We start from the raw sequence: 288,358 nt of genomic DNA on the forward strand, positions 1-288,358 counted from the left end.
TTTGTAGATAATATTTGTGTGTAGTGGACGAGATAACATCATCTGGTCACCTTCACTGTTTTGTTGGTTGGCAAGTGGAACATATTTTATGACTTTTAGTTATCCATAACAGAGTGTCCTTAGTACCATACAACAGGTTATGTTTAAAGGAGTTTAAATTATTTGAAGAGCAGTGGTTCTACAAAAATTTAACTCATCAAAAAATTTCTAATCGTAATGTACAACCTATTACCAAGAACTCATAATGAACCCTTGCTATTACATAAGAGCTCACTCACGCTTGCTACTACATGTGAACTCATGTTACAGAAGTGTGTAACTGTTGAACTGTGATTTTACATCCAACATTATTTCAAGCCAATCACTAGTAAGCAACCACCAACTGAACCCTTAAGCACTTAAGATTTCCCTCCGCACATGCAGTAGTTATATATGGGTAATGATTCATGCTAAACAATATTTCCCCTAGCGTTCCCCTAGCGTAGTGGTCCATATTTCTTTGCAGACATGATATTCCCTTATCACTTTAATTTGTACTGGTACACGTAGTCGCCAATTCAGCCAGTCAAACACGCACTACCAAAACACAACATTTGAACATGAGGTGTGTATTGTCTATGGTTTGAGCATTTGACAATAAACCTTTGACATTAATTTTTACCAGCTGTTCTTTGAAAATTTCCTCTTTGAAAATAACCCCTTATATGGTAACAATGGTACTACCCCAACTGGTGTTGTGTCATTAAATGTTTTAACACTGCATGGATGTGACAAAATTTTGGCAGTGTCAGCAAAATGGTTAAGGTTACCAGATGACTTTCTAAACACACATCCACACACTATACAAACATCAGCTGGTTAATGAGACTGTGTTAACTGGTTCTCACCTCTCTAGTTGGACATATGGAGTCCAGACAACTATCACAAGTCGGCACGTCACAGTTACATGACTCTCCAACTTGTTGTAGACACTCATCACATCTTAGACCACACTCAACACAACACTACACATCTTGACAACACTCAAACTTCACACACATGTTGCTGCAGACCTTCAGTGCTGGTCACTGTAAAGCATTAATACAATACAATACTATACAATACACACCAGTTTTCTATTAGTAGTAAGAACAAGTGTGTAACCACTACTGACTGTGTGTAGTGTACAAACATTGTTCCATGTCTGAGGACTACACTCATACACACAGTTACAAACACATGCAACATCAAACAGTATGGTAGCACTGTTTTGTAGGGTTCTCCTAAAATGTATGCCACCCAACCATCATACAAATATCATACATGATGGAAAGCTTATGGTATGCTACCGTAAGAGGAAGTTGATACCTGTAGCTGCACTTATTAAATGATTACATACTGTACCTACCCCACCCTTAAACAACAGAACACATTGCCATGTCCTTATGAATGATGGCAGCTATTACAACATAGTTATGAGGGAAAATCCCTTGAACAGATGGTGGTAACATACCAATGTAGGGATCTTCCCACATAACAATAATTGTACTACACAGTATGAATTACAAGTGAGGTGATGAGGTAAAAAAGTAGAGCTGTACTGATACCACATGTAGGTTATCGCACAAATAGAGGTATCTTCGCTATTTTAGAGACCTTCGGAATAGCATAATAATCACCGAGGGTGCAATTCTGAAGGTCTCTAAAATAGTAAAGATACCGTGGATTTGGACGATAACCAATTTAAACTACGGCTCGTACGGCTCTGGTCACTGCCAATAATGGCAGCTTCCTGATCAAATTAGTGTTAATACCAGGGACGTAACCAAGGGTGGGCATGGGCGGGCATTTGCCCAACAATCACAAACTTTTGCCCAACCATCACAAGTAGCTTAAGATTCATGCAAGGATTCACAGCAGCACTCAAAACAACCCTACTTTAATACTGTAAAGCGTAAACGCGTAGCCCATTTGTTAAACCATGATTTCAAAGAAGGATGGTGTATCACGTGATCCATTACGCGGAAAATCCCTTGGGAAGTCCCTATAATTACACTTCATGTAGACGCACATGCCACACTCCTTGGTGCGGTTTAAATTCGAAATTTAAAATGTAGTCAAAGCGTGGTCACTATAGTCATGGTACTGTATCTCAGTATCTCTAAGTCAGAGTAAGTGATAATCGTCAGTTGGATTCAGTGTGGATGGTGCTGGCAGCAAAAGATTTCATTTCAGTGGACTTGTCAAGTGTATTTTTTTGATATGGAAAGTACCGTATAGTCTAACTTACTATTGATGAAGGGAAACAGAAAAACGTACTCTTCTACATAACAATAATGGCATGTGCAAATGGAGAAAAGGTCAAGTCATTATAAAGTGTCACATGCACAATTTGTACTGATTAACCGAGTTGTGGTTTACACCAGATTCATGCAAAATGTACGTTGGCTGCTATAAGTCTAGGACAAAGCTTTCTTGGAATGCTGATATTTGTGATAAGACTCATTATAGTTCATAAATTAGCGCCCCCGGCCTTCATTTGGGGTCATGTGGTGTTTACTTGAAAAGGCATTACATATCACTGTGGTGGTTGGCCTGTATCAAAGCTATGCTACCAGCTGATTGTGTGATGAACTGTTTACATTATTGGTTCTTGTAGGTTCAGCAGTTTGATGTCACGTGATGCTCGGCTACGACAATCGTCGGTGAATGCATGCCCTGCAAGTTTAACAGCATATAGCTAGTAAATGTTTGCATGCATGCAAGCAGCATTTATCTACACTATAGCATAGGTAGCTGTAGGCTTTGTGTGCATACACTTTTCATATTTTTCTTTGATAATGTCTCACATGAAAGTGAGCGTATTTCTTGTGTGTGTAAGCCAAACTGATATGCATTACAACATAACAGAGTATGTAACATGATCACTATGGTTGTGTTAATTTACTACAACTCATTTGCTTCAACAATGTAATCCTTGATAGTTGTGACTGTTCACAAAAGGTTTTAATCTAAAATTGTCTGTTTCTGTCAGTGGAAAACACAGAACAAAAAACCGAACAAAAAATTCAACCACCAGAAAACAACAAAGTGGTGCAACAATTCTCAGAAAAAGAAGAAGAAAAAACTTGGATTAACATTACCACAACTTAGCCAGTGAGACACTTTCCATGGTACTAATACTGCTTTCAATAGTGCATATAATTTGAGTGAAATATCGGTATTGAGTACGTACAATGCATTCTTCATGGACTTTCCAGTGTCCTCCTTTGGGTCCTATGCAAAAGGTATTGATTTGGTAGTAGCACATGATGGCTTCTCTTTGTAATGGAAACTGTCCATATTTTTCATAGTGGCTACTTTTCGAATAGTTGATTCATAATGCTGCGTAACGGGTTGAACATAGCTGATAATGAAGTGTAATGGATATTTCACTTTTCAGACAATAATTGACAGCTGGGATGCACAGCGCCACTTTTTTTTGTTTCATGCAGTATGCGTGGGTTCACCAGTCATAATAATTTTATTTTACAAAAACAGTTAAGAAACAAGTAATTTTCAACTAGAGTAGGGACCATAGCACATTGAAAAAAAGTACTGGAGTAGTGCACGATATTAAATCACAGCAAAACAATAAGAAGTGTTATATCCCTACTGTGCTCAAGATACCATTCCCTACTCTAGTTGAATATTTCAATTTTTTTGTGTACTTGTACACTATAGAAAACTAAAAGCCAGTCAGAATTTTTCTTTGTCAATTTGGTATTTGAAATGGAAATATTTTTCCCAATCAAATGACATTACAATCCAGCCTATTGATTTAAAATGTAATTGTTATATTGGTAATCACTTGGCTAGCTGCTACTGAATGTTTGTCAATATACTCCATCCTTTGGTAAAGAAGATGATGAATCCAAACCAATGCAAGATTTGATAAATGTTAGATTTAGAAACAACATAGGAACTGCTGTGCAAGTAAGTGTTATAGTTGTCAATGCCTGAACTATGTAGCTATGAAAGAGTGCTCAAATTATGGTTGGTGGCAAAGAAATGCTGCAGTGATGTCAGTACAATTTTGATATTAACAGTCTCATATCATCATTATCATTAACATCATTGCAACCATTCATTGACCATTATTGATTTTTAAACTAGACTTTTCAAAAAGACAATATCATTATTCTTTTTACAACTTAGCTTAAATTATGGAATAATAATATTGCAGATAACCAGGTAAGTGTATAGGGTGATATATGAGCTAGTATTCATAGTCTTGTAGCACAACGTAAATTGGGGAACACTATGAAACCGTATTTTGTATTCTTTGCCAAGTCTATAAAGACATACAGTGAAAACTAATGGAATTGTATTAAAGTACAAATGGCTTGTGCCGCACGTTGGTATAGTTCAATGCTTTTTCCAGAAGATTTTTAGCCTTAACCAAACGAGAAGTCACATAGTTTGTATACCTGTTTTGGGTATTTCTAAGCGTCCTCCAGACAATTGCTGGAATTATGGAAAAGCTAAGTGATTCGAGTGTGGCTTAGTGTAACAACTACAGTTCTTTGTTTATACAGACAAACTTACAACTCATGGAACAAGAGCCAAATCCTGTCCTGTAATAATAGAGCATAGCAACGAACATAGCAACATAACTAATGACATGATGCAACTGGCAAATTAATTACTTCCGGTACAACGAGGAGTGCTGGCGTGCAAAACGGAGCTTCCAATCCCGTGTTATTAGTATAGTATCTATGTTAATGGTGCATATAACTTGAGTGAATTATCTGTACTGTAGATTTGTAATTGACTGATACTCGTAATATCGGTACCGGTATCGGTACAGCCCTTTAAAAATACCTCCCAGAGGTACACATTCTAATTTAGCTAGTCTCTTCGGAGCAGCAACCCTTGCTGGTGTGCTCAGGAAAAACATATAACACATTACAACAATAGTTAATAATAGTGGAGAGGTCTCCACTATTATTAACTTTTGATTACAACTACAATATTATGATGTAAACAAGTCAACAGTCATAAATCATACAGTATGATAGTACGATAGTACTGTATAGTAGGGACCACAAAGGAGTGGGTGTGGCCCATGAAAAACATCACCCAAAAACCAGCTCACTTTTACCTGATGACGATGAAGCAGTACTGGTTAGGTAAAACTAAGCCCAAACAAGCTTTCAGATTGACCCAAAACGAAGCAGGTTGTTACAAGTTGAAGCAAGTTGCTACAAGGTGCTATGAAACGAAGCAAGTTGCTACAATATTTTTTTAAAAATTATGAAACCGGCGGAATTTTCTACTGACTGAGTAACTGACTGATGCCTTCAGACAAGTAGTAACTAAAAATAACAGCTAAAAAAAACTATGGGCTTGGTTCTTTCACTGTTCGACATTGCTTCAGCCAAACATGTGTCTCTTGGCATACCGCAGTACATACAATGCATTCTTCATGGACTTACCAGTGTCCTCCTTTGTGTCAAATTCATCTTTGCTGACAGTGAAAGGTGTCGATTTGGCAGCAGCGCATGATGGATTCCCTTTGTAATGGAAATGATCCGTATTTTTCATAGTGGCTACTTGATTGTAGAGGTGCTTTTCAAATAGTTGATTAGTAATGCTGTGATACGGGTTGCGGGTCATTCCATGCCAAATCAACAAAAAAAAATCCTGACCCCTTTGGATTTTCATGAAATTTGGCATAGACATGGACTCTACTAAGAAACTTTCTCACACCAAAATTTGGCCGATTCTTTTGATCTCCCTTTAAGATATGACCACTCCAAGTTTATTGCAAAATACTACACTGGTTTAATAAAATGGCCATAACGTTGTCACTGATTATCACAAAACCTTTCTGTTTAGAGTTTTGGAATGCTTATTAAATTCTCTTTCAAGTGATATATTATTCATTATAATTACTCAAAGGAAAAAGTTAAATCACAAAAATGTGACTTTTTCCTTTGATCTTACTTTTTTCAAAAAAGGATATTTCAATTACTTTCATTTTTTGCTCAAATATTCTTCTAATACCCTTTTTTCATGACAGTAAGTTTGAAGTTGGGATGGCAAGTAGATCATGAGTTGTGGCTACATACATAATTTTACATGCTACCGGGAGTACAAGTATGAACACTACTATGACAATACATACTTTTAAATTAAATTATAGTATGGAATCTCATCAGAACATGGCCAAGTTGCAATACACATACAGTTGGAGGCATAGTATAGAAGTATCATAAGGTGATTAAACAGAAGTATCAATACTCTCCATTACTGAAGCTACACCAATTATACAATATCCCCTATTGCTATGTGTATCGATGCAGTTATGCTAACAACATGACTTTGGTGCAAACACCATCAGGAGTCCATAATAGAGATTTTATGAACTCCTGATGCCATATAGTGGGAGGGCTTAGTAGCAAATTATCTTATGATATTGTAAGTTTTATAAGAGAAAAGTTAGACAGAATTGTGGAAACTTCACAATAGGTCTCTATTAAAATTATGAAGTGGAGGGTTTTGATTTGGTACAGTGACTGTACAGAAAGACCACCTTATAAGGGCCAACTATAAATTCTCCTAATGAGATATCTATACACTAGTCCACCTTTCAAAAGCAGCCACCTGCCTGAAGGTGACTGGCCCAAGGCTTTAGATAGGTTCCAATGTAAATCATTCCTTATTCACCAATTCTCCACCAAATATTTCCTCCATCAAACTTTTGTTATTATGTAGTGTCTGCTGACATGTACAGATGTCCAACAAAATAGCAGCTGAAGAATTTGCGAATTTGGTGAATAAGGAATGATTTACCCTCTGACTTCATAATGTTAATGTAAAGTTTTCATAATTTTGTCAAACCATTCACAAGATAATTTGCTACTAAACCCTCCCATTATATGGCATCAGGAGTTCATAAAATCTCTATCATGGACTCCTGATGGTGTTTGCACCAAAATCATGTTGTTATCATAACCGCATCAATATGCATAACAATAGGGGATATTGTATAATTGGTGTGTCTTCAACAATGGTGCGTATTGATACCTCTGTTTAATCACCTTATGATATTTCTATACTATGCCTCCAACTGTATGTGTATTGCAACTTGGCCATGTTCTGATGAGATTTCATACTATAATTTAATTTAAAAGTATGTATTGTCATAGTAGTGTTCATACTTGTACTCCCGGTAGCATGTAAAATTATGTATGTAGCCACAACTCATGATCTACTTGCCATCCCAACTTCAAACTTACTGTCATCAAAGAAGGGTATTAGAAGAATATTTGAACAAAAAATGAAAGTAATTGAAATATCCTTTTTGAAAAAAGTAAGATCAAAGGAAAAAGTCACATTTTTGTGGTTTGACCTTTCCTTTGAGTAATTATAATGAATAATACATCACTTGAAAGAGAATTTAATAAGCATTCCAAAACTCTAAACAGAAAGGTTTTGTGATAATCAGTGACAACGTTATGGCCATTTTATTAAACCAGTGTAGTATTTTGCAATAAAGTTGGAGTGGTCATATCTTAAAGGGAGATCACAAGAATCGGCAAAATTTTGGTGTGAGAAAGTTTCTTAGTAGAGTCCATGTCTATGCCAAATTTCATGAAAATCCAAAGGGGTCAGGATTTTTTTTTGTTGATTTGGTATGGAATGACCCTTGCATGAACATAGCTGAGAACGAAGCGTAATGGATATTTCACTTTTCAGATGATAATTGACAGCTGGGACACACAGCACCATTTTCTTTTCTTTTGTTTCATGCGGTCACCAGTCATAATAATTATTTACAAAAAAGTTTAAAACAAGTACAAAAATTAATTTTCTTTTCAACTAGAGTAGGGACCATATAGCACATTGATAAAAAATACTGAATCAAGCTGGAGTAGTGCATGATAGTAAAACAATAAGCAGTGTTATATCTTTACTGTGCTTGAGATACCATTCCCTAGAAATTTTAATTTTTGTGTACTTGTACACTATAGAGAGAACTAACAGCCAATCAGAATCTTCCATGTTATAACAAAAAAATAAACAACCGGTTATATATAATAAAGTAGGGATTGAAGCGATAAATAGTAGTGGATTATATAGTTAAGTAGATCTTGCCCCACCCTGGGGCTTTTGACAGTGACATTTTGCTGAACTAAAAATTAGTAATCAAATTCCCTCTTTAGAGGTGGGGGACATAGTGGGATTTTGGCAAGTTTCTTAGCCCCAGTACTTTATAATATTTTTTACCTACACGTCTCTATGGAAACTAGAAGAAAAACAAAAAGGGAAAAACAAGAATTTACCTACAGAAAAGACACCTAAAAGAACTTACAGAAGCCCACGGAATGTTAGTGAACTGGTAGATGCTCCTCTGCCACGGCGAGATCTATACTTATTACCAGGGGCACACCAGGGCATGTGATCGAGAACCATGAATGTACATGATGGAGGAGTGAAGCAAGGAAAACCCCAAACTGCAACAGGGCCTGAATATGGGGAACTCCACTTCTCGCTGAGTAAATAAGCCAAACACTTATAGGCGGTAGTGGCTGCTTTCTGTTGATAGTTGACTGATGACCGGTTATATAACTGTATACTTTTGCAGTATAGACAATCACATGTTGGTCGTGTGCTATAATATGATTGGCTGTAACTATGTTGTAAGTTGGTTGTTATGTAACTTCAAAGTTAGTAGCTAAATAGAAACGCGAGTTCGGTATAACAAGATTTTTTGTCTTACTGCTTCGCTACTATCACATACTTTCCCAATTCCACCAGAGGAAGAAAAAACTAATCGGGTATACTCTACTTCACATATACCTTCCTCATAAGCACGGCACTTCTCAGCATCTCATACCAACGAAGTGGCAGTCAAGGTGGTGGACCGATTAATACTGGGGAATTTGACACTAGACATTGTCAAATCCCCTGTATTGCCCCACCCTACTAGGGGGTGGGGCATGACAATGATAGATGTATAAAAATGAGAAGTTCTTTTGGAAAGAGTTAGAACTTGACATTGCACTCACATACTAGTCTGGCGGCACCCGCCCCTTCGCATGGAGTAAGGGTCTGGTTTGCTTAGTATCACCGAGTTGTTCTGGAGGAATTTAATTTGAATGTAATGACGTAACGAAAATGGTCTTAACGGAAGTGCCTCACTCAAAATTGTGGCAGTGATATTGAACTTCCTTCGCCTTTACACAGGCAAAAGTGGATTGGTCTACTTTTATAGAATAGACATGTCTCCCTACCTAGGAAATCAGAGCGTAACCCGGGTTTTTCGCATATCAAACAAGGCGAAAAGCCCTTCCCAAAATAACACTTTCTTCTCTTTGTTCTTTATTAGCTAACTCCTTTTGTTTCTTTCAGCACTGTTAGGGCATTTGACTCATTCTTCTGACGTAACATAAACAAAAATGCGCTGATTAAACGTGGAGCGTTCTGATTGGTTGCACCAGTTTTTGGTAATCCGGTACAACTCCACTATACTAAGCATACCAGACCCTTACTCTATGCGAAGGGGCGGGCGCCGCCAGACTACTCACATACATGATCAACTCACTTGTAGCCATAATTTCACCACTACGACTATTATAGCGATAATCAAGAAGACACCGAGTAGTGCACACACTACGATCACTATGGGAAACTCGTCCTCCTGAGTAGTAAATGGTAATTGGGAATAATCATCTGGTGTGCTTCAGATGGAACTGACATTAGCAGATTAACCCATTACCTATGAAATAACATCTCATTAACCAACGTACCACTATTGTTCAGTTTGTAGAGCTCACTTCGTTAAACGCTGAGTTAATTTATTAGAATACACGCGACTACGGACCAGGTGCTACCTCCTAGGTCAGGTTGTCCACACTCTAAACCAGCAAGATAGGAGCGGGGAGGTACAATTTTTTTGGCAGTGCCAGTGAGTCTATTGTATTTTATTTGTTATTTTTGTCGGTGATACAAATTTAAAATGTGAGAGTACAAGCATAGATAGTGGATAGTATAGGCGCTTACTCGCCTCTACTATCTATGATACAAGTGGGGTAACTGCATGGGTTAAGAGACGGATCCAGCGAAAGTGATACACCCAGACCCAGATGGTCATGAGGAAAAGTTCCTTAAAATGTTCACTCAATTTTACAATATGAATGCCATTATTGCATCTGAATAATGGCCTTATGATAATCAAGGGATTGGAAATGTAATAGGCCACTCCTCTGTTTCCCATCCACCACCTGCATCTTGTTGTCAGCTCTAAATACTATTTACTGGATTTGTGCCGTACACTTGAATAGTACCACACTATACTTTTGTAATTACTCTTTACTAGTACTCTCACTAGGGGTGGTCACTACCAATAGTCCTGTAACAATCTGTGACCGGGATCAAGGTTATGATCGATGAAAATATACCTTGATCACTTGATTTCAACTTAAAAAAAAACAGCCTTGATAACTTAGTACATATTTTCATAAATTCTCATTTGGTTTACAAGCTAGCGTAATCACCACTTTCTAGGGTGTCTTGATCATTTGATTCAGTGCTAATTTACCACTTGATCGCTTGATTTTGATCCTGGTCAGATGGTTCTAGAGGACTATTGGTAGAGACTACCCCCTGTCTCATACCTTTAGTATTCATCTCCATCTTGATTTAAGGAAGGGATATTGTCCTGGTAAAACTTGAACAGCTGTCACATAATTGAAATTACAAATATTAGTTAGTAAATTGACCATGTAGCACGAGGCATGACATGTTTGTGCTGCAAGGACTTGAGTGAAAGAAAGGTCTTATATAGAAGAAATAAGTAACAACATGTTGTGATTATTTTGTAAAACTATAGCTATAGACGTTTTTCCAGTGTAACGGACTAACTTAGTAAAATCCGGAAATGCGTTACATTGGTAGGCAACTATGCCAACCACTTGTGTGGTTGTAGGTTGTAATAACCGCAAGTCTAAGCAAAGCCTTATCAGTTTTTATCGGTTTCCAAAAAGAAAAGAAGAGGAAGAGCGTCGTCGAAAGTGGATTGCCTTTGTTTCAAGGAAGAACAGCGATGGTTCGGCTTGGAAACCGGGTAAAGGAGCCCGGGTTTGTTCAGAACATTTCATAACGGGCAAAAAGTCTAACGTGTATACTAACCCTGACTACGTACCATCTATTAAAGCCAAGAAGCCGCGAACTGCTGAATGTAATGCCACCCTGTCTCGTTTTGAACGTGCTAGCCGTCGAGCCAAATCACAGACGGAGAGGAGAAGGAAAGAAGAGAGAGACGCGCTGGAGCTTAGAAGAGTGGAGGAGGAGAAGAATCGTCGAAGCATTCGTGGTTTTAACAACGACCACATGTACACTGGCCCATACACTCGTCAAGTAGAGAACGGTGAAGAATCAAGGGAAGAACCACTGATGGAAGACTGTATCATTGGGGCAGAACTCGAGGTAGCGGAACTTGTAGACGACACGAGTTTACTGATAGATTTGCAGCCAGAATTGTTACAACCAAAGCACGATATTGCCACAGATTGTTGTATCCCAGCAGAAATAGGTATGGTAGTTGTTAGTTCAGTACAGTAATTCCTAGCTAACTGGGTAATTTCAACTCATCTGCACCCAATAGTGTTTTCTGCCTAATTCAGCCCGGCACCAGCCAGGAAATATTTAGTTCCAAGTTGACTAGAGTAGACAGATTTCACTGTAATAATGATTGCACGCTTGCACCTAAATACTCTTATGTACTTATGTGTTTGAACTTGGAACTTAGTCTCACGTAGCCAGACCTTTTCCACACAGGGGCTTATTGATTCCAATAAGCTGCTGCTCGTAAAAGATTCTGGAATAACAAACTTGTTTTAGCACCCTACAAGTCTGTAGGGTGTTACATGGTTAAATGGTTATATTCTTCATGTCGCAATGCAATGTCACAATAATTATATGCAGACTCTAATTAGTTTTGAATCGAACTCAACGGAGACTGCATATATATATACCACACCTGTGGTTGAGATCAAAAGCGCCGCACTGTGGTATATAACTGATATACCAGGCAAACTGTGGTATATAACTGATATCCCACGCTTTGTGCATGGCTACGCTTACCATATATAGTATAACTTCACACATTCCGCGAAATTCTTATCTAATAACAAGCACCTAAATCAACCAACAATTATTCACCTGAGCAATTTTCGATGAACTCTTGTCTCCTTCACTAACTTCAATGATCGCGAGTGGGTAGGCGTGGCACCGCCATAGAGTCTATAATATAAAACGCCTGATCCATCAAGGATTTCAAGTCTCTAATACTGACAAGAGCCTAGAATCACTCACCTGAGTAAGGAGGATTTTCAATGAACTTTTGTCTCCTTCACTGATCATGAGTAAATGGGCGTGGCACTGTTGAATCTAAAATGTCTGATCCATCAAGGATGTCTACTCAACAGGTGCTGTTTCACTATACTTTGCCATCTATAATCGTTTCATCTACTGGGCTGTAGAATATAACAGTTATAACACGATTACTCGGGATATGACAAAAATATAAGCACTAGCGCCTGCAGTGCTTGTGCATATATATTTGTCATATCCCTTGTAGGCGTGTTATAGCTATAAAATATATATTGTGACATTGCATCATGCACTGCAACCACTTGTTTCATTAACACCCTACAGATTTGCTACTCCAAATCTCCCAGGCCCTTTTGCAAGCTGGCACTTTAAATGGAATCGATAAGCCCCTGCACGGAAAAAAGGTCTGGCTACGTGAGACTACTTGAAACTATTAACAGCTTTGGACAATCCTTAGTTTTTTGAACTTGAATTGTAAATAATGCTTTGTTTTATTTATTGTTATATTACTTCTTATAGAGTGCCAGACAGATGTAACTTGGAACACAGTTGAACAGCGGATCAACCTGCTAGAAACATTGTTACATCAAAGGCCTGAATTCAGTGTATCAACAATACTGAAGGGAAATGATAAACTGACTCGATTTTATACGGGAATGCCAACTTACAACAGTTTTGTAGCTTTTGTAAACTACATTGAACCCAAAGCTCTACATTTACAACCTTGGCGAGGAAGTGAAACCACCAAGCTGGATGAAGCTGTTTCAGCGGAAGTGTCGAGTTCACGAAGAAAAGGGTTTTCGTCATTGCCAGTGGCCGAGCAGCTGTTTGCAGTATTGATCAAGTTACGACGAGGGCTAGAATCTCTTGATGTTAGCATCAGGTTTAAGATCAGTGAGACTACTTACAGTAGAATGTTCACAACTTGGATAACATTTTTATCGAAAGAACTTAGATTACTTTTTCCATTTCCATCAAGGCACCTAGTGCAACAGTGGCTACCCGATCGTTTTAAGAAGTTCAGTAACATCCGTGTAATCATCGACTGTTATGAGATTGAATGCCAGAGGCCATCTGGCTTGCTCAATTCCTCAAAGACCTATTCACAGTATAAAAGTCGTAATACCTGGAAAATTCTTGTAGGATGTACACCCACAGGACTGATAAGCTTTGTGTCAGAAGCATGGGGTGGAAGGATATCTGACAAAGAACTAACTGAAAGGTCAGGTCTGTTGGACATGCTAGAACCAGGGGACATGATAATGGCAGATAAGGGATTTGACATTCAAGAAATGGTAGCAGCTAGAGGAATCCTAGTAAATGTTCCTCCTCGGTTAGAATCTAAGCAAAAACAAATGCCAGCCTCAGATGTCGAGAAGACCCGGAGAATAGCTGAACTACGCATCCATGTGGAAAGGGCAATTGGAAGGGGACGTCGTTTTAAAGTCTTGAATGAAAAGTTCCCTAGCACAATGTATGATTTGGTTAGTGATGTTAACTCAGTATGTATGTATATTACTAACTTTGATAATCCCCTGGTCGTTTAATTAATGACTTTAATGTTGTAATATTTGAAATATTGTAAAACAGTGTAGTGATACACATACAAAGAAAATACACAAGTACAAATAAGATAAAATCACTTATCACTTGGCATTTTCCTTGTAGCACCAATGGACCGGACTTTGTCAATATATTGCATTGGTCTTTGGCTTATCTTAGTTTGTTAGCAACAATAATAATGCTAGGAATTTTTTATGTTGCTTCTAATCACTAATGAAGAGAGCCTGGGTGTGAGAATACAAAGTTTTATGCAGTCACCCCAAACTTCTCTAGGAACATGCACCTCGACAACAGTTCTGGTACAACATGGTAGAGGTAAAACTGTTCTAGTTTCTCTTCTAGGTTCTTCCAGTAGTCTGCATCAGCCAAAATCCTGTCTACCACCACAACGCCATTGCTGTACACAATGAAGTCACACCACTCAACACCTAATATTGCCATTTCTCCCTGTACTTGTGCATAATATCCATGGTTGGTAGGAAGGTGTAAGAGGCCATCAGATCCTTTCTTCATGAAAAAGGCAGGAAACTGTTCTGCTATCTCAGTGGGAGTGAGTTCAATTGTGATGGTACTCTTAATACTATATGGACACTTTATTTCAAGACAGCCATAACAACAAGTGTCAGTACTCCTACATAATATCTTCCCATCTGATGATGCTCCTAGGAAACTTTTGTCAGGTAGAAGATGTAACCCCGTCGGTTGCACTATCATGTCTTCACCAATTGATTGCCTGTTTTCTAAATAACATTGCCTGGCCTTTGCTTCGTTTTCTTTTCCCCACCGCATTGCAGGAGGTATGTGCTCCATGGGTCCATTATATCCCATAATGTCTATAACTAGTCTAGTTGGATCTGTTGCAGCTCGTCTCTTCAATATCTCACCAAACCGAGAACTAGTGAGCCTTCCATTATGTAGCACTATCCACAGTTCACTATCAGACTGCGTACGAGTAGCAGCTTCTATTGCTTCCACTTGACTGTTAGAAAGCTGCATGCTACTAATGAAGCGATGACAATCAACTACAGATGGATCAACTTGTACAGCATGTGTTTCACTGTTCCATGTTTTGTGTGAGAATAAAACATGATTCCAAAGACTAGGGTTATTGATCTCTGCAGCAGGCTGCAAACATCTAGGGTTTGGCGAGTCACGCCAAAACTGCTGTAGGCCTGTATTAGGTACAGAATTCTGCAAATCTGTCAATAACAAATGTAAATGGTTTCGATCAATTTCAACGCGATGTTCTGGTAAACGTGGATCAAATGAGCTTCTCTTGATTTCACTAACTCCTTGTGTTTCAGATCTAGGGGTGTCACCATGACTAGGTTTCACAAATTTCATATTCCGTGCACATTCTGGAGAAACGATTTTTTTTGGCGGTTGATGCCAAGCCATAGGTTGCGAAGTTTTTGATAATTCTGATGGCAATTCCTCATCATTAGCATGATAATCAATAAAAAACAAAAGAGCTGCAATGTGATTGCATGCCTGACCTAACCTATAAAGTACATAGTGTACATAATACATAAATTTTGCACCTATCATTGTATTGCCTTTAAACTATTATATATATATATGGGACTATGGTGGGGATTTGACATAGCATAAGGCCCAGTTTCAACATGGGGATTATTTGATGCTGTATAGAAAGTACAAAAACAAAAAATACTTGGGCACTTAATGAATAGATGTCCAATACTTTTCCCCTGTAAAGCTCCACCTATGCCCAAGGGAGTGGGGCGATACAATTATAGGTGCATTACACCCACTGGTCACTTACCCTGATACACAAGAACATTTCCCAGCATACACGTCGCCATTGTCACCATTGACTGCAACATACACCTCAAGTGGAGTCTCACAAGACAGGGAATGATATACATAGGCTCTGAAGTACAGGACTCTCAAATTCAAATCATTGCTGACAGGACATTGATACAGCCATACATTCTTTACAAAGCCGTCATAAAAGAACTTAAAGGCTTTCAACTGCCTGTACGCATTCATGCTTTGCATATCAAACGTCTTGTCCCTTCCATACACAAGATATACTACCAAATTCATTAAGGTGAACTCCATCAGTATTCCAGACAACTTCTTTTCCCACCAAGTCACACTCGCAAAAGATGGCAGGCTGCGAAGGACGCACTTTGTTTCTTCAGTCAAGTAAGATATGGTGGTGATATCATCTGACTCGGGATTTGCACACTGCAAAGCCCCAATACGAGCCATCCCCATAATTCGATCGATAATGTCATCCTTTCTAATGGAACCGGTTAAACGAACGTGAACTTCCTTAGCGAGCGTCTTCAATTCTTGCACCTTCAGCTTCTGCAACAATGTAGCAAGCAACTCTACTTCTTCATCAACCAGCTCCTGGCCTCGGAAAAGTAATTCCTTGGCTTCACAGAGCGCCGCCATTGTTGCGTTGCCTACCAACGTGACTAATTCCGGATTTTACGGACAACTTCGTTATACTGGAAAAACGTCTATAGTAGTGGCAGGTTTAATATATCCAGTGAGTTGGGGTCGCTACTCTAAATATGTAACTTGTTACATATTACTTGTTACTTCTATGCAATGTAATATGCTACAGTTACATATTACTCACAGAAACAACCAGTTAGACTCATTGCTCTAAGAGCTGTAACTAGTAATAATACTACATATTGTTCGTTACAAGTTAGTATTTCTAACAGCCTACAACTACTAGCGAGATACGTATTTCTCTGGTGTAATTCAGCTGTAAAACATGCTTAGTTGAAGTATCTTTTTTTGGGAGTGTCTATTTTACGGACCGGACCAGAAGTTCCTGGTTAGCAGGATGTAAGTGTTAATTAGCAGGCCTATTTTACGGACCAGACTGGTTGGATATGTATAGCTACGCTTCATAAGAACCATCGGACTGTTCAGCACACTACTTGAAGTGTTTAGTACAGCTGGCCCATGCACACACACTTGCATTGAACTGATCAGACATTGGCTCCGACTGGATGATTTGCTCTGTCGTGTGATAACTAGTCCACAGCAGCTAAGACTAATCTGCTGGCGTACGTCAGTAGCTTGCATGGCTAGACCTGGTTGTGTGATTAGCTATCTTGTGAATGGCACCTTACACCCTTATTTATATAAACAGCTTAGCTTGTTCAGAAGATGCTAACAGACTTCAGTTATATCGGAAAAATTAATACAGATCAACTTGTAATAGTTCATACTAAGCAGCTAGAAAGCTTTTCATATAGAAATTAAACTCTAATAATGACTGGAGAAAACAGCTATTGGCCAGAAGCACAGTTTATACAATACCAAGGTACGCGTCTGTGCCAAGCATCTTCAGGAATTGGAGTAGTGCAGATGTTGCCATGGTACCACTTTTCACATTTTGAGCAACAGATCATATCTGGTTGGCTTGGAATGTCTGACATTCTACAATCACAATAAACTCTGACTGCTTCACTGTTTCGGATTTTGAATGCTCTCCTTCTCTTTCCTTTGATAGGAAACATTGAAAAGCTTTGATTTTGAAGACACTCCACTAAATGTCCACGCATCAGTTGCTGGTCAAAGAGGGTTTCTCACCAAGGCATAAAGTAACAGAATAGGCAATGCTAAATATGCCACAGTCATTACTTCCATACTGCTTATGCATGTCTACAACCTTAAGGACAAAACTAGGACTGTTTGTCTGCAGCAAACAAGGCACTTGAGCTCTAACAGAGGAGCTGCTGCACGAAAAGATGCTATCGTAAACGTACACACTGTCTGGTTGGTCCGTACCCAGGTTACTGACAGTAAGCCAATGATGTCTGTCACTGTCATGAAGAATTTGGATAAAACCAGGTCCAACTGTTGAGTAGTTCATTGTAAGTCCATAGAGAGCATCTTGGAAGGAAAAGTATGGCAATGAAAATTGTTTATGCAGGGTAAACTGGCTGGCATTGATAATGCTGCAATTCATCCATGCTCCAGAGGTGATCACTGCCTTGTCAGAATCCATAAGATCTAAGTCTTGTACCCACCATGAACTGGTGTCACGTTCTGGAAAATCAGATTCTTCACATATGGTCAAGTCTATTGCTATCTTGTCTTGGTATTGTTTTTTGGTTACTAGCTTGTCGCTTTGATCTTATTGCTGAGTACAGCTTCTTGGCTTGTGGATTTCCTGTAGTTGAACATTCAATTTCATCTGAGTCTACTTATCTATAGAACAACATAAGTAATCAATTAATAACCACAATGTAAAACTAACATGTGTTCTAATTAAACAACCATGCATGTATTTGATAGAATATACTTACATTGCCCAACACGAATCTTTGGAACACCTAAAATGTTACGTGTCCAATCACATAGGTCATCAAACCTAGAACTGGGAAAGTTAGTAACAAAATCTAATCCAAATTTGTTACAGTATTTTATTTCAATCCTCCCACACTCTTCTTCCATAAACTTTACTAGCAAATCTGTTTTCAGTAGTGGCCGCTCCTTGTAAAAGTCTGAGTCTCTGAACTTATCAAAATCCCTTCGGTCTGCGGATGATGCTAAAACATAATTTCCAATTCTGGTCAAGTTCACCCTGCCACATTGTTTTCTGGTCTGTAGCCAAGTATGCATATCTAATGTGACATACATCAGAATCTGTCCAGGCTTCAGCTAAAAATAGCCAATGTAATTATAGTGAAAAAATAAATTAAATAAATACCGGTGATTCCATCTCTTGTTCAACCTCATCCACAGAATAGTCTATCTTAGCATAAGGATTAGTTTCTTCCCACAGTCTTAGCATCTCAATATGAAAGCATTTATCTTGCAACTCAGGCTCATCAGAATGTCGTTCCATCGTGTTACCTAAGTTATTAAAATAACAGTAATATTAATAACAATTTAAAGTAACTGCTCAACATGTAAGATACCAAGAGAAAGCTCCTCATCTTGATTTCTTGGAATTGGGCTGAAACTATCAGACTTAATGGATTCTACCTCTCTGCCTTCTCCTCCAGCTACAGAAATCAATATTAAACCTTTTACTGCTTAACCAATCAAAATTTTTAATATATACTTTTGGGTGTCATACTTGAAACTTTTGGAGATTTGTTCCGTGTGATTAGAGTTGTTGAGTTGCTAGGGTCAACACTTGATACAGATGGGTCAAGCTGTAAAATGATATATATAATTTAATATCAGCTCTTGTTAGTATATAGTTATGCTTACATGATTACTAATGGATGCATTGATTGAGTCTGGAGCAGCAACGATATCAATATCTCCTGGACGAGGCCTCTTGCGTCCAGATGTCTTGTCCTTTCTGGTCCTTGAGTTTCGGCGAAGTTGGGTCAAGTTTATTTTCAGTTGAGCATTTCCAACTTCTAAACCAATACTGATCTGTGCTGCTATCATGTGGTAGCAAAGTCCACTTGATGGGCATGAACAGGATTGTTTATTGTTTAGGAAATAAACGCACAACATGTGGAGTGCCAGTTGTACCAAGTACAGTAAAGACACCCAGTTTCTCATTATGGGTTATTTCTCCTCGATCAATTATCGCCCTATAGATATTCATAAATATAAAGATGTAATATATGATTTCACAGATCAGTATACAACATAATGAACCTTTATAACCATAATATCATAAAGGCAGAAATTTTCAAAGGACGATGATGTTGTGAATGTGTTTAAAAACCTAATTTCAGTTTCAAAAGCAAGCTTATAGGATTATGTACACTCTATGCAAAACGTTTACTCTTATACAATATAAAATTAACCCTGGATTACTTTTACAAAGTCAACAAAAGCACCTATGGTCTAGTTTACATTAAGTTATAAGTGTGACTGGATTTGACAAAACCCGGCTGTGACACACAGTGACATTCTGAGATATGGCGATTTTAAGCAAATATTGCATTATAGCTTCCTGGTGTGTTATGCTGAAATAATATTCACAGTGAATACTCGTCCGTTTATTAGCAATAACTGTGTGGATGTATAGATTTCATTCCTACGGGGTTGTTTATCCACTGAAGAAGCCTACCACTCCATCCCTTACCTATACTAATAGTTAGGAGTATTTTACCTTGCTCGTGAATACTGAGTCGACATGGTATCAACTGCTACTAGCTCAACAAGTGGTGTATCATCAACGACTGCTTCTGCACTTGATAATCCTTTTGATCGAATGTTTGCAACTATGGAAGCAGGTGGTATGGCCTTTAGCAGGTGGTATGGCCTTTAAGATCTTAAGTTCATCTATTTCACATTTTAAGCATGAAAAATCAGGCAATAGTGTGTATGTGCCAATTCCACAGAACCCTCTTTGGATCTCATTATAGTAGTAAAACCTGCAGTTAATAGAAGCTAAGGACAGCAGAGTCTACTGGAGCTTCTTTCCATTTTTGAGAACAGCATTGAAGCTTTCTGATTGATTAGACGTCACTCCACTAAATGCATTGTATCACCCAGCGGTTCCAGAATCCATCTTCCAAGGGATGTTGTGACCTAGAATAAAACGAAAGCTTATGTGTGGTACAGTAAAAAATGCACTAATATTGATACCCTTACTTGAGGATCGATATATTGGTTGTAGTATTCACGGAAAGGCACACTCCAGTAACCCATTAAACTGTCCAGTTTTGATCTATAGCTCTCTTCATTTGGCTGATGAAACAGATCTCGGAGGTGACAAACATAAATTGAAATCTCAAGAGATTTAGGGTTTTCAGAAGAAGTTCCCTTCAAATGGTCTTGTAACCACCTCTTAGCAGCATTTATCACATGATTCCAGCACTTCACCACCTTCACCCCTGGCAAATTGTTCTCAATAGCCTTGCCCAATGCAGTTTTACTGTCCACCACAATCGGTATTGGTGATTGCAATTTCTGCAAGGACGGTAACTGTGTTTTCATATGGCTCATCATAATTTCATGTGCAGATTGGTACTTTCTTTCATGGATAAGGAATGCTGCTGGAATAACTGGACTTGACTGAAACAAGACATGCCGAAACAAAAATGCAGAGACATATAAATGCCCTAGTTGAAACGTTGTATCATATGAAAATAGGACTGGCTTAGGACAATAGTTTAATGAAATCAAGTTGTCCAGTTGCTGAAAAAGATCTTTGAACCCACATACTACAACCAAATCAGGAAACGTGTCTATTTTTAACACATAGTCTTCAAGGTCTGCAGCCAATACATGCAAAGTAACTATTGCATCATGGCTTAATCTGGTTAACTGCCTCTCCTTCGCTTGAGCATTCCTGATTTGTTTTATATTCCTTGGGACCAACACTGGTTGATGAAGACTGGAGCAACTAGCCTTTGAAACCAACTCTTTGTATGCATTTGCAGGTGATTGATTGATTTTACCCTCCTCTAGCAACAAAGATGGGCATGTTCTGTAGTACACTTTTGACTGCTTTGAGTTTCCATGTGGAAACTGAACTGCAATGCTGTGATCACCCAGGTAATGGACCAAGTTAGATTGTTGGTGTTATCTAACAATGAGTACGCTAAGCGTTTAAAAGACTTGTCTTTACCATGTGGTGTAACACAAATATAGTGAACCTTCTTAACAACTGGACCTCCACCAGGAAGTTTCCTTTACCATGTGGTGTAACACAAATATAGTGAACCTTCTTAACAACTGGACCTCCACCAGGAAGTTTCTTTGTGCCATTCTGATACCAGCGATATTGGTCAGATTTCCAGTCCTCTGTGTATGTACAAACCACCATGATAAAGAACATAAAATAGCTAACTGCTATGTACTATTACACTAAGGGCTCTTGTTAATATGTACACTCAGCCATTTTCATTAGTCTATCTGGTTAAGCCACTTTTGGCATGCTATATGTAGCTAGCTAACACATATTTGCTAGTATACCAGCTAAGCATAAAAAAGCAAGTTGGCTTGATCTCTACAAGATAAAAGAAAACATGTTAATTGGATCAATACTCATTGAAACGCCTATACTGAACAGAAGCTTACTTTCCTGGATCACACTTGTAGGCTTGAAAATATATACCTCCCCTCCCTTAGGCTGAACTGGTGGAAATGAAGTCACATGTGTCTTGACGGCACTATCAGTATCTGGCCCTGGACTCATATCAGCAGCAAGTTTTAACCATCTAATGACTTCCTGTATTGGCAAATCTTCATTCTTGTCCACTGCGAAACACACAATCTTGTCCATCTTCGGTTGCTCTCACTAAGCAATCCGAGGAAGCAATTGCTCTTTGGTTGCACGTGGAATGCGCAATGAAAAGCACGTGCGCCTGCCGCCGGTCTGGTCCATAAAATAGACTCCTAAACACTTAGGAACTTCCGGTCTGGTCCGTAAAATAGACACAGCCGCTTTTTTTTTTAAATAACAATTGAAAAAAATCTTTACCTCAAGGGCACTCCCCATACACTACCACACTTTGTTCATTTCTGCAATATGTCTCCAGTGCTCTAGGCCCAAAATGAAACTGTTTATGTGTCTGGTCGATACAATGTGCTTTAAAAAGAAGTAACAATGTTACAAATTCTGGATGTACGTAATTTCCATTATATATTACTGGCTACTCCGTCATGTAACACGTTATATCACTTGTTACTGCAAAGTAATATTATTACAATATTATTACATAATGCATTACCCCCAATTAAATCTGTTAGTAGTGTACCAACCACATTGTAGTACTATATGAAGGGTTTATCCTCATTTTTGGATGAAAACATAATAGTACCCCTGGGGCACAACTCTTATGTATTTTTCATGTTTTGTATTCTGTACATGCAGGCTGAGATTTTGTAGTCAGCTGATTCGGCTCACTTGTCAGCAGAAAAGCTGCCAATCTCCCTCCACTTCAAGGTACAGCTGTTTAAGGACTATGTACACATGTTACACAAAGAGATTGTGTTATGATATAATAGAGGAGGGTATAGGTGTCCTCCACCATTGACCTAACCAGTTTGAGGTAACTACAATAGAATTCCATAAACAATTTTAATACTCTAATAGAACAGTCAACAAGTCTAATAGTACATCATTACAATATTACTTGTTGAAATTTGAGTCAGTTACTGATGTCACTGCAGTATGCAACTCAGGACCAGCCTTATAAGGGGAAGCTAATTTAGGCCCCCAAACCTACTAAATCCAGGACCCCACAAACCTCAAAGAGTAAAACGTGTATCTTATGAATAACTTTACACAACACAACATAAAGTCATGTCTTCAAAGTCTCTTGCTTGCTGGTGGTGTCATCCAGTCCATCATCTAGTACTTCCACTACTGGATCACTTCTTAGTGGGGAGATTAGTAAATAATATAATTGTAAAGTGTGTTGTGTGTATATGTGAGAGAAAAGTGTTCTCACTTTGTGGATTTAAAACTGTCTGTCCGAGTGTGAAGGTATATAACTGACACATATAGTGTACTAGTTGTATGTAGTAAAGAACTGTTTTACTCAGTACTTAGTGGAGCAAGGGAAAAGGGAATAGTTAAAAAGTTACTTACTTCCAAAAAACTAAATTTTCCTTCTACTTGTTTGTTAACTTTTTAATACATAATTATGACAAATACACCAGCTCATACCACCTTAAAAGGAAGAATGGTGCCAGAAATGTCATAAAAGTAATTTTGTGTCAGAACGCGTGTCCCAACAACCAGTTGTATAATGGAAAGGAAGGTGACAATTACACTTTGTTTTCAGCTATGCTCTGCCCTTTACACAGCATTGCAAATGAAGAACAGTACAAGAAGTGTCCCTGCAATCAATCCAGTTGTTACTGAAAATATGGTGATGAGCATAATAGCCAACACTGCCACAGGGAAGTTACATCACACTATCAAATTGACACCTTGTGTTGTCAGTGATAATAACTGTAACACAAATGAGGACAAGAGCAAGTCCATGATGTGTGTATTATATGTATTGTGGTTGGTGAAAGTTAAGGCACATGTCAGGACAAAACTATGACATTGTAGAACAGTGAAGAAATCAAGCCTGTAGCTAGCCCTATCCATTGTTGAGTTATGCTTGACTGGAGGAATCAGTTAGTCAGTCAGCATAAAATTCTGTTAAATAGAAACTTTTTGGAAGGGTTTGGAGCTGGTTAAAAGTTACGACAATGAACTATTGTATTTTGGAGGCTCCGGATACATTTCGACAACATAGTCAGCTTACTACATGGTATTGCTTTTATTGTCCCTAGTTCAGCAGGCTTTAAAGTGAAAATAATAGAATAACTCACGTGCTCAATCCCGCTTTTTTTTGTCCTGCTAGAATTTGAATGTGTGAAAAAGTTTCCCGCTCCTTCCTCCAGTCACAAAGTAGACAAAGAAGGACCCAGAAGGTTAATTACAACGCTTTCACCTTGAAAAGGATAGTTTGAAAGCTCCAGGATGGTCGTAGCAATGTTCGTCAGTTAGAAAGGCGGCCGGGCAACTCTGGAATGAAGTACCATAAAATTTGGTCAGGGCTCACCGTCTCAGACAAGCCCATTATCAACCGAGGGTCGCCTGCCAAAATGGCGGTTCCATATACACGAGGAGCCCGGCTAAGGCAGGGTCCTACGCGTGCTGCGGTGCTGACTGCCTCACTGGGCGGGCCCAAGAGCAGCTTAGTCAGCATTATAAGATGCCTCAGTGTTTGGATAATGACGGCCAGGATCTTGCCTAACAGGCATACCCTTTTATAGCCGTGGGCTGCAAATGGTGAAAATTATCTGTAATATTATGGTGTGATGGGCCTTGGTCCATACCAATTAAGGCATACATATACATAATTACCCTAAGGATGACTGGATATTATCAGCTTAGGCTGTATATTGGCTCTACGTGTTGAGAAATGGTAGCTGAGGTGTATAATGTGTGATTATGAACTCATAAATTAGTTATTAGCATATTGTGTATGTGGCTAGCGTACCATATACTGTACCATGCAATAAAAGCAGTATTCTCGGACAAAAACTACGTATGTCCCAAAGCTATGGTAAGCTACATAAGCTGTGTCAGTTCAAAGGTACAGGCAGGTTTAAAAATATCACAGCAAGAACTCCAAAGTTCGGAGGCATAGTTGGCAGCCTGCCTCAGCCTTGTAAGCTGTAGAAGGACTAATAGCTGCTGTCAAGATTGAGTTGAACCACTGTGTATAGTAGTATATTTGAAGTTATGTGGAATGTTACATCAGTACTGTGGAATGTTACATCAGTACTGTGGAATGTTACATCAGTACTGTAAAGTGCATTCTTGTGTTTTTTCATCAACACAACCAAGTACCATTCTTTTGCAAGAAAGAGAGAGAGAAAAAAAGTTTAGGCATGTGTATACTACAGATACCAGTTGGGGATACCAAAGACGGTTTAGTTTTCGCATACTGTACAGAACAAGTGTGGTCCTTGTAGCAACATAGCTCTCATTATTATGTTGTTGTGAAACAGGAGTGCTTCACTAAAATGGTATTTGGATATACAGTAGATACTTGATTATCCAAACAGTGTGAATGACTGCTTTATTTGAGTATCTTTACACTTGCTGTATAAGCAAATGTGCCAGACAAATTCACTTATCTGAACACATTTGTGGCTGAACTGGCACACGGGTGTTCGGATAATGGAGAACCTTAATATCTGTGTTGAGTGAAGCATTATTACGTACTAATGTAGCAATGGTGTTGATTTAAATACCAATGTTTTTTATTAATCATGCCATCATTTTAATATTGTACAGGCTTATTTGGCAAATAAATGTGGTTACCAAGTAACCATTTACATTGACAGATCTTCCTGTGATTAAAAATCCAGGTTATAAATTTGACAGGTTGTCATTTGGTATCATTTCAGGCTCAACTGTGTAGAGCCAAGGTTTAGTGTACATGGTGTACTCACTGAGTGAGGAGGTGACTAATCTCTATTTCCAGATAACAGTGATTTACTTTAGGGCACACTAACACCCTCGTATCTGTTTCCTTTTAGTGCCAACCACGTAAGATTAAGATGTATGTATGTGTGTACACAAATCAAGAACCTTGTATACTTTGTTTTGTGGTGTTACAATTAGTTTCACGTTTACGTTTCAAAGAAATTATTAGCTGTACCTGTAGACCCCATGAGGTCCCAAAGGTACTTTTGAGACTGAGTTTCTGGTCATATCTCATCTTGCATGTCCACCGCTTCAACAATTTTAGGCAACTGGACCTATCAGTGGCATATTATAATTATGGCCACGTGTCTTTGTGGTGAGGAACATGTGGATTAGAATGGAGGTGTGGTGTGTTAAGACTACGTTGTTTTCTCTTTGGGCTAGTCATGTGCCATATTGTTAAGGAGGTCAGGAATACCGCTTACTGCATGCAGATGCATGATGGGATCAAACTACAAAGCTTTGGTAGGACTCATGGGAAAGGAAAGCTAAGGATACTCCAATATGATGTATATCTTAACCTGACGGCTGACCATGGGTCAGCATTTGCCTAGACACTTCTGAAGTGATTAATGAGATGATATTACCTGTTGCTAGGTGTTCAACATACATGCCCTTATAATTGGTCACAATTAATAGTTTTACACTATCATTGAGATAGAGGTGTATTGCTTCTTGACAGTTCCAACCCATATGCATGTATGGCCATACAGCAGTTTAGCATGGCACTGAAGATCCGTATGATTATGTTATTCCCATTCACCATGGAAACTCCAAGCCTAATGCTGTTGTGTTTTTCCTGATCTGCTCAGTGGAAATTTGTAAATGATTGTGTTTTGGGAGTGATAAGTAAATTGTTAGTAAATTCCTCCCTTGTATATGAGTTTGTTAAACCCATTGCCAATCAGTGCTGTTCGTAACATATTAGGGCTAGCACTATATAGTACCCTAAACCATTTGCAGGGTAAAATCTTCAGTGTAAAGGCACTGCTCTTATGAATGACAGGGCCCTAGAGGCTTCTACCAATCTATTTTATCTCTGGAAAGGGACAAACCCTTATAAAAATCCTTTAGTCCCAGAATTCTAATGTAATATTGCTTATAGGATCAAGACACACGGTAGTGTGTCGTGCGGCCCAAGAAGCCGGCGCACAACACCCGTGAGTATATTGACAGGAAGAAAGAAAACGCAATTTTTGCACTTCCGTAGCTCTGTGATGCCTTGATGAAACAAGACGATTTTTGCTGTGGACATTCCCTCCACCTTCAGCACTCCACATTCCAAATTTGAGCGAAATCGCTTCAAGCGTTCCCGAGATATGCGACTTCAAAAATTGGCTTAGTTTCTTCGTTTTTTTTTTCTTTTTATTTTTCTTCCTCTTTTCGTACACTTACAAAAACTGCTATAAAACGCGGACGCAATATCTGATTGCCTTGAAATTTGATGAAAATCAAGAAATCAAAACACTGACCTTTGAGATGCTTATTGACGTTTGACAAATTAATATTTAACAAATGTAACTGATTCAACAAATTTGAATTTGTCGAAGTTATCTGTCATCAAAGTGCTATGGGACATCATATCACATTCTTATCATTTAAAAGGATTCCCAAAGTCTATAAAACAATCTAGCTAGTATAACTGTGTACTGTACTGAATTTCAGTTAACAGTTAATCATACTTTTACCTCTTGAATTAGTTTAGAGCTGCTACACACTAGGGGTTGGGACGAATATTGAAATTTACCTTCTAATATTCGCTAATAAAATGTTCAAACATTCGAAGCTTCGGTGTTAGCTTTCAAGTTACAGGTTTTCTTGTATTTATGCACATCCTTCTTAAGTTTTATCTTTCTAAACTTATTTAATAAGTTTATAAGCATTTGGAAAGTGTATAACAGCAGTACTGAATGACATGATCGATCGATTGCAAATGGGCATGTCCGCTATAGTACAATCATGCACAGGTAAACATCAACTAATGGCTAAAAGGACATTTTCCATGTATTATCTATCACCTTATAAGGTGCTTTAAGGCTGTAACTATGGTAGCAAGCTGAACTGCGATGGTTTTAAAGTGGGCGTGGCAGACGAAGATCGATCGCGAAGAGACGAACATTGATCACGCAAGAGGAATAAGCAGCTGTAATAAAGATAACGATGTTTATTTATAATTCTTTCGTAGACAATGAGTGCATTATGAAGCTTCGGAGGATACTTTTGTTATTCGAAGTTTACTTAACCAGTTAACCTTCAAACCCATGAAGCATTTTAAGCTTCATCCCAGCCCTACTACAAAATTCATCTTAATTAATGGTGGATTTCTTAATATTTCCTATGGGGTCATGTTCCCAGTATCATCAACACAAACATGTTCTACATGTTGACTGTTACTGTACACTGTCCAGCTACTCCTCACCACTTTGTTAGCTCTCACCTTTATTCATATTAAGAACCTCAGAAAATCTCATTTTGTGTAGGGCCTTACAATCACTAGTGAGGCCAGGCTTGTTTAGCAGATAATAGAGCACATCAAAGAGCACATCAAAAGGATAGGAAATGTAAACAAGTTTTGTGTTATGTGCCACTTCAACGGATCAGACAGTTTTGTGCTGAAGTACAGAAAATTAATGTTCTAAGTAACGTAAATAGTAACTACAGCAAGTGTTTGAGAGATTTTGGTGAGCTGTAGATTTTGTAACAAAGGGTACTGCGTTACTTTTGACTGTTACAAGTTGTACTTGTGTTTATAGTACCTTCATGTCTCCACTTCTTGCACAGCTGGTTACAGTTTTGAGACTTGTGATAAGCTAGATGTTTCACCAACACAACCTTTTACCATTGTGTTGTACTGCTGGAGCTTTAAACTTTTGCTAAAAATTGAATATCTCTGCCGTTTCTTTGATTAACTGTACCTGTTGTGCTATGATATTTCCTCAGGTTCTCTCTGGTAAATGGTAAGGAAGAAATTTAAAGTATGAATATATATTTGCACATTCAGCACATTTTGAGCCACTTTTCTCACTTCGATTTCTTATGTAAATTCCTTGAGCACTGGTACCATCCTATTTCCCCCAATTTCTCACTCGAGTTTAAGTTTTATAATCATTGGTTAAGAAATTTTGTTGTTAAAATAATTTTTCTTTCTCTTTGATACAGTGTACAAGCACAGCTGGTGTAACGAAGTGTTTGTGACATTTCCAATAGAAATGTATGTATTATGTGACATCTCATTAGGCCACTCCAAATAATTTATCTGTTTCCCGTCCTGGACTAGTCCAGGCATATTTGCATGCTGGTGGGTGGTCCATTTCCATTATGGGGCATTACCCTCAAATGTCACATGTTTGATTCACTATTTGGTAATAAAGTTTGGGGTTCACTGCTAAGTCAGCAGATAAAATGAGGTGTGGTGTGTAATAGTGTAAGTAAAGTACATCACTTAAAGACTTAGTTAGCTCTTGTTTATCAACACACAGATCCTTCTAATGATGTTAGGAAGGTGTGGGCAGTAGTCAAGAAGGATTCGTACATATAAAAATACAATGGTGTAACGGACAGATGACAGTCACAACGGTTCAAGGCATTGCTGATGAGTATGATAAGAAGAATATTGTGAAAGTGTGTTAGACATTAATGGGTCATTTGATCTCATGTGATGTGTATAAAACCTCTTTATAACGGACACTTTGTGACCAATAAATTTTGACCATACTTGGTAATTCTTAAAAATGTGTAAGACTAGACCCATTGGTACCAAAATAATATTTTATTGTGATCTTGATTTGTAGTGTGTACTTTGAACTGTAGAATAAGTAAACACTTTGTGAGAGTGTTTGTGTTGTAGGAGCACTGTAGTGTGGTCACATCTTACTCTCTGTATACTGCTTGTAAATAGAGCAAAAATAATTTACATGTCACATCATGGTAGTGAACCAATGTACGTATTGTGGTCTATGATGGTGAAAAGTACACATAGAACAGTAATGGGTGCTTCTTCCAAGGTGACAGATTCCTTTATCTGGTAAACAGTATAACTGGTGAGATAGTCCTTAATAGATACTGTACAGATTAATGGCTCTAAATTATATGTGACCGAATTTGCGAAAACCATCAGATCTACGCACAATAGTACTTTTGTAGTATGGAGTGTTAGTTACCGACCAGTAAGGAGATTACATCTTGCATAATTTTTTCCTGCAACCAATGTTTTTACCCATTGTTCTTTTAATACGTTTTCCAATGGATAGATCCTTGGCATCACTGTGTTTACCTGTTCATAGTTGATAGTGAATTCAATAATCATTGTTTCATCTCCATGTACAAGAGGGTTTCTGAGTTACAGACTTTTGTTTACATTGTGGTGATGAAAGAATTTACCAACAATGTTTCTTTGATGAATTTGCTTGAATACAGAAACATGCCTTGGGCAAAACCCCAATGGGCCAATTAAGATTCAACGCTGTATGTTGTTGTATCAGTAAGTTATGTTGGTATTGTTTAAGTGTCTGTAGATTATTTTCTCGATGGTTTCTATTTATTTGCTCATCTGACTGTCTAGTACTGTGTTTCCAGCACAGCTCAACTTATGAAACTGAAACTTAGCCAATCCGTTCCTCTGTCCCTGTAGACAACAAAGAACAAATTTTGAAGGGATATCAACATTTTTCTAAAATTAGGTCACATAATATTTTATTGTATCCTTAAATATTGAATGTGCAGAGTAAGAAATAACATCCCGACACTGGACAATTTCTGATCAATTACACCAGTTGTCGGGTAGTAATTGAATTTGTCCTTTCAAAGTGTATCAGAGTTTAGTGTATGATATCAGGCTAGGAGGGAGGATAGTGGTATTGGCATGTAAGTTGAGTGTTGCTGGTTTGTGGTGACCCATACCCAAGGTAGACTCTGAGGTTGACAGGTGACAATGTTGTACCAGACTACTTGTCTCATTTACCTGTAGTAATTGCAGTAATAAAATGTACTTATCACCTGTTAGCCATTTGTATCTTTTACTGGTCATATTCACCTGTACATTCAGCTTTTATGTGACTGTATCAACGTACAAGAATCCCACATGTTTGTACAAGCCTAATTTTAAATGTGTTAAACATAATGGGATGAAATATTTATGAACTATAAAAAATATCCATAAGCTTTTGAGTAGACAGCTGCCATTTTCTGTGACCATTTTTGGCTAGTGTCATATTGTCATAATGTCATTTTTGGCTAGTGTCATTTCCATTATGGGGCATTACCCTCAAATGTCACATGTTTGATTCACTATTTGGTAATAAAGTTTGGGGGTTCACTACTAAGTCAGCAGATAAAATGAGGTGTATTAAAGACTTGTTTATCAACACACAGATCCTTCTAATGATGTTGTCAATGACAAGGAAGGTGTGGGCAGTAGTCAAGAAGGATTCGTACATATTAGAATACAACAGTGTAACGGACGGAAGACAGTCACAACAGTTCAAGGCATTGCTGACGAGTATGATAAGAAGAAGATTGTGAAAGTGTGTAAGAAAGTAATGGATCATGTGATCTCATGTGATATGTGAATAACCTCTTTATAATGGACACTTTGTGACCACGAAATTTTGGTTGTTCTTAAAATGTGTGAGGCTAGACCTGTTGGGACCAAAATTATATTTTACTGTGCTCTTAATTTGTAGTTTGAGTAATTTGAACTGTAGAATAAGTGAACACTTTTTGATAGTGTTTGTGTTGTAGGAGCACTGTAGTGTGGTCACATCTTACTCTCTGTATACTGCTTTTTAATAGAGCTAAAATAATTTACATGACACCTCATGGTAGTGAACCAATGTATTGTGGTCTATGATGGTGAAAAGTACACATAGAACAGTAATGGGTGCTTCTTCCAAGATGACAGATTCCTTTATCTGGTAAACAGTATAACTGGTGAGATAGTCCTTAATAGATACTATACAGATTAATGGCCCTAAATTATATGTGACCAAATTTGCAACAACCGTCAGATCTACATACAATAGTACTTTTGTAGTATGGAGTGTTAATTACTGATCAGTAAGGAGATTACATCTTATGTAAATTTTTTCTGGAATTAACCTACTGTATGTTTTTACCCATCGTTCTTTTGATGTGTTTACCAATGGATAGATCCTTGGCATCACTGTGTTTGCCTGTTCGTAGTTCATAGTGAATTCAAAAATAATTGTTTCATCTCCATGTACAAGAGGATTTCTGAGTTACAGACTTTTGTTTGCAATGTGGTGATGAAAGAATTTACCAACAATGTTTCTTTGGTGAATTTGCTTGAATACAGAAACATGCCTCGGGCAAAAACCGAACGAGCCAATTAAGATACAATACTGTATGTTGTTTTATGAGTAAGTTATGATGATATTATGTAAGTGTCTGTAGATTATTTTCTTGATGGCTTCTATTTATTTGCTCGTCCGACTGTCTAGTACTGTGTTTCCAGCACGGCTCAACTTATGAAACTGAAACTTAGCCAATCCATTTCTCTGTCCCTGTAGACAACAAAGAACAAATAAAATGAAAATTTGAAAAAAGTGCGGATATCAAAAGTTTTCTAAAATTAGTTATTGTGTCCTTAATTTTGAATGTGCGGAGTAAGAAATAACATACAGACACTGGACAACCTCTGGTCAATTACACCAGTTGTCAGGTAGTAATTGAATTTGTCCTTTCAAAGTGTATCAGAGTTTAGTGTATGATATCAGGCTAGGAGGGAGGATAGTGGTATTGGCATGTAAGTTGAGTGTTGCTGATTTGTGGTGACCCATACCCAAGGTAAACTCTGAGGTTAACAAGTGACAATGTTGTACCAGACTACTTGTCTCATTTATCTGTAGTAATTGCAGTAATAAAATGTACTTATCACCTGTTAGCCATTTGTATCTTTTACTAGTTATATTCACCTGTACATTCAGCTTTTATGTGACTGTATCAACTTACAAGAATCCCACATGTTTGTACAAGCCTAATTTTAAATGTGTTAAACATAATAAGACAAGTATAAGAAAAAATTGGAATTTTAAATTAAATTAGGGACAGTGTATAATAAAAAGTACTGAAACAAGCTGGATCGGAGTAGTACGTAATGTCCTAATACTGTAAAACAATAAGAAGTGAATATCCCTACTGTGCATTGAGTGTAGCACAGTAGGGATATTCACTTCTTATTGTTTTACAGTATTTGGACATTACGTACTACTCCGATCCAGCTTGTTTCAGTACTTTTATTGCAGCATTATACGCTGTCCCTGATTTAATTTAGAATTCCAAATTTTTTCTTATACTTGTTTGTGAAGTTTTTTGCAAGCTCATGACCACTAAATATCTGCTGAGTTACTCACAGCACTATTATACTAGATTATGACTCATACAATAACAACTGATCAGTGGGCGTGGCTCTACATAAGCCTGCAGACAATAATGGATGTGGATTTGTGCATACCTATGGACTGATGAATGGGCATGGCTACCATATGTCTACAGACAGTAATTTATGTAAGTGGGCATGGCTCAGGAAAGAAACAGAGCTATGCTATGACGTGTAGTAACATGTCCATATTTAATTTAGCACGTCGGGTCAGACCCGAATAATCTGTAAAGCAGGACCTGGATGATCCGACTCGGTTTAACGTTGTTACTAAATAAACTATATTTATTGACTTACACATTGCTATACAGTTTGCTGCGAGTTGCTCTCACTGATCAATATCAACAGCGTCACGTACGCGTGTGTTCAAATAGTTTGATGCAATATACACTGGTATGGAAGCCATACTGTAGTCTATTAACACTCAGCGGTAGAACCTTGACTGATGGCCATGGTAAAGAAGGATTAAAGGTAAGACAATAGCACAAGCATTGTATGTTTATCAATATACCAAAGATTTTTTCTTAAGCAAACTAGAAACGTTTCTGCAAAAAAAAATCAAGGCTGTAGCTATAGCCACTTTTCCACTACGCTTGACTGAAGGCGTCAGGCAGGCAGGCAGTAGAAAATTCTGTTGAATAATTTTTTTCTAAATTGTGTAGCAACTTGATGCAAACGTTTCGGGTCAATCTGAAGACACTTTTGGGCTTGGTTTTACCCAACTAATACTGCCATGTCGTTGTGAGGAAAAATCGTGGCAGGTTTTTGGGTTATATTATATCACGGATCATGGACTAGTAAACTGGGCTTGAAACATGACTCTCAACTATGCTAGGGCAGATAATGTAATTTTGCAGTAAAGTTTTAAACAAGCTTCCTATTACTCTTAAAATACAAGTATAAGCTATTCAAGTATACAACACTTTTGTCCTCACAAACAAATAAGCTATTCAGTCTGATACAACAAGTAAACTAATGAATTGTTTATTTCACAGTTACATCATGAGTGTGCACTAAATAGAATAATTTTGTAGTGACAGCTAATGATGAGAACTGTCAGTCAACATACTGGTCCAACTGGATTGTGTCCAACACTACACACATGTAACCATATTAGGTTAGCTACACTACATGATGTACTGTATAACATCATAATATAGTTTTGTTGTTCCCTTCAGACACTAGGGAGTGTATTTGTGTACAGTCAATGGATGGACAATTATCTAGTGGTGAAGCACCTCGTACAGGCTCTGTCTTCTGTGCAAACCCTCCAGTGCCCAACTGGTAGACTTGATAATAATAGTAATATCTATTTATGAACAAGAAGTGTTTGGATTTGCTCGTTTCCTTCCCAACGTTCTCATACCTGGTCTGTGTTATGTGAAGAAGACCAACACCATGGTAACCATCAGTGGTGAAGGAGTTCTGGAGGCTTATACGTGAGTGTTGTTAGGGATGTGGTCATTACATCTCCATGGTGACTCTATAGGTACCGGGTACTGGTAGGGGCAACATCGGCTCCAACTAATCAGGAACCATCAACAATGACAGGAAAACTACCTCACACTGGAAAGATTAACAGTGAGTGGTGAAAACTATTGTATGCCTATAATTTATACCAATGATTATTCTTATCCTCCATTTATCCCTCTGTGTCTTTATCCATCCAACTCTCTCAAATATTTCATTCCTTGCCTTTTCAAGATTGCCTCTGAAAATATTTCCCATGTAAAAATTTGCTACACCTTACTATATGATTATTGTGTGTCATTATTTAGAGTGACTGGAACACCAACCTGGGAGAGAACGCAATAGACATAGATGTGTACAGCCCCATGTTGTGGGGTCCTGCGTGTATCCTTGTGTTAGGGGAGCGGTCCGTGTTTTGTTGTCGTGACAGTGGTAACCTACAGTGGATGATAAAACTGGACTACTCTCAATCTTGTCTCCACATCTATCATGTATCTGCTGCCAAAGAGGGTAGGTGGACTGTGAAGATTGTTTTTTATCAACTACAGTTAGTCTGGCCAGACTACTTGTAGTACCCATCAACTACAATGTAGTATTGTACTGATATGAGATGTTGCTAATATTCTGATTTCTGGTATTGGATAATATTTTCAAACAGATAAACGTAGCCAATCCAATATAATACTGCACATGTATCTTTCTGTAAATTTTACTAGAAATTTGATTAAAGGACCATGTGGTACTAGTAGTACTACAACAATAGTGTACAGTACTAATAACAACATTGTAATCTGCTACAGTATAGTATGATAGAACACATCTTCTTCATACACACACACACACACACACACACACACACACACACACACACACACACACACAGAGTCACACACACACACACACACACGCACACTGTCACACACAAACACTGTCACACACAAACACTGTCACACACAAACACTGTTACACACACACACTGTCACACACAACACTGTCACACTATACTTCACAAACAGTCATAATATCTTATCCTTTTACAGATGGAGACAGGAACATCAAGTTCATGATAGCCACACATTCCAACACTTTAATGGTATATGATAATGTCATGTTGCAGTGGACAGCTCAAGTAACTCATCCTCCGGTAGCTATAAGGACTGCTACCTTCGGGTGAGTATCCTAAAATATCCTATAACATGAGACATGTGGGTATGTATAATGAGCAGTTTATCTATGGGAGCTTAGCTGAACTATAACATTCTGATAGTATCCTAGAGTGTTCTATAGTATCCTATAATATCCTGTAGTGTACTGTAGTATGCTATCAGTATATCAGCACTATTTTCCAAATCTCTCAGGGGATGTAATAAACACATGGATGTTAGAGCTGTACCGATATGGGTTTTTGGCATGTACCGATATCCGATATGGATACCACCAAAAGAAGCCGATAACCGATAATCGATCTGATATTTGCATTACAAACCAAAGTCATAGTTAATCTATGCAAAAGTGTACATTACCTACTCTACAACAGCATGTAGATATATTCATTGTTCACTCTATGCCTGTGGTGATAGTGGCTTGGGTTTCTATTGTGCAATCCTGCAATTAGGCACCCACAAACATTTTTATGTATACTTCCATGGAACCTTAAACAGATATTTCTGCATTTCTTTGCATTTTATTGGTTTGTGCGAAGGCTGGTACGGGAGGTTTCCTTGTTTATCCTGTGACTGTTCTTTTATATTACAAAGGTACTATATAACTGCTTCATTTAAGACTGATAAGCTTTAATTTCCAGCAACAAACACTGGAATTGCGTATACTTGTATGGCATAGCGTTTGCTGTACAGTGAACAATTATCCACTGCCACTAAACAGCAACATGGATAACGTAGAAAACCATTATACAATCTGTGTATGTACAAACTACTGCTACTGTATAAATATCGGTAGTGATATCGGTATTCCTACTGTTCTGTACCGATACCGATATTGGTTTAAAAATGCCATATCGGTGGCCGATATTTTGGCCGATCTGATTATCGGTACAGCTCTAATGGATGTACTATCTCCAGAGCCATAGTTCCAGGCTTTGTCCCATTTTCTATAACAGGACCACGATTAGCACACAAACCGGGTATATAAAAAATGCATTTTGTCTAATTTGCACAAAACAAGCAGCGAATAGTGTAGTAACTTAGACAACATGTGGACCTTAGTACTGTTAGTCATTATAGCCTTATATAGCACACTGTATTGTTACCATAGTAATATAGGGTTACCAACCACGTGATCCATGAAGACTAGTTAATTTTAAAAAGCCAAGGAGCTTCTAGTCTAAATGTGCAAGAAGCCAGTCTTGAAATGTTGTAGATTGCTGGTAAAATCTGGATTAGTTAACAATAATGAAGATTATATTATTGAAATCTTGAAGTCTCACTTGAAATCTTAAAGGTTTCAAAATCTCGTCCCTGGTTTTGTCAATCCCTCGTCTAAATCAGTGGAGTATCGCTAGATGTAATACACTATTATGGTTGAAAAGAATTTATTGCTATCACTTTTGTACATCGAAAGTTCATCAAGAAGCAAGAAAGGCCAAGATGAACAGCAAATATCACCATAACTTTTGAATAAAGCACTTGCGGAACAATCCACACATTTCATTTGTTAAGTTCATCAAGAGAAGCCTAATAACACCTTGTGTTTAACCAATGAATGAACTCAATGAAGTATGTAGCAGCAGGAGCTTATGAGCTGCCGAAGGCGGTGAAGGAGCATGAAACTTACGCTACCTGCAGGGTGCCATCACAATCCAAATTGTTTGCTGAATATATAGGAAACTAAAATCTCGTTATTGGAAGCCGTATACGGAATTGCGCATGACGAAATATCAAGGGGGTAGTATCCCGAGCTCAGCCATAGCGGGCCGTGTTCATTGTCGAGGGGGCCTAAGTACATGACTGAACCGTTGCCAAAGCGTGTCACGCTTCAACAATGGGGAACACCAAGGCGTTACAGAAGAAGTACAGGGAGGCGACTGGCAGTGACCCATGGTGACAGTGAAGCGTACTCCTCTCCAACACTGGTTAGGCGACCTCTAGCATTTTGAACTGGTCTTCACTTCCACCTCAGCTACGGCAGCTGGGGCATTCTGACGCATGCCAATTACATAATATTCATGCGTGTCGTATCCAATATATTTCAAATGATGTGACGTAATTTGGATTGTGATGGGACCGAGTTTCATGCTCCTTCGCCGCCTTCGGTGGCTCATAAGCTCCTGGTAGCAGTTAAAGTGTTAGATCCCTAATATATACCAAGAGTATATAATGAGGATAGAGAGTGTTTAACTACACTATATGGTGTGAAAAATGAGCCTGTAAAGTTATATGGCATTGTTCAAACAACTTTCACCTACAGCTATGATATACACATGTGACTGTTCTATTGGAATATTCAATGTGACTGTTGTATTATGGTGACTGCTATATTAGAGTATCTCGAGTGGGTCTCAGCCAACTGGACTATACAACAATGTTGGGGTAGTTACTAGAAAATCATTACATATTATGATTTCTTGCAACTAAAACTATTTAGTTACAGTTACATATTACCCATAAAATAAAATAACTATAATAATATTACATATTATATTACTTTGTGTCCACAGCCTTAAGCTGTCACGCATGCAGCTGCCACAAGCTTATGTATCATGTGACATGACGTAAATAATTGTATTCAAGAGAAAGTAACTGGTAAATAAGCTTCTTCGTTAATTTTTGATTTGAGTTGGACTTCGTTACTGTGTTGTGGCTAGGCATTACTCAGTGGATTAGTAACTTTGTTACTTGTAGTAATAAAATTACTTAATATTCAAGTGGTTGCAGTAACTTCATTACTTAGGTAACCCGTGAGTAAAGTAACTTGAGTTATATTACTAGCTTCTATAGCATATTTCGTTATATTACTTAGTTATCATATTGCATAACTCATTACATAAGTAATGCATTACCCCCCAACACTGGCTATATGTGATAGGGCGTGGTTGTGGTATGCCATTGTTTCTCACTGTGCTACCAATAAGAAGTGTGTATTTTGCTACAAGTAGATGACTGGGTGTATTCAACTCAAATTTGGAATAGGAGGTGGCCTATCACAAGAGAGTGTCTACAACAAATATGGTTATTTTCTGCTCATGCACTATCGACCAACGAATGTAGTATTTCCCGTAAAATACACTTGTATGTGCTTTCTGCATGGCACTATTGTGCATCTTGATATCCTGGACATGAGAATATTAGCTGGTGGGGGGGGTCTTGGAGCATGCTCCCCTAGGAAATTTTTGAAAATTTTGGTGTAAATTAGGGCTCAAACGAATAGTGGTTTTTACTATTCGAATATTCTTTATTCACAACTACCGAATATTCGAATATTCTTTTTCAGCATTGGTATGGATGAGATATCAATAATCCTGCGGTTGTACAAGATGTCTCTTTAATACAATTCAGAATCAACATGATTTGATCACTTATGTCATAGATATGCTTATGTAGGATCAATAATGTCCATGTACTCTACACACTGATGTTATATATTTCCTTTGAAACGAATATTCTCCGAATATTCGAATAATAGAATATTTGTTCGAGCCCTAGTGTAAATATACTCAATTTTGGTGAAATTTTACTGTGATGTCATTGAATATTGACCATGCGAACTTTGGGATCAATTAGACATTTCCATTTCTCAAGCTTTAGGTATAAACCTGGGGGGGGGGGGGAAGGGGACCAGACCTGTTCCCCCCATCCCTTCCCTAGATTAACCCCTGCTGGAGTATACTATAATCAGTGTTCGGAGTAATACATTATGTAATATTATTACTTTTGTGGTAACTAAGTAATATAATAAAATACGCCATAAAATCAGGTAATATGACTCAAGTTACTTTACTTACAAATAACATGTTACCTAAGTAATATAGTTATTGTAATGATTCTAATATTAGGGTCATTCCATGTGAAATCACTGAGAAATTGTAGGGTCACCTCTCGGATTTCGACGAAACTTGGTGTGTTTTATAGTACCTATGGTGCTCATCACCCATACCAATTTTTAGCCTCATACACCACATACTTTTTGATTTATGACCACAAATATTTTGAACATTTCATGAAAAATTGGTCCGTCTTGAGTTACAAAATCAACTGTAGCTCACCACTGTGTTAATATTTTAAAATAAAATTTTCAGGGATTAAAGACTGTTCATTGATCTTTCAATTAATCCATAAACTATGGGATATCAATTTAATTAAGGTTCAAAAAAGTTCCATTAAAAACTTTAATCCTTAATATTTCAAAAAGTGCTGCTTCAAATTCTTTGAATTTTTTAGTAAATAATAATTAGGTTATGGTCTATTGTTGGTAAAATTTTTGTGGTGGGGCCACAATGGGTTCAAGAGATATAATTAAATATGTTGTGGTATGTAGTGGAATTTTGTAGTCTATTATTGCTATATGGGAGTGTACACCTCTAATAACCACTCCTGATAAGGCCATGCCAACTTTGTCTTACACAATGAAGGTGTCCAAGTACAGTGCAACCTGTATTAGTGACCACCTTTGTGCTGCAATTTATTTAGTTGTATAGTTTTCAAGTACAGCCAGCTTATATAACTTGCAAAGGTAGTACAATGACCAGCTAATGACACCGTGTCGGTTGTTCAATTGAGCATGTAGCAACATACCTACTGCTTACTTTGAGTATTGTAGCAATGAAGACTATTTGATACAACAGGGACGTTGCTTTCAACTCTCACGTACAATCCATGGTACCAGAAAACTGCACTCTTTTGTGCCAATCTCAGATAGCAGAGTGGAAATAAAATTTTACTCATAATCTGATGTTTTCAGGAAAGAGAGAGTTGCTCTAGCAAAGAATGAAGCTTCACCAGAATCGATTGCTGGATTTGTCACTTGTTGACATGAAGAGAATTGGTGGTTAGCTTGTGTGCTTCAAGTTTGCAGTGACACTGAGGAAGTGAAGCTGACATTTCTGTATCCACACGGTCCATCAAACTCGTTCGTACCCAGACCCCCAGAATATCCACACTATATCAATGGATGACATTCTAACTCTCGTAGACCCAAGGACAAGAAGTGGTTGTGCGAACTCTGACAAAAAAGAAATGACTTTTGCTACCAAACAGCATCACACTGTCACCACAGTAACAAACTTGTATTACCGGCAATCTGTTTATATATGCATACATTTAACTTGCAGTTGAATCAAAGAGTCTTGTGTGTCTGCAAACCTAAATCAGCAGAATGGGCTACAAGGTGTACAATATACTGCATGGGATATCTACTATTAGACAATGGTATGCAGCGTTTCGTTTGATGTGTGGAGGTCTCTTATTTGCGAAGAAACCTGGTATCAGGTGTCTTACTGGTAAGACACCGGACAGTTGTTTACAACCACAATGTGGCCCACAGTAATGCAATTAGCCTTTAGTGGACAATTAGTATTTCACACATCAGTAAACACCAAGCGATTGCAAGCAGATTATTACAAAGAAATTACACTCAGGTAGGCTGTTATCGTGGGTAGCTCAGCGGATTTATAGACCATCGTGGTAACTGGTTAATCAAAAAAGCCATTAATTCACTTTATGGCCTTTGCCATATTAAAGCATGCTCTGTAGACCAAGACAGCCATGCTGGCACTGCTATTCCCATTCGCTGCCATTCACACATATCCATAATGCCTCAAACATACTTTTTATCGACTTTACAGACTTTCACTTATTCACGCTTCATGGCATGCGCGACCTCACATCTTTTGCTCGCTGAAATACCCTCGGTGTTTACAATGGGAACTCTCTATACTAACTCACTGCTTCTACGCCATTGTCTAAAACACTTAGACACTCACAATAGGCGTCTTCGAGGATTTAAAAACCATTATTGATGTCACCTCAGGTTTTTAAATCACTATTGGGAGTGTCTAACTATTACATAGACACCCCACGCTGAAACTTTTGCAACTAATAGGTGAATGTCTGACAAGTATCCACTAAAACTCTAATCAGCACTTTTTGGTAGAGCAAAGGTCAAAGATTAGGAGACATGGTTAATTATCAACTTCATCAAATTAAGCTGTTAAATATACCTAACGAAAGCTTTTTCTATGAGCTTTAAAGTGGTGCAATTCATTTTAAAAACACCTAAATTATGATGCTTTGAATGATCACAAGTACAGCAAAAATAGAATACTAAATGTGACCCAGTCTGATAAAGCCGGTCTTATCGCCCATGTCAGCAGATTTGATTTTTCACCCAGGACACAAAGCTACATGAATAAACTATCTAATTCCACAATCAAAATCAGCTAGACTTGGGTGGTCTGGTTTTGCTGGCTGCCTTTCCCAAGCCCAATGGTGATCCGTACGTCCTTAATGGAGCTCTGTTCAGCCTGGGGATGACTGTCTGTGGCTGTACAGCTCTGTGGTGTTGAATAAGTACATCTGCAGTGAATTTCCTTTCATTTTAGCCAGTTTTGAGACCTCAATGGCCCAAAACTTGGCTTAATTCATCCCTCGGCCTTCCTTTTCAATTTTTGAACACCATCTTGCCCGCCTTCCAGGGCCCCTGCCTCCCACCCAATTTGCAGCTCGCCTGATACAGTCAACCTCAGTTTAAAAACTATCTAAAATGGTGGGAAACTTAGTTGTTGGCTACTTGCACAGTGGATGCTCTAGAAGGTAAGGAATTGGCATAAAACGTGTGAAAATTTGGTACACATAGCTTCAACCATTGACAAGCTACATCACACTAAATGCTTAAAACCGGCATTTTAAATAGGCGATAAGGCCGGTTTTCTCAGACTGGGTCACAAATAAGCCATTTATGGGAAGCCATACAAGCAATGGGTGAAGGGACACATATGACCACTTGGGATACCCACACACCAACTTTCTCCAATTCTGGGGGGGTCATGTGCAAAACTTTGGTGAACTGATATGGAATTACCCATTCAGTAAATCCAACTAAATAAATTGCAGCACAAAGGTGGTCTTTCAATACAGGTGGTCACTAATACAGGTTGCACTGTACTTGGACACCTTCATTGTGTAAGACAAAGTTGGCATGGCCTTATCAGGAGTGGTTATTAGAGGTGTACACTCCCATATAGCAATAATAGACTACAAAATTCCACTACATACCACAACATATTTAATTATATCTCTTGAACCCATTGTGGCCCCACCACAAAAATTTTACCAATAATAGACCATAACCTAATTATTATTTACTAAAAAAATTCAAAGAATTTGAAGCAGCACTTTTTGAAATATTAAGGATTAAAGTTTTTAATGGAACGTTTTTGAACCTTCATTAAATTGATATCCCATAGTTTATGGATTACTTGAAAGATCAATGAACAGTCTTTAATCGCTGAAAATTTTATTTTAAAATATTAACACAGTGGTGAGCTACAGTTGATTTTGTAACTCAAGACGGACCAATTTTTCATGAAATGTTCAAAATATTTGTGGTGTCATAAATCAAAAAGTATGTGGTGTATGAGGCTAAAAATTGGTATGGGTGATGAGCACCATAGGTACTACAAACACACCAAGTTTTGTCAAAATCCGAGAGGTTACCCTACAATTTCTCAGTGATTTGACATGGAATGACCCATTATTTTATAGTTATATCCCGGTATGAGGGTGATATCATTGTTATTACACGAGTCCGAGGCGGAGCCAAGGACGAGTGTAATAACAATGATATCATCTGAGTATACAGGATATAACTGTTTTATATCCCAGTGCGCGGGAGTACGCAGAAGTTTACGGATAGTAAATTAAGTTCCGGTTTGAGTTCCTGTCACCGTGCTCAAGATTTCGTCCGGATTGTGTGGAGATTCTACTTCGTAGCTACAAGAGAGACCTTACTTACTGCCTACAAACTGTAGTGAAGGGTGGTGTTATGAAGCAGCGGTTCCAGGTACGATTCGCCTTCATCAGAAATTGGTATGGTGGTGTCGCGTGGTGTGCAAGAGAAAAATAAAAACCAACAAGTGGCTACCATAGTCCAAGATAGAACGATGAAGCTAGAGGAAGTTAGTTCTTCACCATAGTGACCGTTGGGAGTGATTGCTGGAGCGAAAATCGCCACAGACTATTCTTGACATTTATTAAACTATCACGGTATTGGTAACTTGTAGTGTTATTGTGTAAAGGATTAACAGTTTCTTGTAAGATTTAGCTAGTTTTAAGTGCTGTATTGGTGTGTTTTGTATCAATATTTCCTTATTTGGCTCTTTGTTCCATTGGTAAACAATGCCATTCGCAGTTATTATGATGTCACGAAAAAGACTGAGTGGCTCCGCAACTGGGTGATAAGTTAGTTATCACTGGGTGATAACTATATCGTACAGTAGCAGCGCCGCTCTGTCTAGCTGTATGGTAGTTATAACCCAGCGCGGCGCTTTGATACTCCCACGCACTGGGGTTTAAGTAATATTATTACTACAAGTAACGAAGTTTCTAATCTCATTAGTAATCCACTGCTTATTCACCAGCTTCTTACTTATAACCAAGATTTTCACATTGTCCAACAACGCAATTATGTCACATGATTAGGTGCTTAAGGCTGTGGACACAAAGTAATATAATATGTAATATTATTATAGTTACTTTCCCTTGTGAAAATTTTGTGTGCAACTTGTATGCAGTTAGCAATTACACACATGCAGTGTTCTTAAGATGGTTGTAAAACAATAGCACAACTTTGTATATTCTCTGCACGTATATAGTTCAGTAGCAAAAAACTAGCGAGTTCTTTTGCTATCATATTGCACATGTACATTTTATTCTCGTACAATAGAAATGCATTGTGCTCTTTTTGCTTGCGTACTGCATGCTTGCAGTTTGCTTTCATAAGTTAGCCTTAATAGGGGGTTGGTCTGCTCACAAATTACACACATGCAGTCCGCTCTCTTTTTGCGTACATGCAGTATACAGTATGAAATAGCCAATCAGATGAAAACAAACAAAAGTTTAAAATTACGCCTATACTGTTTGCTACTATTGACAACTTGTGCAAAGAAAAGAAGTAGTCTTTATTAGTGGGGTGTGGTGTTGTACAAGAAAACTTGTTATAGCAGTACATGACATTACAAGTACAGCTGAGGTTGGCGCCTTGAGTTGCTGAGGTTAGCGTCTTGAGTTTCCTTGAAAGTCATGCATCACAGGTGGAGAAACATTTCTAAACATGAATAAAATACTGCTACAGTTTAGGGATGGGCAATTATTCAGTTATAGTGATAATCACGATTATTTTATTGGCAATAATCGACATCGTGTACTTTTCATAGACTAGTGATAATCGAAATTGGCAATTATCATGCAATAATCGTGGTAATCAGAGAAATATATGTAAATTTTCAATGTAATTTAACCATTTACTTAATAATTCATGTTGTGTTTAGTGTTTTTCATCACACAAGAATTGTGTTGACAATAATCGCGATAATTGTGATATTTGTTCATGACAATAATCGTATAGCAAAATATCAATATCAATATCACCCTTCACTACTGCTGTTCATTATGGCTTCTTTGTTCTCTGTAACAAAGTGAGGGAGTGTGATTTTTAACCTTTGATTTAAAGACTATAGAAATGTACAATTGAAAGCAGACAAGAAGCAGGAGAGTATTTGGACCTGTATCAATTTCTACATTTTGCTTTTGGACAAAAGATCATCTTTGTGAAAAAAAATTGTGCACAGTGAGGCCAAACAGACAGTTTACGGCTTGTAACTGACTTGTAGTTTTGTATTGCATGCATTTCTTGTAGATGTGAATTACAAATTTAAAGAAATACAAATATGAAATAAATAGCCAGTGTTTGCAAGTTGCATGCATGTAGTCGCTCAACTGCTAAACTGCTCACAAGTTGCACACATGAAATGGCACACATGTAAGTGTTTACATGTAACAGCTATGGAAATGCACGTGTGCAATCGGGCCAAATACTAACATACACACACATGCATTTGATTACATGTATTTGCATGTAAATATACGTGTGTGTTTGTGTGTGTGCATGTGTGCAAATTTATTATAGAGGTAATATGTAACTGTAACTAAATAGTTCAGTTGTAAATAATATGTAACTAGTTACTTGTAAGAAGTAACTGTCCCAACACTGACTATAATATCCTATCATCACTTATAGGGGACTGAAGGGTTTAGTTGTGACATTGGATGAACTGGGTCATGTGATCTGCAGTTATATGGGTACAGACCCCTCCCACTTCACACCCCCAACCCCTCAGGCTAGGGAGGTGAACTATGAGGTCAGTCATGTCATGTTTGTACCCTAATATGGCCATCATGCTATTATTAGAAAGTAGATAAAGAATATAAGGAACTGCAAAAAGTTGTCAGGGAGTCAATCAAAGGATCAGGTGAGCTCCACTGAATGGGGTTTCTCCTAATGATGACATCACAACAGAAGTCACTCCAGTGAGGACAGACAACACATTAACTATTAACAGTGAAGTGGTGGACAAGCCTCGTATTATCACTGTGAGCAGTTGTACTACTTATTGTTGATTATATGTGACCCAGTATGGTATCTGGTAATAGTGTAAACATCATCTGGTGATAATGGCCGTTTGTTGGGACAGCCTCACACAGTTTAGTCTCTAGTATATATATACACATAATAGAGTGGCCTTTTATTCTGTATTCTTACAAGATATTGACAATGATCATGAGTTTGTAGATGTACTCGAATACAGACTCGGGTGTTTCTTCCCAAGATAGTATTCTTGTGTAGAAGTGTGCTTTTATTCCAGTACTGGTGTCTTGTACTCTTATTTGTGTGACCGATTGTAGCTATCTGATGGAGATCATGTGAGCTCAGATGAAGGGAATTCCCCGGATGCAATACAGCTATGTTGTGAGGTCATCATACAGTTATCAACAGACCACATGATCCATGATGTCATGATGACTGTTCAAACCAATCAGCCGCTAGTTGTCCACCCGTGTGTATTCCGGTGGAACGAAATGGGTAATGTTTGTGTGTGTGTGTGTGTGTGTGTGTGTGTGTGTGTGTGTGTGTGTGTGTGTGTGTGTGTGTGTGTGTGTGTGTGTGTGTGTGTGTGCGACTGTGTGTGTGTGTGTGTGTGTGTGTGTGTGTGTGTGTGTGTGTGTGTGTGTGCGACTCTGTGTGTGTGTGTGCGACTCTGTGTGTGTGTGTGCGACTCTGTGTGTGTGTGTGCGACTCTGTGTGTGTACTGAACCTTTTGAGAACATCTCTTAGTACATAAACTGACCTGGAAAATCAGGACATCTTGATATTCAGGACAGTATGTTTAGAAGAAATACTATGAAATACACTAAAACTTAACTAAGAAATGTTTGTTGTTCCGTAAGCAACCACATCCCACCAGTTACCATAACCATATATGGTGTGTTACTGTCTGTTTCCTCCTTCCATAGCTGCTGGAGTCGTCAACCCGATCACTTTAACATTTGTGTGTACTCCTAACTTGTTGCCGACCTGTACATCAGCTGTTGTCACGGTGATGCACTCAGTGTCACAGTCACGCCCCCACATTACACAACACACAGTACCCCTACCCTTGTCATTGTTCTGTATGTCTGTCTTGCCCGCAAAAACTGCCGAGTATAAGGTGAGGTCATGTGATCTTAAGTGTAGTGTTACCTGTCACACCCTTCAGGTTACCATAGATACCAATAGTCCTCCAGTGAGCTTGATGACACTGTTTCCAGGTAATTAATAATTATTATGGATTTCAGTGAATTATTGGTTGTTACATTACCAACAAAATATATTGTGAGTAGTTTGGTTGTCAAATATCACATGATCTCATAGTTCAACCCCAACACATCAGTATCAATACCAAGTATTCTAATGTGTGAATTGGTGGTGTATCTGTGTGTGTCCCAGAACCCTCACAAACCTTCTTTCAGCCACCCCAACACAATACATCACTTTCCTAGCTAACAAGCAAGTACTACATTATCCATGCTTGTTGTGAATATGTTTCCAATATTAGTATCAACACAAGGCTACACCATATTTGGTTATACATAGTCCAAAAGTATACTTTAGTTGTACACAAGTTTTATCCAATCATTTTACAGAGTTTTCCACCTCCGGTGACAACAATGTTCCACAGAATGCTATTGGGTTCCAGCTGTTACCAGGTGCTGAGGTTACCATGGTAGTGTCCAAGACTGGTGACAGGTATCGACTACAGTCGGACTGTTTTGAAGCCATAGGATTATTTGAAGCTGAGCTGGTGAAGAGGCTGGCAGAGCACTATCATGACAAGGTGAGCCCAAAGAGGTTTGGGGTAGTGGTGACACACACACACACACACACACACACACACACACACACACACACACACACACACACACACACAAACAAAAGCGAAGTCTTTAGCTGCCATGCTAGAACTAGCACTGGTACACCTGTACACTACATTCTGGTGCTATCAGTCAGCACAGGCAAATCTTCCTGGAGTAACCCACAGGAGACTGTACCCTGTCTCACGGGTGAATGTGTGGGCACACAAGGTCCCTTCACCCACTATGAAAGACATGGACAGTTGACGTTTGTTTCTCCAGGTACCCATTGATGTTACATCTGCTTACCAGTTGACATCAGGTCACCAAGTCCCTGTTAAACAGCTGGGTAGGCTGGAGCAATGTGAGTAAGTTTCTTGCTTAAGGAAACAACAAATTGGCATCAAACCTGAAACCTTTTCGATAACTAGGCTGATATTCTAGCCACTTGGCTATAAGTGATGCCACAATATATCGTATATCGCAATAATTGTGATAGAAGCATTTTATGATAGTCATGAAAGAGAAAAGCTACATCGTGATATAAAAAGCATAAATTATTTAGTGAGCTTGATATTAAAATTTTCATATCGTAGCATCACTATTGGCTATGCTCTCTCTCTCTCTCTCTCACTCACTCGCCCACGCACACACTGTACCACACGCACTGACTACACACTTTATGTGCTGCTTATTCCTTCTCATAGTCTCCACCATTCAAGGCATTATTTACAGAACAACTTCCACTGAAGGAATATTTTGAGATAGTGGAGGATCACTTTAAGGTAGTGTAGTCATTGTTGTAATGTAGTTCCTGGTAGTGGAACTACTCATTTTCCGACATACAAAATTTGGCCAGCTCGGGTCTGTATGATATACCTTATGGTAGAATGTTGGTGGGAGAATTCTTTTCCAACTTTTAGCCAACTAAACCAGTATGGCATTTGCCAAAATGTTATCCACCAAATTCTACCTCAAGTTAAATTGCCAAAATTTTGTGTCATATGGTACATGTGATGTACATGTGATGTACATGTGATATTATCATGTACAGTTGAGGGTAGAGAGGGAGCAGTACCTGTTAGCAGTGGAGCAACACTCTCAACAGTTCAGAGCCATACAGAAGAGACTCCTCACAAGGTTCAAGGATAAAACTCCATCTTCACTACAACATCTTGATACCCTGTTGGATGGGACCTTCCTACAGGTGGGTGTGTCTGGGAAACTCCCTCTAGTAGTGTTGTCATGGCAATTAGTTTACATTGGTACTTGGTGTATGGGATGGTGTGCCACCAACCCTTTTTAGATAACAATAAACTCCCTGGTTTGGTCTTTCTAGCATTCAGGACTTTTCAACCATTTAGTCCCCAGTTACTCACATTATGTGGCCACAGTGTATTTTGGCAACGCTGCAATTTGATTGGACATACCAGTTTTCGATAACAGTGGCACAAGTCCTTAATGCTAGTGGGACTTGTGTGAGTATACTGCTCACCTGTCTGTACATACGTACGTATGTGTGTATGTATACTGTGTGTCGTGTAATTGTTTACTACTCTTATCACCATGGTTACAGCTGATAGCACTTAGTGACAAGTGTCAGTCAATAGAAGAAGAATTGTCAGTGGTTAACAATCGGTTGTGTTGTGCTACTAACTTCATCGTAGACCTTGTCAGGTGACTTACATCATTACTAGGGGTGCCACGTGAAGTTGTATATCATGACATGTTGAAATACAATGAAATATCTCTTAACTTTTGAGTATCATAATAAGAACAGACGTTTTGGTCTGGTTCCATCCTTTTACCTCTGAAAGAGGAAGATCTCAATCTTATCACAGTGGGTTAAAATGGTCTCACAGGTTATGCTGTGACTTGATATGATATGACAAATGATAATAAAAATTGTCGTGGCATCCCTAGTCGTTACCATAACAACATGTCCTAAAGCAGTACCACAGGTTATCAGCTGGTATGTCAGACGAGGAGTGTGATGTGTTGAGGGTGTGTCTCTGTGTCAGTCCTGATCACCTAATTGAGCAAGTGAGTTCACTGTTGTCATGCCAACTGTGATGTCATCATGAGACCCCCTAGGGATGGGAAGAGACAACAACAACAGCTGTGATGCACATGTTGGTCACATGTTTGAGTAAAAACAATAAAGAACAACAAACAAGTGAGTTGGGAGACTAGCTGATGTGTATTATGTGTCAGAGATGAATTGATAAAATGAATAGTGTATTAATTTATTATGAAATCTGTCCTTGCCACAATTTGTGCTTATAATTCTACACAGGACAGATGTCAGCTTTACCAAAATTTACAGCGATGATACCATATATAGTATAAACAGGGATTAGTAATGATGACATCATTCTCATACAGGTTTTTGCAATTGAATTTGTTGCCTTTGCGATTGAATTCGTCCTGTTTGCAATTGAATTTGTCAGTTTTGCAGTTGAATTTGTCAGTTTTGCAATAGGATTCGTCGCGTTTGCATTACAATTCGTCATAAACAAAATAGCTCCAAGAAACCAACTGTTTATTAAGAGATGAATTATTTACGCCATGGAGAGTTACACTTGAGACACTAGAAGGTAATTGGAGCTGGTAGTACGCGAAGCTGATACTGGCTGACAAGTTAATTAGCTTGCTTGCTAGTGACCACACCCATCTCGAATGGCATATATAGTAGAGTTGGGAATGTTGCTGGATAGGCTGTAGAGGAAGAATTATTGTCTTATAAGGAGTTGTTTACTACTGTTGTACATGAACAAGTTCTTGTAGCAGCTGCTACACTATGTTTTCGTATTTTCTCCAGCTGCCATTCTTGTTATGGACGGATTTAACTGCAAAACTGACTAATTGTAAACAAGACGGATTCAATTGCTAAAACCTGTAATCTATCTATCTATCTATCTATCTATCTTCTATCTATCTATCTATATCTATCTATCTATCTATCTATCTATCTATATATATAAAGCTGAAAATGTCTGTCTGTCTGTCTGTCTGACGGTCACGCTGCTTACTCACCAGACTTGGCGCGAATCGACATAGTCTGTGCTGATAATGAAGCGCTCATCATCCGCCTACTCTAAGATTGTTATCACGAGTTCACGCGTGCTTCCGTTCAGTCTCTACAGCGCGTAGAAGGCCAAGGTGTAGAGAAAACTTGAGCAACATTCCTTTGAAAACCACAGCACATACTGTTCAAGTGGTAGAACGCCTGACTAGCGTGCAAGAGGTCGTGGGTTCAAATCCACGTGTTGACAGATTTTTTTCTTTCTACTTAGTACCTTTTTGTGAACACCTTTTTAAAACACGGCTTTTAGCTCATCATATCTTGGCATGCAAAGCACGTATCGAGGCGGGACTTCAGCGAAATTAAACGCCCATCATCTGGCAACTCGAGTGTTGTTGTGGCAAATCAATACGTGCTTTTGTTCGCTCTTTATAGGGCGATGAAGGCACTGGTGTAGGGAAGGATCACTGAAAAGTTGAGCTACATTCCTGTCAAAACCACTGATAAACAACTGTGGCGATTTGTGCACCTCCCTTAACCCCAAGTTATTATAACCAGCCAGGGTTCAATCCCCGCCTAGGTCATAACTTTTTTTTTCACTTTTGGGACCTTTTTGATGCACCTTTTTGCTCTATCTGTTCCATGCAAGTCTTCATCTACAAACAGCACTGGCGCTGAATTACCTCACATAATAGGGACTCTTATAGCACTTTTGGGACAGGGCAGACAAATTGCCAACATATTTGTCCATCTGTGTGTTGGTCCAGTGTGTTGTATTAGAGTAGGTAAAAGCTTCTTTCACCAGTATCCAGAAAATCTACATCTTTGTTTTAAGCACATAGGTGTGCACTGACATGAAAAACTGTTTGTTCAGACTTACCTCAATGCTGCTGTAGTAATAGGCAGCTTGCATGATTGAACAAATACTACTGTGCATCTGAAAAATGATAACACTGGAACCATGCAGATCCATAGTTTACACCGAGGAACTGCATCCGACCTGGCACAACTGTTTCACTATCCTGCTTACATGCTTTCACTCTAAAGATTCATACATTACCTTATTGGTCAATTACACTGCAGGTGTTTCAAAACTGGGTTTTTGTATGGCAAGAGGTATATGTGTCACTGCAACATCAGAACTGAAAGTGCATAGGACAAGTTCTGAACTTTTGCTTGCCATGCAGTAACTATAACTGCAAATTGTGTTGACTTTAAATTATGCTCAAGTTCATTTCTCTTTGTGACAGTCGGTAAGGTAAACATCAAAATGTAGAAACTGAAACTGTACCGTGTGTACACAACCTGTATGTAATGTAGAGTATACTGTATACAATTGCCTTAGCTCGCATGCAGTTTAACTAATTAGCTAGCCTTGCATGCATGCTTCACTATAAATTATTATGTACTGCATAAGGATCATGTACTTTAAAGCACTATCGACATACATGCTACACAGCAAATATAGGACACTAATATTTATGCTTGGTTCCCAATATATTAATTATTGTTGCATTAGTTCTCATGTAAAGCAGAAAAGGTTCCGTTTGTTCTATACAGCACGTTGAAGTCACTGGTAGGGAAGATGCACTGAATAATAAAACTACATTCCTGTCAAAACCACAAACAATAAACTTTAGTGTTTTGCATCATTAATGACATAAGAAAACCTCATGCTCTTTAAAAAATGTGACATCACCATGTACCCTACATAGCTACATTAGCAGTGCTGGTGTTTAATGCTTAGTCCCTCTTCGTGGCATTAAAATGTTTAATGTGGAGATGGTCCTGCACATAGGGCAGGTACCAATGCTAGTAACAAATAATTTTATGTACAGGTAGTCCTCATACGAGTCGAGACTTTGAGTGACCATACCTTACATTGTTTATTTGTGAGTTCATCTTGACAGTTCCTTTACACTATTACACTGTGTGAGTCACGGCCAGTTTGTCTTGGAGTTTGGTATCAATAATTTTAGTGTTGCTATTACTAAGGACCATGACAAGATGTGAGATTTGTTCATTAACTAGTCCACAATGATTGAAAGTTTGTATGAAGGTTATTTTGTATGACCTGAAGTTGATGTTGTTGACTGCTGAACCTGTAACCAAGACAAGTAAAACCTGTAATGAGGATTGTCTGTCATGACATCACTGTTACAAATCCCTGTTTGTACTATATGTGACCGTCTCAGCAAAAACCCGACTTGTTTGCACAACTTCCGAAATGTTTTTTTTTTCTTTTTTCTCAGCATTATCTTCAGTTGCCTTCTGTGGTGAGTAGTTTTGGAATTATAGCGCTAGACAGTAGGAAGAGCAAGATAATTGATTTGTACAGCGACTATACTGAAAATAAACTACAGGTGCTTACATTCGTAGCCATAACTTCCGTTAGCATTAGCTTATAACATTGGAATTTGGCTTAAAATGTTCACCATGGATTAGCAAATCCAGCAAAATATAGTGTTGGCCCTGTAGTCACTTACACATATCGTATGAAGGCAGTTTAGTTGAAGAAATGATGACAATCTTGCTTATATTTACCGCATCGTAAACAAGCGCACGTGACACACATAGTGTTGGGGCTACAGAAACAAAACAAAAAGATTTTAAAACTCTCCATGAGCAGGCGAATAAGATGGTGTATAGTTTTAATCGATTTGAGTGTTTCTTCTCAGAGGAATGGCCCAATAAAAACTTGTGTATTTTTCTTTGTTAGCAGGAATGATTTTATGATTATTTTTGAAAATTTCCATTTTCTCTATACACATGCTAGTGCAAACAAGTCAGGTTTTTGCTGAGATGGTCACATATTATCTATGGTAACACCCAGACCAGCTGGACTAAGATAAAGGACCACGGTAGTCCAATAACATTTTAACATGTTGTGTGTGTAGTGAGACTAACTCACTTACAGTAATACTCACAGTATGACATAACATTGTAAGGACTTTTGTAATCAGTTTTAGTAGAATATAGCAGAGAGAATTCAGTTCAATTGTACATATCAACCTTATATCATCTACAACAGTTCCTGGTAGTCTTGAGATGCCGGCAGACACAGGCAAACTGAAGAGACACTTGTCGTTATTCTTTGATCGGTTACTGAAGGGAGGTCGTCTGAACACTACTGGAGAGGTGACCACATGGTCATCACATGATAAGAGGGGACCGGTATCACTACCTCCCATCAATGATGTCACTAGTGATGATGTAATACAGGAAGAGGACTAGATGTGACTTGTTCTATTTGATCATGTTAATAACTTGTGTGTTGATGAGGGTGTGTCATTAATTTATTTATTAAAAATGTGATTAGCCATAAGGGGAGTAGTCTACCCAGCTGTATTAATGGTGACCTGGTGTTAACTGGTGAAGTAGTCTACCCAGCTGTATTAATGGTGACCCGGTGTTAACTGGTGAAGTAGTCTACCCAGCTGTATTAATGGTGACCCGGTGTTAACTGGTGAAGTAGTCTACCCAGCTGTATTAATGGTACTATTATTCCTTTGTCATGCCATTGAACTTTGCTTCCATAGTTTTGCTTTTACGCAGCAGAAATGTGACGTACTTCAGCATGTTTTAGGTCACACCATCAGTTAATGTCAGAATGATCACCTGATCTTGTGCTTTTCATATGTAGAAGTTTGCAGACATTTGTTATACTTTGTTCATGGTAAAAACAAGGGCAGATTTAGGGGGTGTTTTGGGGGACTGAAGCATTCCCCTTACTATGTGCTAGCTAGAAAGACAGTAGAAACTACAGTACTGATGTAGTTGTGTCTAATGCATGGCTACAAGGGAAGAGTGAGAAGAGAAGAGCTAATCTATTCTAGGAATCAACAAGAGGGGAACAAAAGGGTAAAACTGTTTAAAAGCTTGGAATACTCTAATAGAACATCCACCGTTAAAATTCTTAACTATAAAGACCAACTCCCAGTTTGAACTTAGAACACTTAGATAAAGCATGTTCCTTGTGCTGAGTGTTCTTCTCACACTACACTATTAGCTGTATCAATCAGATGACACACTTTTAGCCCCCACTATAAATACACTATAAATACCCTAGGTTAGCACATCCCCTTGGGAAATCCCAGATCGGCCCCTGAAAAATGCCAGCTGGAACATGTCAAATACATTTCTGCTGAAAAAACTATTAATTAATTATTGTGTACTGCCTACCTTGTGCCTGTTTAGTACCTTACTGGGTGTGATATGCTGAACAACTTTTCAGTGAGTATAATGATGTTAGAAGAAAGCCCAATTTTTTGTGTGTGTCAAAATTAAACCAACTTGGTGTAACAAATTCCATCATACATTTTGTATCGGGTGTTTTAGGGCCTTGTAATAAACAACATAACACAACACACATGATGGATTCCGTACTAGATTGGGAAACAGTAGTGAATGATGATTTAAATGAGTTATTGAAGAAGGAAATTTAAGTGAGTCATTTTGTGGTTGAAAATCACTTTTATACCATGGCCTGGGGCAGATATTTTTAATGAAATTCTGACCTCTTTACAACTGTTAACTCTACTAGTGTTATACTGACAAAAAGTGTCATGAATTATCTCTGCAGGTTAGTTAGTAAAATTTAGCGTTTCTGCAGTTAAGCACATAATGTCTGTTGTTGTAGCAAACTTCAATGACAAATTGTAAATCAACTTTGCATGGACTGTGAAAGAAGTCACCTCAACTCTCACATGATTTAGGACCTAAAAGCTGAAATCAAAGAGAAATAAATGTCACATTAAAAGTGGAAAATTTTGCATTTTTTACTGGAAAACCTAAAGATTTTCCACTGAGAAGGGTCCTCACTCATAAGTGAGCAAATCTCACTACAGGTTGAGGTCTCTGTGTGAAATAGTGATTTGACCTTACCGTGGTAGAGTCCTGTAGAACCATCTGCGACCAGGATCAAAATCAAATCAAGTGATCAAGAGCACTGAATCAAGCAATCAAGACATTCTATTAAGCTAGCTTGCAAACAAAATGAGAATTTACGAAAAATAATATGTGCTAAATTATCAAGCAATCAAGGCTGATTTTAAGGCGAAATCAAGTAATCAAAGTATATTTTTGTTGATCAAAACCTTGATCCTGGTTGCAGATGGTTCTACCAGACTATTAGTAGTGACCACCCCTTGTACCATCAACTATCAGATCATGGAACAACCTGTTACCCTAGTAGGAACAACATCACTAGAGAAATAACACACTTCTTATTGTATACACTGTTGGTAGGGAGTGTACATTATAAAGCTATTTGTGTGGGAATTCGTATGTCCTAATATGGTCTCAGATTATTGATTTAATACCACAAACATCTCACGTAGTGGGCGTGGCTACTTTCAACAGTTTCTTCTCTTTCTGCTCGTTGAGTTTAGAGGATCAGTGGACATTAACAGGTAAGCGATTGGTACCGACCAGCGCGCCACAACCTACACTGTTGTGCGCGATAATAAACTCGATGTATCATTTATGCACCTATCAATGTTATCCCCCACCTCCCCCCTCCCGGGCGTAGTGGGGGAAATGGTGGGGATTTGACTTTTTGAAAAATCAAATTCTCCACCCACTGGGGAACAACTAGTGGTCAAATCTCCATGTAGTATCGCTGGAATAAACTTTGGGAAACAGATCAATTCTTATAGCCCGCAAGCTAAAGCAAACGCCTAAAATTTCGAACGGTCAAATGCCCCACTAGTGGGGCAAAATTTCTGATCAAATCGGCGAAAATCCCCCACTAATCCCTTAGTAAGCCCGGGAGGGGGGTAGTGGGGCTTAACATTGATAGGTGCATTATTAGTACGTTACCTATCTGTCGTTGTTTGCACCTCCACAGAATGGCCCATCAGAGTGTTACTAACGGACTAGAACAGTTCAAGACAAGCGACAAAGGTAATCACTACGGAATCGTAAGAACACGAAGTCACGCCAGTATGGACATACATACACACAGACAAACATTGGATCTAACTCTCACGTGACCAGACGAGGTCACATGAGAGACTTATGATCATGTGAATACCCAAACCCTAAGGGAAGGACTGGAGTCTGGACTGGAATCTTGGGTCGAATTTATTTCAGTGCGTATTACACTCTTCCACACTCATCAAAGTGCGCTAGTTGATTTCTTCAAAAACACTCTAATAGAACGTTCAGAATTTTTACGGTACCATATTATCAATGATGGCACATACTGAGTTGAGAACCACTACGAGTACTATTCATGATTTACATAAACATGTAGCTATGTTGGTGTAGTGAAACAGTGTAAGACATGCAGTGTGGGTGATTTTCACGGGTACAACAATCTTCTCCACTGTTCGTGATTGTTTTATTAGAGTCTAGCTAATTGCTTACAGCTATGTGGGTGATTAGTCTCAATTCTTTTCTTCTTCTGTCATTAGGTCAAGATGGCAAAACAAGGACAGGATCTGTTATTCGAGACTAAGTACTAGGCAAATGAGAAAATTGCACCCGGGCAGCTGTACCCGTGAAAATCACCACACTGCATGCCTTACACTGTTTCACTACACCAACATAGCTACGTGTTTCTAATAGTGATCGTGGTGGTCGTCTAAACTCTATAGTGTCTCAGCTTTAGCTGATGCTGTTTCACTGTTTAAATAACATTTAAAAAAAAAATAAAAAAAAAACTCAGTTTGTACCATGAAAATCCTGAACGTTCTATTAGAGTATTCAAGAAACTGGCTAGCACGCTTTGATAAGAGTGGGAGAGTGTAGTACGTGCTGAAATAAACTTGAGCCCAGATTCAATTCCAGTCCAGAATCCAGTCCAGTCCAGGTAATAGTACTTTCCAAACCCATTACGTGATCCCCAAACAGTGTGTTAGAGTATTTGGGCACACTATACACTGTTGATGAATACTTGTATTGTTCACAGCTACCAGTACTCCACTACTGAAGGACCTCCAAAACCACATTACTCCACACTACGCTACTCAGTGGAGAGTGATAGGAACACAAATGGGTCTACCCAGTGGAACACTTGACATCATAGAATATAACAACCGGGACAGAGCTGAACCTTGCTGTAATGCCATGTTGAAGAAATGGCTTGAAGTGGACCCCTCTGCTAGTTGGGAGAAATTGTTTGAAGTGATAGAGTCACCTGCAGTGTCCAGTGATCAAGCTCATGATAAAGGTGACTAGCTATATATTGTGCACGTAGTTTTATTTGTTGTTGCTTCTGTAGGAGTCTCCATATTGTCCGACAGAGTGAGACAACTTAATATACAAACACGGTTAGCTGTTGATGAAGATACTTGGCCACCTAACCAGCCACAAGATTTTACTCCACTTTTATTAGTTCACTATGAACATCAACACACTTTCAAACAGGCAGCTGCACCACAACAATTGGCTGGATTTGTCCAGTCAGGTAGACATTCCGCCAAGTGTTACCCACAGGACAGCCATCAGCCACTGAGAGAAGCACTTGATAACAGTAAGACAACTAAACAACTAGTTGATATCTTAGCTCCGCTACAAGAAAGTGGTAATACACAATTTATTTTAGTTGAGGGTATGCCTGGTATCGGCAAATCTTTATTGTTACAAGAAATTGCTTACAATTGGGCTATAGGAAAGTTATTACAAAATTTCAAAATAGTTCTCCTTGTCCAGTTGCGTAGCCCAGCTGTGCAGCAGGTGTCACTTGTCGCTGATCTCTTCCAGTTGGTCTGCAAGCGAGAAACAGATAGTACACAAATTGCCACTGCATGTAGTAAATACCTCTTCAACAACAAAGGTAAAGATGTTGTTTTCCTTTTTGATGGCTATGATGAATTCCCTGATAATCTACAGAAAGATAGTTTATTTGCTGATATACTTAAACGTAAGGTATTACCTCATTGTGGCTTGGTAGTGTCATCTCGTCCACATGCCTCTGTGAGACTCCGACAACAAGCGACCATCAGAGTTGACATCCTGGGCTTTGCTAAAGAGGAACGAAAGTTATACATTGAACAGTCCCTGAAGGGACAGCCACATGCAGTCAAAGAGCTCACTGAATATCTTGAAGGTGATCTGACTATCAATGGCCTGTGCTTCATTCCCTTCAACATGGTCATCTTGATTTACCTGTATGAACAGGGGATTTCCCTTCCCAACAATTCTGCACAGCTATACAATTACTTCATCTGTCTTACCATCTGTCGACATCTTGCCAAGTCCGGTCATCCTCTTGAAAACATTACCCCTGATCTAGATAACCTCCCTGAGCCCTGTAATACAGTAGTTAAGCAGCTGTCTAAGTTAGCCCTCGAGGGTATTAATAGTAACAAGCTAATATTTACCTTACAGGAGGTGAGAACAGCTTGTCCAAGTATCGAAGCTATCGAAGGTGCACTTAACGGCTACGGACTGCTTCAGGCTGTTCAGCACTTCGCGCTCACTGGAAAAACGATGACGTTCAATTTCGTCCATTTTTCCATTCAGGAGTTCTTGTCCGCTCACCATATCATTCAGCTCCTACCAGACGAAGAGCTGCGAGTGCTCGAAGCGAAGTTCTGGAGCGATATTCATTCCAACATGTTTGCAATGTACATCTCGCTTACCAAGGGACAGCGATCTGCTTTTAAACAATTTCTCTCTGGCAGTGACGACTCTATCGCCATCGCTGAAATATTCTTGAAGAATCAACTAAAGTGTCTTCGCTTGTTTCGTTCTTTCCATGAAGCCAACGATGAAGCGATGCACACTTCTATACAACAAGCACAAATCTTCGATAACAAAATAATCAACCTTAGCCCCACTAGCCTATCACCATACGATATTGAGTGTGTTACACTCTTCCTTACCTGCTCACCCCACAAGGAGTGGAAGGAGCTTAACTTGTATAACTGCCATATCCATGATATTGGTCTTCGTATCATTTATCGCGATCTGATGTCACACAACGTCACAATCGAAATACTCAACTTGGAGTCTAATGGCTTCACCAGATCTTCCTCCTCCTTCATTAGTGACCTCATCATCCACTGTAGAGTGGAAGTGTTGAATATTAGTTATAACCGCACCATCGGAGAGGACCCTGCTCTCTACAACATGTTGACCCATCCCTCCTCTAGGCTAGTGAAACTGGACATGATGTTTACCAGCTTATCATCACCATCAGCCATTACCCTATTCACTGCACTATCAAAGGGTAACAAGCTGGAGGTGCTCAACATTAGCTACAATCTCATCACTGATGAAGCTTGTGATGTCATTGCCACTACAATGAAGAACAATACATCACTAGTCTGGCTGTGGATGTGGACCAACAAGATCAGTGGAGAAGCTGCTCAACGTCTACTACAAGCGCTCTACAATAACGACACATTACAAGGGCTAGGGCTACCCTTTGGTTACACTGAAGATGTTAAGAAGAGGATTAGATCACTACAAGAAGTAATTAACAAGAACAGAGAAAGTAGAGGATTTCAAACAAAACTGATCACTTACTGGTAGTAGCTACTTTTCTTTAGTTTTCACTTTGTACTATTTTATGACTGTAATGGCCGCAAGTGTCATTTTGTTCTGATTTTGATAAAAGTTTTATTAAACGTCAATTGCTAACGTTGAGGGGTCCATCATGAAATGTTAAGATTTGAGTATCGGACAAGAATTGGGACTTGTAGTAGAGAATGGTAAAGATCGGCAATATTTAGGATTTCAAGGATTTGAGATATTTATAATTCTAAGGTATTTCTGATGGCGATAAATTAATTATTTTGATAAAGCTGAAATTCGACAGCATTTAGGATTTCTAGAATAATTATAAATTTACAGTATTTCTAACAGAATTTATTATTTTGATAAAGCAGATGTTAGACAATATTTAGGATTTCTAGAGTAATTTTAAATTTACGGTAGTATTTAAATAATTCATTATTTTAATGAAGCTGAAATTCTAGTTGTGCTGGAGACCTCATTCAACGTAAAGCCAAAAACACTGTCAACACTTCACCCTTGACCAGACTAGCTTCCCTCAGTGACAGCTGATTAGAGATGGAGTAAAGCCAAAGGATAACTTTACACTTTTGGTAAATTCCAACTAGCTAGATTATTGGGTCGCTTCTTAGCTAAAATGCAAATTTTATTTTCAGAAGCTCTCACAGCCACTTAGGTCATCTTCTGAGAATTGTCAAGGTACAAGACACACACTGATCAAGTTCTACAGCTATCAAGCTTTGTCCCCATCTCTGTTAGCTACTAGCTATACAGTTCACTCACTTGTTGTTGTCGTTGCTCCACTTCACAATAAACAACAAGTCACAACATAGCCTAACTACTAGACTACACTAGAAGCTACTACTCAACTACTATCACAACACTAGTAGCTAATGCTATAGACCTAGTCTATGTCAACACTACAGCTAACAGTCAGGTAGTTGACAATTGTTACTAGTTCTTTACTAATGTAGTAGCCAACAAGTCTAGCTCAGAGCTCAAAGTAATTTTATGTAGCAAGCTGCTAGCATTTCAGAAGCCAACTAACTAAAAAGTTATTACATATAAAGAGAAAGCCAATAAAGTGTTGTGGTTAGCTACTAATTGGTCAAATTTATAATGAACTAAATAATTAACTAAACCACTACAAGTTTTAGTACAAAAGTAACTTGAAACTTCAAAAAGAAAACTAAAGCCACTTTTTTTTAAAATAAGCCTTCCTCTGAGCTATCCTCTTCAGCCACACCTAACTAGACTACATTTCTAACACACTACTAACACTTAAGCTTAATGACTAACTACCTACACTCTGTTACTACTGCTCTACGTACACTAACTATTCTAGAGCTGCAACTTTTACAAAACTTCCTAGCAACTGACAAAACAGCTGCCAGTTGACGGCGCTTAAATTTTACCGCTCTAAATTTACCGCTCTGTCCATTAAATAGAATACTAATAGTTAATATGTACTGTTCGTTGAGTTATAGACTCACCTTTACTGCTCATGCCCAGAGGCGAAATTCGCGCCTTTCACCCTAGAGGAAGCACTCTAATAAAACGTTCATCGTTGCCCCAGGCAAAATTCATTTCATGTGACGACACGGCTTATCCTGTACTGACTAGTTCTCAGCTTAGATTTTAGTATATAAGGTTTCAGGCAACCTGGTATACCGTACAATCAAAGAAGTGCTGTCCTCAGAGAGCCGGAGGCCGTAAACACTCTAATAGAACGTTCACCATCACCTCATGATCAGGATAGAGCTCGATGTACTAGATCACGTGAATGTGCAAGCAACTGCTGATTGCACTGTTATTAACAAATCAGTAATATGATTGATAGTGATGGCTCCCAGCATATTAGATTGTTTGATGTCATATTATATACAAGTTGGTGGAGTCTCTGATCATAGAAAACATAATTATCACACAGTAACCAGCTGGGGTAGCAACATGAGTGGTAACAAGCTGTTACCGCTAATCACCAACTCCTGGAGTGAACATTGCAGTTGTTTAACCATTTATGAGTTGAGATGTGGTTAGCATTGGATGTGATTCTAGTAAGAATCATACACTAACACCACGTACCAAAGCATTAGAATATCACTAACTTTACTACAATAATCCAGGACTCAACAAGAGGGTCACAACTAGACCAGAGTTAGAAGCTACAACCTCTACAAAGTTGTAGACATTATTGAAAATTTACACACAAGGTAGTGACTGCTCTATTAGAGTATTTCATAGTTCTGTTCAGACTGGTATAAAATGTTTGGTAGGGTAGCAGAGATATTTGGCTGATCTAACATGATACTGTCAGTTAGTGGGTCATATTCGTAACATTCTGTTATCAGTGACATCAACATTGTCTTTCTGCTCTCTACTTGATTATAAGGTGTATAACTGAGATCACGTGAGACAGTATTAATAGCCTGAGAGCTATCCTGTGTCACTCATGTGACTAACGGTAGTACATACTATTATGAACTATTTGATTAGGTGCACAACATAACATATTTGTATTCTTGATCTACCTGTTATAGAAAAATGTCAAACAATTGTTTAGTAGCTTATAAGACATGTACATTTCAATAAATAAAACATGGTTGATAAGTTTTGGAGGGATATAGCTCTAGATCTTATCGTTACCACATCAAGGTTTCTATGGTAACACAGGTTGATATGTACAAGTGACAGGGTTGCCATGGTAGCAGCAGCAGTAGTAGTTACACGTCAGCAGCTCGTTCACACTCAAAACACAGACAAGTAATATCCTGACACTCTGGTAGTCTTATAGCACAGTGACAGTCACCACAACATTGACAAGTTGAAACTGATGGGCACTAAATAAGAAATACAACAACAAACCTGTAACCTGTATTAGACCAGCTAGTTATCTAGTTAGTTACAGAGTTGAGATTGAAAATTGAACAGCGAACTTTTACAGAAGACAAATTGCTGCTATATTAGCTCCTCAGTTCAAAAAAATTAAAATCGATAAAAATTACAAAATACTACAATAGATCTAAACACACCCACTTTGTGCCTTGTGGCACTTATGGAATCCTAATGGAAATTATAGATGTGTCTTAATAGATGCCATAACACACCAGCATTGAAACTGGGTTGGACATCAGGGGCAGATCCAGGAGCTGGCAAGGGGAGTGGCTAAGTTGCAGCTCGAGTTGTAGGTAGTTAATTCTCTTGTATTTTAGTATCACCTCTTAGTTGTTTTTTTTTGCTATTTTGGCTTTGTGAAGTCATAACAGCTGTTTAAAAGGCTTAATGTGTTTGACATTCACAGTTGCTTTGACTTTTGTTTTAGTAGAATTTGCAATAAAATGGTAGTAATATACATATGAATTGATTATGGCCTGACAAGGTTTAGTACAAGGTTTAGTATTTCAATCAAAAGAAGTATGGCTCCTCCACAAAGGATGGGGGGAAATGCCCCAAATGCCCCATCCTGGATCTGCCATTGGACGTATCTTCTTCTTGGGTGGGGGGGGGGTACACTTTAGAAAAAAATGAAGGTAGACCTGTAAATTCATGAAAGTTGTTATAACCATGTAAACTTCGCCCAACCTTCGTGATTACTGTTTCAGGAATGTATGATGAATTCCTGTGAAAAATTCGCAACCTTTTTTATGCAAGGTACTGTATGTATGTGTTGAGCTGGATCAAGGGTTGGTGAATAAGAAACCACACAACATCAAAGGCTTTAAACATGATGTAAATGGTGCATTTATTCATAAACTCATGCTACAGGCACACACTTAATGTGGTGTCCAGTGTAGCATCAGCAAGTGTGGAGTGAAACCCTCTTAATAAGAGGTTATAAACAGCCAAATGAATTATCTACTTATGAAACTACTTTGAGCAAGAAGTGAAGAAATTTAAGTTTCTGTCAACAAGGAGGGAATCTTTAAGGCCACCGGTAATATCTTCTTTGCTGGGTTTTAACATTCATTACAGCACATAGGGATTTCAAACACATCCATTGTACGGAGTACTGCAAGAAGTCAATTAGCAAATTCCCTGTACTAAAATTTGTTGTTTTAACTTTCATCAACGGCCAAAAATTTGACTGAAATATTCCTGATTTATGGTAGTATATGGTTACAGTACAATGAAAAAATAATATTTTTATATGAATCAACTTTTGCAAACTTTGCCTTTTATGAAATTCACAGAATAAAATGTTTACAGGTTTAATTTGCCACATATTATATGAAACTCTACACTAGCCATCCAGCTTTAAGCTTACGGGTACATTTTTGTATTTATGCTATTTAAACCATCACCATGGTTACTCACCTCACATTGTGGCCAATCACAACACTGATTACAGCCTCCACAAGGACACACACAAGACAGATCCCCACAACAATCACACTTCATGTCAACACAACATGGTCCACCAGAGGACAAGCATATGTCACACTGAGAACATTGCTAGAGGAGGAGGAGAATGATAAATGATTTGTAGTAATTGTGTAATGTCATGAGCTATTTGTAGATAATATTTGTGTGTAGTGGACGAGATAACATCATCTGGTCACCTTCACTGTTTTGTTGGTTGGCAAGTGGAACATATTTTATGACTTTTAGTTATCCATAACAGAGTGTCCTTAGTACCATACAACAGGTTATGTTTAAAGGAGTTTAAATTATTTGAAGAGCAGTGGTTCTACAAAAATTTAACTCATCAAAAAATTTCTAATCGTAATGTACAACCTATTACCAAGAGCTCATAATGAACCCTTGCTATTACATAAGAGCTCACTCACGCTTGCTACTACATGTGAACTCATGTTACAGAAGTGTGTAACTGTTGAACTGTGATTTTACATCCAACATTATTTCAAGCCAATCACTAGTAAGCAACCACCAACTGAACCCTTAAGCACTTAAGACTTCCCTCCGCACATGCAGTAGTTATATATGGGTAATGATTCATGCTAAACAATATTTCCCCTAGCGTTCCCCTAGCGTAGTGGTCCATATCTCTTTGCAGACATGATATTCCCTTATCACTTTAATTTGTACTGGTACACGTAGTCGCCAATTCAGCCAGTCAAACACGCACTACCAAAACACAACATTTGAACATGAGGTGTGTATTGTCTATGGTTTGAGCATTTGACAATAAACCTTTGACATTAATTTTTACCAGCTGTTCTTTGAAAATAACCCCTTATATGGTAACAATGGTACTACCCCAACTGGTGTTGTGTCATTAAATGTTTTAACACTGCATGGATGTGACAAAATTTTGGCAGTGTCAGCAAAATGGTTAAGGTTACCAGATGACTTTCTAAACACACATCCACACACTATACAAACATCAGCTGGTTAATGAGACTGTGTTAACTGGTTCTCACCTCTCTAGTTGGACATATGGAGTCCAGACAACTATCACAAGTCGGCACGTCACAGTTACATGACTCTCCAACTTGTTGTAGACACTCATCACATCTTAGACCACACTCAACACAACACTACACATCTTGACAACACTCAAACTTCACACACATGTTGCTGCAGACCTTCAGTGCTGGTCACTGTAAAGCATTAATACAATACAATACTATACAATACACACCAGTTTTCTATTAGTAGTAAGAACAAGTGTGTAACCACTACTGACTGTGTGTAGTGTACAAACATTGTTCCATGTCTGAGGACTACACTCATACACACAGTTACAAACACATGCAACATCAAACAGTATGGTAGTAGGGTTCTCCTAAAATGTATGCCATCCAACCATCATACAAATATCATACATGATGGAAAGCTTATGGTATGCTACCGTAAGAGGAAGTTGATACCTGTAGCTGCACTTATTAAATGATTACATACTGTACCCACCCCACCCTTAAACAACAGAACACATTGCCATGTCCTTATGAATGATGGCAGCTATTACAACATAGTTATGAGGGAAAATCCCTTGAACAGATGGTGGTAACATACCAATGTAGGGATCTTCCCACATAACAATAACTGTACTACACAGTATGAATTACAAGTGAGGTGATGAGGTAAAAAAGTAGAGCTGTACTGATACCACATGTAGGTTATCGCACAAATAGAGGTATCTTCGCTATTTTAGAGACCTTCGGAATAGCATAATAATCACCGAGGGTGCAATTCTGAAGGTCTCTAAAATAGTGAAGATACCGTGGATTTGGACGATAACCAATTTAAACTATGGCTCGTACGGCTCTGGTCACTGCCAATAATGGCAGCTTCCTGATCAAATTAGTGTTAATACCAGGGACGTAACCAAGGGTGGGCATGGGCGGGCATTTGCCCAACAATCACAAACTTTTGCCCAACCATCACAAGTAGCTTAAGATTCATGCGAGGATTCACAGCAGCACTCAAAACAACCCTACTTTAATACTGTAAAGCGTAAACGTGTAGCCCATTTGTTAAACCATGATTTCAAAGAAGGATGGTGTATCACGTGATCCATTACGCGGAAAATCCCTTGGGAAGTCCCTATAATTACACTTCATGTAGATGCACATGCCACACTCCTTGGTGCGGTTTAAATTCGAAATTTAAAATGCAGTCAAAGCGTGGTCACTATAGTCATGGTACTGTATCTCAGTATCTCTAAGTCACAGTAAGTGATAATCGTCAGTTGGATTCAGTGTGGATGGTGCTGGCAGCAAAAGATTTCATTTCAGTGGACTTGTCAAGTGTATTTTTTTGATATGGAAAGTACCGTATAGTCTAACTTACTATTGATGAAGGGAAACAGGAAAACGTACTCTTCTACATAACAATAATGGCATGTGCAAATGGAGCTGGAAATGGAGGAAAGGTCAAGTCATTATAAAGTGTCACATGCACAATTTGTACTGATTAACTGAGTTGTGGTTTACACCAGATTCATGCAAAATGTACGTTGGCTGCTATAAGTCTAGGACAAAGCTTTCTTGGAATGCTGATATTTGTGATAAGACTCATTATAGTCCATAAATTAGCGCCCCCGGCCTTCATTTGGGGTCATGTGGTGTTTACTTGAAAAGGCATTACATATCACTGTGGTGGTTGGCCTGTATCAAAGCTATGCTACCAGTTGATTGTGTGATGAACTGTTTACATTATTGGTTCTTGTAGGTTCAGCAGTTTGATGTCACGTGATGCTCGGCTACGACAATCGTCGGTGAATGCCTGCCCTACAAGTTTAACAGCATATAGCTAGTAAATGTTTGCATGCATGCAAGCAGCATTTATCTACACTATAGCATAGGTAGCTGTAGGCTTTGTGTGCATACACTTTTCATATTTTTCTTTGATAATGTCTCACATGATAGTGAGCGTATTTCTTGTGTGTGTAAGCCAAACTGATATACATTACAACATAACAGAGTATGTAACATGATCACTATGGTTGTGTTAATTTACTACAACTCATTTGCTTCAACAATGTAATCCTTGATAGTTGTGACTATTCACAAAAGGTTTTAATCTAAAATTGTCTGTTTCTGTCAGTGGAAAACACAGAACAAAAAACCGAACAAAAAATTCAACCACCAGAAAACAACAAAGTGGTGTAACAATTCTCAGAAAAAGAAGAAGAAAAAACTTGGATTAACATTACCACAACTTAGCCAGTGAGACACTTTCCATGGTACTAATACTGCTTTCAATAGTGCATATAATTTGAGTGAAATATCGGTATTGAGGACGTACAATGCATTCTTCATGGACTTTCCAGTGTCCTCCTTTGGGTCCTATGCAAAAGGTATTGATTTGGTAGTAGCACATGATGGCTTCTCTTTGTAATGGAAACTGTCCATATTTTTCATAGTGGCTACTTTTCGAATAGTTGATTCATAATGCTGCGTAACGGGTTGAACATAGCTGATAATGAAGTGTAATGGATATTTCACTTTTCAGACAATAATTGACAGCTGGGATGCACAGCGCCACTTTTTTTGTTTCATGCAGTATGCGTGGGTTCACCAGTCATAATAATTTTATTTTACAAAAACAGTTAAGAAACAAGTAATTTTCAACTAGAGTAGGGACCATAGCACATTGAAAAAAAGTACTGGAGTAGTGCACGATATTAAATCACAGCAAAACAATAAGAAGTGTTATATCCCTACTGTGCTCAAGTACCATTCCCTACTCTAGTTGAATATTTCAATTTTTTTGTGTACTTGTACACTATAGAAAACTAAAAGCCAGTCAGAATTTTTCTTTGTCAATTTGGTATTTGAAATGGAAATATTTTTCCCAATCAAATGACATTACAATCCAGCCTATTGATTTAAAATGTAATTGTTATATTGGTAATCACTTGGCTAGCTGCTACTGAATGTTTGTCAATATACTCCATCCTTTGGTAAAGAAGATGATGAATCCAAACCAATGCAAGATTTGATAAATGTTAGATTTAGAAACAACATAGGAACTGCTGTGCAAGTAAGTGTTATAGTTGTCAATGCCTGAACTATGTAGCTATGAAAGAGTGCTCAAATTATGGTTGGTGGCAAAGAAATGCTGCAGTGATGTCAGTACAATTTTGATATTAACAGTCTCATATCATCATTATCATTAACATCATTGCAACCATTCATTGACCATTATTGATTTTTAAACTAGACTTTTCAAAAAGACAATATCATTATTCTTTTTACAACTTAGCTTAAATTATGGAATAATAATATTGCAGATAACCAGGTAAGTGTATAGGGTGATATATGAGCTAGTATTCATAGTCTTGTAGCACAACGTAAATTGGGGAACACTATGAAACCGTATTTTGTATTCTTTGCCAAGTCTATAAAGACATACAGTGAAAACTAATGGAATTGTATTAAAGTACAAATGGCTTGTGCCGCACGTTGGTATAGTTCAATGCTTTTTCCAGAAGATTTTTAGCCTTAACCAAACGAGAAGTCACATAGTTTGTATACCTGTTTTGGGTATTTCTAAGCGTCCTCCAGACAATTGCTGGAATTATGGAAAAGCTAAGTGATTCGAGTGTGGCTTAGTGTAACAACTACAGTTCTTTGTTTATACAGACAAACTTACAACTCATGGAACAAGAGCCAAATCCTGTCCTGTAATAATAGAGCATAGCAACGAACATAGCAACATAACTAATGACATGATGCAACTGGCAAATTAATTACTTCCGGTACAACGAGGAGTGCTGGCGTGCAAAACGGAGCTTCCAATCCCGTGTTATTAGTATAGTATCTATGTTAATGGTGCATATAACTTGAGTGAATTATCTGTACTGTAGATTTGTAATTGACTGATACTCGTAATATCGGTACCGGTATCGGTACAGCCCTTTAAAAATACCTCCCAGAGGTACACATTCTAATTTAGCTAGTCTCTTCGGAGCAGCAACCCTTGCTGGTGTGCTCAGGAAAAACATATAACACATTACAACAATAGTTAATAATAGTGGAGAGGTCTCCACTATTATTAACTTTTGATTACAACTACAATATTATGATGTAAACAAGTCAACAGTCATAAATCATACAGTATGATAGTACGATAGTACTGTATAGTAGGGACCACAAAGGAGTGGGTGTGGCCCATGAAAAACATCACCCAAAAACCAGCTCACTTTTACCTGATGACGATGAAGCAGTACTGGTTAGGTAAAACTAAGCCCAAACAAGCTTTCAGATTGACCCAAAACGAAGCAGGTTGTTACAAGTTGAAGCAAGTTGCTACAAGGTGCTATGAAACGAAGCAAGTTGCTACAATATTTTTTTTTAAATTATGAAACCGGCGGAATTTTCTACTGACTGAGTAACTGACTGATGCCTTCAGACAAGTAGTAACTAAAAATAACAGCTAAAAAAAACTATGGGCTTGGTTCTTTCACTGTTCGACGTTGCTTCAGCCAAACATGTGTCTCTTGGCATACCGCAGTACATACAATGCATTCTTCATGGACTTACCAGTGTCCTCCTTTGTGTCAAATTCATCTTTGCTGACAGTGAAAGGTGTCGATTTGGCAGCAGCGCATGATGGATTCCCTTTGTAATGGAAATGATCCGTATTTTTCATAGTGGCTACTTGATTGTAGAGGTGCTTTTCAAATAGTTGATTAGTAATGCTGTGATACGGGTTGCTGGTCATTCCATCCCAAATCAACAAAAAAAAATCCTGACCCCTTTGGATTTTCATGAAATTTGGCATAGACATGGACTCTACTAAGAAACTTTCTCACACCAAAATTTGGCCGATTCTTTTGATCTCCCTTTAAGATATGACCACTCCAAGTTTATTGCAAAATACTACACTGGTTTAATAAAATGGCCATAACGTTGTCACTGATTATCACAAAACCTTTCTGTTTAGAGTTTTGGAATGCTTATTAAATTCTCTTTCAAGTGATATATTATTCATTATAATTACTCAAAGGAAAAAGTTAAATCACAAAAATGTGACTTTTTCCTTTGATCTTACTTTTTTCAAAAAAGGATATTTCAATTACTTTCATTTTTTGCTCAAATATTCTTCTAATACCCTTTTTTCATGACAGTAAGTTTGAAGTTGGGATGGCAAGTAGATCATGAGTTGTGGCTACATACATAATTTTACATGCTACCGGGAGTACAAGTATGAACACTACTATGACAATACATACTTTTAAATTAAATTATAGTATGGAATCTCATCAGAACATGGCCAAGTTGCAATACACATACAGTTGGAGGCATAGTATAGAAGTATCATAAGGTGATTAAACAGAAGTATCAATACTCTCCATCACTGAAGCTACACCAATTATACAATATCCCCTATTGCTATGTGTATCGATGCAGTTATGCTAACAACATGACTTTGGTGCAAACACCATCAGGAGTCCATAATAGAGATTTTATGAACTCCTGATGCCATATAGTGGGAGGGCTTAGTAGCAAATTATCTTATGATATTGTAAGTTTTATAAGAGAAAAGTTAGACAGAATTGTGGAAACTTCACAATAGGTCTCTATTAAAATTATGAAGTGGAGGGTTTTGATTTGGTACAGTGACTGTACAGAAAGACCACCTTATAAGGGCCAACTATAAATTCTCCTAATGAGATATCTATACACTAGTCCACCTTTCAAAAGCAGCCACCTGCCTGAAGGTGACTGGCCCAAGGCTTTAGATAGGTTCCAATGTAAATCATTCCTTATTCACCAATTCTCCACCAAATATTTCCTCCATCAAACTTTTGTTATTATGTAGTGTCTGCTGACATGTACAGATGTCCAACAAAATAGCAGCTGAAGAATTTGCGAATTTGGTGAATAAGGAATGATTTACCCTCTGACTTCATAATGTTAATGTAAAGTTTTCATAATTTTGTCAAACCTTTCACAAGATAATTTGCTACTAAACCCTCCCATTATATGGCATCAGGAGTTCATAAAATCTCTATCATGGACTCCTGATGGTGTTTGCACCAAAATCATGTTGTTATCATAACCGCATCAATATGCATAACAATAGGGGATATTGTATAATTGGTGTGTCTTCAACAATGGTGCGTATTGATACCTCTGTTTAATCACCTTATGATATTTCTATACTATGCCTCCAACTGTATGTGTATTGCAACTTGGCCATGTTCTGATGAGATTTCATACTATAATTTAATTTAAAAGTATGTATTGTCATAGTAGTGTTCATACTTGTACTCCCGGTAGCATGTAAAATTATGTATGTAGCCACAACTCATGATCTACTTGCCATCCCAACTTCAAACTTACAGTCATGAAAGAAGGGTATTAGAAGAATATTTGAACAAAAAATGAAAGTAATTGAAATATCCTTTTTGAAAAAAGTAAGATCAAAGGAAAAAGTCACATTTTTGTGGTTTGACCTTTCCTTTGAGTAATTATAATGAATAATACATCACTTGAAAGAGAATTTAATAAGCATTCCAAAACTCTAAACAGAAAGGTTTTGTGATAATCAGTGACAACGTTATGGCCATTTTATTAAACCAGTGTAGTATTTTGCAATAAACTTGGAGTGGTCATATCTTAAAGGGAGATCACAAGAATCGGCAAAATTTTGGTGTGAGAAAGTTTCTTAGTAGAGTCCATGTCTATGCTAAATTTCATGAAAATCCAAAGGGGTCAGGATTTTTTTTTGTTGATTTGGTATGGAATGACCCTTGCATGAACATAGCTGAGAACGAAGCGTAATGGATATTTCACTTTTCAGATGATAATTGACAGCTGGGACACACAGCACCATTTTCTTTTCTTTTGTTTCATGCGGTCACCAGTCATAATAATTATTTACAAAAAAGTTTAAAACAAGTACAAAAATTAATTTTCTTTTCAACTAGAGTAGGGACCATATAGCACATTGATAAAAAATACTGAATCAAGCTGGAGTAGTGCATGATAGTAAAACAATAAGCAGTGTTATATCTTTACTGTGCTTGAGATACCATTCCCTAGAAATTTTAATTTTTGTGTACTTGTACACTATAGAGAGAACTAACAGCCAATCAGAATCTTCCATGTTATAACAAAAAAATAAACAACCGGTTATATATAATAAAGTAGGGATTCAAGCGATAAATAGTAGTGGATTATATAGTTAAGTAGATCTTGCCCCACCCTGGGGCTTTTGACAGCGACATTTTGCTGAACTAAAAATTAGTAATCAAATTCCCTCTTTAGAGGTGGGGGACATAGTGGGGTTTTGGCAAGTTTCTTAGCCCCAGTACTTTATAATATTTTTTACCTACACGTCTCTATGGAAACTAGAAGAAAAACAAAAAGGGAAAAAACAAGAATTTACCTGACACCTAAAAGAACTTACAGAAGCCCAGGGAATGTTAGTGAACTGGTAGATGCTCCTCTGCCACGGCGAGATCTATACCTATTGCCAGGGGCACACCAGGGCATGTGATCGAGAACCATGAATGCACATGATGGAGGAGTGAAGCAAGGAAAACCCCAAACTGCAACAGGGCCTGAATATGGGGAACTCCACTTCTCGCTGAGTAAATAAGCCAAACACTTATAGGTGGTAGTGGATGCTTTCTGTTGATAGTTGACTGATGACCAGTTATATAACTGTATACTTTTGCAGTATAGACAATCGCGTGTTGGTCGTGTGCTATAATATGATTGGCTGTAACTATGTCGTAAGTTGGTTGTTATGTAACTTCAAAGTTAGTAGCTAAATAGAAACGCGAGTTCGTTATAACAAGATTTTTTGTCTTACTGCTTTGCTACTATCACATACTTTCCCAATTCCACCAGAGGAAGAAAAAACTAATCGGGTATACTCTACTTCACACATACCCTCCTCATAAGCACGGCACTTCTCAGCATCTCATACCAACGAAGTGGCAGTCAAGGTGGTGGACCGATTATTACTGGGGAATTTGACACTAGACATTGTCAAATCCCCTGTATTGTCCCACCCTACTAGGGGGGTGGGGCATGACAATGATAGATGTATAAAAATGAGAAGTTCTTTTGGAAAGAGTTAGAACTTGACATTGCACTCACATACATGATAAACTCACTTGTAGCCATAATTTCACCACCACGACTATTATAGCGATAATCAAGAAGACACCGAGTAGTGCACACACTACGATCACTATGGGAAACTCGTCCTCCTCCTCTGGCGGTTGAGTAGTAAATGGTAATTGGTAATAATCATCTGGTGTGCTTCAGATGGAACTGACATTAGCAGATTAACCCATTAGCTATGAAAATAACATCTCATTAACCAACGCACCACTATTGTTCAGTTTGTAGAGCTCACTTCGTTAAACGCTGAGTTAATTTATTAGAATACACGCGACTGCGGACCAGGTGCTACCTCCTAGGTCAGGTTGTCCACACTCTAAACCAGCAAGATAGGAGCGGGGAGGTACAATTTTTTGGCAGTGCCAGTGAGTCTATTGTATTTTATTTGTTATTTTTGTCGGTGATACAAATTTAAAATGTGAGAGTACAAGCATAGATAGTGGATAGTATAGGCGCTTACTCGCCTCTACTATCTATGGTACAAGTGGGGTTAACTGCATGGGTTAAGAGACGGATCCAGCGAAAGTGATACACCCAGACCCAGATGGTCATGAGGAAAAGTTCCTTAGCTAGTGTTAAAATGTTCACTCAATTTTACAATGAAATATGAATGCCATTATTGCATCTGAATGGCCTTATGATAATCAAGGGATTGGAAATGTAATAGGCCACTCCTCTGTTTCCCATCCACCACCTGCATCTTGTTGTCAGCTCTAAATACTATTTACTGGATTCGTGCCGTACACTTGAATAGTACCACACTATACTTTTGTAATTACTCTTTACTAGTACTCTCACAAGGGGTGGTCACTACCAATAGTCCTGTAACAATCTGTGACCAGGATCAAGGTTTTGATCGATGAAAACATACCTTGATCACTTGATTTTCAACTTTAAAAAAAAAGCAGCCTTGATAACTTAGTACATATTTTCGTAAATTCTCGTTTGGTTTACAAGCTAGTATAATCACCACTTTCTAGGGTGTCTTGATCATTTGATTCAGTGCTAATTTACCACTTGATCGCTTGATTTTGATCCTGGTCACAGATGGTTCTAGAGGACTATTGGTAGAGACTACCCCTTGTCTCATACCTTTAGTATTCATCTCCATCTTGATTTAAGGAAGGGATATTGTCCTGGTAAAACTTGAACAGCTGTCACATAATTGAAATTACAAATATTAGTTAGTAAATTGACCACGTAGCACGAGGCATGACATGTTTGTGCTGCAAGGACTTGAGTGAAAGAAAGGTCTTATATAGAAGAAATAAGTAACAACATGTGATTATTTTGTAAAACTATGGCTATAGTAGTGGCAGGTTTAATATATCCAGTGAGTTGGGGTCGCTACTCTAAATATGTAACTCATTACATATTACTTGTTACTTCTATGCAATGTAATATGCTACAGTTACATATTACTCACAGAAACAACCAGTTACACTCATTGCTCTAAGGGCTGTAACTAGTAATAATATTACATATTGTTTGTTACAAGTTAGTATTTCTAACAGCCTACAACTACTAGCGAGACACGTATTTCTCTGGTGTAATTCAACTGTGAAACATGCTTAGTTGAAGCATCTTTTTTTGGGAGTGTCTATTTTACGGACCGGACCGGAAGTTCCTGGTTAGGAGGATGTAAGTGTTAATTAGCAGGCCTATTTTACGGACCAGACTGGTTGGATATGTATAGCTACACGTCATAAGAACCATCGGACTGTTTAGCACACTACTTGAAGTGTTTAGTACAGCTGGCCCATGCATACACGCTTGCATTGAACTGATCAGACATTGGCTCCGACTGGATGGTTTGCTCTGTCGTGTGATAACTAGTCCACAGCAGCTAAGACTAATCAGCTGGCGTACGTCAGTAGCTTGCATGGCTAGACCTGGTTGCGTGATTAGCTATCTTGTGAATGGCACCTTACACCCTTATTTATATAAACAGCTTAGCTTGTTCAGAAGATGCTAACAGACTTCAGTTATATCGCAAAAATTAATACAGATCAACTTGTAATAGTTCATACTAAGCAGCTAGAAAGCTTTTCATATAGAAATTAAACTCTAATAATGACTGGAGAAAACAGCTATTGGCCAGAAGCACAGTTTATACAATACCAAGGTACGCGTCTGTCCCAAGCATCTTCAGGAATTGGAGTAGTGCAGATGTTGCCATGGTACCACTTTTCACATTTTGAGCAACAGATCATATCTGGTTGGCTTGGAATGTCTGGCATTCTACAATCACAATAAACTCTGACTGCTTCACTGTTTCAGATTTTGAATGCTCTCCTTCTCTTTCCTTTGATAGGAAACATTGAAAAGCTTTGATTTTGAAGACACTCCACTAAATGTCCACGCATCAGTTGCTGGTCAAAGAGGAATGATCCAGGTTTCTGACCAAGGCATAAAGTAACAGAATAGGCAATGCTAAATATGCCACAGTCATTACTTCCATACTGCTTATGCATGTCTACAAACTTAAGGACTAAACTAGGACTGTTTGTCTGCAGCAAACAAGCCACTTGAGCTCTAACAGAGGAGCTGCTGCACGAAAAGATGCTATCGTAAACGTACACACTGTCTGGTTGGTCCGTACCCAGGTTACTGACAGTAAGCCAATGATGTCTGTCACTGTCATGAAGAATTTGGATAAAACCAGGTCCAACTGTTGAGTAGTTCATTGTAAGTCCATAGAGAGCATCTTGGAAGGAAAAGTGTGGCAATGAAAATTGTTTATGCAGGGTAAACTGGCTGGCATTGATAATGCTGCAATTCATCCATGCTCCAGTGGTGATCACTGCCTTGTCAGAATCCATAAGATCTAAGTCTTGTACCCACCATGAACTGGTGTCACGTTCTGGAAAATCAGATTCTTCACATATGGTCAAGTCTATTGCTATCTTGTCTTGGTATTGTTTTTTGGTTACTAGCTTGTCGCTTTGATCTTATTGCTGAGTACAGCTTCTTGGCTTGTGGATTTCCTGTAGTTGAACATTCAATTTCATCTGAGTCTACTCCATCTTGGTTATCTATAGAACAACATAAGTAATCAATTAATAGCCACACTGTAAAACTAACATGTGTTCTAATTAAACAGCCATGCATGTATTTGATAGAATATACTTACATTGCCCAACACGAATCTTTGGAACACCTAAAATGTTACGTGTCCAATCACATAGGTCATCAAACCTAGAACTGGGAAAGCTAGTAACAAAATCTAATTCAAATTTGTTACAGTATTTTATTTCAATCCTCCCACACTCTTCTTCCATAAACTTTACTAGCAAATCTGTTTTCAGTAGTGGCCGCTCCTTGTAAAAGTCTGAGTCTCTGAACTTATCAAAATCCCTTCGGTCTGCGGATGATGCTAAAACATAATTTCCAATTCTGGTCAAGTCCACCCTGCCACATTGTTTTCTGGTCTGTAGCCAAGTATGCATATCTAATGTGACATACATCAGAATCTGTCCAGGCTTCAGCTAAAAATAGCCAATGTAATTATAGTGAAAAAAATAAATTAAATAAATACCGGTGATTCCATCTCTTGTTCAACCTCATCCATAGAATAGTCTATCTTAGCATAAGGATTAGTTACTACCCACAATCTTAGTATCTCAATATGAAAGCATTTATCTTGCAACTCAGGCTCATCAGAATGTCGTTCCATCGTGTTACCTATGTTAGTAAAATAACAGTAATATTTAAAGTAACTGCTCAACATGTAAGATACCAAGAGAAAGCTCCTCATCTTGATTTCTTGGAATTGGGCTGAAACTATCAGACTTAATGGATTCTACCTCTCTGCCTTCTCCTCCAGCTACAGAAATCAATATTAAACCTTTTACTGCTTAACCAATCAAAATTTTTAATATATACCTTTGGGTGTCATACTTGAAGCTTTTGGAGATTTGTTCCGTGTGATTAGAGTTGTTGAGTTGCTAGGGTCAACACTTGATGCAGATGGGTCAAGCTGTAAAATGATATATATAATTTAATATCAGCTCTTGTTAGTATATGGTTATGCTTACATGATTACTAATGGATGCATTGATTAAGTCTGGAGCAGCAACGATATCAATATCTCCTGGACGAGGCCTCTTGTGTCCAGATGTCTTGTCCTTTCTGGTCCTTGAGTTTCGGCGAAGTTGGGTCAAGTTTATTTTCAGTTGAGCATTTCCAACTTCTAAACCAATACTGATCTGTGCTGCTATTATGTGGTAGCAAAGTCCACTTGATGGGCATGAACAGGATTGTTTATTGTTTAGGAAATAAACGCACAACATGTGGAGTGCCAGTTGTACCAAGTACAGTAAAGACACTCAGTTTCTCATTATGGGTTATTTCTCCTTGATCAATTATCGCCCTATAGATATTCATAAATATAAAGATGTAATATTTAATTTCACAGATCAGTATACAACATAATGAACCTTTATCACCATAATATCATAAAGGCAGAAATTTTCAAAGGACGATAATGTTGTGAATGTGTTTAAAAACCTAATTTCAGTTTCAAAAGCAAGCTTATAGGATTATGTACACACTATGCAAAACTTTTACTCTTATACAATATAAAATTAACCCTGGATTACTTTTACTAAGTCAACAAAAGCACCTATGGTCTAGTTTACATTAAGTTATAAGTGTGACTGGATTTGACAAAATCCGGCTGTGACACAAAGTGACATTCTGAGATATGGCGATTTTAAGCAAATATTGCATTATAGCTTCCTGGTGTGTTATGCTGCACAAATAAAATTCACAGTGAATACTCGTCCATTTATTAGCAATAACTGTGTGGATGTATAGATTTCATTCTTACGGGGTTGTTTATCCACTGAAGAAGCCTACCACTCCATCCCTTACCTATACTAATAGTTAGGAGTATTTTACCTTGCTCGTGAATACTGAGTCGACATGGTATCAACTGCTACTGGCTCAACAAGTGGTGTATCATCAACGACTGCTTCTGCACTTGATAATGCTTTTGATCGAATGTTTGCAACTATGGAAGCAGGTGGTATGGCCTTTAGCAGGTGGTATGGCCTTTAAGATCTTAAGTTCATCTATTTCACTTTTTAAGCATGAAAAATCAGGCAATAGTGTGTATGTGCCAATTCCACAGAACCCTCTTTGGATCTCATTATAGTAGTAAACCTGCAGGTAATAGAAGCTAAGGACAGCAGAGTCTACTGGAGCTTCTTTCCATTTTTGAGAACAGCATTGAAGCTTTCTGATTGATTAGACGTCACTCCACTAAATGCATTGTATCACCCAGCGGTTCCAGGACCCATCTTCCAAGGGATGTTGTGACCTAGAATAAAACGAAAGCTTATGTGTGGTACAGTAAAAAATGCACTAATATTAATACCCTTACTTGAGGATCGATATATTGGTTGTAGTATTCACGGAAAGGCACGCTCCAGTAACCCATTAAACTGTCCAGTTTTGATCTATAGCTCTCTTCATTCGGCTGATGAAACAGATCTCGGAGGTGACAAACATAAATTGAAATCTCAAGAGATTTAGGGTTTTCAGAAGAAGTTCCCTTCAAATGGTCTTGTAACCACCTCTTAGCAGCATTTATCACATGATTCCAGCACTTCACCACCTTCACCCCTGGCAAATTGTTCTCAATAGCCTTGCCCAATGCAGTTTCACTGTCCACCACAATCGGTATTGGTGATTGCAATTTCTGCAAGGACGGTAACTGTGTTTTCATATGGCTCATCATAATTTCACATGCAGATTGGTACTTCCTTTCATGGATAAGGAATGCTGCTGGGATAACTGGACTTGACTGAAACAAGACATGCCGAAACAAAAATGCAGAGATATATAAATGCCCTAGTTGAAACTTTGTATCATATGACAATAGGACTGGCTTAGGACAATAGTTTAATGAAATCAAGTTGTCCAGTTGTTGAAAAAGATCTTTGAACCCACATACTACAACCAAATCAGGAAACGTGTCTATTTTTAACACATAGTCTTCAAGGTCTGCAGCCAATGCATGCAAAGTAACTATTGCATCGTGGCTTAATCTGGTTAACTGCCTCTCCTTCGCTTGAGCATTCCTGATTTGTTTTATATTCCTTGGAACCAACACTGGTTGATGAAGACTGGAGCAACTAGCCTTTGAAACCAACTCTTTGTATGCATTTGCAGGTGATTCATTGATTTTACCCTCCTCTAGCAACAAAGATGGGCATGTTCTGTAGTACACTTTTGACTGCTTTGAGTTTCCATGTGGAAACTGAACTGCAATGCTGTGATCACCCAGGTAATGGACCAAGTTAGATTGTTGGTGTTATCTAACAATGAGTACGCTAAGCGTTTAAAAGACTTGTCTTTACCATGTGGTGTAACACAAATATAGTGAACCTTCTTAACAACTGCACCTCCACCAGGAAGTTTCTTTGTGCCATTCTGATACCAGCGATATTGGTCAGATTTCCAGTCCTCTGTGTATGTACAAACCACCATGATAAAGAACATAAAATAGCTAACTGCTATGTACTATTACACTAAGGGCTCTTGTTAATATGTACACTCAGCCATTTTCATTAGTCTATCTGGTTAAGCCTCTTTTGGCATGCTATATGTAGCTAGCTAACACATATTTGCTAGTATACCAGCTAAGCATAAAAAAAGCAAGTTGGCTTGATCTCTACAAGATAAAAGAAAACATGTTAATTGGATCAATACTCATTGAAACGCCTATACTGAACAGAAGCTTACTTTCCTGGATCACACTTGTAGGCTTGAAAATATATACCTCCCCTCCCTTAGGCTGAACTGGTGGAAATGAAGTCACACGTGTCTTGACGGCACTATCAGTATCTGGCCCTGGACTCATATCAGCAGCAAGTTTTAACCATCTAATGACTTCCTGGATTGGCAAATCTTCATTCTTGTCCACTGCGAAACACACAATCTTGTCCATCTTCGGTTGCTCTCACTAAGCAATCCGAGGAAGCAATTGCTCTTTGGTTGCACGTGGAATGCGCAATGAAAAGAACGTGCGCCTGCCGCCGGTCTGGTCCGTAAAATAGACTCCTAAACACTTAGGAACTTCCGGTCCGACTGTCCGGTCCGGTCCGGTCCGTAAAATAGACACAGCCGGGTTTTTTTAAAAAATAACAATTGAAAAAATCTTTACCTCAAGGGCACTCCCCATACACTACCACACTTTGTTCATGTCTGCAATATGTCTCCAGTGCTCTAGGCCCAAAATGAAACTGTTTATGTGTCTGGTCGATACAATGTGCTTTAAAAAGAAGTAACAATGTTACAAATTCTGGATGTACGTAATTTCCATTATATATTACTGGCTACTCCGTCATGTAACACATTATATCACTTGTTACTGCAAAGTAATATTATTACAATATTATTACATAACTCGTTACCCCCAATTAAATCTGTTAGTAGTGTACCAACCACAGTGTAGTACCATATGAAGGGTTTTATCCTCATTTTTGGACAAAAAAATAATAGTACCCCTGGGGCACAAATCTTATGTATTTTTCATGTTTTGTATTCTGTACATGCAGGCTGAGATTTTGTAGTCAGCTGACTTGGGTCACATGTCAGCAGAAAAGCTGCCAATCTCCCTCCACTTCCAAGGTACAGCTCTTTAAGGACTATGTACACATGTTCCACAAAGAGATTGTGTTTTGATATAATAGAGGAGGGTATAGGTGTCCTCCACCATAGACCTAACCAGTTTGAGGTAACTACAATAGAATTCCATAAACAATTTTAATACTCTAATAGAACAGTCAACAAGTCTAATAGTACATCATTACAATATTACTTGTTGAAATTTGAGTCAGTTACTGATGTCACTGAGGTATGCAACTCAGGACCAGCCTTATAAGGGGAAGCTAATTTAGGCCCCCAAACCTACTAAATCCAGGACCCCACAAACCTCAAAGAGTAAAACGTGTATATTATGTATAACTTTACACAACACAACATAAAGTCATGTCTTCAAAGTCTCTTGCTTGCTGGTGGTGTTATCCAGTCTATCATCTAGTACTTCCACTTCTGAATCACTTCTTAGTGGAGAGATTAGTAAATAATATAATTGTAAAGTGTGTTGTGTGTATATGTGAGAGAAAAGTGTTCTCACTTTGTGGATTTAAAACTGTCTGTCCGAGTGTGAAGGTATATAACTGACACATATAGTGTACTAGTTGTGTATAGAAAATAACAGTTTTACTCAGTACTTAGTGGAACAAGGGAAAAGGGAATAGTTAAAAAGTTACCTACTTCCAAAAACCTAAATTTTCCTTCTACTTGTTTGTTAACTTTTTAATACATAATTATGACAAATACACCAGCTCATACCACCTTAAAAGGAAGAATGGTGCCAGAAATGTCGTAAAAGTAATTTTGTGTCAGAATGCGTGTCCCAACAACCAGTTATATAATGGAAAGGAAGGTGACAATTACACTTTGTTTTCAGCTATGCTCTGCCCGATACACAACATTGCAAATAAAAAACAGTACAAGAAGTGTCCCTGCAATCAATCCAGTTGTTACTGAAAATATGGTGATGAGCATAATAGCCAACACAGCCACAGGGAAGTTACATCACACTATCAAATTGACACCTTGTGTTGTCAGTGATAATAACTGTAACACAAGTGAGGACAAGAACAAGTCCATAATGTGTGTATTATATGTATTGTGGTTGGTGAAAATTAAGGCACATGTCAGGACAAAACTATGTAGAACAGTGAAGAAATGAAGCCTGTAGCTAGCCCTATCCATTGTTGAGTTATGCTTGGCTGGAGGCATCAGTTAGTCAGTCAGCATAAACTTCTGATAAATAGAAACTTTTTGGAAGGGTTTGGAGCTGGTTAAAAGTTACGACAATGAACTATTGTATTTCGGAGGCTCCGGATACATTTCAACAACATAGTCAGCTTACTACATGGTATTTTTTTTATTGTCCCTAGTTCAGCAGGCTTTAAAGTGAAAACAATAGAATAGCTCACATGCTCAATTCCACTTTTTTGTCCTGCTAGAATTTGAACGTGTGAAAAAGTTTCCCGCTCCTTCCTCCAGTTGTAAAGTAGGCAAAGAACGGACCCAGAAGGCTAATTACAATGCTTTCACCTTGAAAAGGATAGTTTGAAAGCTCCAGGATGGTCGTAGCAATGTTTGTCAGTCAGAAAGGCAGCTGGACAACGCTGGAATCAAGTACCATAAAATTCGGTCGGGGATCACCGTCTCAGACAAGCCCATTATTGACCGAGGGTCGACTGCCAAAATGGTGGACCTATATACGCGAGGAGCCCAGCTAAGGCAGGGTCCTATGCGTTCCGGCTGTGCCGACTGCCTCAATGGGCAGGCCCAATGGCAGCTGAGTCAGCATTCTAAGATGCCTCAGTATTTGGATAATAACGGCCAGGATCTTGCCCAACAGGCATGCCCTTTTATGGCCGTGGGCTGTCTTCCCCAAATGGGCGGGCCCAAGTACAGCTGAGTCAGCATTCTCAAATGCCTCAACCACCGTGGACACAATGCAGTAGATGATTCTCAACTACTTTCACTTGCCAAGTTATGGAATTCAAAGCAGATTACAACTATTATGATCCATCTGCAAGATTTACTCCCTCCATTATTAACATTTGGTATGAGTAAGTGGTGAAAATTATCTGTAATATTATGGTGTGATGGGCCTTGGTCCATACCAATTAGGGCACACATACATAATTACTCCTAAGGATGACTGGATATTATCACCTTGGGCTGTATATTGGCTCTACGTATTGGGAAATGGTAGCTGAGGTGTATGATGTGTGATTATGAACACGTAAATTAGTTATTAGCATATTGTTTATGTGGCTAGCCTACCATATACTGTACCATGCAATAAAAACAGTATTCTCTGAGAAAAACTACATATGTCCCAAAGCTATGGTAAGCTACATAAGCTGTGTCAGTTCAAAGGTACAGGCAGGTTTAAAATATCACAGCAAGAACTCCAAAGTTCGGAGGCATAGTTGGCAACCTGCCTCAGCCTTGTAAGCTGTAGAAGGACTAATAGCTGCTGTCAAGAATGCAGCATATTAGCAGTGTAGCAGTATATTTGAAGTTATATGAGGGGGGGCTCCGCTGGGCTAACCCAGACTTATTTCTATAGTTTGGTAAGGTGAGACCAAAAAAAAAAGGTCACAACCAACTGACAAGAGCTTTCCACCTCACCAGCTACCATTTCTAACTGATAAACTACATAAAAATCCTTACATAGCTCGCTACACACTGACTACTTTATTAGAGTGACTGCTCTATTAGAGTATCTCGATCTTTATCACGGATTTCAGCCCCACTCCAAGAAAGATAATTTCGGAGTGATATCATTCTGAGGGGGGCTTCAGCCCCCTAGCCCCCCCCCCCCCCCCCCTTTCCGCCGCCTATGTGTGGTGCCTATATACAGGAGACCAGAGAAGTCACCAACATACAGTATTTGAGCGTTGACTAAGTTATAGGATTTCAACCAAAAGTTCAAGATTAAATCCAGGATTCTTTGAACAGATACCATGTAGTAAGCTGATTATGTTGTTGAAATGTATCTGGAGCCTCCGAAATGCAATTACAGATTCCCTGAGGATCAAAGATCCGATATGGGGAGGATGAATTGTATGAGGAGGTGAAGGATACATGGAAACAACGTAGTCAGCTCCCACCCTGCACCACCCCGTGACTGTACGGTATACTTGAGCTATTGTACTGTCGCTGGACATTGAAACTACAAAGATGAGTTGACTAATTGGAGACTGTTAGTAGCTATCGAATTAACTTTGTATCATTTGGTTTTTTCAACCTGTGTGGTGTGTTTGAGAATTTAGAGAGTTTACCATATGACTTTCATGTGACAGTTCATTGTCATGAGATTGTTTTTTTTTTTTGTGAGGCTAATATACTGTCAGCCATAGCTCTTAAAGCCATATGATTATAACTCAACTTTGGTCTAGCTAAGCCAAGGGATCAGCACCTGAAATTATGGTCAGACAGCTATCATTTTCTGTGACCATTTTTGGCTACTTAGAATATTTTGTACAGTACTATTGAGCATGTCTTACCACATAACAGAATTTGTCAGATCATTTCCAATTTCAGAGCCCATATAAGTAAACAGCTGGCTACCAGAGATTAGCAATAATAATTATAGTGTTGTCTGACTGATAGTTTCTGAGTTTGTTGTGGTCGAGCTACTATTACGATGTATTGAGCTCTTTTAATCCATTTTACCAGCATAATATGTGTAGCTTGTAATTATGTTATGACATAGTTATGAAATGATCTTAATTAAGCACTATTAACTTCCCGCAGTCCAAAAAAAGTGGGATTGAGCACGTGAGTTATTCTATTATTTTCACTTTAAAGCCTGCTGAACTAGGGACAATAAAAGCAATACCATGTAGTAAGCTGACTATGTTGTTGAAATGTATCCGGAGCCTCCGAAATACAATTCATCCTCCCCATATCGGATCTTCGATCCTCGGGGAATCTGTAATTATTATGTGTAGTGGTCATATCACATGATCAAGATGTGTAGTGGTCATATCACATGATCAAGATGTGTAGTGGTCATATCACATGATCAAGATACTCTAATAGAACAGTCAGTCACTACTGTACAACAGGAAATATTGATGAAATGAGAATTTCACAATTTCACAATTAATCAGCTTTGACAAATTGAAATTTGACGAAAAGCAAAAAATCAAAACACTGACTTTTGAGATGCTCATTGACGTTTGACAAATTAATATTTAACAAATGTAACTGATTCAACAAATTTGAATTTGTCGAAGTTATCTGTCATCAAAGTGCTATGGGAATAAAGGACATCACATCACATTCTTATCATTAAAAGGATTCCCAAAGTCTATAAAACAATCTAGCTAGTATAACTGTGTACTGTACTGAATTTCAGTTAACAGTTAACCATACTTACCTCTTGAATTAGTTTAGAGCTGCTACACACTAGGGGCTGGGACGAATATTGAAATTTACCTTCAAATATTCGCTAATAAAATGTTCGAACATTCGAAGCTTCGGTGTTAGCTTTCAAGTTACAGGTTTTCTTGTATTTATGCACATCCTTCTTAAATTTTATCTTTCTAAACTTATTTAATAAGTTTGTAAGCATTTGGAAAGTGTATAACAGCAGTACTGAATGATGTGATCGATTGATTGCAAATGGGCGTGTCCGCTATACTACAGTCATGCACAGGTAAACATCAACTAATGGCTAAAAGGACATTTTCCATGTATTATCTATCACCTTATAAGGTGCTTTAAGGCTGTAACTATGGTAGCAAGCTGAACTGCGATGGTTTTAAAGTGGGCGTGGCAGACGAAGATCGATCGCGAAGAGACGAACATTGATCACGCAAGAGGAATAAGCAGCTGTAATAAAGATAACAATGTTTATTTATAATTCTTTCGTAGACAATGAGTGCATTATGAAGCTTCGGAGGATACTTTTGTTATTCGAAGTTTACTTAACCAGTTAACCTTCAAACCCATGAAGCATTTGAAGCTTCATCCCAGCCCTACTACAAAATTCATCTTAATTAATGGTGGATTTCTTAATATTTCCTATGGGGTCATGTTCCCAGTATCATCAACACAAACATGTTCTACATGTTGACTGTGTTACTGTACATTGTCCAGCTACTCCTCACCAGTTTGTTAGCTCTCACCTTTATTCATATTAAGAACCTCAGAAAATCTCATTTTGTCTAGGGCCTTACAATCACTAGTGAGGCCAGGCTTGTTTAGCAGATAATAGAGCACATCAAAGAGCACATCAAAGGGATAGGAAATGTAAACAAGTTTTGTGTTATGTGCCACTTCAAAGGATCAGACAGTTTTGTGCTGAAGTACGGAAAATTAGTGTTATTATTATTGGGGGTACAGGTAAGGAGGCAAAGCCTGTAAAAACCTGATCTAAACAATCAAACTACTACAAAAATAACTATACAATATCATACTGGTTATCATAATAAAATCTATCTAGGTGTGTCTTAAACAAATTGGTTGAATGAACATTAACTGAGTCATATGGGAGCTAAGTAACTTAAATAGTAATCTAACAAGCTACAACAAATGTTTAGGCCTTCGTGAGAGATTTAGGTGAACTTAAGGTTTTGTAACAAAGGGTACTGCGTTACTTTTGACTGTTACGTGTTGTATTTGTGTTCATAGTACCTTCATGTCTCCACTTCTTGCACAGCTGGTTACAGTTTTGAGACTTGTGATAAAATAGATGTTTCACCAACACAACCTTTTACCATTGTGTTGTACTACTGTTGGGGCTTTAAACTTTTGCTAAAAATTGAATATCTCTGCCGTTTCTTTGATTAACTGTACCTGTTGTGCTCTGATCTTCCCTCTGGTTCTCTCTGGTAAATGGTAAGGAAGAAATTAAAAGTATGAATATATTTGCACATTCAGCACATTTTGAGCCACTTTTCTCACCTTGACTTCTTATGTAGATTCCTTGAGCACTGGTACCATCCTATTAATCACTCCAGTTTGAGTTTTACAATCATTGGTTAAGAAATTTTGTGGTTGTTTCTTTGATACAGTGTACAAGCACAGCTGGTGTAATGAAGTGTTGTGATGTTTCCAATAGAAATGTGTGTACCATGTCATCTCATTAGGCCACTCCATTATCTGTTTCCCATCCTGGACTAGTCTAGGCATATTTGCATGCTGGTGGGTGGTCCATTTCCATTATGGGGCATTACCCTCAAATGTCACATGTTTTGATTCACTATTTGGTAATAAAGTTTGGGGGTTCACTGCTAAGTCAGCAGATAAAATGAGGTGTGTTAAAGACTTAGTTAGCTCTTGTTTATCAACACACAGATCCTTCTAATGATGTTGTCAATGACAAGGAAGGTGTAGGCAGTAGTCAAGAAAGATTTGTATATATTAGAATACAACAGTGTAATGGACGGATGACAGTCACAACAGTTCAAGGCATTGCTGATGAGTATGATAAGAAGAAGATTGTGAAAGTGTGTAAGAAAGTGATAGATCATGTGATCTCATGTGATATGTGAATACCTCTTTATAACGGACACTTTGTGACCAAGAAATTTTGACTATATTTGGTTGTTCTTAAAATGTGTGAGGCTAGACCTGTTGGGACCAAAATTATATTTTACTGTGCTCTTAATTTGTAGTGTGTGTACTTTGAACTGTAGAATAAGTGAACACTTTGTGAGAGTGTTTGTGTTGTAGGAGCACTGTAGTGTGGTCACATCTTACTCTCTGTATACTGCTTGTTAATAGAGCTAAAATAATTACATGACACATCATGGTAGTGAACCAATGTATTGTGGTCTATGATGGTGAAAAGTATGCATAGAACAGTAATGGGTGCTTCTTCCAAGGTGACAGATTCCTTTATCTGGTAAACAGTATAACTGGTGAGATAGTCCTTAATAGATACTGTACAGATTAATGGCCCTAAATTATATGTGACCAAATTTGCAACAACCATCAGATCTACACACAATAATACTTTTGTAGTATGGAATGTTAATTACCGACCAGTAAGGAGATTACATCTTATGTAATTTTTTCTGGAACTTACTGTATGTTTTTACCCATCGTTCTTTTAATGTGTTTACCAGTGGATAGATCCTTGGCATCACTGTGTTTGCCTGTTCATAGTTCATAGTGAATTCAAAAATCATTGTTTCATCTCCATGCACAAGAGGGTTTATGAGTTACAGACTTTTGTTTGCAATGTGGTGATGAAAGAATTTACTAACAATATTTCTTTGGTGAATTTGCTTGAATACAGAAACATGCCTCGGGCAAAAACCCAACGAGCCAATTAAGATACAATACTGTATGCTGTTTTATGAGTAAGTTATGATGATATTATGTAAGTGTTTGTAGATTATTTTCTTGATGGCTTTTATTTATTTGCTCGTCCGACTGTCTAGTACTGTGTTTCCAGCACGGCTCAACTTATGAAACTGAAACTTAGCCAATCCATTCCTCTGTCCCTGTAGACAACAAAGAACAAATAAAATGAAAATTTGAAAAACGTGCTGATATTAAAAGTTTTCTAAAATTAGTTATTGTGTCCTTAATTTTGAATGTGTAGAGTAAGAAATAACATCCCGACACTGGACAATTTCTGGTCAATTACACCAGTTGTCAGGTAGTAATTGAATTTGTCCTTTCAAAGTGTATCAGAGTTTAGTGTATGATATCAGGCTAGGAGGGAGGATAGTGGTATTGGCATGTAAGTGGAGTGTTGCTGGTTTGTGGTGACCCATACCCAAGGTAGACTCTGAGGTTGACAGGTGACAATGTTGTGCCAGACTACTTGTCTCATTTACCTGTAGTAATTGCAGTAGTAAAATGTACTTGTCACCTGTTAGCCATTTGTATCTTTTACTGGTCATACTCACCTGTACATCCAGCTTTTATGTGACTGTATCAACGTACAAGAATTCCACATGTTTGTACAAGCCTAATTTTAAATGTGTTAAACATTATATAACAAGTATAAGAAAAAAATTGGAATTTTAAATTAAATTAGGGACAGTGTATAATAAAAAGTACTGAAACAAGCTGGATCGGAGTAGTACGTAATGTCCAAATACTGTAAAACAATAAGAAGTGAATATCCCTACTGTGCATTGAGTGTAGCACAGTAGGGATATTCACTTCTTATTGTTTTACAGTATTTGGACATTACGTACTACTCCGATCCAGCTTGTTTCAGTACTTTTATTGCAGCATTATACGCTGTCCCTGATTTAATTAAAAATTAAAATTTTTTTCTTATACTTGTTTGTGAAGTTTTTTTGCAAGCTCATGACCACTAAATATCTGCTGAGTTACTCACAGCACTATTATACTAGATTATGACTCATACAATAACAACTGATCAGTGGGCGTGGTTCTACATAAGCCTGCAGACAATAATGGATGTGGATTCGTGCATACCTATGGACTGATGAATGGGCGTGGCTACCATATGTCTACAGACAGTAATTTATGTAAGTGGGCGTGGCTCACGAAAGAAACAGAGCTATGCTATGACGTGTAGTAACATGTCCACATTTAATTTAGCACGTCGAGTCAGACCCGAATAATCTGTAAAGCAGGACCTGGATGACCCTACTCGGTTTAACATTGTTACTAAATAAACTATATTTATTGACTTACACATTGCTATACAGTTTGCTGCGAGTTGCTCTCACTGATCAATATCAACAGCGTCACGTACGCGTGTGTTCAAATAGTTTGATGCAATATACACTGGTATGGAAGCCATACTGTAGTCTATTAACACTCAGCAGTAGAACCTTGACTGATGGCCATGGTAAAGAAGGATAAAAGGTAAGACAATAGCACAAGCATTGTATGTTTATCAATATACCAAAGATTTTTTCTTAAGCAAACTAGAAACGTTTCTGTGAAAAAAATCGAGGTTGTAGCTGTAGCCACTTTTCCACTACGCTTGACTGAAGGCATCAGGCAGGCAGGCAGTAGAAAATTCTGTTGAATAATTTTTTTCTAAATTCTGTAGCAACTTGACGCAAACGTTTCGGGTCAATCTGAAGACACTTTTGGGCTTGGTTTTACCCAACTAATACTGTCATGTCATTGTGAGGAAAAATCGTGGCAGGTTTTTAGGTTATATTATATCACGGATCATGGACTAGTAAACTGGGCTTGAAACACGACTCTCAACTATGCTAGGGCAGATAATGTAATTTTGCAGTAAAGTTTTAAACAAGCTTCCTATTACTCTTAAAATACAAGTATAAGTTATTCAAGTATACAACACTTTTGTCCTCACAAACAAATAAGCTATTCAGTGTGATACAACAAGTAAACTAATGGATTGTTTATTTCACAGTTACATCATTAGTGTGCACTAAATAGAATAATTTTGTAGTGACAGCTAATGATGAGAACTGTCAGTCAATATACTGGTCCAACTAGATTGTGTCCAACACTACACACATGTAACCATATTAGGTTAGCTACACTACATGATGTACTGTATAACATCATAATATAGTTTTGTTGTTCCCTTCAGACACTAGGGAGTGTATTTGTGTACAGTCAATGGATGGACAATTATCTAGTGGTGAAGCACCTCGTACAGGCTCTGCCTTCTGTGTAAACCCTCCAGTGCCCAACTGGTAGACTTGATAATAATAGTAATATCTATTTATGAACAAGAAGTGTTTGGATTTGCTCGTTTCCTTCCCAACATTCTCATACCTGGTCCCTTGTGTTATGTGAAGAAGACCAACACCATGGTAACCATCAGCGGTGAAGGAGTTCTGGAGGCTTATACGTGAGTGTTGTTAGGGGTGTGGTCATTACATCTCCATGGTGACTCTATAGGTACCGGGTACTGGTAGGGGCAACATCGGCTCCAGCTAATCAGGAACCATCAACAATGACAGGAAAACTACCTTACACTGGAAAGATTAACAGTGAGTGGTGAAAACTATTGTATGCCTATAATTTATACCAATGATTATTCTTATCCTCCATTTATCCCTCTGTGTCTTTATCCATCCAACTCTCTCTAATATTTCATTCCTTGCCTTTCCAAGATTGCCTCTGAAAATATTTCCCATGTAAAAATTTGCTACACCCTCACTATATGATTATTGTTTGTCATTATTTAGAGTGACTGGAGCACCAACCTGGGGGAGAACGCAATAGACATGGATGTGTACAGCCCCATGTCATGGGGTCCTGCATGTATCCTTGTGTTAGGGGAGCGGTCCGTGTTCTGTTGTCGTGATAATGGTAACCTACAGTGGATGATAAAACTGGACTACTCTCCATCTTGTCTCCACATCTATCATGTGTCTGCTGCCAAAGAGGGTAGGTGGACTGTGAAGATTGTTTTTTATCAACTACAGTTAGTCTGGCCAGACTACTTGTAGTACCCATCAACTACAATGTAGTGTTGTACTGATATGAGATGTTGCTAATATTGTGATTTCTGGTATTGGATAATATTTTCAAGCAGATAAACGTAGCCAATCCAATTTAATACTGCACATGTATCTTTCTGTAAATTTTACTAGAAATTTGATTAAAGGACCATGTGGTACTAGTAGTACTACAACAATAGTGTACAGTACTAATAACAACATTGTAATCTGCTACAGTACAGTATGATACGACACATCTTCTTCATACACACACACACACACACACACACACACACACACACACACACACACACACACACACACACACACACAAACACAAACAAACACTGTCACACACTGTCACACACAACACTGTCACACTATACTTCACAAACAGTCTTAATATCTTGTCCTATTACAGATGGAGACAGGAACATCAAGTTCATGATAGCCACACATTCCAACACTTTAATGGTATATGATAATGTTATGTTGGAGTGGACAGCTCAAGTAACTCATCCTCCGGTAGCTATAAGGACTGCTACCTTCGGGTGAGTATCCTAAAATATCCTATAACATGAGACATGTGGGTTTGTATAATGAGCAGTTTATCTATGGGAGCTTAGCTGAACTATAACATTCTGATAGTATCCTAGAGTGTTCTATAGTATCCTATAATATCCTGGAGTGTACTGTAGTATGCTATCAGTATATCAGCACTATTTTCCAAATCCCTCAGGGAATGTAATAAGCACATGGATGTTAGAGCTGTACCGATATGGGTTTTTGGCATGTACCGATATCCGATATGGATACCACCAAAAGAAGTTGATAACCGATAATCGATCCGATATTTGCATTACAAACCAAAGTCAAAGATAATCTATGCATAAATGTACATTTACCTACTCTACAACAACATGTGGATATATTCATTGCTCACTCTATGCCTGTGGTGATAGTGGCTTGGGTTTCTGTTGTGCAATCCTGCAATTAGGCACCCACAAACATTTTTATGTATACTCCCATGGAGCCTTAAACAGATATTTCTGCATTTCTCCACATTTTATTGGCTTGTGCGAAGGCTGGTACAGGAGGTTTCCTTGTTTATCCTGTGACTGTTCTTTTATATTACAAAGGTACTATATAACTGCTTCATTTAAGACTGATAAGTTTTAATTTCCAGCAACAAACACTGGGATCGCGTGTATTTGTATGGCGTAGCGTTTGCTGTACAGTGAACAATTATCCACTGCCACTAAACAGCCACATGGATAATGTAGAAAACCATTATACAATCCGTCTATGTACAAACTATTGCCGTACAAATATCGGTAGCGATATCGGTATTCCTACCGATACCGATATTGGTTTAAAAATGCCATATCGGTGGCCGATATTTTGGCCGATCTGATTATCGGTACAGCTCTAATGGATGTACTATCTCCAGAGCCATAGTTCCAGCCGTTTTCTATAACAGGACCATGATTAGCACACAGACCTGGTATAAGAATGCATTTTGTCTAATTTGCACGAAATAAGCAGCAGCGAATAGTGTAGTATCTTAGACAACACGTGGACCTTAGTACTGTTAGTCATTATAGCCTTATATAGCACACTGTATTGTTACCATAGTAATATAGGATTACCAACCACATGATCCATGAAGACTAGTTAATTTTAAAAAGCCAAGGAGTTTCTAGTCTAAATATGCAAGAAGCCAGTCTTGAAATGTTGTAGATTGCTGGTAAAATCTGGATTAGTTAACAAAAATGAAGATTATATTATTGAAATCTTGAAATCTCACTTGAAATCTTAAAGGTTTCAAAATCTCGTCCCTGGTTTTGTCAATCCCTCATCTAAATCAGTGGAGTATCACTAGATGTAATACACTATTATGGTTGAAAAGAATTTATTGCTATCACTTTTGTACATCGAAAGTTCATCAAGAAGCAAGGAAGGCCAAGATGAACAGCAAATATCACCATAACTTTTGAATAAAGCACTTGCGGAACAATCCACACATTTCATTTGTTAAGTTAGTCAAGAGAAGCCTAATAACACCTTGTGTTTAACCTATGAATGAACTCAATGAAGTATGTAGCAGCAGGAGCTTATGAGCTGCCGAAGGCGGCGAAGGAGCATGAAACTTGCGCTACCTGCCGGGTGCCATCACAATCCAAATTGTTTGCTGATTATATAGGAAACTAAAATCTCGTTATTGGAAGCCGTATACGGAATTGCGCGTGATGAAATATCAAGGTGGTAGTATCCCGAGCTCAGCCATAGCGGGCTGTGTTCATTGTCGAGGAGGCCTAAGTACATGACTGAACCGTCGCCAAAGCATGTCGCTTCAACAATGGGGAACACCAAGGCGTTACAGAAGAAGTACAGGGAGGCGACTGGCAGTGACCCATGGTGACGGTTAAGCGTACTCCTCTCCAACACTGGTTAGGCGTCCTCTAGCATTTCGAACTGGTCTTCACTTCCACCTCAGCTATGGCAGCTGGGGCGTTCTGACGCATGCCAATTACATAATGGGCTGTAGCCACTTTTCTGCTACGTTTGACTGAAGGCGTCAGGCAGGCAGGCAGGCAGGCAGGCAGGCAGGCAGGCAGGCAGGCAGGCAGGCAGGCAGGCAGGCAGGCAGGCAGGCAGGCAGGCGGTAGAAAATTCTGTTGAATAATTTTTTTCTAAATTCTGTTGCAATTTGACACAAACGTTTCGTGTTGATCTGAAGACACTTTTGGGCTTGGTTTTACCCAACCAATACTGCCATGTCGTTGTGAGGAAAAATCGTGGCAGGTTTTTGGGTTATATTATATCACGAATCGCCCCCACACTTTCGATGTCCCTAATATACAGTACTATCGTACTGTATGATGAAACATTTACGAACTATAAAAAAATATCCATAAGCTTTTGAGTACTTGTTTTGCAATGAAGGAAGGTGTTATTAATAACACAAACCCCTGGTGTCATTATATTCCCCAAAGCAAGAAGAGTTTGAAAATCTGTTTTGTGTCAGTACTCCCAAGGAGACAGAAGATATGAGCATTAGTTTACTTCATGGTAGATGTGTGGTTCACTGTTGTTTTTTTATCTCACAGTTTTTATTATCACCATGGTGATAGGAAGGACCTGTAATGGATTTGTCTTTTTTATCTAGAACATAATGGTGTACTCTGTATAAATACTGGATTTGTAACTTGTAACAGTTTTATTAAACACCTGTATCACTGTACAAATCAGTGGCTGCTGTTGTAGTACTGTAACTTGTTAACTCTCAGCTGCTAAGGGTGAAACTTCAGTTGACCATTCCTTGGCTAGATAGACAAAGAAAATGTAATAAAATAGAATTTGAAAAAAAATGTGTGTCCATATACCGTATACCTGGAAATTTTCATAGTATGTATATTTCACGGTTATGTCCTTAGTCAGGATTTTCACATTTTAAATTCACAGATTACTATTGCTCGATTTCAATTTTTTGTTCTCAGCCACACAGCTACAAAGGGTCTGCATTGATATTTACTTCAATCATCTTACAGATTGCTAGTGTATCTGTACGAGGTATACCGGTAGTCTGTAGTCTTGCAGTAGGCTAGCTTCATTCATGAGCCACACCCACTTTAAAAATCAGTAATGTGTGATACTGTTTGTAAGCATTTGTGGAGTCCACATATGCCTACAACACTACACCAGGAGCCACACTACTTTATCAGTAAGGTGAGTTGAAGTTTGTAGGAGACACATGAATTTTCACATAATAAAATTTCATGGTACTGAGGTTTCACCAGCATCCGAAGCTGTGTGACGCCATGCGTGAGTACGTAGCAGTTAGCGTGATTGCACACTCAGCATTTTACCATCACGCTAACCGGTATGCTCTGACATATGGCATCATGCAGATTTGAACACTGGTGAAAACCTCAGTAGTTTTACTAACCGTGAAAACTGTGAAAATTACGTATCGCAAAAATTTCCAGGTATACGGTATATATTTTACACTAGATATCAGTGTATGTACCACTCTGCGTGGGTAGTTCAAAGGCACCGCCAGTGCCATAATTTGTATATTGCACTGCTGCAGACCACAGCGAGTGCATTATAACTTATAACGTACTGGTTGCGGTTCTGTAGACCGCAACGGGTGCATTATAAGTTATAATGCACCGACCGCAGTGCAATATACAGATATTGCACTGGCTGCGGTTTTGTGCAGCATAGCACAAGTGCCGGTGGCCAAGACCACTACGACACCTCACCTAATAGGTGGAAAGACACTTCACAGATCACTAGAATTCTTTTATAGTCTGACATGTAAAGATCAATTGTGGGCCATAACGTCACCAACACGTATAATGTTTACAAGCAGCCAATGGCGATCGAAAATGCCAACGTGGAGGCCACAACTCTGGTCTACATATATATAAACGTACTTATACACCTTACTAGTCTGGTGCCATCTTAGCCCAGATTAAACTGTAGTCCACTTCGACAATGGCTCAATAAAACTAATGTGTTCTAAATAATACTCACCTTTACGTTCGATTGTGGTAACCAGTTTTGTCATGCCACCAGATTCGAGTTTAGCCAGTGTGAATAGTAAGAATCAGACTAGTATCGTTTAGTAGTTAGGTTTTGTTTACTTAAACCGTCTATTTAGCTGCTTTTTTCGCTCGAGAGAATCACTATGGCGATTAGTCTGGCGTTTAGTCTATCTGATGGCGATTGAGTGATCACGCTGGCATGCTGAGCACTACACGATGAGAGTCGAACAGCGAATGCAGGTTAGTGATATAACACATAGCGTACTAGCTTTCAATATCTCAGGTGGCTGCAGTACCGCAGAGGGAACGTCATCGCAACGTTCGGCTTAGTTACCCACAATCGATGTTAGAAACCTGGCCTTTAAGTGTTACAGCTGTGTTGTGATACTCTCCCCACCTATTAGGTGAGTGGTACTTAACATTTATACAACATGCACTCGTGCTCTGCCTGTATAAACGCACTTGCCTGACGGCCTGACGGCCCTCAGGCTCGTGCGTTTATATCAGGCAGAGCACTCGTGGCCGTTGTAACTATATAATATATCCCTGGTAGTTATTTTCATTTTGATCACAGTGATATAGAGCCACTATCTATTTAGCACTAGCAGAATTTGACTGCTTACCTAATACTAAGGCGATTGTTCATTTCACAGAAATTTCACAGAGAACCTCTTAAGTTTTGACTAAAGCTTGTCCCTATGATTCCCTCCCTACAAAAGCCACTGTAGCAGAAAGATTCCATAGAACAGGAGTGTACCCAAGAGGTTTACAATGGCTTTACGAGCTTACACAGGAGCTTAACATGAACAGGAGCTTACACACTACTGAAACATTGGGAAATTGAAACTTTGGGTTTCCAGAATCTGTCATGAAACAGGATACATTTTAAAACTTTTATTGATCTTACATTGGACTTATTTTATTATGTGGACTGACTAGTGAACTGGGCTTGAAACATGACTCTCAACTACGCTAGGGCAGAAAATGTAAGTTTGTAGTAAAGTTTTAAACAAGCTTTCTATGACTTAAAATACAAGTATAAATTATTCAAGTATACAACACTTTTGTCCTCACAAATATATAAATTATTCAGTGTGATACAACAAGTAAACTAATGGATTGTTTATTTCACAGTTACATCATGAGTGTACACTAAATAGAATAATGTTGTGGTTACAGCTAATGATGAGAACTGTCAGACAATATACTGGTCCAACTGGATTGTGTCCAACACTACACACATGTAGCCATATTAGGTTAGCTACACTACATGATGTACTGTACAACATCATAATATAGTTTTGTTGTTCCCTTCAGACACTAGGGAGTGTATTTGTGTGCAGTCAATGGATGAACAATTATCTATTTTGAACAAGAAGTGTTTGGATTTGCTCGTTTCCTTCCCAACATTCTCATACCTGGTCCCTTGTGTTATGTGAAGAAGACCAACACCATGGTAACAGTCAGTGGTGAAGGAGTGCTGGAGGCTTATACGTGAGTGTTGTTAGTGGCGTGGTCATTACATCTCTATGGTGACTCTATAGTTACCGGGGGCAACATCAGCTCCAGCTAATCAGGAGCCATCAACAGTGGCAGGAAAACTACCTCACACTAGAAAAAGATTAACGGTGAGTGGTGAAAACCATTGTATACCTATAATTTACACCAACAATTTATTTTTATCCTCCATTTATCCCTCTGTGTCTTTATCCATCCAACTCTCTCCAATATTTCATTCCTCCAATGTTTTGCCTTTCCAAGATTGCCTCTGACTGTTACTGTAAACAATGATGATAGTGGCTAGTTTGCTATCACCTATAAGGACTTCCTGTAGGAATGCTGAGCAATATGCTATGTAGCACCAGCTATGATTGACTTATTTGTAAGTATCGTGAACTATGCAGTATCGTGAATAGTCGCTTTAGTATTGATCGTGATACTAAAATGGCAGTATCGCTCAGCCCAATCGCCTATTTAAAAACGCCGGTTTTAAGCATTTAGTGTGTTGTAGCTCGCCAATGGTTGAAGCTATGTGTACCAAATTTTCACACGCTTTACGCCAATTCCTTACCTTCCAGAGCATCCACTGCGCAAGTAGCCAACAACTAAGTTTCCCGCCATTTTAGATAGTTTTTAAACTGAGGTTGACTGTATCAGGTGAGCTGCAAATTGGGTGGGAGGCAGGGGCCCTGGAAGGCGGGCAAGATGGTGTTCAAAAATTGAAAAGGAAGGCCGAGGGATGAATTAGGCCAAGTTTTGGGCCATTGAGGTCTCAAAACTGGCTAAAATGAAAGGAAATTCACTGCAGAGGTACTTATTCAACACCACAGAGCTGTACAGCCACACACAGTCATCCCCAGGCTGACCAGAGCTCCATTAAGGACGTACGGATCACCATTGGGCTTGGGAAAGGCAGCCAGCAAAACCAGACCACCCAAGTCTAGCTGATTTTGATTGTGGAATTAGATAGTTTATTCATGTAGCTTTGTGTCCTGGGTGAAAAATCGAATCTGCTGACATGGGCGATAAGAACAGTTTTCTCAGACTGGGTCACATTTAGTATTCTATTTTTGCTGTACTTGTGATCATTCAAAGCATCATAATTTAGGTGTTTTTAAAATGAATTGCACCACTTTAAAGCTCATAGAAAAAGCTTTCGTTAGGTATATTTAACAGCTTAATTTGATGAAGTTGATAATTAACCATGTCTCCTAATCTTTGACTTTTGCTCTACCAAAAAGTGCTGATTAGAATTTTTGTGGATACTTGTCAGGCATTCACCTAATAGTTGCAAAAGTTTCAGCGTGGGGCGTCTATGTAATAGTTAGACACTCCCAATAGTGATTTAAAAACCTTAGGTGACATCAATAATGGTTTTTAAATCCTCGAAGACGCCTATTGTGAGTGTCTAAGTGTTTTAGACAATGGCGTAGAAGCAGTGAGTTAGTATAGAGAGTTCCCATTGTAAACACCGAGGGTGTTTCAGCGAGCAAAAGATGTGAGGTCGCGCATGCCATGAAGCATGAATAAGTGAAGGTCTGTAAAGTCGATAAAAAGTATGTTTGAGGCATTATGGATACGTGTGAATGGCAGCGAATGGGAATAGCAGTGCCAGCATGGCTGTCTTGGTCTACAGAGTATGCTTTAATATGGCAAAGGCCATAAACTGAATTAATGGCTTTTTTGATTAACCAGTTACCACGATGGTCTATAAATCTGCTGAGCTACCCACGATAACAGCGTACCTGAGTGTAATTTCTTTGTAATAATCTGCTTGCAATTGCTTGGTGTTTACTGATGTGTGAAATACTAATTGTCCACAAAAGGCTAATTGCATTACTGTGGGCCACATTGTGGTGTAAACAACTGTCAGGTTACCAGTAAGACACCTGATACCAGGTTTCTTTGCAAATAAGAGACCTATCAAACGAAACGCTGCATGCCATTGTCTAATAGTAGATATCCCATGCAGTATTGTACACCTTGTAGCCCATTCTGCTGATTTAGGTTTGCAGACACACAAGACTCTTTGATTCAACTGCAAGTTAAATGTATGCATATATAAACAGATTGCCGGTAATACAAGTTTGTTACTGTGGTGACAGTGTGATGCTGTTTGGTAGCAAATGTCATTTCTTTTTTGTCAGAGTTCACACAACCACTTCTTGTCCTTGGGTCTACGAGAGTTAGAATGTCATCCATTGATATAGTGTGGATATTCTGGGGGTCTGGGTACTTGAACGAGTTTGATGGACCGTGTGAATACAGAAATGTCAATTTCACTTCCTCAGTGTCACTGCAAACTTGAAGCACACAAGTTAACCACCAATTCTCTTCATGTCAACAAGTGACAAATCCAGCAATCGATTCTGGTGAAGCTTCATTCTTTGCTAGAGCAACTCTCTCTTTCCTGAAAACATCAGATTATAACCCAGCGCGGCGCTTTGATACTCCCACGCACTGGGGTTTAAGTAATATTATTACTACAAGTAACGAAGTTTCTAATCTCATTAGTAATCCACTGCTTATTCACCAGCTTCTTACTTATAACCAAGATTTTCACATTGTCCAACAACGCAATTATGTCACATGATTAGGTGATAGTTTCACACGTGACAGCTTTAGGCTGTGGACACAAAGTAATATAATATGTAATATTATTATAGTTACTTTCCCTTGTGAAAATTTTGTGTGCAACTTGTATGCAGTTAGCAATTACACACATGCAGTGCTCTTAAGATTGTTGTAAAACAATAGCACAACTTTGTATATTCTCTGCATGTATATAGTTCAGTAGCAAAAAACTAGCAAGTTCTTTTGCTATCATATTGCACATGTGCATTTTATTCTCGTACAATAGCAGTGCATTATGCTCTTTTTGCTTGCGTACTGCATGCTTGCAGTTTGCTTTCATAAGTTAGCCTTAATAGGGGGTTGGTCTGCTCACAAATTACACACATGCAGTCCGCTCTCTTTTTGCGTACATGCAGTATACAGTATGAAATAGCCAATCAGATGAAAACAAACAAAAGTTTAAAATTACGCCTATACTGTTTGCTACTATTGACAACTTGTGCAAAGAAAAGAAGTAGTCTTTATTAGTGGGGTGTGGTGTTCTACAAGAAAACTTGTTATAGCAGTACATGACATTACAAGTACAGCTGAGGTTGGCGCCTTGAGTTGCTGAGGTTAGCGTCTTGAGTTTCCTTGAAAGTCATGCATCACAGGTGGAGAAACATTTCTAAACATGAATAAAATACTACTGCTACATTTTAGGGATGGGCAATTATTCAGTTATAGTGATAATCACGATTATTTTATTGGCAATAATCGACATCGTGTACTTTTCATAGACTAGTGATAATCGAAATTGGCAATTATCATGCAATAATCGTGGTAATCAGAGAAATATATGTAAATTTTCAATGTAATTTAACCATTTACTTAATAATTCATGTTGTGTTTAGTGTTTTTCATCACACAAGAATTGAGTTGACAATAATCGCGATAATTATGATATTTGTTCATGACAATAATCGTATAGCAAAATATCAATATCAAAATCACCCTTCACTACTGCTGTTCATTATGGCTTCTTTGTTCTCTGTAACAAAGTGAGGGAGTGTGATTTTTAACCTTTGATTTAAAGACTATAGAAATGTACAATTGAAAGCAGACAAGAAGCAGGAGAGTATTTGGACCTGTATCAATTTCTACATTTTGCTTTTGGACAAAAGATCATCTTTGTGAAAAAAAATTGTGCACAGTGAGGCCAAACAGACAGTTTGCGGCTTGTAACTGACTTGTAGTTTTGTATTGCATGCATTTCTTGTAGATGTGAATTACAAATTTAAAGAAATACAAATATGAAATAAATAGCCAGTGTTTGCAAGTTGCATGCATGTAGTCGCTCAACTGATAAACTGCTCACAAGTTGCACACATGAAATGGCACACATGTAAGTGTTTACATGCAACAGCTATGGAAATGCACGTGTGCAATCGGGCCAAATACTAACATACACACACATGCATTTGATTACATGTATTTGCATGTAAATATACGTGTGTGTTTGTGTGTACATGTGTACAAATTTATTATACGGGTAATATGTAACTGTAACTAAATAGTTCAGTTGTAAATAATATGTAACTAGTTACTTTTAATAAGTAACTGTCCCAACACTGACTATAATATCCTATCATCACTTATAGGGGACTGAAGGGTTTAGTTGTGACATTGGATGAACTGGGTCATGTGATCTGCAGTTATATGGGTACAGACCCCTCCCACTTCACACCCCCAACCCCTCAGGCTAGGGAGGTGAACTATGAGGTCAGTCATGTCATGTTTGTACCCTAATATGGCCATCATGCTATTATTAGAAACTAGATAAAGAATATAAGGAGCTGCAAAAAGTTGTCAGGGAGTCAATTAAAGGATCAGGTGAGCTCCACTGAATGGGATTTCTCCTAATGATGACATCACAACAGAAGTCACTCCAGTGAGGACAGACAACACATTAACTATTAACAGTGAAGTGGTGGACAAGCCTCGTATTATCACTGTGAGCAGTTGTACTACTTATTGTTGATTATATGTGACCCAGTATGGTATCTGGTAATAGTGTAAACATCATCTGGTGATAATGGCCGTTTGTTGGAACAGCCTCACACAGTTTAGTCTCTAGTATATATACACACATAATAGAGTGGCCTTTTATTCTGTATTCTTACAAGATATTGACAATGATCATGAGTTTGTAGATGTACTCGAATACAGACTTGGGTGTTTCTTCCCAAGATAGTATTCTGGTGTAGAAGTGTGCTTTTATTCCAGTACTGGTGTCTTGTACTCTTATTTGTGTGACTGATTGTAGCTATCTGATGGAGATCATGTGAGCTCAGATGAAGGGAATTCCCCGGATGCAATACAGCTATGTTGTGAGGTCATCATACAGTTATCAACAGATCACATGATCCATGATGTCATGATGACTGTTCAAACCAATCAGCCGCTAGTCGTCCACCCGTGTGTATTCCAGTGGAACGAAATGGGTAATGTTTGTTTGTGTGTGTGTGTGTGTGTGCACGCATGCATGTGTGTGTGTGTGTGTGTGTGTGACTGTGTGTGTGTACTGAACCTTTTGAGAACATCTCTTAGTACATAAACTGACCTGGAAAATCAGGACACCTTGATATTCAGGACAGTATGGTTAGAAGAAATACTATGAAATACACTAAAACTTAACTAAGAAATGTTTGTTGTTCCATAAGCAGCCACATCCCACCAGTTACCATAACCATATATGGTGTGTTACTGTCTGTTTCCTCCTTCCATAGCTGCTGGAGTCGTCAACCCGATCACTTTAACATTTGTGTGTACTCCTAACTTGTTGCCGACCTGTACATCAGCTGTTGTCACGGTGATGCACTCAGTGTCACAGTCACGCCCCCACATTACACAACACACAGTACCCCTACCCTTGTCATTGTTCTGTATGTCTGTCATGCCCGCAAAAACTGCCGAGTATAAGGTGAGGTCATGTGATCTTAAGTGTAGTGTTACCTGTCACACCTTTCAGGTTACCATAGATACCAATAGTCCTCCAGTGAGCTTGATGACACTGTTTCCAGGTAATTAATGGATTTCAGTGAATTATTGGTTGTTACATTACCAACAAAATATATTGTGAGTAGTTTGGTTGTCAAATATCACATGATCTCATAGTTCAACCCCAACACCTCAGTATCAATACCAAGTATTCTAATGTGTGAATTGGTAGTGTATCCATGTGTGTCCCAGAACACTCACAAACCTTCTTTCAGCCACCCCAACACAATACATCACTTTCCTAGCTAACAAGCAAGTACTACATTATCCATGCTTGTTGTGAATATGTTTCCAATATTAGTATCAAAACAAGGCTACACCATATTTGGTTATGCATAGTCCAAAAGTATACTTTAGTTGTACACAAGTTTTATCCAATCATTTTACAGAGTTTGCCACCCCTGGTGACAACAATGTTCCACAGAACGCTATCGGGTTCCAGCTGTTACCAGGTGCTGAGGTTACCATGGTAGTGTCCAAGACTGGTGACAGGTATAGACTACAGTCGGACTGTTTTGAAGCCATAGGATTATTTGAAGCTGAGCTGGTGAAGAGGCTGGCAGAGCACTATCATGACAAGGTGAGCCCAAAGAGGTTTGGGGTAGTGGTGACACACACACACACACACACACACACACACACACACACACACACACACACACACACACACACACACACACACACACACACACACACACACACACACACACACACACACACACACACACACACACACACACACACACACACACACACACACACTTTATGTGCTGCTTATTCCTTCTCATAGTCTCCACCATTCAAGGCATCATTTACAGAACAACTTCCACTGAAGGAATATTTTGAGATAGTGGAGGATCACTTTAAGGTAGTGTAGTCATCGTTGTAATGTAGTTCCTGGTAGTGGAACTACTCATTTTCCGATATACAAAATTTGGCCAGCTGGGGTCTGTATGATATACCTTATGGTAGAATGTTGGTGGGAGAATTCTTTTCCAACTTTTAGCCAACTAAACAGAAAGAATGCAGTATGGCATTTGCCAAAATGTTATCCACCAAATTCTACCTCAAGTTAAATTGCCAAAATTTTGTGTCATATGGTACATGTGATGTACATGTGATATTATCATGTACAGTTGAGGGTAGAGAGGGAGCAGTACCTGTTAGCAGTGGAGCAACACTCTCAACAGTTCAGAGCCATACAGAAGAGACTTCTCACAAGGTTCAAGGATAAAACTCCATCTTCACTACAACATCTTGATACCCTGTTGGATGGGACCTTCCTACAGGTGGGTGTGTCTGGGAAACTCCCTCTAGTAGTGTTGTCATGGCAATTAGTTTACATTGGTACTTGGTGTATGGGATGGTGTGCCACCAACTCTTTTTAGATAACAATAAACTCCCTGGTTTGGTCTGTCTAGCATTCAGGACTTTTCAACCATTTGGTCCCCAGTTACTCACATTATGTGGCTGCAATGTATTTTGGCAACACTGCAATTTGATTGGACATACCAGTTTTCGATAACAGTGGCACAAGTCCTTAATGCTAGTGGGACTTGTGTGAGTATACTGCTCACCTGTCTGTACATACATACGTATGTGTGCATGTATACTGTGTGTCGTGTAATTGTTTACTACTCTTATCACTATGGTTACAGCTGATAGCACTTAGTGACAAGTGTCAGTCAATAAAAGAAGAATTGTCAGTGGTTAACAATCGGTTGTGTTGTGCTACTAACTTCATCGTAGACCTTGTCAGGTGACTTACATCATTACTAGGGGTGCCACGTGAAGTTGTATATCATGACATGTTGAAATACAATGAAATATCCCTTAACTTTGAGTACCATAATAAGAACAGACGTTTTGGTCTGGTTCCATCCTTTTACCTCTGAAAGAGGAAGATCTCAATCTTATCACAGTGGGTTAAAATGGTCTCACAGAATATGCTGTGATATGATATGATAAGACAAATGATAATAAAAATTGTCGTGGCATCCCTAGTCGTTACCATAACAACATGTCCTAAAGCAGTACCACAGGTTATCAGCTGGTATGTCAGACGAGGAGTGTGATGTGTTGAGGGTGTGTCTCTGTGTCAGTCCTGATCACCTAATTGAGCAAGTGAGTTCACTGTTGTCATGCCAACTGTGATGTCATCATGACACCCCCTAGGGATGGGAAGAGACAACAACAACAGCTGTGATGCACATGTTGGTCACATGTTTGAGTAAAAACAATAAAAAACAACAAACAAGTGAGTTGGGAGACTAGCTGATGTGTATTATGTGTCAGAGATGAATTGATAAAATGAATAGTGTATTAATTTATTATGAAATCTGTCCTTGCCACAATATGTGCTTATAATTCTACACAGGACAGATTTCAGCTTTACCAAAATTTACAGCGATGATACCATATATAGTATAAACAGGGATTAGTAATGATGACATCATTCTCATACAGGTTTTTGCAATTGAATTCGTCGCCTTTGCGATTGAATTCGTCCTGTTTGCAATTGAATTTGTCGGTTTTGCAGTTGAATTTGTCAGTTTTGCAATAGGATTCGTCGCGTTTGCATTACAATTCGTCATAAACAGAACGGCTCCAAGAAACCAACCGTTCATTAAGAGATGAATTATTCACATCATGGAGAGTTACACTTGAGACACTAGAAGGTAATTGGAGCTGGTAGTACGCGCCAGGCTGATACTGTCTGACAAGTTAATTAGCTTGCTGGCTAGTGACCACACCCATCGCGAATGGCGTATATAGTAAAGTTTGGAATGTTGCTGGATAGGCTGTAGAGGAAGAATTATTGCCTTAAAAAGAGTTGTTTACTACTGTTATACTTGAACAAGTTCTTATAGCAGCTGCTACATCATGTTTTCGTGTTTTCTCCAGCTGCCATTCTTGTTATGGACGAATTTAACTGCAGAACGGACTAATTGTAAACAGGACGAATTCAATTGCTAAAACCTGTAATAACAAATAATTTTATGTACAGGTAGTCCTCATACGAGTTGAGACTTTGAGTGACCATACCTTACATTGTTTATTTGTGAGTTCATCTTGACAGTTCCTTTACACTATTACACTGTGTGAGTCACGGCCAGTTTGTCTTGGACTTTGGTATCAATAATTTTAGTGTTGCTATTACTAAGGATCATGACAAGATGTGAGATTTGTTCATTAACTAGTCCACAATGATTGAAAGTTTGTATGAAGGTTATTTTGTATGATCTGAAGTTGATGTTGTTGACTACTGAACCTGTAACCAAGACAAGTAAAACCTGTAATGAGGATTGTCTGTCATGACATCACTGTTACAAATCCCTGTTTGTACTATATGTGACCGTCTCAGCAAAAACCCGACTTGTTTGCACAACTTCCGAAATGTTTTTTTTTTCTTTTTTCTCAGCATTATGTGCAGTTGCCTTCTGTGGTGAGTAGTTTTGGAATTATAGTGCTAGACAGTAGGAAGAGCAAGATAATTGATTTGTACAGCGACTATACTGAAAATAAACTACAGGTGCTTACATTCGTAGCCATAATTTCCATTAGCATTAGCTTATAACATTGGAATTTGGCTTAAAATGTTCACCATGGACTAGCAAATCCACTAAAATATAGTGTTGGCCCTGTAGTCACTTACACATATGGTATGAAGGCAGTTTAGTTGAAGAAATGATGACAATCTTGCTTATATTTACCGCATCGTAAACAGGCGCACGTGACACACATAGTGTTGGGGCTACAGAAAGAAAGAAAAAAATTTTTTTTCAACTCTCCATGAGCAGGCGAATGAGATGGTGTATAGTTTTAATCGATTTTAGTGTTTCTTCTCAGAGGAATGGCCCAATAAAAATTTGCGTATTTTTCTTTGTTAGCAGGAATAATAAATTTTTTGACTATTTTTTGAAAATTTCCATTTTCTCTATACACATGCTTGTGCAAACAAGTCAGGTTTTTGCTGAGACGGTCACATATTATCTATGGTAACACCCAGACCAGCTGGACTAAGATAAAGGACCATGGTAGTCCAATAACATTTTAACATGTTGTGTGTGTAGTGAGACTAACTCACTTACAGTAATACTCACAGTATGACATAACATTGTAAGGACTTTTGTAATCAGTTTTAGTAGAATATAGCAGAGAGAATTCAGTTCAATTGTACATATCAACCTTATATCATCTACAACAGTTCCTGGTAGTCTTGAGATGCCGGCAGACACGGGCAAACTGAAGAGACACTTGTCGTTATTCTTTGATCGATTACTGAAGGGAGGTCGTCTGAACACTACTGGAGAGGTGACCACATGGTCATCACATGATAAGAGGGGACCGGTATCACTACCTCCCATCAATGATGTCACTAGTGATGATGTAATACAGGAAGAGGACTAGATGTGACTTGTTCTATTTGATCATGTTAATAACTTGTGTGTTGATGAGGGTGTGTCATTAATTTATTTATTAAAAATGTGATTAGCCATAAGGGGAGTAGTCTACCCAGCTGTATTAATGGTGACCCGGTGTTAACTGGTGAAGTAGTCTACCCAGCTGTATTAATGGTGACCTGGTGTTAACTGGTGAAGTAGTCTACCCAGCTGTAATAATGGTGACCCGGTGTTAACTGGTGAAGTAGTCTACCCAGCTGTAATAATGGTGACCCGGTGTTAACTGGTGAAGTAGTCTACCCAGCTGTATTAATGGTGACCCGGTGTTAACTGGTGAAGTAGTCTACCCAGCTGTAATAATGGTGACCCGGTGTTAACTGGTGAAGTAGTCTACCCAGCTGTATTAATGGTGACCCGGTGTTAACTGGTGAAGTAGTCTACCCAGCTGTATTAATGGTGACCCGGTGTTAACTGGTGAAGTAGTCTACCCAGCTGTATTAATGGTGACCCGGTGTTAACTGGTGAAGTAGTCTACCCAGCTGTATTAATGGGGACCTGGTGTTAACTGGTGAAGTAGTCCACCCAGCTGTATTAATGGTGACCCGGTGTTAACTGGTGAAGTAGTCTACCCAGCTGTATTAATGGTGACCTGGTGTTAACTGGTGAAGTAGTCTACCCAGCTGTATTAATGGTGCTATTATTCCTCTGTCATGCCATTGAACTTTACTTTCATAGTTTTGCTTTTACGCAGCAGAAATGTGACGTACTTGAGCATGTGCCTATTATGGCACTGAATTATTTAACATGTTTTAGGTCAAACCATCAGTTTATGTCAGAATGATCACCTGATCTTGTGCTTTTCATATGTAGAAGTTTGCAGACATTTGTTATACTTTGTTCATGGTAAAAACAAGGGCAGATTTAGGGGATGTTTTGGGGGACTGAAGCATCCCCCTTACTATGTGCTAGCTAGAAAGACAGTAGAAACTACAGTACTGGTGTAGTTGTGTCTAATGCATGGCTACAAGGGAAGAGTGAGAAGAGAAGAGCTAATCTATTCTAGGAATCAACAAGAGGGGAACAAAGGGGTAAAACTGTTAAAAAGCTTGGAATACTCTAATAGAACATCCACCGTTAAAATTCTTAACTATAAAGACCAACTCCCAGTTTGAACTTAGACCACTTAGATAAAGCATGTTCCTTGTGCTGAGTGTTCTTCTCACACTACACTATTAGCTGTATCAATCAGATGACACACTTTTAGCCCCCATTATAAATACACTATAAATACCCTAGGTTAGCACACCCCCTTGGGAAATCCCAGATCGGCCCCTGAAAAATGCCAGCTGGAACATGTCAAATACATTTCTGCTGAAAAAACTATTAATTAATTATTGTGTACTGCCTACCTTGTGCCTGTATAGTAACTTACTGGGTGTGATATGCTGAACAACTTTTCAGTGAGTATAATGATGTTAGAAGAAAGCCCAAATTTTTGTGTGTGTCAAAATTAAACCAACTTGGTGTAACAAATTCCATCATACATTTTGTATTGGGTGTTTTAGGGCCTTGTAATAAACAACATAACACAACACACATGACGGATTCCATACTAGATTGGGAAACAGTAGTGAATGATGATTTAAATGAGTTATTGAAGAAGGAAATTTAAGTGAGTCATTTTGTGGTTGAAAATCACTTTTATACCATGGCCTGGGGCAGATATTTGTAATGGAATTCTGACCTCTTTACAACTGTTAACTCTACTAGTGTTATACTGACAAAAAGTGTCATGAATTATCTCTGCAGGTTAGTTAGTAAAATTTAGCGTTTCTGCAGTTAAGCACATGATGTCTGTTGTTGTAGCAAACTTCAATGACAAATTGTAAATCAACTTTGCTTGGACTGTGAAAGAAGTCACCTCAACTCTTACATGGTTTAGGACCTAAAAACTGAAATCAGATGTCCCATTAAAAGTGGAAAATTTTGCATTTTTTACAGGAAAACCAAAAGATATTTCACTGAGAAGGGTCCTCACTCATAAGTAAGCAAATCTCACTACAGGTTGAGGTCTCTGTGTGAAATAAGTGATTTGACCTTACCAAAAGGGGTAGAGTCCTGTAGAACCATCTGCGACCAGGATCAAAATCAAGTGATCAAGAGCACTGAATCAAGCAATCAAGACATTCTATTAAGCTAGCTCGCAAACAAAATGAGAATTTACGACAAAAATAATATGTGCTAAATTATCAAGCAATCAAGGCTGATTTTAAGGCAAAATCAAGTGATCAAAGTATATTTTTGTTGATCAAAAACCTTGATCCTGGTCGCAGATGGTTCTACAAGACTATTAGTAGTGACCGCCCCTTGTACCATCAACTATCAGATCATGGAACAACCTGTTACCCTAGTAGGAACAACATCACTAGAGAAAGTAACACACTTCTTATTGTATACACTGTTGGTAGGGAGTGTACATTATAAAGCTATTTGTGTGGGAATTCGTATGTCCTATTATGGTCTCAGATTATTGAAATTTAATACCCCACAAACATCTCACCTAGTGGGCGTGGCTTTTTTCAACAGTTTCTTCTCTTTCTGCTCGTTGAGTCTAGAGGATCAGTGGATATTAACAGGTAAGCGATTGGTACCTACCAGCGCGCCACAACCTACACTGTTGTGCGCGATAATAAACTCGATGTATTATTTGATAGTACGTTACCTACCTGTCGTTGTTTGTGCCTCCACAGAATGGCCCATCAGAGTGTTACTAACGGACTAGAACAGTTCAAGACAAGCGACAAAGGTAATCACTATGGCATCGTAAGAACGCGAAGTCACGCCAGTATGGACATACATACACGCAGACAAACATTGGATCTAACTCTCACGTGACCAGACCAGGTCACACGAGAGACTTATGATCATGTGAATACCCAAACCTTAAGGGAAGGACTGGAGTCTGGACTGGAATCTTGGCTCGAATTTATTTCAGTGCGTACTACACTCTCCCACGCTCATCAAAGTTGGCAAATGAAACTAAATGTTGAAAAGTGTGTTTTTCTACGTTGTTCAAGAAGCAAAACTCCCATGCTCACCACCTACAGCATTGACAATAAAGCTCTGGAACTGAAGAGTCAGCATCCATATCTAGGGGTCATATTCCACCAATCAATGTCTTGGTCCCACCACATCGATCATCTTTGCGGCAAAGCAACTAAAAGTCTCAACTTTCTTAAACGTAATATAAGTAAATGCTCCAAAGAAGTTAAGATAACAGCCTATTTAACATCAATACGTCCTCTGCTGGAATATGCTAGTTGTGTCTGGGACCCTCACCAGCTATACTTAATTAATACTTTAGAGAAGGTACAACGTCGTGCTGCAAGATGGGTAGCATCGGATTACAATCCAATGAGTAGTGTCACTTACCTGTTGGATCAACTGCATTGGAAGAGCCTACAGAGCAGAAGATGTATTGATCGTTTGAACTTACTATATAGAGTATTACATCACGCTTTGCCATCTATCCAGCTCCCTGAGTATTTCAAGCCTACTTCATATCCAACTAGATTGCATCACCAATACAGATATATAATTCCTCCAACTAGAACACTTGCTTACCAACAGAGTTACTTTCCAGGGACTATCAAGCAATGGAATAACCTCCCTAATCACATCATCGATACAGAGTCACTAGAACAGTTTAATAATTGTATTTTTGGACTAGATTTGTTGTAATTAACCCCCTTTTTGTTTTGAGGGTCCCCCCCCCTCCTGGATGTAACCAGCACTGAGTGCTGTCTTTCCAGTATCTAATCATAATCATAATCATAAAGTGCGCTAGTTTGTTTCTTCAAAAACACTCTAATAGAACGTTCAGAATTTTTACGGTACCATATTATCAATGACGGCACATACTGATCGAGTTGAGAACCACCACGAGTACTATTCATGATTTACATAAACATGTAGCTATGTTGGTGTAGTGAAACAGTGTAAGGCATACAGTGTGGGTGATTTTCACGGGTTCAACAATCTCCTTCACTGTTCATGATTGTTTTATTATGCTTACAGCTATGTGGGTGATTAGTTTCGATCCTTTTCTTCTTGTCATTAGGTCAAGATGGCTAAACAAGGACAGGATTTGTTGCTCGAGACTAAGTACTAGGCAGATGAGAAAATTGCACCCGGGCGGCTGTACCTGTGAAAATCACCACACTGCATGCCTTACACTGTTTCACTACACCAACATAGCTACGTGCTTCTAATAGTAATCGTGGTGGTAGTCTAGTGTCTCAGCTTTTGCTGATGCTGTCTCCCTGTTTAAATAACATTAAAAAAAATAAAATAAAAAACTCAGTTTGTGCCATGAAAATCCTGAACGTTCTATTAGAGTATATTCAAGAAACTGGCTAGCACGCTCTGATAAGAGTGGGAGAGTGTAGTACGTACTGAAATAAACTTGAGCACAGATTCAATTCCAGTCCAGTCCAGTCCAGGTAATAGTACTTTCCAAACCCTAGCTAGTCATTACCTGATCCCTATACAGTGTGTTAGAGTATGTGGGCACACACTATACACTGTTGATGAACACTTTTATTGCTCACAGCTACCAGTACTCCACTACTGAAGGACCTCCAAAACCATATTACTCCACACTACGCTGCTCAGTGGAGAGTGATAGGAACACAACTGGGTCTACCCAGTGGAACACTTGGCATCATAGAATATAACAACCGGGACAGAGCTGAACCTTGCTGTAATGCCATGTTGAAGAAATGGCTTGAAGTGGACCCCTCTGCTAGTTGGGAGAAATTGTTTGAAGTGATAGAGTCACCTGCAGTACTGTCCAGTGATCAAGCTCCTGATAAAGGTGACTAGCTATTATTGTGTGTGTACAACATGCGTAGGTAAACAATTGTATTAACTAGCTATTGTGTTGTCTTCACTAACTATAGTGACCTCCAAACCCAACATGGACAAGTCAACAGTCACTGATCAAGGTATAATGAGGTGATAGCTTTAACCATTGACATTATAACTTGTGTCTTTCTGTAGGAGTCTCTGTACTGTCAGAAAGGGTTAGTCAAATTACTATGCAAACACCGTTTGCTGTTGAAGAAGACGCTTGGCCACCAAAACAACCCAAACAGTTTACGCCTTTGTTGTTAGTTCACCATCAAGGTGAACATAACATTAAACAATCAACTGCTTTAGCTAAACTACAATCAGGTGGCATTGACCACCTCACTTCCACAGATAGTGTCCCCAAGTGTCATCAATTAGACAGCCATGAATCATTGAGGGAAGTCCTTGATGCTAGTAAGATGACTAAACAACTTGTAGATATCTTAGCCCCACTTGAAGATAGCAACAATCCACAATTTGTTTTAGTCGAGGGGTTGCCAGGTATTGGAAAGTCAATGTTGTTACAACAAATTTCATACAAATGGAGTACTAAACAACTGTTACAAAAATTCAAGTTGCTACTTCTTGTCCAGTTGCGTAATCCAGCTGTACAGAAGGTGTCACTCATCAATGACCTTCTTAGCTTGTTTTGTAAAAGAGATGAGAAGGCTGTAGAAATTTCTTCTGCAAGTAGCCAGTACTTCCTAAGGAATGGAGGTAGAGATCTTGTTCTCCTTTTTGATGGGTTTGATGAATTCCCAGATAATCTACAGAAAGATAGTTTAGTTGCTGATATACTCAAACGTCAGGTGTTACCTCATTGTGGCTTGGTGGTGTCATCTCGTCCACATGCCTCAGTGAAACTCCGAGAGGTTGCAACTGTCAGAGTTGACATTCTGGGCTTTGCTGAAGAGGAACGAAAGCTATACATTGAACAGTCACTAAAGGGACATCCACAGAAAGTCAAAGAGCTTACCGATTATCTTGACAGCCACCTCACAATCAATGGTCTTTGCTATGTTCCTTTCATTATGGTGGCACTGCTTTATCTGTATGACCAGGGAATTCCCCTTCCACACAGTTCCGTTGAGCTGTACCATCGGTTCATCTGTCTCACTATCTGTCGACATCTTGCCAAGTCTGGTCAACCTCTTGAAAATGATGTCACCAATCTTGCCAACCTCCCAGAGCCCTGCAATACAATAGTCAAACAGTTGGCAAAGTTATCCCTCAAAGCTCTTAATGACAACAAGTTAATATTTACCTTGGAGGAGGTGAAAGCAACTTGTCCAGACATCACAGCCATCCCAGGAGCCATCAATGGGTTTGGCTTGCTGCAGGCCGTGCAACACTTTGGCGTCACTGCGAAAACGATGACCTTCAATTTCTCACATTTCTCTATACAAGAATTCTTGGCAGCTTACCATGTCGCTCAGCTTCCAACCCGCGAAGAGTTGATGGTACTCCGCGAGAAGTTCTGGAATGATATTCACGCTAACATGTTTTCCATGTACACTACACTCACCAAAGGACAGCGACCAGCCTTCAAACAATTTCTTCGACAACCATCCATCTTGCAATCCTTCAAGCGATTCTTCTCTGGTGGTAGAGACGAAGCAGCGATCGTTGTTTCTCAGAAATTCCTCGACGAACAAATAAAATGTCTTCGCTTGTTTCGTTGTTTCAAAGAGGCTGGCGACGAAGAGATTTGTCGATCTATTACAAATTCGAAATGTTTCGATAACAAAGTAATCAACCTTGGCCACACTAGCCTATCACCATACGATATTGAGTGTGTTACACTCTTCCTTACCTGCTCACCCCACAAGGAGTGGAAGAGGCTTATCTTGTGGCGTTGCCATATCCAAGATATTGGTCTTCGTATCATTTATCGCGATCTGATGTCACACAACGTCACAATCAAAGTACTCCACTTGGAGTATAATGGCTTCACCAGATCTTCCTCCTCCTTCATTAGTGACCTAATCATCCACTGTAGAGTGGAAGAGTTGAATATTAATGGTAACCACACCATCGGAGAGGACCCTGCTCTCTACAACATGTTGACCCATCCCTCCTCTAGGCTAGTGAAACTGGACATGAATAGTACCAGGTTATCATCACGATCAGCCATTACCCTATTCACTGCAATATCAAAGGATAACAAACTGAAGGAGCTCAACATTGACAACAATCTCATCACTGATGAAGCTTGTGATGTCATTGCCACTACAATGAAGAACAATACATCACTAGTCTGGCTGGGGATGAGGGGCAACAAGATCAGTGGCTACCCTAGGATTTCAATTAGGATTTCAAGGATTTGAGATATTTATAATTCTAAGGTATTTCTGATGGCAATAAATTCAATATTTTGGTGAAGCTGAAATTCGACAGTATTTAGGATTTCTAGAATAATTATAAATTTACAGTATTTCTAACAGAATTTATTATTTTGATGAAGTGGATATTAGACAATATTTAGGATTTCTAGAGTAATTATAAATTTACGGTAGTATTTAAACAATTCATTATTTTAATGAAGCTGAAATTCTAGTTGTGCTGGAGACCTCATTCAACGTAAAGCCAAAAACACTGTCAACACTTCACCCTTGACCAGACTAGCTTCCCTCAGTGACAGCTGCTTAGAGATGGAGTAAAGCCAAAGGATAACTTTACACTTTTGGTAAATTCCAACTAGCTAGATTATTGGGTCGCTTGTTAGCTAAATTGCAAATTTTATTTTCAGAAGCTCTCACAGCCACTTAGGTCATCTCCTGAGAATTGTCAAGATACAAGACACACACTGATCAAGTGCTGCAGCTATCAAGCTTTGTCCCCATCTCTGTTAGCTACTAGCTATACAGTTCACTCACTTGTTGTCGTTGCTCCACTTCACAATAAACAACAAGTTACAACATAGCCTAACTACTAGACTACACTAGAAGCTACTACTCAACTACTATCACAACACTAGTAGCTAATGCTATAGACCTAGTCTATGTCAACACTACAGCTAACAGTCAGGTAGTTGACAATTGTTACTAGTTCTTTACTAATGTAGTAGCCAACAAGTCTAGCTCAGAGCTCAAAGTAATTTTATGTAGCAAGCTGCTAGCATTTCAGTAAATTTGGAAGCCAACTAACTAAAAAGTTATTACATATAAAGAGAAAGCCAATAAAGTGTTGTGGTTAGCTACTAATTGGTCAAATTTATAATGAACTAAATAATTAACTAAACCGCTACTAGTTTTAGTACAAAAGTAACTTGAAACTTCAAAATAAGCCTTCCTCTGAGCTATCCTCTTCAGCCACACCTAACTAGACTACATTTCTAACACACTACTAACACTTAAGCTTAATAACTAACTACCTACACTCTGTCACTACTGCTCTACGTACACTAACTATTCTAGAGCTGCAACTTTTACAAAACTTCCTAGCAACTGACAGAACAGCTGCCAGTTGACGGCGCTTAAATTTTACCGCTCTAAATTTACCGCTCTGTCCATTAAATAGAATACTAATAGTTAGTATGTACTGTTCGTTGAGTTATAGACTCACCTTTATTGCTCATGCCCAGAGGCGAAATTCGCGCCTTTCACCCTAGCGAAGCATTCTAATAAAACGTTCATCGTCGCCCAAGGCAAAATTCATTTCATGTGACGACACGGCTTATCCTGTACTGATGGTTTCAGGCAACTTGGTATAACAATCAATCAAGTGCTGTCCTCAGAGAGCCGGAGGCCGTAAACACTCTAATAGAACGTTCACCATCACCTCATGATCAGGATAGAGTTCGATGTACTAGATCACGTGAATGTGCAAGCAACTGCTGATTGCAGTTATTAACAAATCAGTAGTATGATTGATAGTGATGGCTCCCAGCATATTAGATTGTTTGATGTCATATTATATACAAGTTGGTGGAGTCTCTGATCATAGAAAACATAATTATCACACAGTAACCAGCTGGGGTAGCAACATGAGTGGTAACAAGCTGTTACTGCTAATCACCAACTCCTGGAGTGAACATTGCAGTTGTTTAACCATTTATGAGTTGAGATGTGGTTAGCATTGGATGTCATTCTAGTAAGAATCATACACTAACACCACGTACCAAAGCATTAGAATATCACTAACTTTACTACAATAATCCAGGACTCAACAAGAGGGTCACAACTAGACCAGAGTTAGAAGCTGCAATCTCTACAAAATTGTAGACATTATTGAAAATTTACACACAAGGTAGTGACTGCTCTATTAGAGTATTTCATAGTTCTGTTCAGACTGGTATAAAATGTTTGGTAGGGCAGCAGAGATATTTGGCTGATCTAACATGATACTGTCAGTTAGTGGGTCATATTCGTAACATTCTGTTATCAGTGACATCAACATTGTCTTTCTGCTCTCTACTTGATTATAAGGTGTATAACTGAGATCACATGAGACAGTATTAATAGCCTGAGGGCTATCCTGTGTCACTCATGTGACTAACAGTAGTACATACTATTATGAACTATTTGATTAGGTTCACAACAACACATATTTGTATTCTTGATCTACCTGTTATAGAAAAATGTCAAACAATTGTTTAGTAGCTTATAAGACATGTACATTTCAATAAATAAAATATGGTTGATAAGTTTTGGAGGGATATAACTCTAGATCTTATCGTTACCACATCAAGGTTTCTATGGTAACACAGGTTGATATGTACAAGTGACAGGGTTGCCATGATAGCAGCAGCAGTAGTAGTTACACGTCAGCAGCTCGTCTACACTCAAAACACAGACAAGTAATATCCTGACACTCTGGTAGTCTTATAGCACAGTGACAGTCACCACAACATTGACAAGTTGGAGCTGATGGGCACTAAATAAGAAATACAACAACAAACCTGTCACCTGTATTAGACCAGCTAGTTATCTAGTTAGTTACAGAGTTGAGATTAAAAATTTGAACAGCAAACTTTTACAGAAGAAAAGGTTGACAAATTGTTGCTATATTAGCTCCTCAGTTCAAAAAAATTAAAATCGATAAAATGCAAAATATTACAGTAGATCTAAACACACCCACTTTGTGCCTTGTGGCACTTGTAGAATCCTAATGGAAATTATGGATGTGTCTTAATAGATGCCATAACACACCAGCATTGAAACTGGGTTGGACGTCAGGGGCAGATCCAGGAGCTGGCAAGGGGAGTGGCTAAGTTGCAGCTCGAGTTGTAGGTGGTTAATTCTCTTGTATTTTAGTATCACCTCTTAGTTGTTTTTGTTTTTTTTTGCTATTTTGGCTTTGTGAAGTCATAACAGCTGTTTAAAAGGCTTAATGTGTTTGACATTCACAGTTGCTTTGACTTTTGTTTTAGTAGAATTTGCAATAAAATGGTAGTAATATATATATGAATTGATTATGGCCTGACAAGGTTTAGTACAAGGTTTAGTATTTCAATCAAAAGAAGTATGGCTCCTCCACTAAGGATGGGGGGAAAATGCCCCAAATGCCCCATCCTGGATCTGCCATTGGACGTATCTTCTTCTTGGGTGGGTACACTTTAGAAAAACATGAAGACAGACCTGTAAATTCATGAAAGTTGTTATAACCATGTAAACTTCGCCCAACCTTCGTGATTACTGTTACAGGAATGTATGATGAATTCCTGACAAATTCGCAACCTTTTTATGCAAGGTGCTGTATGTATGTGTTGAGCTGGATCAAGGGTTGGTGAATAAGAAACCACACAACATCAAAGGCTTTAAACATGATGTAAATGATGCATTTATTCATAAACTCATGTTACGGGCACACACTTAATGTGGTGTCCAGTGTAGCATCAGCAAGTGTGGAGTGAAACCCTCTTAATAAGAGGTTAAACAGCCAAATGAATTATCTACTTATGAAACTACTTTGAGCAAGAAGTGAAGAAATTTAAGTTTCCGTCAACAAGGAGGGAATCTTTAAGGCCACCGGTAATATCTTCTTTGCTGGGTTTTAACATTCATTACAGCACACAGGGATTTCAAACACATCCATTGTACGGAGTACTGCAAGAAGTCAATTAGCAAATTCCCTGTACTAAAATTTGTTGTTTTAGCTTTCATCAATGGCCAAAAATTTGACTGAAATATTCATGATTTATGGTAGTATATGGTTACAGTACAATGAAAAAATAATATTTTTATATGAATCAACTTTTGCAAACTTTGCCTTTTATAAAATTCACAGAATAAAATGTTTACAGGTTTAATTTGCCACATATTATATGAAACCCCACACTAGCCATCCAGCTTTACGCTTACGGGTACATTTTTGTATTTATGCTATTTAAACCATCACCATGGTTACTCACCTCACATTGTGGCCAATCACAACACTGATTACAGTCTCCACAAGGACACACACAAGACAGATCCCCACAACAATCACACTTCATGTCAACACAACATGGTCCACCAGAGGACAAGCATATGTCACACTGAGAACATTGCTAGAGGAGGAGGAGAATGATAAATGATTTGTAGTAATTGTGTAATGTCATGAGTTTTTGTAGATAATATTTGTGTGTAGTGGATGAGATAACATCATCTGGTCACCTTTACTGTTTTGTTGGTTGGCAAGTGGAACATATTTTATGACTTTTAGTTCATCCATAACAGAGTGTCCTTAGTACCATACAACAGGTTATGTTTGAAGGAGTTTAAATTATTTGAAGAGCAGTGGTTCTACAAAAATTTAACTCATCAAAAAATTTCTAATCGTAATGCACAACCTATTACCAAGAGTTCATAATGAACCCTTGCTATTACATAAGAGCTCACTCACGCTTGCTACTACATGTGAACTCATGTTACAGAAGTGTGTAACTGTTGAACTGTGATTGGAATGAGATTTTACATCCAACATTATTTCAAGCCAATCACTATTAAGCAACCACCAACTGAACCCTTAAGCACTTAAGATTTCCCTCCGCACATGCAGTAGCTATATATGGGAAATGATTCATGCTAAACAAAATTTCCCCTAGCGTTCCCCTAGCGTAGTGGTCCATATTTCTTTGCAGACATGATATTTCCGTATCACTTTAATTTGTACTGGTACACGTAGTCGCCAATTCAGCCAGTCAAACACGCACTACCAAAACACAACATTTGAACATGAGATGTATATTGTCTATTGTTTGAGCATTTGACAATAAACCTTTGACATTAATTTTTACCAGCTGTTCTTTGAAAATTTCCTCTTTGAAAATAACCCCTTATATGGTAACAATGGTACTACCCCAACTGGTGTTGTGTCATTAAATGTTTTCACACTGCATGGATGTGACAAAATTTTGGCAGTGTCAGCAAAATGGTTAAGGTTACCAGATGACTTTCTAAACACACATCCACACACTATACAAACATCAGCTGGTTAATGAGACTGTGTTAACTGGTTCTCACCTCTCTAGTTGGACATATGGAGTCCAGACAACTATCACAAGTCGGCACGTCACAGTTACATGACTCTCCAACTTGTTGTAGACACTCATCACATCTTAGACCACACTCAACACAACACTGCACATCTTGACAACACTCAAACTTCACACCAGTTTTCTATTAGTAGTAAGAACAAGTGTGTAACCACTACTGACTGTGTGTAGTGTACAAACATTGTTCCATGTCTGAGGACTACACTCATACACACAGTTACAAACACATGCAACATCAAACAGTATGGTAGCACTGTTTTGTAGGGTTCTCCTAAAATGTATGCTACCCAACCATCATACAAATATCATACATGATGGAAAGCTTATGGTATGCTACCGTAAGAGGAAGTTGATACCTGTAGCTGCACTTATTAAATGATTACATACTGTACCCACTCAACCCTTAAACAACAGAACACATTGCCATGTCCTTATGAATGATGGTAGCTATTACAACATAGTTATGAGGGAAAATCCCTTGAACAGATGGTGGTAACATACCAATGTAGGGATCTTCCCACATAGCAATAATTGTACTACACAGTATGAATTACAAGTGAGGTGATGAGGTAAAACAGTAGAGCTGTACTGATACCACATGTAGGTTATCGCACAAATAGAAGTATCTTCGCTATTTTAGAGACCTTCGGAATAGCATAATAATCACCGAGGGCGCAATTCTGAAGGTCTCTAAAATAGTGAAGATACCGTGGATTTGGACGATAACCAATTTAAACTATGGCTCGTACGGCTCTGGTCACTGCCAATAATGGCAGCTTCCTGATCAAATTAGTGTTAATACAAGTGGCGTAGCCAAGGATGGGCATGGGCGGGCATTTGCCCAACAATCACAAACTTTTGCCCAACCATCACAAGTAGCTTAAGATTCACACGAGGATTCACAGCAACACTCAAAACAACCCTACTTTAATACTGTAAAGCGTAAACATGTAGCCCATTTGTTAAACCATGATTTGAAAGAAGGATGGTGTATCACGTGATCCATTACGCGGAAAATCCCTTGGGAAGTCCCTATAATTACACTTCATGTAGACGCACATGCCACACTCCTTGGTGCGGTTTAAATTCGAAATTTAAAATGTAGTCAAAGCGTGGTCACTATAGTCATGGTACTGTATCTCAGTATCTCTAAGTCACTGTAAGTGATAATCGTCAGTTGGATTCAGTGTGGATGGTGCTGGCAGCAAAAGATTTCATTTCAGTGGACTTGTCAAGTGTATTTTTTTGATATGGAAAGTACCGTATAGTCTAACTTACTATTGATGAAAGAAAACAGGAAAACGTATTCTTCTACATAACAATAATGGCATGTGCAAATGGAACTGGAAATGGAGAAAAGGTCAAGTCATTATAAAGTGTCACATGCACAATTTGTACTGACTAACCGAGTTGTGGTTTACACCAGATTCATGCAAAATGTACATTGGCTGCTATAAGTCTGGGACAAAGCTTTCTTGGCATGCTGATATTTGTGATAACACTCATTATAGTTCATAAATTAGTGCCCCCGGCCTTCAATTTGGGGTCATGTAGTGTTTACTTGAAAAAGCAGTGGTGGTTGGTCTGTATCAAAGCTATGCTACCAGTTGATTGTGTGATGAACTGTTTACATTATTGGTTCTTGTAGGTTCAGCAGTTTGATGTCACGTGATGCTCGGCTACGACAATCGTCGGTGAATGCCTGCCCTGCAAGTTTAACAGCATATAGCTAGTAAATGTTTGCATGCATGCAAGCAACATTTATTTACACTATAGCATAGGTAGCTGTAGGCCTTGTGTGCATACACTTTTCATATTTTTCTTTGATAATGTCTCACATGAAAGGGTGAGCGTATTTCTTGTGTGTGTAAGCCAAACTGATATGCATTACAACATAACAGAGTATGTAACATGATCACTATGGCTGTGTTAAATTACTACAACTCATTTGCTTCAACAATGTAATCCTTGATAGTTGTGACTGTTCACAAAAGGTTTTAATCTAAAATTGTCTGTTTCTGTCAGTGGAAAACACAGAACAAAAAACCGAACAAAAAATTCAACCACCAGAAAACAACAAAGTGGTGCAACAATTCTCAGAAAAAGAAGAAAAAACTTGGATTAACATTACCACAACTTAGCCAGTGAGACACTTTCCATGGTACTAATACTGCTTTCAATAGTGCATATAATTTGAGTGAAATATCGGTATTGAGGATGTACAATGCATTCTTCATGGACTTTCCAGTGTCCTCCTTTGGGTCCTATGCAAAAGGTATTGATTTGGTAGTAGCACATGATGGCTTCTCTTTGTAATGGAAACTGTCCATATTTTTCATAGTGGCTACTTTTCGAATAGTTGATTCATAATGCTGCGTAACGGGTTGAACATAGCTGATAATGAAGTGTAATGGATATTTCACTTTTCAGACAATAATTGACAGCTGGGATGCACAGCGCCACTTTTTTTGTTTCATGCAGTATGCGTGGGTTCACCAGTCATAATAATTTTATTTTACAAAAACAGTTAAGAAACAAGTAATTTTCAACTAGAATAGGGACCATAGCACATTGAAAAAAAGTACTGGAGTAGTGCACGATATTAAATCACAGCAAAACAATAAGAAGTGTTATATCCCTACTGTGCTCAAGATACCATTCCCTACTCTAGTTGAATATTTCAATTTTTTTGTGTACTTGTACACTATAGAAAACTAAAAGCCAGTCAGAATTTTTCTTTGTCAATTTGGTATTTGAAATGGAAATATTTTTCCCAATCAAATGACATTACAATCCAGCCTATTGATTTAAAATGTAATTGTTATATTGGTAATCACTTGGCTAGCTGCTACTGAATGTTTGTCAATATACTCCATCCTTTGGTAAAGAAGATGATGAATCCAAACCAATGCAAGATTTGATAAATGTTAGATTTAGAAACAACATAGGAACTGCTGTGCAAGTAAGTGTTATAGTTGTCAATGCCTGAACTATGTAGCTATGAAAGAGTGCTCAAATTATGGTTGGTGGCAAAGAAATGCTGCAGTGATGTCAGTACAATTTTGATATTAACAGTCTCATATCATCATTATCATTAACATCATTGCAACCATTCATTGACCATTATTGATTTTTAAACTAGACTTTTCAAAAAGACAATATCATTATTCTTTTTACAACTTAGCTTAAATTATGGAATAATAATATTGCAGATAACCAGGTAAGTGTATAGGGTGATATATGAGCTAGTATTCATAGTCTTGTAGCACAACGTAAATTGGGGAACACTATGAAACCGTATTTTGTATTCTTTGCCAAGTCTATAAAGACATACAGTGAAAACTAATGGAATTGTATTAAAGTACAAATGGCTTGTGCCGCACGTTGGTATAGTTCAATGCTTTTTCCAGAAGATTTTTAGCCTTAACCAAACGAGAAGTCACATAGTTTGTATACCTGTTTTGGGTATTTCTAAGCGTCCTCCAGACAATTGCTGGAATTATGGAAAAGCTAAGTGATTTGAGTGTGGCTTAGTGTAACAACTACAGTTCTTTGTTTATACAGACAAACTTACAACTCATGGAACAAGAGCCAAATCCTGTCCTGTAATAATAGAGCATAGCAACGAACATAGCAACATAACTAATGACATGATGCAACTGGCAAATTAATTACTTCCGGTACAACGAGGAGTGCTGGCGTGCAAAACGGAGCTTCCAATCCCGTGTTATTAGTATAGTATCTATGTTAATGGTGCATATAACTTGAGTGAATTATCTGTACTGTAGATTTGTAATTGACTGATACTCGTAATATCGGTACCGGTATCGGTACAGCCCTTTAAAAATACCTCCCAGAGGTACACATTCTAATTTAGCTAGTCTCTTCGGAGCAGTAACCCTTGCTGGTGTGCTCAGGAAAAACATATAACACATTACAACAATAGTTAATAATAGTGGAGAGGTCTCCACTATTATTAACTTTTGATTACAACTACAATATTATGATGTAAACAAGTCAACAGTCATAAATCATACAGTATGATAGTACAATAGTACTGTATGGTAGGGACCACAAAGGAGTGGGTGTGGCCCATGAAAAACATCACCCAAAAACCAGCTCACTTTTACCTGATGACGATGAAGCAGTACTGGTTAGGTAAAACTAAGCCCAAACAAGCTTTCAGATTGACCCAAAACGAAGCAGGTTGTTACAAGTTGAAGCAAGTTGCTACAAGGTGCTATGAAACGAAGCAAGTTGCTACAATATTTTTTTAAAAATTATCAAACCGGCGGAATTTTCTACTGACTGAGTAACTGACTGATGCCTTCAGACAAGTAGTAACTAAAAATAACAGCTAAAAAAAACTATGGGCTTGGTTCTTTCACTGTTCGACGTTGCTTCAGCCAAACATGTGTCTCTTGGCATACCGCAGTACATACAATGCATTCTTCATGGACTTACCAGTGTCCTCCTTTGTGTCAAATTCATCTTTGCTGACAGTGAAAGGTGTCGATTTGGCAGCAGCGCATGATGGATTCCCTTTGTAATGGAAATGATCCGTATTTTTCATAGTGGCTACTTGATTGTAGAGGTGCTTTTCAAATAGTTGATTAGTAATGCTGTGATACGGGTTGCGGGTCATTCCATGCCAAATCAACAAAAAAAAATCCTGACCCCTTTGGATTTTCATGAAATTTGGCATAGACATGGACTCTACTAAGAAACTTTCTCACACCAAAATTTGGCCGATTCTTTTGATCTCCCTTTAAGATAGACCACTCCAAGTTTATTGCAAAATACTACACTGGTTTAATAAAATGGCCATAACGTTGTCACTGATTATCACAAAACCTTTCTGTTTAGAGTTTTGGAATGCTTATTAAATTCTCTTTCAAGTGATATATTATTCATTATAATTACTCAAAGGAAAAAGTTAAATCACAAAAATGTGACTTTTTCCTTTGATCTTACTTTTTTCAAAAAAGGATATTTCAATTACTTTCATTTTTTGCTCAAATATTCTTCTAATACCCTTTTTTCATGACAGTAAGTTTGAAGTTGGGATGGCAAGTAGATCATGAGTTGTGGCTACATACATAATTTTACATGCTACCGGGAGTACAAGTATGAACACTACTATGACAATACATACTTTTAAATTAAATTATAGTATGGAATCTCATCAGAACATGGCCAAGTTGCAATACACATACAGTTGGAGGCATAGTATAGAAGTATCATAAGGTGATTAAACAGAAGTATCAATACTCTCCATTACTGAAGCTACACCAATTATACAATATCCCCTATTGCTATGTGTATCGATGCAGTTATGCTAACAACATGACTTTGGTGCAAACACCATCAGGAGTCCATAATAGAGATTTTATGAACTCCTGATGCCATATAGTGGGAGGGCTTAGTAGCAAATTATCTTATGATATTGTAAGTTTTATAAGAGAAAAGTTAGACAGAATTGTGGAAACTTCACAATAGGTCTCTATTAAAATTATGAAGTGGAGGGTTTTGATTTGGTACAGTGACTGTACAGAAAGACCACCTTATAAGGGCCAACTATAAATTCTCCTAATGAGATATCTATACACTAGTCCACCTTTCAAAAGCAGCCACCTGCCTGAAGGTGACTGGCCCAAGGCTTTAGATAGGTTCCAATGTAAATCATTCCTTATTCACCAATTCTCCACCAAATATTTCCTCCATCAAACTTTTGTTATTATGTAGTGTCTGCTGACATGTACAGATGTCCAACAAAATAGCAGCTGAAGAATTTGCGAATTTGGTGAATAAGGAATGATTTACCCTCTGACTTCATAATGTTAATGTAAAGTTTTCATAATTTTGTCAAACCTTTCACAAGATAATTTGCTACTAAACCCTCCCATTATATGGCATCAGGAGTTCATAAAATCTCTATCATGGACTCCTGATGGTGTTTGCACCAAAATCATGTTGTTATCATAACCGCATCAATATGCATAACAATAGGGGATATTGTATAATTGGTGTGTCTTCAACAATGGTGCGTATTGATACCTCTGTTTAATCACCTTATGATATTTCTATACTATGCCTCCAACTGTATGTGTATTGCAACTTGGCCATGTTCTGATGAGATTTCATACTATAATTTAATTTAAAAGTATGTATTGTCATAGTAGTGTTCATACTTGTACTCCCGGTAGCATGTAAAATTATGTATGTAGCCACAACTCATGATCTACTTGCCATCCCAACTTCAAACTTACTGTCATCAAAGAAGGGTATTAGAAGAATATTTGAACAAAAAATGAAAGTAATTGAAATATCCTTTTTGAAAAAAGTAAGATCAAAGGAAAAAGTCACATTTTTGTGGTTTGACCTTTCCTTTGAGTAATGATAATGAATAATACATCACTTGAAAGAGAATTTAATAAGCATTCCAAAACTCTAAACAGAAAGGTTTTGTGATAATCAGTGACAACGTTATGGCCATTTTATTAAACCAGTGTAGTATTTTGCAATAAACTTGGAGTGGTCATATCTTAAAGGGAGATCACAAGAATCGGCAAAATTTTGGTGTGAGAAAGTTTCTTAGTAGAGTCCATGTCTATGCCAAATTTCATGAAAATCCAAAGGGGTCAGGATTTTTTTTTGTTGATTTGGTATGGAATGACCCTTGCATGAACATAGCTGAGAACGAAGCGTAATGGATATTTCACTTTTCAGATGATAATTGACAGCTGGGACACACAGCACCATTTTCTTTTCTTTTGTTTCATGCGGTCACCAGTCATAATAATTATTTACAAAAAAGTTTAAAACAAGTACAAAAATTAATTTTCTTTTCAACTAGAGTAGGGACCATATAGCACATTGATAAAAAATACTGAATCAAGCTGGAGTAGTGCATGATAGTAAAACAATAAGCAGTGTTATATCTTTACTGTGCTTGAGATACCATTCCCTAGAAATTTTAATTTTTGTGTACTTGTACACTATAGAGAGAACTAACAGCCAATCAGAATCTTCCATGTTATAACAAAAAAATAAACAACCGGTTATATATAATAAAGTAGGGATTCAAGCGATAAATAGTAGTGGATTATATAGTTAAGTAGATCTTGCCCCACCCTGGGGCTTTTGACAGCGACATTTTGCTGAACTAAAAATTAGTAATCAAATTCCCTCTTTAGAGGTGGGGGACATAGTGGGGTTTTGGCAAGTTTCTTAGCCCCAGTACTTTATAATATTTTTTACCTACACGTCTCTATGGAAACTAGAAGAAAAACAAAAAGGGAAAAAACAAGAATTTACCTGACACCTAAAAGAACTTACAGAAGCCCAGGGAATGTTAGTGAACTGGTAGATGCTCCTCTGCCACGGCGAGATCTATACCTATTGCCAGGGGCACACCAGGGCATGTGATCGAGAACCATGAATGCACATGATGGAGGAGTGAAGCAAGGAAAACCCCAAACTGCAACAGGGCCTGAATATGGGGAACTCCACTTCTCGCTGAGTAAATAAGCCAAACACTTATAGGTGGTAGTGGATGCTTTCTGTTGATAGTTGACTGATGACCGGTTATATAACTGTATACTTTTGCAGTATAGACAATCACGTGTTGGTCGTGTGCTATAATATGATTGGATGTAACTATGTCGTAAGTTGGTTGTTATGTAACTTCAAAGTTAGTAGCTAAATAGAAACGCGAGTTCGTTATAACAAGATTTTTTGTCTTACTGCTTTGCTACTATCACATACTTTCCCAATTCCACCAGAGGAAGAAAAAACTAATCGGGTATACTCTACTTCACATATACCCTCCTCATAAGCACAGCACTTCTCAGCATCTCATACCAACGAAGTGGCAGTCAAGGTGGTGGACCGATTATTACTGGGGAATTTGACACTAGACATTGTCAAATCCCCTGTATTGCCCCACCCTACTAGGGGGGTGGGGCATGACAATGATAGATGTATAAAAATGAGAAGTTCTTTTGGAAAGAGTTAGAACTTGACATTACACTCACATACATGATAAACTCACTTGTAGCCATAATTTCACCACCACGACTATTATAGCGATAATCAAGAAGACACCGAGTAGTGCACACACTACGATCACTATGGGAAACTCGTCCCCCTCCTCTGGCGGTTGAGTAGTAAATGGTAATTGGTAATAATCATCTGGTGTGCTTCAGATGGAACTGACATTAGCAGATTAACCCATTAGCTATGAAAATAACATCTCATTAACCAACGCACCACTATTGTTCAGTTTGTAGAGCTCACTTCGTTAAACGCTGAGTTAATTTATTAGAATACACGCGACTGCGGACCAGGTGCTACCTCCTAGGTCAGGTTGTCCACACTCTAAACCAGCAAGATAGGAGCGGGGAGGTACAATTTTTTGGCAGTGCCAGTGAGTCTATTGTATTTTATTTGTTATTTTTGTCGGTGATACAAATTTAAAATGTGAGAGTACAAGCATAGATAGTGGATAGTATAGGCGCTTACTCGCCTCTACTATCTATGGTACAAGTGGGGTTAACTGCATGGGTTAAGAGACGGATCCAGCGAAAGTGATACACCCAGACCCAGATGGTCATGAGGAAAAGTTCCTTAGCTAGTGTTAAAATGTTCACTCAATTTTACAATGAAATATGAATGCCATTATTGCATCTGAATGGCCTTATGATAATCAAGGGATTGGAAATGTAATAGGCCACTCCTCTGTTTCCCATCCACCACCTGCATCTTGTTGTCAGCTCTAAATACTATTTACTGGATTCGTGCCGTACACTTGAATAGTACCACACTATACTTTTGTAATTACTCTTTACTAGTACTCTCACAAGGGGTGGTCACTACCAATAGTCCTGTAACAATCTGTGACCAGGATCAAGGTTTTGATCGATGAAAACATACCTTGATCACTTGATTTTCAACTTTAAAAAAAAAGCAGCCTTGATAACTTAGTACATATTTTCGTAAATTCTCGTTTGGTTTACAAGCTAGCATAATCACCACTTTCTAGGGTGTCTTGATCATTTGATTCAGTGCTAATTTACCACTTCATCGCTTGATTTTGATCCTGGTCACAGATGGTTCTAGAGGACTATTGGTAGAGACTACCCCTTGTCTCATACCTTTAGTATTCATCTCCATCTTGATTTAAGGAAGGGATATTGTCCTGGTAAAACTTGAACAGCTGTCACATAATTGAAATTACAAATATTAGTTAGTAAATTGACCACGTAGCACGAGGCATGACATGTTTGTGCTGCAAGGACTTGAGTGAAAGAAAGGTCTTATATAGAAGAAATAAGTAACAACATGTTGTGATTATTTTGTAAAACTATGGCTATAGTAGTGGCAGGTTTAATATATCCAGTGAGTTGGGGTCGCTACTCTAAATATGTAACTCATTACATATTACTTGTTACTTCTATGCAATGTAATATGCTACAGTTACATATTACTCACAGAAACAACCAGTTACACTCATTGCTCTAAGGGCTGTAACTAGTAATAATATTACATATTGTTTGTTACAAGTTAGTATTTCTAACAGCCTACAACTACTAGCGAGACACGTATTTCTCTGGTGTAATTCAACTGTAAAACATGCTTAGTTGAAGCATCTTTTTTTGGGAGTGTCTATTTTACGGACCGGACCTGAAGTTCCTGGTTAGGAGGATGTAAGTGTTAATTAGCAGGCCTATTTTACGGACCAGACTGGTTGGATATGTATAGCTACACGTCATAAGAACCATCGGACTGTTTAGGCACACTACTTGAAGTGTTTAGTACAGCTGGCCCATGCATACACGCTTGCATTGAACTGATCAGACATTGGCTCCGACTGGATGGTTTGCTCTGTCGTGTGATAACTAGTCCACAGCAGCTAAGACTAATCAGCTGGCGTACGTCAGTAGCTTGCATGGCTAGACCTGGTTGCGTGATTAGCTATCTTGTGAATGGCACCTTACACCCTTATTTATATAAACAGCTTAGCTTGTTCAGAAGATGCTAACAGACTTCAGTTATATCGCAAAAATTAATACAGATCAACTTGTAATAGTTCATACTAAGCAGCTAGAAAGCTTTTCATATAGAAATTAAACTCTAATAATGACTGGAGAAAACAGCTATTGGCCAGAAGCACAGTTTATACAATACCAAGGTACGCGTCTGTCCCAAGCATCTTCAGGAATTGGAGTAGTGCAGATGTTGCCATGGTACCACTTTTCACATTTTGAGCAACAGATCATATCTGGTTGGCTTGGAATGTCTGGCATTCTACAATCACAATAAACTCTGACTGCTTCACTGTTTCAGATTTTGAATGCTCTCCTTCTCTTTCCTTTGATAGGAAACATTGAAAAGCTTTGATTTTGAAGACACTCCACTAAATGTCCACGCATCAGTTGCTGGTCAAAGAGGAATGATCCAGGTTTCTGACCAAGGCATAAAGTAACAGAATGGGCAATGCTAAATATGCCACAGTCATTACTTCCATACTGCTTATGCATGTCTACAAACTTAAGGACTAAACTAGGACTGTTTGTCTGCAGCAAACAAGCCACTTGAGCTCTAACAGAGGAGCTGCTGCACGAAAAGATGCTATCGTAAACGTACACACTGTCTGGTTGGTCCGTACCCAGGTTACTGACAGTAAGCCAATGATGTCTGTCACTGTCATGAAGAATTTGGATAAAACCAGGTACAACTGTTGAGTAGTTCATTGTAAGTCCATAGAGAGCATCTTGGAAGGAAAAGTGTGGCAATGAAAATTGTTTATGCAGGGTAAACTGGCTGGCATTGATAATGCTGCAATTCATCCATGCTCCAGTGGTGATCACTGCCTTGTCAGAATCCATAAGATCTAAGTCTTGTACCCACCATGAACTGGTGTCACGTTCTGGAAAATCAGATTCTTCACATATGGTCAAGTCTATTGCTATCTTGTCTTGGTATTGTTTTTTGGTTACTAGCTTGTCGCTTTGATCTTATTGCTGAGTACAGCTTCTTGGCTTGTGGATTTCCTGTAGTTGAACATTCAATTTCATCTGAGTCTACTCCATCTTGGTTATCTATAGAACAACATAAGTAATCAATTAATAGCCACACTGTAAAACTAACATGTGTTCTAATTAAACAGCCATGCATGTATTTGATAGAATATACTTACATTGCCCAACACGAATCTTTGGAACACCTAAAATGTTACGTGTCCAATCACATAGGTCATCAAACCTAGAACTGGGAAAGCTAGTAACAAAATCTAATTCAAATTTGTTACAGTATTTTATTTCAATCCTCCCACACTCTTCTTCCATAAACTTTACTAGCAAATCTGTTTTCAGTAGTGGCCGCTCCTTGTAAAAGTCTGAGTCTCTGAACTTATCAAAATCCCTTCGGTCTGCGGATGATGCTAAAACATGATTTCCAATTCTGGTCAAGTCCACCTGCCACATTGTTTTCTGGTCTGTAGCCAAGTATGCATATCTAATGTGACATACATCAGAATCTGTCCAGGTTTCAGCTAAAAATAGCCAATGTAATTATAGTGAAAAAATAAATTAAATAAGTACCGTTGATTCCATCTCTTGTTCAACCTCATCCACAGAATAGTCTATCTTAGCATAAGGATTAGTTTCTTCCCACAGTCTTAGCATCTCAATATGAAAGCATTTATCTTGCAACTCAGGCTCATCAGAATGTCGTTCCATCGTGTTACCTAAGTTATTAAAATAACAGTAATATTAATAACAATTTAAAGTAACTGCTCAACATGTAAGATACCAAGAGAAAGCTCCTCATCTTGATTTCTTGGAATTGGGCTGAAACTATCAGACTTAATGGATTCTACCTCTCTACCTTCTCCTCCAGCTACAGAAATCAATATTAAACCTTTTACTGCTTAACCAATCAAAATTTTTAATATATACTTTTGGGTGTCATACTTGAAACTTTTGGAGATTTGTTCTGTGTGATTAGAGTTGTTGAGTTGCTAGGGTCAACACTTGATACAGATGGGTCAAGCTGTAAAATGATATATATAATTTAATATCAGCTCTTGTTAGTATATAGTTATGCTTACATGATTACTAATGGATGCATTGATTGAGTCTGGAGCAGCAACGATATCAATATCTCCTGGACGAGGCCTCTTGCGTCCAGATGTCTTGTCCTTTCTGGTCCTTGAGTTTCGGCGAAGTTGGGTCAAGTTTATTTTCAGTTGAGCATTTCCAACTTCTAAACCAATACTGATCTGTGCTGCTATCATGTGGTAGCAAAGTCCACTTGATGGGCATGACCAGGATTGTTTATTGTTTAGGAAATAAATGCACAACATGTGGAGTGCCAGTTGTACCAAGTACAGTAAAGACACCCAGTTTCTCATTATGGGTTATTTCTCCTCGATCAATTATCGCCCTATAGATATTCATAAATATAAAGATGTAATATATGATTTCACAGATCAGTATACAACATAATGAACCTTTATAACCATAATATCATAAAGGCAGAAATTTTCAAAGGACGATGATGTTGTGAATGTGTTTAAAAACCTAATTTCAGTTTCAAAAGCAAGCTTATAGGATTATGTACACTCTATGCAAAACTTTTACTCTTATACAATATAAAATTAACCCTGGATTACTTTTACAAAGTCAACAAAAGCACCTATGGTCTAGTTTGCATTAAGTTATAAGTGTGACTGGATTTGACAAAACCCGGCTGTGACACACAGTGACATTCTGAGATATGACGATTTTAAGCAAATATTGCATTATAGCTTCCTGGTGTGTTATGCTGCACAAATAAAATTCACAGTGAATACTCGTCCATTTATTAACAATAACTGTGTGGATGTATAGATTTCATTCTTACGGGGTTGTTTATCCACTGAAGAAGCCTACCACTCCATCCCTTACCTATACTAATAGTTAGGAGTATTTTACCTTGCTCGTGAATACTGAGTCGACATGGTATCAACTGCTACTGGCTCAACAAGTGGTGTATCATCAACGACTGCTTCTGCACTTGATAATGCTTTTGATCGAATGTTTGCAACTATGGAAGCAGGTGATATGGCCTTTAGCAGGTGGTATGGCCTTTAGCAGGTGGTATGGCCTTTAAGATCTTAAGTTCATCTATTTCACATTTTAAGCATGAAAAATCAGGCAATAGTGTGTATGTGCCAATTCCACAGAACCCTCTTTGGATCTCATTATAGTAGTAAACCGGCAGGTAATAGAAGCTAAGGACAGCAGAGTCTACTGGAGCTTCTTTCCATTTTTCAAAATCTTTGAGAACAGCATTGAAGCTTTCTGATTGATTAGACGTCACTCCACTAAATGCATTGTATACACTCAGCGGTTCCAGAATCCATCTTCCAAGGGATGTTGTGACCTAGAATAAAACGAAAGCTTATGTGTGGTACAGTAAAAAATGCACTAATATTAATACCCTTACTTGAGGATCGATATATTGGTTGTAGTATTTACGGAAAGGCACACTCCAGTAACCCATTAAACTGTCCAGTTTTGATCTATAGCTCTCTTCATTCGGCTGATGAAACAGATCTCAGAGGTGACAAACATAAATTGAAATCTCAAGAGATTTAGGGTTTTCAGAAGAAGTTCCCTTCAAATGGTCTTGTAACCACCTCTTAGCAGCATTTATCACATGATTCCAGCACTTCACCACCTTCACCCCTGGCAAATTGTTCTCAATAGCCTTGCCCAATGCAGTTTTACTGTCCACCACAATCGGTATTGGTGATTGCAATTTCTGCAAGGACGGTAACTGTGTTTTCATATAGCTCATCATAATTTCATGTGCAGATTGGTACTTCCTTTCATGGATAAGGAATGCTGCTGGGATAACTGGACTTGACTGAAACAAGACATGCCGAAACAAAAATGCAGAGACATATAAATGCCCTAGTTGAAACGTTGTATCATATGACAATAGGACTGGCTTAGGACAATAGTGTAATGAAATCAAGTTGTCCAGTTGCTGAAAAAGATCTTTGAACCCACATACTACAACCAAATCAGGAAACGTGTCTATTTTTAACACATAGTCTTCAAGGTCTGCAGCCAATGCATGCAAAGTAACTATTGCATCGTGGCTTAATCTGGTTAACTACCTCTCCTTCGCTTGAGCATTCCTGATTTGTTTTATATTCCTTGGAACCAACACTGGTTGATGAAGACTGGAGCAACCAGCCTTTGAAACCAACTCTTTGTATGTATTTGCAGGTGATTCATTGATTTTACCCTCCTCTAGCAACAAAGATGGGCATGTTCTGTAGTACACTTTTGACTGCTTTGAGTTTCCATGTGGAAACTGAACTGCAATGCTGTGATCACCCAGGTAATGGACCAAGTTAGATTGTTGGTGTTATCTAACAATGAGTACGCTAAGCGTTTAAAAGACTTGTCTTTACCATGTGGTGTAACACAAATATAGTGAACCTTCTTAACAACTGGACCTCCACCAGGAAGTTTCTTTGTGCCATTCTGATACCAGCGATATTGGTCAGATTTCTAGTCCTCTGTGTATGTACAAACCACCATGATAAAGAACATAAAATAGCTAACTGCTATGTACTATTACACTAAGGGCTCTTGTTAATATGTACACTCAGCCATTTTCATTAGTCTATCTGGTTAAGCCACTTTTGGCATGCTATATGTAGCTAGCTAACACATATTTGCTAGTATACCAGCTAAGCATAAAAAAGCAAGTTGGCTTGATCTCTACAAGATAAAAGAAAACGTGTTAATTGGATCAATACTCATTGAAACGCCTATACTGAACAGAAGCTTACTTTCCTGGACCACACTTGTAGGCTTGAAAATATATACCTCCCCTCCCTTAGGCTGAACTGGTGGAAATGAAGTCACACGTGTCTTGACGGCACTATCAGTATCTGGCCTGGACTCATATCAGCAGCAAGTTTTAACCATCTAATGACTTCCTGGATTGGCAAATCTTCATTCTTGTCCACTGCGAAACACACAATCTCGTCCATCTTCAGTCGCTCTCACTAAGCAATCCGAGGAAGCAATTGCTCTTTGGTTGCATGTGGAATGCGCAATGAAAAGCACGTGCACCTGCCGCCGGTTTGGTCCGTAAAATAGACTCCTAAACACTTAGGAACTTCCGGTCCGGTCCGTAAAATAGACACAGCCGCTTTTTAAAAAAAATAATTGAAAAAAAAATCTTGACCTCAAGGGCACTCCCCATTAGTGTTGCACCGATATCCAAATTAGCCAATTATTCCGATAACCGATACTAAGCAACAGAATTAGCCGATACCAATAACCAATCCGATATACACTAATAACACTAACACACTCATCCTCATCATTATTAAATGGCTCATATTAGTGTCATAAGTATTGATATACAGCTCATTCTAGGCTAAAATGTAAAGTTAGATGTATACCACAAGTAAAAGTTACTCATGGTAAACAGGTTTTAAGTACATTTTATTACTGCTATACAGTTGAGACAAGTGGCTGGTACTACATAGAAACCTAAAAACCTCAGTTTATTGTTGGGCATGGCCTAACCCTGACAGTTTATTATGGGCATGGCTTGTAGTCACAGTGAGGATTAACATCGGCCTTGATTTAATCAAAACCGATTAATCGGCTAGTAGCCAAATATCGGCCGATACCGATTATTGAACCGATTATCGGTGCAACACTATTCCCCATACACTACCACACTTTATTCATGTCTGCAATGTGTCTCCAGTGCTCTAGGCCCAAAATGAAACTGTTTATGTGTCTGGTCGATACAATGTGTTTAAAAAGAAGTAACAATGTTACAAATTCCAGATGTACGTAATTTCCATTATATATTCAGGGGTGTACCGAGGGGGTTTCCAGGGGCTTCAGGAAACCCCTTTGAATTTTACACACTACTTGAAACAGTAAGAAATTGAAACTTCAGGTTTCCAGAATCTGGAATCTATCATGGAACAGGACACAATGCAAACTTTTATCTTAGTTAAATAATAGTTTCTCACACGATAGCAACACTTATAGCTTATGATTTTGGTGAAAAGATCGAGATACTCTAATAAAGCAGTCAGGCAATATAAACTACTCTAATATAACAGTCACTTGGCTGTAGTGGAAACCCCTTTTCAAAACTCCTGCATACGCCCCTGATATTACTGGCTACTCCGTCATGTAACACGTTATATCACTTGTTACTGCAAAGTAATATTATTACATAATGCGTTACCCCCAATTAAATCTGTTGGTATTGTACCAACCACATTGTAGTACTATATGAAGGGTTTTATCCTCATTTTTGGACGAAAAAATAATAGTACCCCTGGGGCACAAATCTTATGTATTTTTCATGTTTTGTATTCTGTACATGCAGGCTGAGATTTTGTAGTCAGCTGACTCGGGTCACGTGTCAGCAGAAAAGCTGCCAATCTCCCTCCACTTCAAGGTACAGCTGTTTAAGGACTATATACACATGTTACACAAGGAGATTGTGTTGTGATATAATAGAGGAGGGTATAGGTGTTCTCCACCATAGACCTAACCAGTTTGAGGTAACTACAATGGTGTACTCTGTATAAAGACTGGATTTGTAACTTATAACAGTTTTATTAAACACCTGTATCACTGTACAAATCAATGGCTGCTGTTGTAGTGCTGTATCTTCTTAAACTCTCAGCTGCTAAGGGTGAAACTTCAGTTGACCATTCCTTGGCTAGATAGACAAAGAAAATGTAATAAAAATAGAATTAGAAAAATCTGTGTCCATATACCATAACCTGGAAATTTTCGTGTTATGTATATTTCACGGTTTTGTCCTTAGTCATGATTGTCACGTTTTAAATTTCATGGGTTAGTGTTGCTCAATTTCAATTTTTTGTGTTCTCAGCCACACAGCTACGAAGTGTCTGAATTGATATTTACTTCAATCATCTTACAGATTGCTAGCTCATCTGTATGAGGCATACCAGTAGTCTGTAGTCTTGCAGTAGGCCAGCTTCATTCATGAGCCACACCCACTTTAAAATAAGTAATGTGTGATGCTGTTTGTAAGCATATGTGGAATCCACATATTCCTACAATACTATCATGTAGTGCTGAGCAATGTGACAATATTTTAGTCAAACCGTGGTGTCTATTTTTGATACCATCCAATTTTTAACTACCGCAAGTATTGGGAATTCTAAAACAAGTCTTTTAGTAGCTAATATAACATACCCTGTGTGAAGAAGTCTACTTGTAAACAGCACATATGAATGATATGTACTGCAGTAAATATATTGCAATTGGCTTTCAACACTATTCTGTCATTAACGGAAAATTTTTAGAGTTATTTCTGTGTCTAAATCTAGAACTGTAGGTCTACAATAGCATCATACTAAGGTGTGCCAATAATTTAGTCATACCACAATATCATGTTGACTATACCGTACTGTCTATGAAATATCAAAACCGCTCAGCACTACTATCACACACCATAAGCCACTAGTGCTCTGTGATATATCGGTAATACTGTTTATCGTGATAAATTATCATAACCGATTATCATACCGTGTCAGCATTTGATAACCAGTATATTGATGAATACCGGTTTAGGATTGCTTTTAAGGATTTAAAACTTTTATTTCATCTTATTTAAGCACATCATAGCAACACTTGTAGTATTGTTCTGATCACCAATACTCTAATAATACAGCCAGGTGATTGGTCATTCCCAACACATTAACCCATCCACCACACCAGTAACTAGTTGACTTATTATTCATTGTTGAGTAGCTGGTGGGTGACTACACACTTAAGAATAACTGGCTGATCTCTGAAGTCTGAAGATCCTGAGGTAATAGAAAAATTAGTACATGCACAACCTTCGTAATCTACAAGTGACAACAGTTTAGTAGTTGTAGCTCAGTCCCTAGCATAGTTGAGAGTTGTGTTTCAAGTCCAGTTCACTAGTCCAGTACAGTCTAGTACAATTAGTACATGCACAACTTTTGTAATCTACAAGTTTAGTAGTTGTGAGAACACTTTCCTCTCACATATACACACAACACACACTTCATAAAGCCACAATTGTACTTATTCAATTGAGTTCCCAACTAAGAGATGTCTGACAGTGATTCAGAGGTGTGGGTAGATGTACTAGATGATGGCCTTGATGACACCACCAGCAAGATACATTTGGGAGGGGCCTTATGAAAAGATTGGGGATTGCTACTCGGGCTGAGGCCGCCAGAATTCCTAATGTTAACAAAAGTAGTAACAGTGTTAGTGGTAGTAGCTCAGTAATTGTGTCCCTGTATTACAAATGAAACACGATAATGTCTATACTACATTGGACATATTTTATTTTGTGGACTGGACTAGTGAACTGGGCTTGAACACACGACTCTCAACTATGCTAGGGCAGATAATGTAATTTTGCAGTAAAGTTTTAAACAAGCTTCCTATTACTCTTAAAATACAAGTATAAGTTATTCAAGTATACAACACTTTTGTCCTCACAAACAAATAAGTTATTCAGTGTGATACAACAAGTCAACCAATGGATTGTTTATTTCACAGTTACATCATGAGTGTACACTAAATAGAATAATGTTGTGGTTACAGCTAATGATGAGAACTGTCAGTCAACATACTGGTCCAACTGGATTGTGTCCAACACTACACACATGTAACCATATTAGGTTAGCTACACTACATGATGTACTGTATAACATCATAATATAGTTTTGTTGTTCCCTTCAGACACTAGGGAGTGTATTTGTGTACAGTCAATGGATGGACTATTATCTATTTTGAACAAGAAGTGTTTGGATTTGCTCGTTTCCTTCCCAACATTCTCATACCTGGTCCCTTGTGTTATGTGAAGAAGACCAACACCATGGTAACAGTCAGTGGTGAAGGAGTGCTGGAGGCTTATACGTGAGTGTTGTTAGTGGTGTGGTCATTACATCTCCATGGTGACTCTATAGTTACCAGGTACTGGTAGGGGCAACATCAACTCCAGCTAATTGGGAATCATCGACAATGGTAGAAATACTACCTCACACTGGAAAGAGATTAACAGTGAGTGGTGAAAACTATTGTATGCCTATAATTTATGCCAACAATTATTCTTATCCTCCATTTATCCCTCTGTGTCTTTATCCATCCAACTCTCTCCAATATTTCATTCCTCCAATGTTTTGCCTTTCCAAGATTGCCTCTGAAAATATTTACCATGTAAAAATTTGCTACACCCTCACTATATGATTATTGTGTGTCATTATTTAGAGTGACTGGAGCACCAACCTGGGAGAGAACGCAATAGACATAGATGTGTACAGCCCCATGTCATGGGGTCCTGCGTGTATCCTTGTGTTAGGGGAGCGGTCCGTGTTCTGTTGTCGTGACAGTGGTAACCTACAGTGGATGATAAAACTGGACTACTCTCCATCTTGTTTCCATATCTATCATGTGTCTGCTGTCAAATAGGGTAGGTGGACTGTGAAGATTGTTTTTTATCAACTACAGTTAGTCTGGTCAGACTACCTGTAGTACCCATCAACTACAATGTAGTGTTGTACTGATATGAGATGTTGCTAATATTCTGATTTCTGGTATTGGATAATATTTTTCAAGCAGATATACGTAGCCAATCCAATTTAATACTGCACATGTATCTTTCTGTAAATTTTACTAGAAATTTGATTAAAGGACCATGTGGTACTAGTAGTACTACAACAATAGTGTACAGTACTAATAACAACATTGTAATCTGCTACAGTATAGTATGACAGGACACATCTACACACACACATACAGACACACACACACACACACACACACACACACACACACACACACACACACACACACACACACACACACACACACACACACACACACACACACACACACACACACACTATACTTCACAAACAGTCTTAATATCTTATCCTATTACAGATGGAGACAGGAACATCAAGTTCATGATAGCCACACATTCCAACACTTTAGTGGTATATGATAATGTCATGTTGGAGTGGACAGCTCAAGTAACTCATCCTCCGGTAGCTATAAGGACTGCTACCTTCTGGTGAGTATCCTAAAATATCCTATAACATGAGACATGTGGGTTTGTATAATGAGCAGTTTATCTATGGGAGCTTAGCTGAACTATAACATTCTGATAGTATCCTAGAGTGTTCTATAGTATCCTATAATATCCTGGAGTGTACTGTAGTATGCTATCAGTATATCAGCACTATTTTCCAAATCCCTCAGGGAATGTAATAAGCACATGGATGTTAGAGCTGTACCGATATGGGTTTTTGGCATGTACCGATATCCGATATGGATACCACCAAAAGAAGTTGATAACCGATAATCGATCCGATATTTGCATTACAAACCAAAGTCAAAGATAATCTATGCATAAATGTACATTTACCTACTCTACAACAACATGTGGATATATTCATTGCTCACTCTATGCCTGTGGTGATAGTGGCTTGGGTTTCTGTTGTGCAATCCTGCAATTAGGCACCCACAAACATTTTTATGTATACTCCCATGGAGCCTTAAACAGATATTTCTGCATTTCTCCACATTTTATTGGCTTGTGCGAAGGCTGGTACAGGAGGTTTCCTTGTTTATCCTGTGACTGTTCTTTTATATTACAAAGGTACTATATAACTGCTTCATTTAAGACTGATAAGTTTTAATTTCCAGCAACAAACACTGGGATCGCGTGTATTTGTATGGCGTAGCGTTTGCTGTACAGTGAACAATTATCCACTGCCACTAAACAGCCACATGGATAATGTAGAAAACCATTATACAATCCGTCTATGTACAAACTATTGCCATATAAATATCGGTAGCGATATCGGTATTCCTACCGATACCGATATTGGTTTAAAAATGCCATATCGGTGGCCGATATTTTGGCCGATCTGATTATCGGTACAGCTCTAATGGATGTACTATCTCCAGAGCCATAGTTCCAGCCGTTTTCTATAACAGGACCATGATTAGCACACAGACCTGGTATAAGAATGCATTTTGTCTAATTTGCACGAAATAAGCAGCAGCGAATAGTGTAGTATCTTAGACAACACGTGGACCTTAGTACTGTTAGTCATTATAGCCTTATATAGCACACTGTATTGTTACCATAGTAATATAGGATTACCAACCACATGATCCATGAAGACTAGTTAATTTTAAAAAGCCAAGGAGTTTCTAGTCTAAATATGCAAGAAGCCAGTCTTGAAATGTTGTAGATTGCTGGTAAAATCTGGATTAGTTAACAAAAATGAAGATTATATTATTGAAATCTTGAAATCTCACTTGAAATCTTAAAGGTTTCAAAATCTCGTCCCTGGTTTTGTCAATCCCTCGTCTAAATCAGTGGAGTATCACTAGATGTAATACACTATTATGGTTGAAAAGAATTTATTGCTATCACTTTTGTACATCGAAAGTTCATCAAGAAGCAAGGAAGGCCAAGATGATCAGCAAATATCACCATAACTTTTGAATAAAGCACTTGCGGAACAATCCACACATTTCATTTGTTAAGTTAGTCAAGAGAAGCCTAATAACACCTTGTGTTTAACCTATGAATGAACTCAATGAAGTATGTAGCAGCAGGAGCTTATGAGCTGCCGAAGGCGGCGAAGGAGCATGAAACTTGCGCTACCTGCCGGGTGCCATCACAATCCAAATTGTTTGCTGATTATATAGGAAACTAAAATCTCGTTATTGGAAGCCGTATACGGAATTGCGCGTGATGAAATATCAAGGTGGTAGTATCCCGAGCTCAGCCATAGCGGGCTGTGTTCATTGTCGAGGAGGCCTAAGTACATGACTGAACCGTCGCCAAAGCATGTCGCTTCAACAATGGGGAACACCAAGGCGTTACAGAAGAAGTACAGGGAGGCGACTGGCAGTGACCCATGGTGACGGTTAAGCGTACTCCTCTCCAACACTGGTTAGGCGTCCTCTAGCATTTCGAACTGGTCTTCACTTCCACCTCAGCTATGGCAGCTGGGGCGTTCTGACGCATGCCAATTACATAATGGGCTGTAGCCACTTTTCTGCTACGTTTGACTGAAGGCGTCAGGCAGGCAGGCAGGCAGGCAGGCAGGCAGGCAGGCAGGCAGGCAGGCAGGCAGGCAGGCAGGCAGGCAGGCGGTAGAAAATTCTGTTGAATAATTTTTTTCTAAATTCTGTTGCAATTTGACGCAAACGTTTCGGGTTGATCTGAAGACACTTTTGGGCTTGGTTTTACCCAACCAATACTGCCATGTCGTTGTGAGGAAAAATCGTGGCAGGTTTTTGGGTTATATTATATCACGAATCGCCCCCACACCTTCGATGTCCCTAATATACAGTACTATCGTACTGTATGATGAAACATTTACGAACTATAAAAAAATATCCATAAGCTTTTGAGTACTTGTTTTGCAATGAAGGAAGGTGTTATTAATAACACAAACCCCTGGTGTCATTATATTCCCCAAAGCAAGAAGAGTTTGAAAATCTGTTTTGTGTCAGTACTCCCAAGGAGACAGAAGATATGAGCATTAGTTTACTTCATGGTAGATGTGTGGTTCACTGTTGTTTTTTATCTCACAGTTTTTATTATCACCATGGTGATAGGAAGGACCTGTAATGGATTTGTCTTTTTTATCTAGAACATAATGGTGTACTCTGTATAAATACTGGATTTGTAACTTGTAACAGTTTTATTAAACACCTGTATCACTGTACAAATCAGTGGCTGCTGTTGTAGTACTGTAACTTGTTAACTCTCAGCTGCTAAGGGTGAAACTTCAGTTGACCATTCCTTGGCTAGATAGACAAAGAAAATGTAATAAAATAGAATTTGAAAAAAAATGTGTGTCCATATACCGTATACCTGGAAATTTTCATAGTATGTATATTTCACGGTTATGTCCTTAGTCAGGGTTTTCACATTTTAAATTCACAGATTACTATTGCTCGATTTCAATTTTTTGTTCTCAGCCACACAGCTACAAAGGGTCTGCATTGATATTTACTTCAATCATCTTACAGATTGCTAGTGTATCTGTACGAGGTATACCGGTAGTCTGTAGTCTTGCAGTAGGCTAGCTTCATTCATGAGCCACACCCACTTTAAAAATCAGTAATGTGTGATACTGTTTGTAAGCATTTGTGGAGTCCACATATGCCTACAACACTACACCAGGAGCCACACTACTTTATCAGTAAGGTGAGTTGAAGTTTGTAGGAGACACATGAATTTTCACATAATAAAATTTCATGGTACTGAGGTTTCACCAGCATCCGAAGCTGTGTGATGCCATGCGTGAGTACGTAGCAGTTAGCGTGATTGCACTCTCAGCATTTTACCATCACGCTAACCGGTATGCTCTGACATATGGCATCATGCAGATTTGAGCACTGGTGAAAACCTCAGTAGTTTTACTAACCGTGAAAACTGTGAAAATTACGTATCGCAAAAATTTCCAGGTATACGGTATATATTTTACACTAGATATCAGTGTATGTACCACTCTGCGTGGGTAGTTCAAAGGCACCGCCAGTGCCATAATTTGTATATTGCACTGCTGCAGACCACAGCGAGTGCATTATAACTTATAACGTACTGGTTGCGGTTCTGTAGACCGCAACGGGTGCATTATAAGTTATAATGCACCGACCGCAGTGCAATATACAGATATTGCACTGGCTGCGGTTTTGTGCAGCATAGCACAAGTGCCGGTGGCCAAGACCACTACGACACCTCACCTAATAGGTGGAAAGACACTTCACAGATCACTAGAATTCTTTTATAGTCTGACATGTAAAGATCAATTGTGGGCCATAACGTCACCAACACGTATAATGTTTACAAGCAGCCAATGGCGATCGAAAAAGCCAACGTGGAGGCCACAACTCTGGTCTACATATATATAAACGTACTTATACACCTTACTAGTCTGGTGCCATCTTAGCCCAGATTAAACTGTAGTCCACTTCGACAATGGCTCAATAAAACTAATGTGTTCTAAATAATACTCACCTTTACGTTCGATTGTGGTAACCAGTTTTGTCATGCCACCAGATTCGAGTTTAGCCAGTGTGAATAGTAAGAATTAGACTAGTATCGTTTAGTAGTTAGGTTTTGTTTACTTAAACCGTCTATTTAGCTGCTTTTTTCGCTCGAGAGAATCACTATGGCGATTAGTCTGGCGTTTAGTCTATCTGATGGCGATTGAGTGATCACGCTGGCATGCTGAGCACTACACGATGAGAGTCGAACAGCGAATGCAGGTTAGTGATATAACACATAGCGTACTAGCTTTCAATATCTCAGGTGGCTGCAGTACCGCAGAGGGAACGTCATCGCAACGTTCGGCTTAGTTACCCACAATCGATGTTAGAAACCTGGCCTTTAAGTGTTACAGCTGTGTTGTGATACTCTCCCCACCTATTAGGTGAGTGGTACTTAACAGTTATACAACATGCACTCGTGCTCTGCCTGTATAAACGCACTTGCCTTCGGGCCTAACGGCCCTCAGGCTCGTGCGTTTATATCAGGCAGAGCACTCGTGGCCGTTGTAACTATATAATATATCCCTGGTAGTTATTTTCATTTTGATCACAGTGATATAGAGCCAGTATCTATTTAGCACTAGCAGAATTTGACTGCTTACCTAATACTAAGGCGATTGTTCATTTCACAGAAATTTCACAGAGAACCTCTTAAGTTTTGACTAAAGCTTGTCCCTATGATTCCCTCCCTACAAAAGCCACTGTAGCAGAAAGATTCCATAGAACAGGAGTGTACCCAAGAGGTTTACAATGGCTTTACGAGCTTACACAGGAGCTTAACATGAACAGGAGCTTACACACTACTGAAACATTGGGAAATTGAAACTTTGGGTTTCCAGAATCTGTCATGAAACAGGATACATTTTAAAACTTTTATTGATCTTACATTGGACTTATTTTATTATGTGGACTGACTAGTGAACTGGGCTTGAAACATGACTCTCAACTATGCTAGGGCAGAAAATGTAAGTTTGTAGTAAAGTTTTAAACAAGCTTTCTATGACTTAAAATACAAGTATAAATTATTCAAGTATACAACACTTTTGTCCTCACAAATATATAAATTATTCAGTGTGATACAACAAGTAAACTAATGGAATGTTTATTTCACAGTTACATCATGAGTGTACACTAAATAGAATAATGTTGTGGTTACAGCTAATGATGAGACTGTCAGACAATATACTGGTCCAACTGGATTGTGTCCAACACTACACACATGTAACCATATTAGGTTAGCTACACTACATGATGTACTGTACAACATCATAATATAGTTTTGTTGTTCCCTTCAGACACTAGGGAGTGTATTTGTGTGCAGTCAATGGATGAACAATTATCTATTTTGAACAAGAAGTGTTTGGATTTGCTCGTTTCCTTCCCAACATTCTCATACCTGGTCCCTTGTGTTATGTGAAGAAGACCAACACCATGGTAACCGTCAGTGGTGAAGGAGTGCTGGAGGCTTATACGTGAGTGTTGTTAGTGGTGTGGTCATTACATCTCTATGGTGACTCTATAGTTACCGGGGGCAACATCAGCTCCAGCTAATCAGGAGCCATCAACAGTGGCAGGAAAACTACCTCACACTGGAAAAAGATTAACGGTGAGTGGTGAAAACCATTGTATACCTATAATTTACACCAACAATTTATTTTTATCCTCCATTTATCCCTCTGTGTCTTTATCCATCCAACTCTCTCCAATATTTCATTTCTCCAATGTTTTGCCTTTCCAAGATTGCCTCTGACTGTTACTGTAAACAATGATGATAGTGGCTAGTTTGCTATCACCTATAAGGACTTCCTGTAGGAATGCTGAGCAATATGCTATGTAGCACCAGCTATGATTGACTTATTTGTAAGTATCGTGAACTATGCAGTATCGTGAATAGTCGCTTTAGTATTGATCGTGATACTAAAATGGCAGTATCGCTCAGCCCAATCGCCTATTTAAAAACGCCGGTTTTAAGCATTTAGTGTGTTGTAGCTCGCCAATGGTTGAAGCTATGTGTACCAAATTTTCACACGCTTTACGCCAATTCCTTACCTTCCAGAGCATCCACTGCGCAAGTAGCCAACAACTAAGTTTCCCGCCATTTTAGATAGTTTTTAAACTGAGGTTGACTGTATCAGGTGAGCTGCAAATTGGGTGGGAGGCAGGGGCCCTGGAAGGCGGGCAAGATGGTGTTCAAAAATTGAAAAGGAAGGCCGAGGGATGAATTAGGCCAAGTTTTGGGCCATTGAGGTCTCAAAACTGGCTAAAATGAAAGGAAATTCACTGCAGAGGTACTTATTCAATACCACAGAGCTGTACAGCCACACACAGTCATCCCCAGGCTGACCAGAGCTCCATTAAGGACGTACGGATCACCATTGGGCTTGGGAAAGGCAGCCAGCAAAACCAGACCACCCAAGTCTAGCTGATTTTGATTGTGGAATTAGATAGTTTATTCATGTAGCTTTGTGTCCTGGGTGAAAAATCGAATCTGCTGACATGGGCGATAAGAACAGTTTTCTCAGACTGGGTCACATTTAGTATTCTATTTTTGCTGTACTTGTGATCATTCAAAGCATCATAATTTGGGTGTTTTTAAAATGAATTGCACCACTTTAAAGCTCATAGAAAAAGCTTTCGTTAGGTATATTTAACAGCTTAATTTGATGAAGTTGATAATTAACCATGTCTCCTAATCTTTGACCTTTGCTCTACCAAAAAGTGCTGATTAGAATTTTTGTGGATACTTGTCAGACATTCACCTAATAGTTGCAAAAGTTTCAGCGTGGGGTGTCTATGTAATAGTTAGACACTCCCAATAGTGATTTAAAAACCTTAGGTGACATCAATAATGGTTTTTAAATCCTCGAAGACGCCTATTGTGAGTGTCTAAGTGTTTTAGACAATGGCGTAGAAGCAGTGAGTTAGTATAGAGAGTTCCCATTGTAAACACCGAGGGTGTTTCAGCGAGCAAAAGATGTGAGGTCGCGCATGCCATGAAGCATGAATAAGTGAAGGTCTGTAAAGTCGATAAAAAGTATGTTTGAGGCATTATGGATACGTGTGAATGGCAGCGAATGGGAATAGCAGTGCCAGCATGGCTGTCTTGGCCTACAGAGCATGCTTTAATATGGCAAAGGCCATAAACTGAATTAATGGCTTTTTTGATTAACCAGTTACCACGATGGTCTATAAATCTGCTGAGCTACCCACGATAACAGCGTACCTGAGTGTAATTTCTTTGTAATAATCTGCTTGCAATTGCTTGGTGTTTACTGATGTGTGAAATACTAATTGTCCACAAAAGGCTAATTGCATTACTGTGGGCCACATTGTGGTTGTAAACAACTGTCAGGTGTCTTACCAGTAAGACACCTGATACCAGGTTTCTTTGCAAATAAGAGACCTCCACACATCAAACGAAACGCTGCATGCCATTGTCTAATAGTAGATATCCCATGCAGTATTGTACACCTTGTAGCCCATTCTGCTGATTTAGGTTTGCAGACACACAAGACTCTTTGATTCAACTGCAAGTTAAATGTATGCATATATAAACAGATTGCCGGTAATACAAGTTTGTTACTGTGGTGACAGTGTGATGCTGTTTGGTAGCAAATGTCATTTCTTTTTTGTCAGAGTTCACACAACCACTTCTTGTCCTTGGGTCTACGAGAGTTAGAATGTCATCCATTGATATAGTGTGGATATTCTGGGGGTCTGGGTACTTGAACGAGTTTGATGGACCGTGTGAATACAGAAATGTCAATTTCACTTCCTCAGTGTCACTGCAAACTTGAAGCACACAAGTTAACCACCAATTCTCTTCATGTCAACAAGTGACAAATCCAGCAATCGATTCTGGTGAAGCTTCATTCTTTGCTAGAGCAACTCTCTCTTTCCTGAAAACATCAGATTATAACCCAGCGCGGCGCTTTGATACTCCCACGCACTGGGGTTTAAGTAATATTATTACTACAAGTAACGAAGTTTCTAATCTCATTAGTAATCCACTGCTTATTCACCAGCTTCTTACTTATAACCAAGATTTTCACATTGTCCAACAACGCAATTATGTCACATGATTAGGTGATAGTTTCACACGTGACAGCTTAAGGCTGTGGACACAAAGTAATATAATATGTAATATTATTATAGTTACTTTCCCTTGTGAAAATTTTGTGTGCAACTTGTATGCAGTTAGCAATTACACACATGCAGTGCTCTTAAGATTGTTGTAAAACAATAGCACAACTTTGTATATTCTCTGCATGTATATAGTTCAGTAGCAAAAAACTAGCAAGTTCTTTTGCTATCATATTGCACATGTACATTTTATTCTCGTACAATAGCAATGCATTGTGCTCTTTTTGCTTGCATACTGCATGCTTGCAGTTTGCTTTCATAAGTTAGCCTTAATAGGGGGTTGGTCTGCTCACAAATTACACACATGCAGTCCGCTCTCTTTTTGCGTACATGCAGTATACAGTATGAAATAGCCAATCAGATGAAAACAAACAAAAGTTTAAAATTACGCCTATACTGTTTGCTACTATTGACAACTTGTGCAAAGAAAAGAAGTAGTCTTTATTAGTGGGGTGTGGTGTTCTACAAGAAAACTTGTTATAGCAGTACATGACATTACAAGTACAGCTGAGGTTGGCGCCTTGAGTTGCTGAGGTTAGCGTCTTGAGTTTCCTTGAAAGTCATGCATCACAGGTGGAGAAACATTTCTAAACATGAATAAAATACTACTGCTACATTTTAGGGATGGGCAATTATTCAGTTATAGTGATAATCACGATTATTTTATTGGCAATAATCGACATCGTGTACTTTACATAGACTAGTGATAATCGAAATCGACAATTATCATGCAATAATCGTGGTAATCAGAGAAATATATGTAAATTTTCAATGTAATTTAACCATTTACTTAATAATTCATGTTGTGTTTAGTGTTTTTCATCACACAAGAATTGAGTTGACAATAATCGCGATAATTGTGATATTTGTTCATGACAATAATCGTATAGCAAAATATCAATATCACCCATCACTACTACTGTTCATTATGGCTTCTTTGTTCTCTGTAACAAAGTGAGGTAGTGTGATTTTTAACCTTTGATTTAAAGACTATAGAAATGTACAATTGAAAGCAGACAAGAAGCAGGAGAGTATTTGGACCTGTATCAATTTCTACATTTTGCTTTTGGACAAAAGATCATCTTTGTGAAAAAAAATTGTGCACAGTGAGGCCAAACAGACAGTTTGCAGCTTGTAACTGACTTGTAGTTTTGTATTGCATGCATTTCTTGTAGATGTGAATTACAAATTTAAAGAAATACAAATATGAAATAAATAGCCAGTGTTTGCAAGCTGCATGCATGTAGTCGCTCAACTGCTAAACTGCTCACAAGTTGCACACATGAAATGGCACACATGTAAGTGTTTACATGTAACAGCTATGGAAATGCACGTGTGCAATCGGGCCAAATACTAACATACACACACATGCATTTGATTACATGTATTTGCATGTAAATATACGTGTGTGTTTGTGTGTGCATGTGTGCAAATTTATTATACGGGTAATATGTAACTGTAACTAAATAGTTCAGTTGTAAATAATATGTAACTAGTTACTTTTAAAAAGTAACTTGCCCAACACTGACTATAATATCCTATCATCACTTATAGGGGACTGAAGGGTTTAGTTGTGACATTGGATGAACTGGGTCATGTGGTCTGCAGTTATATGGGTACAGACCCCTCCCACTTCACACCCCCAACCCCTCAGGCTAGGGAGGTGAACTATGAGGTCAGTCATGTCATGTTTGTACCCTAATATGGCCATCATGCTATTATTAGAAACTAGATAAAGAATATAAGGAGCTGCAAAAAGTTGTCAGGGAGTCAATCAAAGGATCAGGTGAGCTCCACTGAATGGGATTTCTCCTAATGATGACATCACAACAGAAGTCACTCCAGTGAGGACAGACAACACATTAACTATTAACAGTGAAGTGGTGGACAAGCCTCGTATTATCACTGTGAGCAGTTGTACTACTTATTGTTGATTATATGTGACCCAGTATGGTATCTAGTAATAGTGTAAACATCATCTGGTGATAATGGCCGTTTGTTGGGACATCCTCACACAGTTTAGTCTCTAGTATATATACACACACATAATAGAGTGGCCTTTTATTCTGTATTCTTACAAGATATTGACAATGATCATGAGTTTGTAGATGTACTCGAATACAGACTTGGGTGTTTCTTCCCAAGATATTATTCTTGTGTAGAAGTGTGCTTTTATTCCAGTACTGGTGTCTTGTACTTTTATTTGTGTGACTGATTGTAGCTATCTGATGGAGATCATGTGAGCTCAGATGAAGGGAATTCCGCGGATGCAATACAGCTATGTTGTGAGGTCATCATACAGTTATCAACAGACCACATGATCCATGATGTCATGATGACTGTTCAAACCAATCAGCCGCTAGTCGTCCACCCGTGTGTATTCCAGTGGAACGAAATGGATAATGTTTGTGTGTGTGTGTGTGTGTGTGTGTGTGTGTGTGCACGTGCGTGCATGTGTGTGTGTGTGTACTGAACCTTTTGAGAACATCTCTTAGTACATAAACTGACCTGGAAAATCAGGACACCTTGATATTCAGGACAGTATGTTTAGAAGAAATACTATGAAATACACTAAAACTTAACTAAGAAATGTTTGTTGTTCCATAAGCAACCACATCCCACCAGTTACCATAACCATATATGGTGTGTTACTGTCTGTTTCCTCCTTCCATAGCTGCTGGAGTCGTCAACCCGATCACTTTAACATTTGTGTGTACTCCTAACTTGTTGCCGACCTGTACATCAGCTGTTGTCACGGTGATGCACTCAGTGTCACAGTCACGCCCCCACATTACACAACACACAGTACCCCTACCCTTGTCATTGTTCTGTATGTCTGTCATGCCCGCAAAAACTGCCGAGTATAAGGTGAGGTCATGTGATCTTAAGTGTAGTGTTACCTGTCACACCCTTCAGGTTACCATAGATACCAATAGTCCTCCAGTGAGCTTGATGACACTGTTTCCAGGTAATTAATAATTGTTATGGATTTCAGTGAATTATTGGTTGTTACATTACCAACAAAATATATTGTGAGTAGTTTGGTTGTCAAATATCACATGATCTCATAGTTCAACCCCAACACATCAGTATCAATACCAAGTATTCTAATATGTGAATTGGTGGTGTATCCATGTGTGTCCCAGAACCCTCACAAACCTTCTTTCAGCCACCCCAACACAATACATCACTTTCCTAGCTAACAAGCAAGTACTACATTATCCATGCTTGTTGTGAATATGTTTCCAATATTAGTATCAACACAAGGCTACACCATATTTGGTTATACATAGTCCAAAAGTATACTTTAGTTGTACACAAGTTTTATCCAATCATTTTACAGAGTTTTCCACCCCTGGTGACAACAATGTTCCACAGAATGCTATTGGGTTCCAGCTGTTACCAGGTGCTGAGGTTACCATGGTAGTGTCCAAGACTGGTGACAGGTATCGACTACAGTCGGACTGTTTTGAAGCCATAGGATTATTTGAAGCTGAGCTGGTGAAGAGGCTGGCAGAGCACTATCATGACAAGGTGAGCCCAAAGAGGTTTGGGGTAGTGGTGACACACACACACACACACACACACACACACACACACACACACACACACACACACACACACACACACACACACACACACACACACACACAAACAAAAGCGAAGTCTTTAGCTGCCGTGCTAGAACTAGCACTGGTACACCTGTACACTACATTCTGGTGCTATCAGTCAGCACAGGCAAATCTTCCTGGAGTAACCCACAGGAGACTGTACCCTGTCTCACGGGTGAATGTGTGGGCACACAAGGTCCCTTCACCCACTATGAAAGACATGGACAGTTGACGTTTGCTTCCCCAGGTACCCATTGATGTTACATCTGCTTACCAGTTGACATCAGGTCACCAAGTCCCTGTTAAACAGCTGGGTAGGCTGGAGCAATGTGAGTAAGTTTCTTGCTCAAGGAAACAACAAATTGGCATCAAACCTGGAACCTTTTAGATAACTAGGCTGATATTCTAGCCACTTGGCTATAAGTGATGCCACAATATATCGTATATCGCAATAATTGTGATAGAAGCATTTTATGATAGTCATGAAAGAGAAAAATCTACATCATGATATAAAAAGCATAAATTATTTAGTGAGCTTGATATTAAAATTTTCATATCGTAGCATCACTATTGGCTATGCTCTCTCTCTCTCACTCGCCCACGCACACACTGTACCACACGCACTGACTACACACTTTATGTGCTGCTTATTTCTTCTCATAGTCTCCACCATTCAAGGCATCATTTACAGAACAACTTCCACTGAAGGAATATTTTGAGATAGTGGAGGATCACTTTAAGGTAGTGTAGTCATTGTTGTAATGTAGTTCCTGGTAGTGGAACTACTCATTTTCCGATATACAAAATTTGGCTAGCTCGGGTCTGTATGATATACTTTATGGTAGAATGTTGGTGGGAGAATTCTTTTCCAACTTTTAGCCAACTAAACAGAAAGAATGCAGTATGGCATTTGCCAAAATGTTATCCACCAAATTCTACCTCAAGTTAAATTGCCAAAATTTTGTGTCATATGGTACATGTGATGTACATGTGATGTACATGTGATATTATCATGTACAGTTGATATTATCATGTACAGTTGAGGGTAGAGAGGGAGCAGTACCTGTTAGCAGTGGAGCAACACTCTCAACAGTTCAGAGCCATACAGAAGAGACTCCTCACAAGGTTCAAGGATAAAACTCCATCTTCACTACAACATCTTGATACCCTGTTGGATGGGACCTTCCTACAGGTGGGTGTGTCTGGGAAACTCCCTCTAGTAGTGTTGTCATGGCAATTAGTTTACATTGGTACTTGGTGTATGGGATGGTGTGCCACCAACTCTTTTTAGATAACAATAAACTCCCTGGTTTGGTCTGTCTAGCATTCAGGACTTTTCAACCATTTAGTCCCCAGTTACTCACATTATGTGGCCACAATGTATTTTGGCAACACTTCAATTTGATTGGACACACCAGTTTTCGATAACAGTGGCACAAGTCCTTAATGCTAGTGGAACTTGTGTGAGTATACTGCTCACCTGTCTGTACATACATACGTATGTGTGTATGTATACTGTGTGTCATGTAATTGTTTACTACTCTTATCACCGTGATTACAGCTGATAGCACTTAGTGACAAGTGTCAGTCAATAGAAGAAGAATTGTCAGTGGTTAACAATCGGTTGTGTTGTGCTACTAACTTTATCATAGACCTTGTCAGGTGACTTACATCATTACTAGGGGTGCCACGTGAAGTTGTATATCATGACATGTTGAAATACAATGAAATATCTCTTAACTTTGAGTACCATAATAAGAACAGACGTTTTGGTCTGGTTCCATCCTTTTACCTCTGAAAGAGGAAGATCTCAATCTTATCACAGTGGGTTAAAATGGTCTCACAGGTTATGCTGTGACATGATATGATAAGACAAATGATAATAAAAATTGTCGTGGCATCCCTAGTCGTTACCATAACAACATATCCTAAAGCAGTACCACAGGTTATCAGCTGGTATGTCAGACGAGGAGTGTGATGTGTTGAGGGTGTGTCTCTGTGTCAGTCCTGATCACCTAATTGAGCAAGTGAGTTCACTGTTGTCATGCCAACTGTGACGTCATCATGACACCCCCTAGGGATGGGAAGAGACAACAACAACAGCTGTGATGCACATGTTGGTCACATGTTTGAGTAAAAACAATAAAGAACAACAAACAAGTGAGTTGGGAGACTAGCTAATGTGTATTATGTGTCAGAGATGAATTGATAAAATGAATAGTTCATTAATTTATTATGAAATCTGTCCTTGCCACAATGTGTGCTTATAGTTCTACACAGGACAGATTTCAGCTTTACCAAAATTTACAGCGATGATACCATATATAGTATAAACAGGGATTAGTAATGATGACATCATTCTCATACAGGTTTTTGCAATTGAATTCGTCGCCTTTGCGATTGAATTCGTCCTGTTTGTAATTGAATTTGTCAGTTTTGCAGTTGAATTTGTCAGTTTTGCAATAGGATTCGTCGCGTTTGCATTACAATTCGTCATAAACAGAACGGCTCCAAGAAACCAACCGTTCATTAAGAGATGAATTATTCACGTCATGGAGAGTTACACTTGAGACACTAGAAGGTAATTGGAGCTGGTAGTACGCGAAGCTGATACTGTCTGACAAGTTAATTAGCTTGCTCGCTAGTGACCACACCCATCGCGAATGGCATATATAGTAGAGTTGGGAATGTTGCTGGATAGGCTGTAGACAAGATGTAGAGAAAGAATTATTGCCTTATAAAGAGTTGTTTACTACTGTTGTACATGAACAAGTTCTTGTAGCAGCTGCTACACCATGTTTTCGTGTTTTCTCCAGCTGCCATTCTTGATACAGATGAATTTAACTACAAAAGCGACAAATTCTATTGCAAAAGGGACTAATTCAATTGAACTCAATTGTAAATGGGACAAATTCAATTGCTAAAACCTGTTATAACAAATAATTTTATGTACAGGTAGTCCTCATACGAGTCGAGACTTTGAGTGACCATACCTTACATTGTTTATTTGTGAGTTCATCTTGACAGTTCCTTTACACTATTACACTGTGTGAGTCACGGCCAGTTTGTCTTGGAGTTTGGTATCAATAATTTTAGTGTTGCTATTACTAAGGATCATGACAAGATGTGAGATTTGTTCATTAACTAGTCCACAATGATTGAAAGTTTGTATGAAGGTTATTTTGTATGACCTGAAGTTGATGTTGTTGACTACTGAACCTGTAACCAAGACAAGTAAAACCTGTAATGAGGATTGTCTGTCATGACATCACTGTTACAAATCCCTGTTTGTACTATATGTGACCGTCTCAGCAAAAACCCGACTTGCTTGCACAACTTCCGAAATGTTTTTTTTTTTCTTTTTACTCAGTATTATCTGCAGTTGCCTTCTGTGGTGAGTAGTTTTGGAATTATAGCGCTAGACAGTAGGAAGAGCAAGATAATTGATTTGTACAGCGACTATACTGAAAATAAACTACAGGTGCTTACATTCGTAGCCATAATTTCCATTAGCATTAGCTTATAACATTGGAATTTGGCTTAAAATGTTCACCATGGACTAGCAAATCCACTAAAATATAGTGTTGGCCCTGTAGTCACTTACACATATGGTATGAAGGCAGTTTAGTTGAAGAAATGATGACAATCTTGCTTATATTTACCGCATCGTAAACAGGCGCACGTGACACACATAGTGTTGGGGCTACAGAAAGAAAGAAAAAAAATTTTTTTCAACTCTCCATGAGCAGGCGAATGAGATGGTGTATAGTTTTAATCGATTTTAGTGTTTCTTCTCAGAGGAATGGCCCAATAAAAATTTGCGTATTTTTCTTTGTTAGCAGGAATAATAAATTTTTTGACTATTTTTTGAAAATTTCCATTTTCTCTATACACATGCTTGTGCAAACAAGTCAGGTTTTTGCTGAGACGGTCACATATTATCTATGGTAACACCCAGACCAGCTGGACTAAGATAAAGGACCATGGTAGTCCAATAACATTTTAACATGTTGTGTGTGTAGTGAGACTAACTCACTTACAGTAATACTCACAGTATGACATAACATTGTAAGGACTTTTGTAATCAGTTTTAGTAGAATATAGCAGAGAGAATTCAGTTCAATTGTACATATCAACCTTATATCATCTACAACAGTTCCTGGTAGTCTTGAGATGCCGGCAGACACGGGCAAACTGAAGAGACACTTGTCGTTATTCTTTGATCGATTACTGAAGGGAGGTCGTCTGAACACTACTGGAGAGGTGACCACATGGTCATCACATGATAAGAGGGGACCGGTATCACTACCTCCCATCAATGATGTCACTAGTGATGATGTAATACAGGAAGAGGACTAGATGTGACTTGTTCTATTTGATCATGTTAATAACTTGTGTGTTGATGAGGGTGTGTCATTAATTTATTTATTAAAAATGTGATTAGCCATAAGGGGAGTAGTCTACCCAGCTGTAATAATGGTGACCCAGTGTTAACTGGTGAAGTAGTCTACCCAGCTGTAATAATGGTGACCCGGTGTTAACTGGTGAAGTAGTCTACCCAGCTGTATTAATGGTGACCCGGTGTTAACTGGTGAAGTAGTCTACCCAGCTGTAATAATGGTGACCCGGTGTTAACTGGTGAAGTAGTCTACCCAGCTGTATTAATGGTGACCCGGTGTTAACTGGTGAAGTAGTCTACCCAGCTGTATTAATGGTGACCCGGTGTTAACTGGTGAAGTAGTCTACCCAGCTGTATTAATGGTGACCTGGTGTTAACTGGTGAAGTAGTCTACCCAGCTGTATTAATGGTACTATTATTCCTCTGTCATGCCATTGAACTTTACTTTCATAGTTTTGCTTTTACGCAGCAGAAATGTGACGTACTTGAGCATGTGCCTATTATGGCACTGAATTATTTAACATGTTTTAGGTCAAACCATCAGTTTATGTCAGAATGATCACCTGATCTTGTGCTTTTCATATGTAGAAGTTTGCAGACATTTGTTATACTTTGTTCATGGTAAAAACAAGGGCAGATTTAGGGGATGTTTTGGGGGACTGAAGCATCCCCCTTACTATGTGCTAGCTAGAAAGACAGTAGAAACTACAGTACTGGTGTAGTTGTGTCTAATGCATGGCTACAAGGGAAGAGTGAGAAGAGAAGAGCTAATCTATTCTAGGAATCAACAAGAGGGGAACAAAGGGGTAAAACTGTTAAAAAGCTTGGAATACTCTAATAGAACATCCACCGTTAAAATTCTTAACTATAAAGACCAACTCCCAGTTTGAACTTAGACCACTTAGATAAAGCATGTTCCTTGTGCTGAGTGTTCTTCTCACACTACACTATTAGCTGTATCAATCAGATGACACACTTTTAGCCCCCATTATAAATACACTATAAATACCCTAGGTTAGCACACCCCCTTGGGAAATCCCAGATCGGCCCCTGAAAAATGCCAGCTGGAACATGTCAAATACATTTCTGCTGAAAAAACTATTAATTATTGTGTACTGCCTACCTTGTGCCTGTATAGTAACTTACTGGGTGTGATATGCTGAACAACTTTTCAGTGAGTATAATGATGTTAGAAGAAAGCCCAAATTTTTGTGTGTGTCAAAATTAAACCAACTTGGTGTAACAAATTCCATCATACATTTTGTATTGGGTGTTTTAGGGCCTTGTAATAAACAACATAACACAACACACATGACGGATTCCGTACTAGATTGGGAAACAGTAGTGAATGATGATTTAAATGAGTTATTGAAGAAGGAAATTTAAGTGAGTCATTTTGTGGTTGAAAATCACTTTTATACCATGGCCTGGGGCAGATATTTTTAATGGAATTCTGACCTCTTTACAACTGTTAACTCTAGTGTTATACTGACAAAAAGTGTCATGAATTATCTCTGCAGGTTAGTTAGTAAAATTTAGCGTTTCTGCAGTTAAGCACATGATGTCTGTTGTTGTAGCAAACTTCAATGACAAATTGTAAATCAACTTTGCTTGGACTGTGAAAGAAGTCACCTCAACTCTCACATGGTTTAGGACCTAAAAACTGAAATCAGATGTCCCATTAAAAGTGGAAAATTTTGCATTTTTTACAGGAAAACCAAAAGATATTTCACTGAGAAGGGTCCTCACTCATAAGTAAGCAAATCTCACTACAGGTTGAGGTCTCTGTGTGAAATAAGTGATTTGACCTTACCACAAGGGGTAGAGTCCTGTAGAACCATCTGCGACCAGGATCAAAATCAAGTGATCAAGAGCACTGAATCAAGCAATCAAGACATTCTATTAAGCTAGCTCGCAAACAAAATGAGACTTTACGACAAAAATAATATGTGCTAAATTATCAAGCAATCAAGGCTGATTTTAAGGCAAAATCAAGTGATCAAAGTATATTTTTGTTGATCAAAAACCTTGATCCTGGTCGCAGATGGTTCTACAAGACTATTAGTAGTGACCGCCCCTTGTACCATCAACTATCAGATCATGGAACAACCTGTTACCCTAGTAGGAACAACATCACTAGAGAAAGTAACACACTTCTTATTGTATACACTGTTGGTAGGGAGTGTACATTATAAAGCTATTTGTGTGGGAATTCGTATGTCCTATTATGGTCTCAGATTATTGAAATTTAATACCCCACAAACATCTCACCTAGTGGGCGTGGCTGCTTTCAACAGTTTCTTCTCTTTCTGCTCGTTGAGTCTAGAGGATCAGTGGATATTAACATGTAAGCGATTGGTACCTACCAGCGCGCCACAACCTACACTGTTGTGCGCGATAATAAACTCGATGTATCATTTGATAGTACGTTACCTACCTGTCGTTGTTTGTGCCTCCACAGAATGGCCCATCAGAGTGTTACTAACGGACTAGAACAGTTCAAGACAAGCGACAAAGGTAATCACTATGGCATCGTAAGAACGCGAAGTCACGCCAGTATGGACATACATACACGCAGACAAACATTGGATCTAACTCTCACGTGACCAGACCAGGTCACACGAGAGACTTATGATCATGTGAATACCCAAACCTTAAGGGAAGGACTGGAGTCTGGACTGGAATCTTGGCTCGAATTTATTTCAGTGCGTACTACACTCTCCCACGCTCATCAAAGTGCGCTAGTTTGTTTCTTCAAAAACACTCTAATAGAACGTTCAGAATTTTTACGGTACCATATTATCAATGACGGCACATACTGATCGAGTTGAGAACCACCACGAGTACTATTCATGATTTACATAAACATGTAGCTATGTTGGTGTAGTGAAACAGTGTAAGGCATGCAGTGTGGGTGATTTTCACGGGTTCAACAATCTCCTTCACTGTTCATGATTGTTTTATTATGCTTACAGCTATGTGGGTGATTAGTTTCGATCCTTTTCTTCTTGTCATTAGGTCAAGATGGCTAAACAAGGACAGGATTTGTTGCTCGAGACTAAGTACTAGGCAGATGAGAAAATTGCACCCGGGCGGCTGTACCTGTGAAAATCACCACACTGCATGCCTTACACTGTTTCACTACACCAACATAGCTACGTGCTTCTAATAGTAATCGTGGTGGTAGTCTAGTGTCTCAGCTTTTGCTGATGCTGTCTCCCTGTTTAAATAACATTAAAAAAAATAAAATAAAAAACTCAGTTTGTGCCATGAAAATCCTGAACGTTCTATTAGAGTATATTCAAGAAACTGGCTAGCACGCTTTGATAAGAGAGGGAGGTGTAGTACGTGCTGAAATAAACTTGAGCCCAGATTCAATTCCAGTCCAGTCCAGTCCAGTCCTAGCTAGTCATTACCTGATCCCTATACAGTGTGTTAGAGTATGTGGGCACACACTATACACTGTTGATGAACACTTCTATTGTTCACAGCTTCCAGTAATCCACTACTGAAGGACCTCCAAAACCATATTACTCCACACTACGCTGCTCAGTGGAGAGTGATAGGAACACAACTGGGTCTACCCAGTGGAACACTTGACATCATAGAATATAACAACCGGGACAAAGCCGAGTTTTGTTGTAATGCAATGTTGAAGAAATGGCTTGAAGTGGACCCCTCTGCTAGTTGGGAGAAATTGTTTGAAGTGATAGAGTCACCTGCAGTACTGTGCAGTGATCAAGCTCCTGATAAAGGTGACTAGCTATTATTGTGTGTGTACAACATGTGTAGGTAAACAATTATATTAACTAGCTATTGTGTTGTCTTCACTAACTATAGTGACCTCCAAACCCAACATGGACAAGTCAACAGTCACTGATCAAGGTATAATGAGGTGATAGCTTTAACCATTGACATTATAACTTGTCTCTTTCTGTAGGAGCAAATGTAGTCTCTGTACTGTCAGAAAGGGTTAGTCAAATTACTATACAAACACGGTTTGCTGTTGAAGAAGATACTTGGCCACCAAAACAGCCCAAACAGTTTACGCCTTTGTTGTTAGTTCACCATCAAGGTGAACACAACATTAAACAATCAACTGCTTTAGCTAAACTACAATCAGGTGGCATTGACCACCTCACTTCCACAGATAGTGTCCCCAAGTGTCATCAGCTAGATAGCAGCCAGGAATCATTAAGGGTAGTCCTTGATACTAGTAAGATGACTAAACAACTTGTAGATATCTTAGCCCCACTTGAAGATAGCAACGATCCACAATTTATTTTAGTTGAGGGGTTGCCAGGTATTGGAAAGTCAATGTTGTTACAAGAAATTTCATACAAATGGAGTACTAAACAACTGTTACAAAAATTCAAGTTGCTACTTCTTGTCCAGTTGCGTAATCCAGCTGTACAGCAGGCGTCACTTGTCGATGACCTTCTCAGCTTGTTTTGTAAAAGAGATAGGAAGGCTGTAGAAATTTCTACTGCATGTAGCCAGTACTTCTTTAGCAATAGTGGTAAAGATCTTGCTCTCCTTTTTGATGGGTTTGATGAATTCTCAGAACATCTACAGAAAGATAGTTTAGTTGCTGATATACTCAAACGTCAGGTATTACCTCATTGTGGCTTGGTAGTGTCATCTCGTCCACATGCCTCAGTGAAACTCCGAGAGGTTGCAACTGTCAGAGTTGACATTCTGGGCTTTGCTGAAGAGGAACGAAAACTATACATTGAACAGTCATTAAAGGGACATCCACAGAAAGTCAAAGAGCTTACCGATTATCTTGACAGCCACCTCACAATCAATGGTCTTTGCTATGTTCCTTTCATTATGGTGGCACTGCTTTATCTGTATGACCAGGGAATTCCCCTTCCACACAGTTCCGTTGAGCTGTACCATCGGTTCATCTGTCTCACCATCTGTCGACATCTTGCCAAGTCTGGTCATCCTCTTGAAAATGATGTCACCAATCTTGCCGACCTCCCAGAGCCCTACAATACAATTGTTAAACAGTTGGCAAAGCTATCTCTCAAAGCTCTTAATGACAACAAGTTAATATTTACCTTGAAGGAAGTGAAAACAACTTGTCCAGGCATTACAGCCACCCCCGGAGCCATCAATGGGTTTGGCTTGCTGCAGGCCGTGCAACACTTTGGCGTCACTGCGAAAACGATGACCTTCAATTTCTCACATTTCTCTATACAGGAATTCTTGGCAGCTTACCATGTCGCTCAGCTTCCAACCCGCGAAGAGTTGATAGTACTCCGCGAGAAGTTCTGGAATGATATTCACGCTAACATGTTTTCCATCTACACTACACTCACCAAAGGACAGCGACCAGCCTTCAGACAATTCCTTCGACAAGAACAACCATCCATCTTGCAATCCTTCTCTGGTGGTAGAGACGAAGCAGCGATCGTTGTTTCTCAGAAATTCCTCGACGAACAAATAAAATGTCTTCGCCTGTTTCGTTGTTTCAAAGAAGCTGGCGACGAAGAGATTTGTCGATCTATTACAAATTCGAAATGTTTCGATAACAAAGTAATCAACCTTCGCTGGACTAGCCTATCACCATACGATATTGAGTGTGTTACACTCTTCCTTACCTGCTCACCCCACAAGGAGTGGAAGGAGCTTAACTTGTCGTTCTGCCATATCCAAGATATTGGTCTTCGTATCATTTATCGCGATCTGATGTCACACAACGTCACAATCAAAATACTCAACTTGTGGTCTAATGGCTTCACCAGATCTTCCTCTTCCTTCATTAGTGACCTCATCATCCACTGTAGAGTGGAAGAGTTGAATATTAGTGGTAACCACACCATCGGAGAGGACCCTGCTCTCTACAACATGTTGACCCATCCCTCCTCTAGGCTAGTGACACTGAACATGATGAGTACCAGCTTATCATCACCATCAGCCATTACCCTATTCACTGCACTATCAAAGGGGAACAAGCTGAAGGAGCTCTACATTATCAACAATCCCATCACTGATGAAGCTTGTGATGTCATTGCCACTACAATGAAGAACAATACATCACTAGTCAGGCTGGGGATGAGTGTCAACAAGATCAGTGGAGAAGCTGCTCAACATCTACTACAAGCGCTCTACAATAACGACACATTAGAAGCGCTAGGGCTACTCTATGGTTACACTGAAGATGTTAAGAAGAGGATTAGATCACTAGAAGAAGTAATTAACAAGAACAGAGAAAGTAGAGGATGTCAAACAAAACTGTACATTTACTGTTAGTAGCTACTTTTCTTTAGTTTTCACTTTGTACTATTTTATGACTGTAATGGCCGCAAGTGTCATTTTGTTCTGATTTTGATAAAAATTTTATTATTTGATTAAAATTATGTTAATTGGTAACGTTGAGGGGTCCATCATGAAATGTTAAGATTTGAGTATCGGACAAGAATTGGGACTTGTAGTAGAGAATGGCAAAGATCGGCAATATTTAAGGATTTGAGATATTTATAATTCTAGTAGAGAATGGTAAAGATCGGCAATATTTAGGATTTCAAGGATTTGAGATATTTATAATTTGAAGGTATTTCTGATGGCAATAAATTGATTATTTTGATAAAGCTGAGATTCGACAGCATTTAGGATTTCTAGAATAATTATAAATTTACAGTATTTCTAACAGAATTTATTATTTTGATGAAGCGGATATCAGACAATATTTAGGATTTCTAGAGTAATTATAAATTTAAGGTAGTATTTAAACAATTCATTATTTTAATGAAGCTGAAATTCTAGTTGTGCTGGAGACCTCATTCAACGTAAAGCCAAAAACACTGTCAACACTTCACCCTTGACCAGACTAGCTTCCCTCAGTGACAGCTGATTAGAGATGGAGTAAAGCCAAAGGATAACTTTACACTTTTGGTAAATTCCAACTAGCTAGATTATTGGGTCGCTTGTTAGCTAAATTGCAAATTTTATTTTCAGAAGCTCTCACAGCCACTTAGGTCATCTCCTGAGAATTGTCAAGATACAAGACACACACTGATCAAGTTCTACAGCTATCAAGCTTTGTCCCCATCTCTGTTAGCTACTAGCTATACAGTTCACTCACTTGTTGTTGTCGTTGCTCCACTTCACAATAAACAACAAGTCACAACATAGCCTAACTACTAGACTACACTAGAAGCTACTACTCAACTACTATCACAACACTAGTAGCTAATGCTATAGACCTAGTCTATGTCAACACTACAGCTAACAGTCAGGTAGTTGACAATTGTTACTAGTTCTTTACTAATGTAGTAGCCAACAAGTCTAGCTCAGAGCTCAAAGTAATTTTATGTAGCAAGCTGCTAGCATTTCAGTAAATTTGGAAGCCAACTAACTAAAAAGTTATTACATATAAAGAGAAAGCCAATAAAGTGTTGTGGTTAGCTACTAATTGGTCAAATTTATAATGAACTAAATAATTAACTAAACCACTACAAGTTTTAGTACAAAAGTAACTTGAAACTTCAAAAAGAAAACTAAAGCCACTTTTTTTTAAAATAAGCCTTCCTCTGAGCTATCCTCTTCAGCCACACCTAACTAGACTACATTTCTAACACACTACTAACACTTAAGCTTAATGACTAACTACCTACACTCTGTTACTACTGCTCTACGTACACTAACTATTCTAGAGCTGCAACTTTTACAAAACTTCCTAGCAACTGACAAAACAGCTGCCAGTTGACGGCGCTTAAATTTTACCGCTCTAAATTTACCGCTCTGTCCATTAAATAGAATACTAATAGTTAATATGTACTGTTCGTTGAGTTATAGACTCACCTTTACTGCTCATGCCCAGAGGCGAAATTCGCGCCTTTCACCCTAGAGGAAGCACTCTAATAAAACGTTCATCGTTGCCCCAGGCAAAATTCATTTCATGTGACGACACGGCTTATCCTGTACTGACTAGTTCTCAGCTTAGATTTTAGTATATAAGGTTTCAGGCAACCTGGTATACCGTACAATCAAAGAAGTGCTGTCCTCAAAGAGCCGGAGGCCGTAAACACTCTAATAGAACGTTCACCATCACCTCATGATCAGGATAGAGCTCGATGTACTAGATCACGTGAATGTGCAAGCAACTGCTGATTGCACTGTTATTAACAAATCAGTAATATGATTGATAGTGATGGCTCCCAGCATATTAGATTGTTTGATGTCATATTATATACAAGTTGGTGGAGTCTCTGATCATAGAAAACATAATTATCACACAGTAACCAGCTGGGGTAGCAACATGAGTGGTAACAAGCTGTTACCGCTAATCACCAACTCCTGGAGTGAACATTGCAGTTGTTTAACCATTTATGAGTTGAGATGTGGTTAGCATTGGATGTCATTCTAGTAAGAATCATACACTAACACCACGTACCAAAGCATTAGAATATCACTAACTTTACTACAATAATCCAGGACTCAACAAGAGGGTCACAACTAGACCAGAGTTAGAAGCTACAACCTCTACAAAGTTGTAGACATTATTGAAAATTTACACACAAGGTAGTGACTGCTCTATTAGAGTATTTCATAGTTCTGTTCAGACTGGTATAAAATGTTTGGTAGGGTAGCAGAGATATTTGGCTGATCTAACATGATACTGTCAGTTAGTGGGTCATATTCGTAACATTCTGTTATCAGTGACATCAACATTGTCTTTCTGCTCTCTACTTGATTATAAGGTGTATAACTGAGATCACGTGAGACAGTATTAATAGCCTGAGAGCTATCCTGTGTCACTCATGTGACTAACGGTAGTACATACTATTATGAACTATTTGATTAGGTGCACAACATAACATATTTGTATTCTTGATCTACCTGTTATAGAAAAATGTCAAACAATTGTTTAGTAGCTTATAAGACATGTACATTTCAATAAATAAAACATGGTTGATAAGTTTTGGAGGGATATAGCTCTAGATCTTATCGTTACCACATCAAGGTTTCTATGGTAACACAGGTTGATATGTACAAGTGACAGGGTTGCCATGGTAGCAGCAGCAGTAGTAGTTACACGTCAGCAGCTCGTTCACACTCAAAACACAGACAAGTAATATCCTGACACTCTGGTAGTCTTATAGCACAGTGACAGTCACCACAACATTGACAAGTTGAAACTGATGGGCACTAAATAAGAAATACAACAACAAACCTGTAACCTGTATTAGACCAGCTAGTTATCTAGTTAGTTACAGAGTTGAGATTGAAAATTGAACAGCGAACTTTTACAGAAGACAAATTGCTGCTATATTAGCTCCTCAGTTCAAAAAAATTAAAATCGATAAAAATTACAAAATACTACAATAGATCTAAACACACCCACTTTGTGCCTTGTGGCACTTATGGAATCCTAATGGAAATTATAGATGTGTCTTAATAGATGCCATAACACACCAGCATTGAAACTGGGTTGGACATCAGGGGCAGATCCAGAAGCTGGCAAGGGGAGTGGCTAAGTTGCAGCTCGAGTTGTAGGTAGTTAATTCTCTTGTATTTTAGTATCACCTCTTAGTTGTTTTTTTTTTGCTATTTTGGCTTTGTGAAGTCATAACAGCTGTTTAAAAGGCTTAATGTGTTTGACATTCACAGTTGCTTTGACTTTTGTTTTAGTAGAATTTGCAATAAAATGGTAGTAATATATATATGAATTGATTATGGCCTGACAAGGTTTAGTACAAGGTTTAGTATTTCAATCAAAAGAAGTATGGCTCCTCCACAAAGGATGGGGGGAAATGCCCCAAATGCCCCATCCTGGATCTGCCATTGGACGTATCTTCTTCTTGGGTGGGGGGTACACTTTAGAAAAACATGAAGGTAGACCTGTAAATTCATGAAAGTTGTTATAACCATGTAAACTTCGCCCAACCTTCGTGATTACTGTTTCAGGAATGTATGATGAATTCCTGTGACAAATTCGCAACCTTTTTTATGCAAGGTACTGTATGTATGTGTTGAGCTGGATCAAGGGTTGGTGAATAAGAAACCACACAACATCAAAGGCTTTAAACATGATGTAAATGGTGCATTTATTCATAAACTCATGCTACAGGCACACACTTAATGTGGTGTCCAGTGTAGCATCAGCAAGTGTGGAGTGAAACCCTCTTAATAAGAGGTTATAAACAGCCAAATGAATTATCTACTTATGAAACTACTTTGAGCAAGAAGTGAAGAAATTTAAGTTTCCGTCAACAAGGAGGGAATCTTTAAGGCCACCGGTAATATCTTCTTTGCTGGGTTTTAACATTCATTACAGCACATAGGGATTTCAAACACATCCATTGTACGGAGTACTGCAAGAAGTCAATTAGCAAATTCCCTGTACTAAAATTTGTTGTTTTAACTTTCATCAACGGCCAAAAATTTGACTGAAATATTCCTGATTTATGGTAGTATATGGTTACAGTACAATGAAAAAATAATATTTTTATATGAATCAACTTTTGCAAACTTTGCCTTTTATGAAATTCACAGAATAAAATGTTTACAGGTTTAATTTGCCACATATTATATGAAACTCTACACTAGCCATCCAGCTTTAAGCTTACGGGTACATTTTTGTATTTATGCTATTTAAACCATCACCATGGTTACTCACCTCACATTGTGGCCAATCACAACACTGATTACAGCCTCCACAAGGACACACACAAGACAGATCCCCACAACAATCACACTTCATGTCAACACAACATGGTCCACCAGAGGACAAGCATATGTCACACTGAGAACATTGCTAGAGGAGGAGGAGAATGATAAATGATTTGTAGTAATTGTGTAATGTCATGAGCTATTTGTAGATAATATTTGTGTGTAGTGGACGAGATAACATCATCTGGTCACCTTCACTGTTTTGTTGGTTGGCAAGTGGAACATATTTTATGACTTTTAGTTATCCATAACAGAGTGTCCTTAGTACCATACAACAGGTTATGTTTAAAGGAGTTTAAATTATTTGAAGAGCAGTGGTTCTACAAAAATTTAACTCATCAAAAAATTTCTAATCGTAATGTACAACCTATTACCAAGAACTCATAATGAACCCTTGCTATTACATAAGAGCTCACTCACGCTTGCTACTACATGTGAACTCATGTTACAGAAGTGTGTAACTGTTGAACTGTGATTTTACATCCAACATTATTTCAAGCCAATCACTAGTAAGCAACCACCAACTGAACCCTTAAGCACTTAAGATTTCCCTCCGCACATGCAGTAGTTATATATGGGTAATGATTCATGCTAAACAATATTTCCCCTAGCGTTCCCCTAGCATAGTGGTCCATATTTCTTTGCAGACATGATATTCCCTTATCACTTTAATTTGTACTGGTACACGTAGTCGCCAATTCAGCCAGTCAAACATGCACTACCAAAACACAACATTTGAACATGAGGTGTGTATTGTCTATGGTTTGAGCATTTGACAATAAACCTTTGACATTAATTTTTACCAGCTGTTCTTTGAAAATTTCCTCTTTGAAAATAACCCCTTATATGGTAACAATGGTACTACCCCAACTGGTGTTGTGTCATTAAATGTTTTAACACTGCATGGATGTGACAAAATTTTGGCAGTGTCAGCAAAATGGTTAAGGTTACCAGATGACTTTCTAAACACACATCCACACACTATACAAACATCAGCTGGTTAATGAGACTGTGTTAACTGGTTCTCACCTCTCTAGTTGGACATATGGAGTCCAGACAACTATCACAAGTCGGCACGTCACAGTTACATGACTCTCCAACTTGTTGTAGACACTCATCACATCTTAGACCACACTCAACACAACACTACACATCTTGACAACACTCAAACTTCACACACATGTTGCTGCAGACCTTCAGTGCTGGTCACTGTAAAGCATTAATACAATACAATACTATACAATACACACCAGTTTTCTATTAGTAGTAAGAACAAGTGTGTAACCACTACTGACTGTGTGTAGTGTACAAACATTGTTCCATGTCTGAGGACTACACTCATACACACAGTTACAAACACATGCAACATCAAACAGTATGGTAGTAGGGTTCTCCTAAAATGTATGCCATCCAACCATCATACAAATATCATACATGATGGAAAGCTTATGGTATGCTACCGTAAGAGGAAGTTGATACCTGTAGCTGCACTTATTAAATGATTACATACTGTACCTACCCCACCCTTAAACAACAGAACACATTGCCATGTCCTTATGAATGATGGCAGCTATTACAACATAGTTATGAGGGAAAATCCCTTGAACAGATGGTGGTAACATACCAATGTAGGGATCTTCCCACATAACAATAATTGTACTACACAGTATGAATTACAAGTGAGGTGATGAGGTAAAAAAGTAGAGCTGTACTGATACCACATGTAGGTTATCGCACAAATAGAGGTATCTTCGCTATTTTAGAGACCTTCGGAATAGCATAATAATCACCGAGGGTGCAATTCTGAAGGTCTCTAAAATAGTAAAGATACCGTGGATTTGGACGATAACCAATTTAAACTACGGCTCGTACGGCTCTGGTCACTGCCAATAATGGCAGCTTCCTGATCAAATTAGTGTTAATACCAGGGACGTAACCAAGGGTGGGCATGGGCGGGCATTTGCCCAACAATCACAAACTTTTGCCCAACCATCACAAGTAGCTTAAGATTCATGCAAGGATTCACAGCAGCACTCAAAACAACCCTACTTTAATACTGTAAAGCGTAAACGCGTAGCCCATTTGTTAAACCATGATTTCAAAGAAGGATGGTGTATCACGTGATCCATTACGCGGAAAATCCCTTGGGAAGTCCCTATAATTACACTTCATGTAGACGCACATGCCACACTCCTTGGTGCGGTTTAAATTCGAAATTTAAAATGTAGTCAAAGCGTGGTCACTATAGTCATGGTACTGTATCTCAGTATCTCTAAGTCACAGTAAGTGATAATCGTCAGTTGGATTCAGTGTGGATGGTGCTGGCAGCAAAAGATTTCATTTCAGTGGACTTGTCAAGTGTATTTTTTTGATATGGAAAGTACCGTATAGTCTAACTTACTATTGATGAAGGGAAACAGGAAAACGTACTCTTCTACATAACAATAATGGCATGTGCAAATGGAGAAAAGGTCAAGTCATTATAAAGTGTCACATGCACAATTTGTACTGATTAACCGAGTTGTGGTTTACACCAGATTCATGCAAAATGTACGTTGGCTGCTATAAGTCTAGGACAAAGCTTTCTTGGAATGCTGATATTTGTGATAAGACTCATTATAGTTCATAAATTAGCGCCCCCGGCCTTCATTTGGGGTCATGTGGTGTTTACTTGAAAAGGCATTACATATCACTGTGGTGGTTGGCCTGTATCAAAGCTATGCTACCAGCTGATTGTGTGATGAACTGTTAACATTATTGGTTCTTGTAGGTTCAGCAGTTTGATGTCACGTGATGCTCGGCTACGACAATCGTCGGTGAATGCCTGCCCTGCAAGTTTAACAGCATATAGCTAGTAAATGTTTGCATGCATGCAAGCAGCATTTATTTACACTATAGCATAGGTAGCTGTAGGCTTTGTGTGCATACACTTTTCATATTTTTCTTTGATAATGTCTCACATGAAAGTGAGCGTATTTCTTGTGTGTGTAAGCCAAACTGATATGCATTACAACATAACAGAGTATGTAACATGATCACTATGGTTGTGTTAATTTACTACAACTCATTTGCTTCAACAATGTAATCCTTGATAGTTGTGACTGTTCACAAAAGGTTTTAATCTAAAATTGTCTGTTTCTGTCAGTGGAAAACACAGAACAAAAAACCGAACAAAAAATTCAACCACCAGAAAACAACAAAGTGGTGCAACAATTCTCAGAAAAAGAAGAAAAAACTTGGATTAACATTACCACAACTTAACACTTTTCATGGTACTAATACTACTTTCAATAGTGCATATAATTTGAGTGAAATATCGGTATTAAGGACGTACAATGCATTCTTCATGGACTTTCCAGTGTCCTCCTTTGGGTCCTATGCAAAAGGTTTTGATTTGGTAGTAGCACATGATGGCTTCTCTTTGTAATGGAAACTGTCCATATATTTCATAGTGGCTACTTTTCGAATAGTTGATTCATAATGCTGCGTAACGGGTTGAACATAGCTGATAATGAAGTGTAATGGATATTTCACTTTTCAGACAATAATTGACAGCTGGGATGCACAGCGCCACTTTTTTTGTTTCATGCAGTATGCGTGGGTTCACCAGTCATAATAATTTTATTTTACAAAAACAGTTAAGAAACAAGTAATTTTCAACTAGAGTAGGGACCATAGCACATTGAAAAAAAGTACTGGAGTAGTGCACGATATTAAATCACAGCAAAACAATAAGAAGTGTTATATCCCTACTGTGCTCAAGATACCATTCCCTACTCTAGTTGAATATTTCAATTTTTTTGTGTACTTGTACACTATAGAAAACTAAAAGCCAGTCAGAATTTTTCTTTGTCAATTTGGTATTTGAAATGGAAATATTTTTCCCAATCAAATGACATTACAATCCAGCCTATTGATTTAAAATGTAATTGTTATATTGGTAATCACTTGGCTAGCTGCTACTGAATGTTTGTCAATATACTCCATCCTTTGGTAAAGAAGATGATGAATCCAAACCAATGCAAGATTTGATAAATGTTAGATTTAGAAACAACATAGGAACTGCTGTGCAAGTAAGTGTTATAGTTGTCAATGCCTGAACTATGTAGCTATGAAAGAGTGCTCAAATTATGGTTGGTGGCAAAGAAATGCTGCAGTGATGTCAGTACAATTTTGATATTAACAGTCTCATATCATCATTATCATTAACATCATTGCAACCATTCATTGACCATTATTGATTTTTAAACTAGACTTTTCAAAAAGACAATATCATTATTCTTTTTACAACTTAGCTTAAATTATGGAATAATAATATTGCAGATAACCAGGTAAGTGTATAGGGTGATATATGAGCTAGTATTCATAGTCTTGTAGCACAACGTAAATTGGGGAACACTATGAAACCGTATTTTGTATTCTTTGCCAAGTCTATAAAGACATACAGTGAAAACTAATGGAATTGTATTAAAGTACAAATGGCTTGTGCCGCACGTTGGTATAGTTCAATGCTTTTTCCAGAAGATTTTTAGCCTTAACCAAACGAGAAGTCACATAGTTTGTATACCTGTTTTGGGTATTTCTAAGCGTCCTCCAGACAATTGCTGGAATTATGGAAAAGCTAAGTGATTTGAGTGTGGCTTAGTGTAACAACTACAGTTCTTTGTTTATACAGACAAACTTACAACTCATGGAACAAGAGCCAAATCCTGTCCTGTAATAATAGAGCATAGCAACGAACATAGCAACATAACTAATGACATGATGCAACTGGCAAATTAATTACTTCCGGTACAACGAGGAGTGCTGGCGTGCAAAACGGAGCTTCCAATCCCGTGTTATTAGTATAGTATCTATGTTAATGGTGCATATAACTTGAGTGAATTATCTGTACTGTAGATTTGTAATTGACTGATACTCGTAATATCGGTACCGGTATCGGTACAGCCCTTTAAAAATACCTCCCAGAGGTACACATTCTAATTTAGCTAGTCTCTTCGGAGCAGTAACCCTTGCTGGTGTGCTCAGGAAAAACATATAACACATTACAACAATAGTTAATAATAGTGGAGAGGTCTCCACTATTATTAACTTTTGATTACAACTACAATATTATGATGTAAACAAGTCAACAGTCATAAATCATACAGTATGATAGTACGATAGTACTGTATAGTAGGGACCACAAAGGAGTGGGTGTGGCCCATGAAAAACATCACCCAAAAACCAGCTCACTTTTACCTGATGACGATGAAGCAGTACTGGTTAGGTAAAACTAAGCCCAAACAAGCTTTCAGATTGACCCAAAACGAAGCAGGTTGTTACAAGTTGAAGCAAGTTGCTACAAGGTGCTATGAAACGAAGCAAGTTGCTACAATATTTTTTTAAAAATTATGAAACCGGCGGAATTTTCTACTGACTGAGTAACTGACTGATGCCTTCAGACAAGTAGTAACTAAAAATAACAGCTAAAAAAAACTATGGGCTTGGTTCTTTCACTGTTCGACGTTGCTTCAGCCAAACATGTGTCTCTTGGCATACCGCAGTACATACAATGCATTCTTCATGGACTTACCAGTGTCCTCCTTTGTGTCAAATTCATCTTTGCTGACAGTGAAAGGTGTCGATTTGGCAGCAGCGCATGATGGATTCCCTTTGTAATGGAAATGATCCGTATTTTTCATAGTGGCTACTTGATTGTAGAGGTGCTTTTCAAATAGTTGATTAGTAATGCTGTGATACGGGTTGCGGGTCATTCCATGCCAAATCAACAAAAAAAAAACCTGACCCATTTGGATTTTCAAGAAATTTGGCATAGACATGGACTCTACTAAGAAACTTTCTCACACCAAAATTTGGCCGATTCTTTTGATCTCCCTTTAAGATATGACCACTCCAAGTTTATTGCAAAATACTACACTGGTTTAATAAAATGGCCATAACGTTGTCACTGATTATCACAAAACCTTTCTGTTTAGAGTTTTGGAATGCTTATTAAATTCTCTTTCAAGTGATATATTATTCATTATAATTACTCAAAGGAAAAAGTTAAATCACAAAAATGTGACTTTTTCCTTTGATCTTACTTTTTTCAAAAAAGGATATTTCAATTACTTTCATTTTTTGCTCAAATATTCTTCTAATACCCTTTTTTCATGACAGTAAGTTTGAAGTTGGGATGGCAAGTAGATCATGAGTTGTGGCTACATACATAATTTTACATGCTACCGGGAGTACAAGTATGAACACTACTATGACAATACATACTTTTAAATTAAATTATAGTATGGAATCTCATCAGAACATGGCCAAGTTGCAATACACATACAGTTGGAGGCATAGTATAGAAGTATCATAAGGTGATTAAACAGAAGTATCAATACTCTCCATTACTGAAGCTACACCAATTATACAATATCCCCTATTGCTATGTGTATCGATGCAGTTATGCTAACAACATGACTTTGGTGCAAACACCATCAGGAGTCCATAATAGAGATTTTATGAACTCCTGATGCCATATAGTGGGAGGGCTTAGTAGCAAATTATCTTATGATATTGTAAGTTTTATAAGAGAAAAGTTAGACAGAATTGTGGAAACTTCACAATAGGTCTCTATTAAAATTATGAAGTGGAGGGTTTTGATTTGGTACAGTGACTGTACAGAAAGACCACCTTATAAGGGCCAACTATAAATTCTCCTAATGAGATATCTATACACTAGTCCACCTTTCAAAAGCAGCCACCTGCCTGAAGGTGACTGGCCCAAGGCTTTAGATAGGTTCCAATGTAAATCATTCCTTATTCACCAATTCTCCACCAAATATTTCCTCCATCAAACTTTTGTTATTATGTAGTGTCTGCTGACATGTACAGATGTCCAACAAAATAGCAGCTGAAGAATTTGCGAATTTGGTAAATAAGGAATGATTTACCCTCTGACTTCATAATGTTAATGTAAAGTTTTCATAATTTTGTCAAACCTTTCACAAGATAATTTGCTACTAAACCCTCCCATTATATGGCATCAGGAGTTCATAAAATCTCTATCATGGACTCCTGATGGTGTTTGCACCAAAATCATGTTGTTATCATAACCGCATCAATATGCATAACAATAGGGGATATTGTATAATTGGTGTGTCTTCAACAATGGTGCGTATTGATACCTCTGTTTAATCACCTTATGATATTTCTATACTATGCCTCCAACTGTATGTGTATTGCAACTTGGCCATGTTCTGATGAGATTTCATACTATAATTTAATTTAAAAGTATGTATTGTCATAGTAGTGTTCATACTTGTACTCCCGGTAGCATGTAAAATTATGTATGTAGCCACAACTCATGATCTACTTGCCATCCCAACTTCAAACTTACTGTCATCAAAGAAGGGTATTAGAAGAATATTTGAACAAAAAATGAAAGTAATTGAAATATCCTTTTTGAAAAAAGTAAGATCAAAGGAAAAAGTCACATTTTTGTGGTTTGACCTTTCCTTTGAGTAATTATAATGAATAATACATCACTTGAAAGAGAATTTAATAAGCATTCCAAAACTCTAAACAGAAAGGTTTTGTGATAATCAGTGACAACGTTATGGCCATTTTATTAAACCAGTGTAGTATTTTGCAATAAACTTGGAGTGGTCATATCTTAAAGGGAGATCACAAGAATCGGCAAAATTTTGGTGTGAGAAAGTTTCTTAGTAGAGTCCATGTCTATGCCAAATTTCATGAAAATCCAAAGGGGTCAGGATTTTTTTTTGTTGATTTGGTATGGAATGACCCTTGCATGAACATAGCTGAGAACGAAGCGTAATGGATATTTCACTTTTCAGATGATAATTGACAGCTGGGACACACAGCACCATTTTCTTTTCTTTTGTTTCATGCGGTCACCAGTCATAATAATTATTTACAAAAAAGTTTAAAACAAGTACAAAAATTAATTTTCTTTTCAACTAGAGTAGGGACCATATAGCACATTGATAAAAAATACTGAATCAAGTTGGAGTAGTGCATGATAGTAAAACAATAAGCAGTGTTATATCTTTACTGTGCTTGAGATACCATTCCCTAGAAATTTTAATTTTTGTGTACTTGTACACTATAGAGAGAACTAACAGCCAATCAGAATCTTCCATGTTATAACAAAAAAATAAACAACCGGTTATATATAATAAATTAGGGATTCAAGCGATAAATAGTAGTGGATTATATAGTTAAGTAGATCTTGCCCCACCCTGGGGCTTTTGACAGCGACATTTTGCTGAACTAAAAATTAGTAATCAAATTCCCTCTTTAGAGGTGGGGGACATAGTGGGGTTTTGGCAAGTTTCTTAGCCCCAGTACTTTATAATATTTTTTACCTACACGTCTCTATGGAAACTAGAAGAAAAACAAAAAGGGAAAAAACAAGAATTTACCTACAGAAAAGACACCTAAAAGAACTTACAGAAGCCCAGGGAATGTTAGTGAACTGGTAGATGCTCCTCTGCCATGGCGAGATCTATATCTATTGCCAGGGGCACACCAGGGCATGTGATCGAGAACCATGAATGCACATGATGGAGGAGTGAAGCAAGGAAAACCCCAAACTGCAACAGGGCCTGAATATGGGGAACTCCACTTCTCGCTGAGTAAATAAGCCAAACACTTATAGGTGGTAGTGGCTGCTTTCTGTTGATAGTTGACTGATGACCAGTTATATAACTGTATACTTTTGCAGTATAGACAATCGCGTGTTGGTCGTGTGCTATAATATGATTGGCTGTAACTATGTTGTAAGTTGGTTGTTGTGTAACTTCAAAGTTAGTAGCTAAATAGAAACGCGAGTTCGGTATAACAAGATTTTTTGTCTCACTGCTTCGCTACTATCACATACTTTCCCAATTCCACCAGAGGAAGAAAAAACTAATTGGGTATACTCTACTTCACATATACCCTCCTCATAAGCACGGCACTTCTCAGCATCTCATACCAACGAAGTGGCAGTCAAGGTGGTAGACCGATTATTACTGGGGAATTTGACACTAGACATTGTCAAATCCCCTGTATTGTCCCACCCTACTAGGGGGTGGGGCATGACAATGATAGATGTATAAAAATGAGAAGTTCTTTTGGAAAGAGTTAGAACTTGACATTGCACTCACATACATGATCAACTCACTTGTAGCCATAATTTCACTACTACGACTATTATAGCGATAATCAAGAAGACACCGAGTAGTGCACACACTACGATCACTATGGGAAACTCGTCCTCCTCCTCTGGCGGTTGAGTAGTAAATGGTAATTGGGAATAATCATCTGGTGTGCTTCAGATGGAACTGATATTAGCAGATTAACCCATTAGCTATGAAAATAACATCTCATTAACCAACGCACCACTATTGTTCAGTTTGTAGAGCTCACTTCGTTAAACGCTGAGTTAATTTATTAGAATACACGCGACTGCGGACCAGGTGCTACCTCCTAGGTCAGGTTGTCCACACTCTAAACCAGCAAGATAGGAGCGGGGAGGTACAATTTTTTGGCAGTGCCAGTGAGTCTATTGTATTTTATTTGTTATTTTTGTCGGTGATACAAATTTAAAATGTGAGAGTACAGGCATAGATAGTGGATAGTCAATGGCGGATCCACGATGGGGCATTTGGGGCAAATGCCCCCCCCCACCTTGTCACACAGTGGAGGAGCCATATTTCTGAATAAAATACTAAACTTTATATATGCCAGGGCAAGATCAGCTTATAAAACTCACGAAAATATGCACATTTTACTAGCATTTATTACGAATTCACCTGAAACTAAAGCAAACTGAAGTCAACCTAGTTATTGTTACTTCAAGGGCCTGATCTCGAAGTACGTGACTATAATAGTTCAGACAATCCGCCACGCGGTTCACTCTAATTAAAGCACTTAAAACTCATACAACAGTATTCTAATTATTTCTAGAGTCTATAATTATAATTGTTACTTATCAGTGTTTATTATAGTGTTACTGCTGTTACATCACTCCCTCCTCATCTTGAAGATCGTCCCGAGCTTGCTGGTATCTCTTAGGAACAGTTATTTTCCTCCTCAATGAGTAAGGGCATTCATTGGAGCTGATCCTCTGTCTTGCTGTGTTCAGCCCAGTAGCCTCAGTTACTCGCGTTTCTCTTTTGTGCACCAGTTCTTGGCCATTGTCGGCTTCCTCATTGTCAGCATCTTCTATTGGTTTGTCATCTGCATTATCAACTCTGCTACCATTGGTGACTGGAATTTTCACACTGCAACCATGATCCTCTTTTCTCAGTCGCTCTACCCACTGTGGAACTTTCCCATCACTATACCTCTTAGGTCCATACCAGTAGTACCCAGCTACCAATTCAGGGGGGCATCTAGTTACTCGTTGTTGGTGCACTTGAATTTGACCCTCTTGAGGGAAATAAACCTTTGATGCAGTCACATCTGGGTCCTTTCTGGACAGGATACGGTATGGTCCATGCCAGGGATTTGACAGCTTGCGGTTCTGTCCTGTTTCTTCAGCCGGGAACCTGATGAAGACCCAATCCCCCACACGATAATCAACTTGTTTCGTCTTCCGATCATACACTTCCTTGTAGCGCTTCTGTGCCTTCTCTATTGACTCAGCAGCCAACTGACGTGCTGAAGAAAGTGATAGCATTACCTCCTCTCGGTAGTGCTCAATGGTGTTCGGGACTAGCTGGGAGGGGTCCAGAAATGCTGCCTGTGTAGGTGTCCTTAGGTCCCAACCGAATAGCAGAAAAGACGGTTTTTCCCCCGTACTCTCATGGGGTGTGTTTCGGTAGGCCCACAATACACTGGGTAGGTATTGATCCCATTGGTTTCCAAATCTGGAGGCATGTTTCCTCAGCATAGCCTTTAGCGTCCGGTTGAATCTCTCAACCATCCCATCACATTCTGGGTGGTATGCTGTGGTGTTTAATTTAGTAGTGCCCATTAATTCACAAAGATCCCTCATCAGGTGTGACAGCAAATTAGTTCCTCTGTCTGTGAGTAGAGCTTCGGGAACCCCATAAAAAGGAATGACCTCATTCACCAAGATGCGGGCAATAGATTCTGCTTTCTGGTCAGACATAGGATAAGCCAGTGGCCATTTGGTGAGGTAGTCTTGCAATACCAGCACATACCTGTTGCCCTTCTGGGTCTTCGGAAGTTCCATCAAGTCTGCTCCCACAATTTGAAATGGCCTACTTACCGGTATTGGGTGTAAAGGTGGTTTGTAATGTCTCCCTGCTCCTGTAGCGATGGTACACTCCGGACAGCTCTCCACATACTTCAAGGTATCAACATACATACTCTCCCACCACCAGTATTTAGCTAGGGTACTAAAGGTACGCTTACCCGAAAAGTGGCCACTCATCATCCCTCGGTGTGCCTCGCCAAGAATCCTTTCTCTCAGATGCTTGGGTACAACAACTCTCCTCTGGTAGCCCCGTTTAGGATCAACATAGTACAACACATTGTCTATAATAACAAACAGGGATTGTTGTGCTGCTATCTTCTTAGCTCGCTTAGGATCAGTTGGCAGCTCCTCTGTCTCCAGAAAACAAATCACTTCTGTAACCTGAGTATCCTTCCTCTGCTCCTCCCCAAAAGACACACGAGTGCTGGTTACTGGGTCGAGTTGCAACAGAGTGTCAATGGTGGTCGTTGGCTCACTCCTTACTTCTGCTACTTGTACTTCACACTCACCAATACCTTCCCTTGGTGCGGGGGAGCATGGATTCCGTGATAAAGCATCAGCATTGGTGTTTGCCTTCCCCGGACGGTAGATGATGTTTACCTCCTTGATTCCAGATCCGTACACTCTGGACCACCACCGTGCATGCTTCCCTGACGGTGTGGGTGTATTAAGAATAGCTTGAACAGCAGAATGATCAGTATAAATGGTCACCTGGTGCCCATACAAATAAGAATGGAAATGAGTGATGGACCACACTACTGCAAGCGTCTCTAGTTCTGTGATGCCATAGTTTCTTTCTGCAGCAGTCAGTGATCTACTTGCAAAGGCTACGGGGTGATACTGTCCATCACTCTGAACCTGAGAGAGGATAGCACCTATTCCTCTAATGCTGGCATCAGTCTCCAGAACAAATGGGGTGTCGAACGACGGGTAACACAGTACTGGTGTCGTTGTCATACATTGTTTCAATCTGTCAAATGCGCCTTGACACTCTGCTGTCCATTTAAATTCCACATTGTTCCTGGTGAGGGCCGTCAAGGGTTGAGCTAGAGCTGCAAAATTCTTTATAAACCGTCGATAGTATGAACTCAGGCCCAAGAACTGTCTGATTTCCTTCACATTCTGTGGCTGTCGGTATTCCTTGACAGCCTCTACTATTCTTGGGTTAGTCTTGAGTCCCTCAGGAGTAAGGACATGGCCCAGGAACTCTACCTCCTCTCTCACGAAACTACACTTGCTAGGTTTAAGCTTCAGGCCTGCTTGTTGTATTCTTTGAATCACCAGCTGAAGATGTTCTAGGTGCTCTGGAAGTGTTCGGGAGTACACCAGTACATCATCAATGTACACTGAGACAAACCGGTTTCCATCTACTGGGTTTAGGCCCATTAACACACTCTGCATTAGTCTCTGGAAGACTGCAGGAGCGTTGGTCAGCCCAAAAGGCATCACCCTAAACTGGAACAGTCCATGTGGCGTGACGAATGCAGTTTTCTCCCGTGAGCTGGGGGCAACTCTGATCTGCCAGTAACCACTAGCCAGGTCAAGTGTTGTGAAATACTTAGATTGCCCAATCTGGTCCAGTAGGTCGTCTACCCGGGGCAGTGGGAAAGTATCCTTCCTAGTGACTTTATTGAGCTCCCTGTAGTCCACACAGAACCTCAAGCTCCCATCTTTCTTCCTTACCATCACTACTGGACTGGACCAAGGACTGTTCGATGGTTCTATGACCCCAGCTTCCTGCATGCTACTTAACTGTCTTGCTACTTCTTGTCGCACTGCAAACGGCATACGGCGAGCAGCAACCCTTCGAGGTGCCTCGTTCCCAGTGTGTATCTCCATTTCAACAAGATCAGTTTCGCCCCTTTCTTCTGTCTCCAGGCAGAACATCATGTGATGGCTGGTGATGAGGTTCAATAAGTCTTGTGCTTGCTTATGGTCCAATAGGTTAGGTTTGCCTATAATCTCTTGAAGCTTTTCCTTACGCTCACTGGTTGATCCAATGTTTCGAATGGTAGGATCATGGTTCAGTTCCTCTTTCAGAGAGTCATTTATAACAGTGTCATGGGGAGTCTGCTCGCTTCCTCCAACAATATCCACTTCTGCTGCCTCTCCAATTACTGTACCTGCATTCACACAGCTTGAGCAGCCAGTCGAATTGGAGAGGATTACATGGGCTAGGCCTTCTCTCGTGGGTTGCACTAGTGTATTTTCAACCTGCAGCCCTGTCACAGCCTCAAGGTCACCATCTGGTTCCACCAACAATGTCCCCTCATTCTTATCAATCCTCACCTGCACAGCGATACTCTGGTGGGGCAAGAAATGGACAGTTTGTACCATGTTCACGTGTACTGTTTTAACTCGGTCTGTACCCTTGTCATCACCAACCTGACCACTTCCCTTATGGGAGTGCACATCCTTATGGTATGTCACAATGCCCAGCTGTCTACACACGCCTTCTGAAAGTAGCAATTCATCGGGAGCATCCATCTTGATGTACACTGGAGTCTGCATCGTCTTATCCCCAAATGCAACATCTAGGTCCATCCGACCATCAAGCTGGAAGGGTTGGCGACTGTATGTGCAGGGCGTCTTGTCTGCTGGTTTGAAGTCTTTCTTCCGCAACCTAGCCACACTTGCTACTTTCCTGAAAAGCTTACAACCCATGATGGTTATATCTGCAGCTGAGTCTACAATGCCATAGGCTGGTACACCTTGAATTTCTACCTTAACACTTCGGGCTTCGCTTCCCCGGTCAGCAATTCGAACTTGGTAGACGGAGTCATCTTCAGGATCTGAGAGAAGAAGGTCGATTGGGTTCACCGCATCATTCCCCGAATAGCTGTTCTGAGTTGTCACCTGCTTCATTGCTAACGGCACAAAGGTCTTCTGAGTCTTGCCTGCACTCTCTGTCCTGGGAGCCTTACATTGGTGAGCCAGGTGGCTGGCACTATTGCAAATATAGCATCTCTTCTGGATAAAACCACGATTACTAGTAGTGTCCCTTATAGGACTGCCAGTATCAGCATTCTTCCCTTGAGGCGCAACTGGGGGAGTACGCATGGATTTCTCTGTCCTTCTAAAAGAGCTGTCCCCATTATAGTCACCTTTGCTGTCCCACAGGTATTGCTGTCTCTTGTTCAATTCGTGCAACCGCCGTTCCTCATTTTTGGCTGCAACACACAGTTCTTTGTACTCCCGAGCTCCTGAGACTGCAGGGGCCTTCATCAGGTTGTACCGGAGTCCTTCTTGCAGTTGGGCATAGAGGAGGGCATGTCGAGTCTCTTCAGTCATTGGGTCTCTCCCATAGGCCCTTCTGAATGTTCTTTCAAGTCTTGATATGTACTCTGACACTGTTTCCTGTGCACCTTGAGATGCATGCCTAAAATCCTGAGCTGCTAAGGCTTTGCTGCCAACTTCCAGTCTGCTCCTCATTGCACTCTTAGCCCTGTCAAAAGTTGACTTTTCGTCAGATGTGAGCAGCGAGAATTCCTGCCTAGCCTTGCCCCTAAGGTGGCCGGCCAGCTGTAGCAGTCGTTCTGCGTCATTCCAACAGTTCCAATCAGCCGCCCTCTCAAAAGTGGGTAACCACTCATCCCACTGCTCATCCAGTCCCTCCGCACTAAATGAGTCAACGGGTGGAGCTTTTCCCCGGCGGTGGGCTAACGAGGTTACATTGGTTCCTTCCAATCTTTGCTCCATATCCATGGGGGCTGGCAGTGAGTTATGAGTGCTGGGTACGGGTGAGCTTGAGGATAAGGTGGAATTGAGGAGGCGTGCTTTCAGCCTTTCAATCTCCAGGTCCTTCTCATCTATTAGATCTTCGTGAGAAAGTTGCATATTGCATTTTTCACGCCAAATCCTCTTAAACTTCTTTTTCTCCTTCTCTAATGTAGCCTTCACTTCAATTAACTCACCCTCTACTTGCTGACCCCTCGCCTTAACGGCATCTAATTCTCGCTGGGTTTCACGTAACCTCTCCAGCGTTTCTAAAAGCTCAAGTTCACGTGCCTGAAGAGCATTCTTTAGCTCATCTACATTGTTTTCCGTATCATGCGGTGCACCGCGTACCTCGTTCGGGGCCCCGACATTACTGGCGTCAACCGGTTGACTCACGTGAGCATGACGCTCGCGTGGCTTCGCAACACAAATTATACCATTCTCATCGATTAAAAATATGGTTTGGGCCTCACTTGAGCCCTGCAAGACGACCTGAGCGTTCTTCGGCTCCTTCTCCATCTCCAATAACTTTCCTTCAATAAGTTGCCTTGTCACTGCAGACGTTCCAGTAGTCGGCAATCCTAGTGATTTAGCAATCAACTGTAGTTGCTCCACTTTCACCCGCTTCGAATTAAGAGGGTAGGTAGGGCCCTCGGGCACCCAGTCAGAGTCACTATTCTCCTGCTCCGATGTAGCATCCCGTCCCTGAGACTCACAATCATCCTTGGTTCCTGGCATCTCCACCGATGCGTTCTCCGACATCTCGGAATTGACGATCGATCCTGTGTCCATCTCGGTAGGACCTCCACTGTTACTTCAAGGGCCTGATCTCGAAGTACGTGACTATAATAGTTCAGACAATCCGCCACGCGGTTCACTCTAATTAAAGCACTTAAAACTCAGGCACACGTGATACAACAGTATTCTAATTATTTCTAGAGTCTATAATTATAATTGTTACTTATCAGTGTTTATTATAGTGTTACTGCTGTTACATTATGAAACTGTCACCCAGCACCTTCATACGACTAAGCGCCTCTAAAAATAATTATCGTATTGTTTAATATTATTTATTTAATTTATTATTATTATTATTATTTTTTAAAGACATTCAGAGCCTTTTAAACTGCTTTAAAGACTTCACAGCCATCTGCAAAGGCCAAAATGACAAAAATCAGCAGTGAGATACTACTAAGAGGTGTATTATTTGCTGCTTAAAAAATGCAGCAACTAGCAAGAGGATCTGGCTCTCCCTAACCACCTACAACTTGCCTGTTTATGCCCCTCCCCCTGCCAGATCCTGGATCCGCCCCTGATAGTATAGGCGCTTACGCGCCTCTACTATCTATGGTACAAGTGGGGTAACTGCATGGGTTAAGAGACAGATCCAGCGAAAGTGATACACCCAGACCCAGATGGTCATGAGGAAAAGTTCCTTAGCTAGTGTTAAAATGTTCACTCAATTTTACAATGAAATATGAATGCCATTATTGCATCTGAATGGCCTTGTGATAATCAAGGGATTGGAAATGTAATAGGCCACTCCTCTGTTTCCCATCCACCACCTGCATCTTGTTGTCAGCTCTAAATACTATTTACTGGATTTGTGCCATACACTTGAATAGTACCACACTATACTTTTGTAATTACTCTTTACTAGTACTCTCACTAGGGGTGGTCACTACCAATAGTCCTGTAACAATCTGTGACCGGGATCAAGGTTTTGATCGATGAAAATATACCTTGATCACTTGATTTCAACTTTAAAAAAAAACAGCCTTGATAACTTAGTACATATTTTCGTAAATTCTCGTTTGGTTTACAAGCTAGCATAATCACCACTTTCTAGGGTGTCTTGATCATTTAACTCAGTGCTAATTTACCACTTGATCACTTGATTTTGATCCTGGTCACACATGGTTCTAGAGGACTATTGGTAGAGACTACCCCTTGTCTCATACCTTTAGTATTCATCTCCATCTTGATTTAAGGAAGGGATATTGTCCTGGTAAAACTTGAACAGCTGTCACATAATTGAAATTACAAATATTAGTTAGTAAATTGACCACGTAGCACGAGGCATGACATGTTTGTGCTGCAAGGACTTGAGTGAAAGAAAGGTCTTATATAGAAGAAATAAGTAACAACTTGTTGTGATTATTTTGTAAAACTATAGCTATAGTAGTGGCAGGTTTAATATATCCAGTGAGTTGGGGTCGCTACTCTAAATATGTAACTCATTACATATTACTTGTTACTTCTATGCAATGTAATATGCTACAGTTACATATTACTCACAGAAACAACCAGTTACACTCATTGCTCTAAGGGCTGTAACTAGTAATAATATTACATATTGTTCGTTACAAGTTAGTATTTCTAACAGCCTACAACTACTAGCGAGACACGTATTTCTCTGGTGTAATTCAGCTGTAAAACATGCTTAGTTGAAGCATCTTTTTTTGGGAGTGTCTATTTTACGGACCGGACCGGAAGTTCCTGGTTAGCAGGATGTAAGTGTTAATTAGCAGGCCTATTTTACGGATCAGACTGGTTGGATATGTATAGCTACGCGTTATAAAAACCATCGGACTGTTCAGCACACTACTTGAAGTGTTTAGTACAGCTGGCTCATGCACACACGCTTGCATTGAACTGATCAGACATTGGCTCCGACTGGATGGTTTGCTCTGTCGTGTGATAACTAGTCCACAGCAGCTAAGACTAATCAGCTGGCGTACGTCAGTAGCTTGCATGGCTAGACCTGGTTGCGTGATTAGCTATCTTGTGAATGGCACCTTACACCCTTATTTATATAAACAGCTTAGCTTGTTCAGAAGATGCTAACAGACTTCAGTTATATCGCAAAAATTAATACAGATCAACTTGTAATAGTTCATATTAAACAGCTAGAAAGCTTTTCATATAGAAATTAAACTCTAATAATGACTGGAGAAAACAGCTATTGGCCAGAAGCACAGTTTATACAATACCAAGGTACGCGTCTGTCCCAAGCATCTTCAGGAATTGGAGTAGTGCAGATGTTGCCATGGTACCACTTTTCACATTTTGAGCAACAGATCATATCTGGTTGGCTTGGAATGTCTGGCATTCTACAATCACAATAAACTCTGACTGCTTCACTGTTTCGGATTTTGAATGCTCTCCTTCTCTTTCCTTTGATAGGAAACATTGAAAAGTTTTGATTTTGAAGACACTCCACTAAATGTCCACGCATCAGTTGCTGGTCAAAGAGGAATGATCCAGGTTTCTGACCAAGGCATAAAGTAACAGAATAGGCAATGCTAAATATGCCACAGTCATTACTTCCATACTGCTTATGCATGTCTACAAACTTAAGGACAAAACTAGGACTGTTTGTCTGCAGCAAACAAGCCACTTGAGCTCTAACAGAGGAGCTGCTGCACGAAAAGATGCTATCGTAAACGTACACACTGTCTGGTTGGTCCGTACCCAGGTTACTGACAGTATGCCAATGATGTCTGTCACTGTCATGAAGAATTTGGATAAAACCAGGTCCAACTGTTGAGTAGTTCATTGTAAGTCCATAGAGAGCATCTTGGAAGGAAAAGTGTGGCAATGAAAATTGTTTATGCAGGGTAAACTGGCTGGCATTGATAATGCTGCAATTCATCCATGCTCCAGAGGTGATCACTGCCTTGTCAGAATCCATAAGATCTAAGTCTTGTACCCACCATGAACTGGTGCCACGTTCTGGATAATCAGATTCTTCACATATGGTCAAGTCTATTGCTATCTTGTCTTGGTATTGTTTTTTGGTTACTAGCTTGTCGCTTTGATCTTATTGCTGAGTACAGCTTCTTGGCTTGTGGATTTCCTATAGTTGAACATTCAATTTCATTTCAGTCTACTCCATCTTGGTTATCTATAGAACAACATAAGTAATCAATTAATAGCCACACTGTAAAACTAACATGTGTTCTAATTAAACAACCATGCATGTATTTGATAGAATATACTTACATTGCCCAACACGAATCTTTGGAACATCTAAAATGTTACTTGTCCGAGGTCATCAAACCTAGAACTGGGAAAGTTAGTAACAAAATCTAATCCAAATTTGTTACAGTATTTTATTTCAATCCTCCCACACTCTTCTTCCATAAACTTTACTAGCAAATCTGTTTTCAGTAGTGGCCGCTCCTTGTAAAAGTCTGAGTCTCTGAACTTATCAAAATCCCTTCGGTCTGCGGATGATGCTAAAACATTATTTCCAGTTCTGGTCAAGTCCACCCTGCCACATTGTTTTCTGGTCTGTAGCCAAGTATGCATATCTAATGTGACATACATCAGAATCTGTCCAGGCTTCAGCTAAAAATAGCCAATGTAATTATAGTGAAAAAATAAATTAAATAAATACCGGTGATTCCATCTCTTGTTCAACCTCATCCACAGAATAGTCTATCTTAGCATAAGGATTAGTTTCTTCCCACAGTCTTAGCATCTCAATATGAAAGCATTTATCTTGCAACTCAGGCTCATCAGAATGTCGTTCCATCGTGTTACCTATGTTAGTAAAATAACAGTAATATTAATAACAATCTATATAATAATTCTATAACTCTTTTCCAGCACTGTCCCGTCGTTCTTGGTCGGATTCCCATCGGATCGGTACCATTCAAATCTAAAATTTGAGGCGAATCTTTTGATCCGGAATTGGTGGCGATTCGTTAAACTGCGGGAAATATCCTTTAAACCACCGTAGCTACCCGAGGAAGACACGAATGTGTCCAAAACTTTCTGGAGACCTTTATCGTGTTACCAGTCTTCCCCATCCCAGACGTTTCTCTCCCCCTGTGGACGACAGAACGAGAAACAGAAAATCGAGGCCATAAAATTTTTAAACAAAAACTCCTCCCTGGTTTTTCCCCCGATTAGCTTCAAACTCGCTAGACCAACTACCCGTTCAAAACAATGTGTCATAAGGTGGTTTTCGTGTCTGTCATTACGTGCTAACCTTGGTTGCGAGATACTTATCACTGTCAATGGCCATTATAAGTTTACGATACGCGTGTACGGCGTTCTGGTATACACGCGTTGCCAATAGAAAATCAGATCATGTATTTGTCTAAAAGCTTACAATGAAATAGGATCAATCACTTTTTCATGATTTAACCAATCACATCAGCTAATTTGATCATGTGATCTGGTGTGTACGCTATCATCCGGCAACTAAAAAAAAATTTTTTTTATCACACCCACCAGTATAAAAGGAGAGTTTCGTAGTGGGTGTGGCAAGTCTACGAGCTATGATCGGGCTACTTGACAGTCTACATAGGGAAGGCTCGCCAGGAATACACACTCTGCACCCTGCTGTGCTGTCCACTACAAGGATAGAGAAGTGTCAGCTACTGCGACATGAATATAAGCAGGTCAGGGACTACAGACAGACCTAAAACGGAGGATTACCAGCAGCACCACTTGTAAGGGCGAAGGAAACAGTCGTAGTAGTTGTGGCAATTTAACTATCTATGATCACTCCAATCAGGCTACCTAACAGACTAAACAAGGAAGATTCGCCATTATGAGAGATTAGTCTCGCGTGGCCAGACCGCTATTTCAGCGCAGGGGCTTATCGATTAAAGATTATAAGCGCCCTAATCGATAAGCCCCTGCGCTGAAATAGCGAGATGCAGAACGGAAGATTACGTTCAACTACTCTAATAAAACATACATCTATCTTACCAGGATACGAATCGTGGCCAACATCATGAAGTGACTGTTGCAGTCTTCAATGTGTAGGGAGACATAAGATACGTTTTCACTCCTTGGTAACTCCACAGGGACAGCTGAAACTTCTAGAAGCTCCGTTGAACTACCCTAATAGAACACACCCAACCTCTCTACCAACAGTCAATCTCTCTCTCAACCTCTCTAGAGTAACCACTCTTCATATGAAGGATTCATCTTGGTAATGCACCTTGATTCAGAAAGTAACAAATGAACTCTTCTCTATCCAAATCCACATGGTTGTGTTGACCTTGCTCAGTACAGCTGATAAACTTGAATACCCATACTCAATACTGTACTGCATACACGCTTGGTCATGCGATAAGTAAACATTACAATACCATGACTAGGATGTAGAAATAGAACTACAATTCAGTTACTCAAATTGACTACATAAATATACAAAATGAATGTGACAAATACAAGTTGAATTAGAACATAGCTCATTGTGGTGATGCACCAACTATTGGTAAATTGATCCTCATATCACACTCAAAGACTTTATGTTAGTTCATGCAACATCATCAAAATGAAGTTGAGTACATCCCTGCCATTCAAAACTAATCTTTTTCATGTATGTGCATGATTGTAATGGGACACATCTTGATACGCCACCTTCATGAGAACTGTGTTCTGCATGAGTACTGTACAGATGTGCAGAAATTCCAGTGCACAAGGCCACCAACATTACACACAATTGAGGAAATTATGTATGCACATCAGTAGCTATGCGTAATCATGTCTTTGTTGATATGTAATGATGTGAAGTAATGTTCAAATTTAAGTGTATTCACACAATAGGACATAACAATTGTCTTAGTATCACGCGCATTTTGCGCGGGTACCACTAGTTTAAAGTAACTGCTCAACATGTAAGATACCAAGAGAAAGCTCCTCATCTTGATTTCTTGGAATCTATCAGACTTAATGGATTCTACCTCTCTACCTTCTCCTCCAGCTACAGAAATCAATATTAAACCTTTTACTGCTTAACCAATCAAAATTTTTAATATATACTTTTGGGTGTCATACTTGAAACTTTTGGAGATTTGTTCCGTGTGATTAGAGTTGTTGAGTTGCTAGGGTCAACACTTGATACAGATGGGTCAAGCTGTAAAATGATATATATAATTTAATATCAGCTCTTGTTAGTATATAGTTATGCTCACATGATTACTAATGGATGCATTGATTGAGTCTGGAGCAGCAACGATATCAATATCTCCTGGACGAGGCCTCTTGCGTCCAGATGTCTTGTCCTTTCTGGTCCTTGAGTTTCGGCGAAGTTGGGTCAAGTTTATTTTCAGTTGAGCATTTCCAACTTCTAAACCAATACTGATCTGTGCTGCTATTATGTGGTAGCAAAGTCCACTTGATGGGCATGAACAGGATTGTTTATTGTTTAGGAAATAAACGCACAACATGTGGAGTGCCAGTTGTACCAAGTACAGTAAAGACACCCAGTTTCTCATTATGGGTTATTTCTCCTCGATCAATTATCGCCCTATAGATATTCATAAATATAAAGATGTAATATTTAATTTCACAGATCAGTATACAACATAATGAACCTTTATAACCATAATATCATAAAGGCAGAAATTTTCAAAGGACGATAATGTTGTGAATGTGTTTAAAAACCTAATTTCAGTTTCAAAAGCAAGCTTATAGGATTATGTACACTCTATGCAAAACTTTTACTCTTATACAATATAAAATTAACCACCCTGGATTACTTTTACTAAGTCAACAAAAGCACCTATGGTCTAGTTTACATTAAGTTATAAGTGTGACTGGATTTGACAAAACCCGGCTGTGACACACAAAGTAACATTCTGGGATATGGCGATTTTAAGCAAATATTGCGTTATAGCTTCCTGGTGTGTTATGCTGCACAAATAAAATTCACAGTGAATACTCGTCCGTTTTTTAGCAATAACTGTGTGGATGTATAGATTTCATTCCTACGGGGTTATTTATTTACTGAAGAAGCCTACCACTCCATCCCTTACCTATACTAATAGTTAGGAGTATTTTACCTTGCTCGTGAATACTGAGTCGACATGGTATCAATTGCTACTGGCTCAACAAGTGGTGTATCATCAACGACTGCTTCTGCACTTGATGATGCTTTTGATCGAATGTTTGCAACTATGGAAGCAGGTGGTATGGCCTTTAGCAGGTGGTATGGCCTTTAAGATCTTAAGTTCATCTATTTCACATTTTAAGCATGAAAAATCAGGCAATAGTGTGTATGTGCCAATTCCACAGAACCCTCTTTAGATCTCATTATAGTAGTAAACCTGCAGGTAATAGAAGCTAAGGACAGCAGAGCTTCTTTCCATTTTTTAAAATCTTTGAGAACAGCATTGAAGCTTTCTGATTGATTAGACGTCACTCCACTAAATGCACTGTATACACTCAGCGGTTCCAGAATCCATCTTCCAAGGGATGTTGTGACCTAGAATAAAACAAAAGCTTATGTGTGATACAGTAAAAAATGCACTTATATTAATACCCTTACTTGAGGATCGATATATTGGTTGTAGTATTCACGGAAAGGCACGCTCCAGTAACCCATTAAACTGTCCAGTTTTGATCTATAGCTCTCTTCTTTCAGCTGATGAAACAGATCTCGGAGGTGACAAACATAAACTGAAATCTTAAGAGATTTAGGGTTTCAGAAGAAGTGCCCTTCAAATGGTCTTGTAACCACCTCTTGGGAGCATTTATCACATGATTCCAGCACTTCACCACCTTCACCCCTGGCAAATTGTTCTCAATAGCCTTGCCCAATGCAGTTTCACTGTCCACCACAATCGGTATTGGTGATTGCAATTTCTGTAAGGACGGTATCTGTGTTTTCATATGGCTCATCATAATTTCATGTACAGATTGGTACTTCCTTTCATGGATAAGGAATGCTGCTGGGATAACTGGACTTGACTGAAACAAGACATGCCAAAACAAAAATGTAGAGACATATAAATGCCCTAGTTGAAACGTTATATCGTATGACAATAGGACTGGCTGGGGCAATAGTTTAATGAAATCAAGTTGTCCAGTTGTTGAAAAAGATCTTTGAACCCACATACTACAACCAAATCAGGAAACATGTCTATTTTTAACACATAGTTTTCAAGGTCTGCAGCCAATGCATGCAAATTAACTATTGCATCGTGGCTTAATCTGGTTAACTGCCTCTCCTTCGCTTGAGCATTCCTGATTTGTTTTATATTCCTTGGGACCAACACTGGTTGATGAAGACTGGAGCAACTAGCCTTTGAAACCAACTCTTTGTATGCATTTGCAGGTGATTCATTGATTTTACCCTCCTCTAGCAACAAAGATGGGCATGTTCTGTAGTACACTTTTGACTGCTTTGAGTTTCCATGTGGAAACTGAACTGCAATGCTGTGATCACCCAGGTACAGAGGCGTAGCCAAGGGGGGGCATTTGCCCCCCCATCACCATAGTGGTTTTTTTTTTTAAACGTCCGTCACAAGCTTACCAATATTAAACTGACACGCAAATTACTATAAATTATGTGCGCTACTACGCGGTACCACCAGGGGTTGCTAGAGAACGCGCGCACACACAACATCAACTCGCTCGTGAATCCACCGAACGAAAATATTAGAGACACACTTCTATATTTAGCCTAGATTACTCACGTGATACAGCATTTCGAATCTAAAGAGTGACCCGCTCAAAGGACCATGCCGCGCAGGAGTCACAACTCACAAGTGACAAAGGAAACCAGATGACGCTAAGAACCTACTGCCTATGAGGTCATAAAGCGTTAAATGTACCAAGTTTATTTTCTCGAGTCGATCACACTAGATCTTTGTACGGCAGTGTAGTCGGTCTATTCCAAGAGGGCGGTTCTTCAGAACCCCCTGGCTACGGGCATGGATCAGTCACAAGCTTACAAGTTCTGCTAGCAAGAAAGACCGGTGGGATTTCATGCAATACGTGGCATTTGAATTTCGCCGAGTGAAGTGAGTGAACATGTCATCCTTTCAGCAGTGTGCTAGGACTGCAACATAAGCTGTGGCAAACGTAAAGTAACTTGTATTAGCACTAAAATATTAACAATATAGCTCTACCGGACTGGATGAGTTTGTTGGAGTACAGTTGTGGCACGTGCGATGATGCTCGACAAATGAATCATTGATAAAAGATAAGTAATCAATACTGAAGTAGTTACGTAGCTAGTTGAATAATACAACACCGTATGTTGGCTAGCCCACCATTGGGTCATTAGCCCTTTTTGCAATCATGAATGATTTTTGTGGGGGCATGCCTGCCCCTCCATCACCTTCTGGCTAGCTACGCCCCTGCCCAGGTAATGGACCAAAGTTAGATTGTTGGTGTTATCTAACAATGAGTACGCTAAGCGTTTAAAAGACTTGTCTTTACCATGTGGTGTAACACAAATATAGTGAACCTTCTTAACAACTGGACCTCCACCAGGAAGTTTCTTTGTGCCATTCTGATACCAGCGATATTGGTCAGATTTCCAGTCCTCTGTGTATGTACAAACCACCATGATAAAGAACATAAAATAGCTAACTGCTATGTACTATTACACTAAGGGCTCTTGTTAATATGTACACTCAGCCATTTTCATTAGTCTATCTGGTTAAGCCACTTTTGGCATGCTATATGTAGATAGCTAACACATATTTGCTAGTATACCAGCTAAGCATAAAAAAGCAAGTTGGCTTGATCTCTACAAGATAAAAGGAAACGTGTTAATTGGATCAATACTCATTGAAACGCCTATACTGAACAGAAGCTTACTTTCCTGGATCACACTTGTAGGCTTGAAAATATATACTTCCCCTCCCTTAGGCTGAACTGGTGGAAATGAAGTCACACGTGTCTTGATGGCACTATCAGTATCTGGCCCTGGACTTGTATCAGCAGCAAGTTTTAACCATCTAATGACTTCCTGGATTGGCAAATCTTCATTCTTGTCCACTGCGAAACACACAATCTTGTCCACCTTCGGTTGCTCTCACTAAGCAATCCGAGGAAGCAATTGCTCTTTGGTTGCACGTGGAATGCGCAATGAAAAGCACGTGCGCCTGCCGCCGGTCTGGTCCATAAAATAGACTCCCAAACACTTAGGAACTTCCGGTCCGACTGTCCGGTCCGGTCCGTAAAATAGACACAGCCGCTTTTTTAAAAATAACAATTGAAAAAAAATCTTTACCTCAAGGGCACTCCCCATACACTACCACACTTTGTTCATGTCTGCAATATGTCTCCAGTACTCTAGGCCCAAAATGAAACTGTTTATGTGTCTGGTCGATACAATGTGCTTTAAAAAGAAGTAACAATGTTACAAATTCTGGATGTATGTAATTTCCATTATATATTACTGGCTACTCCATCATGTAACACGTTATATCACTTGTTACTGCAAAGTAATATTATTACAATATTATTACATAATGCGTTACCCCCAATTAAACCTGTTAGTAGTGTACCAACCACATTGTAGTACTATATGAAGGGTTTTATCCTCATTTTTGGACGAAAACATAATAGTACCCCAGGGGCACAAATCTTATGTATTTTTCATGTTTTGTATTCTGTACATGCAGGCTGAGATCAGCTGACTCAGCTCACATGTCAGCAGAAAAGCTGCCAATCTCCCTCCACTTCAAGGTACAGCTGTTTAAGGACTATGTACACATGTTACACTAAGAGGTTGTGTTATGATATAATAGAGGAGGGTATAGGTGTCCTCCACCATAGACCTAACCAGTTTTAGGTAACTACAATAGAATTCCATAAACAATTTTAATACTCTAATAGAACAGTCATCAAGTCTAATAGTACAGTAATTACAATATTACTTGTTGAAATTTGAGTCAGGTACTGATGTCACTGAGGTATGCAACTCAGGACCAGCCTTATAAGGGGAAGCAAATTTAGGCCCCCAAACCTACTAAATCCAGGACCCCACAAACCTCAAAGAGTAAAACGTGTATATTATGTATAACTTTACACAACACAACATAAAGTCATATCTTCAAAGTCTCTTGCTTGCTGGTGGTGTTATCCAAGCCATCATCTAGTACTTCCACTACTGGATCACTTCTTAGTGGGGAGATTAGTAAATAATATAATTGTAAAGTGTGTTGTGTGTATATGTGAGAGAAAAGTGTTCTCACTTTGTGGATTTAAAACTGTCTGTCCGAGTGTGAAGGTATATAACTGACACATATAGTGTACTAGTTGTGTATAGAAAATAACAGTTTTACTCAGTACTTAGTGGAACAAGGGAAAAGGGAATAGTTAAAAAGTTACTTACTTCCAAAAACCTAAATTTTCCTTCTACTTGTTTGTTAACTTTTAATACATAATTATGACAAATACACCAGCTCATACCACCTTAAAAGGAAGAATGGTGCCAGAAATGTCATAAAGTAATTTTGTGTCAGAACGCGTGTCCCAACAACCAGTTATATAATGGAAAGGAAGGTGACAATTACACTTTGTTTTCAGCTATGCTCTGCCCTTTACACAGCATTGCAAATGAAAAACAGTACAAGAAGTGTCCCTGCAATCAATCCAGTTGTTACTGAAAATATGGGTGATAAGCATAATAGCCAACACAGCCACAGGGAAGTTACATCACACTATCAAATTGACACCTTGTGTTGTCAGTGATAATAACTGTAACACAAATGAGGACAAGAGCAAGTCCATGATGTGTGTATTATATGTATTGTGGTTGGTGAAAATTAAGACACATGTCAGGACAAAACTATGTATAACAGTGAAGAAATGAAGCCTGTAGCTAGCCCTATCCTTTGTTGAGTTATGCTTGACTGGAGGCATCAGTTAGTCAGTCAGTCAACATAAAATTCTGTTAAATAGAAACTTTTTGAAAGGGTTTGGAGCTGGTTAAAAGTTACGACAATGAACTATTGTATTTCAGAGGCTCCGGATTCATTTCAACAACATAGTCAGCTTACTACATGGTATTGCTTTTATTGTCCCTAGTTCAGCAGGCTTTAAAGTGAAAATAATAGAATAACTGATGTGCTCAATCCTGCTTTTTTTTGTCCTGCTAGAATTTGAACGTGTGAAAAGGTTTCCCCCAGTCTCAAAGTAGACAAAGAACGGGCCCAGAAGGTTAATGACAATGCTTTCACCTTGAAAAGGATAGTTTGAAAGCTCCAGGATGGTTGTAGCAATGTTCGTCAGTCAGAAAGGTGGCTGGGCAACCCTGGAATGAAGTACCATAAAATTTGGTCAGGGCTCACCGTCTTAGACAAGCCCATTATCGACCGAGGGTCACCTACCAAAATGGCGGACCCATATATACAAGGAGCCCTGCTAAGGCAGGGTCCTATGCATGCCGGTGGTGCCGACTGCTTCACTGGGCAGGCCTAATAGCAGCTGAGTCAGCATTCTAAAATGCCTCAGTATTTGGATAATGACGGCCAGGATCTTGCCCAACAGGCATGCTCTTTTATGGCCATGGGCTGTCTGCCCCAATATAGCTGAGTCAGCATTCTCAAATGCCTCAACCACCGTGGACACAATGTAGTAGATGATTCTCAACTACTTTCACTTGCCAAGTTATGGAATTCAAAGCAGATTACAACTATTACGATCCATCCGCAAGAGTTACTCCCTCCATTATTAACATTTAGTATGAGTAAGTGGTGAAAATTATCTGTAATATTATGGTGTGATGGGCCTTGGTCCATACCAATTAAGGCATACATATACATAATTATCCCCAAGGATGATCGGATATTATCAGCTTAGGCTGTATATTGGCTCTATGTATTGGGAAATGGTAGCTGAGGTGTATGAAGTGTGATTATGAACCCGTAAATTAGTTATTAGCATATTGTTTATGTGGCTAGCGTACCATATACTGTACCATGCCATAAAAGTAGTATTCTCTGAGAAAAACTACATTTGTCCCAAAGCTATGGTAAGCTACATAAGCTGTGCCAGTTCAAAGGTACAGGCAGGTTTAAAAATATCACAGCAAGAACTCCAAAGTTCGGAGGCATAGTTGGCAGCCTGCCTCAGCCTTGTAAGCTGTAGAAAGACTAATAGCTGCTGTCAAGAATGTAGGCCCAGCTCACCGTCAAGATTTAGTTGAACCACTGTGTATAGCAGTATATTTGAAGTTATGTGGAATGTTACATCAGTACTGTGGAATGTTACATCAGTGCTGTGGAATGTTACATCAGTACTGTAAAGTGCATTCTTGTGTTTTTTCATCAACACAACCAAGTACCATTCTTTTGCAAGAAAGAGAGAGAGAAAAAAAGTTTAGGCATGTGTATACTACAGATACCAGTTGGGGATACCAAAGACGGTTTAGTTTTCACATACTGTACAGAACAAGTGTGGTCCTTGTAGCAACATAGCTCTCATTATTATGTTGTTGTGAAACAGGAGTGCTTCACTAAAATGGTAATTGGATATACAGTAGATACTTGATTATCCAAACAGTGTGAATGACTGCTTTATTTGAGTATCTTTACACTTGCTGTATAAGCAAATCAGCGTTGAAACCGGGTCACTACTGCTGACCCGGATGACCCACTGACCCGGATAGCAATCCGGGTCAGACCCGGATTTGACCCGGATGTGACCCAGATTAAATTAAGCCGAGGCGCGCGAAAAGAGCTATGTTTCAGCGACTCAGGCGGCGAGACTACGTTTTGAGCGTTCAATTCGTGTTGAGTAAACGAGTAGTTCTAAGCCGGTAAGTTTATAATTTAAAATCAGTCAGTGGGTTTGGTTCCACGTAGCTACTGTGAGTTTACAGACTGCAATTGGGTGTGGCTTCGTACATACTTAGTATTGCAATTTCCCAATGTATTAAAATGGGTGTGGCTCACAAAAGTACTTATCCTGCTGCAAGACTAGACCTAAACTATATACAACTCATACATTAATCGATTAGTGGGCGTGGCCCCACGTAAGCTTGCAGACAGAAACGGACACAGTTTCATGCTACAGACTGTACTTACTAATAAATGGGAGTGGCTGAGTGTATGTTTGTAATGCGATAAGTGGGCGTGGCTCACGAAAGAGCTACGCGACTAGCGTTTATAGGTTCCACGTCATCAAACGATCAATTTCGTTTCTCACGTGATCCAATCCGGGTCAGACCTGGATAATTTGTAAACCGGGTCAGACCCGGATGACCCGGAGAAAATGTGACCCGGATGACCCGGATGACCCGACCCGGTTTCAACGCTGAAGCAAATGTGCCAGACAAATTCACTTATCTGAACACATTTGTGGCTGAACTGGCACATGGGTGTTCGGATAATGGAGAACCTTAATATCTGTGTTGAGTGAAGCATTTTTACCTACTAATGTGGCAATGGTGTTGATTTAAATACCAATGTTTTTTTATTAATCATGCCATCATTTCAATATTGTACAGGCTTATTTGGCAAATAAATGTGGTTACCAAGTAACCATTTACATTGACAGATCTTCCTGTGATTAAAAATCCAGGTTATAAATTTGACAGGTTGTTATTTGGTATCATTTCAGGCTCAACTGTGTAGAGCCAAGGTTTAGTGTACATGGTGTACTCGCTGAGTGAGGAGCTCACTAATCTCTATTTCCAGATAACAGTGATTTACTTTAGGGCACACTAACGCCCTCGTATCTGTTTCCTTTTAGTACCTGACCATGTAAGATTAAGATGTATGTATGTGTGTACACAAATCAGGAACCTTGTATACTTTGTTTTGTAGTGTTACAATTAGTTTCACGTTTACGTTTCAAAGAAATTATGAGCTGTACCTGTAGACCCCATGAGGTCCCAAAGGTACTTTTGAGACTGAGTGTCTGGTCATATCTCATCTTGCATGTCCACCGCTTCAACAATTTTAGGCAACTGGACCTATCAGTGGCATATTATAATTATGGCCACATATCTGCATGTCTTTGTGGTGAGGAACATATGGATTAGAATGGAGGTGTGGTGTGTTAGGACTACGTTGTTTTCTCTTTGGGCTAGTCAAGTGCCATATTGTTAAGGAGGTCAGGAATACCGCTTACCGCATGCACATGCTTGACGGGATCAAACTACAAAGCTTTGGTAGGACTCATGGGAAAGGAAAGCTAAGGATACTCCCATATGATGTATATCTTAACCTGATGGCTGACCACAGGTCAGCATTTGCTTAGACACTTCTGAAGCGATTAATGAGATGATGTTACCTGTTGCTAGGTGTTCAACATACATGCCTTGGTCACAATTAAAAGTTTTACACTATCATTGAGATAGAGGTGTATTGCTTCTTGAAAGTGCCAACCCATATGCATGCATGGCCATACAGTGGTTTAGCATGGCACTGAAGATCTGTATGATTGTTATTCCCATTCACCATGGAAACTCCGAACCTAATGCTCTCGTGTTTTTCCTGATCTGCTCAGGGGCAATTTTTAAATGATTGTGTTTTGGGAGTGATAAGTAAATTGTTAGTAAATTCCTCCCTTGTTTATGAGTTTGTTAAACCCATTGCCAATCAGTGCTGTTCGTAACATATTAGGGCTAGCACTATATAGTACCCTAAACCATTCGCAGGGTAAAATCTTCAGTGTAAAGGCACTGCTCTTATGAATGACAGGGCCCTAGAGGCTTCTACCAATCTATTTTATCTCTGGAAAGGGACAAACCCTTATAAAAATCCTTTAGTCCCAGAATTCTAATGTAATATTGCTTATAGGATAGTACTTTACTCCTTGTATTCCACACTAGTAGTACTATGGATTTTCCCGCTCTTAGTAGAGCTTATCAAAGTTGCATGCTCTCTTACAGTGTGTTTTTTGCTATTTTATTACTTCATGGAATTCAGGTCACGCTGGAATGACTGCAGCATGCCACCTACGCAATGAGGAGTCACACATTACAATGAAGGGGTCACCAAGTCTTCAATTGATTAATATTTTAGTGCCAGGGATACTAATTAGTTATATTAGTTGACGTATCTTATATATATATATATATATATATATATATATATATATATATATATGGCTTCTCACCTAATCTGCCACTTTGTTGACAATGCCTAACCTTGGGCAGTCTGATGATTTGGCCAACACAGTACTCTATAGATTAGCCAGTCCACTTTGTACTAGTAATAGCATGGGTAACAGTGAAATTTGGGATAAATATCACGAGTGTTGTATTGGAAATGGGGGATAAATTTCACGAGGCGAAGCCGAGTGAAATTTACCATTTCCAATACAACAAGAGTGGTATTTATCCCAAATTTCACTGCTACCCATGCTATTCCCAGTTAATACCATACTTGCTGCATATACGCATGCTGTGCATTAGCTTTGCTATGTACGCAATTTGTCACTATGTACTAAACACGCGTCGACACTAATTGGCGCTACATTGTTAACATAAATTCTAGCCAATGAAATTGCAATTACAACTTTTTCACTGCTGTCAGTGAAATACTGGATAAATTTCACTGCTACTATTGAGACTTTTGTACGGGCAGTGAAACAGGTATGGTATTAACTGTAAGTATTGATGCAGATATATACATTCGTGTCTAGAGGTCCTCACCGGAGGTATTTGTTCATGTGTACTTCAGCCACATGTAGAAGTGTTATACCAATTTGTTAAGGTATGAATTTGTATTCAGTACATTATATCACATCATAAGGCAGGCAGGCATGGGGCCAAGTATATTTAAAAGTACTTCAGCAGCAATCAAGAGAGTACTTAAGTAAAGCACAAGTACATTTAGCTGTAGTAAAATATATACTGTATTCAGTGTATTGTAGTATGTAAGTGTGCCTATAGTATGTTCACGTTGAGCTGAATCCTAAAAAACACTTAATAACTCATGGATGCAATTACACACGATCTTGAAATTTGGCTCATTTGTAGTACTGCTAGCTCCGCTAAAAATATTTCAAAATCTTTATGTTCAAATGTTTGACATAATATTTACGACCAATCAAAATTTTCACAATAGGCCAATCAAAATTTTCACAATAAATTTCCTATGGGGAAGCCATATAAGTACAGTGTCCATTACAGCCCTTTCCCGGACTTGTAATGGAGCCAAACCGTACGTGTCTGTTGTTGACACCTTTGCTGTTACCAATAACCATCTGGTTAGCTGAAATGTTAACTCTGTTGAGAAAAAATCTACTTTTAACTTTTAGCTGTTTTTCAGGATTCAGCTCAACGTGAACATACTATTATAGGGGTATGGTACTTTCAGGTTTTTGTTAACCATTCTCTCTCTTAAACCCTTAAAATAAATAGCAGCATTGCTTTTGTTTGCTGGAATGCTATGACATCATTAATCATGGCTACACAATACAAGTAAGGTTGAGGAAGGCACTAAAATAATCGCAAGAAATTGCTTCATACAAGTTTGTTATTCTCATTGTACACCCATTGTGTACATACTACGTACAATGTTTGCAGTACTTTAAGTACTCAAGTACATACAAGTACTTAGCAAAGTACTTGAGTATAAGTACAAGTACTCTGGGGAAATTAAGGAAGTATTTAAGTAAAGTACAAGTACTTTCAAATCTGTACTTAAGTGTACTTAAGTATAAGTACTCATGTACTTGGCCCCATGTCTGAAAACAGGGGGGGGGGGGGGAGTACTTCCCTAGCCCAAGAGGTGGATTTTGTTAATGTGGTGCCTATATACAGGAGACCAGAGAAGTCCCCAACGTACAGTATTTGAGTGTTGACTAAGTTATGGGATTTCAACCAAAAGTTCAAGATTAAATCCAGGATGCTTTGAACGGATACCATGCAGTAAGCTGATTATGTTGTTGAAATGTATCTGGAGCCTCCAAAATACAATTACAGATTCCCCACGGATCGAAGATCCGATATGGGGAGGATGAATTGTATGAGGAGGTGAAGGATACATGGAAACAACATAGTCAGCTCCCACCCTGCACCACCCCGTGACTGTACGGTATACTTGAGCTATTGTACTGTCGCTAGACGTTGAAACTACAAAGATGAGTTGACTAATTGGAGACTGTTAGTAGCTATCGAATTAACTTTGTATCATTTGGTTTTTTCAACCTGTGTGGTGTGTTTGAGAATTTAGAGAGTCAACATTCATGTGACAGTTCATTGTCATGAGATTGTTTTTTTTGTGAGGCTAATATACTTTGAGCTATAGCTCTTAAAGCCATATAATTATAACTCAACTTTGGTCTAGCTAAGCCAAGGGAACAGCGCCTGAAATTATGGTCAGACAGCTGCCATTTTCTGTGACTATTTTTGGCTAGTGTCTAATCACTTAGAATTTTTTGTACAGTACTATTGAGCATGTCTGACCACATAACAGGATTTGTCAGATCATTTCCAATTCATAATTCAGGTCCTGAAGTTTCAGAGCCCATATAAGTAAACGGCTGGCTACCAGAGATTAGCAGTACAGTGTTGTCTGACTGATAGTTTCTGAGTTTGTTGTGGTCGAGCTACTATTATGATGTATTGAGCTCTTTTAATCCATTTTACCAGCATAATATGTGTAGTTTGTAACTATGTCATGACATAGTTATGAAATAATCTTAATTAAGCACTATTAACTTCCCGCAGTCCAAAAAAAAGCGGGATTGAGTACGTGAGTTATCAAGACACACGGTAGTGTGTCGTGCGGCCCAAGAAGCCGGCGCGCCACACCCGTGAGTATATTGACAGGAAGAACGAAAACGTCATTTTCACACCTTTGTATCTCGGTGATCACTGGAACCAAATTTGCTACACAGTTACCCGCCAGCCAAGGGAGTCTACATTCCAAATTTGAAGGAAATCGCTCCAGCCATTTCCGAGATACGAGCTGCCAAAGTTTCGTTTTTTTTTCTTCGTTTTTTTTCTTCATCTTTTCGCACACTTGCAAAAATTGCTATAACAAGCAAACGCGTACTCCGATCGCCTTGAAATTTGGCACACAGAAAGGGAGTCCAACGGCGAATCCTAGCATCAAATTTGGTACAAATCCAATGAATGGTTCAGGAGTTATGACCGATTATTCGCGTAAAACAAGATCGATTTGTTGTCACGCCTACAGGGTAAACCGCTTCATGGAATGAGTTGAAAATTGCTATGTAGATGGAGTAACCATCGTAGGAGTGCCTTTTGGTGGTTTGAAAGGAATCGAGATAAAGACCACGGAGATATGACACAAAACCCAACCTGTATCACAATTACGCGATCGATTTTTATGAATAAAAAAGTATTAGTTTTCACGCCTCCTAGGCAAACCGCTTAGAGCAATGAGCTGAAAATCGGTGTATAGCTGGAATAATCTTCATAGAAAGTCCTTGCAGTAGTACAGAAGAATCGGATTACAGACCACTGAGTTATGATTCGAAAGCCAACACCGTGTAGCAAATGCGAGATCGAGATACTCTAATAGAACAGTCACCCTAATAGAGCATTCGGCTAATTTATTTATTCCATTATAGAATTTTATTACATCACAAGTTATTCTGTAGGGAGTTCAGCTGCAAACAGTTAATCTTATAGACAGTTCAGCAAGAAGCAAGTCACCATGTGGAGAGTTAAGCAAATATATCACTATAGAGATTCAGAACATTACAAGTCACACTGAAGAAAGTTCAGCTATAAACAAGTCATGCACTGTGTAGAGAATTCAGCTACAATTAAGTCACTCTCTAGAGAATTCAGTTACACAGAATTCAGCTACACACAAGTCACTGTGGAGAGAGTTCAGCTACAAACAAATTACCCTTTAGAGTGATCAGCTACAAACAAAACACTTTGCAGGGTGTTCAGCTGCAACAAATCAACCTTTAGAGCGATCAGCAATGAACAAATCAACACAAATCTACTTGTAGAGAGATAAGCTAGAAACAAATCACCCTGTAGAGAGTTCAGCTACAAAAAATCACCCTGTAGAGACATCAGCTAGAAACTAGACACAATGTAAGGAGTTCAGCTACAAGCAATCACCCTGTAGAGAGTTCAGCTAAAACAAATCAACCTGCAGAGAGATCAGCTACAAACAAATCACCTTATAGAGAGTTCAGCTACAAACAGATTACCTTGTAGAGAGATCGGCTACAAACAAATCAACCTGCAGAGAGATCAGCTACACACAAATCAACTTGTAGAGAGATCAGCTACAAACAAATCACCCTGTAGGAAGATCAGCTAGAAACTACACACAATGTAAGGAGTTCAGCTACAAGCAAATCACCGTGTAGAGAGTTCAGCTACAAACAAACCAACCTGTAGAGCGATCAGCTAGAGACAAATCACCCTGAAGAGAGGTCAGCTACAAAAAATCACCCTGTAGAGATATCAGCTAGAAACAAATCACCCTGAAGAGAGGACAGCTACAAAAAATCACCTTGTAGAGAGATCAACTACAAACAAAACACTTTGCAGAGAGTTCAGCTACAAACAAATCAACCTTTAGAGCGGTCAGCAACAAACAAATCAACCTGTAGAGATATAAGCTAGAAACAAATCACTCTGTAGAGAGTTCAGCTAAAACAAATCAATCTGCAGAGAGATCAGCTACGTACAAATCACCTTATAGATAGTTCAGCTACAAACAAATTACCTTGTAGAGAGATCGGCTACAAACAAATCACCCTGCAGAGAGAACAGCTACACACATATCCACTTGTATAGAGATCAGCTACAAACAAATCACCCTGTAGAGAGATCAGCTACAAACTAGACACAAAGTAAGGAGTTCAGCTACAAGCAAATTACCCTGTATAGAGAGTTCATCTACAAACAAATCAACCTGTAGAGCAATCAGCTAGAAACAAATCATCCTGAAGAGAGGTCAGCTACAAAAAATCACCCTGTAGAGAGATCAGCTAGAAACAAATCACCCTGTAGAGAGATCAGCTACAAACAAATTGCCGTGTAGAGAGATCGGCTACAAACAAATCAACCTGCAGAGAGATCAGCTACACACAAATCAACTTGTAGAGAGTTCAGCTACAAACAAATTACCCTGTAGAGAGATCGGCTACAAACAAATTAGCCTGTAGAGAGTTCAGCTAAAACAAATCAACCTGCAGAGAGATCAACTACAAACAAATCACCTTATAGAGAGTTCAGCTACAAATAAATTACCCTATAGAGAGATCGGCTACAAACAAATCAACCTGCAGAGAGATCAGCTACACACAAATCAACTTGTAGAGAGATCAGCTACAAACAAATCACCCTGTAGAGAGATCAGCTAGAAACTATACACAATGTAAGGAGTTCAGCTACAAACAAATCACCCTGTAGAGAGTTCAGCTAAAACAAATCAACCTGCAGAGAGATCAGCTACAAACAAATCACCTTTTAGACAGTTCAGCTACAAACAAATTACCCTATAGAGAGATCGGCTACAAACAAATCAGCCTGCAGAGAGATCAGCTACACACAAATCAACTTGTAGAGAGATCAGCTACAAACAAATCACCCTGTAGAGAGATCAGCTAGAAACTACACACAATGTAAGGAGTTCAGCTACAAGCAAATCACTGTGTAGAGAGTTCAGCTACAAACAAACCAACCTGTAGAGCGATCAGCTAGAAACAAATCACCCTGAAGAGAGGTCAGCTACAAAAAATCACCCTGTAGAGATATCAGCTAGAAACAAATCACCCTGAAGAGAGGACAGCTACAAAAAATCACCTTGTAGAGAGATCAACTACAAACAAAACATTTTGCAGAGAGTTCAGCTACAAACAAATCAACCTTTAGAGCGATCAGCAACAAACAAATCAACCTGTAGAGAGATCATCTAGAAACAAATCAACCTGCAGAGTGACCGGCTACAAACAAATCAGCTTGTAGAGAGATCAGTTACACACAAATCAACCTGTACAGAGATAAGCTAAAAACAAATCAGAGTTCAGCTAAAACAAATCAATCTGCAGAGAGATTAGTTACATACAAATCACCTTATAGATAGTTCAGCTACAAACAAATTACCTTGTAGAGAGATCGGCTACGTACAAATCACCCTGCAGAGAGATCAGCTACACACAAATCAACTTGTATAGAGATCAGCTACAAACAAATCACCCTGTAGAGAGATCAGCTAGAAACTACACACAATGTAAGGAGTTCAGCTACAAACAAATCACCCTGTAGAGAGATCAGCTACAAACTAGACACAAAGTAAGGAGTTCAGCTACAAGCAAGTTACCCTAGAGAGTTCATCTACAAGCAAATCAACCTGCAGAGCAATCAGCTAGAAACAAATCACCCTGAAGAGAGGTCAGCTACAAAAAATCACCCTGTACAGAGATCAGCTAGAAACAAATCACCCTGAAGAGAGGTCAGCTACAAAAAAATCACCCTGTAGAGAGATCAGCTAGAAACAAATCACCCTGAAGAGAGGTCAGCTACAAACAAAACACTTTGCAGAGAATTCAGCTACAAACAAATCAACCTGTAGAGAGATAAGCTAGAAACAAATACCCTGTAGAGAGTTCAGCTACAAGCAAAACACCCTGTAGAGAGTTCAGCAACAAAGAAACCACCATGTAGAGAGTTCAGCTGCAGACAAATCACCTTATAGAGAGTTCAGCTACAAACAAATCACCCTGTAGAGAGATCAGCTAGAAACTAGACACAATGTAAGGAGTTCAGCTACACACAAATCAACCTGCAGTGAGATCACCTACAAAAAAGCACCTTGTACAGAGTTCAGCTACAAACAAATTACCCTGTAGAGAGATCGGCTACAAACAAATCAACCTGTAGAAAGATCAGCTACACACAAATCAACTTGTAGAGAGATCAGCTACAAACAAATCACCCTGTAGAGAGATCAGCTAGAAACTAGACACAATGTAAGGAGTTCAGCTACAAGTAAATCACCCTGTAGAGAGTTCAGCTAAAACAAATCAACCTGCAGAGAGATCAGCTACAAATAAATCACTTTATAGACAGTTCAGCTACAAACAAATTACCTTGTAGAGAGATCGGCTGCAAATTAATCAGCCTGCAGAGAGATCAGCTACACACAAATCAACTTGTAGAGAGATCAGCTACAAACAAATCACCCTGTAGAGAGATCAGCTAGAAACTAGATACAATGCAAGGAGTTCAGCTCCAAGCAAAATCACCCTTTAGTGAGTTCAGCTACAAACAAATCAACCTGCAATGAGATCACCCACAAAAACGCACTTGTACAGAGTTCAGTTACAAACAAATTACCCTGTAGAGAGATCAGGTAGAAGAATTCACCTTGTAGAGAGTTCAGCAACAAAGAAACCACCATGTAGAGAGTTCAGCTGCAAACGAATCACCCAGTAGATAGATCAGCTAGAAGAAGTTACCTTGTAGAGGGTTCAGTTACAAAGAAACCATCATATAGAGAGTTCAGCTACAAAGAAATTACCCCGTAGAGAGTTCAGCTAGAATAAGTCACCTTGTAAAGAGTTCAGCTACAAAGAAACCATCATGTACAAAGTTCAGCTACAAAGAAACCACCTGTACAGAATTCAACTACAAACAAATCACCCTGTATAGAGATCAGCTAAAAGAAGTTACCTTGTAGATAGTTCAGCTACAACAATTCACCCTGTAGAAAGATCAGCTAGAAGAAGTCACCTTGTAGAGTGTTCAGTTACAAAGAAACCACCATGTAGAGAGTTCAGCCTCATACAAACCACCTTGTAGAGAATTCAACTACAACAAATCACCCTGTAGAGAAGAAGTTACCTTGTAGAGAGTTCAGCTACAAAGAAACCATCATGTAGGGAGTTCAGCTACAAAGAAACCACCATGTAGAGAGTTTAGCTGCAAACAAATCACCTGTGGGTAGTGATGAAAGCCGGAATGGAACGGAACGGAATGGAATCGGTCGGGGCGCGCGCCATTTAAAAAATCGTTTAAAACAGATTGTGCACTATTTCCAACTGTCACACAACAACTAGAATTATGCTAGAATTAGTTTGTTTCTGTTTATAGTCATGCTAGTAATCGTTCGCTCGAAAGTTCTATTAAATGCCCACCACGTGGCAAGGTGTGTGTAAATAAAATCCATCCAGTTTAGTTTAATCCTGATGTAGAAGTACTTCCTTACCATTCCAAAAGGTAAACTACTGTAGTATTTTCATGTTGTAGCGGTATTCAAGCCTTTTTGTTCAAGTGTCGCTGGTTTTCTGAAGCATCTATAATTCTACCATTATTGGCAGCGATTTACGAGAGTTAGCAAACTGTAGTATGTTATATTAACAGTGCTTACAAAAATAGGTTAACAGCTTAGCTAAAGGATCGCTGTTTAGCTTAGATGATTGTACAACGCATTCTTGCAGTGGGCATTAAATAAAACCGTCGAGCAAATGTTTTCTAGCATGTCTATAGCAGAAGCGAACTAATTCTAGTTATTGTGTGAAAGTTGGAAACAGTGCACAATCTATTCAAAACAATTTTTTAACTTGGCGCACGCCCCCTATTGGTTCCATTCCATTCCGTTCCATTCCGGCTTTCATTAATACCCATCACCTGTAGAGAGTTCAGCTAGAAACAAATCACCCCGTAGAGAGATCAGCTGGACGAAGTCACCTTGTAGAGAGTTCAGCTACAAAGAAACCATCATGTAGACAGTTCAGCTGCAAACAAATCACCCTGCAGAGAGTTCAGCTACAAAAAAATCACCCTGTAGAGAGTTCAGCTAGACGAAGTCACCTTATAGAGAGTTCAGCTACAAAGAAACCATCATGTAGAGAGTTCGGCTACAAAGACACCACCATGTAGAGAGTTTAGCTGCAAACAAATCACCTGTAGAGAGTTCAGCTAGAAACAAATACCCTGTAGAGAGACCAGCTAGAAGAGGTTACCTTGTAGAGAGTTCAGCTACAAAGAAACCATCCTGTATATAGTTCAGCTACATTTCAAGTCACCCAGTAGAGAGATCAGCTGCAAAAAAATATCCTGTGGGGCATAATGGGCATGTAATAAATATATGTATATAATTTGTATAATTACTAATAAAATCAAAAATAATTGAAGTACTAAAATTCTTCTTTAAGTTCTTTTCTTCTTCCTGTAGTAAAGAAAAAAGCACATGGGTTAAAAAAGCCCCAAAGCCAGCCATAGGCCGGCTTTGCAGTATACAAATACAAAAAGAAGTGATATGTAATCAAAAACAGCCAAGCTGTAAAAAAAGGTGCGGCCCCAAAAAGGCCATGGTGAAAAAAGATGTGAAATCCAAGGTGGCGGCCAAGAAATGGCTGTGATGGTAGGTTAATGGTTACATTTTAATAACGACAATTCAGGTGAATTTTGTGCCGCTTGGTCTTGGCACCAAATTCACCTGATTCTATTAGCCTGCTGACAATAAAAGCAATACCATGTAGTAAGCTGACTATGTTGTTGAAATGTATCCGGAGCCTCCTCATACAATTCATCCTCCCCATATCGGATCTTCGATCCTCGGGGAATCTGTGTTATGTGTAGTTGTCATATCACATGATCAAGATACTCTAATAGAACAGTCAGTCACTACTGTACAACAGGAAATATTGACGAAATGAAAATTTGATGATTTCACAATTAATCAGCTTTGACAAATTGAAATTTGACAAAAAGTAAGAAATGAAAACACTGACCTTTGAGATACTTATTGACGTTTGACAAATTAATATTTAACAAAAGGCAACTGATTCAACAAATTTGAATTTGTCGAAGTTATCTGTCGTCAAAGTGCTATGGGAAATAAAAGACATCATATTACATTCTTGTCATTAAAAAGATTCCCAAAATCTATAAAACTATCTAGCTAGTGTGTACTGTACTGATTGTAATAAATTTCAGTTAACAGTTAACCATAATTACCTCTTGAATTAGTTTAGAACTGCTACAAAATTCATCTTAATTAATGATGGATTTCTTAACTTTTCCTATGGGGTCATGTTCCCAGGATCCCCGACACAAACATGTTCTACATGTTGACTGTTACTGTATACTGTCCAGCTACTCCTCACCACTTTGTTAGCTCTCACCTTTATTCATATTAAGAACCTCAGAAAACCTCATTTTGTCTAGGGCCTTACAATCACTAGTGAGGCCAGGCTTGTTTAGCAGATAATAGAGCACATCAAAGAGCACATCAAAGAGCACATCAAAGGGATAGGAAACGTAAGCAAGTTTTGTGTTATGTGCCACTTCAAAGGATCAGACAATTTTGTGCTGAAGTACAGAAAATTAGTGTTCTAAGTCACATAAATAGTAATCTAACAAGCTACAACGAATGTTTAGGCCTTCGTGAGAGATTTAGGTGAACTATAGGTTTTGTAACAAAAGGGTACTGTGTTACTTTTGACTGTTACATGTTGTACTTGTGTTCATAGTACCTTCATGTCTCCACTTCTTGCACAGCTGGTTACAGTTTTGAGACTTGTGATAAGCTAGATGTTTCACCAACACAACCTTTTACCCTTGTGTTGTACTGCTGGGGCTTTAAACTTTTGCTAAAAATTGAACATCTTTGCTACTTCTTTGAGTAACTGTTCCTGTTGTGCTCTGATCTTCCCTCTGGTTCTCTCTGGTAAATGGTAAGGAAGAAATTAAAAGTATGAATATATTTGCACATTCAGCACATTTTGAGCCGCTTTTCTCACTTTGATTTCTTATGTAGATTCCTTGAGCACTGGTACCATCCTATTAATCACTCCAGTTTAAGTTTTACAATCATTGGTTAAGAAATTGTGTTGTTGTTTCTTTGATACAGTGTACAAGCACAGCTGGTGTAATGAAGTGTTGTGATGTTTCCAATAGAAATGTGTGTACCATGTCATCTCATTAGGCCACTCCATTATCTGTTTCCCATCCTGGACTAGTCTAGGCATATTTGCATGTTGGTGGGTGGTCCATTATGGGGCATTACCCTCAAATGTCACATGTTTTGATTCACTATTTGGTAATAAAGTTTGGGGGTTCACTGCTAAGTCAGCAGATAAAATGAGGTGTGTTAAAGACTTAGTTAGCTCTTGTTTATCAACACACAGATCCTTCTAATGATGTTTTCAATGACAAGGAAGGTGTAGGCAGTAGTCAAGAAGGATTTGTACATATTAGAATACAACAGTGTAATGGACGGATGACAGTCACAGCAGTTCAAGGCATCGCTGATGAGTATGATCAGAAGAAGATTGTGAAAGTGTGTAAGAAAGTATTGTGTCATGTGATCTCATGTGATATGTGAATAACCTCTTTATAACGGACACTTTGTGACCAAGAAATTTTGGTTGTTCTTAAAATGTGTGAGGCTAGACCTGTTGGGACCAAAATTATATTTTATTGTGCTCTTAATTTGTAGTGTGTGTACTTTGAACTGTAGAATAAGTAAACACTTTGTGAGAGTGTTTGTGTTGTAGGAGCACTGTAGTGTGGTCACATCTTACTCTCTGTATACTGCTTGTTAATAGAGCAAAAATAATTTACATGACACCTCATGGTAGTGAACCAATGTATTGTGGTCAATGATGGTGAAAAGTACACATAGAACAGTTATGGGTGCTTCTTCCAAGGTGACAGATTCCTTTATCTGGTAAACAGTATAACTGGTGAGATAGTCCTTAATAGATACTATACAGATTAATGGCCCTAAATTATATGTGACTGAGTTTGCGAAAACCATCAAATCTACACACAATAGTACTTTTGTAGTATGGAGTGTTAATTACCGACCAGTAAGGAGATTACATCTTATGTAAATTTTTTCTGGAATTAACCTACTGTATGTTTTTACCCATCGTTCTTTTAATGTGTTTACCAATGGATAGATCCTTGGCATCACTGTGTTTGCCTGTTCATATTCATAGTGAATTCAAAAATAATTGTTTCATCTCCATGTACAAGAGGGTTTATGAGTTACAGACTTTTGTTTGCAATGTGGTGATGAAAGAATTTACCAACAATGTTTCTTTGGTGAATTTGCTTGAATACAGAAACATGCCTCAGGCAAAAATCCAACGAGCCAATTAAGATACAATACTGTATGTTGTTTTATGAGTAAGTTATGATGATATTATGTAAGTATCTGTAGATTATTTTCTTGATGGCTTCTATTTATTTGCTCATCCGACTGTCTAGTACTGTGTTTCCAGCATGGCTCAACTTATGAAACTGAAACTTAGCCAATCCATTCCTCTGTCCCTGTAGACAACAAAGAACAAATAAAATGAAAATTTGAAAAACGTGCTGATATCAAAAGTTTTCTAAAATTAGTTATTGTGTCCTTAATTTTGAATGTGCGGAGTAAGAAATAACATCCCGACACTGGACAACCTCTGGTCAATTACACCAGTTGTCAGGTAGTAATTGAATTTGTCCTTTCAAAGTGTATCAGAGTTTAGTGTATGATATCAGGCTAAGAGGGAGGATAGTGGTATTGGCATGTAAGTTGAGTGTTGCTGATTTGTGGTGACCCATACCCAAGGTAGACTCTGAGGTTGACAGGTGACAATGTTGTACCAGACTACTTGTCTCAGTTACCTGTAGTAATTGCAGTAATATAATGTACTTGTCACCTGTTAGCCATTTGTATCTTTTACTTGTTGTATTCACCTGTACATCCAGCTTTTATGTGACTGTATCAACTTACAAGAATTCCACATGTTTGTACAAGCCTAATTTTAAATGTGTTAAACATTATATAACAAGTATAAGAAAAAAATTGGAATTTTAAATTAAATTAGGGACAGTGTATAATAAAAAGTACTGAAACAAGCTGGATCGGAGTAGTACGTAATGTCCAAATACTGTAAAACAATAAGAAGTGAATATCCCTACTGTGCATTGAGTGTAGCACAGTAGGGATATTCACTTCTTATTGTTTTACAGTATTTGGACATTACGTACTACTCCGACCCAGCTTGTTTCAGTACTTTTATTGCAGCATTATACGCTGTCCCTGATTTATTTAAAAATTAAAAATTTTTTCTTATACTTGTTTGTGAAGTTTTTTTGCAAGCTCATGACCACTAAATATCTGCTGAGTTACTCACAGCACTATTATACTAGATTATGACTCATACAATAACAACTGATCAGTGGGTGTGGCTCTACATAAGCCTGCAGACAATAATGGATGTGGATTCGTGCATACCTATGGACTGATGAATGGGCATGGCTACCATATGTCTACAGACAGTAATTTATGTAAGTGGGCGTGGCTCACGAAAGAAACAGAGCTATGCTATGACGTGTAGTAACATGTCCACATTTAATTTAGCACGTCGGGTCAGACCCGAATAATCTGTAAAGCAGGACCTGGATGACCCGACTCGGTTTAACATTGTTACTAAATAAACTATATTTATTGACTTACACATTGCTATACAGTTTGCTGCGAGTTGCTCTCACTGATCAATATCAACAGCGTCACGTACGCATGTGTTCAAATAGTTTGATGCAATATACACTGGTATGGAAGCCATACTGTAGTCTATTAACACTCAGCGGTAGAACCTTGACTGATGGCCATGGTAAAGAAGGATAAAAGGTAAGACAATAGCACAAGCATTGTATGTTTATCAATATACCAAAGGTTTTTTCTTAAGCAAACTAGAAACGTTTCTGCGAAAAAAATCAAGGCTGTAGCTGTAGCCACTTTTCCACTACGCTTGACTGAAGGCGTCAGGCAGGCAGGCAGTAGAAAATTCTGTTGAATAATTTTTTTCTAAATTGTGTAGCAACTTGACGCAAACGTTTCGGGTCAATCTGAAGACACTTTTGGGCTTGGTTTTACGCAACTAATACTGCCATGTCATTGTGAGGAAAAATCGTGGCAGGTTTTTGGGTTATATTATATCACGGATCATGGACTAGTAAACTGGGCTTGAAACATGACTCTCTAACTATGCTAGGGCAGATAATGTAATTTTGCAGTAAAGTTTTAAACAAGCTTCCTATTACTCTTAAAATACAAGTATAAGTTATTCAAGTATACAACACTTTTGTCCTCACAAACAAATAAGCTATTCAGTGTGATACAACAAGTCAACTAATGGATTGTTTATTTCACAGTTACATCATGAGTGTACACTAAATAGAATAATTTTGTAGTGACAGCTAATGATGAGAACTGTCAGTCAACATACTGGTCCAACTAGATTGTGTCCAACACTACACACATGTAACCATATTAGGTTAGCTACACTACATGATGTACTGTATAACATCATAATATAGTTTTGTTGTTCCCTTCAGACACTAGGGAGTGTATTTGTGTACAGTCAATGGATGAACAATTATCTATTTATCAACAAGAAGTGTTTGGATTTGCTCGTTTCCTTCCCAACGTTCTCATACCTGGTCCCTTGTGTTATGTGAAGAAGACCAACACCATGGTAACCATCAGTGGTGAAGGAGTGCTGGAGGCTTATACGTGAGTGTTGTTAGAGGTGTGGTCATTACATCTCCATGGTGACTCTATAGTTACCAGGCACTGGTAGGGGCAACATCAACTCCGGAATCATCGACAATGGAAGAAAAACTACCTCACACTGGAAAGAGATTAACAGTGAGTGGTGAAAACTATTGTATGCCTATAATTTATACCAACAATTATTCTTATCCTCCATTTATCCCTCTGTGTCTTCATCCATCCAACTCTCTCTATTATTTCATTCCTTGCCTTTCCAAGATTGCCTCTGAAAATATTTCCCATGTAAAAATTTGCTACACCCTCACTATATGATTATTGTGTGTCATTATTTAGAGTGACTGGAGCACCAACCTGGGAGAGAATGCCATAGACATAGATGTGTACAGCCCCATGTCATGGGGTCCTGCGTGTATCCTTGTGTTAGGGGAACGGTCCGTGTTCTGTTGTGATAATGGTAACCTACAGTGGATGATAAAACTGGACTACTCTCCATCTTGTTTCCATATCTATCATGTGTCTGCTGTCAAATAGGGTAGGTGGACTGTGAAGATTGTTTTTTATCAACTACAGTTAGTCTGGCCAGACTACTTGTAGTACCCATCAACTACAATGTAGTGTTGTACTGATATGAGATGTTGCTAATATTCTGATTTCTGGTATTGGATAATATTTTCAAGCAGATAAACGTAGCCAATCCAATTTAATACTGCACATGTATCTTTCTGTAAATTTTACTAGAAATTTGATTAAAGGACCATGTGGTACTAGTAGTACTACAACAATAGTGTACAGTACTAATAATAACATTGTAATCTGCTACAGTATAGTATGACAGGACACATCTTCTTCACACACACACACACACACACACACACACACACACACACACACACACACACACACACACACACACACACACACACACACACACACACACACACACACACACACACACACACACACACACACTATACTTCACAAACAGTCTTAATATCTTATCCTATTACAGATGGAGACAGGAACATCAAGTTCATGATAGCCACACATTCTTTAATGGTATATGATAATCTCATGTTGGAGTGGACAGCTCAAGTAACTCATCCTCCGGTAGCTATAAGGACTGCTACCTTCGGGTGAGTATCCTATAACATGAGACATGTGGGTATGTATAATGAGCAGTTTATCTATGGGAGCTTAGCTGAACTATAACATTCTGATAGTATCCTAGAGTGTTCTATAGTATCCTATAATATCCTGGAGTATACTGTAGTATGCTATCAGTATATCAGCACTATTTTCCAAATCCCTCAGGGAATGTAATAAGCACATGGATGTTAGAGCTGTACCGATATGGGTTTTTGGCATGTACCGATATCCGATATGGATACCACCAAAAGAAGCCGATAACCGATAATCAATCTGATATTTGCGTTACAAACAAAAGTCATAGATAATCTATGCAAAAGTGTACATTTACCTACTCTACAACAACATGTGGATATATTCATTGCTCACTCTATGCCTGTGGTGGTAGTGGCTTGGGTTTCTATTGTGCAATCCAGCAATTAGGCACTCACAAACATTTTTATGTATACTCCCATGGAGCCTTAAACAGATATTTCTGCATTTCTCCGCATTTTATTGGCTTGTGCGAAGGCTTGTACGGGAGGTTTCCTTGTTTATCCTGTGACTGTTCTTTTATATTACAAAGGTACTATATAACTGCTTCATTTAAGACTGATAAGTTTTAATTTCCAGCAACAAACACTGGAATCGCGTATACTTGTATGGCATAGCGTTTGCTGTACAGTGAACAATTATCCACTGCCACTAAACAGCAACATGGATAACGTAGAAAACCATTATACAATCTGTGTATGTACAAACTACTGCTACTGTATAAATATCGGTAGTGATATTGGTATTCCTACTGTTCTGTACCGATACCGATATTGGTTAAAAAATGCCATATCGGTGGCCGATATTTTGGCCGATCTGATTATCGGTACAGCTCTAATGGATGTACTATCTCCAGAGCCATAGTTCCAGGCTTTGTCCCATTTTCTATAACAGGACCACAATTAGCACACAAACCAGGTATACAAAAATGCAACTTGTCTAATTTGCACAAAACAAGCAGCGAATAGTGTAGTAACTTAGACAACATGTGGACCTTAGTACTGTTAGTCATTATAGCCTTATATAGCACACTGTATTGTTACCATAGTAATATAGGGTTACCAACCACGTGATCCATGAAGACTAGTTAATTTTAAAAAGCCAAGGAGCTTCTAGTCTAAATGTGCAAGAAGCCAGTCTTGAAATGTTGTAGATTGCTGGTAAAATCTGGATTAGTTAACAATAATGAAGATAATATTATTGAAATCTTGAAGTCTCACTTGAAATCTTAAAGGTTTCAAAATCTCGTCCCTGGTTTTGTCAATCCCTCGTCTAAATCAGTGGAGTATCACTAGATGTAATACACTATTATGGTTGAAAAGAATTTATTGCTATCACTTTTGTACATCGAAAGTTCATCAAGAAGCAAGAAAGGCCAAGATGAACAGCAAATATCACCATAACTTTTGAAGAAAGCACTTGCGGAACAATCCACACATTTCATTTGTTAAGTTAGTCAAGAGAAGCCTAATAATACCTTGTGTTTAACCTATGAATGAACTCCATGAAGTATGTAGTAGCAGGAGCTTATGAGCTGCCGAAGGCGGCGAAGGAGCATGAAACTTACGCTACCTGCCGGGTGCCATCACAATCCAAATTGTTTGCTGATTATATAGGAAACTAAAATCTCGTTATTGGAAGCCATATACGGAATTGCGCGTGACGAAATATCAAGGGGGTAGTATCCCGAGCTCAGCCATAGCGGGCCGTGTTCATTGTCGAGGAGGCCTAAGTACATGATTGAACCGTCGCCAAAGCGTGTCACGCTTCAACAAATGGGAACACCAAGGCGTTACAGAAGAAGTACAGGGAGGCGACTGGCAGTGACCCATGGTGACGGTGAAGCGTACTCCTCTCCAACACTGGTTAGGCGTTCTCTAGCATTTCGAACTGGTCTCCACTTCCACCTCAGCTACGGCAGCTGGGGCATTCTGACGCATGCCAATTACATAATATTCACGCGTGTCGTATCCAATTTATTTCAAATGATGTGACGTAATTTGGATTTTGATGGGACCGAGTTTCATGCTCCTTCGCCGCCTTTGGTGGCTCATAAGCTCCTGGTAGCAGTTAAAGTGTTAGATCCCTAATATATACCAAGAGTATATAATGAGGAGGGAGAGTGTTTAACTACACTATATGGTGTCAAAAATGAGCCTGTAAAGTTATATGGCATTGTTCAAGCAACTTGCACCTACAGCTATGATATACACATGTGACTGTTCTATTGGAATATTCAATGTGACTGTTGTATTATGGTGACTGCTATATTAGAGTATCTTGAGTGGGCCTCAGTCAACTGGACTATACAACAATGTTGGGGTAGTTACTAGAAAATCATTACATATTATGATTTCTTGCAACTAAAACTATTTAGTTACAGTTACATATTACCCATAAAATAAAATAACTATAATAATGTTACATATTATATTACTTTGTGTCCACAGCCTTAAGCTGTCACGCATGCAGCTGCCCTATCATGTGACATGACGTAAATAATTGTATTCAAGAGAAAATAACTGGTAAATAAGCTTATTCGTTAATTTTTAATTTTAGTTGGACTTCGTTACTGTGTTGTGGCTAGGCATTACTCAGTGGATTAGTAACTTTGTTACTTGTAGTAAGAAAATTACTTAATATTCAAGTGGTTGCAGTAACTTCATTACTTAGGTAACCCGTGAGTAAAGTAACTTGAGTTATATTACTAGCTTCTATAGCATATTTCGTTATATTACTTAGTTATCATATTGCATAACTCATTACATAAGTAATGCATTACCCCCCAACACTGGCTATACGTGATAGGGCGTGGTTGTGGTATGCCATTCTTTCTCACTGTGCTACCAATAAGAAGTGTGTATTTTGCTACAAGTAGATGACTGGGTGTATTCAACTCAAATTTGGAATAGGAGGTGGCCTATCACAAGAGAGTGTCTACAACAAATATGGTTATTTTCTGCTCATGCACTATCGACCAACGAATGTAGTATTTCCCGTAAAATACACTTGTATGTGCTTTCTGCATGGCACTATTGTGCATCTTGATATCCTGGACATGAGAATATTAGCTGGTGGGGGGGGTCTTGGAGCATGCTCCCCTAGGAAATTTTTGAAAATTTTGGTGTAAATTAGGGCTCAAACGAATAGTGGTTTTTACTATTCGAATATTCTTTATTCACAACTACCGAATATTCGAATATTCTTTTTCAGCATTGATATGGATGAGATATCAATAATCCTGCGGTTGTACAAGATGTCTCTTTAATACAATTCAGAATCAACATGATTTGATCACTTATGTCATAGATATGCTTATGTAGGATCAATAATGTCCATGTACTCTACACACTGATGTTATATATTTCCTTTGAAACGAATATTCTCCGAATATTCGAATAATAGAATATTCATTTGAGCCCTAGTGTAAATATACTCAATTTTGGTGAAATTTTACTGTGATGTCATTGAATATTGACCATGCGAACTTTGGGATCAATTAGACATTTCCATTTCTCAAGCTTTAGGTATAAACCTGGGGGGGGGGGGGGGGGGGGAAGGGGACCAGACCTGTTCCCCCCATCCCTTCCCTAGATTAACCCCTGCTGGAGTATACTATAATCAGTGTTCGGAGTAATACATTATGTAATATTATTACTTTTGTGGTAACTAAGTAATATAATAAAATACGCCATAAAATCAGGTAATATGACTCAAGTTACTTTACTTACAAATGTAACATGTTACCTAAGTAATATAGTTATTGTAATGAATCTAATATTAGGGTCATTCCATGTCAAATCACTGAGAAATTGTAGGGTCACCTCTCGGATTTCGACGAAACTTGGTGTGTTTTATAGTACCTATGGTGCTCATCACCCATACCAATTTTTAGCCTCATACACCACATACTTTTTGATTTATGACCACAAATATTTTGAACATTTCATGAAAAATTGGTCCGTCTTGAGTTACAAAATCAACTGTAGCTCACCACTGTGTTAATATTTTAAAATAAAATTTTCAGGGATTAAAGACTGTTCATTGATCTTTCAATTAATCCATAAACTATGGGATATCAATTTAATTAAGGTTCAAAAAAGTTCCATTAAAAACTTTAATCCTTAATATTTCAAAAAGTGCTGCTTCAAATTCTTTGAATTTTTTAGTAAATAATAATTAGGTTATGGTCTATTGTTGGTAAAATTTTTGTGGTGGGGCCACAATGGGTTCAAGAGATATAATTAAATATGTTGTGGTATGTAGTGGAATTTTGTAGTCTATTATTGCTATATGGGAGTGTACACCTCTAATAACCACTCCTGATAAGGCTGTGCCAACTTTGTCTTATACAATGAAGGTGTCCAAGTACAGTGCAACCTGTATTAGTGACCACCTGTGTTGAAAGACCACCTTTGTGCTGCAATTTATTTAGTTGTATAATTTTCAAATACAGCCAGCTTATATAATTTGCAAAGGTAGTACAATGACCAGCTACTGACACCACGTCAGTTGTTCAATTGAGCATGTAGCAACATACCTGCTGCTTACTTTGGGTATTGTAACAATGAAGATTATTCGAGACAACAGGGACGTTGCTTTCAACTCTCACGTACAATCCATGGTACCAGAAAACTGCACTCTTTTGTGCCAATCTCAGATAGCAGAGTGGAAATAAAATTTTACTCATAATCTGATGTTTTCAGGAAAGAGAGAGTTGCTCTAGCAAAGAATGAAGCTTCACCAGAATCGATTGCTGGATTTGTCACTTTTTGACATGAAGAGAATTGGTGGTTAGCTTGTGTGCTTCAAGTTTGCAGTGACACTGAGGAAGTGAAGCTGACATTTCTGTATCCACATGGTCCATCAAACTCGTTCGTACCCAGACCCCCAGAATATCCACACTATATCAATGGATGACATTCTAACTCTCGTAGACCCAAGGACAAGAAGTGGTTGTGCGAACTCTGACAAAAAAGAAATGACTTTTGCTACCAAACAGCATCACACTGTCACCACAGTAACAAACTTGTATTACCGGCAATCTGTTTATATATGCATACATTTAACTTGCAGTTGAATCAAAGAGTCTTGTGTGTCTGCAAACCTAAATCAGCAGAATGGGCTACAAGGTGTACAATATACTGCATGGGATATCTACTATTAGACAATGGTATGCAGCGTTTCGTTTGATGTGTGGAGGTCTCTTATTTGCGAAGAAACCTGGTATCAGGTGTCTTACTGGTAAGACACCGGACAGTTGTTTACAACCACAATGTGGCCCACAGTAATGCAATTAGCCTTTAGTGGACAATTAGTATTTCACACATCAGTAAACACCAAGCGATTGCAAGCAGATTATTACAAAGAAATTACACTCAGGTAGGCTGTTATTGTGGGTAGCTCAGCGGATTTATAGACCATCGTGGTAACTGGTTAATCAAAAAAGCCATTAATTCACTTTATGGCCTTTGCCATATTAAAGCATGCTCTGTAGACCAAGACAGCCATGCTGGCACTGCTATTCCCATTCGCTGCCATTCACACATATCCATAATGCCTCAAACATACTTTTTATCGACTTTACAGACTTTCACTTATTCACGCTTCATGGCATGCGCGACCTCACATCTTTTGCTCGCTGAAATACCCTCGGTGTTTACAATGGGAACTCTCTATACTAACTCACTGCTTCTACGCCATTGTCTAAAACACTTAGACACTCACAATAGGCGTCTTCGAGGATTTAAAAACCATTATTGATGTCACCTCAGGTTTTTAAATCACTATTGGGAGTGTCTAACTATTACATAGACACCCCACGCTGAAACTTTTGCAACTAATAGGTGAATGTCTGACAAGTATCCACTAAAACTCTAATCAGCACTTTTTGGTAGAGCAAAGGTCAAAGATTAGGAGACATGGTTAATTATCAACTTCATCAAATTAAGCTGTTAAATATACCTAACGAAAGCTTTTTCTATGAGCTTTAAAGTGGTACAATTCATTTTAAAAACACCTAAATTATGATGCTTTGAATGATCACAAGTACAGCAAAAATAGAATACTAAATGTGACCCAGTCTGATAAAGCCGGTCTTATCGCCCATGTCAGCAGATTTGATTTTTCACCCAGGACACAAAGCTACATGAATAAACTATCTAATTCCACAATCAAAATCAGCTAGACTTGGGTGGTCTGGTTTTGCTGGCTGCCTTTCCCAAGCCCAATGGTGATCCGTACGTCCTTAATGGAGCTCTGTTCAGCCTGGGGATGACTGTCTGTGGCTGTACAGCTCTGTGGTGTTGAATAAGTACATCTGCAGTGAATTTCCTTTCATTTTAGCCAGTTTTGAGACCTCAATGGCCCAAAACTTGGCTTAATTCATCCCTCGGCCTTCCTTTTCAATTTTTGAACACCATCTTGCCCGCCTTCCAGGGCCCCTGCCTCCCACCCAATTTGCAGCTCGCCTGATACAGTCAACCTCAGTTTAAAAACTATCTAAAATGGTGGGAAACTTAGTTGTTGGCTACTTGCACAGTGGATGCTCTAGAAGGTAAGGAATTGGCATAAAACGTGTGAAAATTTGGTACACATAGCTTCAACCATTGACAAGCTACATCACACTAAATGCTTAAAACCGGCATTTTAAATAGGCGATAAGGCCGGTTTTCTCAGACTGGGTCACAAATAAGCCATTTATGGGAAGCCATACAAGCAATGGGTGAAGGGACACATATGACCACTTGGGATACCCACACACCAACTTTCTCCAATTCTGGGGGGGTCATGTGCAAAACTTTGGTGAACTGATATGGAATTACCCATTCAGTAAATCCAACTAAATAAATTGCAGCACAAAGGTGGTCTTTCAATACAGGTGGTCACTAATACAGGTTGCACTGTACTTGGACACCTTCATTGTGTAAGACAAAGTTGGCATGGCCTTATCAGGAGTGGTTATTAGAGGTGTACACTCCCATATAGCAATAATAGACTACAAAATTCCACTACATACCACAACATATTTAATTATATCTCTTGAACCCATTGTGGCCCCACCACAAAAATTTTACCAATAATAGACCATAACCTAATTATTATTTACTAAAAAAATTCAAAGAATTTGAAGCAGCACTTTTTGAAATATTAAGGATTAAAGTTTTTAATGGAACGTTTTTGAACCTTCATTAAATTGATATCCCATAGTTTATGGATTACTTGAAAGATCAATGAACAGTCTTTAATCGCTGAAAATTTTATTTTAAAATATTAACACAGTGGTGAGCTACAGTTGATTTTGTAACTCAAGACGGACCAATTTTTCATGAAATGTTCAAAATATTTGTGGTGTCATAAATCAAAAAGTATGTGGTGTATGAGGCTAAAAATTGGTATGGGTGATGAGCACCATAGGTACTACAAACACACCAAGTTTTGTCAAAATCCGAGAGGTTACCCTACAATTTCTCAGTGATTTGACATGGAATGACCCATTATTTTATAGTTATATCCCGGTATGAGGGTGATATCATTGTTATTACACGAGTCCGAGGCGGAGCCAAGGACGAGTGTAATAACAATGATATCATCTGAGTATACGGGATATAACTGTTTTATATCCCAGTGCGCGGGAGTACGCAGAAGTTTACGGATAGTAAATTAAGTTCCGGTTTGAGTTCCTGTCACCGTGCTCAAGATTTCGTCCGGATTGTGTGGAGATTCTACTTCGTAGCTACAAGAGAGACCTTACTTACTGCCTACAAACTGTAGTGAAGGGCGGTGTTATGAAGCAGCGGTTCCAGGTACGATTCGCCTTCATCAGAAATTGGTATGGTGGTGTCGCGTGGTGTGCAAGAGAAAAATAAAAACCAACAAGTGACTACCATAGTCCAAGATAGAACGATGAAGCTAGAGGAAGTTAGTTCTTCACCATAGTGACCGTTGGGAGTGATTGCTGGAGCGAAAATCGCCACAGACTATTCTTGACATTTATTAAACTATCACGGTATTGGTAACTTGTAGTGTTATTGTGTAAAGGATTAACAGTTTCTTGTAAGATTTAGCTAGTTTTAAGTGCTGTATTGGTGTGTTTTGTATCAATATTTCCTTATTTGGCTCTTTGTTCCATTGGTAAACAATGCCATTCGCAGTTATTATGATGTCACGAAAAAGACTGAGTGGCTCCGCAACTGGGTGATAAGTTAGTTATCACTGGGTGATAACTATATCGTACAGTAGCAGCGCCGCTCTGTCTAGCTGTATGGTAGTTATAACCCAGCGCGGCGCTTTGATACTCCCACGCACTGGGGTTTAAGTAATATTATTACTACAAGTAACGAAGTTTCTAATCTCATTAGTAATCCACTGCTTATTCACCAGCTTCTTACTTATAACCAAGATTTTCACATTGTCCAACAACGCAATTATGTCACATGATTAGGTGCTTAAGGCTGTGGACACAAAGTAATATAATATGTAATATTATTATAGTTACTTTCCCTTGTGAAAATTTTGTGTGCAACTTGTATGCAGTTAGCAATTACACACATGCAGTGTTCTTAAGATGGTTGTAAAACAATAGCACAACTTTGTATATTCTCTGCATGTATATAGTTCAGTAGCAAAAAACTAGCGAGTTCTTTTGCTATCATATTGCACATGTACATTTTATTCTCGTACAATAGAAATGCATTGTGCTCTTTTTGCTTGCGTACTGCATGCTTGCAGTTTGCTTTCATAAGTTAGCCTTAATAGGGGGTTGGTCTGCTCACAAATTACACACATGCAGTCCGCTCTCTTTTTGCGTACATGCAGTATACAGTATGAAATAGCCAATCAGATGAAAACAAACAAAAGTTTAAAATTACGCCTATACTGTTTGCTACTATTGACAACTTGTGCAAAGAAAAGAAGTAGTCTTTATTAGTGGGGTGTGGTGTTGTACAAGAAAACTTGTTATAGCAGTACATGACATTACAAGTACAGCTGAGGTTGGCGCCTTGAGTTGCTGAGGTTAGCGTCTTGAGTTTCCTTGAAAGTCATGCATCACAGGTGGAGAAACATTTCTAAACATGAATAAAATACTACTGTTACAGTTTAGGGATGGGCAATTATTCAGTTATAGTGATAATCACGATTATTTTATTGGCAATAATCGACATCGTGTACTTTTCATAGACTAGTGATAATCGAAATTGGCAATTATCATGCAATAATCGTGGTAATCAGAGAAATATATGTAAATTTTCAATGTAATTTAACCATTTACTTAATAATTCATGTTGTGTTTAATGTTTTTCATCACACAAGAATTGTGTTGACAATAATCGCGATAATTGTGATATTTGTTCATGACAATAATCGTATAGCAAAATATCAATATCAATATCACCCTTCACTACTGCTGTTCATTATGGCTTCTTTGTTCTCTGTAACAAAGTGAGGGAGTGTGATTTTTAACCTTTGATTTAAAGACTATAGAAATGTACAATTGAAAGCAGACAAGAAGCAGGAGAGTATTTGGACCTGTATCAATTTCTACATTTTGCTTTTGGACAAAAGATCATCTTTGTGAAAAAAAATTGTGCACAGTGAGGCCAAACAGACAGTTTACGGCTTGTAACTGACTTGTAGTTTTGTATTGCATGCATTTCTTGTAGATGTGAATTACAAATTTAAAGAAATACAAATATGAAATAAATAGCCAGTGTTTGCAAGTTGCATGCATGTAGTCGCTCAACTGCTAAACTGCTCACAAGTTGCACACATGAAATGGCACACATGTAAGTGTTTACATGTAACAGCTATGGAAATGCACGTGTGCAATCGGGCCAAATACTAACATACACACACATGCATTTGATTACATGTATTTGCATGTAAATATACGTGTGTGTTTGTGTGTGTGCATGTGTGCAAATTTATTATAGAGGTAATATGTAACTGTAACTAAATAGTTCAGTTGTAAATAATATGTAACTAGTTACTTGTAAGAAGTAACTGTCCCAACACTGACTATAATATCCTATCATCACTTATAGGGGACTGAAGGGTTTAGTTGTGACATTGGATGAACTGGGTCATGTGATCTGCAGTTATATGGGTACAGACCCCTCCCACTTCACACCCCCAACCCCTCAGGCTAGGGAGGTGAACTATGAGGTCAGTCATGTCATGTTTGTACCCTAATATGGCCATCATGCTATTATTAGAAAGTAGATAAAGAATATAAGGAACTGCAAAAAGTTGTCAGGGAGTCAATCAAAGGATCAGGTGAGCTCCACTGAATGGGGTTTCTCCTAATGATGACATCACAACAGAAGTCACTCCAGTGAGGACAGACAACACATTAACTATTAACAGTGAAGTGGTGGACAAGCCTCGTATTATCACTGTGAGCAGTTGTACTACTTATTGTTGATTATATGTGACCCAGTATGGTATCTGGTAATAGTGTAAACATCATCTGGTGATAATGGCCGTTTGTTGGGACAGCCTCACACAGTTTAGTCTCTAGTATATATATACACATAATAGAGTGGCCTTTTATTCTGTATTCTTACAAGATATTGACAATGATCATGAGTTTGTAGATGTACTCGAATACAGACTCGGGTGTTTCTTCCCAAGATAGTATTCTTGTGTAGAAGTGTGCTTTTATTCCAGTACTGGTGTCTTGTACTCTTATTTGTGTGACCGATTGTAGCTATCTGATGGAGATCATGTGAGCTCAGATGAAGGGAATTCCCCGGATGCAATACAGCTATGTTGTGAGGTCATCATACAGTTATCAACAGACCACATGATCCATGATGTCATGATGACTGTTCAAACCAATCAGCCGCTAGTTGTCCACCCGTGTGTATTCCGGTGGAACGAAATGGGTAATGTTTGTGTGTGTGTGTGTGTGTGTGTGTGTGTGTGTGTGTGTGTGTGTGTGTGTGTGTGTGTGTGTGTGTGTGTGTGTGTGTGTGTGTGTGTGTGTGTGTGTGTGTGTGTGTGTGTGCGACTGTGTGTGTGTGTGTGTGTGTGTGTGTGTGTGTGTGTGTGTGTGTGTGTGTGTGTGTGTGTGTGTGTGTGTGCGACTCTGTGTGTGTGTGTGCGACTCTGTGTGTGTACTGAACCTTTTGAGAACATCTCTTAGTACATAAACTGACCTGGAAAATCAGGACATCTTGATATTCAGGACAGTATGTTTAGAAGAAATACTATGAAATACACTAAAACTTAACTAAGAAATGTTTGTTGTTCCGTAAGCAACCACATCCCACCAGTTACCATAACCATATATGGTGTGTTACTGTCTGTTTCCTCCTTCCATAGCTGCTGGAGTCGTCAACCCGATCACTTTAACATTTGTGTGTACTCCTAACTTGTTGCCGACCTGTACATCAGCTGTTGTCACGGTGATGCACTCAGTGTCACAGTCACGCCCCCACATTACACAACACACAGTACCCCTACCCTTGTCATTGTTCTGTATGTCTGTCATGCCCGCAAAAACTGCCGAGTATAAGGTGAGGTCATGTGATCTTAAGTGTAGTGTTACCTGTCACACCCTTCAGGTTACCATAGATACCAATAGTCCTCCAGTGAGCTTGATGACACTGTTTCCAGGTAATTAATAATTATTATGGATTTCAGTGAATTATTGGTTGTTACATTACCAACTAAATATATTGTGAGGAATTTGGTTGTCAAATATCACATGATCTCATAGTTCAACCCCAACACATCAGTATCAATACCAAGTATTCTAATGTGTGAATTGGTGGTGTATCCATGTGTGTCCCAGAACCCTCACAAACCTTCTTTCAGCCACCCCAACACAATACATCACTTTCCTAGCTAACAAGCAAGTACTACATTATCCATGCTTGTTGTGAATATGTTTCCAATATTTGTATCAACACAAGACTACACCATATTTGGTTATACATAGTCCAAAAGTATACTTTAGTTGTACACAAGTTTTATCCAATCATTTTACAGAGTTTTCCACCCCTGGTGACAACAATGTTCCACAGAATGCTATTGGGTTCCAGCTGTTACCAGGTGCTGAGGTTACCATGGTAGTGTCCAAGACTGGTGACAGGTATCGACTACAGTCGGACTGTTTTGAAGCCATAGGATTATTTGAAGCTGAGCTGGTGAAGAGGCTGGCAGAGCACTATCATGACAAGGTGAGCCCAAAGAGGTTTGGGGTAGTGGTGACACACACACACACACACACACACACACACACACACACACACACACACACACACACACACACACACACACACACACACACACACACACAAAAGCGAAGTCTTTAGCTGCCGTGCTAGAACTAGCACTGGTACACCTGTACACTACATTCTGGTGCTATCAGTCAGCACAGGCAAATCTTCCTGGAGTAACCCACAGGAGACTGTACCCTGTCTCACGGGTGAATGTGTGGGCAATGTGTGGGCACACAAGGTCCCTTCACCCACTATGAAAGACGTGGACAGTTGACGTTTGCTTCCCCAGGTACCCATTGATGTTACATCTGCTTACCAGTTGACATCAGGTCACCAAGTCCCTGTTAAACAGCTGGGTAGGCTGGAGCAATGTGAGTAAGTTTCTTGCTCAAGGAAACAACAAATTGGCATCAAACCTGGAACCTTTTCGATAACTAGCCACTTGATATTCTAGCCACTTGGCTAGCCACTAGGCTATTATTCTAGCCACCTGTTAGCAGTGGAGCAACACTCTCAACAGTTCAGAGCCATACAGAAGAGACTCCTCACAAGGTTCAAGGATAAAACTCCATCTTCACTACAACATCTTGATACCCTGTTGGATGGGACCTTCCTACAGGTGGGTGTGTCTGGGAAACTCCCTCTAGTAGTGTTGTCATGGCAATTAGTTTACATTGGTACTTGGTGTATGGGATGGTGTGCCACCAACACTTTTTAGATAACAATAAACTCCCTGGTTTGGTCTGTCTAGCATTCAGGACTTTTCAACCATTTAGTCCCCAGTTACTCACATTATGTGGCCACAATGTATTTTGGCAACACTGCAATTTGATTGGACATACCAGTTTTCGATAACAGTGGCACAAGTCCTTAATGCTAGTGGGACTTGTGTGAGTATACTGCTCACCTGTCTGTACATACGTACGTATGTGTGTATGTATACTGTGTGTCATGTAATTGTTTAACTACTCTTATCACCATGGTTACAGCTGATAGCACTTAGTGACAAGTGTCAGTCAATAGAAGAAGAATTGTCAGTGGTTAACAATCGGTTGTGTTGTGCTACTAACTTCATCGTAGACCTTGTCAGGTGACTTACATCATTACTAGGGGTGCCACGTGAAGTTGTATATCATGACATGTTGAAATGCAATGAAATATCTCTTAACTTTGAGTACCATAATAAGAACAGATGTTTTGGTCTGGTTCCATCCTTTTACCTCTGAAAGAGGAAGATCTCAATCTTATCACAGTGGGTTAAAATGGTCTCACAGGTTATGCTGTGACATGATATGATATGACAAATGATAATAAAAATTGTCGTGGCATCCCTAGTTGTTACCATAACAACATGTCCTAAAGCAGTACCACAGGTTATCAGCTGGTATGTCAGACGAGGAGTGTGATGTGTTGAGGGTGTGTCTCTGTGTCAGTCCTGATCACCTAATTGAGCAAGTGAGTTCACTGTTGTCATGCCAACTGTGATGTCATCATGACACCCCCTAGGGATGGGAAGAGACAACAACAACAGCTGTGATGCACATGTTGGTCACATGTTTGAGTAAAAACAATAAAGAACAACAAACAAGTGAGTTGGGAGACTAGCTGATGTGTATTATGTGTCAGAGATGAATTGATAAAATGAATAGTTTATTAATTTATTATGAAATCTGTCCTTGCCACAATATGTGCTTATAGTTCTACACAGGACAGATTTCAGCTTTACCAAAAGTTTTTTATGGCGATGATACCATATATAGTATAAACAGGGATTAGTAATGATGACATCATTCTCATACAGGTTTTTGCAATTGAATTCGTCGCCTTTGCGATTGAATTTGTTGGTTTAGCAGTTGAATTTGTCAGTTTTGCAATAGGATTCATCGCGTTTGCATTACAATTCGTCATAAACAGAACGGCTCCAAGAAACCAACCCGTTCATTAAGAGATGAACTATTTATGCCATGGAGAGTTACACTTGAGACACTAGACGGTAATTGGAGCTGGTAGTATGGGAAGCTGATAGCTGTCTGACAAGTTAATTAGCTTGCTCGCTAGTGACCACACCCATCGCGAATGGCGTATATAGTAGAGTTGGGAATGTTGCTGGATAGGCTGTAGAGGAAGAATTATTGTCTTATAAAGAGTTGTTTACTACTGTTGTACATGAACAAGTTCTTGTAGCAGCTGCTACATCATGTTTTCGTGTTTTCTCTAGCTACCATTCTTGATACAGACGAATTTAACTGCAAAACTGACTAATTGTAAACAGGACGAATTCAATTGCTAAAACCTGTAATAACAAATAATTTTATGTACAAGTAGTCCTCATACGAGTCGAGACTTTGAGTGACCATACCTTACATTGTTTATTTGTGAGTTCATCTTGACAGTTCCTTTATACTATTACACTGTGTGAGTCACGGCCAGTTTGTCTTGGACTTTGGTATCAATAATTTTAGTGTTGCTATTACTACAAGATGTGAGATTTGTTCATTAACTAGTCCACAATGATTGAAAGTTTGTATGAAGGTTATTTTGTATGACCTGAAGTTGATGTTGTTGACTACTGAACCTGTAACCAAGACAAGTAAAACCTGTAATGAGGATTGTCTGTCATGACATCACTGTTACAAATCCCTGTTTGTACTATATGTGATCGTCTCAGCAAAAACCCGACTTGTTTGCACAACTTCCGAAATGTTTTTTTCTTTTTTCTCAGCATTATCTGCAGTTGCTTCTGTGGTGAGTAGTTTTGGAATTATAGCGCTAGACAGTAGGAAGAGCAAGATAATTGATTTGTACAGGGACTATACTGAAAATAAACTACAGGTGCTTACATTTGCAGCCATAACTTCCATTAGCATTAGCTTATAACATTGGAATTTGGCTTAAAATGTTCACCATGGATTAGCAAATCCACCAAAATATAGTGTTGGCCCTGTAGTCACTTACACATATGGTATGAAGGCAGTTTAGTTGAAGAAATGATGACAATCTTGCTTATATTTACCGCATCGTAAACAAGCGCACGTGACACACATAGTGTTGGGGCTACAGAAACAAAAAAGATTTTAAAACTCTCCATGAGCAGGCGAATAAGATGGTGTATAGTTTTAATCGATTTGAGTGTTTCTTCTCAGAGGAATAGCCCAATAAAAACTTGTGTATTTTTCTTTGTTAGCAGGAATGATTTTATGATTATTTTTGAAAATTTCCACTTTCTCTATACACATGCTTGTGCAAACAAGTCAGGTTTTTGCTGAGACGGTCACATATTATCTATGGTAACACCCAGACCAGCTGGACTAAGATAAAGGACCATGGTAGTCCAATAACACTTTAACATATTGTGTGTGTAGTGAGACTAACTCACTTACAGTAATACTCACAGTATGACATAACATTGCAAGGACTTTTGTAATCAGTTTTAGTAAAATATAGCAGAGAGAGAATTCAGTTCAATTGTACATATCAACCTTATATCATCTACAACAGTTCCTGGTAGTCTTGAGATGCCGGCAGACACGGGCAAACTGAAGAGACACTTGTCGTTATTCTTTGATCGGTTACTGAAGGGAGGTCGTCTGAACACTACTGGAGAGGTGACCACATGGTCATCACATGATAAGAGGGGACCAGTATCACTACCTCCCATCAATGATGTCACTAGTGATGATGTAATACAGGAAGAGGACTAGATGTGACTTGTTCTATTTGATCATGTTAATAACTTGCGTGTTGATGAGGGTGTGTCATTAATTTATTTATTAAAAATGTGATTAGCCATAAGGGGAGTAGTCTACTCAGCTGTATTAATGGTGACCCGGTGTTAACTGGTAAAGTAGTCTACCCAGCTGTATTATTGGTGACCCGGTGTTAACTGGTGAAGTAGTCTACCCAGCTGTATTAATGGTGACCCGGTGTTAACTGGTGAAGTAGTCTACCCAGCTGTATTAATGGTGACCCGGTGTTAACTGGTGAAGTAGTCTACCCAGCTGTATTAATGGTGACCCGGTGTTAACTGGTGAAGTAGTCTACCCAGCTGTATTAATGGTGACACAGTGTTAACTGGTGAAGTAGTCTACCCAGCTGTATTAATGGTGACCCGGTGTTAACTGGTGAAGTAGTCTACCCAGCTGTATTAATGGTGACACGGTGTTAACTGGTGAAGTAGTCTACTCAGCTGTATTAATGGTGACCCAGTGTTAACTGGTGAAGTAGTCTACCCAGCTGTATTAATGGGGACCTGGTGTTAACTGGTGAAGTAGTCTACCCAGCTGTATTAATGGTGACCTGGTGTTAACTGGTGAAGTAGTCTACCCAGCTGTATTAATGGTACTATTATTCCTCTGTCATGCCATTGAACTTTGCTTCCATAGTTTTGCTTTTACGCAGCAGAAATGTGACGTACTTGAGCATGTGCCTATTATGACACTGAATTATTTAACACGTTTTAGGTCAAACCATCAGTTTATGTCAGAATGATCACCTGCTCTTGTGCTTTTCATATGTAGAAGTTTGCAGACATTTGTTATACTTTGTTAATGGTAAAAACAAGGGCAGATTTAGGGGATGTTTTGGGGGACTGAAGCATCCCCCTTACTATGTGCTAGCTAGAAAGACAGTAGAAACTACAGTACTGATGTAGTTGTGTCTAATGCGTGGCTACAAGGGAAGAGTGAGAAGAGAAGAGCTAATCTATTCTAGGAATCAACAAGAGGGGAACAAAGGGGTAAAACTGTTAAAAAGCTTGGAATACTCTAATAGAACATCCACCGTTAAAATTCTTAACTATAAAGACCAACTCCCAGTTTGAACTTAGACCACTTAGATAAAGCATGTTCCTTGTGCTGAGTGTTCTTCTCACACTACACTATTAGCTGTATCAATCAGATGACACACTTTTAGCCCCAACTATATAAATACACTATAAATACCCTAGGTTAGCACATCCCCTTGGGAAATCCCAGATTGGCCCCTGAAAAATGCCAGCTGGAACATGTCAAATACATTTCTGCTGAAAAAACTATTAATTAATTATGGTGTACTGCCTACCTTGTGCCTGTTTAGTAACTTACTGGGTGTGATATGCTGAACAACTTTTCAGTGAGTATAATGATGTTAGAAGAAAGCCCAAATTTTTGTGTGTGTCAAAATTAAACTAACTTGGTGTAACAAATTCCATCATACATTTTGTATTGGGTGTTTTAGGGCCTTGTAATAAACAACATAACACAACACACATGACGGATTCCGTACTAGATTGGGAAACAGTAGTGAATGATGATTTAAATGAGTTATTGAAGAAGGAAATTTAAGTGAGTCATTTTGTGGTTGAAAATTACTTTTATACCATGGCCTGGGGCAGATATTTTTAATGGAATTCTGACCTCTTTACAACTGTTAACTCTACTAGTGTTATACTGACAAAAAGTGTCATGAATTATCTCTGCAGGTTAGTTAGTAAAATTTAGCGTTTCTGCAGTTAAGCACATCATAATGTCTGTTGTTGTAGCAAACTTCAATGACAAATTGTAAATCAACTTTGCATGGACTGTGAAAGAAGTCACCTCAACTCTCACATGATTTAGACTAAAAGCTGAAATCAGATGTCCCATTAAAAGTGGAAAATTTTGCATTTTTTACAGGAAAACCAAAAGATATTTTACTGAGAAGGGTCCTCACTCATAAGTAAGCAAATCTCACTACAGGTTGAGGTCTCTGTGTGAAATAAGTGATTTGACCTTACCACAAGGGGTAGAGTCCTGTAGAACCATCTGCGACCAGGATGAAAATCAAGTGATCAAGAGCACTGAATCAAGCAATCAAGACACTCTATTAAGCTAGCTTGCAAACAAAATGAGAATTTATGACAAAAATAATATGTGCTAAATTATCAAGCAATCAAGGCTGATTTTAAGGCAAAATCAAGTGATCAAAGTATATTTTTGTTGATCAAAAACCTTGATCCTGGTCGCAGATGGTTCTACAAGACTATTAGTAGTGACCGCCCCTTGTACCATCAACTATCAGATCATGGAACAACCTGTTACCCTAGTAGGAACAACATCACTAGAGAAAGTAACACACTTCTTATTGTATACACTGTTGGTAGGGAGTGTACATTATAAAGCTATTTGTGTGGGAATTCGTATGTCCTATTATGGTCTCAGATTATTGAAATTTAATACCGCAAACATCTCACCTAGTGGGCGTGGCTGCTTTCAACAGTTTCTTCTCTTTCTGCTCGTTGAGTCTAGAGGATCAGTGGATATTAACATGTAAGCGATTGGTACCAACCAGCGCGCCACAACCTACACTGTTGTGCGCGATAATAAACTTGATGTATCATTTGATAGTACGTTACCTACCTGTCGTTGTTTGTACCTCCACAGAATGGCCCATCAGAGTGTTACTAACGGACTAGAACAGTTCAAGACAAGCGACAAAGGTAATCACTATGGAATCGTAAGAACGCGAAGTCACGCCAGTATGGACATACATACACACAGACAAACATTGGATCTAACTCTCACGTGACCAGACCAGGTCACACGAGAGACTTATGATCATGTAAATACCCAAACCCTAAGGGAAGGACTGGAGTCTGGACTGGAATCTTGGCTCGAATTCATTTCAGTGCGTACTACACTCTCCCACGCTCATCAAAGTGCGCTAGTTTGTTTCTTCAAAAACACTCTAATAGAACGTTCAGAATTTTTACGGTACCATATTATCAATGACGGCACATACTGAGTTGAGAACCACCACGAGTACTATTCATGATTTACATAAACACGTAGCTATGTTGGTGTAGTGAAACAGTGTAAGGCATGCAGTGTGGGTGATTTTCACGGGTACAACAATCTCCTCCACTATTCATGATTGTTTTATTATGCTTACAGCTATGTGGGTGATTAGTCTCGATCCTTTTCTTCTTGTCATTAGGTCAAGATGGCTAAACAAGGACAGGATCTGTTGCTCTAGACTAAGTACTAGGCAGATGAGAAAATTGCACCTGGGCAGCTGTACCTGTGAAAATCACCACACTGCATGCCTTACACTGTTTCACTACACCAACATAGCTACATGTTTCTAATAGTAATCCTAGTGTCTCAGCTTTTGCTGATGCTGTCTCCCTGTTTAAATAACGAAAAAATTAAAATAAAAAACTCAGTTTGTGCCATGAAAATTCTGAACGTTCTATTAGAGTATTCAAGAAACTGGCTAGCACGCTTTGATAAGAGTGGGAGAGTGTAGTACGTGCTGAAATAAACTTGAGCCCAGATTCAATCCCAGTCCAGAATCCAGTCCAGTCCAGGTAATAGTACTTTCCAAACCCATTACGTGATCCCCAAACAGTGTGTTAGAGTATGTGGGCACACACTATACACTGTTGATGAACACTTTTATTGTTCACAGCTACCAGTACTCCACTACTGAAGGACCTCCAAAACCATATTACTCCACACTACGCTGCTCAGTGGAGAGTGATAGGAACACAACTGGGTCTACCCAGTGGAACACTTGACATCATAGAATATAACAACCGGGACAGAGCTGAACCTTGCTGTAATGCCATGTTGAAGAAATGGCTTGAAGTGGACCCCTCTGCTAGTTGGGAGAAATTGTTTGAAGTGATAGAGTCACCTGCAGTACTGTCCAGTGATCAAGCTCCTGATAAAGGTGACTAGCTATTATTGTGTGTGTACAACATGTGTAGGTAAACAATTGTATTAACTAGCTATTGTGTTGTCTTCACTAACTATAGTGACCTCCATGAGGTGATAGCTTTAACCATTGACATTATAACTTGTGTCTTTCTGTAGGAGTCTCTGTACTGTCAGAAAGGGTTAGTCAAGTTACTATACAAACACGGTTTGCTGTTAAAGAAGATACTTGGCCACCAAAACAGCCCAAACAGTTTACGCCTTTGTTGTTAGTTCACCATCAAGGTGAACACAACATTAAACAATCAACTGCTTTAGCTAAACTACAATCAGGTGGCATTGACCACCTCACTTCCACAGATAGTGTCCCCAAGTGTCATCAATTAGACAGCCGTGAATCATTGAGGGAAGTCCTTGATGCTAGTAAGATGACTAAACAACTTGTAGATATCTTAGCCCCACTTGAAGATAGCAACGATCCACAATTTATTTTAGTTGAGGGGTTGCCAGGTATTGGAAAGTCAATGTTGTTACAAGAAATTTCATACAAATGGAGTACAAAACAACTGTTACAAAAATTCAAGTTGCTACTTCTTGTCCAGTTGCGTAATCCAGCTGTACAGCAGGCGAAACTCATCAATGACCTTCTCAGCTTGTTTTGTAAAGGGGATGGGAAGGCTGTAGAAATTTCTACTGCATGTAGCCAGTACTTCTTTAGCAATGGTGGTAAAGATCTTGCTTGACGGGTTTGACGAATTCCCAAAACACCTACAGAAAGATAGTTTAGTTGCTGATATACTCGAACGTCAGGTATTACCTCATTGTGGCTTGGTGGTGTCATCTCGTCCACATGCCTCAGTAAAGCTCCGAGAGGTTGCAACTGTCAGAGTTGACATTCTGGGCTTTGCTGAAGAGGAACGAAAGCTATACATTGAACAGTCACTAAAGGGACATCCACAGAAAATCAAAGAGCTTACCGATTATCTTGACAGCCACCTCACAATCAATGGTCTTTGTTATGTTCCTTTCATTATGGTGGCACTGCTTTATCTGTATGACCAGGGAATTCCCCTTCCACACAGTTCCGTTGAGCTGTACCATCGGTTCATCTGTCTCACCATCTGTCGACATCTTGCCAAGTCTGGTCATCCTCTTGAAAATGATGTCACCAATCTTGCCGACCTCCCAGAGCCCTGCAATACAATAGTTAAACAGTTGGCAAAGCTATCTCTCAAAGCTCTTAATGACAACAAGTTAATATTTACCTTGAAGGAAGTGAAAACAACTTGTCCAGGCATTACAGCCACCCCCGGAGCCATCAATGGGTTTGGCTTGCTGCAGGCCGTGCAACACTTTGGCGTCACTGCGAAAACGATGACCTTCAATTTCTCACATTTCTCTATACAGGAATTCTTGGCAGCTTACCATGTCGCTCAGCTTCCAACCCGCGAAGAGTTGATAGTACTCCGCGAGAAGTTCTGGAATGATATTCACGCTAACATGTTTTCCATCTACACTACACTCACCAAAGGACAGCGACCAGCCTTCAGACAATTCCTTCGACAAGAACCATCCATCTTGCAATCCTTCTCTGGTGGTAGAGACGAAGCAGCGATCGTTGTTTCTCAGAAATTCCTCGACGAACAAATAAAATGTCTTCGCCTGTTTCGTTGTTTCAAAGAAGCTGGCGACGAAGAGATTTGTCGATCTATTACAAATTCGAAATGTTTCGATAACAAAGTAATCAACCTTCGCGCCACTAGCCTATCACCATACGATATTGAGTGTGTTACACTCTTCCTTACCTGCTCACCCCACAAGGAGTGGAAGAAGCTTAGCTTGTGGGGCTGCCATATCCAAGATATTGGTCTTCGTATCATTTATCGCGATCTGATGTCACACAACGTCACAATCAAAATACTCGACTTGGGGTATAATGGCTTCACCAGATCTTCCTCCTCCTTCATTAGTGACCTCATCATCCACTGTAGAGTGGAAGTGTTGTATATTAGTGATAACCACACCATTGGAGAGGACCCTGCTCTCTACAACATGTTGACCCATCCCTCCTCTAGGCTAGTGAGACTGTACATGTATGGTACCAGCTTATCATCACCATCAGCCATTACCCTATTCACTGTAATATCAAAGGGTAACAAACTGAAGGAGCTCCACATTACCAACAATCTCATCACTGATGAAGCTTGTGATGTCATTGCCACTACAATGAAGAACAATACATCACTAGTCAGGCTGGGGATGAGTGGCAACCAGATCAGTGGAGAAGCTGCTCAACATCTACTACAAGCGCTCTACAATAACGACACATTAGAAGTGCTACACCTACCCGATGGTTACACTGAAGATGTTAGGAAGAGGATTAGATCACTACAAGAAGTAATTAACAAGAACAGAGAAAGTAGAGGATGTCAAACAAAACTGATCATTTTCTGTTAGTAGCTACTTTTCTTTAGTTTTCACTTTGTACTATTTTATGACTGTAATGGCCGCAAGTGTCATTTTGTTCTGATTTTGATAAAAATTTTATTATTTGATTAAAATTATGTTAATTGGTAACGTTGAGGGGTCCATCATGAAATGTTAAGATTTGAGTATCGGACAAGAATTGGGACTTGTAGTAGAGAATGGTAAAGATCGGCAATATTTAGGATTTCAAGGATTTGAGATATTTATAATTCTAAGGTATTTCTGATGGCAATAAATTCATTATTTTGGTGAAGCTGAAATTCGACAGTATTTAGGATTTCTAGAATAATTATAAATTTACAGTATTTCTAACAGAATTTATTATTTTGATGAAGTGGATATTAGACAATATTTAGGATTTCCAAAGTAATTATAAATTTAAGGTAGTATTTAAACAATTCATTATTTTAATGAAGCTGAAATTCTAGTTGTGCTGGAGACCTCATTCAACGTAAAGCCAAAAACACTGTCAACACTTCACCCTTGACCAGACTAGCTTCCCTCAGTGACAGCTGATTAGAGATGGAGTAAAGCCAAAGGATAACTTTACACTTTTGATAAATTCCAACTAGCTAGATTATTGGGTCGCTTGTTATCTAAATTTTAAATTTTTATTTTCAGAAGCTCTCACAGCCACTTAGGTCATCTCCTGAGAATTGTCAAGATACAAGACACACACTGATCAAGTGCTGCAACTATCAAGCTTTGTCCCCATCTCTGTTAGCTACTAGCTATACAGTTCACTCACTTGTTGTTGTCGTTGCTCCACTTCACAATAAACAACAAGTCACAACATAGCCTAACTACTAGACTACACTAGAAGCTACTACTCAACTACTATCACAACACTAGTAGCTAATGCTATAGACCTAGTCTATGTCAACACTACAGCTAACAGTCAGGTAGTTGACAATTGTTACTAGTTCTTTACTAATGTAGTAGCCAACAAGTCTAGCTCAGAGCTCAAAGTAATTTTAAGTAGCAAGCTGCTAGCATTTCAGTAAATTTGGAAGCCAACTAACTAAAAAGTTATTACATATAAAGAGAAAGCCAATAAAGTGTTGTGGTTAGCTACTAATTGGTCAAATTTATAATGAACTAAATAATTAACTAAACCACTACTAGTTTTAGTACAAAAGTAACTTGAAACTTCAAAAAGAAAACTAAAGCCACTTTTTTAAAAAAAAATAAGCCTTCCTCTGAGCTATTCTCTTCAGCCACACCTAACTAGACTACATTTCTAACACACTACTAACACTTAAGCTTAATACCTAACTACCTACACTCTGTCACTACTGCTCTACGTACACTAACTATTCTAGAGCTGCAACTTTTACAAAACTTCCTAGCAACTGACAAAACAGCTGCCAGTTGACGGCGCTTAAATTTTACCGCTCTAAATTTACCGCTATGTCCATTAAATAGAATACTAATAGTTAATATGTACTGTTCGTTGAGTTATAGACTCACCTTTATTGCTCATGCCCAGAGGCGAAATTCGCGCCTTTCACCCTAGCGGAAGCACTCTAATAAAACGTTCATCGTCGCCCCAGGCAAAATTCATTTCATGTGACGACACGGCTTATTCTGTACTGACTAGTTCTCAGAGCTTAGATTTTAGTATATAAGGTTTCAGGCAACCTGGTATACCGTACAATCAAAGAAGTGCTGTCCTCAGAGAGCCGGAGGCCGTAAACACTCTAATAGAACGTTCACCATCACCTCATGATCAGGATAGAGCTCGATGTACTAGATCACGTGAATGTGCAAGCAACTGCTGATTGCACTGTTATTAACAAATCAGTAATATGATTGATAGTGATGGCTCCCAGCATATTAGATTGTTTGATGTCATATTATATACAAGTTGGTGGAGTCTCTTATCATAGAAACATAATTATCACACAGTAACCAGCTGGGGTAGCAACATGAGTGGTAACAAGCTGTTTCTGCTAATCACCAACTCCTGGAGTAAACATTGCAGTTGTTTAATCATTTATGAGTTGAGATGTGGTTAGCATTGGATGTCATTCTAGTAAGAATCATACACTAACACCACGTACCAAAGCATTAGAATATCACTAACTTTACTACAATAATCCAGGACTCAACAAGAGGGTCACAACTAGACCAGAGTTAGAAGCTGCAACCTCTACAAAGTTGTAGACATTATTGAAAATTTACACACAAGGTAGTGACTGCTCTATTAGAGTATTTCATAGTTCTGTTCAGTCTGGTATAAAATGTTTCATAGGGTAGCACTCGGGGTAACAGAGATATTTGGTTGATCTAACATGATACTGTCAGTTAGTGGGTCATATTCATAACATTCTGTTATCAGTGACATCAACATTGTCTTTCTGCTCTCTACTTGATTATAAGGTGTATAACTGAGATCATGTGAGACAGTATTAATAGCCTGAGGGCTATCCTGTGTCACTCATGTGACTAACAGTAGTACATACTATTATGAACTATTTGATTAGGTGTACAACATAACATATTTGTATTCTTGATCTACCTGTTATAGAAAAATGTCAAACAATTGTTTAGTAGCTTATAAGACATGTACATTTCAATAAATAAAATATGGTTGATAAGTTTTGGAGGGATAAAGCTCTAGATCTTATCGTTACCACATCAAGGTTTCTATGGTAACACAGGTTGATATGTACAAGTGACAGGGTTGCCATGGTAGCAACAGCAGTAGTAGTTACACGTCAGCAGCTCGTCCACACTCAAAACATAGACAAGTAATATCCTGACACTCTGGTAGTCTTATAGCACAGTGACAGTCACCACAACATTGACAAGTTGGAGCTGATGGGCACTAAATAAGAAATACAACAACAAACCTGTAACCTGTATTAGACCAGCTAGTTATCTAGTTAGTTACAGAGTTGAGATTGAAAATTTGAACAGCAAACTTTTACAGAAGGCAAGGTTGACAAATTGCTGCTATATTAGCTCCTCAGTTCAAAAAAATTAAAATCAATAAAATTGCAAAATCTTACAGTAGATCTAAACACACCCACTTTGTACCTTGTGGCACTTATAGAATCCTAATGGAAATTATGGATGTGTCTTAATAGATGCCATAATATACCAGCATTGAAACTGGGTTGGACATCAGGGGCAGATCCAGGAGCTGGCAAGGGGAGTGGCTAAGTTGCAGCTCGAGTTGTAGGTTGTTAATTCTCTTGTATTTTAGTATCACCTCTTAGTTTTTTTTTTTTTTTTTTTGCTATTTTGGCTTTGTGAAGTCATAAAAGCTGTTTAAAAGGCTTAATGTGTTTGACATTCACAGTTGCTTTGACTTTTGTTTTAGTAGAATTTGCAATAAAATGGTAGTAATATATATATGAATTGATTATGGCCTGACAAGGTTTAGTACAAGGTTTAGTATTTCAATCAAAAGAAGTATGGCTCCTCCACAAAGGATGGGGGGCAAATGCCCCATCCTGGATCTGCCATTGGACGTATCTTCTTCTTGGGTGGGTACACTTTAGAAAAACATGAAGGTAGACCTGTAAATTCATGAAAGTTGTTATAACCATGTAAACTTCGCCCAACCTTCGTGATTACTGTTTCAGGAATGTATGATGAATTCCTGTGACAAATTTGCAACCTTTTTTATGCAAGGTACTGTATGTATGTGTTGAACTGGATCCAGGGTTGGTGAATAAGAAACCACACAACATCAAAGGCTTTAAAACATGATGTAAATGATGCATTTATTCATAAACTCATGTTACGGGCACACACTTAATGTGGCGTCCAGTGTAGCATCAGCAAGTGTGGAGTGAAACCCTCATAATAAGAGGCTATAAACAGCCAATGAATTATCTACTTATGAAACTACTTTGAGCAAGAATTGAAGAAATTTAAGTTTCTGTCAACAAGGAGGGAATCTTTAAGGCCACCGGTAATATCTTCTTTGCTGGGTTTTAACATTCATTACAGCACACAGGGATTTCAAACACATCCATTGTACGGAGTACTGCAAGAAGTCAATTAACAAATTCCCTGTACTAAAATTTGTTGTTTTAGCTTTCATCAACGGCCAAAAATTTGACTGAAATATTCCTGATTTATGGTAGTATATGGTTACAGTACAACGAAAAAATAATATTTTTATATGAATCAACTTTTGCAAACTTTGCCGTTTATGAAATTCACAGAATAAAATGTTTACGGGTTTAATTTGCCACATATTATATGAAACTACACACTAGCTATTCAGCTTTAAGCTTATGGGTACATTTTTGTATTTATGCTATTTAAACCATCACCATGGTTACTCACCTCACATTGTGGCCAATCACAACACTGATTACAGTCTCCACAAGGACACACACAAGACAGGTCCCCACAACAATCACACTTCATGTCAACACAACATGGTCCACCAGAGGACAAGCATATGTCACACTGAGAACATTGCTAGAGGAGGAGGAGAATGATAAATGATTTGTAGTAATTGTGTAATGTCATGAGCTATTTGTAGATAATATTTGTGTGTAGTGGACGAGATAACATCATCTGGTCACCTTCACTGTTTTGTTGGTTGGCAAGTGGAACATATTTTATGACTTTTAGTTCATCCATAACAGAGTGTCTTTAGTACCATACAACAGGTTATGTTTGAAGGAGTTTAAATTATTTGAAGAGCAGTGGTTCTACAAAAATTTAACTCATCAAAAAATTTCTAATCGTAATGCACAACCTATTACATAAGAGCTCACTCATGCTTGCTACTACATGTGAACTCATGTTACAGAAGTGTGTAACTGTTGAACTGTGATTGGAATGAGGTTTTACATCCAACATTATTTCAAGCCAATCACTAGTAAGCAACCACCAACTGAACCCTTAAGCACTTGAGATTTCCCTCCGCACATGCAGTAGCTATATATGGGCAATGATTCATGCTAAACAAAATTTCCCCTAGCGTTGTGGTCCATATTTCTTTGCAGACATGATATTCCCTTATCACTTTAATTTGTACCGGTGCACGTAGTCGCCAATTCAGCCAGTCAAACATGCACTACCAAAACACAACATTTGAACATGAGGTGTGTATTGTCTATGGTTTGAGCATTCAACAATAAACCTTTGACATTAATTTTTACCAGCTCTTCTTTGAAAATTTCCCCTTTGAAAATAACCCCTTATATGGTAACAATGGTACTACCCCAACTGGTGTTGTGTCATTAAATGTTTTGACACTGCATGGATGTGACAAAATTTTGGCAGTGTTAGTAAAATGGTTAAGGTTACCAGATGACTTTCTAAACACACATCCACACACTATACAAAACATCAGCTGGTTAATGAGACTGTGTTAACTGGTTCTCACCTCTCTAGTCGGACATATGGAGTCCAGACAGCTACCACAAGTCGGCACGTCACAGTTACACGATTCTCCAACTTGTTGTAGACACTCATCACATCTTAGACCACACTCAACACAACACTGCACATCTTGACAACACTCAAACTTCACACCAGTTTTCTATTAGTAGTAAGAACAAGTGTGTAACCACTACTGACTGTGTGTAGTGTACAAACATTGTTCCATGTCTGAGGACTACACTCATACACACAGTTATAAACACACGCAACATCAAACAGTATGGTAGTAGGGTTCTGTAGGGTTCTCCTAAAATGTATGGTACCCAACCATCATAGAAATATCACACATGATGAAAAGCTCTTAGTATGCTACTGTAAGAGACAGTTGATACCTGTAGCTGCACTTATTAAATGATTACATAGCAACCCCACCCTTAAACAATCAGAACATGTTGCCATGTCCTTATGAGTGATGGTAGCTATTACAACATAGCTATGAGGGAATATCCGATCCCTTGAACAGATGGTGGTAACATACCAATGTAGGGATCTTCCCACATAGCAATAATTGTACTACACAGTATGAATTACAAGTGAGGTGATGAGGTAAAAAAGTAGGGCTGTACTGATATCACATTTTATATCTGATATTATTATCTGATATTTATTGTCACAGGTTTTCTAATGAACCAATATAATATACACAGCTGATATTTCAAAGCCAAACTGATAACATTACAACACAACAGAGTACGTAACATGATCACTACGTATATGTTAAAGCATAGCCACGAGTGCTATATGAAAAATAAAGTACTCGGCGCTTGGCCTCAATGCTAATAAAGCACTTGGCTTCGCCTCGTGCTTTATTAGCATCTCGGCCGTGCGCCTCGTACTTTATTTTTCATGTAGCACTCGCGGCTATGCTTTAAATGATTTATGGAACTTTCTTGTCGTGTAGCTACACCATACACTAGGACTCGTAATTAACACGTGTTGCACGAACTATTATGAACTCCCTCCCTTTAACAAAGTAACTCACGCGTAGTTCACCATAGTTTGGCATGGTAGGCATTCATCGCGTCTTTTGGCAGGTTTTACTTGCAACCCACAATCGATTCTATTGTGAGTCACATGGTGAAGTATTTCTGTGATATCTCCAGGACTTGTCCGTTTACATTAACAAACGTAACAGCAACGTTACCTTCTCCCATCCATCATCGAAGCATTTAGGTATGTCTATAAAAGCAATCCAGTGGTAGAACTCATATTGGCTGATTGATCACTCAGCGTGGCGAGGCTATCAGCCTTCACCGGCTTGGGTGATTAGTCGTACTGGCGCGAGCCCCGTTGGCTATTAGCCTACACTAAGGCACGTGGGCAACTGTGCTTTATTGCCCACAAAGAGTGCTTTATTGAACCAATAAAGCACTCTTTGTGGTCGATGAAGCAGCTGGCCGGCTGAGAGTGTACTTTATGAAATTTAAAGTACACTTTTTCCTTTGATCTCGCCCACGCAAAGTTCTATAAGGCTGTGTTAAATTACTACAATTTATATGCTATTCAACACTGTAATCCTTGATGCAGTGAAACCTCACTTAGCGGCCACCTCTTTAATAAGACCACCTCATTATAGTGGCCACCTCTAGTAGGTCCCAAACATAGCTAAGCAGTACTTTATGACCTCATTAATAAGGCCACCTCATTATAGTGACCATGTCAAGTAGGTCCCAAACATAGCTAAGCAGTACTTTATGACCTCATTATTAAGGCCAAATTTTTTTGGTCCCAGAGTTGGCCCTATTAATGAGGTTTCACTGTACTTGTGACTGTTCACAAAATGTTTTTATCTAACTTGTCTGTTTCTGCCAGTGCAAATCACAGAACAAACAAATCAACACACCACCAGAAAACAAAAAAGTGGTTCAACAATCCTCAGAAAAAGAAAAACCACAACTTAGCCAGTGAGGCACTTTTCATGGTACTTATTAATAGTGTATATAACTAGAGTGAAATATCTGTATTGTAGACTTGTAATTGACCGATACTCGTAATATCGGTACCAAATATTGGTATCAGTACAGCCCTACAATAAATACCTACACATTATCTTTTACTAATTTAGTTAGCCTCTTTGGAGCAGCCATCCTTGCTGGTGTGCTCAGGAAAAACATATAATACATTACAACAATAGTTAATAATAGTGGAGAGGTCTCCACTATTAGTAACTGTTGATTACAACTACAATATTATGATGTAAACAAGTCAACAGTCATAAATCATACAGTACGATAGTACTGTATAGTAGGGACCACAAAGGAGTGGGTGTGGCCCATGAAAAACATCACCCAAAAACCAGCTCACTTCTACCTGACGATGATGAAGCAGTATTGGTTATGTAAAACTAAGCCCAAACAAGCTTTCAGATTAACCTGAAACAAAGCAGGTTGTTGCAAGTTGAAGCAAGTTGTTATGAAACTTTATACAACAGAATTTTCTACTGACTGAGTAACTGACTGATGCCTTCAGACAAGCGTAACTCGATAATGGCTAAGGCTACGGACTTGATTTTTTCACTGTTCGACGTCGCTTCAGCCAAATATGTGCCTTTTGGCATACCACAGTACATACAATGCATTCTTCATGGACTTACCAGTGTCCTCCTTTGTGTCCAATTCATCTTTGCTGACAGCAAAAGATGTTGATTTGGCAGCAGTGCATGATGGATTCCCTTTGTAATGGAAATCATCCGTATTTTTCATAGTGACTACTTGAATGTAGAGGTGCTTTTCGAATAGTTGATTTGTAATGTTGTGTAACGGATTGCATGAACATAGCTGACAACGAAGTATAATGAATATTTCACTTTTCAGATGATAATTGACAGCTGGGACACACAGCACCATTTTCTTTTCCTTTGTTTCATGCGGTCACCAGTCATAATAATTATTTATAAAAAAGTTTAAAAACAAGTACAAAAAATAGGAATTTTCAACTAGAGTAGGGACCATAGTACATCGATAAAAAGTACTGAAACAAGTTGGAGTAGTGCATGATAGTAAAACAATAAGAAGTGTTATATCTCTAGTGTGCTCAAGATACCATTCCCAGAAATTTCATTTTTTTTTGTGTACTTGTACACTATAGAAAACTAACAGCCAGTCAGAATCTTTCTTTGTCAATTTGGTATTTGAAATGGAAATATTTTCCCAACCAAATGACATCACAATCCACCCTATTGATTAAAAATGTAATTTAAAAAATTATAAAAACTGGAAGCTCAAATTCAGTACTACTTGTAATCAGTGTTGGGAGTAATGCATTACTTATGTAACACGTTACATAATATTATTACTTTTGTGGTAACTAAGTAATATAACGAAATACGCTATAAAAACAGGTAATATAACTCAAGTTACTTTACTTACAAATATAATGTGTTACCTAAGTAATATAGTTACTGTAACGAATCTAATATTATGTAATATTATTATTACAAGTAGCGAAGTTACAAATCTCGTTAGTAATCCACTTAGTAATGCCTAGCCACAACAAAGTAATGAAGCCTACTGAATGAAGCTTATTCACTAGCTTCTTACTTATAACCAAGATTTGCACATTGTCCAACAACGCAATCATGTCACGTGATAAGGTGGTAGTTTCACACGTGACAGCTTAAGGCTGTGGACACAAAGTAATATAATATGTGATATTATTATAGTTATGAGTAATATGTAACTGTAACTAAATAGTTCAGTTGCAAGTAATATGTAATATGTAACTAGTTACTTTTAAAAAGTAACTTGCCCATAATGTAAGAAAACAAAAAAACAAAAATAACTGATTCTGAATGTGAGTACTAGATCCCCTTGTCATATTGGTGATCCTGCAAACTTCAAATTTCGGTCTGCTTAACAACAGATGAAAGGTTAGTGGCTAAACAACGTAATGTACAGCAACCATTTCAAGTCATATATAACAAACTTTAGTGTGGCATGTGTCTTTGGGTTCTGAAATATATTTGCTTTGTCTTCCCTTTATCTCTACTTCTACTGGCCATCATTTTCTTTATGCAAGGAAACCATACCAAGGCATTAACCTTCCATAAAGGACCATACCAAGGCATTAACCTTCCATAATGGACCATACCAAGGCATTAACCTTCCATAAAGGACCATACCAAGGCATTAACCTTCCATAAAGGACCATACCAAGGCATTAACCTTCCATAAAGGACCATACCAAGGTATTAACCTTCCATAAAGGACCATACCAAGGCATTAACCTTCCATAAAGGACCATACCAAGGCATTAACCTTCCATAATGGACCATACCAAAGTATTAACCTTCCATATAATGGACCGTGTATAGCTCTTAAGCTATTGTAAGAGGGAAGCTGTACATCAAATGATTGGTTCGTTACAGAAGACAGAGTACAGGGACCACACCCATTGATCAGCTCATTGCAAGTTTGAGATACTCTAATAAAGCAGTCACCATAACAACTGTGAACAATATACTAATAGTCATTCACACATGCATACAATAGTTATGTTATAACAAAAAAGTATACAACTGTTATATATAATAAAGTAGGGATTCAAACGATATAGTAGTGGATCATATAGTTATATAGGTGGAATAATCCCTATGAATGTTGTAATACCATCACTCATGTGTCCTGTTCCACTACTATTTACTGCTTGAATCCCTACTTTAATAATATTCAGCTTAAAAAGTACATACTGTAGTGACAATGCACCTATCAATGTCAAGCCCCACCCCCAGGGGTCCCCATACACCTACTGGGGATTTGACATCTGCACCCCTGGGGCTTTTGACAGTGGCATTTTGCTGAACCTAAATTAGTACTGTAAATCAAATTCCCTATAGAAACCCTCTTTTGAGGTGGGGACACATAGGGGGTTTAGGCAAGCTTCTTAGCCCCAGTACTTTTTAAAACTTTTTTTTGCCCACACGTCTATGGAAACTAGAAGAAAAACAAAAAAGGGAAAAAACAAGAATTTACCTACAGAAAAGACACCTAAAAGAACTTACAGAAGCCCAGGGAATGCTAGTGAACTGGTAGATGCCCCTCTGCGACAGCAAGATCTATTGCCAGGGGCACACCAGGGCACGTGATCGAGAACCCTGAATGCACATGATGGAGGAGTGAAGCAAGGAAAACTCCAAACTGCAACGGAGCCAGCAACACCACCGAATATGGGGAACTCCACTTCTCGCTGAGTAAATAAGCCAAATGTTTATAGGTGGTAGTGGCTGCTTTCTGTCAAGAATTGACTGACGACCGGTTGTATAACTGTTGTAATATAGACAATCATGTGCTGGTCGCATGCTATAATATGATTGGCTGTATCTATGTTGTAAGTTGGTTGTTATGTAACTTCAAAGTTAGTAGTTAAATAGAAACGCTGTCTACTTTGAGTTTGGTATAACGAGTTTTTTTTGTCTTACCGCTTCGCTACTATCACATACTTTCCCAATTCCACTAGAGGAAGAAAAAACTAATCGACTCTACTTTGCATATACACTCCTCGTAAGCACAACACTTCTCAGTCTCATGCCTACGAAAATTGGCAGCCAAGGTGGTGGACCAATTAGTACTGGGGAATTTGACACTAGACTTTGTCAAGTCAAATCCTCTGTATTGCCCGAGAAGTCCTTGTGGAGAACTTGACATTGCAACTGACACATCACATACATGATCAACTCACTTGTAGCCATAATTTCACCACTACGACTATTATAGCGATAATCAAGAAGACACCGAGTAGTGCACACACTACGATCACTATGGGAAACTCGTCCTCCTCCTCTGGCGGTTGAGTAGTAAATGGTAACTATAGCGACATTGGGAATAAACATCAGGTGTGCTTTAGATGGAACTTACATTAGCAGACGAGGACATTAGCTATCGTATCAACATCGAAGTAACTATTATACCGACTGGTTACGACTCGCTATCCTTCGCTTTCAATGAGCTAATTTATTAGAATACGGTCTAAAATAGCGCGCACTAACGTGTAACTGATAAGCGAGGTAATAGTTACTAAAGAGGTTACCGTACCTACGAAACCAACAATGGCGGGCGAGAAGGGAGGCACCATTCTTAACCTTGGCAATAAAGGTTAGTGAGTAGTAATGTAGCGTTAACTTTTACTATGCGGTCGCCTCGGGTTCACTGTCAAGTCAGCACACTTAAAATTGTAGGGTATATGTAGTCGAAACACATTGTAACATTCCTCGTTTACCAACACACAGATCCATTTAGCGATGCGTTCCATGACAAAGAAGGAATGAGCAGCACTCAAGAAGGATTCGTACATATTAGAATACAGCAGCGTAACGGACGGAAGACAGTCACAACGGTTCAAGGCATCGCTGACGAGTATGATAAGAAGAAGATTGTGAAAGTGTGTAAGAAGGTAATGAGACATAAAATGTGTATATACTATACGGTGGAGTGTTCCGTATATTATCAGTCGATTTCCAGTTAGTTTCCCATGTAGATCACGTGTATACAAACAACCAATGGAACTTTACACCTTCTGTCCCAGGGGCAGATGACACTAGGTTAAACTGAAGGCTACTGATCTCATTGGCTAACATTACTTTAAATATTGGTCAACCACCCTGAAATATACTGTAGAACAGAAACATTACTCAGACTGCTTTGTTCTCTTTTGTTTTCCCCCACCCAATACAAAAGGGAAAAAGCGGTCTGGGTACAAGACTACAGAAACATGATCAAATACGTGACCTGCAGGTCACGTATTTGATCATGTTTCTGTTGAACTGCTCAACTCTTGCTAGTTCGAGTTGAGCAGTTCGTCAACAGAACTTATGTTGAAAATATATTGTTGCAATGACAGGTAAAATTCAATGGGATTTACTTTAAACACTTCAGTATATATCAGGCACATGATTACTACGAATTTTCACAGCAAATGACCTGAAAAACATAATAAGTAAATATTAGAACTTTTACATTTGGGTAGAGATCATAGAAATAAAAAAAAGTAATGAAACAAGGGTAAGCTATACTGGTGGACATCTAATCCCTGCTTCAGCCATGGCTTAGGCTGAAGTAGGGATATGTTTATGCACAATTTTTTTAATGAAGTACTTGATGTTAGAGTTAAAGCACCGCCACGCGTGTGTACGGAAAATACAGTACGAGGGTGTGTGTCGAGAGGTTAATACAGCACGAGGTGAAGCCAAGTGTTGTGTTGCCTCGAGACACCCCCCGAGTACTGTATTTTTCGTACACACAAGCAAGGCGGTGCTTTAAGTGTTATATTGTACTTCTTGGTCATCTGGCTCAGAACGATTTTCTCTAGTACTCAAACCACTGTGATTTTCAGTAATAAGGATATCAGTAAGTGTTCATATAATCTATTTCTAGTCGCAGAACGAACTAATAGGATTAGTTTAGCTAGTTTTAGCGATTTACAATGTCACGCACGTGATCAATCGTGCTCTTAGTGGAGCCGTGTTTAAAAAGCTTTGTGATCAGACGATCTGTAAGTGTTTATAGAATCTATTCCTAACCGTAGAACGAACTTGTAGGATTAGTTTGGCTGGTTTTAACGATTTACAGTGTGTTGTTTACGTAACATTCCACAAATAAATTCTCTGCATAACTGTACTGTATTTGCCCAATTAGCTACATAACTGTACTGTATGACTCATACAGTACAGTTATGCAGCTGATTAGTATACACAGCATCGCTTTGATCATCCCATGCAAAGTACAATATATCTATGTATCAGTATCCACTGAACCACCATCACATGACGTAAAGAGAAAGTTGATAGCATGAAGTATGGCCTTTTATCTATCACTATGTGAAGAAGGAAGACAGAAATAATTCTTTTGTACTTTCAAGGTACAGCATGAATGGAGCTGGAAGGTTGTGATGAAGGATAGAACCATTTAAACCAAAATTTAACAGTGAACAAAAAGGTGTTTGTACAGCTTAAACAATTTTGTGATGTGAGAGTTGCAGTTTACTGGACAATGCATTGTCAGTGCTTCCTTTGAAAAAAACAACAGACAATTGGCTGCAGGTTTAAAGGTTGAACTGTAACATAATTGATGAATGGCTAAGCTCAGCAGTTGCAACAGAACTATTCGTAAATACCATATAACAACAAATTTTGGTGGTAAACTAAATTTGATGAATTGCCAATTCACCATCAAACCGCCAACTTTAAAATTCATCAATATTGTTTTCATACCAAGCTTTTGATAGCAGTTGTTGAGGTAGGTTTCAACAAACCAATTGGCTTCGTGGATATTACACCTTACTGGTAAATTAGTATGGTTCCATATATGTAGTGGGTGTGGCTTATAACAGAAGCTGCCTGCTGTAAGACGAGACTAAAACTTGTACTTGATTAGTGGGTGTGGCTCTACGTAAGCTTGCGGACAACAACAGACATGGATGCATGCACACTGTGACAACCATTGATAAATGGGTGGGGCTCTACGTTTGCCTGCAGACAGAAACCAATGATCCTGGAAAAGAAGCAGGATCCGGTTATTCTTTAAAGCATGTCCCGGGATGATCTGGACCTGGTTTCAATTGTTATAGCGACCCAGCCAGGACTAACGCATGCAGTAACTGAATCCATAACATTTCAGCACAAAAGGATTCATAGATTATAAAGGATTGTACACTACATTATACAGCATGCATGCTTTGTCCTGTTAGCCGGCTGTCAGCTTACTCCACTAGTGTACACTGCCTATTATTCACTCTTGCTATTATTCAGTGAGAGCATTTAGTCAAATTAAATTTTTGCCAACTGCAATTTTATTGCAAATCGCCAAATGTTAGTCTCACCAATATTTGTTGTTATCATACGGTACGATATGTATAGAAGGGACATCGAAGATGTGGGCATGGCCTGTGATATAACATAACCCAAAAACCTGCCTTGATTTTTACTCACAACAACATGACAGTATTGGTTGGGTAAAATCAAGCCCAAAAGTGTCTTCAGGTCGACCTGAAACATTCCTGTCAAGTTGCTACAGAATTTTCATTTTTATTTTAAACTAGCATTGGTACCTGCCCTATGTGCAGGACCATCTCCACATTAAACATTTTAATGCCACGAAGAGGGACTAAGCATTAAACACCAGTACTGCTAATGTAGCTATGTAGGGTACATGGTGATGTCATATTTTTTAAAGAGCATGAGGTTTTCTTATGTCATTAATGATGCAAAACACTAAAGTTTATTGTTTGTGGTTTTGACAGGAATGTAGTTTAATTATTCAGTGCATCTTCCCTACCAGTGACTTCAACGTGCTGTATAGAACAAACGGAACCTTTGCTGCTTTACATGAGAACTAATGCAACAATAATTAATATATTGGGAACCAAGCATAAATATTAGTGTCCTATATTTGCTGTGTAGCATGTATGTCGATAGTGCTTTAAAGTACATGATCCTTATGCAGTACATAATAATTTATAGTGAAGCATGCATGCAAGGCTAGCTAATTAGTTAAACTGCATGCGAGCTAAGGCAATTGTATACAGTATACCCTACATTACATACAGGTTGTGTACACACGGTACAGTTTCAGTTTCTACATTTTGATGTTTACCTTACCGACTGTCACAAAGAGAAATGAACTTGAGCATAATTTAAAGTCAACACAATTTGCAGTTATAGTTACTGCATGGCAAGCAAAAGTTCAGAACTTGTCCTATGCACTTTCAGTTCTGATGTTGCAGTGACACATATACCTCTTGCCATACAAAAACCCAGTTTTGAAACACCTGCAGTGTAATTGACCAATAAGGTAATGTATGAATCTTTAGAGTGAAAGCATGTAAGCAGGATAGTGAAACAGTTGTGCCAGGTCGGATGCAGTTCCTCGGTGTAAACTATGGATCTGCATGGTTCCAGTGTTATCATTTTTCAGATGCACAGTAGTATTTGTTCAATCATGCAAGCTGCCTATTACTACAGCAGCATTGAGGTAAGTCTGAACAAACAGTTTTTCATGTCAGTGCACACCTATGTGCTTAAAACAAAGATGTAGATTTTCTGGATACTGGTGAAAGAAGCTTTTACCTACTCTAATACAACACACTGGACCAACACACAGATGGACAAATATGTTGGCAATTTGTCTGCCCTGTCCCAAAAGTGCTATAAGAGTCCCTATTATGTGAGGTAATTCAGCGCCAGTGCTGTTTGTAGATGAAGACTTGCATGGAACAGATAGAGCAAAAAGGTGCATCAAAAAGGTCCCAAAAGTGAAAAAAAAAGTTATGACCTAGGCGGGGATTGAACCCTGGCTGGTTATAATAACTTGGGGTTAAGGGAGGTGCACAAATCGCCACAGTTGTTTATCAGTGGTTTTGACAGGAATGTAGCTCAACTTTTCAGTGATCCTTCCCTACACCAGTGCCTTCATCGCCCTATAAAGAGCGAACAAAAGCACGTATTGATTTGCCACAACAACACTCGAGTTGCCAGATGATGGGCGTTTAATTTCGCTGAAGTCCCGCCTCGATACGTGCTTTGCATGCCAAGATATGATACGTGCTTTGCATGCCAAGATATGATGAGCTAAAAGCCGTGTTTTAAAAAGGTGTTCACAAAAAGGTACTAAGTAGAAAGAAAAAAATCTGTCAACACGTGGATTTGAATCCACGACCTCTTGCACGCTAGTCAGGCGTTCTACCACTTGAACAGTATGTGCTGTGGTTCTCAAAGGAATGTTGCTCAAGTTTTCTCTACACCTTGGCCTTCTACGCGCTGTAGAGACCGAACGGAAGCACGCGTGAACTCGTGATAACAATCTTAGAGTAGGCGGATGATGAGCGCTTCATTATCAGCACAGACTATGTCGATTCGCGCCAAGTCTGGTGAGTAAGCAGCGTGACCGTCAGACAGACAGACAGACAGACATTTTCAGCTTTATATATATATATATATAGATAGATAGATAGATAGATATAGATAGATAGATAGAAGATAGATAGATAGATAGATTATAGGTTTTAGCAATTGAATCCGTCTTGTTTACAATTAGTCAGTTTTGCAGTTAAATCCGTCCATAACAAGAATGGCAGCTGGAGAAAATACGAAAACATAGTGTAGCAGCTGCTACAAGAACTTGTTCATGTACAACAGTAGTAAACAACTCCTTATAAGACAATAATTCTTCCTCTACAGCCTATCCAGCAACATTCCCAACTCTACTATATATGCCATTCGAGATGGGTGTGGTCACTAGCAAGCAAGCTAATTAACTTGTCAGCCAGTATCAGCTTCGCGTACTACCAGCTCCAATTACCTTCTAGTGTCTCAAGTGTAACTCTCCATGGCGTAAATAATTCATCTCTTAATAAACAGTTGGTTTCTTGGAGCTATTTTGTTTATGACGAATTGTAATGCAAACGCGACGAATCCTATTGCAAAACTGACAAATTCAACTGCAAAACTGACAAATTCAATTGCAAACAGGACGAATTCAATCGCAAAGGCAACAAATTCAATTGCAAAAACCTGTATGAGAATGATGTCATCATTACTAATCCCTGTTTATACTATATATGGTATCATCGCTGTAAATTTTGGTAAAGCTGACATCTGTCCTGTGTAGAATTATAAGCACAAATTGTGGCAAGGACAGATTTCATAATAAATTAATACACTATTCATTTTATCAATTCATCTCTGACACATAATACACATCAGCTAGTCTCCCAACTCACTTGTTTGTTGTTCTTTATTGTTTTTACTCAAACATTTCTTAATTATCACACAGTAACCAGCTGGGGTAGCAACATGAGTGGTAACAAGCTGTTACTGCTAATCACCAACTCCTGGAGTGAACATTGCAGTTGTTTAACCATTTATGAGTTGAGATGTGGTTAGCATTGGATGTCATTCTAGTAAGAATCATACGCTAACACCACGTACCAAAGCATTAGAATATCACTAACTTTACTACAATAATCCAGGACTCAACAAGAGGGTCACAACTAGACCAGAGTTAGAAGCTGCAACCTCTACAAAGTTGTAGACATTATTGAAAATTTACACACAAGGTAGCGACTGCTCTATTAGAGTATTTCATAGTTCTGTTCAGACTGGTATAAAATGTTTGGTAGGGTAGCAGAGATATTTGGCTGATCTAACATGATACTGTCAGTTAGTGAGTCATATTCATAACATTCTGTTATCAGTGACATCAACATTGTCTTTCTGCTCTCTACTTGATTATAAGGTGTATAACTGAGATCACATGAGACAGTATTAATAGCCTGAGGGCTATCCTGTGTCACTCATGTGACTAACAGTAGTACATACTATTATGAACTATTTGATTAGGTGCACAACATAACATATTTGTATTCTTGATCTACCTGTTATAGAAAAATGTCAAACAATTGTTTAGTAGCTTATAAGACATGTACATTTCAATAAATAAAATATGGTTGATAAGTTTTGGAGGGATATAGCTCTAGATCTTATCGTTACCACATCAAGGTTTCTATGGTAACACAGGTTGATATGTACAAGTGACAGGGTTGCCATGGTAGCAGCAGCAGTAGTAGTTACACGTCAGCAGCTCGTCCACACTCAAAACACAGACAAGTAATATCCTGACACTCTGGTAGTCTTATAGCACAGTGACAGTCACCACAACATTGACAAGTTGGAGCTGATGGGCACTAAATAAGAAATACAACAACAAACCTGTCACCTGTATTAGACCAGCTAGTTATCTAGTTAGTTACAGAGTTGAGATTGAAAATTTGAACCACAAACTTTTACAGAAGGCAAGGTTGACAAATTGCTGCTATATTAGCTCCTCAGTTCAAAAAAATTAAAATCGATAAAATTACAAAATATTACAATAGATCTAAACACACCCACTTTGTGCCTTGTGGCACTTATGGAATCCTAATGGAAATTATGGATGTGTCTTAATAGATGCCATAATACACCAGCATTGAAACTGGGTTGGACATCAGGGGCATATCCAGGAGCTGGCAAAGGGAGTGGCTAAGTTGTAGCTCGAGTTGTAGGTAGTTAGGGACAGCAAATTCTCTTGTATTTTAGTATCACTTCCTAGTTTTATTTGCTATTTGGCTTTGTGAAGTCATAAAGCTGTTTAAATGTGTTTGACATTCACAGTTGCTTTGACTTTTGTTTTAGGAGAGTTTGCAATAAAATGGTAGTAATATATATATGAATTGATTATGGCCTGACAAGGTTTAGTACAAGGTTTAGTATTTCAATCAAAAGAAGTATGGCTCCTCCACAAAGGATGGGGGGCAAATGCCCCAAATGCCCCATCCTAGATCTGCCATTGGACGTATCTTCTTCTTGGGTGGGTACACTTTAAAAAACATGAAGGTAGACCTGTAAATTCATGAAAGTTGTTATAACCATGTAAACTTCGCCCAACCTTCGTGATTACTGTTTCAGGAAGGTATCGCGAATCCTTGTGACAAATTTGCAAACTTTTTAATGCAAGGTACTGTATGTATGTGTTGAGCTGGACCCAGGGTTGGTGAATAAGAAACCACACAACATCAAAGGCTTTGAACATGATGTAAATGATGCATTTATTCATAAACTCATGTTACGGGCACACACTTAATATGGCGTCCAGTGTAGCATCAGCGAGTGCAGAGTGAAACCCTCTTAAAAAGAGGTTAAACAGCCAATGAATTATCTACTTATGAAACTACTTTGAGCAAGAAGTGAAGAAGTTTAAAGTTTCCGTCAACAACAAGGAGGGAATCTTAAAGGCCACCAGCAATATCTTCTTTGCTGGGTTTTAACATTCATTACAGCATGCATGGATTTCAAACACATCCGTTGTACGGAGTACTGCAAGAAGTCAATTAGCAAATTCCCTGTACTAAAATTTGTTGCTTTAACTTTCAACGGCCAAAAATTTGACTGAAATATTCCTGTAGTATATGGTTACAGTACACTGAAAAAATTATATTTTTATATGAATCAACTTTTGCAAACTTTGCCTTTTATGAAATTCACAAAATAAAACGTTTACGGGTTTAATTTGCCACATATTATATGAAACTCCACACTTAGTAGCTATCCAGCTTTAAGCTTACAGGTACATTTTTGTATTTATGCATCACCATGGTTACTCACCTCACATTGTGGCCAATCACAACACTGGTTACAGTTTCCACAAGGACACACACAAGACAGGTCCCCACAACAATCACACTTCATGTCAACACAACATGGTCCACCAGAGGACAAGCACATGTCACGCTGAGAACACTGCTAGAGGAGGAGGAGAATGATAAATGACTTGTAGTAATTGTGTAATGTAATGAGCTAGCTGTGGACAGTAATATTTGTGTGTAGTGGATGAGATATGGTCACCTTCACTGTTTTGTTGGTTGGCAAGTGGAACATAATTTATGACTTTATTTTAGTTCATCAATAACGGAGTGTCCTTAGTACCATACAACAGGTTATGTTCAAAGGAGTTTAATTTTCGAACTATTTGAAGAGCAGTGGTTCTACAAAAATTGAACTCGTCAAAAAATTGCTAATAGTAATGCACAACCTATTACATAAGAGCTCACTTGCTACTACATGTGAACTCATGTTACAGAAGTGTGTAACTGTTGAACTGTGATTGGAATGAGGTTTTACATCCAACATTATTTCACTAGTAAGCAACCACTAACTGAACCCTTAAGCACTTGAGATTTCCCTCTGCACATGCAGTAGCTATATATGGGCAATGATTCGTGCTAAACAAAATTTCCCCTAGGGTAGTGGTCCTTATTTCTGTGTAGACATGATATCCCCTTATCACTTTAATTTGTACTGGTACACGTAGTCGCCATCTTGATAACAATTCAGCCAGTCAAACACGCACTACCAAAACACGATATTTGAACATGAGGTGTATATTGTCTATGGTTTGAGCATTCGAAAATAAAACCTTTGACATTAATTTTACCAGCTGTTCTTTGAAAATTTCCCCTTTGAAAATTTCCTCTTTGAAATAACCTCTTATATGGTAACAATGGTACTACCCCAACTGGTGTTGTGTCATTAAATGTTTTAACACTGCATGGATGTGACAAAATTTTGGCAGTGTCAGCAAAATGGTTAAGGTTACCAGATGACTTTCTAAACACACATCCACACACTATACAAAACATCAGCTGGTTAATGAGACTGTGTTATAATTAACTGGTTCTCACCTCTCTAGTCGGACATATGGAGTCCAGACAACTACCACAAGTCGGCACGTCACAGTTACACGATTCTCCAACTTGTTGTAGACACTCATCACATCTTAGACCACACTCAACACAACACTGCACATCTTGACAACACTCAAACTTCACACCAGTTTTCTATTAGTAGTAAGAACAAGTGTGTAACCACTACTGACTGTGTGTAGTGTACAAACATTGTTCCATGTCTGAAGACTACACTCATACACACAGTTATAAACACACACTACATCAAACAGTATGGTAGTACTGTTTTGTAGGGTCCTCCTTATGTGGGAAGATCCCTACATTGGTATGTTACCACCATCTGTTCAAGGGATCGGATATTCCCTCATAGCTATGTTGTAATAGCTACCATCACTCATAAGGACATGGCAACATGTTCTGATTGTTTAAGGGTGGGGTTGCTATGTAATCATTTAATAAGTGCAGCTACAGCATACTAAGAGCTTTTCATCATGTGTGATATTTCTATGATGGTTGGGTACCATATACAGTATGAATTACAAGTGAGGTGATGAGGTAAAAAAGTAGGGCTGTACTGATATCACATTTCATATCTGATATTACTATCTGATATTTATTGTCACAGGTTTTCTAATGAACCGATATAATATACACAGCTGATACTTCAAAGCCAAACTGATAACATTACAATACAACAGAGTATGTAACATGATCACTATGTACATGTTAAAGCATAGCCGCGAGTGCTATATGAAAAATAAAGTACTCGGCGCTTGGCCTCAATGCTAATGCTAATAAAGTACTCGGCGCTTGGCCTCAATGTTAATAAAGCACTTGGCTTCGCCTCGTGCTTTATTAGCATCGAGGCCGTGTGCCTCGTACTTTATTTTTTATATAGCACTCGCGGCTATGCTTTAAATGATTTATGGAACTTTCTAGTCGTGTAGCTACACCATACACTAGGACTCGTAATTAACACGTGTTGCACGAACTATTACGAACTCCCTCCCTTTAACAAAGTAGCTCACGCGTAGTTCATCATAGTTTGGCATGGTAGACATTCATCGCGTCTTTTGGCAGGTTTTGCTCGCAACCCACAATCGATTCTATTGTGAGTCACATTGTGAAGTATTTCTGTGATATCTCCAGGACTTGTCCGTTTACATTAACAAACGTAACAGCAACATTACCTTCTCCCACCCATCATCGAAGCATTTAGGTATGTCTATAAAAGCAATCCAGTGGTAGAACTCATATTGGCTGGGGTGATTGATCACTCAGCGCGGCAAGGCTATCAGCCTTCACCGGCTTGGGTGATTAGTCGTACTGGCGCGAGCCCCGTAGGCTATTAGCCTACACTAAGGCACGTGGGCAACTGTGCTTTATTGCCCACAAAGAGTGCTTTATTGATTCAATAAAGCACTCTTTGTGGTCGATGAAGCAGCTGGCCGGCTGAGAGTGTACTTTATGAAATTTAAAGTACACCTTTTCCTTTGATCTCGCCCACGCAAAGTTTTATAAGGCTGTGTTAAATTACTACAATTTATATGCTATTCAACACTGTAATCCTTGATACACTGAAACCTCACTTAGCGGCCACCTCTATAATAAGACCACCTCGTTATAGTGGCCACCTCTAGTAGGTCCCAAACATAGCTAAGCACTACTTTATGACCTCATTAATAAGGCCACCTTGTTATTAAGACCAAATTTTTTTGGTCCCAGAGTTTGCCCTATTAATGAGGTTTCACTGTACTTGTGACTGTTCACAAAATGTTTTTATCTAACTTGTCTGTTTCTGCCAGTGCAAATCACAGAACAAACATATAAAAAATCAACACACCACCAGAAAACAAAAAAGTGGTTCAACAATCCTCAGAGAAAGGAAAACCACAATTTAGCCAGTGAGGCACTTTTCATGGTACTTATTAATAGTGTATATAACTAGAGTGAAATATCTGTATTGTAGACTTGTAATTGACCGATACTCGTAATATCGGTACCAAATATTGGTATCGGTACAGCCCTTTAAAAAATACCTACACATTCTCTTTTACTAATTTAGTTAGTCTCTTTGGAGCAGCCACCCTTGCTGGTGTGCTCAGGAAAAACATATAATACATTACTACAATAGTTAATAATAGTGGAGAGGTGTCCACTATTATTAACTATTGATTACAACTACAATATTATGATGTAAACAAGTCAACAGTCATAAATCATACAGTATGATAGTAGTGTATAGTAGGGACCACAAAGGTGTGGGTGTGGCCCATGAAAAATATCACCCAAAAACCAGCTCACTTCTACCTGACGACGATGAAGCAGTATTGGTTATGTAAAACTAAGCCCAAACAAGCTTTCAGATTGACCTGAAATGAAGCAGGTTGTTGCAAGTTGAAGCAAGTTGCTATGAAACAAAGCAAGTTGTTATGAAACTTTATACAACGGAATTTTCTACTGACTGAGTAACTGACTGAGTAACTGACTGATGCCTTCAAACAAGCGTAACTCGATAATGGCTAAGGCTACGGACTTGATTTTTTCACTGTTTGACGTCGCTTCAGCCAAACATGTGCCTTTTGGCATACTGCAGTACATACAATGCATTCTTCATGGACTTACCAGTGTCCTCCTTTGTGTCCCATTCATCTTTGCTGACAGCGAAAAGTGTCGATTTGGAAGCAGTGCATGATAGCTTCCCTTTGTAACAGAAATCATCCGTATTTTTCATAGTGGCTACTTGATTGTAGAGGTGCTTTTTGAATAGTTGATTTGTAATGCTGTGTAACAGATTACATGAACATAGCTGACAACGAAGCGTAATGGATATTTCACTTTTCAGATGATAATTGACAGCTGGGACACACAGCACCATTTTCTTTTCCTTTGTTTCATGCAGTATGTGCGGGTCCACCAGTCATAATAATTATTTACAAAAAAGTTTAAAAACAAGTACAAAAATAGGAATTTTCAACTAGAGTAGGGACCATAGCACATCGATAAAAAGTACTGAAACAAGCTGGAGTAGTAAATGATAGTAAAACAATAAGAAGTGTTATATCTCTACTGTGCTCAAGATACCATTCCCTAGAAATTTCAATTTTTTTGTGTACTTGTACACCACAGAAAACTAACATCCAGTCAGAATCTTTCTTTGCCAATTTGGTATTTGAAATGGAAATATTTTTCCCTACCAAATGACATTACAATCCAGCCTATTGATTAAAAATGTTATAATTATTATTTTTTAACTGGAAGCTCAAATTCAGTACTACTCGTCATGTAAGAAAACAAAAAAAACAAAAATAACTGATTCTGAACGTGAGTACTAGATCCCCTTGTCATATTGGTGATCCCACAAACTTCAAATTTCGGTCTGCTTAACAACAGATGAAAGGTTAGTGGCTAAATAATGTAATGTACAGCAACCATTTTCATGTTATATATAACAAACTTTAGTGTGGCATGTTTCTTTTGGGTTCTGAAATATATTTGAACCCAAAATATATTTCTTCCCTTTATCTCTACTTCTACTGGCTATCATTTTCTTTATGCAAGGAAACCATACCAAGGTATTAACCTTCCATAAAGGACCGTGTATAGCTCTTAAGCTACTGTAACAGGGAAGCTGTACATCAAATGATTGGTTCGTTACAGAAGACAGAGTACAGGGACCATACCCCTTGATTGGCTCATTACAAGCTTGAGATACTCTAATAAAGCTGTCACCATAACAATTATAAACAATATTCTAATAGTCATTCACACATGTATACAATAGTTATGTTATAACAAAAAAGTAAACAACTATTATATATAATAAAGTAGGGATTCAAACGATATAGTAGTGGAACATATAGTTAAGTGGAGTAATCCCTATGAATGTTGTAATACCATCACTCACGTGTCCTGTTCCACTACTATTTACTACTTGAATCCCTACTTTAATAATATTCAGCTTAAAAAGTACATACTGTAGTGACAATGCACTAGAGCTCAAGCGAACATTCGTATACCATTTCTGGTATTCGAATATTCATTTCAAAGGAAATATATACCATCAGTGTGTAGAGTACATGGACATTATTGATCCTACATAAGCATATCTATGACATAAGTGATCAAATCATGTTGATTCTGAATTGTATTAAAGAGACATCTTGTACAACCGCAGGATTATTGATATTTCGTCCATATCAATGCTGAAAAAGAATATTCGAATATTCGGTAGTTGTGAATAAAGAATATTCGAATAGTAAAACCACTATTTGTTTGAGCCAGGTACAATCCACCTATCAATGTCAAGCCCCACCCCATGGGGTCCCCATACACCTACTGGGGATGTGACATCTGCACTAGCCCCACCCCTGGGGATTTGGACAGTGGCATTTTGAACCAAAAGTTAGTACTGTAAATCAAATCCCTTATAGAAACACCTCTTTTGAGGTGGGACACATAGGGGGTTTAGGCAAGCTTCTTAGCCCCAGTACTTTTTAAAACTTTTTTTGCCCACACGTCTCTATGGAAACTAGAAGAAAAACAAAAAGGGAAAAAACAAGAATTTACCTACAGAAAAGACACCTAAAAGAACTTACAGAAGCCCAGGGAATGTTAGTGAACTGGTAGATGCCTCTCTGCAACAGCAAAATCTATTGCCAGGGGCACACCAGGGCACGTGATCGAGAACCCTGAATGCACATGATGGAGGAGTGAAGCAAGGAAAACTCCAAACTGCAACGGAGCCAGCAACACCACCGAATATGGGGAACTCCACTTCTCGCTGAGTAAATAAGCCAAATGCTTATAGGTGGTAGTGGCTGCTTTCTGTCAAGAATTGACTGATGACCAGTTATATAACTGTTGTAATATAGACAATCATGTGCTGGTCGCATGCTATAATATGATTGGCTGTATCTATGTTGTAAGTTGGTTGTTATGTAACTTCAAAGTTAGTAGCTAAATAGAAACGCTGTCTACTTTGAGTTTGGTATAACGAGATTTTTTTTGTCTTACCGCTTCGCTACTATCACATACTTTCCCAATTCCACTAGAGGAAGAAAAAACTAATGGGGTATACTCTACTTTGCATATACACTCCTCGTAAACACGGCACTTCTCAGTCTCATGCCTACGAAAATTGGCAGCCAAGGTGGTGGACCAATTAGTGCTGGGGAATTTGACACTAGACATTGTCAAGTCAAATCCTCTGTATTGCCCCACCTTACTCGGGGGTGGGGCATGACATTGATAGATAGGATAGGAAAGTAGGCAGTACTGTCATAAAAACGAGAAGTCCTTGTGGAAAGAGTTAGAACTTGACATTGCAACTGACACATCACATACATGATCAACTCACTTGTAGCCATAATTTCACCACTACGACTATTATAGCGATAATCAAGAAGACACCGAGTAGTGCACACACTACGATCACTATGGGAAACTCGTCCTCCTCCTCTGGCGGTTGAGTAGTAAATGGTAACTATAGCGACGTTGGGAATAAACATCTGGTGTGCTATAGATGGAACTTACAGTAGCAGACGAGGACATTAGCTATCGTATCAACATCGAAGTAACTATTATACCGACTGGTTACGACTCGCTATCCTTCGCTTTCGATGAGCTAATTTATTAGAATACGGTCTAAAATAGCGCGCACTAACGTGTAACTGATAAGCGAGGTAGTAGTTACTAAAGAGGTAACCGTACCTACGAAACCAACAATGGCGGGCGAGAAGGGAGGCACCATTCTTAACCTTGGCAATAAAGGTCAGTGAGTAGTAATGTAGCGTTAACTTTTACTATGCGGTCCCCTCGGGTTCACTGCCAAGTCAGCACACTTAAAATTGTAGGGTATATGTAGTCGAAACACATTGTAATATTCCTCGTTTACCAACACACAGATCCATTTAGCGATGCGTTCCATGACAAAGAAGGAATGAGCAGCACTCAAGAAGGATTCGTACATATTAGAATACAGCAGCGTAACGGACGGAAGACAGTCACAACGGTTCAAGGCATCGCTGACGAGTATGATAAGAAGAAGATTGTGAAAGTGTGTAAGAAGGTAATGAGACATGAAATGTGTATATACTATACGGTGGAGTGTACTGTAGATTATCAGTCGATTTCCAGTTAGTTTCCCACGTAGATCACGTGCATACAAATAACCAATGGAACTTTACGCCTTCTGTCCCAGGGGAAGATGACTAGATTAAACTGAAGGCTACTGATCTCATTGGCTAACATTACTTTAAATGTTGGTCAACCACCCTGAAATATACTGTAGAACAGAAACATTACCCAGACTGCTTTTTTTCTCTTTTGTTTTTCCCCACCCAATACAGAAACATGATTAAATACGTGACCTGCATCATGTTTCTGTTGATGAGCTGCTCAACTAGCGAGAGTTGAGCAGTTCATCAACAGAACTTTATGAAATATACTGTTACAATGACAGGCAAATTCAATGGGATCTACTTTAAAAACTTAAGTATATATCAAGCAAACGACCTGAAAAACATAGTAAATATTAGAACTTTTACATTTGGGTAGAGATCATAGAAATAACAAGTTGATGTGCTATTTCTAAAAACCAGGCGTCCATGCAATTAATACTATCCCATTCTAACTAAATTAATCAGCCATGTGCCATGTATATAATAGTCCATTTCCACGCAAGTTAAAGTTGGTAATGAATACTAATTTACTATGCATTGTGCAACATCCGGTGTCCTCTGGGAGGCCTTAAGAAACCTATGGGACTAAGATCTTTACACTTCATGGGAGCCCGAACCATACCGTTTATTCTTATTATAAGAACGTACTTTTATAGCAGCCACTATACTACAACAATGATGTGAAAATTGGAAAGATGCGCTGTGTTGTGATCGAGAAATCAGCGATCTTGTGTCAAATGGTAGTATCTTAAGTTTTAAAGGCTACATCTTTCCTAAAATGAGATATTTTTACTCTTATAAGTATTGAGGATCGTTAGGCAACAAAACATGGCCACTAAACCTACTGTAACGGGTGAAATAATCACCTAGTATTGATAGAATCACAGCGATGAAAGATCACCTATTTCTGCGATAAAATTTTGCATAGCGTTGTTCCCAGCCTTGTAGAAACGTAGTAACAAAGCTTATCTCACTAAGTAGACTTTCTAGATGCTGAAAACAAAGCCACTAGAGTCTTCTGCCATGCTAAAGCCGCTTCTTTCCGCTTTACAACCAGGGAATCTTCACAAACTATATACCATCGTGATGCTAACAACCTGAAGATTACAATCTCCTTCTCATAATAAGAATGAACAGTACAGTTTAGGCTCCCGTGAAGATTTCTAACCTCACTCCCATAGGCTTCAATACATTTTAAAGGACACTTGGTGTTGTGCAATCACAATTATTAACCACCACATTCCATAGCCCTTGTGTGAAAAGGGCTATTTAGTGTATATTCATGTTATAGGTATTATTAATTCAGTATAATTAGAATTTGTAAGTTCTGTAATTCAGCGTATTTCGTAATTCATGAATTACTTTGTAATTCGGTAATTATGTTGCTATGCACTGCTAAGGAAGTGTAACTACGTATAACAAACCACTTTAAACTGCAAATTATGCTCAGAAGTATCTTCTCAACTGTTTTATAGTGTGTCTATCGTGTTTTCTTGTGCGAATTGTATAGAGAAAGCCTCGAGGCTGCCCTTCATTTTTATTCGTGTAAGTACAGGTAACGCCCCCCTTTCAATTCGAAGAATACGCTACCTCTGGTAGCCTAAGAGGCCTTCAGTGGTTGTTTTAAAGTTGTTAAACGTCTATAAAACCGAAAGGGAAGACCGTTCAAGAAGCATATGAAGAGTCGCCATACCCATATTTCAGACTGCCAAGAAGAAACCACCTCAGAGGAAAGTTTATATGCATGGAAGCTTAATACAGACTTAATTTAGCTTTCAATTCTTACATGCTGGCTGCTTTTTATCATTTTTAATGTTTTTGCTCACATGGGTGCGTACGGACAAACAAACATAGGTAGGTAGGTAGGTACACACACACACACACACACACACACACACACACACACACACACACACACACACACACACACACACACACACACACACACACACACACACACACACACACACACACACACACACACACACACACACACACACACACACACACACACACACACACACACACGTTTTTACGAAAACAATTTCAGTTTTAAAAAAGTAATGAAACAAGGGTAAGCTATACTAGTGGACATTTAATCCCTGCGGCTTAGGGATAGATATGGTTGTCTGAATGTGTAACATGCCACGTCGATAGAATATCATACTGGGGTAAACATCAATCATCTTTCCTTCATAAATCAGTGGTAAAAAATCTTGAGCCACAAAACACTGCTGTTATTTGTCTCTTATCGTCTTTAGCAACTATCTCTACCCTTTTAGTTCCTTCTACCGCCATGGTCCAAGATGTAACTGGGACCTAATTCAAAGTTGTCTGATTGAAGTTCAAGATAAGCTCATCAGGAATGTCATCAATGGTGACAATATTTTTAATCTCCCATAAAATAAAATAAAATCTTCCTTCAACTTCTCAGTTGCAATTGCCGCTGGTTATGGCTTTGTGATGGCCCATGATGTAAATCAACTATCTGATAATGGCAGAAAGATTGAACTGACAAATGAGTGGGGAAAGAATGTGTTAAAACGAATGTGTTAAGTGACCGGAAGGCTTGCAGCAAAGCAAAAGATGATCCTGAACAATTTGAGCCAGTTCAATTACCTTAGACAGAACTTTTTTCCTTAATGAGCCATTTGGCTCTGGTGAACTTGTTGAAGACGGATCGTTTGTACTAGTGATGCACAATACATTGATTATATCGATTATCGTGATACATTAACTTTTATATCATAATTGGGATAAAACAATTAATATCGTTATATCATGATATATGATGGTGTAGCAATTTCATTAGAAAATGACGTTCAAGACAGTATCAATTTCTTTATTATAACAGACTTACTTGCAGAGGAAAGTGCATGTTAGGGACTATTTACATGGTATACACTCAAATACTAGCGATTTATTACCATGACTTCATGCAATTTGTATATCGTGATAATTTATCGTATCGTGATAAAAGAAGAGAGCAATAATTGTGATAGGCAATATACAAAATTTGCCATATCGCACAACACTAGTTTGTACTAAATACTTTATAATACCAGCCATTTTTCACAGCTCTCATGCACAAGCACTGGTAGTCGCTGGATGGCTTCAGTTGACAAAATTTGGGGAGTAAAACTTTGACGAATCGTGGTTCATTTCACCAAATTCACCAATAATGTTTTCCACTATACAGTAATTATTATGATGGCTGGTTTCTGTTGGGGACCAATGGCCCCAGTTGTCACTCCTTGGCAGGCGGCTACATCTGTTATTTGAGTATGGAGAAGTGAGTAAACTCTGGTAACTCCATAGGTTTGCTTGATGTATCCACCAGTTCAGCTCCTCTTTAACTCTCTGACAGTTGTACTAGAGTGTTCAGCACCCCCTCCATTATTTGAAAATGGTATTTGGTTCTCTTATGGGATCTGTAGAACAGAGGGGTTGGTGGTATTGCCATTGTTGCAGCATTGGCTGTGCCAATAAACTGAGCAATCTCTCTTGCTGACATGTGGGTTTGAGAAGATGACTTCTTCAGCAACTGAGTTGCCTTAGTTTCCAAGCTCTTTAATTTCTGAAGTGGCAAATTGACTAGAGCTTACTTGGACTCCCAGAAATTCTAACTTCTGATGTGAGGAGAGGAGAGACTTGCTGTGATTGACTTTGAAACCTAGTCATTGAAAAATCACCACTAATAATTATTTGGCTTGCAGGTGAGTTTCCTCCTGTATAGCTGTTATTAGGTGAAAATGGTCTATATAGGACACTATCTTCATCCCTAGTTACTTCAGCCAAGCCACTATGGGTAAGTCACCTTAGTGAGCACCCAGCCGGGGAGCTGATGACAGTCTATTGGAACTGATAGAGTTGGCCCTGCCATTGAAAATGCAGCCATTTTTGGTACTCCTGGAACCATGAAGTGAGTGTCCTTGAGGTCCAATTTTACCCTGATAAATAAGATCAGGAGTGCATCAAATCCTATGGACAAGGGAGCATGTAACTTCGTAAAGAGTGAAATTCAAACATGGTTACCGTGTACTATAATAAGTAACTTTTAAAATCTCCTAACTGGGATATTATGCAGAGGCGCATGCTTGAATTTGTCACGTTTCCGCTGCAACAAAGCGAAACAAAGTTCAATGGTACGACGGAGGAATAGTAGCACAGGTTTTACAGGACAGTCTTTCTACAGGCAATAATCATGCAAAATTACTCCGCTTGACTATTCCAAGGTTTACCTTCGACTCGATGATCTTCCTATCAAAGCAGATTTACTACCTTTACACTAGAGGATGGAGTAGCAGCGCATTCAGTATATCCCTGTTGCGTGTAAGAATGATGTAACCAATTATATAAATGAAATTTTATACCAAAAAAAATTATAAACATAGTAACACTGGACGCCATGTTGGAATTTCGCCCGTAGTATTGGTAGTGTACAGAGTTACATGCTCCCTTGTCCATAGGATTTGATGTGCTCCTGATAAGATATTGTATTAGGTGTACACTCTCCATTTTGAAATGTTCCTAAACAACAAACTGGTTGAGAGGATGTAGGTTGATTACTGGTCTTTGAGACTCATTCCTGTGCTTTAGGGGACAAGAAATATTCTAGACAGAAACCCTACACTGTGCAGGTCCAGCCCTGTTATTACAGCTCTACTAGGTTCTGAACATCTGTTGGGTACAGATGCAGAAGGACAGGAGGGTGAGTCTGAATAGGATTGGACCAAAACTCTATCTTGTACCCACTGATGGTGCTGAGCACCCATGAGTCTCCTGGGTTATCTTTTCCCAGTTGGCTTTTGCCCACTTTAGACAGCCCACTGAAGTATCGTCATCTCTTTGGGTTCGAGGAGTGAAATTCTCCTGAACCCATTGAAGTGCATGCATTATTGGGGGCACATGAGTAAGGTGAGAACTATTTATTAAATTTGTATTGATGCACAGAACTTTATTGGTATAGAAACACAATCCTCTTTTTGGTGCTCTTCTATTCGAGTAGAGTCTACTGTCCTCTGCCTTTGGGCTTGGCTGCCCAGGTTTTCTTGTTGGATGCAAAACCTTTTTGGCTTTAGTGCTGGTAAAGTTGATTAACTCCAGCTCGCTAAAACAACGGTTCACAAACAAGCGTGTTGCCATGCCTTCAGGGATCTGCTTGGCAGTGCCAGAACTTTAACATTAGCCAATTCCCTTTAACGCTATCATGTTTCGCTTGGTTTAGTGGCTGAATTGGGTTAAACACAGCAACCCTTAATGGCAGTATAAACGAACAATTACTGAAATATCCGTGTTACTTTACGCAGTCATTAATCATGGGGTAATACACCTGTTCGATTGTCTTGGTTACTATTATATACTCATAGTATTACCCAGGAATGGTAAAGCTTGCTGGACAGTAGCACTCACACGATCGGCATCCGGTTCTTCAGAAGATACGCAGCCACTAGTGGACAGGTACATCTAGCATAAAATTCTCGAGTTGTGACCATTGTCTGTCCTCATCCACTGCTTCCTTCTTTAGCTTGCTTTCTTTTACCTTGTTCCCAACTGGCTTTTCAAGGTAAATGCCATATTGAGAAACTTTCTGGTGGGCTCCTCTATGAGGTAGGTATTACTGCCGCTTGTCCCGGGCTGATCTTCCCTGGTTCTTTTGTCTCCTTCCTGGGACACCAATGACCCTTTGTGGGTCGACCACAACCTGGGTCTGCACCACTATCAGTCGGGTTGCTTTGTGTGGTGGTGCTGCTTGGGTAACCAGCATGGTGATTGAGGAGGTCATCTTCACAAGTTCACATTCTCCACTAAATTGGTGAGTTGGCTGACTTGGCACTGTAGGCTATTCACGCTAGGTTGTCCATCATTTTACCAGGCATTTTACCCTTCGGTATCGGGCATCCTTCGTTGATCACTTCTTATAAACAGAGTAGTAAGCTTATAAGGAAGCTAGGAAAAAAGCTGACTGGTGACCTCTGGTAGGGTATATGTAGGATAGAACATTTCTTAGTCACTGTGTATGGTGTATTGACACTTCTTTTGATTGTGCTTATAAGAGCTGCTGTAAATAAGGAAATGCAAAGTTGATATGGGAGCCAAACTCTTCGAAATATAGGTGATTGTGTAGTGTAGTATGTGTATGTCGTGTATGTGTGTATAGTATAGTTTTGTGTAGCAGACGGTACTTATAGAAAGTACATCAAATGGCTGAAATCTTATTACCTTTAGTACTGAAAATTCACAGAAATTTATCAAAAATTATGACATTAAAGTTGATCCATGTTCTAGTGGTAATTGTATCATGAGGTATGTAACTGTGTACCCTTGTGGTCTGCTAAATGTCAGTTAGTTAACTGAGGGAGTGTGATGTGTACCATGAGAGAGTATCGAGGATCTGGAATATTGAGTGGCAGTCTGGACCATAGATGTTGACACTAGTCACTGATACTCGTATATTGTCAACCACTGTACTGGCCCAAAATTGTGAATGTTACTCAAGTAGTGGTAGGTATTTAACAATCCAAAAAAATTTCTCAGTTCTCAAAAATTCAGGGTCATTTGGATTGCCTACAAATGCATTTTGCAAGAAAAGGAAGAAAGAAAAAGAAACCAGGTCCTTCAGCTCCACCAACTATCTGGTGTTTCTTTACAAGCTGCATAGTTGCACTATAAGGGTTGGGTGATGATTATTACAGGTTTTGTCAATTGAATTCGTCGCTTTTGCAATTGAATTCATCCCGTTGGCAAATGAATTTGTCGCTTTGGCACGAAAATTCGTCCACAAGATTAGCGGCTGGAAAAAACATGAAAACAATATATAGCAGCTGCTACAAGATCTTGTTCAGGTAAAACTGTCCTAAACAACTCTTTATAAGGTGATAGTTCTTCCACTACAACTTCTTCAGTAACATTCACAACTGTACTACTCCATTATCAATGGGTGTGGTCACATTATCGATGGGTGTGGTCACTTGTGAACAAGCTAATTAACTTGCCAAACAGCTATCAGCTTTGCGTACTACCAGCTCCAATTACCTTCTAGTGTCTCAAGCGTAACTCTCCATGACGAAAATGATTCATTTCATTATGAGTGGTTGTTTTCTTGAAGACAATTTAAGTATGACAAATTCAATTGCCAAAGTGACGAATTCAGTTGCCAAAAAACCTGTATCATGAATAAAGGCCTTATTGATTATTGTCTACTCGACTACACACATCCTGTGTTGTCACCTAAGTTTGTTATAAATGACATCTTGTTTGAATGTTCAAAGTAACATAATTGCTGATTTCAATTATCACAAGTTGATGACAATTACACAATGTTGATTAGCCAAACTCACAATTATCATAATACTAACCTAATATTTTCCCATCCCTACCAATTGTAGTATCATATATACCAGAAGCATTGGTACTTAGCCTGTATCATTACATCGTTACAATAACATAATTGTAATGGTAAGCTTTTAACTTGAAACATCAGCACTATTCATTCATGCAGCATGTACGGTGATGCTTATCACTCAAAGTACACGAGTGTTAGCTAGTATATTGGAACAATGTGAGTGTGCAGGTCTGTTAAGTAGTGTTGCACCGATATGCATATTTTTACATTTACCGATACCGATTTTTCACTCATTCCTGTAGCCGATATGCCGATATTTACCGATATTCTTCTATTCTATAGATCACGGGAGAAGGAGCAAAAATCGTCTAAAGTTTGTGTGTGTATAACATTAATTGCAATAATTTAATTAGTTGCATGGGCGGCCAATTCTACAATGTTTGCTACCAGTGTGCCACTAACCCCTTTCATGGAAATGAAAGCCAAGTAGTTATAAAACACCTTAGTCAGCTTCTCAAATGGAGTTTTGGTGAGATTCCAGACCCTTTGCAAAGTGATTGGTTAATTGCGTGGGTGGCTGATAAATATACCACAGCCTTGCAGCCACACTATTCACAAGTCTAAATAGTTATAAACAGGTACAGCAAATAAATGTTTACTGCTTACCTCTGTATTCACTGCTTTCTTTTAATACTGTCGTTAGTGATTGATTGTGGGTTTAGGTTATTGGCAAGTAATTTCCTCTTCATGGCCAATACCGATACTTGAAAAACCACCTTACATTGGCTGTTACCGATTATTCAACCGATTATCGGTGCAACACTACTGTTAAGCAGCAAAAAAGGCAGTTGTACTATCAAGAGTTAATAATAGTGGAGGGGAGAGTGTCTAACGCTGTATAGGGCTGCATAAAATGAGCGCGTGGGAGCTAAAGGGCTTCACCACGGATAATCTCGTGTTTAGTCGCATTCTCTACACTTGACAACTAGAACCAATCGTCACTTTTGTCAGGTCACATCAACGATGCTGCACAAGTTCATGAACACTAGAATCGATATTTGGGAAGTGCTGATAGTGGTATTTGGTTCCAACATGGCAGACCAGGTAACACCGCATCGCGTCTTCGAACGACGGTTTTCCTACTTCCCATCGAGATGATGTTTCTTCTTCCACTAGAATCTGTTTTCCACTCTCACGGGTACCGCCACAATTTGATATCTTCGACTGAGAACCATGAATGGACGCCATTTTATAACACTCGCTTCTCACGTGAACTGCTATCGATGCACTCTTTTCTGAATGAGTATTGCGCCAGCCGCGTTACCATAATTGAATGCGTTAACACGTCGCTTGTTAAGATTGCTGAAGCCCTTTAGCTCAAACGCGCTCATTTTATACAGCCCTATAGAGCGTTAGACACTCTCCCCTCCACTATTATTAACTCTTGGTACTATTGATAATGTGTTTAACACACACATATACACTATGCTAACTTACCTGTCCTATCAATTACTTATTGAATAAATCACTAAGCATTAAACTTTGCAATAAGATATGTATATGGTAAGGATCTAACACTTATTTGAAATGATTGTGGGTACACTGCTGACACAATTACATTATTGCCTGTATAGTCAGCTCATCAGTATGTACCCTTAAAGCTATTACTCAATGACATTTATTGCAAGTAAAAGAAATGCTAAAGGTACTAGTTAATGAGTGTTTTTTTTAGTATAAGTACACAATGTAAAATAATGGTACATGGCTTAAAAAGTCATACACAGTGGGAAAGTAAGTCATACAGTACCTGCCCTATCAGATTTGCTAAAGAGTTATTCCACACACATACGGTTCATAACGTTAGCTAGGAAAAAAAAAATTGACTTGAAAGTTAGTACAAATAATAGATTGATGAATAGGTAAACTTTCAGGCTTGTACAGAATATTTCTTGAACACTAAGTCATGGTCTTCCGTTGTTATGTAAAGTTCACTTGGTAACTTGCTACTGAAATTATAGATACAGACCTACCATGGAGATTTTCATGATTTCTAAAACCCAAGGCAAAGCTGATAAGCCATGAAGATCAGAGTGGGTGGTCTCTAACTGGGGTGTATTTATACTAGTAGATAGGTTGATTGATTGTGGGTTGAGTAAAACATCACCATGTCATATCTTGCACAAAATGTATCACTTTCACTCATTGATCTGCTCTGCCTCCTGAGGGAGGCATGGCAGATCAGTGATGGATTAGTGAGGTCTACAATGTTACTCAGCGCATCAGTGATATCAGTGAGGTGTGCTGTGTGGTGACTCCCTCAACTGTGGAGATATGCAGATACTATCTGCTATATAGGAGGTCTCTGATCATTTTTGAGAACCTCTGCAGAGGTCTCTTAGTGATTTTACTGACCTCATTATCTCCCAAAGATCAAAGGATTTTATGCATGCCATTTTCTAAAATGAGTTTATGTTACTTGCTGACAAGTTGCTATTTACACACCTTAATTGGTAAACTGTTCTTTTCACTTACTGTGTTAATGAATAATACATTCCTTCATTAGTGTATCTGCAGGAATACTTTTTCTTAAAATTCTGAACTTTGTTGCATGCTAATTGAACTTCTAAGCTCTTCTGAGAGTGTTAAAACTATAAAGTCAAAAGTAGTACCTTGTGTCACAAAGGGCTTCTTCGTACCTCTTAGAAGTTGGTTAACAATAATTAACACGCAACAAAAGTTATCAATTTTTCAGGACAAAAATGGTATGGACAGACAACCAGACCCTCAATCCAAGGGGGCACTTGTATTTTCTAATCGATAAGCACCACTTTTCAGTATGTTGGAGCACGCATTCAGACACAAAATTAATTTTATGGCATGCCTAGTGCCATTCTTTCTTTTGGTGCAGTATGTGTGGGTTCAGTAGTTGTAATTGTGTTATAAAAAGGTAAACAAACAAGTAGAAGGAAAAATTGTTGATTTTTCAGGACAAAAATAGTATGGGCAAATGACCAGACCCTTTCCAATTTAATCTCTAATCAATAGGCATCACTCCTGAGGAAATAGGGTCTGGGCATGAGACTACCGAAGAATATGAGTGATGTAACTAGCAGCCAGCCACTGTGTCATGCTATCATGATATACCTTGAATTGTCAGTGAAAAAGAACTGGGATGCCAAAGGAAGTCCATGATGCAATTATTGTATGTACTGCAGTTGGTGAAAAGGCACATCAGTCTTATCCATTGTTGAGTTTTGCTTGGCTGGAGGCATCAGCTAGTTAGTCAGTCAACATAAAAGTTTTTTTTTTTTAATTTCATAGAAATTTATTTGGAGTGTAGGGTTGTTCTGAAGATATTTATGGCTAATCAATACTGCCAATCTGTTATAGTAAAGATGAGGCTATTGTTTTGGGTGATATTGTTGGGCAAGAAAGCCCAAAACTTCCATGATCCCTAATATCAAGAGTATATACTCTTGCTAATATGGAGTACAATATTACTGTATGATAACTTAGTTAGCTTTAATATTACTAACTATTTGTTGAGGTGACATGCTGTGTTTGAACACATCAGCCTAGTGTCTAAAATCCTTGTAGCCGCTACTATATGCTCACGTTGAAGTGATACCTCAAACAAATATTTGTAGTTGAAACTATTGTACACTAGATCTTGGCTCAGATGTTGTATGATATAATGTCTAACGTGTTATTTACGGCTGATCAAAGTTTTCACCACCTGAATAATCCTACAAGATATAGTTTACTTCATCTTCCTACCTAGCAACACTTGTATAATTAATATATAGTAATAGTCGCAGTGTCTATTCAAGGACGGTTATTTAAAGACACAATGCAGCTACAAATTACGGCAACTGCAGATTTTGCATGAATCTGGTATAAACCACAACTCGGTTAATCAGACAAATTGTGTACGTGACACTTTATAATGACTTGACCTTTTCTCCATTTTCAGCTCCATTAGCATATGCTATTATTGTTATCTAGAAGAGTACGTTTACCTGTTTTCTTTTATCAACAATAAGTTAGGCTATACGGTACTTTCCTTATCAAAGAATACGCTTGACAAGTCCACTGAAATGAAATCTTTTGCTACCAGTACCATTCACACTGAATCCTACTGACGGTTATCACTTACTGTGACTTAGAGATACAGTACCACGACTATAGTGTACCACGCTTCGACTCCATTTTAATTTTGAATTTAAACCGTGGCAAGTGCGTCTACATGAAGTGTAATTATAGGGACTTCCCAAGGGATTTTCTGCATAATGGACCACGTGATACACCATCTATCTCGATCCTTCTTCGAAGTCATGGTTCAACAAATGAGGTTTACGCTTTACAGTATTAAAGTAGGGTTGTTATGAGTGCTGCTGTGAATCCTCGCATAAATCTTAAGCTACTTGTGATGGTTGGGCAAGAAACTGAGATGGTTGGCAAATGCCCGCCCCCACCCTTGGTTACGTCCCTGTATGTTATAAAGTATTGCCACGCATTTGTACGGAAAATATACCACAAGGGGGTGTGTCGACAGCACAAGGTGAAGCCAAGTGTTCAAGAAACCCCCTGAGTCCTGTATTAATTGTACACACAAGCATAGGTGGTGGTATATTGTGTCTTGCTCGGAGCATTAGTCTCATTAGTGCTGTCAGAGTGGGGTTGTTTCCTTACAATTATAAAGCTGTACTGCAAAATACCAAGTACGAGTCAGCATTTTTGATCCTTCCACATAAATTACCATATTGTAATATATTGCAAGGCTGTGGACAAACACTCTGTATTCAACTGACATTCTATTGACCAGATCAGAGCCACCAGAAAGTAATTATTGATGACCAGACGTATATAACTTGAACAAAATAAGCAGATTGTAGTAGTAGCAGCTTACTTGTCTTGTAAATGTATTTAATAACTGTCACTTTGACTTGTATGTATCACTGTCTGCTGTATCTCAGCATACAAATAATGAGTTATTTACACCAAAACGTTGTAATACAGCAATACAATATACAATATGGTGCTTAACCAGTATTGTTACATGGTTGTAGTTTGTGGTTAATTGTTGTTACCTGCTACAGTGGGAGTATGTATTGCATCACATCTTGAGTGGTTAATATATTGAAGCTATTGGTCAGTCCTTATTTAAGAATGGTTCCATTGTGGCCCTTTTATAATACTGTAGTTACTACCTGTGTGTCTTGTTTATAGGAGTTTGCCTGTAATGGCACAGTGGTGGAGCATCCTGAATATGGTGAGGTGATACAGTTTCAAGGCGACCAGAGAAATCACATTTACGAATTTCTGGAGAAAGTTGGAATTGCCAAGAAGGAGCACTTAAAAGTTCACGGATTTTAAACACTCTATTTGTTGTATATCACATGTTTTTGTTGTAATGAATATTAAGCGCCGCCAAAAGTCGTTGAATTTCTTGTTACTATGTGGGGTTTAACGTCACGGCAGTTGCTAAGCAACCATATACGCGTGCGTACGAGCCCGCGTCACATGGAGGGTTTGGTACCCAGCGTGGATCAGTGTTTGAACGTGTAGACCTCATCGCTATACCCTTAGCCCCGTAGTGAATAATCTTCTGTTTATTATTGTCTTATCAGTTTAGAGTTTGTGTGGCGTTTCTTCTTCGTTGTCAGAGTGTATCGCGAGTTGGTTCATTTTTCATAAACTGACCAGTCGCGAATCACAGCTAGTTGGTCGAGACGACTTCGTCTCTCCATTAGTGATGAGCGAAGGAGACGTGCAAGCAGTTACTCGCCTTAACAAGGTAAGCTAGTGTTTGTATTGGGCGTGTACCCCACCCAATAGAGCAGGGGCGTACCGGGCTAGCAACACTACACGACAAGAGTAAAGTGTATATCTGCTATTTGTTAGGTGACCGAGCCTGCTGCATCAATCACTGAACTAGCACCAAGTGTTGATACTGCCTACGAGTCTAAGAGGTTTGGTATACAATTTGTTGTGTGTTGAATTTCAGTTTGTCTTTATCATTCATCACTTTATGATGTGCTATTTTCACTATGTTTTCCAAGTGTGTGTGTGTGCAGTGTAATATCCTTGTAACACAACCTCCAGCTGTCAGCATTAAATTTTTAACATGTAGAACATTTGTAGTGGTTTAATGGGGTCAATTATTACATTTAGGATAACATATTAATAATGAGGTTACTAAAGGATACCATATTAATAGTGAGGTTACTAAAGGTCTCTGTTAAGGTTGAAGTGTTGATTACTTCTCTTAGGCAATCATCAGAGATTTCTGACCCAATATCAGTTGATATTGATAACGGTGATAATCAAGAAGATTTGATGTTGACTGGCAGTCCCATTACTGAGCCGGTTCGGACATCCCCTCCTCTGCCACGCCCCCGTGGTAGCAGTGACTCACTATTTCTGCTGGACAGAACAAATCTTGCTCAAACAGCTCACATCCCCTTGTTGATAAACCCTCATCATCATCATCATTACCATATTCCTTATATCTTACCAACATTTAGTCCAGTACAGACAGAAGGTATACCCACAGACGGACATGGTATAGGTGATATGGACAATAGCAATCACCACATTGTAGCAACTTCTCCCCTCTCTAATAACTTGTGTGATTTATTACAACGACAACTGGAGTACTACTTCTCCAGGTATGACTGTGCAATACTAATAATAGCACACTGCCATATATGGACATGATGTAATTAGTGAATGGAATGTGATAAGATAACTATGTTAGCCTTATGCCTTTAATAGGGAAAATCTTCAGAACGACACCTACCTATGTAAGTTGTTACTATCACAACTGAGACCTTGTGATAACTGATACTATAGTATCTCAAATGGATGGAGACCAATATGTGTTGATACAGACTGTGGCTGGCTTCAACCAAATGAAGAAGCTGACCAGTGATATCAATTTGATAGTGGAAGCTATTAAAAGTGATTATCATATTTTGCACTAGCTGTGAGCACTATTGATGTGTTGTGTTAGATTCTCCTTACCTACAACTTGACGATACTGGTACTAAGGTCAGAGCTAATGTGAAACGCTCTGTCTTGATTCTTAGAGAAATTCCTGAGTCCACTGCAGTTGAGGTGTGTGCATTTGTGTAATGTTTGTGTGTGTGTGTGTGTGTGTGTGTGTGTGTGTGTGTGTGTGTGTGTGTGTGTGTGTGTGTGTGTGTGTGTGTGTGTGTGTGTGTGTGGTGTATCATGCTGTGTTTGTCATCATCCTTATAGTGTGGGATTGATGTAGTTATCATAGTTCACCCTCCCTCATTGTAGGATGTGCAGAACTTATTTATTAGTGACAAGTGTCCCAAGTTTGCCACTTGTGAGTTTGCACACAACGACAGCTGGTACATCACATTCGACACAGAAACAGATGCACAACAGGTAACTAATGGGTGGGGCTCCCCTGTGCTCTGCAATGATTGGCTGTGCTACAGGCATACAGGTATCTTCGTGAAGAAGTTAAAGAATTTCTTGGCAAGCCAATTCATGTGAGCTAACATTGTGTGATCTGTTATATATGTACATCAACTGCTATTATACAGGCAAGAATAAAAGCAAAAACCCTACAGCGAAATAGTTACCCAAAGACTACTAAACCCATCACTACTACTACTCATGCACAGCCTCAACAACAACAGTCATTATTCCCCTTCCCTCCTCCCCTCCAGCCAACCCCTGTAAGTGTTGCAGTAATGGAAGCCATTATAATAACCTTGTCTTGTTCTAGATCCTATACCCTCCTGTGGGACATGTTCCCTGGCATCATCAACCATTCTTTGACCACAATATGGTGAGTAGAAACCTTGGAATGAAGGTTGAATCCTTACTTTATAAACTTTGATGAATTAACAATCATGAATCATAAATCTTAAAGGCACTTGTGTTGACAAGTAGTCAAAATGTTATTGATGTTTTCTTGTATGGCATACTGTAATGTTTTGGAGGGGAAATTTGAGGGTGGTAGACATTATTTTGCAAATTGTACATGTTGGTGTATATGTTTTGTGGACAAAAAAAATTTCCATTATATCCAAAAGCTTGAGATCTGAAAATTACATCCTTGAAATTTTTTAGCCTTTACATTGCGTTAAAAAAATTTGTTCAGTTGTAACATGCTCAGTGTAGCATTGGTCCTTATTGAGCAGGTGGTCAGGCTGGGCAGATGGCTCTCTTGATTAGCAGAAAATTTGGGTTGTATTTTACATGCCATTATCAGAAATTTGATCACTCAATACCAAATGTTGTGTGGATTGGTAGAGTAGTCATGTCTAGATCACTCTCTACCATAGTTGCTTTAGCAACACCTTGGTTGTTATTTATTGTATACAAGTTGGGATATCTGGCAACACAACTAAACAGTGGAGACCAAGAATATTTTTTGTCCCATGTTGTCTTATTTTAAAGGTAAAAATCATCTTCATTCTTACCATGGAGATTTCTAATCTGTGTCGGTCTTCACAAACACCACCAAACATGGAGTTGTTCACATAACGCTACAAATAGCAATACAGACATAGTCTCTGTTGTACTATAATAGTTATCTCCTTGTAAGGATATGTACATACTTGACTGAATCATGTATGGTACATACTGAACAAGTAAAACAAGTTCACTTCTCAGGTTAATGGGGTTAAGAGTTTCAATCCATTCCACTGGCTTCATCAGTGACTATCTTCAGTATAGGTTATAGAGGTGTATGTGTCAATATTATGACTTCAAAAAAGTTTTGCTGGCAGACCACTGTAAAGGACTCAATAAAAATATTTATAAACAATTAAAGGAAGGTTGAAATTAATGAGCTGATGTACATAATAAAAAGAATTAAACAGAGTGGGGGAATTACTTTGATGCCTTACAAACTACACAGTCACCTTATATGGTTAAATGTCCATTGTCCACTTAAGCTATTTGGGATAGGTTGGTACATGTAGTTTAGATTTTAGTGTATGGTGGCTAATCAGGTACATCATGTCATAGAGACTGTAGTATGTGTGGAGTGTCCACGTACAGCTGGCAGTTTCAAGTCATCAGTTCTGACCTGAGATAATAAGAACTTGTAATGTAGCCTACGGGAGATGGTTAGTGCATGTACGCTGGTTTTGTTGTAAAGAACACTTGAGAATACCTGTTAAACGTACTGTAAACCAGTAGTACAGTGCAACCCCAGCATTTATTTATTAGCTGTTTATAGATGTAAGCCAAGGACGTACTTTTCCCAATACAAAAGGTAGAGGTAGAGAAATGATTGTGATGACATATCATTCTCACACCATACATACATAGATTTTGGGCTTGAGAAGTGACTCAAAAAGTCAAATATTATCATTTGTTTCATGGTACTGCTAACCCAGCTTTGTAAAGAAACTGAACCAATCTTACTACAGACAAGTGTAATGAAACAAGAGCATTGATAGTGGAAGCACTACAGCAAAAACTTCATTATCATTTAACTGTTCAGTAGTCGTGGAACACTACGATGTTGCTAAGGTGGCCTTGCTATTGCCACCTGCACAACGCACTTCAACGTTTTATCAATTTTTCCTTTACAAAGTGTGTAATAACAGTACTACTATTACTGTTCTAATGTCACAATGTGACTTAACTAGACTTTGTAATATATATATCTTGGTATCACTGAATTATTTAAAAGGTGTTTTTGTGCACTACACGATAGTAGTGATGTGCGATAATAAGTTTGCAACTATATCGATTAATCACAATAATTGCATCCCGATATCACAATATTAAATCCATGATAAGATCCATAATGTAGCACTAATTTTACTTATTTTCTATGAATACTGGTAAAGGCACATCCTGTATACCCAATTGTATATATGACCTGCCAAAATACAGCAAAGTTCAATCTCGGGAAACAATTAGAATACATAATTGAATAAACAAATGAATGCTTTAGTTGTTCGAGTAATTCCGGTGAGGTAAGAATGTATAATATTGGTGCTCATTAATCACAAGCTATTATCATACCACGATAATGAACCACTGCGATACGATTATCACACTATCGATATTATTACACATCACTACACGATAGGAACTATATATTTATTCAATAAAATGGTACGGTATATGAATTTTCCATTTCAGCTGTGTGACCTATAACACTTCTGTAGTTTTAATAAGTTTTCTGACCCGTGATCACTGATCAGTTTTATTGTAGAGGTTACTAGTAGGTGTTCTTATTGGTGTACATGTTCCTACTAGCATGGGTATACTACTAATGGCTACCCTTCTGCTGTTACTGCTGCTTTTCATCATAATAACCCTGGTGAGTGTTGTGTGTACTGTCTACAGTGTAGTGTGTATGTTACAATGTCTCCTTGTGTGTATATGCATGTTCCTTTCATTGTCTATGTCTTCAGGTCACCATAGTGGTGGCTTCAACAGATCTTCTGGTTCTAGTGGAAACCACAGAAACAGGTTAGTTAGGATATTCTAGTATACTATCAGCATTACTATCCTGCTAGGGGTAGTAACAATCGCAGCTACTCAGCTGGTGATCAGCCAGTACAACTATTACATCATAACAACTCTCTACCACCACGATATAATAGGGGTAGGGATCACGATGATAGGTAAGTGTGTACTAGAACCAGCTTATGTGGAGGTGGTAAAGAAACCATCTGGTAGTGTTTGTTGACAAGTAGAACATTATTACAAGTAGAATTGACATCTGTCTTATCCCAACTGTTATTGTGTCATTTTATATTTCCTAATGTTGTGCAAAAAATGGTTACTAGACTCTCATGCACACACAAGGTATATGTGTAACCATGTGTGTCGTCTTGTCCATCTAGTGGCAGGAAGGGGTCCAGATCACGTAACTATCGAAGAAGAGATGAATATGCTGATAAACCACCGGTATGGCTTCTCTGTTGTGTGTTTGTGTCTCTGCCCATGATGATGTGTTTTGTGCTAGAAATCTTATCACTTTACATTGTCTGGGCTGCAGTGATTAAGGCTAATATTTGGTGTTTTCCTACAATATTCTTGTACAGGGCTGCACACCCACTAATAATGGTGACCAAAGCTATTGATGACTGTGCAGGTCTGCCAAATTTAGTTAGTTTGTTCTTATATGATATTTGAAGAGTTTTCAAATTTACTGATACAATGAGCTAAAAGGTGTGCAGCTGATTTGCATTTGTCACAAATTTCTACTAACCTCACATTGAAACCATTTACTCCTACTAGTAGGAATGTAGTGGACACCTGATGATGACATTTATTAGGCCTAATAGCTGTGGGGGTAAAAGGTTGTATGGTTAAAGCCAGTGTAAAAATAAATATTATGATGAAGAGGTCACTGTAGTTCTGCAGAAGGTCACTTGTGGAAAATTCCCTCACACATAATGTACTAACCACACTGGTGTTTATGGAGTGGTGATGAGTTATGTTATGTAACGTCTGTAGGTTATTGGGAGGCCTTAAATGTTGTGTGGGATGAGCTGTTTGAACTATATCCCTTTATGTGACATCTGATTGTAAGAATGTGACGTTATAGTGTACCAGTCAACTAGAAGACTCACACAGTAAACTAGACTAGCCTTGTACCAGAGTGTCCCTTACTGTAAGAGTTACTTTAGCTCATTAATTCATCCATACCAAAAGTTATCCTTGGTGATAGGACATCTAAACATTGATCACTGACTTGCTAAATCACTTTTGTTCTTAATTCATGTTCATACTCAATCTCACCACAGTCCAGTTAGTTGACCACTACACATTATACACAAAAGGGACTTGTGTTGGTATAAGGTAACATGATGTGTTATAGCGTCAACAGAACAAACAGAAGATTGATCTCGAGCCATCTCAGTTCCCTCCACTGGTACCCACTGACCCTGCTGGTCATAGTCAGGTACAGTATAACTGTGTATGTGCATGTGTGTGTACGTACAGTAGTATAGCGTACACCTACTGTATTCCTTCATTACAGGGAGGAGTACCATCAGAAGATGGGTATGCTCAGGCAGCATCAGTTAAGGGTAGTACTACTTATGCTAGTACTAAGAGGACTAGTGCTCCAGTAACAACTACTACTACTACTACATCATCCACTAAACCATCTTCCAGTCATTCCACTACTGCTAGTAATGGTAGTCAACCAGCTGCTAGTTGTAATAGTAAAACTGTTGGAGATATTAAGGTGTGTGTGTAGTCAATGCCCAATCTTTGTTCCAATGTTGCATGCAACGTTGTTGTTGTTGTGACCATTGCTTTGTATTATGTAGTCTGCGCCAGTAGCCACACCTCCACCAGCTACACCCCCTAAATCCATGCAGAAGGTAGTACCCACATCAGCCCCTAAGATCAGTAAACAAGAAGCATCCAAACCTGCTGCTGCTAAGGTGAGCAAGAAGTGTTGTAGTGTAGCTAGTATCATCCATCCCATAGCCGTCACGTCCCGAGAAGGAATCAAACAGAACCACATCTAAGACTAAGTCAGACTCTAAGTCTCATCAGAACTCAAAGTTAGTGTGTGTTTTATTAGAATGAAATGTTGAATTGTTTAATATTACCTGTCTTTCAAATGTCCTGCCATATCACAACAAACAAATGACTTTATTTACTGCATCACAAATAAGCACCCTTGTAACTGGCTGAAAAACCATTTATTGTTCAAACACGAAACACAAGATTTTCTACTTACCATGAACATGGGGAGTAGAGGATTTATACTGCATGCCAAAGTGATTAAAATGTTACTAAATATATTTTGTGGGGCATGTACTTCAATACATTTTGTAGCAAAATAGAATTTAGTGATAACAATGGAGTTTAGCTCAGCCAGTCACAATTTCCTATTACTGTTTACCGTATAGTAAAAACTTTGGTGAATTTGGCGAATAGCATTATAATCACTGAAGTTTTATCTGCCAATTATTTTTAGCAATCACATGAGCAGATTAGCCATGTTAAAAGGAATATCAGGACAGGTATCGTAGGTATTTCCAAGCATTCCCTTCGATTGTCGCGAGGTTCATTGTCCCACAAGACAAAAGTTCAAGAAAATCTAAACATTGCTCTCGACATTACTAGAACCCCAGCAAAATATGTTTACACTTCTATAGTAGCTAGTCTACCTGAATGCAACGTCACTACGTGCAAGTGATTAAAAGAATTGCTAATTAAGGGGTGTGGCAGCCGTTTCCATCATGAGTCGTCATCCCTCAATGCAAAGGATAAAGACTTGTGATCGCCACGCCCCTTAATCAGCAAGTTGTTTAATCACTCACACTAACGTGTAGCGATGTTGTATTTGAGCGGTACAGTACATAGTATCTAAATTTTTCAGGTGTAGTCCTATTTGCCAAAGTTTTTTTCATCAATTTTGCGATAGTGAGTTTTCGCCAAACTTTTTTACTATACGGTAGCTAAAAGTTTCAAAGGAAACTAGATTCGTGATATCACAAACAACATGTATAGTACCAAGAGTATATAATGGGGTAGGAGAGTGTCGAACTGCACTGTAGGCTGTGAAAAATGAGCCCATGAAGTAACCCACATATCTTCGTTTCTTCTTGTAAACCTGACCGCTGTTGATTGTTCAGATTTAACACCTTATATGTTTTAAGAGGTGATCTGTGCGGTATCGCAATGGCTGAAATTCCATCTAGATGTGTCACTTTAGCTAGTAGAAATGTCGAGGTAAGGAATGGGATGGCGACCATGATGAAATGTCTAATGAATTCCAGGTTAGCTGCTTGTGTCTTTCTCTTTATACGGCGAGTTCCTCTGCATGATGTGCCATACTTTTCTCAAGTACACCATTCTTTCACTAGTAGTCATGTATGCAAAGTGCACCCACTGTGCTTATGATTAGTCACCAATCAACACAAATCACCAAGTCGTTTGAACAATGCCATAGGACTACACGAGCTCATTTTTCACAACATATAGTGTAGTTCGACACTCTCCCTCCCCATTATATACTCTTGATAGTACTGATCACATCCTTGAGTGTATTCTGTGACAATTGATCACTAATGAGTCTAAACCTCTGAATTATTTCCCTCAAAATTATAACTGGATTATACTATCAAAGGCTGGTAGCTTATTATCCAAACTTGGTCAGTGATTATTTGTTATCTGGAGTTGTGTTCACTGCTGGAATATTATTAGGAAAAGGTGGTGGACAATCTGATACATAATTAACCCTTAAAGACCCTCTAAGTGGCAACAAAAAAAAACCCTACTGATAACACATGATGTTTAATTAACAACTGTATTGACAACAGATGTGTTATACACACAGATACATATCAACAGTAAAGCATTTAGTACAGTTTCTCTACTTGTTTCACGAATATCGATAGCCACTATAGTGACTTATGCATGCGTTTTGTAAGTTTGTGTTACTTCAAGAGTTCAGCACTATAATGCTGTATGTTATATGAACTGATGGCTAAAAAGTTTGAGTACTTAGAGATGAACCCACTGAAGAAGATGCTGGAAAGTACAATATATAGCACTTGAAGCATTGTTTACTTGGTTATGAGAAATACAACACCTGTGGTGTGGTCTCTGGACTACTACAACTACTATCTGTTGGTCTCACTTGATGTAGTATTAGTCTCTGGATCACACCCACTTGTGTTTTGTTTTCCATGCAACCTCATAACATGTAATAAAGAAAAGTCATGTGAGATGTAGAAGTATTAGGTGACTTGTGCAGTCTCATCAATATCTCTTGAGTTACTGTGGAATGTGTGATTTGGTGTAAAATAAAGATATTTTTAATGGAGCATTTATATTTTGTTAGCAAAATGAAACTCGATATATCAGGGTGTGTAAAATGTATAATTATGTATAGCCTTGTTGTGGTCTCACAATACTCTTATTCCACTCTTGTAGAGTTACAAGGGACAAGAAGAAGTTGTCCTCCACACATCGTCACTCTCCTAAAGGATCTCCTCAAATTGACAAGAGACAACTCCTACCTCCTTCACCACCCTCACCTCCTGATGAAAAGGTAACAACAAGTTGTTATGAGTTAGTGGTTCTGTGAAACCTGTCTAATGTTAGACCACAATATTCTGATCTTATTAACCCTTAAACCTGCAAACTGGATTTAAATATATATGCATGCCTTGCACAAAGCGCTGTAACTTTTAAAGCATCCATCCTATGGCTATGCAAATGGCGAGGCCAAAACTAACTGTGAAAATAACTTTTTGGCAAGGAAATACGCAAACCCTTTACATAATGGTCGCTAACTCAATGGTGGTTGCTCCTATCACCTTGCAACAACTTCCATTTGATTTGTCATTAAATTTTCTATCAGGCCATATATGACTCACATGAGTAAACCCACAATCAAAATTAAACACATGGCAAGAATTTTGAAACACGGAGACTCAATTTGTCGCTATTCATTGCTTCATAACAAGTAAGCCACTGTAGTTACAGTGTTCATTTAACCTTCTCCAAGTAGCCCAGTGAACAGACTTTTAATCGTATATTTGTAGGCTGCAAAAATTAAGTTACCTCACCTGTCGCCATGCATGCCCATATTATGTAAACACGTATTCCCTAAAAGTTCTCTGCGGGTCTAAGGGTTAACCAACATTATAGCATTTGGGGTTGCTGGGACCTTGTGATATGGTGACCCAATTTCACTGTACATAATTTAGTGGTTCATGGAACCTGTTCATTTCTTTTCTCTTGTGGTTATAGGATGCCAGTAAGCCAGAGAAGTTGAGTTACGCGTTAGTAGCTCAGAAGGCTAAGGGTAAACAATCATCCAGTGAGCCATCCTCGCAACCCAGCTCTCCCCCTACTGAACCAGACAACATTTCAAGTGGCCAGCCATCACCTAATAAGAGTAGTAAAGAATGAACCCCTCATACTGTAGGAATCAACTGTGGTAAGGAACGTTCTCTGTTGTATATAGGAGCAGTTATAATGGTTTACTGCCCAAGCTCTAACAGCTACTCCTGTAGTTTTTGAATGGCTACTATTTTATGTATAGCCTATAGTGTAGGTGCAATAGCACACACACACTACACACACACACACTACACACAGTCATTGTGTTTATATATTGTTTTTCTTGTTTTGCTAAAACAGACACAATCACTTGGAAGGTGCACGGATTAGTAACATTTATACATTATTATATAAAGTGTATTTAAAATCTTTTTATAAAAAACTTCTTTTAAAATGAAATTTAAAAATCTTGTATATTTGTGTACTATTGTGTGTATGTGTGTTTTTGTAATCTTTTCATGTAATGTTGTTGTTGTTGTTTGTACAATGTTTTAATATTATATTATGTTTTTATGTTGTATGTAAACAACTGGTTACTGAACTAGTGTATGTGGGCTGAAATTTTTGAACGTTTTATTAGAGTATTGTACCAGTCACAGATCAACAACGTGCACCACCTCACCACACTTACAATTATATTAATGACGTCATCACGACCATCTGTTAATGGCTATATACAATAGTTGATAATGGAGTTCACTAAGGTGATGGGTTGGTGTGTAGGACTAGTGAGGCCTCGTACTATAGTCACGCTGGTGGTGATATCTGGAGCGATGCTAGCCATTGTACCACTAATACACTACATTGGACCATCGCTAGTACCTGAGAACGAGCGGGCAGGAGGTGAGACGAGTAGCTAATGGCGTAACTATTGTATTGGTATGATGTGTGTTATTCGTGTATTGTAGAGGGGAGTTGACCCATAGTTAGGTGATAACAACGTGGTGGTGCTGCACGTGTTATCATCGTTGTGGGAGGTGTATATTAGGACACTCCTAATAAATTATCTTGTTTCTACTGAAAGTGTTCCATACTGCACAACCTCGTTAGAACAATCTTGTAAAGCACTACTGAGTCAGCAGAAATGCTACCTAAAAGATGAAAGTACAATATGGCCGAGTGTGCTACTGCAAATATTGGCTTTAATA

The 288,358-nt window shown here is 38.7% G+C and overlaps 21 protein-coding genes and 4 long non-coding RNA genes across 47 annotated transcripts in view; 14 read left to right on the forward strand and 11 right to left on the reverse strand.

Moving 5' to 3' along the window:
- The first annotated feature begins 10,862 nt into the window (after positions 1-10,862).
- On the forward strand, positions 10,863-14,058 carry LOC136240629 (uncharacterized). Its single transcript, XM_066031647.1, has 2 exons — positions 10,863-11,560; positions 12,880-14,058. Exons 1-2 carry the CDS (start codon positions 10,930-10,932, stop codon positions 13,905-13,907), a joined length of 1,659 nt encoding a protein of 552 aa, XP_065887719.1. The 5' UTR covers positions 10,863-10,929; the 3' UTR covers positions 13,908-14,058.
- On the reverse strand, positions 13,833-16,109 carry LOC136240630 (uncharacterized). The gene is made up of 2 exons (XM_066031648.1): positions 15,707-16,109; positions 13,833-15,424 (listed from the first exon to the last, which is right to left on the reverse strand). Exons 1-2 carry the CDS (start codon positions 16,003-16,005, stop codon positions 14,170-14,172), a joined length of 1,554 nt encoding a protein of 517 aa, XP_065887720.1. The 5' UTR covers positions 16,006-16,109; the 3' UTR covers positions 13,833-14,169.
- A 2,009-nt stretch (positions 16,110-18,118) lies between these two features.
- On the reverse strand, positions 18,119-19,534 carry LOC136241240 (uncharacterized). Its single transcript, XM_066032430.1, has 6 exons — positions 19,138-19,534; positions 19,001-19,079; positions 18,840-18,926; positions 18,629-18,774; positions 18,225-18,579; positions 18,119-18,126 (listed from the first exon to the last, which is right to left on the reverse strand). Exons 1-6 carry the CDS (start codon positions 19,438-19,440, stop codon positions 18,119-18,121), a joined length of 978 nt encoding a protein of 325 aa, XP_065888502.1. The 5' UTR covers positions 19,441-19,534.
- A 3,177-nt stretch (positions 19,535-22,711) lies between these two features.
- On the forward strand, positions 22,712-54,453 carry LOC136241414 (protein PTHB1-like). Of its 8 annotated transcripts, XM_066032613.1 has the most exons (21): positions 22,712-22,783; positions 29,317-29,458; positions 31,208-31,359; positions 34,268-34,350; positions 34,412-34,672; positions 34,723-34,814; positions 35,012-35,213; positions 35,744-35,873; positions 45,954-46,074; positions 46,125-46,185; positions 46,233-46,306; positions 46,619-46,796; positions 47,228-47,421; positions 47,470-47,521; positions 47,897-48,087; positions 48,811-48,888; positions 49,158-49,310; positions 49,680-49,780; positions 50,065-50,146; positions 50,198-50,279; positions 54,160-54,453. In XM_066032613.1, the coding sequence occupies exons 7-21, from the start codon at positions 35,069-35,071 to the stop codon at positions 54,360-54,362; spliced, it is 1,845 nt and encodes a 614-aa protein (XP_065888685.1). In that variant the 5' UTR covers positions 22,712-22,783; positions 29,317-29,458; positions 31,208-31,359; positions 34,268-34,350; positions 34,412-34,672; positions 34,723-34,814; positions 35,012-35,068; the 3' UTR covers positions 54,363-54,453. The 8 variants fall into 8 exon arrangements, with proteins under 8 accessions (XP_065888685.1, XP_065888681.1, XP_065888680.1 ...); XM_066032609.1 differs by having other exon boundaries at positions 31,208-31,371; positions 34,274-34,350; positions 47,228-47,521; XM_066032608.1 differs by having other exon boundaries at positions 47,228-47,521.
- LOC136241419 (uncharacterized) lies at positions 49,156-56,450 on the reverse strand. Its single transcript, XR_010694289.1, has 2 exons — positions 53,005-56,450; positions 49,156-50,193 (listed from the first exon to the last, which is right to left on the reverse strand). It is a non-coding gene; the product is annotated as an uncharacterized lncRNA (long non-coding RNA).
- A 9-nt stretch (positions 56,451-56,459) lies between these two features.
- On the forward strand, positions 56,460-60,708 carry LOC136241413 (protein NLRC3-like). Its single transcript, XM_066032607.1, has 4 exons — positions 56,460-56,539; positions 56,977-57,032; positions 58,042-58,302; positions 58,354-60,708. Exons 2-4 carry the CDS (start codon positions 56,978-56,980, stop codon positions 60,609-60,611), a joined length of 2,574 nt encoding a protein of 857 aa, XP_065888679.1. The 5' UTR covers positions 56,460-56,539; position 56,977; the 3' UTR covers positions 60,612-60,708.
- Positions 60,709-74,382: 13,674 nt separating this feature from the next.
- LOC136241415 (protein PTHB1-like) lies at positions 74,383-108,275 on the forward strand. 8 transcript variants are annotated; one of them, XM_066032618.1, is made up of 21 exons: positions 74,391-74,508; positions 81,709-81,781; positions 88,052-88,215; positions 91,122-91,198; positions 91,260-91,523; positions 91,574-91,665; positions 91,864-92,065; positions 92,540-92,669; positions 102,386-102,506; positions 102,557-102,617; positions 102,665-102,738; positions 103,051-103,228; positions 103,514-103,707; positions 103,756-103,807; positions 104,174-104,364; positions 104,575-104,652; positions 104,921-105,073; positions 105,443-105,543; positions 105,827-105,908; positions 105,960-106,041; positions 107,992-108,275. In XM_066032618.1, the coding sequence occupies exons 7-21, from the start codon at positions 91,903-91,905 to the stop codon at positions 108,192-108,194; spliced, it is 1,863 nt and encodes a 620-aa protein (XP_065888690.1). In that variant the 5' UTR covers positions 74,391-74,508; positions 81,709-81,781; positions 88,052-88,215; positions 91,122-91,198; positions 91,260-91,523; positions 91,574-91,665; positions 91,864-91,902; the 3' UTR covers positions 108,195-108,275. The 8 variants fall into 8 exon arrangements, with proteins under 8 accessions (XP_065888693.1, XP_065888690.1, XP_065888691.1 ...); XM_066032619.1 differs by having other exon boundaries at positions 88,052-88,207; XM_066032617.1 differs by having other exon boundaries at positions 88,052-88,203.
- On the reverse strand, positions 75,666-80,333 carry LOC136240719 (uncharacterized). 2 transcript variants are annotated; one of them, XM_066031756.1, is made up of 7 exons: positions 79,046-80,333; positions 78,181-78,515; positions 78,044-78,122; positions 77,883-77,969; positions 77,682-77,827; positions 77,277-77,631; positions 75,666-77,178 (listed from the first exon to the last, which is right to left on the reverse strand). In XM_066031756.1, the coding sequence occupies exons 2-7, from the start codon at positions 78,433-78,435 to the stop codon at positions 77,024-77,026; spliced, it is 1,077 nt and encodes a 358-aa protein (XP_065887828.1). In that variant the 5' UTR covers positions 78,436-78,515; positions 79,046-80,333; the 3' UTR covers positions 75,666-77,023. The 2 variants fall into 2 exon arrangements, with proteins under 2 accessions (XP_065887828.1, XP_065887827.1); XM_066031755.1 differs by having other exon boundaries at positions 78,029-78,122.
- Positions 108,276-110,746: 2,471 nt separating the features above from the next.
- Positions 110,747-115,425, forward strand: LOC136241242 (protein NLRC3-like). Its single transcript, XM_066032431.1, has 5 exons — positions 110,747-110,823; positions 110,938-110,993; positions 112,800-113,063; positions 113,149-113,193; positions 113,249-115,425. The coding sequence occupies exons 2-5, from the start codon at positions 110,939-110,941 to the stop codon at positions 115,423-115,425; spliced, it is 2,541 nt and encodes an 846-aa protein (XP_065888503.1). The 5' UTR covers positions 110,747-110,823; position 110,938.
- Positions 115,426-117,464: 2,039 nt separating this feature from the next.
- On the reverse strand, positions 117,465-177,389 carry LOC136241423 (uncharacterized). Of its 3 annotated transcripts, XR_010694292.1 has the most exons (5): positions 128,874-129,098; positions 128,629-128,814; positions 120,544-120,699; positions 119,451-119,588; positions 117,465-117,973 (listed from the first exon to the last, which is right to left on the reverse strand). It is a non-coding gene; the product is annotated as an uncharacterized lncRNA (long non-coding RNA). The 3 variants fall into 3 exon arrangements; XR_010694293.1 differs by lacking the exons at positions 128,629-128,814; positions 128,874-129,098 and adding an exon at positions 177,355-177,389 and having other exon boundaries at positions 117,470-117,973; XR_010694291.1 differs by having other exon boundaries at positions 117,472-117,973; positions 128,629-129,040.
- Positions 128,884-151,331, forward strand: LOC136241421 (protein PTHB1-like). Its single transcript, XM_066032629.1, has 11 exons — positions 128,884-129,003; positions 137,004-137,075; positions 139,235-139,311; positions 139,373-139,549; positions 139,600-139,693; positions 139,901-140,102; positions 140,576-140,705; positions 150,413-150,533; positions 150,584-150,644; positions 150,692-150,765; positions 151,080-151,331. Exons 7-11 carry the CDS (start codon positions 140,599-140,601, stop codon positions 151,329-151,331), a joined length of 615 nt encoding a protein of 204 aa, XP_065888701.1. The 5' UTR covers positions 128,884-129,003; positions 137,004-137,075; positions 139,235-139,311; positions 139,373-139,549; positions 139,600-139,693; positions 139,901-140,102; positions 140,576-140,598.
- Positions 132,043-132,879, reverse strand: LOC136241135 (uncharacterized). The gene is made up of 5 exons (XM_066032307.1): positions 132,688-132,879; positions 132,551-132,629; positions 132,390-132,476; positions 132,179-132,324; positions 132,043-132,129 (listed from the first exon to the last, which is right to left on the reverse strand). The coding sequence occupies exons 1-5, from the start codon at positions 132,871-132,873 to the stop codon at positions 132,043-132,045; spliced, it is 585 nt and encodes a 194-aa protein (XP_065888379.1). The 5' UTR covers positions 132,874-132,879.
- On the reverse strand, positions 132,914-134,628 carry LOC136241187 (uncharacterized). The gene is made up of 4 exons (XM_066032365.1): positions 134,067-134,628; positions 133,715-134,003; positions 133,553-133,676; positions 132,914-133,022 (listed from the first exon to the last, which is right to left on the reverse strand). The coding sequence occupies exons 1-4, from the start codon at positions 134,121-134,123 to the stop codon at positions 132,914-132,916; spliced, it is 579 nt and encodes a 192-aa protein (XP_065888437.1). The 5' UTR covers positions 134,124-134,628.
- Positions 151,384-156,909, forward strand: LOC136241420 (protein PTHB1-like). The gene is made up of 9 exons (XM_066032627.1): positions 151,384-151,726; positions 151,775-151,826; positions 152,202-152,392; positions 153,133-153,210; positions 153,509-153,661; positions 154,031-154,131; positions 154,415-154,496; positions 154,548-154,629; positions 156,626-156,909. Exons 1-9 carry the CDS (start codon positions 151,499-151,501, stop codon positions 156,826-156,828), a joined length of 1,170 nt encoding a protein of 389 aa, XP_065888699.1. The 5' UTR covers positions 151,384-151,498; the 3' UTR covers positions 156,829-156,909.
- Positions 153,507-159,588, reverse strand: LOC136241424 (uncharacterized). 5 transcript variants are annotated; one of them, XR_010694298.1, is made up of 4 exons: positions 159,306-159,588; positions 159,140-159,190; positions 155,463-155,688; positions 153,507-154,543 (listed from the first exon to the last, which is right to left on the reverse strand). It is a non-coding gene; the product is annotated as an uncharacterized lncRNA (long non-coding RNA). The 5 variants fall into 5 exon arrangements; XR_010694296.1 differs by adding an exon at positions 159,235-159,253 and having other exon boundaries at positions 153,507-155,688; XR_010694295.1 differs by lacking the exon at positions 155,463-155,688.
- LOC136241189 (protein NLRC3-like) lies at positions 159,772-163,249 on the forward strand. Its single transcript, XM_066032366.1, has 4 exons — positions 159,772-159,778; positions 160,360-160,623; positions 160,709-160,753; positions 160,809-163,249. The coding sequence occupies exons 1-4, from the start codon at positions 159,772-159,774 to the stop codon at positions 163,127-163,129; spliced, it is 2,637 nt and encodes an 878-aa protein (XP_065888438.1). The 3' UTR covers positions 163,130-163,249.
- Positions 165,021-177,017, reverse strand: LOC136241422 (uncharacterized). The gene is made up of 5 exons (XR_010694290.1): positions 176,969-177,017; positions 176,724-176,909; positions 168,581-168,760; positions 167,499-167,636; positions 165,021-166,027 (listed from the first exon to the last, which is right to left on the reverse strand). It is a non-coding gene; the product is annotated as an uncharacterized lncRNA (long non-coding RNA).
- A 36,665-nt stretch (positions 177,390-214,054) lies between the features above and the next one.
- LOC136241243 (protein PTHB1-like) lies at positions 214,055-230,862 on the forward strand. Its single transcript, XM_066032432.1, has 16 exons — positions 214,055-214,118; positions 214,674-214,797; positions 224,887-225,007; positions 225,058-225,118; positions 225,166-225,239; positions 225,552-225,729; positions 226,169-226,362; positions 226,411-226,462; positions 226,838-227,155; positions 227,220-227,293; positions 227,360-227,441; positions 227,544-227,689; positions 228,060-228,160; positions 228,444-228,525; positions 228,577-228,658; positions 230,569-230,862. The coding sequence occupies exons 1-16, from the start codon at positions 214,055-214,057 to the stop codon at positions 230,769-230,771; spliced, it is 1,956 nt and encodes a 651-aa protein (XP_065888504.1). The 3' UTR covers positions 230,772-230,862.
- Positions 230,863-233,272: 2,410 nt separating this feature from the next.
- Positions 233,273-235,486, forward strand: LOC136241244 (uncharacterized). The gene is made up of 4 exons (XM_066032433.1): positions 233,273-233,354; positions 233,469-233,524; positions 234,496-234,759; positions 234,903-235,486. The coding sequence occupies exons 2-4, from the start codon at positions 233,470-233,472 to the stop codon at positions 235,484-235,486; spliced, it is 903 nt and encodes a 300-aa protein (XP_065888505.1). The 5' UTR covers positions 233,273-233,354; position 233,469.
- Positions 235,487-235,775: 289 nt separating this feature from the next.
- Positions 235,776-237,200, forward strand: LOC136241246 (ribonuclease inhibitor-like). The gene has a single exon (XM_066032437.1). It carries the CDS (start codon positions 235,776-235,778, stop codon positions 237,198-237,200), a length of 1,425 nt encoding a protein of 474 aa, XP_065888509.1.
- A 2,390-nt stretch (positions 237,201-239,590) lies between these two features.
- LOC136241432 (keratin-associated protein 5-2-like) lies at positions 239,591-248,654 on the reverse strand. The gene is made up of 5 exons (XM_066032638.1): positions 248,498-248,654; positions 248,322-248,447; positions 242,590-242,745; positions 241,536-241,673; positions 239,591-240,060 (listed from the first exon to the last, which is right to left on the reverse strand). The coding sequence occupies exons 1-5, from the start codon at positions 248,513-248,515 to the stop codon at positions 239,944-239,946; spliced, it is 555 nt and encodes a 184-aa protein (XP_065888710.1). The 5' UTR covers positions 248,516-248,654; the 3' UTR covers positions 239,591-239,943.
- A 6,322-nt stretch (positions 248,655-254,976) lies between these two features.
- LOC136241434 (tenascin-like) lies at positions 254,977-263,538 on the reverse strand. Of its 2 annotated transcripts, none has more exons than XM_066032640.1 (5): positions 263,388-263,538; positions 263,212-263,337; positions 257,850-258,005; positions 256,774-256,908; positions 254,977-255,317 (listed from the first exon to the last, which is right to left on the reverse strand). In XM_066032640.1, exons 1-5 carry the CDS (start codon positions 263,403-263,405, stop codon positions 255,201-255,203), a joined length of 552 nt encoding a protein of 183 aa, XP_065888712.1. In that variant the 5' UTR covers positions 263,406-263,538; the 3' UTR covers positions 254,977-255,200. The 2 variants fall into 2 exon arrangements, with proteins under 2 accessions (XP_065888712.1, XP_065888711.1); XM_066032639.1 differs by having other exon boundaries at positions 256,774-256,911.
- LOC136241437 (eukaryotic translation initiation factor 1b-like) lies at positions 263,465-276,824 on the forward strand. Its single transcript, XM_066032645.1, has 3 exons — positions 263,465-263,624; positions 263,759-263,922; positions 276,609-276,824. Exons 1-3 carry the CDS (start codon positions 263,579-263,581, stop codon positions 276,753-276,755), a joined length of 357 nt encoding a protein of 118 aa, XP_065888717.1. The 5' UTR covers positions 263,465-263,578; the 3' UTR covers positions 276,756-276,824.
- Positions 276,825-276,911: 87 nt separating this feature from the next.
- LOC136241426 (la-related protein 4-like) lies at positions 276,912-287,739 on the forward strand. Its single transcript, XM_066032632.1, has 21 exons — positions 276,912-277,176; positions 277,284-277,351; positions 277,652-278,050; positions 278,157-278,185; positions 278,235-278,342; positions 278,395-278,498; positions 278,688-278,798; positions 278,852-278,905; positions 278,960-279,094; positions 279,145-279,207; positions 281,643-281,706; positions 281,801-281,858; positions 281,906-282,013; positions 282,236-282,299; positions 283,216-283,299; positions 283,378-283,587; positions 283,673-283,789; positions 283,836-283,912; positions 286,296-286,413; positions 287,118-287,307; positions 287,511-287,739. The coding sequence occupies exons 1-20, from the start codon at positions 277,135-277,137 to the stop codon at positions 287,277-287,279; spliced, it is 2,175 nt and encodes a 724-aa protein (XP_065888704.1). The 5' UTR covers positions 276,912-277,134; the 3' UTR covers positions 287,280-287,307; positions 287,511-287,739.
- Positions 287,740-287,851: 112 nt separating this feature from the next.
- Positions 287,852-288,358, forward strand: part of LOC136241428 (carbohydrate sulfotransferase 11-like) — a 3,968-nt gene continuing 3,461 nt past the window's right edge. Inside the window, exon 1 of the mRNA XM_066032634.1 lies at positions 287,852-288,053. Coding sequence (XP_065888706.1) covers positions 287,900-288,053 — 154 coding nt within the window. The 5' untranslated portion in view covers positions 287,852-287,899. The remainder of the gene's footprint in view (positions 288,054-288,358) is intronic.

This window comes from Dysidea avara, chromosome 12 (genome assembly GCF_963678975.1).
Source record: "Dysidea avara chromosome 12, odDysAvar1.4, whole genome shotgun sequence".
Taxonomy (NCBI): domain Eukaryota; kingdom Metazoa; phylum Porifera; class Demospongiae; order Dictyoceratida; family Dysideidae; genus Dysidea; species Dysidea avara.

Coding starts and splice junctions, on each gene's coding strand:
- LOC136240629 (XM_066031647.1), top strand. CDS start 10,930: ATGCCAACCACTTGTGTGGTTGTAGGTTGTAATAACCGCAAGTCTAAG. Junction 11,561..12,879: donor TTGTATCCCAGCAGAAATAG/GTATGGTAGTTG, acceptor TACTTCTTATAG/AGTGCCAGACAGATGTAACT.
- LOC136240630 (XM_066031648.1), bottom strand. CDS start 16,005: ATGGAGTTCACCTTAATGAATTTGGTAGTATATCTTGTGTATGGAAGG. Junction 15,425..15,706: donor AAATGTTCTTGTGTATCAGG/GTAAGTGACCAG, acceptor TGTACTTTATAG/GTTAGGTCAGGCATGCAATC.
- LOC136241240 (XM_066032430.1), bottom strand. CDS start 19,440: ATGAGAAACTGGGTGTCTTTACTGTACTTGGTACAACTGGCACTCCAC. Junction 19,080..19,137: donor ATGCATCCATTAGTAATCAT/GTAAGCATAACT, acceptor ATCATTTTACAG/CTTGACCCATCTGTATCAAG. Junction 18,580..18,628: donor AACAAGAGATGGAATCACCG/GTATTTATTTAA, acceptor GGCTATTTTTAG/CTGAAGCCTGGACAGATTCT.
- LOC136241414 (XM_066032609.1), top strand. CDS start 35,069: ATGTTGTGGGGTCCTGCGTGTATCCTTGTGTTAGGGGAGCGGTCCGTG. Junction 49,781..50,064: donor TTCATCGTAGACCTTGTCAG/GTGACTTACATC, acceptor GCAGTACCACAG/GTTATCAGCTGGTATGTCAG. Junction 50,280..54,159: donor CAATAAAGAACAACAAACAA/GTGAGTTGGGAG, acceptor CATCTACAACAG/TTCCTGGTAGTCTTGAGATG.
- LOC136241413 (XM_066032607.1), top strand. CDS start 56,978: ATGGCCCATCAGAGTGTTACTAACGGACTAGAACAGTTCAAGACAAGC. Junction 57,033..58,041: donor GTTCAAGACAAGCGACAAAG/GTAATCACTACG, acceptor TATTGTTCACAG/CTACCAGTACTCCACTACTG. Junction 58,303..58,353: donor TGATCAAGCTCATGATAAAG/GTGACTAGCTAT, acceptor TTGCTTCTGTAG/GAGTCTCCATATTGTCCGAC.
- LOC136240719 (XM_066031755.1), bottom strand. CDS start 78,435: ATGTTGTGCGTTTATTTCCTAAACAATAAACAATCCTGTTCATGCCCA. Junction 77,828..77,882: donor AGATGAGGAGCTTTCTCTTG/GTATCTTACATG, acceptor TTACTAACATAG/GTAACACGATGGAACGACAT. Junction 77,179..77,276: donor AAAGATTCGTGTTGGGCAAT/GTAAGTATATTC, acceptor GTTGTTCTATAG/ATAACCAAGATGGAGTAGAC.
- LOC136241415 (XM_066032621.1), top strand. CDS start 91,903: ATGGATGTGTACAGCCCCATGTCATGGGGTCCTGCATGTATCCTTGTG. Junction 102,507..102,556: donor CTAGGGAGGTGAACTATGAG/GTCAGTCATGTC, acceptor TGCTATTATTAG/AAACTAGATAAAGAATATAA. Junction 103,229..103,513: donor ATTCCAGTGGAACGAAATGG/GTAATGTTTGTT, acceptor CTCCTTCCATAG/CTGCTGGAGTCGTCAACCCG.
- LOC136241242 (XM_066032431.1), top strand. CDS start 110,939: ATGGCCCATCAGAGTGTTACTAACGGACTAGAACAGTTCAAGACAAGC. Junction 110,994..112,799: donor GTTCAAGACAAGCGACAAAG/GTAATCACTATG, acceptor TATTGCTCACAG/CTACCAGTACTCCACTACTG. Junction 113,064..113,148: donor TGATCAAGCTCCTGATAAAG/GTGACTAGCTAT, acceptor CACTAACTATAG/TGACCTCCAAACCCAACATG.
- LOC136241135 (XM_066032307.1), bottom strand. CDS start 132,873: ATGATAGCAGCACAGATCAGTATTGGTTTAGAAGTTGGAAATGCTCAA. Junction 132,477..132,550: donor CAAATCTCCAAAAGTTTCAA/GTATGACACCCA, acceptor TGATTTCTGTAG/CTGGAGGAGAAGGTAGAGAG. Junction 132,130..132,178: donor AACAAGAGATGGAATCAACG/GTACTTATTTAA, acceptor GGCTATTTTTAG/CTGAAACCTGGACAGATTCT.
- LOC136241187 (XM_066032365.1), bottom strand. CDS start 134,123: ATGGGTTACTGGAGTGTGCCTTTCCGTAAATACTACAACCAATATATC. Junction 133,677..133,714: donor GATCTTAAAGGCCATACCAC/CTGCTAAAGGCC, acceptor AGGCCATATCAC/CTGCTTCCATAGTTGCAAAC. Junction 133,023..133,552: donor ACTCAGTATTCACGAGCAAG/GTAAAATACTCC, acceptor GAATATCTATAG/GGCGATAATTGATCGAGGAG.
- LOC136241421 (XM_066032629.1), top strand. CDS start 140,599: ATGATAGCCACACATTCCAACACTTTAGTGGTATATGATAATGTCATG. Junction 140,706..150,412: donor ATAAGGACTGCTACCTTCTG/GTGAGTATCCTA, acceptor CATCACTTATAG/GGGACTGAAGGGTTTAGTTG. Junction 150,534..150,583: donor CTAGGGAGGTGAACTATGAG/GTCAGTCATGTC, acceptor TGCTATTATTAG/AAACTAGATAAAGAATATAA.
- LOC136241420 (XM_066032627.1), top strand. CDS start 151,499: ATGGTGTGTTACTGTCTGTTTCCTCCTTCCATAGCTGCTGGAGTCGTC. Junction 153,211..153,508: donor TAGTGGAGGATCACTTTAAG/GTAGTGTAGTCA, acceptor TATCATGTACAG/TTGAGGGTAGAGAGGGAGCA. Junction 154,630..156,625: donor CAATAAAGAACAACAAACAA/GTGAGTTGGGAG, acceptor CATCTACAACAG/TTCCTGGTAGTCTTGAGATG.
- LOC136241189 (XM_066032366.1), top strand. Junction 160,624..160,708: donor TGATCAAGCTCCTGATAAAG/GTGACTAGCTAT, acceptor CACTAACTATAG/TGACCTCCAAACCCAACATG. Junction 160,754..160,808: donor GTCAACAGTCACTGATCAAG/GTATAATGAGGT, acceptor CTCTTTCTGTAG/GAGCAAATGTAGTCTCTGTA.
- LOC136241243 (XM_066032432.1), top strand. CDS start 214,055: ATGTCATGGGGTCCTGCGTGTATCCTTGTGTTAGGGGAACGGTCCGTG. Junction 228,526..228,576: donor CTGATCACCTAATTGAGCAA/GTGAGTTCACTG, acceptor GACACCCCCTAG/GGATGGGAAGAGACAACAAC. Junction 228,659..230,568: donor CAATAAAGAACAACAAACAA/GTGAGTTGGGAG, acceptor CATCTACAACAG/TTCCTGGTAGTCTTGAGATG.
- LOC136241244 (XM_066032433.1), top strand. CDS start 233,470: ATGGCCCATCAGAGTGTTACTAACGGACTAGAACAGTTCAAGACAAGC. Junction 233,525..234,495: donor GTTCAAGACAAGCGACAAAG/GTAATCACTATG, acceptor TATTGTTCACAG/CTACCAGTACTCCACTACTG. Junction 234,760..234,902: donor TGATCAAGCTCCTGATAAAG/GTGACTAGCTAT, acceptor GTCTTTCTGTAG/GAGTCTCTGTACTGTCAGAA.
- LOC136241246 (XM_066032437.1), top strand. CDS start 235,776: ATGGTGGCACTGCTTTATCTGTATGACCAGGGAATTCCCCTTCCACAC.
- LOC136241432 (XM_066032638.1), bottom strand. Junction 242,746..248,321: donor TGGTGAAATTATGGCTACAA/GTGAGTTGATCA, acceptor TACTACTAATAG/AAAACTGGTGTGAAGTTTGA. Junction 241,674..242,589: donor CCATATGTCCGACTAGAGAG/GTGAGAACCAGT, acceptor CTCCTCCTCTAG/CAATGTTCTCAGTGTGACAT.
- LOC136241434 (XM_066032639.1), bottom strand. Junction 258,006..263,211: donor TGGTGAAATTATGGCTACAA/GTGAGTTGATCA, acceptor TACTACTAATAG/AAAACTGGTGTGAAGTTTGA. Junction 255,318..256,773: donor GTGATTGGCCACAATGTGAG/GTGAGTAACCAT, acceptor TTTCTTATTTAG/TGCCCATCAGCTCCAACTTG.
- LOC136241437 (XM_066032645.1), top strand. CDS start 263,579: ATGGCGGGCGAGAAGGGAGGCACCATTCTTAACCTTGGCAATAAAG. Junction 263,625..263,758: donor TCTTAACCTTGGCAATAAAG/GTCAGTGAGTAG, acceptor ACCAACACACAG/ATCCATTTAGCGATGCGTTC. Junction 263,923..276,608: donor TTGTGAAAGTGTGTAAGAAG/GTAATGAGACAT, acceptor TCTTGTTTATAG/GAGTTTGCCTGTAATGGCAC.
- LOC136241426 (XM_066032632.1), top strand. CDS start 277,135: ATGAGCGAAGGAGACGTGCAAGCAGTTACTCGCCTTAACAAG. Junction 278,799..278,851: donor CAGAAACAGATGCACAACAG/GTAACTAATGGG, acceptor GCTGTGCTACAG/GCATACAGGTATCTTCGTGA. Junction 279,095..279,144: donor CTCCCCTCCAGCCAACCCCT/GTAAGTGTTGCA, acceptor GTCTTGTTCTAG/ATCCTATACCCTCCTGTGGG.